Here is a 288,358-nt window from a genome sequence, read left to right as displayed (position 1 = left end):
CGACCGCTAAGGTCGCAGCTTCGAATCTTGCCTCGGGCATGGATGTGTGTGATGTCCTTCTGTTAGTTAGGTTTAAGTAGTTCTAAGTTCTAGGGGACTGATGACCTCAGATGTTAAGTCCCATAGTGCTCAGAGCCATTTGAACCAGAATGGGGCGCTCCGCGGAACTCACGGACTTCGAACGTCGTCAGGTGATTGGGTGTCACCTGAGTCATACGTCTGTACGCGATATTTCCACACTCCTAAACATCCCTATGTCCATTGTTTCCGATGTGATATTGAAGTGGAAACGTGAAGGGACACGTACAGAACTAAAGTGTACAGGCCGACCTCGTTTGTTGACTGACAGAGACCGCCGACAGTTGAAGAGGGTCGTAATGTGTAATTGCCAGACATCTATCCAGACCATCACACAGGAATTCCAAACTGCATCAGGATCCACTGTAAGTACTATGACAGTTAGGCAGGAGGTGAGAAAACTTGGATTTCATGGTCTATCGGCTGCTCATAAGCCACACATCACACCGGTAAATACCAAACGACGCCTCTCTTTGTGTAAAGAGCTAAACATTGGACGACTGAAAAGTGAAAAAACGTTGTTTGGAACGTCGAATCACGGTATACAATGTGGCGATCTGATGGCATGGTGTGGGTATGGCGAATGCCGAGTGAATGTCATCTGCCAGCGCGTGTAGTGCCAACAGTAAAATTCGGAGGCGGTGGTGTTATGGTGTGGTCGTGTTTTTCATGGAGGGGGCTTGCACACCTTGTTATTTTGCGTGGGACTATCACAGCACAGGCCTACATTGATGTTTTAGGCACCTTCTTGCTGCCCACTGGTGAAGATCAATTCGGGGATGGCGATTGCATCTTTCAACATGATCGATCACCTGTTTATAGTGCACGGCCTGTGTCGGAGTGGTTACATTACAACAACATCAATGTAATGGATTGGCCTGCACAGGGTCCTGACCTGAACTCTGTAGAACACCTTTGGGATGTTTTGGAACTCTGACTTCATGTCAGGCCTCACCGACTGACATCGATACCTCTCCTCAATGCAGCACTCCGTGAAGAATGGGCTGCCATTCCCTAAGAAACTTTCCAGTACCTGACTGAACGTATGCCTGCGAGAGTGGAAGCTGTCATCAAGCCTAAAGGTGAACGAACACCATACTGAATTCTAGCATTACCGATGGAGAGGCGCCACGAACTTGTAAGTCATTTTCAGCCATGTGTCCGGATACTTTTGTTCACATAGTGTAACTGATAACAATGCTTCAAACGTGCAGTCTGAAGAAGAAGACATCAAATGTATATTTTGGAATATCTGAAGACTAACATACAGAAATGTGCACAGTGAATGAAATGCTGTCCTTGGGCTCCCGAAGAATGCTAGTTTTTATATGCCCTGACTGCACTTATTTTACATAATAAGAGCAGAAAATGTTGTAGAGGCAGTAAGTAAGAGAATTTTATTAATTTGGAGTGTACCTGTTCCTATACTGGTCGATATTAACTGTTTTCTCTATCTATCTCATATTAGGACACCATTTCTGTTTCTATTCATATTGTCTTGTTTGAGCTTTTTCCAAATTTAGATGTTTTAAGCGTTGAATAGCGCGAATTTAATGAATGAATTTTAAAGTACCATGTTTTCACCTAAATTTCCAATTAACAAACGTACAATTGTCTCAAATGTGGTAATATATGGTGGAGTAATGTGAGACGAAGAAAGCTTCACATTAGGGATGAAGCTAGTTGGGGGCCACCACATTCATTGATTATATGTGACATCCGATGGAGTATGGAAGCGGACAGCCTATGGAAATACACTCCTGGAAATGGAAAAAAGAACACATTGACACCGGTGTGTCAGACCCACCATACTTGCTCCGGACACTGCGAGAGGGCTGTACAAGCAATGATCACACGCACGGCACAGCGGACACACCAGGAACCGCGGTGTTGGCCGTCGAATGGCGCTAGCTGCGCAGCATTTGTGCACCGCCGCCGTCAGTGTCAGCCAGTTTGCCGTGGCATACGGAGCTCCATCGCAGTCTTTAACACTGGTAGCATGCCGCGACAGCGTGGACGTGAACCGTATGTGCAGTTGACGGACTTTGAGCGAGGGCGTATAGTGGGCATGCGGGAGGCCGGGTGGACGTACCGCCGAATTGCTCAACACGTGGGGCGTGAGGTCTCCACAGTACATCGATGTTGTCGCCAGTGGTCGGCGGAAGGTGCACGTGCCCGTCGACCTGGGACCGGACCGCAGCGACGCACGGATGCACGCCAAGACCGTAGGATCCTACGCAGTGCCGTAGGGGACCGCACCGCCACTTCCCAGCAAATTAGGGACACTGTTGCTCCTGGGGTATAGGCGAGGACCATTCGGAACCGTCTCCATGAAGCTGGGCTACGGTCCCACACACCGTTAGGCCGTCTTCCGCTCACGCCCCAACATCGTGCAGCCCGCCTCCAGTGGTGTCGCGACAGGCGTGAATGGAGGGACGAATGGAGACGTGTCGTCTTCAGCGATGAGAGTCGCTTCTGCCTTGGTGCCAATGATGGTCGTATGCGTGTTTGGCGCCGTGCAGGTGAGCGCCACAATCAGGACTGCATACGACCGAGGCACACAGGGCCAACACCCGGCATCATGGTGTGGGGAGCGATCTCCTACACTGGCCGTACACCACTGGTGATCGTCGAGGGGACACTGAATAGTGCACGGTACATCCAAACCGTCATCGAACCCATCGTTCTACCATTCCTAGACCGGCAAGGGAACTTGCTGTTCCAACAGGACAATGCACGTCCGCATGTATCCCGTGCCACCCAACGTGCTCTAGAAGGTGTAAGTCAACTACCCTGGCCAGCAAGATCTCCGGATCTGTCCCCCATTGAGCATGTTTGGGACTGGATGAAGCGTCGTCTCACGCGGTCTGCACGTCCAGCACGAACGCTGGTCCAACTGAGGCGCCAGGTGGAAATGGCATGGCAAGCCGTTCCACAGGACTACATCCAGCATCTCTACGATCGTCTCCATGGGAGAATAGCAGCCTGCATTGCTGCGAAAGGTGGATATACACTGTACTAGTGCCGACATTGTGCATGCTCTGTTGCCTGTGTCTATGTGCCTGTGGTTCTGTCAGTGTGATCATGTGATGTATCTGACCCCAGGAATGTGTCAATAAAGTTTCCCCTTCCTGGGACAATGAATTCACGGTGTTCTTATTTCAATTTCCAGGAGTGTATGTCTCATGGTCCGCGAGACCCTCCCATGTATTCAACGCTAGGCCCGAGGGCCAGTGTCGGAGAGCGTAGTTTCATGTGACTCTTCATACTGACCTCTGATTTTCAGTGGCATTCACGTCTGGCGCTCTATGAGGTCAGTCGAGCAGTTCGACGTGCACTTGTTGCGGAAACCATTAATGAACGAATGGACTCGTGTAAAATGGTGAGTGGTTCTGCTGGAACTGGTTCACTTCTTTGGGACAGCCTACTAAAACCATCATACTGGCAGAGTACCAGGAGGGTATCTCTCATTGCCTGTGTATGCTGAGACAGCCTGGCAGTAAATGACTGTCATATACCCGTCTGTGCCGTACTGTGTTATCATGTTTGGCGTACTTCGACTTTACTCATAATACACTACAACACATCATAAAAGAATACAATTTTAAAAAAATTATATCGCGGGGACTCGAACCTTAATTACTTCGACGGGAGTACAGTCCTCAAACGCTGCAGTCACGCGGTTACTGCATCACTGTAAAATTCTCCTCTTAACTGTATATTCAGACACAAAAGTAAGTGTTATAGTGTATATACAAGGTGGTCAGAAACATTCTGAAAAACTTTAAGGGTTCTAGGGACGTTGTCCTGAGAGTTATTTAGCATTGGAATTAGCCAATCAGGTCGTTGCGTGCGTAAATTTAAGCAAAAAGAAAAAAAATGGTTCAAATGGCTCTGAGCACTATGGGACTTAACTTCTGAGGTCATCAGTCCCCTAGAACTTAGAACTACTTAAACCGAACTAACCGAAGGACAGCACACACATCCATGCCCGAGGCAGGATTCGAACCTGCGACCGTAGCGGTCGCGCGGTTCCAGACTGTAGCGCCTAGAACCACTCAGCCACCACGGCCGGCGTAAATTTAAGCAATTGGACGCGCTAAAATGTGGTAATGCCCAGATATCTGTGGGCCCGTGAGTCATCACTTGTTCAGGTATCGCTACCAGTGAAAATGTGCCTTTTTCGGAAGTGATAAATTTAAAATACGCGATCAAAAACTAAACTTTTTCGGTTTGAGGAAACCGAACGAAGATTGGCAACGCTGGCCCTGGCAAGCTGCTTGAATTTGCGCGCGCCACGATCTGACTCGTTAATTTCAATGCTAAATAACTCGGAAACGGAGCAACATATGAATTTTTTCGTAACAGTTATTTCTCAGCACAATCTTTCGTGCAACACCCTTACAAGACCCCCGCTTACAAGACCCCGCTGTATAAAATAATATGCGATAATTATACACAATCTCATACAACCAATAAGTTGTGTAAGTTAAACTGTTACAATAAGAGGGGAACAAATACATAGCTAAAAGTGTACTGCATGTGACGCTGCCACCATTGCCAGTGTGAGCAGCTTTCTTTTTGGTGGGAGCTGTACACAACGGATGATACCCGTGCTTTCAAGAACACAAACAGTTTTGTTCTATCGACATTACCTTAACCTGGAAGTTACACTATTGGTGTCCATAAAGCTAGCCAGATGTGTTTTGTACTGTTGTAGAACGTTAATACAGACAATTTTTACGACGATATAACATTGCAGCAATTAATTTGTGGATCCATTTTGCCTCACTCAAAAGTGGATGCAAAGCTCGAACTACCGTCGCGTTTGGGTGCCAAGTGGGAGAACAAGATGGAGGCTTTGAGCACTATGGGACTTAACATCTGAGGTCATCAGTCCCCTAGAACTTAGAACTACTTAAACCTAACTAACCTAAGGACATCACACACATCCATGCCCGAGGCAGGATTCGAACCTGCGACCGTAGCGGTCTTGCGGTTCCAGACTGTAGCGCCTAGAACCGCTCGGCCACACCGACCGGCTCCGTGATTTCCCTAAATCGCTTCAGGCAAATGCTGGGATGGTTCCTTCGAAAGGGTGTGGCCGACATTCGTCCCCATCCTTCCCCAATCCGAGGTGGGACCGCGGATCTCCCTCTCCCAAATCAACCAACCAACCAGATCGTGGCGTCCTTTACCCTCAGCTGCCGATCGTAACAGCTCAGCTAACTACGTCACACCGAAACTCAACTTCAATTGTTCGCGTATTTTATGTAAAATCTTCTAAAGGCTTTAATCGCTGGAATGTTGTTGAGATTTCATTAAAACAAGTTCTGACAAGAACGACATGTTTTCATGAATCTTCAGTGAGCCGTTGACTCAAAACGGCTTAGTTTCATAACACGCGAATTTTAACGCGAAAATAACTAAATGCGAAAATTTTTTAACCACCAATGTGACGTTCCTGGTCATTTCATTACAACAAATCGTACCTGTAACGATTCGTTCTCGAGACGTTCAGTGTGCTGGGGCCTAGAAATAGCATGTATTCATAGAGTGTAACGTATAACACAAAAACTAACGAATATGCTTTTCTACAGAACACTGCAAATACACTATGGCGTCTTGCTTTCTGCTTGGGACGCAGGGAGCGTTCTTGTTTCCCACTGGTTCTACTTTACGTGGCACGTTGCCAAAATTTTGCAGATCTTATTTTTCGCGTGACGAAATGGCTCCATAACCAGAAATAGCAGGAAGTTATGTTACAGAACTCGTAGCGCGACACTTCAACGTTAGCTAACTCCTCCCGTTTGTCGATCGCTTTACGCACGTTTATTAATACTACTAGAGCGACACGGCCCGGCATGCACGGGTAGTACCAAGTAACTACAGCTGGACGAGTTGTCTGCCGTAGCGGTAATTTCTACAAGCCACTGCGTATAGTTATGATTGAATTCAGAGAAGAGCCTTAGGTAACCGAATATTAACTCCAGACTCCAGTCTAGATTAAATGCATAATATGACGATCACGTTTAATTCGATAAAGATTCATCTTTTGTAACCCAAGGTTTGAAAAACACTTGTAAACACTAAATTACATTCCTACAGGTTTTGAGAGAAAAACTGTTATAGCGTAGATTAAATGCATAAAATACATATTTATTCTGATAAATATACATCTCTTGTTACCCAAATGATTCACTTTGATTGAAATTTTTCATCATGTGTCTTGCAAGCTCTTCAATTTGTCATTGCAAGTTTGCTGTAATGGAGAGACGTACGATGTCACGGTCTTCTCTTTGGATGTACTAGAGAGGAACGTTATTTGGTAAGCGCGATAGCGTTACGGAGATGTTTAGCAAACTCAAGTGGCAGACTCTGCAAGAGAGGCACTCTGCATTCCGGTGTAGCTTGCTGTCCAGGTTTCTAGAGGGTGCGTTTCTGGATGAGGTATCGAATATATTGCTTACCCCTACTTATACCTCCCGAGGAGATCACGAATGAAAAATTAGAGAGATTCGAGCGCGCGCGGAGGCTTTCCGGCAGTCGTTCTTCCCGCGAACCATACGCGACTGGAACAGGAAACGGGGGTAATGACAGTGGTACGTAAAGTGCCCTCCGCCACACACCGTTGGGTGGCTTGCGGAGTATAAATGTAGATGTAGATGTGGACGGGTCTTCCATGTCACTCCCATATCACTTAAACGATTAAAGCAGCGTATACCGCGAAAGTTCTCAGGAGGAACGACTTAATCGACATACATTGTTATAGGTCAGCCAGTCTGCACGAAAAATTTATAAATCATGTACTCAAACTTTCCACGTGAATCAGTCTATTAATGAAAACCGTGTCAAAATCCCTGCAGTAATTGCTGAGATTCGCTTTCACAAGCAGACGGAAATACGCGGCGTGGACTTAACTCCATACCAATATTATAAGTTTCTCTGTCTCTCTCTCTGTCTCTCACACACACACACACACATACGCACTTCCAGTGCTGAGACATGGGGCAGGGTTACTGGGCCAAGGCGCTGGCCTCTGCGGTCGTGATCCAGTGAAAGCGCCTTCGCACGCTTGCTTTGAAGAGCAGTTTGCTGCCTAATTCGTTTCGTCGCTTCTTAGCCCATTTCCTCCATCGTGAGTACACGCGTTTGGCCAACGTACAAACAGACGGTCTCAGGGAAACTTGCGATACTGATTTTCATAAATATTATTCTCTAAAACGAAGAGAAATGTATTTCGCCGCCAGTTTCACTGAAAAGTTGGAATTTTACATTATGCAGAACAGTCACTAAAAATAATGCACGAAAAGGCCACTGAAACCTTCATGTGCGGCGGATTTTTTTAAAAACGTAAGAGGGCGCATCACGTATCTCACTCTTAGGTCTGCTATTGTTGCTCATGTATGTAAATGATCACCCGTCTAATTTACAGCGAACAGAGTTAGTTCGTTTTGCACATGACGTTAGTATTGTAATCAGTCCAAGCACATACACAGCAACAAAACAAATGGCAAACAAGATTCTTAAAAGTATCATAGTCTGGTTTTCCGCAAATGATGTCACCTTAATTTTTAAAAAGGCACAACATATTTAGTTCTGCACATCTAGGAGTACAACACAAATAATAAGTGTAGTACACGATAAAGAAATAATAAATAGGTCGGAAACTAGAAAATTATTGAATGTCCATTTTCATGAGAAAGCGCTTTTTGGAACTACTAAAGCAAGTTAGTCCAGCCACATTAGCACTTGGAATCATTGAAAATCTTGAGGAGAGACAAATTAGTAAGCTGGTATATAGTGCATATTTACAGTCTATAATGTAACGTGGAATAATATTCCAGGGTAACTCTTCTTTAAGAAACAAAGTCTTCGTTGTTCAAAAATGTGCTGTAGGAACCACATACTGCCAGAAAAAAAATTAGTACGCCTTGAAAGACGACGTTGAATTTGATCCGATGACGCCATACGTCACCTGGGGCATATTAGATGTACTGATAATGGTTTCAGCCTCGTCCGCCAACGGATAGCGTAGTGGCACAGCTACAAGAGCGCCGTCTGTGTCTGTACTTTAATAGGGAATTCTCACAGCCAGAAGGCTCAGTGTGGTGCAAACGCGTGAAACAAGCAGCAACCATGCCCCGGAGATGCACTCGTGCTTCCTACAGCCCGCTGAGCGAGTTTGAAAGGGGTCGAATTGTGGCCTTCCGAGTGGCGTGTTGGTCCTTTCAGGGAACTGGCACACAAGCAGGACGTGCTGCATAATTTGCTGGTATCAGTGGTCTCAGCAGCATTGTCACACCTGTCGACCAGGTTCTGGACGTCATCGCAGCACAGACGCCCGCCAGGGTTGTTGTATTTTAAGGGCAGCAGTGGCAGATCGTACAGCTACCACAGCACAAATAAGAGGTACTGTGAGCCCAGACGTGTCAACACCAACTGTTGCAAATCGCTTATTTGCAGTGGGACTACGGGTACGCACATCTCTAGCATGTTTTGCACTCACGCCACAGTATGGTGGCGCATTTCTGGATGAGGTAACGAATATATTGATTCCACCTACTTATACCTCCAGAGGAGATCACGAATGTAAAATTAGAGAGATTCGAGCGCACACGGAGGCTTTCCGGCAGTCGTTCTTCCCGGGAACCATACGCGACTGGAGCAGGAAAGGGAGGTTATGACGGTGGCACATAAAGTGCCATCCGCCACACACCGTTGAGTGGCTTGCGGAGTATAAATGTAGACGTAGATGTAGATGTAGATATATTGATATGCGCGGCTCGACTGGTGCCGTCAGAGGATCACTTGGGAGATGGAATGGAGCGGTGTTCAACAATGAAAGCAGATTCTGCCTGCAGGCAAGTCATGGGGAGCACTGTCTCGTAGAGTGCATTCATCCGAGACACACAGGCCTTGTGGTCTAGAGTGCGATAAGCTACAACTCTCGTTCACTTTTGGTGTTTCTGGAGACGAAGCTGACCAAAACTCAGGACTTGCACAATGTGTCAGGCTCGGCGTTTTGTCCTTCTTGCAACAGGAAGCTGATGTGTTGTTCCAACAGGATAACGCTCGCCCACACACTACCCGTGAAACTCAACGTGCTCTGCAAGACGTTCAGCAACTTCCCTGGCCAGCACGATCTCCGGACTTGTCTCCAATGGATCACCTGTGGGATGTGATGGCATTCGTGTACCTCGTCAACCAACAACTCTTACAGATCTACGTGAACAGGTCCAGCAAGCGTGGCGTAGCATATCCCAGGACGGTATCTGCCATCTCTACGATCCACTGGATGCGAGAGTCTGCGCCTGCGTTGCCGCCCATCGAGGCTACACCACTAATGGGTGTTTCAGCATGGGTTGATACTTCATATCTCAGAATGATTCGTGCTATAGATCTGTAAATGTAATCATTACATGTACTCCATATGCACTGTTGCAACAATAACTCTTGAGTGAATTGGAAACCTCCAAAGCAAGTATTCTGGTCCAGACTGTATACCAATTAGGTTCCTTTCGGAGTATGCTGATGCATTAGCTCCATACTTAACAACCATATACAACCGTTCGCTCGACTAAAGATCCGTACCCAAAGACTGGAAAGTTGCACAGGTCACACCAATATTCAAGAAAGGTAGTAGGAGTAATCCACTGAATTACAGGCCCATATCGTTAACGTTGATATGCAGCAGGATTTTAGAACATATATTGTGTTCGAACATTATGAATTACCTAAAAAAAAACTGTCTATTGACACACAGTCAACATGGGTTTAGAAAACATCGTTCCTGTGAAACACAACTAGCTCTTTATTCACATGAAGTGTTGAGTGCTATTGACAAGGGATTTCAGATCGATTCCATAATTCTGGATTTCCAGAAGGCTTTTGACACTGTACCACACAAGCGGCTCGTAGTGAAATTGCGTGCTTATGGAATATCGTCTCAGTTATGTGACTGGATTTGTGATTTCCTGTCAGAGAGGTCACAGTTCGTAGTAATTGACGGAGAGTCATCGAGTAAAACAGAAGTGATTTCTGGCGTTCCCCAAGGTAGTGTTATAGGCCCTTTGCTGTTCCTTATCTATATAAACGATTTGGGAGATAATCTGAGCAGCCGTCTTCCGTTGTTTGCAAATGACTCTGTCGTTTATCGACTAATAAAGTCATCAGAAGATCAAAACAAACTGCAAAACGATTTGGAAGAAATATCGGAATGGTGCGAAAAGTGGGAGTTGACCTTAAGTAACGAAAAGTGTGAGGTCATCCACATGAGTGCTAAAAGGAACTCGTTAAACTTCGGTTACACGATAAATAGAAATGATACAGGGTCTGGGCTGGAAATCATTAAAAGAAAGGCGTTTTTCGTTGCAACGGAATCGTCTCACGAAATTCCAATCACCAACTTTCTCCTCCGAATGCGAAAATATTTTGTTGACACCGACCTACATAGGGACGAATGATCACCACGATAATATAAGGGAATTCAGAGCTCGTACGGAAAGATATAGGTGTTCATTCTTTCCGCGCGCTATACGAGATTGGAATAATAGAGAATTGTGGAGGTGGTTCGATGAACCCTCTGCCAGGCACTTAAATGTGATTTTCTGAGTATCCATGTAGATGTAGATGTAGATGAGAAGGATGCACTGACTTTTTTTCCGTCAGTGTATTCGTGCTTCGTGAGCAATGCTCACCCACCATCATCTTGTAAACATCTATTTAAGGAGTTGAGCATTCTGACTACTGCTTCAAAGTATATTTATTTCCTCATGAAGTTTATTCTAAATAAACCAGCGCACTTCAAACAAAACAATGATGTACGTGATTACAGAACCAGAAGGAAAAATGACGTTCGTTACTTCAGACTAAGGCGGTCTTTAGCACAAAAAGAGGTGCAAAATGCTGCAACGAAGTTTTTTGATAATTTATCATGCGATATAAATTGTAAGGCAAAATTTGAAAACAAACTGCAAAAGTTTCTCCTTGACAAATTCTTCTGTACCGTAGAAGAATTTATATTATTGTAATGTGTAAAAGGTGGTAGCGCAGACAGTTATCGTTTTAAGTAAGATGCCATCGCCGTCTGCGAATTTATGAAGCAAGAAGGAACGAAGATGCTCCGCAAAAACGGTCACGTAGTCCACATTTGCAATAGCGCCTTCGATTACTACCACAGATGGGGATGGTGGCTATCGCTGCAACAACCGGTTTTCTATTACGTCGGGCTTTTTGTACGCCAGTTTAACCTGAGTGTCAAAATCACCCAAAATAATCGTTTTCTAAAATAACCGATTTTCAGTTTTTTATTCCCATTATTTGCTGTAATAAACGTAGAAATCGAACGAAGATCGAAAAGTTTTGACTCTTTCAGTTTTCATATACGTATAATCTAAATGTTAAACTAAATAGGCAAATAAAAGAAAACTTAGTTCATCAATCGTTCACTGTTTCTTCCGAAAAGTGGTAAGTCGTCGAATCATCAGTATTCTCCTAATATCTCTAATGTTTTGACACGCTGCTCAAAAATCTCGTTGTAATCAGTTACCGTACCATCATTTGGGCATTGGGAATAATCAGTGCTAAAGAATGAAAACTGAGGTTGAAGAACTGTTTTCGTGTTGATTTGTCTGTTTTCAAGGGCTACTAGCAAATAAAGGCAGATTAGATAGACAAAGGCAGCAGATCAGATTTTTTAAATTTTTATTGTACAATGCGAATGTACTGCTGTAAAGTTTTTAAATTGTTACTGTTACCATAATTTCCTCCTAGTTTTATTATTTCATAAAATGGGAGACAGATCTTTCAGTCTCTCAAAGCAAACGAAGCATTGTACAACACTGCTAAGCCACTTCGTAAAAATATTTTCAGTGCAGTGTTGATGCTATTCTGCAATACAGTGGATATCCGGTGACGGCAACTATCGTATAGACCCGGTGGGGGCAAGTCTTGCAGACGGCATGTACACGCGTTCGTTAAGCCACAACTGACGGCAGCAGGGACGTTAATATCTCAGCAGTGCTGTACCAATTCTTATGCCGTATGTACGTTGCTCGCTTCTGTCGCCATTACTATTAAATTGGCACTGATTTCTTTTCCCATTTTCCATAATAACGCAATAACTCAAATCAGTGCAAGTTTTATGAATAATAAAAAAAGGTTTATTTGAAAACGAAAAATTTTAGAATTGTTAATATGGCTACTTGATATTTCGGTTCTTTACTCGGTTACTAATAAATTAAAAAATACGCCTGTTAGAGCGGAGAACAAATAAATACTGTAAAATACCGGTTATTCAGAACTAAAATAACGGAATCGTTTGTAACCGGTCGGTTTTTCGCATACCTAACAACAGGACTCACGGAATCCTTGGTGAATGTGCCTCGAAGCATGAGATTGCCCCCACCGGCCTGCGCGGTGCACAGATGTGGATGTAGATGTAGATGTAAATGCAGATGTAGATTTTTTGAGAAGCCGGTCGACTGAATGACTGCGTATCCAGACAGGACCATCGATCTAGTGTACTAAGAAACGTGATACATGAACCTGGCGACACGTTTCCACCAATCACCTTCCAGTCTCCTCGATGATTCCGTGCCTATCGAAATCGTAACTGACGACGTCGTTCGGTAAACATGGGAACACAAGGGGTCGCCTGCTGCGGAATGCCATGTTCAACAATGTACGCTGAAGGTTCACTTGTGCCCACACCAGCGTTGTGCTCTGTCGTGAGATCTGCCAAAAACAGCCGCCTATTCTACTTTACAGACCGCACAAATCTCAAAGGGTCTTCTCTCACGAGATGTGGTCGACCAACGCCTCGTCACCAACGCGTGGTTTCACCGTTCGTCAGTGGTTCTCCCAGTTTGCGGCCCGTATGGTCGCTAACCTCATTACCCATTAGTCTCTGCTCCATTTACACTTTCTTACCGTGGCACGCAACGCCACCAGTCCCCTATCAGTCTTATATACCGCCCAGTGGTAATAATGTCAGGGTGTTCGGAAATTCCCGTTACACACTTCTAGGACATGCAGAGTGGAGTGAATACATAATATTCTGAACAGGAATCCACGTCCGGGAACGTACGGTTTCCGCGCTACAGCCGTTTGTAAACATGTTTGCTACACTATGTGATCAAAAATATCCGGACACCTGGCTGAAAATGACTTACAAGTTCGTGGCGCCCTCCAACGGCAATGCTGGAAATGAATATGGCGTTGGCCCACCTTTAGCCTTGATCACAGCTTCCACTCTCGCAGGTATACGTTCAGTCAGGTGCTGGAAGGTCTCTTGGGGAATGGCAGCCCGTTCTTCGAGGAGTGATGCACTGGGGAGAGGTATCGATGTCGGTCGGCGAGGTCTGGAACGAAATCGGCCTTCCAAAACATGCCAAAGGTGTTCTTTATGATTTGGGCTAGGAGTCTGTGTAGGCCAGTCCATTACGGGGATGTTATTGTCGTGTAATTATTCCGTTACAGGCCGTGCATTATCAACAGGTGCTCGATCGTGTTGAAAGATACAATCGCCGTCCCCGAATTGCTCTTCAACAGTGAAAAGCAAGAAGGTGCTTAAAACACACGTAGGCCTGTGCTGTGATAGTGCCACGCGAAACAACAAGGGGTACAAGCCCCTTCCATGAAAAACACGACCACACCATAACATCATCCGCTCCGAATTTTACTGGTGGCACTATACAAGCTGGCAGATGATGTTCACCGGGCATTCGGCAAACCCACACACTGCCATCGGATCACCGCATTGTGTACAGTGATTCACCACTCTAAACAACGTTTTTCCACAGTTGAGTCATCCAATGTTTACGCTCCTTACACCAAGCGAGGCGTCGTATGACACCGGCGTGATGTGTGGTCTATCAGCAGCCGCTTGACCATGAAATCCAAGTTTTCTCACCAGAAGTCTAACTGCCATAGTACTTGTAGTGGATCCTGATGCAGTTTGGAATTCCTGTATGATGGTCTAGATAGATGTCTCCCTATTACGACCCTCTTCAACTTCCGGCGGTCTTTGTCAGTCAACAGATAAATAAATGTAAATGTCGTGTGACTAGGGCCTCCCGTGGGGTAGATCGTTCGCCGGGTCCTAGTCTTTCGATTTGACGCCACTTCGGCGACTTGTGCGTCGATGGGGGTGAAATGATGATGATTAGGACAACACAACAGCCAGTCCCTGAGCGGAGAAAATCTCCGATCCAGCCGGGAATTGAACCCGCGCCCTTTGGGTTGACATTCTGTCGCGCTGACCACTTAGCTACCGGGGGCGGACAGTCAACAGACGAGGTCGGCCTGTACGCTTTTCTGCTGTACGTGTCCCTTCACGTTTCAACTTCACTACCACATCGGAAACAGTGGACCTAGAGATGTTTAGGAGTGTGGAAATCTCGCGTACAGACGTATGACAGAAGTGACACCCAACCACCTGACCACGTTCGAAGTCCGTGAGTTCTGCGGGGCGCCCCATTCTGCTCTCTCGCAATGTCTAATGACTACTAAGGTCGCCGATACGGAGTAGCTGGCAGTAGGTGGCAGCACAATGCGCCTAATATGAAAAACCTATATTTTTGCGGGTGTCCGGATTCTTTTCATCACATAGTGTAGGTAGATATGCAACTGGCTAGTCATTGTGGTGGCGGTTACGTCGGATCGGCTGGGAGTGACAGAGCAGAATTGGTGAGTACACGTTTACAGAATACACCGACATGTTCCTTCCGAATGGTTAAGCGCACGGTAATGAAAGAACTGCTCGTCGCCTTTTTCAAGGTCGTTTCCACAACGTCCGGCTACATCGCGTACCCTTTTCGCCACAATTACTCAACGGCTTCGAGAAAGAGGTACCTTCACAATCAGCAGGGATGACTGTGGTGCTCCAAGGAGACACCCCACACCTGAAATCGAAGAGACCATAGTGCATCACGCTGAAGAGAACCCGTCAATGATTACGCGAGCAATTTCGTTGGCTGTTAATGAGCGGAACTGATGTACTGGTCACGCCTAATCAATTACTTGTAAAAGTGGTCGCGTTACTAACATGTTTTCAAAATTGTTGTAGCACGGGAACGTTAGGTTCGTACATGGGTTTCGATTCAAAATATTATCCATTGTAACGGGAGCTACCGAACGTCCTATATAGGGGAGACCGGAGAACGTTTGCGCACAGGTCACGTTTACGCACAGCCCTTTTCTTGGAAACCATTCTTGCTAGAGCGCTACCCCAACGGAAATTCGGTAGTGCCATGTATTGAGGGTTTTCACAATCTTCACGGCACCAATTGAGAGAACCTCTTAGGGCGATCAATATGTTTCTGTTTTTGTGCAAGGCGCGCAAATTCTGATATTCAAATATCGAAGCTCCTAGGGAGCACACTTTTCGGGATTTTTGAGAACATATAAATTTAAGGAGGTAATTCTACTTTACAAGGTTTGTTTATTTAATTTGAAAGCCTGGAAGAAAAATGGTTGAAATGGCTCTGAGCACTATGGGACTTAACTTCTGAGGTCATCAGTCCCCTAGAACTTAGAACTACTTAAACCTAACTAACCTAAGGACGTCACACACATCCATGCCCGAGGCAGGATTCGAACCTGCGATCGTAGCGGTCGCGCGGTTCCAGACTGTGTAGCGCCTAGAACCGCTCGGCGACTCCGGCCGGCAAGCCTGGAAGTTACTGCTGTAGTTTCGAAACTACTTCAGATATGGCGATGGGTCATGTTTACGCAGTTCTGTTCAGGTACGTTTACGCACTCCTATCTAATAGCCCACGTAAGTAACTTGAAGGCAATAGCAGCTGAAAATGCAATCCCAAAAAATTAAGGCACAAGATAATGAAATGTGTAAATTTCTAAAAAAGCTATTTGAACGTAACTAATCTAAAGCAGGAACAATTAATTCTATGACAGCAAGAACTGAGAAGGGCAAGGAACTATTAAAAGCAAAAACAAGGAAAAATGTGAATAGGCCTACTTCTGACGTCGTCAGTAGTGCTCTGTCCAAGGGCATGATTTCACATGGTAGCTCTCCTGTCTTCTCCCAACCTCTGCAGGTCTGTTTAATTTCCGTTTACGTCGTCTGTCATTTCTTCGTCTTCTTCTCAGTCTCCTTCATAAACTAGTCCTTCCAAAGCGTCTGCTAGCAAGCACTCCCATCTCAAAGAATGTCTCGTCCAGTTCTTCTTCCTTACTCTTATAACCTGCAGCAGTCTGACGAAGAAAATGAAAATCGCCTTTGTATTTACTGCTTGAAACGAAACAACCAATAAAAAAAAAATCAAGACTGGGTCCAGTACCATAGATGTAAAAGGTGGGCTCACGACTATTGTGCCACAGGAAATATTATTGCCGGCCGCGGTGGCCGAGCCATTCTAGGCGCTCCAGTCCGGAACCGCGTTGCTGCTACGGTCGCAGGTTCGAATCCTACATCGGGCATGGATGTTTGTGCTGTCCTTAGGTCAGTTACATTTAAGTAGTTCTGGGTTCTAGGGGACTGATGACCTCGGATGTTGGGTCCCATAGTGCTCAGAGCCATTTGAACCATTTTGAAACATTAGTTTTTGTGTTCGTAAATGGAAACTCGAACAATGATTATCAGTAGACATTTAATTATCATTCACACTTCTACTGAGGCCGTATTGTGCTGCCATGTGTAAGTTCACGAAGATGTTTGTTTTCTGCCAGTAAAATTTATGTGTCTTACGATATTAATTGGTGTAAGACTGTAATTTTGTTTGCCGGACGGAGTGGCTGAGCGGTTCTAGGCGCTACAGTCGGGAACCGCGCGACCGCTGCGGTCGCAGGTTCGAATCCTGCCTCGGGCATGGATGTGTGTCATGTCCTTAGGTTAGTTAGGTTTAAGTAGTTCTAACTTCTAGGGGACTGATGACCTCAGACGTTAAGTCCCGTAGTGCTCAGAGCCATTTGAACCATTTTTGTAATTTTGTTTACTGCCAACGAGACATATTTTGAAAAGTGTAGTTGTGTGTTTTGTTTGTATTGTGTATTGAACCGGGGACCTATAAACGACGGTGAGACTTCGTCCCGCCGTAGCCCTCAGTGGTTCACAGTCCCACAACAAGCCGCAGCAGTCCACTCACCTTACCACCGCTCCACACCGAACCCAGGGCTAGTGCGCGGTTCGGCCCCCACTGGACCCCCTGGGAACGTCTCACATCAGACGAGTGTAACTCCAAATGTTTGCGTGGTAGAGTAATTACGGTGTACGCGTACGTGGAGACAGTGTTCGTGCAGCAATCGCCGACATAGTGTAACTGAGGCGGAATAAGGGGAAACAGCCTGCATTCGCCGAGGCAGATGGAAAACCTCGTTAAAAACCGTCCTCAGGCTGGCCGGCACCCCTGACATCGACACTAATCCGCCGGGCGGATTCGTTCCGGGGGCCGGCACGCCTTCCCACTAGGGAAGCAGCGCGTTAAACCGCCCGGCAAGCCGGACGGGCGTGTTTTGTTTACTTATCACTGTCTTCTATCACATGAGTAAACGTGACCCCATAATTACGTAAATATCCCCTCCTCTAGGTAAGTCTATGCACTCGACGTGAGCCTATATGAAATTATTTCGCAGTCTTAAATGTAATGTTAAGATAGAGGCATATGTATCAAGTTGTACTTGTTATGAGACTAAAAAATTTAAAACACGATCAATCTAACCTAAAAGTTTTAAAATTCTGAAAAGAAATCCGCGTACATGTGCTCCGGTTTCCCCTACTAAAGAGCAATAACTGCGTAACGTTTTTGGCCTCTTTCTCATCTCGCATAGTACACGGTGAGATAAAAAAGACACATCACGAAGGAGTTACGCAAATTGGTCACAAACTGATATTCATCCAGGTTTCGACGGACAATGCAAAACTGTAAACTTTGGCGCTGTGTGACGCTGGGGCGGAATGTCACCGCGCAGCTGACAAGGATAGTAAACAGGGGACATGTCGATACCAGGGCATAAAGTATTTGTGAATTACATTCCGCGTACTCAGTTGGACAGTAACTATGCCTCGCAGACAGGCGTGTGAACAATATATGCAGATGTCAGCATTTGAGAGAGGACGTGTAGTTGGAATTAAAGAAATCGACCAGTTGACAGCACAGCAGCTGAGAAGAGTGCTCCATCTACCATCTTCGAAGGTTGCCATGGGTCTGATGATGGTCATGTCATGTTCTTGAAGCATACGTGGTGTGATCAAGACTGAATTTTTGAAAGAAATTTTTTTTAAAAGAAGTCGGTTGCAGTAATCGGCGAATCGCTTGACATTAGATTTGGAGCGATGCCACCATTCGACGACGTTGGCAGGAATGAGTGAACCTTGGTCGAACACAGCATCAGGAAGGAAGCGGCCGACCTAGAGAGACGGCAGGAGGTGAGTACAGAGCAATCGCCACAGAGGCACTCAGAGCCCTGAATTCATAGCTCATCGATCCGACGTGCAACTGGTGCTTCAGTAACGACAAGGACCATTAATAAGCGACTCACAAAAAGAACACGGCACCCCTTGCGCCGACTGGGATTGACATCTGTACACCAACAAACCCGTTCTCATCGGTGTCCGGTACGTTCGGCCTGTCGTGCCATTGACTGGAGTAGAGCTGTCTTCAGTAATGAGTCCTGATGACCAGTGAAGACGTCTCTGGATACGTCATGGACAGCGGTGGGATACCAGTCTGACTGCTGGCCCCATGGAACCCGACAATCAGGAGTGATGGTCTTGGGGACGGTTTCACTTCATAGCCGGGTCCCTTTGGTTGTCATTCGCGGTACACTTACAGCGCAGCGGTACGTCGACGACATTTTATGCCCCGTTTCGTTGCCCTTCATGACAAGCCGTCCTGAGCTTACAGGTGATCAAGATAATGCCCGCTCGCATACAGCGAGAGTTTCTACTGCACGTCTTCGTGCTTGCCAAATCCTACCTTGGGCAGCAACATTGCTGAATCTCTCCCCAATTGAGAACGTCTGAAGCACTATAGGCAGATTTTGAAGATCTAACGCGCCAATTGGACATAATAAAGCACGATATCTCCCCGAAGGACATCGGTCAACTTTATCGAGTAGTGGCAACTGCTTGCATAAGGACCAGAGGTAGACCAATGCGTTACTCACATGCTCAATTTGTGAAGCTTTTTGCCATGAACAAATCACCTAATTTTTATGAAACTGTAATCATTTGTTTAACTGTGCATGTACATCACGTCTACCGTTTTCGATCCCATTCCAATAATTCCTTGATGGTGCGTCGTTTTTTTTTTCGGTTGAGTGTCTACTTTGTGAGAAAAACGCCGAAAAACATACAGTTTGCATCAGGGTTCAATCACGTGTTGTCAAATATCGTAGGAACAGAAGATAATTAATTTATCATGGATATGGAAGCAATCGCATGGAAGTAATCGCTGAGAGTCCCCCTACCTCGTCTGAGTTTGTTCATCCGCCAAGTGCAAGTCATTCGGTTGGACTCCATTCCGGTGACTTGCGCGTCCGATGACTATGAGATGAAAGATTACGATAACACAACCTGCCAGTGTCAAGAGGAAGAAATCTTCGACCCGGGCGGGAATCGAAGCCGGGGCTTCCCGGTCTTCAGGCAGCGACGCTAATCACTTTCTTTTGGTTTTTCTTCTTTCTATCTGCTTCTTAATCGTTTTTGTTCAGCAGTTCTGGGCGTATCTCAGAATTCATCAATGGAGACTGCACTCAGACTTTTTATTTTTTTATTTAGATTTTTTTTATTACAGACGGAGGTCACCCTCCCCCTCCCCTCTCCCCGGACCGATCATGCTAATCTACCATGCCACTGGATCACAAGCGGACATTAATTTTATACACAGTTGCCATTCGCTTGCCAAATAGGAAACTGGAAGATGTGCGCATGGAACCCATGCGAAAGAAGTTGACTGTCATCGAATCGTACATTTAAAACCTTGGTAACACGCACACAAAGTACCGCTTAGCTAGTGAAGTACCTCTGTAACCCATCGAAATCACTAATTCTTACATGTCTCGCAAACTGTTAAATTGTGGGCTTGACACGTGTAACTAAATTTTCTTATTTTAGAGGATTTTAACACTTCCATCTGGTTCTTAACGGATCCCGTGTGATGGTCTTCGACCTAGAATTTTTCGAAAAGCGTAGTTAACAAACGAAATTAGTAGCCAGCCCCCTCCCCCCCCCCCCCTCCACCCTTCCTGTCTTCGCTCAACTTGCATGCAGAAGCTACAGAAGCTAGCTAGTAGAAATCGGTTTGTTGTTGGGTCCGACCTTTCTTTGCAAGAGCTTCTAAGATGCGAAATGAATTAAGGATTAATTGTGCAGGTATGCGGGATAAAACAATGAAGTTTGGAATTCGCCAAATGATACAATCGCGGCAACTTTTCGTTAAACAGTTACAGCACGTAACACGCAAAAAAACTAAACCTCACACATAGTTCGTTAGGGTGCTCGGTTACCAAGTGTGGTTTTTAATCTCCGCAAACTTGGCACTACTTATTATCAAGGAAGACGACGTACTGCACCGTATCCAGAAAACATGCAATTCACGGCTGTTTCAGTGACGGGTTCACTTCGATCGCATTGTCAACACCTCCAAGCCGTTTCGTAGATGTGGGTTTGAGTAGTTGTTGTTGTGGTCTTCAGTCCAGAGACTGGTTTGATGCAGCTTTCCATGCTGCTCTATACTGTGCAAGGTTCTTCATCTCCCAGTACCTACTGCAACCTACATCCTTCTGAATCTGCTTAGTGTATTCATCTCTTGGTCTCGCTCTACGATTTTTACCCTCCACGCTGCCCTCCAATACTAAATTGTTGATCGCTTGATGCCTTAGATTATGCCCTACCAACCGATCCCTTCTTCTAGTCATGTTGTGCCACAAATTTCTCTTCTCTCCAATTCTATTCAATGTCTCCTCATTAGTTACGTGATCTACTCATCTAATCTTCAGCATTCTTCTGTAGCACCACATTTCGAAAGCTTCTATTCTCTTTTTGTCCAAACTATTTATCGTCCATGCTTCACTTCCATACATGGCTACATTCCATACAAATACTTTCAGAAACGACTTCCTGACACTTAAATCTATACTCGATGTTAACAAATTTCTATTTTTCAGAAATGCTTTCCTTGCCATTGCCAGTCTACATTTTATATCCTCTCTGCTTCGACCATCATCAGTTATTTTGCTCCCCAAATAGCAAAACTCCTTTAGTACTTTAAGTGCCTCATTTCCTAATCTAATTCCTGCAGCATCAGCCGATTTAATTCGACTACATTTCATTATTCTCGTTTTGCTTTTGCTGATGTTCATATTATATCCTCCTTTCAAGACCCTGTCCATTCCGTTCAACTGCTCTTCCAAGTCCTTTGCTGTCTCTGACAGAATTACAATGTCATCGGCGAACCTCAAAGTTTTTATTTCTTCTCCATGGATTTTAATACCTACTCCGAATTTTTCTTTTGTTTCCTTTACTGCTTGCTCAATATACAGATTGAATAACATCGGGGAGAGGCTACAACCCTGTCTTACTCCCTTCCCAACCACAGCTTCCCTTTCATGTCCCTCGACTCTTATAACTGCCATCTGGTTTCTGCACAAATTGTAAATAGCCTTTCGCTCCCTGTATTTTACCCCTGCCACCTTCAGAATTTAAAAGAGAGTATTCCAGTCAACATTGTCAGAAGCTTTCTGTAAGTGTACAAATGCTAGAAACGTAGGTTTGCCTTTCCTTAATCTATTTTCTAAGATAAGTCGTAGGGTCAGTATTGCCTCACGTGTTGAGCACGTCAAATTCGCCGTTCATCATCTGCTTACAAGAGAAGAAGCTCTAAAGGCTGAAACAAAGCAAAAATGACTTTAAAATCTGGAGATGTCAGTTCTAGTACCCATATTCACTATCTGTTTAAAAATATCGGAATGCCTCTATGTAATGCGGAGTTGACGACTAGACGTTACGAGAGGATGGAAGCAGGAACAGCAGAAGGGGTTGGTCAGATGTCAGTGACTTTGAACGTTGAAGACTCGTTGGATGTCACCTGAGTAACAAATCCATCAGCGACATTTCAACCCTTCTATACGTGCTAAGACCGACCGTTGGTGATGTGAATGTGAAGAGTAAACGCGAAGGAACAATCATAGATATATGAAGACCAGGCTGACCTCATGTGATGATGGACACGAGCTGTCAAGCATTGCGGAGGGTGTCTGTAAAAAAATCGCTTGAAACAAGCGACAGGGATCACTCGTGAGTTCCAAAGTGCTACCAGCAGTCCACCAGGGGCTTAAAAAGAATGGAATACATTGGTCGAGCAGCTCCTCATAAATCACACATTCCTGCAGTCAGTACTAAGTGATGCTTGATGTGTGTTAAAAGAGCGACACCACTGGATAGTAAATAACTGAAAACAGATGTATTTGGAGTGATGAATCATGCTGTATCCTGCGACAATCCGATGGAAAGGTTTGGGTTTGCCGAATGCGTGAAGAATGTTAGCTGACGTCAAGTGTGGCGCCAATAGTGAAGCACCGAGGAAGCTGTTCTGCGGTATGGAGTACGTTATTCGTGTTTAGGGGCCCCTTATTGCCCTTAAGAAAACACCAAATGCGGAAGGTTATGAATACACTTTGCAGCGTTGCCTTGTGCGTAGAGCAGAGGAACATTCCGGAAACGAAGACTCTGTCAGCATGACGATGCACCTTGTTATAAAGCAGCACCTATGAGGCGATAGTCTGTGGACAGTAACATTGCTTAAATGGATCTGCTGGCCAGAGTCCTTTTCTGAACTCAGTGGGACAGCTTTGGGATGAGTTACCGCGTAGACTTCTTTCCAGACCCCAGCGTCCTACATCACTACAGTTTATGGTTTCTGCTCTTGTGGAAGAGTGGACTGCCAGTCCTCCACAGACGTTAGAACACCTCATAGAACCTGTCCCCAACAGAGGTGAAATGAAATGTCGTGTGGCGAGGGCCTCCCGTAGGGTAGACCAGTCGCCTGGTGCAAGTCTTTTGAGTTGACTGCACTTCGGCGACTTGTGCGTCGATGGGGACGGAATGATGATGATGAAGACAAAACAACACCCAGTCCCTGTGCGGAGAAAATCTCTGATCCAGCTGGAAATCGAGCCCGTGCCCCTTAGCATGGCATTCCGTTGCGCTGACCAATCAACTATTGAGGCGGACCTTAACTGAAGTCAACCAGTTATAAGGCGAAGGGTGGACACAACCTTTATTAATCCACAATGAAATTTTCACTCTGCAGCGGAGTGTGCGCTGATATGAAACTTCCTGACAGATTAAAACTGTGTGCCGGACCAAGATTCTTCATTCTGGGAACATCCCCTAGGCTGTGGCTAAGCCATGTCTCCGCAATCTCCTTTCTTCCAGGGGTGCTAGTTCTGCAAGGTATGTAGGAGAGCTTCTGCGAAGTTTGGAAGGTAGGAGACGAGGTACTGGTGGAATTAGTACAGTGAGGACGGGGCGTGAGTCGTGCTTGGGTAGCTCAGATGGTAGAGCACTTGCCCGCGAAAGGCAAAGGTCCCGAGTTCGAGTCTCGGTCCGGCACACAGTTTTAATATACCAGGAAACTTCACCCTTTATTAATGTCCACTAGTACCTGTCTGGAGACTCATCAGATAGTGTAGATCAATTAGATTGGAATCCATATGGTCCGCTTGTGCACAGCGATCGTTGAATGTAGGCAACGGAGAAAAGAACAGCAATCGATCGCGAAATTCGTCGTTTTCTTAGAGCAGGAATAGATTTCAACAATTTCATAGTCCTCTTCACTGCTTGTAACAACAGGTGACGTTAGTCCAAAGCGTCACGTAGTAGACAATATTGGCTGATGTAGAACATACAGGAGTCTAACACAAAGGAGTTTAATTGACACTTTGGACTGATGTCACCTGTTGTTATATGCACTGAAGATAACTATGTAATGTGCATGCTGCTCCATTCTGCTATGTTTTAATCATCTAACTGAAACTCCTCAATTGTTCTTCCATGGCGGATAAGGGAAGAACTTGCAACAAAGCAATTTATATTTTGGGAAATATGACACCTTATTACTCCATGTGTTAATATACATCGTTTCGAGCAAATGGTTAACTTTATGATAAATACCACCTCATTAATGACTCTGCTGGTCATAACTGCCTGTTACACAGATTCGTTAACCTTCGTTCATCGACTGTACATAAATGCTGATTTTTCCATAGAGAAAGCCTTTAAGAACATTAGAAAGACACTTTTCCGCATTTTAAAATTGTTTTTGTTTGGTATTAGTTGTTAGAGCTACAGTTCTTCCCTTGTGATAACTCATTTCGCTAAATAACTGTTCAGAGCATTGCACTTGAGTGAGGAAATTATGTGCGTCTGTATGCTTCCTTAAAGACCCTAATTCATTTATACACTCCTGGAAATTGAAATAAGAACACCGTGAATTCATTGTCCCAGGAAGGGGAAACTTTATTGACACATTCCTGGGGTCAGATACATCACATGATCACACTGACAGAACCACAGGCACATAGACACAGGCAACAGAGCATGCACAATGTCGGCACTAGTACAGTGTATATCCACCTTTCGCAGCAATGCAGGCTGCTATTCTCCCATGGAGACGATCGTAGAGATGCTGGATGTAGTCCTGTGGAACGGCTTGCCATGCCATTTCCACCTGGCGCCTCAGTTGGACCAGCGTTCGTGCTGGACGTGCAGACCGCGTGAGACGACGCTTCATCCAGTCCCAAACATGCTCAATGGGGGACAGATCCGGAGATCTTGCTGGCCAGGGTAGTTGACTTACACCTTCTAGAGCACGTTGGGTGGCACGGGATACATGCGGACGTGCATTGTCCTGTTGGAACAGCAAGTTCCCTTGCCGGTCTAGGAATGGTAGAACGATGGGTTCGATGACGGTTTGGATGTACCGTGCACTATTCAGTGTCCCCTCGACGATCACCAGTGGTGTACGGCCAGTGTAGGAGATCGCTCCCCACACCATGATGCCGGGTGTTGGCCCTGTGTGCCACGGTCGTATGCAGTCCTGATTGTGGCGCTCACCTGCACGGCGCCAAACACGCATACGACCATCATTGGCACCAAGGCAGAAGCGACTCTCATCGCTGAAGACGACACGTCTCCATTCGTCCCTCCATTCACGCCTGTCGCGACACCACTGGAGGCGGGCTGCACGATGTTGGGGCGTGAGCGGAAGACGGCCTAACGGTGTGCGGGACCGTAGCCCAGCTTCATGGAGACGGTTGCGAATGGTCCTCGCCGATACCCCAGGAGCAACAGTGTCCCTAATTTGCTGGGAAGTGGCGGTGCGGTCCCCTACGGCACTGCGTAGGATCCTACGGTCTTGGCGTGCATCCGTGCGTCGCTGCGGTCCGGTCCCAGGTCGACGGGCACGTGCACCTTCCGCCGACCACTGGCGACAACATCGATGTACTGTGGAGACCTCACGCCCCACGTGTTGAGCAATTCGGCGGTACGTCCACCCGGCCTCCCGCATGCCCACTATACGCCCTCGCTCAAAGTCCGTCAACTGCACATACGGTTCACGTCCACGCTGTCGCGGCATGCTACCAGTGTTAAAGACTGCGATGGAGCTCCGTATGCCACGGCAAACTGGCTGACACTGACGGCGGCGGTGCACAAATGCTGCGCAGCTAGCGCCATTCGACGGCCAACACCGCGGTTCCTGGTGTGTCCGCTGTGCCGTGCGTGTGATCATTGCTTGTACAGCCCTCTCGCAGTGTCCGGAGCAAGTATGGTGGGTCTGACACACCGGTGTCAATGTGTTCTTTTTTCCATTTCCAGGAGTGTATATATATATATGCGATCGAGGCTGTCGAGTGTTTGCACAGTCCACCTTTAATACAAGTTCTGTAAATTTGCCCTACGAGGTTCCGCGAGAACCATGTAGCTTGTTTTCCAGAAATTCCTCCTTAAGTTCCCTCGGAATATCAATGATGATTGTGTGTGGGCCCCATTGATCTGTCACGATTCTAACAGGGCGGAATGTTTGCTTCCGAGTGGTCTCAATTGTATTTCACATAAAGTGCAATCTGCTGCATTCTTCGATAAATGACTATTAGCTGCCATCAATCAGCCGTTAGAAACTGCTTCACTACTTGTTCATCGTGGTTGGAGGGGTTTAATATTTCAAAGGTCTCCATGTTTTTGCGATGCGGTAACTGATCCATTGCCTTTCCGCCATCTTTAGAGTGAGCCAACAGACTAAAACTACAGTACTTGTAACGGCGTCTTAATACTCAAGTACACGAGTGCTAGAGACATTGGCTGGTTCAAATGGCTCTGAGCACTATGGGACTTAACTACTCAGGTCATCAGTCCCCTAGAACTTAGAACTACTTAAACCTAAATAATCTAAGGACATCACACACATCCATGCCCGAGGCAGGATTCGAACCTGCGACCGTAGCGGTCACGCGGTTCCAAACTGAAGCGCTTAGAACCGCACGGCCACACCGGCCGGCGCTAGAGACATTGATCGGCGGCAAAGAGTAAGCATATGAATAAATGTCCATTCAAATAAAGTTCTTCCTTACTGATATACTCGCTCGTAAGCAATTCCCTTCTAATTCCAACAGGGCAGACTCTCTTTAAAGTTCATTAGACAAAGGTGGTTAATCCTTAAAGTTGTTTATTGTAACTTGAAGTATGTCTTGCTAAGGGAGTCACCATACAGTTTCACAAACGACATTTCTCCTCCCCCTCTTGCAACATTCACTTCTTCAGTTGTCTGCCATCACTTTAATGCCATTCCACATTTATAATTAATTTTTAGTGTTCCTTACTTTTGTACCCCTTCTGCATGGAACCATAAGTCAGTCCAACGTAACGCAATTACAGACGTCTCTCCACTCATCTGGCCTTCAGCTGTCTCCTTCTCACGGTTCCTCTGGTTTTACATTGATATTAATTTCTCTGGACAGTACCTAAATTACAAAACATATACTTGTACTGTCACAGTCAAAAGTATCCGAACGATCTGAACTACGTTCCGCCTGATTTGCACGCAGTCCACATAGCGTAACGTTCTTGCACGTCCTCTAAACTCTTTTCGGTACAATAGTTTGTATACGTAATGGTTAGCACGAGATATACTCAGAGAACACTACTCTGTATGGCAATTAAGCCAGATGTAAATCAATAACACGATATTGCACATATCAGTAAACGTGTTATTAGAGATGAGACACTTCTTAACGCTTGGAAACCCAAATTTGTTACAATAAACGACATTTCAAAAATGTTACTTTCTCATTAGGTTTTGAGACTACTAATACTTGTAGTACTACCGCATAATCAGTCATTTTTCTGTAAACAAGAAATTTTCCAAGAATACCTGCACTTCCAAAATGCTATTGTAAGTCCAAGTATTCTTGCTCCCTAAAAGGTTTATCAAACACATATTGCTCATTGTTTGCCTAGCGAGTCCTTTTATATGAATTGGTTAATGAACTGACCAGTCTGAAAAACTTCGATTAACAGCATCAAGCCCTGTACGGAAACCTCAAGATCAAACCCGTTTTACGAGTAATTTCTCTGTACTCATGGTGGCTCGTGCCTTATGAACAGTTCGACATTCAACTATCGTGTGACATTAAATATCTAAGGCGTTGATTAGCAACTAATTGTGCCATAACTGAACTTTAATTGACATACTGAACTATTTTGTTCTCGATACGCATTCAGACTTTGCAGCTTCAGACAATGATAACCAGACAAAGCTTTAATGAAATCTAGACCTCTCGTTGCTTACAGGCACTGATAAATATCAACGGGGACAGTTGAAAAATGTGTGCCCCGACCGGGACTCGAAGCCGGGACCTCTTGCTTTCATTATAACTTCATTTTTCGAGAGCTGCAAGATCACCAATGATAGCTGTACAGATACAAGCTTCATGTAAACAAAGCTTTCGTGGCTGACGGAGACTCGGCTGGACACCGCACCCATCGTCATTTCTGACTAGACATAAGGAGACGTGAAATCCCAAATTTATAGCCAGTATCAGTTGGCAAGTCTCAGCTTGAAACAGTGTAACGAAAATTTTTGTACTGGTCCTATACAACTACAATGGCTTATCTCGTGCTCACATTAACTAGCGATCTTGCAATTTTAATCACTAAAATATGTTACCTAGGGAAATGTATTACCGAAATTTCTTTACTCTACATTATTTTTTGATGTTTTGACTTTTTTCCATCAGTGTAGTTAGTTTAGTGATACCACTTCACAAGCCCTAAAATTTTGTTTGAAGACTATATCTGCGTTAAGAATATAATGTTGCAGCAGCCTATTTGTACTTTAATAGTAATAGACATTGTTTACTAGGACTTAGTCGGCCTTTAACAAAAAACTGCTTAAGTGGCCCACATGAGGCAGTTCAGCTCTCTACCTCATCATGCGGTATCTTCAGAAAACCAACGTTGCACATCTTTCACATAGCGATACTTACGTGTATTATCTTTCATTAAGTTAAGTACAGCATACATAACATAATTCGCCAGTGATCTGTCTCTAAATTACAAAAAAGATTCTTCTTCTATAAAAAAATGCGTTATTAAATACATCTAAAGTTTTATAGTTGTTCAATATATGCATGATTCAGCTCTTTTTTTACTTTTGATTTACGCCGTTTGTATAATAAAACCTATTTTTGAGTTACATAATAGCTTTGTTACTCTAGACGGCAAGCATAAATCCTTAATATGTACCACAAAAGCATTATCTGTATTTGCGTAACAAATTGCTTTTACCTGAGCTACCACAACAGTTACATGCGACTGTTTTCTTCTGGGTAAAGGGTGCTCTATTTTAACAACAGTTTAAACGCGATGTAAACTGTAGGGCGTACGCACAATAAGCACAGTTTACCACTGCCATTGCAGATAACGCCAGTAGAAATCTCTTCAGTGCGCTTTTCCGTGTCATTGTTATTCCGAGTCTAGTTCCGGAGTGAGACAGATGACTTGCGCTTTCCAAGTCACTGCTCTGCGGTAGCGCAACGTGCATATAACGAGCTCAGTGAAATCATCTCAGTTGAGTAACGAATACCGCAGCGTCAACCAGATTAACAGTCGAAAGCAAGACCGTATCTGCAGGTGCTGGTCACGTACACACCTTCGCTCATATGAGGATAGCCTTTTTAAACTGAACATCGTGCTAATGTTTCATTTAAAGAATAATCTTCTTTCCTTCCACCCCTCCTCCTCCCCCCCCCCCGCCCTCTCACTCTCTTACACACACACACAGACAGACACACACACACACACACACACACACACACACACACACACTTACAGCTAATTTCTGAGCACGAGGTAGCCGCATCATGCAGTCAACGTGTTACGGTAACGGTAAGTCACGCCCTGTTGGCATCGTTATAAGTGAACATGTAAATCAGAGGACAACAATCACACATCGTCAACGCCCTACTAAAATAACGTTTAGAATGAGTTGAGTAATAATCATGAAACTCCATTAATTACTTAAAACGCATAAAGACTATCATTGATAAGATAATGAAAATCTTTCCAAACAGTGGTTTAAATATATTTCGTTTACTGATAGGTTTGAAGAATATGATATTTGACCACAGAAGGAGATCGACGGGAATAGAACCACAAGATATTTCCTGGGTACAGGTGGAAGAGAATGCGTTTTTTCGTGACCTACTTAAGTCAAGCATACAGAGTTCAGCTACATTTTGCACAAAAAAAATGGTGTTTAAGGGGATACAGTTGTCATTTAAAGACTAATATGGAAATGAAGTTGTTGGTGTCCTTCTACACCAACAGATTCTAAGGTACTAAACAGTAAGTCACTTTTCGAATGAATGTATGTCTATGTTTCACCTACAATTGTAAATAAATTTACTTTGATGTACGATAATATTTCGGAATCCAGCAGTCTGTCCTCTAGTGTTCCGACATTTCACTCACTTTCTTAAAAGCAAAGCATGTGTAATACACTATACAAATTGGTTGAATATCACTCGAAAAGTCATTGTTTACCAGTGTAACGACTTAAACAATTATGGGTATAATAGTTATTTATTCAAGTTTACTAAGGGATGCTGCAGACGTTAGTACTTAAACTAAACACATTTCGTTCTTTGAGAAATATTTCTTGTGAATTTAATGTTACACATTTTTTGTTATTGAGATAGAAGGGGATACCGTGATGATGTTACAAACTTTCAAGGATGCTGGAGAAGGGTGTTGTTGTTGTCGTTCTACTCTTCAGTCCTGAGACTGGTTTGATGCAGCTCTCCATGCTACTCTATCCTGTGCAAGCTTCTCCATCTCCCACTACTTACTGCAACCTACATCCTTCTGAATCTGCTTAGTGTATTCATCTCTTGGTCTCCCTCTACGATTTTTACCCTCCACGCTGCCCACCAATGCTAACTTTGTGATCCCCTGATGCCTCAGAACATGCCCTACCAACCGGTCCCTTCTTCTTGTCAAGTTGAGCCACAAACTCCTCTTCTCCCCAATTCTATTCAATACCTCCTCATTAGTTATGTGATCTACCCATCTAATCTTCAGCATTCTTCTGTAGCACCACATTTCGAAAGCTGCTATTCTCTTCTTGTCCAAACTATTTATCGTCCATGTTTCACTTCCATACATGGCTACACTCCATACAAATACTTTCAGAAACGACACCCTGACACTTAAGTCTATACTCGATGTTAACAAATTTCTCTTCTTCAGAAACGCTTTCCTTGCCATTGCCAGTCTACATTTTATATCCTCTCTACTTCGACCATCATCAGTTATTTTGCTCCCCAAATAGCAAAACTCCTTTACTACATTAAGTGTCTCATTTCCTAATCTAATTCCCTTAGCATCACCCGACTTAATTCGACTTCATCCCATTATCCTCGTTTTGCTTTTGTTGATGTTCATCTTATATCCTCCTTTCAAGACACTGTCCATTCCGTGCAACTGCTCTTCTAAGTCCTTTGCTGTCTCTGACAGAATTACAATGTCATCGGCGAACCTCAAAGTTTTTATTTCTTCTCCATGGATTTTAATTTCTACTCCAAATTTTTCTTTTGTTTCCTTTACTGCTTGCTCAATATACAGATTGAATAACATCGGGGAGAGGCTACAACCCTGTCTCACTCCCATCCCAACCACTGCTTCCCTTTCGTGCCCCTCGACTCTTATAACTGCCATCTGGTTTCTGCACAAGTTGTAAATAGCCTTTTGCTCCCTGTATTTTGCCCCTGCCACCTTTAGAATTTGAAAGCGAGTATTGGAGAGGGGTAAATGTATCAATTTGAGGTAAGGGGCTCTGGTCCGGGAACGACCGAGCAGAAAGTTATAAGCAAAAATCGTTCTGATACCTCTGACGGTGGAATACTTGTACCGATACTGTTTTTGCTAAGATTGGTGGGTAGGCAACTTTCAGAGGTGGTTGTATGATCCAAAACAAGAAAAAAGTGTATAATAAATATGGCCTCTAAAAGGTATACCTTAACAGCTATGACCATTTGTTCGTCTTCAGCACTGTGAAACACATCTCTTCTACTGAACAAGTATCCATAGCTCTTAAGATATGCATTTTAGAGCCATGTTCACTATGCGTTTTTTCTTGTGTTGGTTAATACTACATTTTCAGAAAGCTGCCTACTCTACGATCTTAGCAACAACACTACCGCTATTCGTCTTTCACTATCAGAAGTATGAGAACGATTTTCGCTTAAAACTTCCGACTCGGTCGTTACCAGACTGTGGTCCCTTACCTGAAACTGATACATTTATCCTTGTCTATCATCGCTGGAAGTTTGTAACATCACTCTGTATAGATGAGCTCGAGGAAATGATTAATACACATGACGCAGAAGCCGAAGTACATGAAGATCAATTCAGAGTGCATGCTGGAGAGGAAAGCTATTTCTTACTGAAGTCAGTATTTGCACATACAGACATTTAAAGTAATAAAATACAGCTTGTAATGAATTAAATACTCTAAAATAAAATGGGCAGAACGTTGGGGATGAAATCAATGATGATGTAATAACATGAAGTGAAATCAGTGCAGACTCTTCAGATATGCTGAGCGTGCAATGTGATGAATATTTAGAGGCACCTGAAAACAATAGGGACCATGGAAGTTTTAGAAAGTCCTGTGGGTGCGCTCAGGTAGCCTACTGGAAAAAGCGATGTACAAAATTCTTCCAGTCTCACGAAAGAAACTAACGTCATACTCATGTCAAGATACATAAAGTCACCATTTCACCAACTTATTAAATGAGAGCGGCATTTTTCCTCTTAGTGTTTCATTTATTTTAACTTTCCGTTCGTTTCACAATTATTTTCGTATTTTTAAGTCATTGTCCCGTATTTTTAGAGAAAAAGGTGTATGATCTTGGTTTCGAACTGTTTCCGGGAGACTGCCTTTTCTTCCTCCCGTTCCGGTTTTGTATTAGATTTTTGACTCCTGTTGTCTAATTTTTGAAGGTGTGTTCTCTTACGGTATTTTCTTTTTGGGTTAAGTTTAACTCTGAAGAGCACAAGATAATGAACCGGATCGACGTATGCACTTTTTTCGCTGAATGGTATCTGATAGCTACCTGAACGATTTGATATTCGCCCATGCTGTATGGGTGACCTCTAGGTCTTTTGCTTTCAGGCGTGCTTCCTCAGGGGACGACAAAATTTTCAAATTTTCGTGGTGATACAATACAACGGGTCTTGTCCAATTCTTGTTGGTGAATTTATGGGCAGGGAAATCTCTACCGGTTTTTGGTATTTTTTTCCTCCTCACGTTGTGCGTTGATCTCACCAAGTGGAATTATTATACCTCCGTCACGAATTTTAGACAAGATCTCTTCCAGTTTAGTCCAAAATTAGCCAACCTCTTCGGGGTCTTCTTTTCTATCCATGCTTGCGCGGCCATGTGCATTAATCAGCGTTTAATTGTTAACCGCATACTGCACACACATCATGATTCTGTTGCTTACGGATGTAATTTCTTTGGTTGGGTTAACTACGTGGTGTCCTGCGAAGAACAATGTCCCATGGCGAACTTGGTACCTCACGACGAAACCACAAGTAATGACAGTCGCTGCCTGACGCAGCAACGAATGAGAAACGTCAGTATAGGCACGTCCTCAAGACGTTCCTTACGCCACCGCTGCCGGAAGATTACTTACATTAGTGCGCAGCGCCACTCTGCCCCACTCCCTAAGACAACACCATCATTTTACTTCATATCCATTCGGCGAGTTGTATGAGAAGCCCGAACTGTCTATCAAAGTTAACAGCCAATTGTAGCTACATTGAAGCCGGTTGAGGTGGCCGAGCGGTTCTAGGCGCTACAGTCTGGAGCCGCGCTAACGCTACGGTCGCAGGTTCGAATCCTGCCTCGGGCATGGATGTGTGTGATGTCCTTAGGTTAGTTAGGTTTAAGTAGTTCTAAGTTCTAGGGGACTGATGACCTCAGAAGTTAAGTCCCATAGTGCTCAGAGCCATTTGAGCCATTTTTGTACATTGAAAATAATCTATCGTTCAGTACTGTATGAGGCGGTAAGTTATATGTGCAGCAGCAGTAATGAATACGTATGTCAGTCCTGTGGAGATGGATTCTTATGCATTTCAGGTTGTTCAAGTTTAATAAAGTGATCTAAAATTTCGTGTGTGTTGCAGTATCTGTTCGGCCGCCTCCAGAAGTAAATCTAGGACCCACTACAGACTATATTCTCGTATACAATAAAAGACATACCCAAGAATGGGGTGGCATCTCTTCAGACTTGCTCGTCTGCTTTGCTCTTGAAGATACGATATTTACAGTAATAAGTAGACTTTGGTGGTCTCGTCTGTGAAGCATGTCTCCTGAAGAACCTGTTCATGTACATTTTGTTGATGTAGTGCTCAAATGAGGTTGTGCAGTTTGCCTAGTTGAAAAACGGTGTTGAAATCGAAGGTTTCAACGTACGTAGGTCTCTTAGCTGGTACTTTGCCACAAAACTCACACGTTCTGTGTGATGGTATTAACCCAGGTCCCTCAGAATCCGAATGCCTGTTGCCATCCGATGATTGGTGGAGTGGCTATCATCTGAGTGACGTGAAACATATGGAATGCAACTTTTTAAATTTATGCCACTTATCTTAGCACTGAACGTTGCACGATTTTCACCTGTTTCTTTGTTGTTATTAATGGAGCGCTTCATGATGGAACAGCATGTTGTCATAGTGAAAATATATTACAAGTGTGGAAATGTGGTGAATGTTGTGCAGAGACTGATCACATACTGCGTCGTGTGATTGTTCAACGTAACGCACTGTCACAACACTGACTGACATATTAGAGAATACCGTTTCGGTTGTGTACACTAAACAGTCGGGTCATCCTCGTGGTAGAAGTTCTGTGAAAAAATCGCCATCGGGTGTTATAATGTTGCTGTAGGTTCCATTAAATCCCGCTGACCTTCAGAACAACTGGATATTCACAGAACCGGTATGCAACTAAATCTGAAAGAAGATGTGCACCTTTGGTCCTACAAAATACTACTGATGCAAGAACTAAAGCCAGACGATCACGAAAAGCGCCGAGAATTTGACCATTGGGTCCTTGCAAAACAAAGACTGCACAACAATTTCATCAAGAAAATAATGTTCACTGATGATGTGTACTTTCCGTTAAATGGCTTCGTTAACAAGCAAAATTGCAGAATTTGGGGCACAGGCAACCCACGAGTAATTATGTAAAAACTTTTACACCCACAACGAGTAACTGTGTAACGTGGAATTTGGGCTGAGGGCGTAATTGGGCCTTACTTCTTCGAACATGTCGCCGGAAACTCGTTAACAGCGGACAAGGAACGCTACCGCGTATGTTAAAACAACTTTTTCGATTGCGTGAACGCTGTGGAGGTTTGCTTCAAATCAATATTACGTAAACTATCATTCATAGATTGTAATAATGAACTTTTTACGTGAAAAGTTCCCTGGCCGGGCTATCACTCGCAACGGCGGCCTGAACTGGCCACCCAGATCTTGTGGACTGATATTATGTGATTTCTTTCTGTGGTGCCATTTGAAATCTCGTGTGTATGCCAACAAACCACGATTTCTTCCAGAGCTCAAAGTCGAGATTGAACGTGTAATTTCGGAACTGGAGGTGAAAGTAGGGCGAAAACGCAAGAAAAATTTCATCGATAGAACGAGTGTGCCTAAAGAGAAGTAGAGAGTACTTCATAATCACTAATACAGGCAGACTTAACGTCATCAATACATTTTTGTATTATTGAGAATCCAAAGTTGCGTTCTTTATGCGATGCAGTCTTTGCATATAGCAGCATTAGACGTTAATAATGACCTACTTAATATTAAGATAAGTAACACATGGAAATGCGTGTACGATGTAATATGTGGCTGTGTCACCTACCCGGTAAGTAGTGTGACATGTTAAATCAGAGCTGTTTCAACTTCGACGGGGCTCTGAAACAAACGAATGAGCAGTAAACCACCTTTTGCATCGTTTTTAGTGTTCCGTGGCTCAATCGGTAAAATGGAACCCTTACATGTGTCAGTCTGTCTATCTGCCTGTCTGCCCGATTGTTAAAAATCCTATTTCTCAGGGACCGATTGACGTATCAAGTTCAAATTTATGTCACGTACTGATGTCTATGGTCCCTTGGCTTTGTAAAACACTGAAGCTTCTATCTCAGTGCAATCAAAAGATGCGGTCATTTGCGCCACATGTTTAACACTCGCAAACTCACTCATCAAACCGTGCAGGGTAATTCCCATCGGCCTAGAATAATGAAATTTGCCAAGAAGAAAAGTTTCACAATGCAACCAAAGGAAAAAATTCGGAAACTATAATTTGTAATTACATCACACGATAAAAAATTTTGGCATTTATTACCTGACTGTGTTTGTCTGTCCATCCGTCTGTTAACACCCCTTTCTCTCAAGAATGGCTAGACCAAATCAAGTTGAACTGTACGTCACATACTAAGGCGTATAGACCCTTGACTGTGTAATAAATGAAAGCTTCTAAGTCAATGCAGCCAAAAGACAGGTCATTTATATAAAATATTTTAGTTCTCTAAAACTCGTTCATGAAATCCTGTAGCGTACTTCCTGTTGACATAGAGTCATGAAATTTGGTAAGAAGCAAGGTTTCACTGTACAAGTAAAGGAAACAATCCGAAAATTGTTAATTGTATTTATATCACACGAAAAAATATTTCTTTTGTCATTTGTTACCCGATGTCAAATTCGAAATTAGAACAATGAGTAGTTCTGCATTCAGGCTGACCGGGTTGCAAACTAGTGTGCAAATGTGAAGCTTGGAGCGCCATATTTACGTGAAGTAGTCGCCCCTGGATATCTGATGATGGATAAATTCCGAAATGCGTCATACGAGTAAAAACGTCATTCCCCGCCTGATGTTTGCCTTTACCACTGCAACCCAGTCAGCCTGAGTGGAAAACTACTGATTATTGTAATAATGGTCGTCTGCCTCCTGCATGCCTTTGTAACATTCATAGTTTTTAAATAGGAATCCCTGGGATCGATAACTTGCCAGTATTAATGCCGTTAATAGGAAAAAATGATCGTGATTCTCGATTCTCGGAGTGGATGAATTGTCTATATACAGTAGATAATTAAGGGTGTACGGAACTCTCAGTTCGCGAGTTCCATTCACACCCGCCAATTTTATTTTATTTTATTTTTTATCAGACGTGAGCACATCGTTGCTCCCACGCGTTCTATGGATGCCTGCCACAGTATTCGTCGCAGCCCACACGTACAGAACATCTGCGGACAACGCATTTAGCACAGACAGTTTGGCAGCGGTGAAAGCTAACCGCTTCGGGACGCGACTGAGACACTTCTGCTGGCGTAACGGACCCTCTGAAAACTCTCTGCCGCAGCATTCGCACTGGTGAACGTGGCGATAAACCGTCTGATCCGCTGTCCCGCGTCCGATGGACTTTCGCCTGTGTCGTAAGAAGAGAATCATGTTGCACGGTCCAGTCAAAACTTCCTTGTATTGTGGAAATCATCTCAAGTTATCGGCCGCAAAACAATGTCTTATTGATACAACATTTCGGGAAGCTTCCCACTCGATAAACCGACGAATACAAAATGTGTGCAAACGCTGCCTCAATAGGACGCCACGACACCGTTAATAATCTGAGAAGATTTCGCGGGTGAATTTCACAGAGGAAGGCTTCATTCTCATATTCATAAACTGTGAATGGCAGATCTTGGCGTCTGAATAAAAACTTACCCGTTTCAGGCAGACAGCGTGGTATGGAAAGAATACATGATTTTCTAGCAGGAGTGGTCAATACTCAGGAATATGACAGGAACGATCAATCGAGGAAAAAAATCTAGTAAAAATGGGCTCTAAAAGCCGGCCGCTGTGACCGAGCGGTTCTACGCGCTTCAGTCCGGAACCGCGTTTAGCTACCGTCGCAGGTTTGAATCTTGCCTCTGGCATAGATGTGTGTGATGTCCTTAGGTTACTTAGGTTTAAGTAGTTCTACATCTAGGGAACTGATCACATCAGATGTTAAGTCACATATTTCTCAGAACCATTTGAACCATTTTGGGCTCTAAAATGGGTGCCTTAAGAGCAATGAGCACTTGTTCATTTTCAGTACTGTGAAACAAATCTCTTCTACTACAAGCTCTTAGCTGTCCATATTTTCTTGTGAGGCAGTATGGACGAAAACAAGAAACAATCATCTACTAAAAGTGGGCTGTAAAACCTTAATAGCTATGGGCGCTTGTTCAGTAGAAGAGATGTGTTTCACAATAGCGAAGATGAACAAGTGCTCATGCACTTTGGAACCCTTGTTTACTAGAATTTTTTTCGTGTGTCTGTCCATACTATCACCTCTTAAAAAATGGAAAGCAAAGAGCTTGCACAAGAAGAGATTTGTTCAAATGCTTCAAATGGCTCTAAGCACTATGGGACTTAACATCTGAGGTCATCAGTCCCCTAGACTTAGAAACTACTTAAACCTAACTAACCTAAGGACATCACACACATCCATGCCCGAGGCGGGATTCTAATCTACGACCGTAGCAGCAGTGCGGTTCCGGACTGAAGCGCCTAGAACCGCTCGGCCACAACGGCCGGCAAGAGATTTGTTTCACAGTATCGAAGATGAACAAGTGCTCATAGTTCTTAAGATATGCATTTTAGGTCCCATGTTTACTGGAATTTTTTGCTTCGAATGATCGTTCCTGTCGTATCCCTTTCTCCTAGAACACCCTGTATAAGCGGACCTTAGACGAATGGAAAATCATTTCAGCGACAAATGGTAAAATAAACTGACATAAACGAGTCTTGAAAAGGTAACATTGTTATGGTTCTGCGCTCAGAAACGAGCATCTCGGAAATGACGAAGCAGGTCGGCTGTTATCGCGCTAATGTCGTTAGCGTTTATGGAAAGTGATTGAAGACGGTGAAACTATGATTAGGTGACAAGGTGTTGGATTCACATGAAGTGCTGAGTGCTATTGAAAAGGGATTTCAGATCGATTCCGTATTTCTGGATTTCCAGAAGGCTTTTGACTCTGTGCCACACAAGCGGCTCGTAGTGAAATTGCGTGCTTATGGAATATCGTCTCAGTTATGTGACTGGATCTGTGATTTCCTGTCAGAGAGGTCACAGTTCGTTGTAATTGACGGAAAGTCGTCGAGTAAAACATAAGTGATTTCTGGCGTTCCCCAAGGTAGTGTTATAGGCTCTTTGCTGTTCCTTATCTATATAAACGATTTGGGAGACAATTTGAGCAGCTGTCTTCGGTTGTTTGCTGATGACGCTGTCGTTTCTCGACTACTAAAGTCATCAGAAGATCAAAACAAACTGCAAAACGATTTGGAATGAATATGGGAATGTTGCAAAAAGTGGGAGTTGACCTTAAATAACGAAAAGTGTGAGGTCATCCATATGAATGCTAAAAGAATCGCGTTAAACTTCGGTTACACGATAAATCAGTCTAATCTAAAAGCCGTAAATTCAACTAAATACCTAGGTATTACAATTACGAATAATTTAAATTGGAAGGAACACACAGAATATGTTGTGGGGAAGGCTAACCGAAGACTGCGTTTTATTGGCAGGACACTTAGAGAAAATGTAACAGATCTACTACGGAGACTGCCTACACTACGCTTGTCCGTCCACTTTTAGAATACTGTTGGGCCGTGTGGGATCCTTACCAGATAGGACTGACTGAGTACATCGAAAAAGCTAAAAAAAAAAAAGGCAGCACATTTTGTATTATCGCGAAATATGGGAGAGGGTGTCACAGAAACGATACAGGATTTGTGTTGGAAATCGTTAAAAATAAAGGCGTTTTTCGTTGCGACGGAATCTTCTCATGAAATTCCAATCACCAAATTTCTCCTTCAAACGCAAAAATATTTTGTTGACACCGACTTACACAGGGAGAAACGATCACCAAGATAAAATAATGGAAATCAGAGCTCGTACGGAAAGATGTAGGTGTTCATCCTTCCCGCGCGCTATACGAGATTGGAATAATAGAGAATTGTGCAGGTGGTTCGATGAACCCTCTGCCAGGCACTTAAACGTGATTTGCAGAGTATCCATGTAGATGTAGATGTAGATGTAGATGTCCACGCCTCATCACAGAACGTGGACGTCGGACGCTTACCCGTTCTATATCAGGATGGGCGGCGATCTGAAGAGAGACTACAATGAGATTACAGGCACGAGTGTTTCGGAGCACACAGTTCAGCGCACATTGTCAAACATACCATTCCGCAGCAGACGATCCCTAGGTGTTTCCGTGTTATCCCAACGACGTCGTCATTTACGTGTCCTGTGCACACTGGAGATCCAAGATTAGACCATGGATCAGTGGGAACGTGTCTCTTGAGCGGATGAATCACGGTTTTTGTTACATCAGGCCGATGGTAGTGTCCGTATTCGTGAACTACTAGGGACTTCAGAAAGGAAGTTAGAATGTCGTCCCATGCTAAGAACATGGCGCAGTTACAGTGGAGCAACATCGGAAGAGAGTATATTTCCGTGTTTCCTGCAGACCGGACTCTGCTGCGGTACGGATAACAGTTGCATCACCGTGTGAGAGTGAAAAGGCACAGCTACCGGAAAACGAACTCCAAAGCTGATGTACGCAAGACAGTACGGTTCTTCTGCTAAAAACGTCTAAATTGCACACTCATTCACCGTGAAATTCTGGCTGAATATTGACCAAATGCGATGTTGCTCCCAACCGTAGCCAAATAATGTCAACAATTTGACCAGGTGTGCTCGTATGTTGGTGATGCTGATCGGAAAGTCGCGATTTTCCACCATGTTATTTCTATATTTTCTGTAAGATGAAAGAACGTCTGGGGCGAATGAGAATTCCCTGCGGTGAGGATGTTCACACAACGGTTCTTGAATGGTTCCGTGGCAAAGGAGCGGTTTATTATCATCGAGGAACTGAACTATTGGTGGAACGCTGCGGCCGTTGTTTACAGAGACCGGAGTCTATGTTGAAAAATAGTGTCACGTATCTGTGTCTCCTTGAAGTGCAGTGCTGCATTCAGTGCAAGTTCCAAGGCCTGCCACAATGATATGTAATTTATTTTTTGAAGACCCCCTCGTACCAGCATCTGAGTGGTTAATAATATTACTGCAACACTTTTTTCGATGTTTTATGAAGCCAAAAAGACTGTCTGGCAAAGTAAAAATAATCAAAATCTTTACAGCATCAAATAGTTTCTATAATAAACCTATACGTGGTTCTAGAGGAAACGACATTACTCCGAACCACGCAAATCGGCTGTTTAAAATTTTTTCGTTCCCTGTTCAGCAGGAGCGATCCTGGGGCTACGACTGATGTGACATGAAAGCTCCGCTTCCGGAAAAAGAAACGCTCCGTGAGCAGCAATAATTTCTGCACCTCGTAAGCCCGTGAGAAGTTTGCTAATAAATAGGCAGCGGAATTAAGAAACTGGCCGCCGAGGAGGATTCGTACTTAATAATTACACTGGTCGCCTGAGGTTTACGACATTCACACATTGTACCCCCAACGTAAAATCTCCGTCATCTTCTGCAAGTTTCTTGCGCTATTGTTCCATGAACTGCAACACTAGGTATATCCTAGACTTGAATAGATGTCCTAACAATGGACCTGTCCTTACTCTTCTAAAACTTCTCTATAAATAACTTCCTTCTTCTTCCTTATGTTCTTCACCTGTCTAATCAGTTTCTAACGTCCATGCAATAGAATACATTTGAAATATACACACATCAAAAATGTTTGGCGTCACTCCGGTTCCCAGAACTCCTAAACAATGAAGTTGACTGTGGATATTGTACCACAGACTCAGTCCATTTGACTGCTCAGAGATGTCACTGAACCCGTCCAAACATATAAATAACCATGCATGAGCAGCCTTTCTTAGACGGAGGGGGTCCACCAGCCAATCAGTTACAGTCATTCCATCAGGAAGGAGGCGCACGGCTTGTGTTCTCTGTAGTTCAATCATGCCTAGACAATTCGGTTGCATCTGCATTGTTACTTTCCGCCAGGAAGGTTCAAATGGTTCAAATGACTCTAAGCACTATGGGACTTAGCATCTCAGGTCATCAGTCCACTAGACTTAGAACTACTTAAATCTAACTAACCTGAGGACATTACACACATCCATGCGCGACGCAGGATTCGAACCTGTGAGAGTAGCAGCAGCGCGGTTCCGGACTGAAGCGCCTAGAACCGCAGCGGCCGGCTGTCAGGAAGGGCTCTCAACAGGAGAAGTGTCCAGGCGTTTCGGAGTGAACCAAAGCGATGTTGTTCGTACATGGAGGAGATACAGAGAGACAGGAACTGTCGATGACATGCCTCGTCCAGGCCGCCCAAGGGCTACTACTGTAGTGGATGGCCGCTACCTACGGATTATGGCTAGGAGGAACCATGACAGTAACTCCACCATTTTGATTAATGCTTTTCGTGCAGCCACAAGACGTCGTGTTACGACTCAAACTGTGCGCAATAGGCTGCATGATGTACAACTTCACTCGCGACGTCCATGGCGAGGTCCATCTTTGCAACCACGACACCATACAGCGCGGTACACATGGGCCAAACAACATGCCGAATGAACCGCTCAGTATTGGCATCACGTTCTCTTCAGTGATGAGTGCCGCATATGCCTTCAACCAGACAATCGTCGGAGACGTGTTTGGAGGCAACACGGTCGGGCTGAACGCCTTAGACACACTGTCCAGTGAGTTCAGCAAGGTGGAGGTTCCCTGCTGTTTTGGTGTGGCATTTTGTGGGGCCGACGTACGCCGCTGGAGTTCATGGAAGGACCCGTAACGGCTGTACGATACGTGAATGTCATCCGCCGTCCGATAGTGCAACCATATCGGCAGCATATTGGTGAGGCATTCGTCTTCATGGACGACAAATCGCGCCCCCATTGTGTACATCTTGTAAATGATTTCCTTCAGGATAACGACATCGCTCGACTAGAGTGCCCAGCATGTTCTCCAGACATGAATCCTATCGAACATGGCTGGGACAGACTGAAAAGGGCTGATTATGAACGACGTGACCCACCAGCCAGCCTAAGAGATGTACGCCGAATCGCCGTTGGGACAATCTGGACCAACACTGCCTTGATGAACCTATGGATAGTATGCCACGGCGAATACAGGCATGCATCAACGCAAGAGGACGTGCTACTGGGTATTAGAGGTACCGGTGAGTACAGCAATCTGGATCACCACCTCTGAAGGTCTCGCTGTATGGTGGTACAACATGCAATGTGTGGTTTTCATGAGCAATAAAAAGGGCGGAAACGATTTTTGTGTTGATCTCTATTCCAGTTTTCTGTAGGGGTCCAGAACTCCCGGAACCGAGGTGATGCAAACCTTTTTTTGATGTGTGTATATAGACATCATGTTTCACTCATGTACAGTGTCCTTACCTAGATGTACAGTACCTTGTTTTTCATGTTTGGTATTCCAGTACGTCGGACGGTTCAGACAGCCTCTCCAATTATCTGGAAAACTAATTTATTTTTGTTTGTGTACTGTTACGGGAACGCTATCAGCTTAACGGGACATGTGGGCATTGCACCAGTAATGTAGTAAAAACACAAGGGGATGGAAAAATTAGTGTCTATTCTTCGTCGAAGAGTGTACCGGAACGTTATGAGAAAGTGTGTGTTAGCAGCTGCCAAGCCTCATTAACGATTCAGCGTTCTAAAAGGCGGACGCATATGCATTAGGTTTAGGTTAGGCTCCGCATATGAAATACGACGCATCCGCTGAGTCCTTGACGACTTGCCCTTTCTAACACTTTCTTTCGCTTTCCTCCGAGTAAGTCGTATCGTTCGCAGAAATCTTGACGTCTGCTGGTCACACTGCTGCGTCTGCGTGTGCCTTCCGGTTGTAAATTAGTGGAAACCCTTTCGCAACCTTCTGCGATAATACAAAGCAGTAAGCGTGACGAAAAACTTCTGGGATGATGCGCCAGTGTGTGCAACTTTTCGCAAGCGTCGTGGGCGATATGAGCTGGAAGTCTAATCTCTGCTCCCCTCTTTAGCGTCTCTTACAGATCCCGATACCTGTCAGTGCATGGCAGTGCAGGGTACCAATATGTTCCTATTAGCTGTGCGTGAAAATGCGATTTTTCAGGTCATATCTCGAGGCTCTATTGATTACAGAAATAAGGGTTCAACTATTTTGGATATACCTTGGCCTGGTGATCACTTGTACACCTATGGAAGAACAGGCATACTGTAGCTATTCTACAGTGCCGTCTCAAAATTTAAACATTACACACTGTCTCCAAACCAGGAAAATTGAGCAAATCAGTTCGTCTTTTTGCATTAGGTGTGCAGGCGTGGTGTAGGGTGACCTTTAGCGGCATATAAAAGCACCATCTCTCCAAGGGCTGTTCCTGAGAAAACCTCTAAGAACCATGATTCTTAGGTAAGAAAAGTACCAATTGTGGGGATGGCCACTTCTACAATCGCTATTCATGATAGAGTATCGAAATTTTTACCGTATGTTCTTAAGATGATATTCTCAGAAACTTCGAAACTTTTTTCGGTGTCATTTTCCGCTACCGAGATGCAGAGGTTTAGTGTTACCGTACTTATGCAGGAAGCAGCAAAAATCGATTTTTAACTGTTTTGCCCCGTGCGCCGCAATTATTTAAATAACTAACCACATAAAATGGCTAAAATTTTAACAGTGTATTCTTTAGATATTTATCTAGAAACGTCATAACCAAAAATATATATGCGTTATCAAGATACAACCAAAAAGCTGTGATTTTTGGGTACCAAAAGTACCAGTTGTGGGATGCCCACTTTTATAATTTCTGTTCATGGCAGACAGGCGGAAATTTTACGTGTGTTCTAAAGAAGATGTTCTTGGGGAACTTTGAAACTTTTTTCGACATCATTATTCATTACCGAGATCCAGAGGTTCAAAGTTACCGTATTTATGCACATAATAGACGATCTGCATAGAAACTAACAGTTCTTGATCGTTAGGAGAGAAATTTATTTTGTACTTATTTGCTGCGCTTAGCTTTTAAATAGTTTTTCTGGGAAAACCTAGCGTAGTTTTCGCGTCTCGTATTTCAGTGAGTGTTTCTTGATTATCAGAGTAGCTCATCAGAAGATTATCTTGGGAATTTGTCACCGTATAGAGTAGGGTAAACATAGTCATGTGTAGGGACTGTGGTTGTTGTGAGCGGACGCAAGGAGAATTGGCCACTCTTCGGGGGCAGGTGGAGGCTTTGTCTGTTAGGCTCATCGAGCTCGAGGCGCAGGCGTCGGCTCGTAGTGGCGTTGGGGCAACTGTGGTGAGACCTATGCCTACTTCGGTGGCCTTGGAATCACATGGAACCCCTGATGTCGCTGCGTCTTCCGGCAGTGAACATCTTACCGGTCAGCCATCACTCCAGGGTGAATGGCGGACAGTGGAGGGCTCGCGTGTGCCTGGCCGAAAGGCGAAGGTGGGATCTGGCCGCGTGGCAGCTGCCTTACCCCTTTCCAACAGGTACGGGGTGCTTCCTAGTGGTGATGACATCGTTTCCGAGCCACCACAGGATGCCTCGCCTGTTGGGCCAGTGGCCGATTCTCCGGCAAGGTCCCGACAGTCACAGAGTGCGGGCCTATTAGTTATAGGGAGCTCCAACGTTAGGCGGGTTATGGAGCCCCTCAGGAAAATAGCGGGTAGGTCGGGGAAGAATGCCAGTGTGCACTCGGTGTGCTTGCCGGGGGTCTCGTCCGTAATGTGGAGGAGGCCCTTCCGGCAGCTATTGAACGCACTGGGTGTGACCGGCTGCAGATAGTAGCACATGTCGGAACGAATGACGCCTGCCGCTTGGGTTCTGAGGCCATCCTTGGTTCCTTCCGGCGGCTGGCTGATTTGGTGAAGACAACCAGCATCGCACGCGGAGTGCAAGCTGAGCTTAATATCTGCAGCATAGTGCCCAGAGTCGATCGCGGTCCTCTGGTTTGGAGCCGTGTGGAGGGTCTAAACCAGAGGCTCAGACGACTCTGCGACTATAATGGTTGCAAATTCATCGACCTCCGTTATTGGTTGGAGAACTGTAGGGCCCCCCTAGACAGGTCAGGCGTGCACTACACACCGGAAGCAGCTACTAGGGTAGCAGAGTACGTGTGGCGTGCACACGGGGGTTTTTTAAGTTAGAGGGACCCCCCCCCCCCCCCTTGGGCGAAACGATAAAATACCTGACGGCTTACCAGAGAGAACATCAGCATCGTTGATAAAGAACGTCAGTCCTCAGAGACCAAAAACAGGAAAAGTTAACGTAATATTGGTAAACTGCAGGAGTATCCAGGGCAAGGTTCCTGAATTAGTATCGCTTATTGAAGGAAATAGTGCGCATATAGTATTAGGAACGGAAAGTTGGTTAAAACCGGAAGTGAACAGTAACGAAATCCTAGACACAGAATGGAATATATACCGCAAGGATAGGATAAACGCCAATGGTGGAGGAGTATTTATAGCAGTAAAGAATTCAATAATATCCAGTGAAGTTATTAGCGAATGCGAATGTGAAATAATCTGGGTTAAGTTAAGTATCAAAGGTGGGTCAGATATGATAGTCGGATGCTTCTATAGACCACCTGCATCAGCAACCGTAGTAGTTGAGCGCCTCAGAGAGAACCTGCAGAACGTCGTGAAGAAGTTTCGTGATCATACTATTGTAATAGGGGGAGACTTCAATCTACCAGGTATAGAATGGGATAGTCACACAATCAGAACTGGAGCCAGGGACAGAGACTCTTGTGACATTATCCTGACTGCCTTGTCCGAGAATTACTTCGAGCAGATAGTTAGAGAACCAACTCGCGAAGCTAACGTTTTAGACCTCATAGCAACAAATAGACCGGAACTTTTCGACTCCGTGAATGTAGAAGAGGGTATCAGTGATCATAAGTCAGTGGTTGCATCAATGACTACAAGTGTAATAAGAAATGCCAAGAAAGGAAGGAAAATATATTTGCTTAACAAGAGTGATAGGGCACAAATCGCAGAATATCTGAGTGACCACCATCAAACGTTCATTTCTGAGGAAGAGGATGTGGAACAAAAATGGAAAAAATTCAGAAACATCGTCCAGTACGCCTTAGATAAGTTCGTACCGACTAAGGTCCAAAGCGAGGGGAAAGATCCACCGTGGTATAACAATCATGTACGAAAGGTACTACGGAAACAAAGAAAGCTTCATCATAGGTTTAAGAGTAGTCGAATCATAGCTGATAAGGAAAAGCTGAACGAAGCGAAAAAGAGCGTAAAGAGAGCAATGAGAGAAGCATTCAACGAATTCGAACATAAAACATTGGCAAACAATCTAAACAAGAACCCTAAAAAGTTTTGGTCATATGTAAAATCGGTAAGCGGATCTAAATCCCCTATTCAGTCACTCGTTGACCACGATGGTACCGAAACAGAGGACGACCGAAGAAAGGCAGAAATACTGAATTCAGTGTTCCGAAACTGTTTCACTGCGGAAAATCGTAACACGGTCCCTGACTTCAGCCGTCGCACGGACGCCAAAATGGAAAATATTGAAATAAACGATATCGGAATTGAAAAACAACTGCTATCACTTAGTAGCGGAAAAGCATCCGGACCAGACGAGATACCCGTAAGATTCTACAGTGATTATGCTAAAGAACTTGCCCCCTTTCTATCAGCAATTTATCGTAGATCTCTGGAAGAACGTAAAGTACCTAGCGACTGGAAGAAAGCGCAGGTCGTTCCCATTTTCAAGAAGGGTCATAAATCAGATGCGAATAATTATAGGCCTATTTCGCTTACGTCAATCTGTTGTAGAATAATGGAACATGTTTTATGTTCTCGTATTATGACGTTCTTAGATAATACAAATCTCCTTCATCATAACCAACATGGATTCCGCAAACAGAGATCATGTGAAACTCAGCTCGCCCTATTTGTCCAAGAAATTCACAGTGCCGTAGACACTGGCGAGCAGATTGATGCCGTATTCCTGGACTTCAGGAAGGCATTTGATACGGTTCCGCACTTACGTTTAGTGAAAAAAATACGAGCTTACGGAATATCGGACCAGGTTTGTGATTGGATTCAGGATTTCCTAGAAGAAAGAACACAACATGTCATTCTTAACGGTTCAAAATCTGCAGATGTAGAGGTAATTTCGGGAGTACCGCAAGGAAGCGTGATAGGACCTTTATTGTTTACCATATACATAAATGACTTAGTTGACAACATCGGTAGCTCCGTGAGGCTATTTGCAGATGACACGGTTGTCTACAAGAAAGTAGCAACATCAGAAGACTCGTACGTACTCCAGGAAGACCTGCAGAGGATTAATGAATGGTGCGACAGCTGGCAGCTTTCCCTAAACGTAGATAAATGTAATATAATGCGCATACATAGGGGCAGAAATCCATTCCAGTACGATTATGCCATAGGTGGTAAATCATTGGAAGCGGTAACGACCGTAAAATACTTAGGAGTTACTAACCGGAGCGATCTGAAGTGGAATGATCACATAAAACAAATAGTGGGAAAAGCAGGCGTCAGGTTGAGATTCATAGGAAGAATTCTAAGAAAATGTGACTCATCGACGAAAGAAGTAGCTTACAAAACGCTTGTTCGTCCGATTCTTGAGTATTGCTCATCAGTATGGGACCCTTACCAGGTTGGATTAATAGAAGAGATAGACATGATCCAGCGAAAAGCAGCGCGATTCGTCATGGGGACATTTAGTCAGCGCGAGAGCGTTACGGAGCTGCTGAACAAGCTCCAGTGGCGGACACTTCAAGAAAGGCGTTACGCAATACGGAGAGGTTTATTATCGAAATTACGAGAGAGCACATTCCGGGAAGAGATGGGCAACATATTACTACCGCCCACATATATCTCGCGTAATGATCACAACGAAAAGATCCGAGAAATTAGAGCAAATACGGAGACTTACAAGCAGTCGTTCTTCCCACGCACAATTCGTGAATGGAACAGGGAAGGGGGGATCAGATAGTGGTACAATAAGTTCCCTCCGCCACACACCGTAAGGTGGCTGGCGGAGTATAGATGTAGATGTAGATGTAGATGGAGATCTCACGCGTGAATGTAGTTTTAACCGACATAGAGAATACATGAGAAGGATTCCATGGTAATCGCAAGGGTTCTAAGATCACAAATCTATATTTTTATTCAGCATTTTTTCCACCAATAAAATTTTATGACCCACTAGCTCTATATAATGCGCACGTCACGCTTGTAAAAATATTCTCGAAGTGTTGCTGCAGAGGCCAAGAATGGGTTGAAAAGGTTCTCAACATGCCTGTAAATAACTTAAAATGACTGCCAAAAATTATGTAAAACCGGAAAGTTTGTAAATTCAGCAAAATATTTCTACTAACATTTTTACTCTTTTAAGACACAAACCATATGCTGAGCGTTTTCGATGTATTGTGATCGATGAGCGAAGTATCCACAAAAAATTTAAAGCAAACGGTTTTACGTTAACCCTATACTATGCATACTTATTTGTTGTTTCTACGTGTCAAAGTACATAAATGTAAAAGAAGGGCACCAGCGGAAAACGCTCCTGTCGGAGAACAAGAAAGGCGAATATTTTCTTCTTTAAAATACTCTGACGGAAAACCTGGGAACCAGCAGCGAACATATTCGCCCTTTTTTGTGCTGAAAGAGAGTAGCAGAAAGACAATGACGGTGGAAGAGAGTGCTAATTTTTTTGGTAGATGAAACATCTCTTACGTCTCTAAAGGATTATGGGTCTCACGTTTTGCCAGTTTAACGTCTCCTGGCTTCTTCTTGTGGCGCTACCTCAAAAAATGCGTTTATAAGATCAGGCCACAGACAACCATGGAACTAAGGAGTAATATAACAAAGAAGATTAACAACACCAGTGTTAACGCGCTCCGCAAATTGTGTCTCTCACGTACTAAAACGAGCTCGTGCATACGTTACTGAAAAGGGCAATCATTTCGGACATATGATATTAGGAATTTGTGTGAGGTAATAAAATAATATACGTACCATAACCAGATACAAGGTGTCAAAAAAGTACTCCATATTTTGAGAGATGCTAATGTGGATCAAAATAAGGAAAAAAATGTCCGGAACCATGAGCTCTAACATGCATACCTTAAGAGCTATTAGCACTTGTTCATCTTCGCTACACAAGTATTTTATTGAACAAATGCTCACAGCTCTTAAGGTATGCATGCTAGAGCCCACGGTTACTGGACATTTTTTTCCTTATATTGGTCTGTAGTATCATCTCTCAAAATATGAAATGCGTTTTTTAATGCCATGTATGAAGTATCTCCATTCTGTACTTGCAGGGTGGTAAACGACGATATGGTCGTTACTTTCAGGTTGTAGTAACTGTTTACACATCGATCAGTTTCAGGGAAGGACAGCCAGTAGCTATAATAAGCGACGATGACCGATACTCGCTGTTGTGGACTCGAAAGTCAGCCATTCCTGAAGCTGGCAGAAAATTATCATGGAGTGCCGTTCGCATGAAGTTTCCTCTCTGTCACAAAGACCAGGTAATAAATCTACCTCTTATCTAAGTAGTCCCCTTGGCTATCTGTACACAGTTGCCAACGTTTCCGTAGGTCTTGGAGTCAAGCAGGGAAATTTTCAACTCCGATGCTGGTAAGCTCATTTGCCACAACTCGAAGGATGTCTGCGATATCTTGATGAAGCTTTCCTTTCAGTCGCCTTTTCACTCGCAGAAACAAGGAAAAATCACGGGACGAGAGGCCGGGCGAATATGGCGGATGTGGGATGGCAATAACAGAATGTCCGGCCACGTACTCGGTAACAGATAACGCAGTACGGGATCTTGCATTGTCATGCAGTAAGAACCAACTCTGACAATGCCACAAATCAGGGCGGTGAGGTCAAATTGCTTGTCGAAAACGTTTCAAGACTTCGATGTAAAGAGTTTGCTCCACTGTTTCACCTGGAGGAACATATTCTTGCTGAACTAATCCTTTGCTGTCAAAGAATACAGTCAACATTGTCTTCGTTCTCTAAAATTGTCGTTTGACTTTTTTCGAGGCTGGTGATCCAAGACTTCGCCATTCAGCAATTTGACGCTTCGTGTGAGGATCATACTATTAGTACCAACTTTCATTCCCAGAAATAATCTTTGTCAGAAATATGGCCGGCCGCGGTGGCCGAGTGGTTCTAGGCGCTACAGTCTGGAACCGCGCGACCGCTACGGTCGCAGGTTCGAATCCTGCCTCGGGCATGGATGTGTGTGGTGTCCTTAGGTTAGTTAGGTTTAAGTAGTTCTAAGTTCTAGGGGACTGATGACCTAAGCAGTTAAGTCTCATAGTGATTAGAGCCATTTTCAGAAATATGGGATAACGTCTGGCTCTGTCCAGTAGGTCAGCAGAAATTCTTCGTCTGTCATTTTTCTCTTCGTCCGTTAGTTTATGAGGGATGGGTTTTGCATTAAGTTTCTGTTGTCCTAAATCTTCGCGTAAAATCTTATGACACGGTTCAGATTAAGTTCTTCTGATACCGCAGGCACAGTTACAACATGACGGTCTTCTTGCAGTAACTGCCTCACAAGCTCCACGTTTCCATTGGTCTCTACGATCGTCTTTGACTGAATCTCTGCCTTCACGAAACCTTTTGTGTTAGCCGAGCGGTCTAAGGCGCTGGAGTCATGGACTGTGCGGACGGTCCCTGCGGAGGTTCGAGTCCTCCCTCGGGCATGGGTGTGTGTGTTTGTCCTTAGGATAACTTAGGTTAAGTGGTGTGTAAGCTTAGGGACTGATGACCTTAGCAGTTAAGTCCCATAAGATTTCACACGCATTTGAACATTTTGAAACCTTTTGTGACTCTCGGAAACACGATTTCTTGAAAGTGCCTCGCCTGCATATGTTTGCTTAATCATTATCCATGTTTCACTAGGGGAGAACTTAATGTTCACTCTATGCTCACAATCACTGTGTCACCGTAATTAATGTGCCAAGAACCGAAACAGTGAGCTGCTAAACACAGCCCTGCCGCCTAGTGAGTTTGCAGAGAAACAAGGCCAAGGTCATTTCAAGGACTCACAAATACAAGTAGCATAAAAACAACGTTTTAGGGTTGTGAACTCAGAAATAAAAAAAACTGTCCTGGAAATTTTCTGAAAAATGGGGGTATTTGCAACGTAACCAGTCATACTTGTACCACTCGGAGTTCGTAATTGGACGAGTTATTTAAAAGCATCGTGCCAATATCGAGGAGACATGGGTGCTCTACTGAGTTAGTATCTGTAATTCATTTGGTCACGATTAGCTGCCTTATCTTCTCTATGATATTTTTCTGTACTCATCGAGTTGGGTTATGAGAGATATAAATTGTAAAAAAAGCTTTGAAAATTGATTAAGTAGTATGTAAAAAGGATGAAAAAGCTATTGCTTAATACTGTTACTTTGTAACATGTAATTCTTGTATTGTGGACGCCAGTGACAGTTTCCAGAATCCGGGGTAGGGGACTGCATGCTCTGGTGAAGAATGATGGATCGGGGTGAATCAGAAGCCATTCTAAGGTAACAGAATCCCTTTACTAATATATTACAAGGTCAGGCCCTCATCTGGCGGCAGCTGGATGGTAGGCCTCGATCCACTGAGCTGGTAGCAGCGAAGTGTTGCAGTAAGACATTGGCCGCTGCTACGATCAGTGCGGCCAAGGTGTGATGCGGCCCAATATTGTAGACAATCAGCCAACCGTCAACCAGCTTCAGAGCTGATGCAGCACGCTTGCATTGCCCGCAGAGTGCGGTAAGCTAAGTCCTGTCTGGTCATGGTAAGTAATGGGCGCAACCGTCGTAGACACAAACCCTGGACCGTCAGTTGGCTGGCAGCGACGTGAGCTGGTGAGCACCTGAGTGACTTGGTTTCCAGGAGGACCGATGTTCGACCCCTGGCCCATTAGGCGATTACTGGACCCCCTTTGCATGCGGTTCTGCCATCATATATGAGAGAGCAGTAGTGATCTCAAAGCGGGGACCGACATTATGACAGTTGATGACGAGCCGATACTTCGATGAACTTTCAGCCTGGCTGGATGCCAATTGTGTATTCACACCAAAGCACGATTGTTGCGAGGTCGTGGCTGCAGAAGTCAAGCACGCTCCGTCCCCAAATGTCAAGTTTTGCGGCGGGACCGGTCGTCTGGGTTTTTTGTTAACGCTATCGTTCAGTCCACCTACCTCGGAAGGATTATTGCCGATGTCCCTTCACTCTGTGGTAGCAGATACGTGCTAGGCAGTGTAAAGCAGCGTTAATGAAACAACCACCTAATACCTACCACACAGAGGCCGCGTAACTCTAGCTGAAAGTCAGTTCCTGAAAGTTCAAGGTTAAAAAGCGGGCGTTCGGGATCTTCAATCTACTTGCAGAAAAGCGTTTAAAATTAGATTAACTCTGCATTTTATTCGTATTGAAACACATTAAATGGCTATCAATTCCGTATTTAACATAGTAAAATGTTATCATTCAAAGTTTCCTGTCTATATAACAAATATTCACTCGAAAAGCAGCCATAATTTTATTAAGTCCGAACCGACTAATTTTCACGTTCTACCAATCACAGGCCCACAAATATTCGCGAGTTAAACATCCGGTCGTTTCAGTGGTCTTCTTCCTAATAGCTGCTCGCCAAAATATTCCGTACAGAGCACGAAACACGCCAAGCGGAGTTGTTTAATTTAGAAACACCAAACTTTCATTAAAATGTTCGTAACTCCAATCACTTCAGATACGATGTGCTCGAACCGAAATTAGCTCACAATTTCCTCATCTTACAGAGTATTTTTAAGGAGCGATCTGACATCGTGTTATGCGTAGACCGGATAGCAAGCGAATCTTCTCGAGGTATTCTCCTATATGGCCACTCCTCTTTTCGCACGGGAACAGCTTAATTTTCATTGGCTGCTGATCTAAACGACCAATCAGAACGTTCCTTCCAGATCATTCTCGCGGCACATCTTGCCTTATCCATCACTAATTTTATAATGTCAGCAAAATTTCAAATTCTTGTATTTCGTTTAATCAAAATAAACGAATTGCGAAATATTCTTCAAATTGATAAGTAAACTTATTCCGCCTATAACTTCCATTCTGGCTACTTTTATACAAAAGGAAGCACACACTGACATACGTCACCTGAATCGTGGTTGCAGCATAACTTTCCCACGGTACATTTGTACAAGGTTTTACGTAAAATGAAATATTAAATTTTAACGTATGTCCCACATACGCTCTCTCAATCATTCTCACGCACTCACACGGCAAAATATAATTGAACAATAATTTTGACCGATTTTTGTATTACGTAATGCACAGGGACTGTTGTTGTTTGTTGTTGTGGTCTTCAGTCCAGAGACTGGTTTGATGCAGCTCTTCATCCTACTCTATCCTGTGCAAGGTTCGTCATCTCCCAGTACCTACTCCAACCAACATTCTTCTGAATCTGTTTAGTGTATTCATCTGTTGGTCTCCCACTGCGATTTTTACCCTCCACACTGCCCTCCAATACTAAATTGGTGATCCCTTGATGCCTCAGAATATGCCTTACCAACCGATCCCTTCTTCTAGTTAAGCTGTGCCACAAATTTCTCTTCTCTCCAATTCTATTCAGTACCTCCTCATTAGTTATGTGATCTACCCAACTAATCTTCAGCATTCTTCTGTAGCACCACATTTCGAAAGCTTCTATTCTCTTCTGGTTTCAACTATTTATCGTCCATGTTTCACTTCCATACATGGCTACACTCCAAGTGTACAAATGCTAGAAAGTTAGGTTTGCCTTTCGTTAACCTATTTTCTAAGATAAGTCGTAGGGTCAACATTGCCTCACGTGATCCAAAATTTCTACGGAATCCAAACTGATCTTCCCCGAGGTCGGCTTCTGCCAGTTTTTCCATTCGTCTGTAAAGGATTCGTGTTAGTATTTTGCAGCAGTGGCTTATTAAACTGATAGTTCGGTAATTTTCACATCTGTCAACACCTTCTTTCTTTGGGATTGGAGTCACTATATTCTTCTTGAAGCCTGAGGGTATTTCGCCTGTCTCATACATCTTGCTCACCAGATGGTAGAGTTTTGTCAGGACTGGCTCTCCCAAGGCTGTCAGTAGTTCTAATGGAATGTTGTCTACTCCAGGGGCCTTGTTTCTACTTAGACTTTTCAGTGCTCTGTCAAACTCTTCACGCAGTATCATAGCTCCCATTTCATCTTCATCTACATTCTCTTCCATTTCTACACTCCTGGAAATGGAAAAAAGAACACATTGACACCGGTGTGTCAGACCCACCATACTTGCTCCGGACACTGCGAGAGGGCTGTACAAGCAATGATCACACGCACGGCACAGCGGACACACCAGGAACCGCGGTGTTGGCCGTCGAATGGCGCTAGCTGCGCAGCATTTGTGCACCGCCGCCGTCAGTGTCAGCCAGTTTGCCGTGGCATACGGAGCTCCGTCGCAGTCTTCAACACTGGTAGCATGCCGCGACAGCGTGGACGTGAACCGTATGTGCAGTTGACGGACTTTGAGCGAGGGCGTATAGTGGGCATGCGGGAGGCCGGGTGGACGTACCGCCGAATTGCTCAACACGTGGGGCGTGAGGTCTCCACAGTACATCGATGTTGTCGCCAGTGGTCGGCGGAAGGTGCACGTGCCCGTCGACCTGGGACCGGACCGCAGCGACGCACGGATGCACGCCAAGACCGTAGGATCCTACGCAGTGCCGTAGGGGACCGCACCGCCACTACCCAGCAAATTAGGGACACTGTTGCTCCTGGGGTATCGGCGAGGACCATTCGCAACCGTCTCCATGAAGCTGGGCTACGGTCCCGCACACCGTTAGGCCGTCTTCCGCTCACGCCCCAACATCGTGCAGCCCGCCTCCAGTGGTGTCGCGACAGGCGTGAATGGAGGGACGAATGGAGACGTGTCGTCTTGAGCGATGAGAGTCGCTTCTGCCTTGGTGCCAATGATGGTCGTATGCGTGTTTGGCGCCGTGCAGGTGAGCGCCACAATCAGGACTGCATACGACCGAGGCACACAGGGCCAACACCCGGCATCATGGTGTGGGGAGCGATCTCCTACACTGGCCGTACACCACTGGTGATCGTCGAGGGGACACTGAATAGTGCACGGTGCATCCAAACCGTCATCGAACCCATCGTTCTACCATTCCTAGACCGGCAAGGGAACTTGCTGTTCCAACAGGACAATGCACGTCCGCATGTATCCCGTGCCACCCAACGTGCTCTAGAAGGTGTAAGTCAACTACCCTGGCCAGCAAGATCTCCGGATCTGTCCCCCATTGAGCATGTTTGGGACTGGATGAAGCGTCGTCTCACGCGGTCTGCACGTCCAGCACGAACGCTGGTCCAACTGAGGCGCCAGGTGGAAATGGCATGGCAAGCCGTTCCACAGGACTACATCCAGCATCTCTACGATCGTCTCCATGGGAGAATAGCAGCCTGCATTGCTGCGAAAGGTGGATATACACTGTACTAGTGCCGACATTGTGCATGCTCTGTTGCCTGTGTCTATGTGCCTGTGGTTCTGTCAGTGTGATCATGTGATGTATCTGACCCCAGGAATGTGTCAATAAAGTTTCCCCTTCCTGGGACAATGAATTCACGGTGTTCTTATTTCAATTTCCAGGAGCGTATAATATTGTTCTTAAGAACATCGCCCTTGTATAGACCCTCTACAAACTAGTTCCACCTTTCTGCTTTCCCTTCTTTGCTTAGAACTGGGTTTCCATCTGAGGTCTTGATAATCATACAAGTGGTTCTCTTTTCTCCAAAGATCTCTTTAATTTTTCTGTAGGCAGTATCTATCTTACCCCTAGTGAGATAAGCCTCTACATCCTTACATTTGTCCTCTATCCATCCCTGCTTAGCCATTTTTCCCTTCCTGTCGATTTCATTTTTGAGACGTTTGTATTCCTTTTTCCCTGCTTCATTTACTGCATTTAAATATTTTCTCCTTTCATCAATTAAATTCAATATCTCTTCTGTTACTCAAGGATTTCTATAAGCCCTCGTCTTTTTACCTACTTGATCCTCTGCTACCTTCACTATTTCATCTCTCAAAGCTACCCATTCTTCTTCTACTGTATTTTTTTCCCCCATTCTTGTCAATCGTTCCCAAATGCTCTCCCTGAAGCTCTCTACAACCTCTGGTTCTTTCAGTTTATCCACGTCCCATCTCCTCAAATTCCCACCTTGTTTGCAGTTTCTTCAGTTTTAATCTACAGTTCATAACCAATAGATTGTGGTGAGACTGCACATCTGCCCCTGGAAAAGATTCAAATGGCTCTGAGCACTATGGGACTTAACTTCTGAGGTCATCAGTCCCCTAGAACTTAGAACTACTTAAACCTGACTAACCTAAAGACATCACACACACCCATGCCCGAGGCAGGATTCGAACCTGCGACCGTAGCGGTCGCGCGGTTGCAGACTGTGGCGCTTAGAACAGCTCGGTCACCCCGCCCTGGAAAAATCTTACAATTTGAAACCTGTTTCCTGAATCTCTGTCTTACCATTATCTAATCTATCTGAAACCTGTCAGTATCTCCAGAATTCTTCCACGTATACAACCTTCTTTTATGATTCTTGAACCAAGTGTTAGCTATGATTAAGTTATGCACAGGGACTAAAGTTTTAAAACGAAAATTATAATTAATTGATTTTTATTCACTAATAACTTTGGAATGGCTTCAAATGATAATGAAAGTCAATCTTTTGTTCTTCCTAACTTGGTTTTTAAAAAACAAGCGTAGGTTTTGAGTTTTAAGTAATTCTCTTTATCTCCAGAACTACAATAAATAAAAATCTGAAATTTTGACAGCATCATTCCATTAGTAACAAAAGGCTGTGTACCAAATTTGAACAAAATCGGATAATAACGAATATGGATTATTTAGATTCGTAGGGGGTACGAATCTTCGTATCGACTGAATGTTACGTCATGCAGTTCTCACGGCAGGCAGCCTCAGCTGTGCTGTGAGCAAAGCAAGAAAAAATGTAGCCATTCTGCAGCCACTGTACCAGACGGCTCCGTGCCTTACTGCAACGAATGTCGTCTCGTAATAACTTGCTGTGTTACAGTTTCAGTAATCGTGTGGTCATCAACTGGCAAAAATACTGCAATGCCCAGTGAACAATGGGTTAGCGTTATTGCTGTAAGTGGCCCACGTTATGGTGTCAATCCCATGGTCATTCTGCAAATTTTATAAATTTGTTGTGGTTAGGCCTACTGCCGTTGCATAATGGCTAGTGATATTCCTATGCTGAGAGGTGATTTCCAGCATCTGTCGGAAGCATGAAGCAGCACTTTACAGTGGAGTGCTGTTATTGGGAGCAGGAAATACAAAACAGAAATGCCAGCAGTTCACTTATGAGGTTGATTGGCTGAAAGGCATGGATGTTAAAGCAGTTTAGTGGATCAGCCAAGAACTCTTATAATTAGAAAAAAAATTGTTCAAATGGCTCTGAGCACTATGGGACTTAACATCTATGGTCATCAGTCCCCTAGAACTTAGAACTACTTAAACCTAACTAACCTAAGGACAGCACACAACACCCAGCCATCACGAGACAGACAAAATCCCTGACCCCGCCGGGAATCGAACCCGGGAACCCGGGCGTGGGAAGCGAGAACGCTACCGCACGACCACGAGATGCGGGCTCTTATAATTAGAAGTCAGCCAAAAGCCATCACTGGTGAAAGAGTTAAGTAGGGGGCCCTGTCGAGTGCAGGTGTTTTTTTAAGAGCGCTGATTGTACACTATCGGATCAGAAGTATCTGAACACCTATTACTGGACATTAATAAGATGTGTATGCTCCCTTCACCTTCATGATGGCTTGGATTCGGCTGGGGAACTTTGAGTGATGTGTCTGAATATCTGTCGAGCTCATTCTCCCTCAAGAGTGGAAGTCAGGGAAGGTAGTGATGTTGGATGCTCGGGTTAGGAGCGAAGTAATGTTCTAATTTATCCCAAAGGCGTTCTAATGGGTTCAGGTTGGCCCTTTGGCGAAGACAGTCCATTTCAGTAATGTTATTGTCCACAAAAGATCGACTAACAGATGCTGCTTTATCGTAGGGGGCTTTGTCATGGTGATAAAACAATTATCGTCTCCGAAGTGTTCCTCTGCTGTACACGACGCACAATGCTGTAAATTGTGTTCGTATCCTCCCGCATTCAACGTTATCTTAAGCTAGGTAAGAGGACCGCCACCTAACTATGAAAAACACTCGCCCACACCTAACACAAATACTTTAGTACGTAACTGTTCGCACTACACGTGCTGGCACGTAACGTTCTGCAGACATCCGCCAAATCCCAACCACGCCGAGGGATCGATGTTAAGTCCCATAGTGCTCAGAGCCATTTGATTTGTGTTAGGTTAGTGACATCCAAGTCACGGAAGTGGCGTCCAATAGGAAGACTAGCACCAGGCAATTGAGCCACACGATGTCATTTTATTATCTATATACATATATACGCAAATACGTGCCGGCCTCGTTGCCCGTGCGGTTCTGTATACATATATAAAGAGTGATTTATAGTGTATCAATGCAGAGACTTAATCTGTGGCCAGCAATGAGCGATTCAATGCACTCGGTAAGAGACGCAACGAACGTTTCAACTTCTATTAGAATCTCTCGCTCAAATTCTGCCTTGTATGTGTTATAGCTTTCTTTTGAAAGGGCGCAGACTAAATGATGTGCCCTTTTCTGCTCCGTTTCTTCAGGTTAGACAGATGGATTTCCCTGCAAAACCAGCTAGAAGCTACAAGCCTAAGGCCAGGTAAAAGTTGTGACCGTCAGAGCAACAGGTGTAAACTTCCCTAAGGAGACCGTGTGAACGTAGCGCCTGGCAGTTCACAAACTTATGCGGACAGCAGGTGTACCATCTGGCGCCGAATTTTATAGTAGAAGCTTCGCTGCCGCTTTAATTTTGAAACAGAGCCCACGCCGGCGATATATTTCAGTTTGTCTCCTCGGCGGCCCAGCTCCAGGTCCTACACTAACAACCGTTTAACGATTGAGGAAAGTTTCGGAGATTTGTGGTTGCTCTCAGTCGTAAGTTACAGACATTTCAGGAGAACCTCACTCTCCCAACTTCGGGAAAGACCTACAAGCCGCTGTTGTAATGAAACGAATTCCACTGGAGAATTTACGGGATGATACAGATGGCTTCTAACAGCTCCGGAAAGTTGTTCGCCTTTGAGAAGTCAACACCGCACATAAAACGCTTACGGAATATCAGGTGCTACTTTAAATGTATGGTTACCTCACTCTTGAAGCTGTAAGATATACCTTCCGCCAGCAAGGACATATGTTTATGTATAAAAATGTTTCATAGAAATATTACTTCCAGGAAACTTGTCAGCCAGATGTCAGTGTTACGGCTTGCCACATTTGCTGACCGCTCTAGACTCATGCTGTCTTTATTTGTAGACATTCCTTTATCAGGCCACCTGCCCTAAGTGGTCTGACACTATCAGCCATCAGATGGACCCATACGCAAATACGTGCCGGCCTGGTTGGCCGAGCGGTTCTAGGCGCTACAGTCTGGAACCGCGCGACAGCTGCGGTCGCAGGTTCAAATCCTGCCTCGGGCATGGATGTGTGTGATGTCCTTAGGTTAGTTAGCTTTAAGTAGTTTTAAGTCTAGGAGACTGATGATCTCAGAAGTTAAGTCCCATAGTGCTCAGAGCCATTGGAACCATTTCGCAAATACGCTACGAAAAAGGCACAAATACCGTTGTAGTATGTCATCTCTATCAACTGCCGTCATCAAAGTATCGCAGGAAAACATATATAGTTGCGTACATGCTACTAATATGGTACTGCCTAAATCGGGAAGAATGGCGTCACCAAATCTCTTTCCACATTATATACTGCGCTTGGTTTCACGGAAGAGATTTGACATGACGTTTACTGATCGTGTGGCACATCGCAATGTAAGATGTCAAGATGTCGTGGTTGGTTACTTAAGGAGGTAACTATCTTGGTTTTTGAGGACATATAACGTTTACTCACTATCTTGTACAAAAAAGTGCCATTGAAAATGACTCTGTTTTCGAGCAATGGTATAAATAATCAGCAACCTCAGTAAATATACAGTCTTTATATCTTCTTTCAAACAATTATTAATGCCTGCAGAACCAGACCTGAAAAAGATTTGAGCGATCTTTCCAAAATATTGAATGGGTTTCTAGGACGCTACGGGATCCACCATATAAAGGCACATTTGCATGCCGTGCGTGAGTTTCCTCGGAAACGCGAAATAGTAATTAATTAATTAATCTCTGACAAACAAATAAAGCCTATGGCACAGAACTGCAGCGCTATGTCGCTGATAAAACAAAATACAATTAGGACACTCTTATGTTTCATTAAGAAGTGGGAGGTCATGTACAATAACTGGTGCGTGAAGCACGTATATTTTATTAACTGGCACACCGCCATATTTGATGTTATATAAGAACACTGCGAGTTGCAATCTTACTAGGCACTCGATTCTGTAAAGAATTTATATTTATGAAAGTAAGTAGAATTATTTAACTGTAGGCTTATTCGTTGAATATATGTGATTTAACTAACTGTGTAAACTTTTTATGTTTAGTAGACAGTCACCTCTGTACGACGTATTGACATGGCTGGCAAATTATTCTAATATTGAGATTTAGATTTGAGTCCGCACCTACCGCAGCAGTCTCTGGAAACGATTTAAATACGAAGTCCGATTATTTGAGTCTTATTTCACGGTCAACTGCGAATAACATTACATTTACGAAAAAGCCATTGTCAAGCGTCTGATACCGAATAGTTAAACGTCCACGTTCCAGATAAGTAAATATTAATTACATCCAATCACTATAATACATAATGAATAATTAATATTTTATTTTATTTTATTTTATTTATTTTATAACCAGACGAGCAGTGGCACAGCTGTGAGAGGGATAATATCTCACTGGCTTGTTCCATTGCCGCACCACAGTTTTCACAATTAGTTACTTTCCCTCTGTTTTTTAGAACGGTGTTAGATTACTTCATCTCCTGTTATCAGGCGTTCTCCCTTCTAACGAGACACGATTAAATAGCATGGTGAGCCATAATATGCTGAAATCCCCGAACGTCTTTATAAGTACTACCGATGTTTCGTCGGACCGAGTTCCTATATGGTTTCTCATATTTTTAAGGGCGATTTTTCTCCTTCTTCTAATTGACGTTGAGCTGATGGAAAATCATACAATGTTTTGTGAGGGACCCCTCAGTTTAGCAGTTTTTATAACATTCGTGCCGTATTTCATCAATATCCTTATTGCAAGTTAACAGTGTTCTCGAATTGTTTTATGTATTTATTGTGCTTTATATTTTTCGTCCGATATCCTAAATTTTGAAATTTTTAAAAATTTACTGATCTGTTTTAATCACTTCGAGTCTGTTGTATCTTTTTCGCTTGCATGTTCGCAAGGCGACGGATTCTGCTTTTGATGTTTCCCACTTATTGAAACATTTGTTCTTTGTTACAAGTTGTTTTTTGACGTCACTGTTCCATCAGCTGTGTCTTTATAATTCACTTGTCTTTGTTCGTACTTAGTACCTGTCAATACCTACTAATTACTTACCTGTGTTTATTACATAGCAGTGGAAATCCACCCAGACAATGCAGATGCCACCGGCATTCCTTTTGACCTTCGAAGATGAAGTCATTTTATTAGTGGGGTGCTTTTCTTTTTGTGTACTGCGTTACAGTTTCGCATTTTTAAGCATGTTACCAATAGCTTGTGTAGTGCGGGGCCGAGCGGATCTAGGCGCTTCAGTCTGGAACAGCGCGACTGATACGGTCGCAGGTTCGAATCCTGCCTCGGGCAGGGATGTGTGTGATGTTCTTAGATTAGTTAGGTTTAAGTAGTTCTAAGTTCTGGGGGACTGATGACCTCAGCTGTTAAGTCCCATAGTGCTCAGAGCCATTTTGTTGTGCGGCTAATAGCACACCTGGGATCACCTTACAGTCCCTAAGGCATTTATGCCATAAGCTGTTGCACATTATGTAATCTGTTTGGGATGCAGATGCTGCGCTTTGATAGGCGATGAGATGGTATTTTTAAGGTAAAAGGTGTTATGATTGAAATTTCAAAGATGTCAGCAGCCGAAGGATATCTTCGCTCTGGGCACTATAATCTCCATGCTAACTTTCGTGGTATACAGAGTCAGGTTCAGTATGTTTATCCACACGTTCGCTATGATCACCTGCAGTTATCTTATTACCCCCTGCGGGTTCGGGGGTAAGAATAGGCCCGCGGTCTTCCTGCCTGTCGTAAGAGGCGACTAAAAGGAGTCTCAAATGTTTCGGCCTTATGTGATGGTCCCCTCTCGGGTTTGACCTCCATCTTTCTAAATTGTTCCGAAGAGCGAGCCAATTGGGGAAGGGCGCCTTACATGGTGCACTGTATCTGTCGTGCATTGAGACCTTTTGCCGGCTTTCTCGTCGTTGCAATGGTGTCCCGCTCGTTTTCCATCTTTGGGCGAGGATACGTCCCTGGGTGCGATTACCACGCTCCACTGTGCAGTGTTGCTTTTAGCTGTGACGATGACCTTATACATTTTTGCACCTAAGATCCAGCACGGTAGCCAGTCCTTTGTGGTGGGGCCGCCATGTACCCTGTTGGTTGTAGCCCCCTGACAACACAGGGATCGCTCTACTGATGCCTGCGCCGTTTACTCCCCATGTATGCCAAGGAGTAGATGCCCATCTCCCTGGGGCATCAGGACTCCCGGCAATGGCCATCCTGCCAGGTGGCCCTTGCTGTGGCTGGGTGGCGCCCATGGGGAGGGCCCTTGGTCGGAGTAGGTGGCATCAGGGTGGATGACACGCAATGAAGCGTGGCACATCATCTCTTGCTGGTGGTCAGCCACCAGCAGTCTCTAAGCGTTCGAGGGCTCATTTTAAAGGTAACGTTTATGACCCCAAATCTTTCCCATCCCTGGCCACACCATGGGAGGAACGAAAGGCAATGAATGACAGTGACACGTATTCGCCCAGGTATCTCGTCTGTACCAGAGCTGATGGGGAATCCTTTGTATCCGTGAAGCCTCAGTTCTTTGTAGAGCATTTAGAGGACAAGTTTGGGGAGGTGCAGGGCTTGTCCAAAATGCGCTCTGGGTCAGTTTTGATAAAAACGGCATCCTCCGCTCAGTCACGCAGGTTACTTGCTTGTGACAAGTTGGGGGATGTTAACGTTACCATCACACCACATAAGAGTTTAAATATGGTCCAGGGTGTTATTTTCCATAGGGACCTACTTTTGCAGTCTGATGACGAGCTGCGCGCCAACTTAGAGCGTAGGGGTGTTCATTTTGTCCGGCGCGTTCATCGGGGTCCGAGGGACAATCAGGTTGCTACCGGTGCCTTCATCTTGGCCTTCGAGGGTGATACATTACCGGAGAAGGTCAAGGTGATGGTCTACCGTTGTGACGTCAAGCCCTATATCCCTTCCCCGATGCGGTGCTTTAAGTGCTGGAAGTTCGGCCATATGTCTTCCCGCTGCACTTCCAGCCTCACATGTCGAGATTGTGGACGCCCATCTCATCCCGATACTCCATGTGCTCCGCCTCCCATCTGTGTCAACTGTGGAGAGCCTCATTCGCCTTGCTCGCCAGACTGCAGGATCTTACAGAAAGAACGCAAAATCATGGAATATAAGACCCTGGACCGACTGACTTACACTGAGGCTAAGCGGAAATTTGAACGGCTACATCCCATTCGCATGATGGCATCTTATCCCTCAACTGTCACTCCTGCTCCAGCTCCTTTAGCTGCACCACAAACAGTCAGCTCTCAGAGTCAGAGGACCTCACCTGCCCCCTTGACGATGGGGGCCCCTTCTCTCGCTGTTGCTCCCCCACCATCTACCTCAGGAGCAGCACCCACTAAACCACCGGGGACATCAGTCACCACTTCTAAGCCGGAGAAGCGTAAGTCTTCTTCGGCTTCTCTCGCTCGGAAGGGATCCCTTGGGTCACTCCCTTCCCAGGTTCCTCCCAGCAGCACAGCAGACACCAACCAGTGGCTGAAGAAGCCACAGGTCGCTGGTCGTCGAGCTTCGCGATCGTCTTCGGTCCCGGAGACTGACTCCAATAACCCCTCGCAACAACGACAACCAAAGGAACAGCGAGAGAGAACGACATTGAAGACCCGTAAGACCAAGGCACCTGCGGTGGCACCTACTCCACCGCTACCTACAAGCTCTGCGTCTGAGGATGAGGTGGAGATTCTTGCGTCCGCTGAGGACCTCGATCTCGCCTGTCCCTCAGACGCCATGGAAAGCACTAGCACAGGTGCTCAATCGGAGGCAGCAGGTGACCCAGCGGCGTAATCTGCTTTCCCAGTCCCGTCACGCCTTTCTCAGACATGGACAATACCATCCTCCAGTGGAACTGCAGCGGTTTCTTCCACCATCTAGCTGAGCTCCGCCAACTTCTCAGCCTTCACCCTTTCTTCTGCATTGCACTTCAGGAAACTTGGTTTCCAGCAATGCGAACCCCCGCCCTCCGTGGCTATCGGGGTTATTATAAGAACCGGGCAGCTTATGAAAGGGTGTCTGGTGGCGTCTGCATATATGTCCTTAACTCTCTTCACAGCCAGTCTGTCCCTCTACATACAGCTTTAGAGGCTGTCGCTGTTCGGGTGTGGACGCCACAGGCTGTTACTGTCTGTGATGTCGCGCAGCATGTCCTGGCTGCGCTGATAGCCCAATTGCCGCCACCTTTCTTATTACTGGGCGACTTTAATGCCCATTAACCTCTGTAGGGTGGGTCAGTGGCAACAGGGCGAGGCGCCACCGTTGAGCATTTATTAGCGCAGCTAGATGTCTCCATTTTAAATGATGGTGCCTCCACACACTTCAGTATGGCGCATGGCACATACTCCGCCATTGACCTATCGATCTGTAGCCCTAGCCTCTTACCGTCTGTCCAATGGAGTGTGCATGACGACCTGTGTGGTAGTGACCATTTTCTAATCTTTCTGTCACTGCCACGGCGTCACTCTTCTGGGCGCCCCAGCAGATGGGCTATGAATAAGGCTGACTGGGACTTGTTCTCCTCCATTGCCGCTATTGAGCCTCTCTCTAGTGCCGACATTGATGCGGTGGTTCACTCCGTCACCACCAGCATCGTTACTGCCGCAGAATCTGCCATTCCCAGTTCTTCTGGGTCCCCTCGGCGGCGGACTGTGCCTTGGTGGTCGCCTGAGATCGCTGAGGCGATTAAAGATCGCCGGCGGGCGCTACAGCGTCACAAGCGACATCCCTGTATTGAACACCTCATTACCTTCAAACGGCTGCGTGCGCGGGCCCGCCGCCTTATCCGCCAAAGCAAGCAGGAGTGCTGGGAGCGGTATGTGTCCACCATTGGCCTCCATGTCTCTCCATCGCAGGTCTGGGCCAAGATCCGACGCCTCTATGGCTATCGGACCCCTGTCAGCGTCCCTGCGCTCTCACTGAATGGGGCAGTTTATAGAGACCGACGAAATTGCCAACAGCTTGGCAGAGCATTTTGCTCTTAGTTCCGCTTCTTCCAATTACCCACTGGCCTTCCGCTCCATTAAAGAGCGGATGGAACGTCGGAGCCTTTCTTTTCGCACCCACCATTCTGAATCCTACAATGCTCCATTCAGTGAGTGGGAATTTCACAGCGCCCTTGCCGCTTGCCCTGATAGCGCTCCTGGGCCAGATCGCATTCACTGTCAGATGCTGAAACACCTTTCAGTGGACTGCAAGCGACGCCTCCTCGACCTTTACAGCCGTCTCTGGGTCGAGGGTGAGTTTCCGTCCCAATGGCGTGAAATTATTGTCATCCCCGTTTTGAAACCGGGCAAGAGCCCTTTGGAGGTGGACAGCTACCGCCCCATTAGCCTCACCAACGTTCTTTGCAAGCTTCTCGAACGGATGGTGAGCCGGCGCTTGAATTGGGTACTGGAGTCTCGGGGCCTCCTGGCTCTGTCTCAGGTTGGGTTCCGTAAAGGCCGCTCAGCCACCGACAATCTGGTGAGTCTGGAGTCGGCCATCCGTACCGCCTTTGCCCGCCGTCAGCACCTGGTCGCTGTCTTCTTCGACATGCGGAAGGCGTACGATACGACATGGCGTCATCACATCCTTTCTACGCTTCATGGATGGGGTCTTCGGGGCCCTCTGCCGATCTTTATCCGCAATTTTCTGTCGTATCGTACCTTCCGCGTGCAAGTCGCGGCCTCTCATAGTTCCTCCCGAGTCCAGGAGAACGGGGTACCACAGGGGTCCGTCCTCAGTGTCTGCCTGTTTTTAATCGCAATAAACGGGCTCGCTGCAGCGGTGGGAAATTCTGTCTCCGCTTCCCTGTATGCTGACGACTTCTGCCTTTACTACAGCTCTACTGGCATTGCAGCTGTTGAACGTCAGCTACAGGGCGCTATCCGCAAGGCGCAGTTTTGGGCTGTAGCGCATGGTTTTCAGTTTTCGGCTGCCAAGACCCGCGTTATGCATTTCTGCCGGCGCCGAACGGTCCATCCTGAGCCGCGGCTTTATCTTGCCGACGAACTCCTTGCTGTGGTGGAGACCCACAGGTTTTTGGGTGTAGTTTTTGATGCCCAGCTGACTTGGCTGCCTCATATTCGGCAGCTTAAACAGGCGTGTTGGCGGCATCTAAATGTTCTGAGATGCTTGAGCCACACCCGCTGGGGCGCTGACCGATCTACCCTGTTACGGCTCTACCAGGCGTTAATCCAGTCCCGTCTCGATTATGGGAGCCTGGCTTATGGCTCAGCATCCCCATCTGCGTTGCGGGTGCTGGACCCCATCCTCCACAGCGGGATATGACTGGCCACTGGTGCCTTCCGGACCAGCCCTGTGGACAGCATACTTGTGGAGGCTGGTGTCCCTCCACTGCGATTGAGGCGCCAACATTTACTGGCCGCTTATGCTGCCCATGTTTTTAGCTTTCCCGGGCATCCAAACTATCGTCTCCTGTTCCCGCAATCGGTCGTCCATATGCCAGAACGTCGGCCCCAGTCAGGTTGTACGATCGCGGTCCGCGCCAAAGAGCTTCTCTCCAGGCTTAGGGTTTTCGCTGTACCACCTCCTTTTCGGGCCACTTTGCGTACACCCCCATGGTGTGTTCCTCGCCCTTGCCTTCGGCTCGACTTGGCTCAGGGCCCGAAGGACTGAGTCCCTCCAGAGGCCTTCCGCCGCCGCTTTTATTCCCTCCTGGCCACGTATCACGGCTCTGGCGTTGTTTACACTGACGGTTCGATGGTTGCTGGTCGGGTCGGTTATGCGCTAACTCTAGGGGACCATTCCGAACAACGTTCATTGCCGGCTGGCTGCAGCGTTTACACTGCTGAGCTGGTCACCATCTTTCGTACCATAGAGTATATCCGCTCCTGCTCAGGTGAGTCCTTCGTTATCTGTAGCGATTCCCTGAGCGGTTTACGAGCTCTCGACCAGTGTTTCCCTCGTTCTCGTTTGGTGATGGCTATCCAGGAGTCCCTGCACACTCTTGCCCGTTGCGGCCGCTCTGTGGTCTTTGTGTGGACCCCCGATCATGTCGGTATCCCGGGCAATGAACATGTTGACCGCCTGGCGAAAGAGGCCACCAGTAAACCTTCTCTGGAGATTGGCCTCCCGGAGACTGATTTGCGGGCAGTCTTGCGCCGCGAAGTTCTATCGCTTTGGGACACTGAATGGTGCAATCTGCCCACGCCAAACAAACTCCGTCCAATCAAGGCGACGACGACTATGTGGCGGTCGTCCATGCGGGTCTCCCGCCAGGAGTCTGTTGTCCTCTGCCGGCTGCGCATTGGGCACACTCGGCTGACGCACGGCCACTTATTGCGCCGTGAGGACCCACCTCTATGTCGATGCGGCTCCGTTTTATCTGTGGTCCACATTTTATTGGAGTGTCGTCTTTTAGCTGTGCTCAGGCAGACGTTCGCACTGCCTGACACGCTCCCTGCCCTTTTAACAGATGACCCTGCTATGGCTGGCTTAGTTTTGCGTTTTAATCGGGCAGGGGTTTTTTATCATTTAATCTGAGTGTTTGTGTTTCATTTTATTGTTTTGTGTTGATTCTGGCCTTTGGCCTACGATTTTAATCTGCGTTTTTAATGTGTTTCTCGGTGGTTGGCTTTTCCTTTTTTCTTTCTATGGTCGGCCAACCACCGTCACACTCTGTGTGATTTTAGTTCGTCTTGTCTGGTCTTTGTCTCAGTTTCTCTTGCTCTGTGTCATCTGTGATCAATTCTGTTAATCGTTTTTATTCTCTGTGGGTGTTTTTAGTATTTGGAAAAAGGGACCGATGACCGTAGCAGTCTGGTCCCTTTACTCCCACAAACCAACCAGTTATCTTATTTCCAGAAGGCGGAACACTTTTCAGTAGATCTTGAAGGTCAGTCATAACTTCAGGATCACTTGTACATCCTGTCTGAGGGAAGTAAGTAGGTATTACGTCTATACAAGTGTTGTCAATACACTACTCGGGTTTGCCGCCGATCGTATTGTGTAGGTCCCACAATGTTTCATCCATGCAACTGCTCGACATCAACAGGTGGTGGTAGCTGCTGCTGTCACTGTTGCAAGGCGCGACTGATGATAATCGCGTGGCGTCTTCGAAATTTATCATGCGGGGAGCAGGCAATAGGCGTGCCCGGGAAGATGCTCGTAGTTGGAGGAAAGCAACGGTCCCGGTGGCCCCTGCTGGTACCCGCGGCAAGGACATCCGCTCGTGCGCTATGGCCAATGACTGTGTTGTCGGACGCTCCTGTGGTTAAAGGCTGAATTAAATCTCAGTAGTGCGTTGCGTCGCGTTTTGATTCAATGACAGCCAGTGCTGGATTCCAGGCGGCGCTTAGTTGAAAACCTGCATCCCTGTTGATAAGATTGTCCGCCGTACGGATATGCATGGCCTGCTTAACAACACAGTCGCAGAAAGATGACGCTGGGAATAAAATCTGAGTCTTTTCGTAAAACATACGATGTCCCGTGTCCAGGCAATGCTCCGCTACTGCTGATTTATCAGGTTGTCCCAGGCGTATATGACGATGGTGTTCGACGCAACGCTCTTGCACGGTTCGGCCCAATATAAGATTTTCCACATTGGCATAGGATTTTATACACGCCACGTTTCCTAAGGCCAAGATCGTCTTTGACCGTGCACAATCAATTCCTCAATTTTTCTGGTGGCCGAAAATCACACTTGATATCGTGCCTTTTGAGGATTCTTTCTGTTCTTGAAGACATGCCACCGAATTAGGGCAAGAACGCTGTTGCAGTGGGTGCCTCCACGTCTTCATTTATATCCCTGCTTCGAATTTCTTTAGAACGGAATGCATGGCGTATCTGCCGATCGGAATAGCCATTCTCTTGGAATACCGTTCTTAGGTGTTGTAGCTCAACAGGTAGACTGTCGGCATCTGAGACCAAATGTGCTCTATGCACCAAAGAGTGTAAAACACTAACGCGTTGTGGTTTGCAAATACAGTTCCTTATGAGTTGATTTGCGACAGACGCTTTGTTCCAGTGTACCAGCAGCTTTTCTTCTGACTATGACGTCCAGGAGTGGTAAAATACCATCCTTTCCACCTACATTGTGAATTGTATATAACGATGAAGCGAGTTCCGATGCCGGAGAAGTACGGAAATGTCTGTATTCTGCGGGGCCATACCATCGTCTTCCCGCGCACGCGTATTGCCTGCTCCCGACATCATAAATTTAGAAGCCGTCACGCGATTATCATCAGTCGCGCCTTGCAGCAGTGACAGCAGCAGCTACCACCACCTGATGATGTCGGGCAGTTGCATCGATGAAATATTGTGCGAATTACACAACACGATCCTGCGGCAAACCCGAGAAGTGTATTTGCAAGACATCCTTCTGCTAAGCATGACAAGTCACAAGTACTGTCAAATTTGAAGCTAATGGCAATTGCTACACAGGGTAGAAGTTATTTAAACCAGCAAACTCTGGGAAGTTTGATGTGACATCAAAACAAATATTTATCTCAAATAAACTTTTTTTAAGCGGTAGAAGGAGTTTTCTGTAGGTGGAAATTAATTAAAGCGAAAAACTCTGGAAGGTTCCATGAGACACTGAAAACACTTTTTCTAATGTGTTTTTCTGTGACTCACTGTTTTATGAGGACATTAAATCTTACTTACAGGAGTAAAAAGTAACAAAAGCAATTTTTTAAACTTTAGTGCCAAGAAATAATAACATTAAGACAACACATTTACTTCGGTTCAAAAATGCCTCCATTGACTTGTAAACGAAGATTACACCGGTGGGACATGTTCTGTCTAACACGGTCAAACACTGCAGCAGTGTCCTTAATTTCTCCTCTTGCTGCTACTATCTGAGCACCCAGATCCTCTTCTGATTCAACAGCGGTTTTGTAAACAAGGTTACCCGTCACCTCTCCCCCCTCCCCCATAAAATGCCCACTGTAGACCACTGTACAGGACCACCCCTGTCAATACGCTTTTCTGGAAAGTGTCGGTTCAAGAATCGACGCACACGACGACTGAAATGTGCCGGCGCCCAGTCTTGCTGTAGCCCCAGGCTCTGTCTGTAGTGAGTGGCACGCTATCCATCAATTCTGGCAATGCTATGCCAAGGAAATTGCAATCCCAGACATTTACCTAGAACAGCATTTGATGAGCGCAGGTAAATGTGGCAAGTGTTTTAAACTCACTCCAGAGGTGTGAATTTTGGGTGAGGAAGTCACCATCGCTGAAACCTGGTGGTCAAGGGAAGGCAGGATTCGGTTACCATTGTGGACGGGGCTGTGATCAGTTACTATTGGTTGCCTTTTACAGTTACACACTATTTTAAAACCAGTAATTCCAGACTCAACAATAAATCAAAGTACCACATGGTGTTAATGAAGGCATAAAGAACTGTGTAAATAATAGTATTTATCAGTGAGTTACGATTTGGCAAATCACCATTAAATACAGATTGTAAGAGGTCCGGGCAGATGTAATTTCGATGTATTGCTCATGCGCTGCCTGCGATATGCAAGGTCTCTGACCAGAGAGCAGTGTTGACTGCAGTAGGAACTGTGTAGCTGTAGCAGTAAGTTGTTGCTAGTCTGGAGTCAGCTCTGGTCTGGTATGGTGTATCGTGTTGGCTGGCCCGGTCGCGGTGCAGCGATGTCGGAGCCTGAGTATTATTGTATAAGGTAAAAAGCAGCCTCGCGCATATGTAGTAATGTTATCTCAAGTCGCATGTAAGTGTTTTAAAACTCTCGTAATAATAATCTTCCCCATAAAAAGTAACTTTTAACAACCATTCATTTCAATTTAAAGAATTTACTAATTTCTCCCATCCATGATCATCCCGATTATTGCAATAGAAAAATCAGTTGCTTCCTTTCATAAATGACAGATAGGTCGGCCAGCATTGCACAGAGCTGTGCCGGAAAAATTTATTGTAAGAGCAGATATATCCGGCGACTTCACTGAGGTAAGAATTTTTCCTTTTTTTATTCAGAATGATCTTTCAGGGCCATGACGCAGCGCTGCTGTCGTCCAAAATTTACCAGGTTAAATTCACAGTGAATCATTGAAATGTCATAAGTGAGCGACAATTTAATTGAGAGGTTAGTTACATTGTTTTATTACCAGGTTACTGAATTAGTTTTTTATTGGGACGTTATACTGAATGTGAACGACATAATTATAATTTTTACTGTTGAGAGGTTTAGGAATTTTTCTGTTTTGAGGTTACGCTAAATGTGAATGAATTTTGAGCTTAGATTAAATCAGAAAGAATTTTGTGTGGAGGTTAATGTGAAAAGAAATTTTGTGGGGAGGTTACAAATGAGAAAGAATTTTGTGGGCAGGTTACACTGAATGACGATATTTATTTATATTAATGATTTTAAATTATTGTGGGGAGGTTACAAGATACAGCAGATAATGTTTTCAAAGCAAGCCACTGTGATCTGGGCAGAAGGCCTTACACGCCAGGGATGGCAATACATTAAGAATTATTTAAAACTTGCTGCAACTTACAAATTACAGGTATTGAAATATTAAAGGCAAATCACCACAAACACAGCAGAAGGCGTCAAACGCCAGGAATGGCAGTAAATAAGGTTTTAAAGGCTTACTGCGTAAATATGAATACCAAATTATAATTTTAAGACAAGTGACCACAAACACGGCTGAAGGCCTTACACGCCAAGAATGGCAACAATATAAAAAATGTAGAAACCTGCTGTAAAACAGCAAATACAGTAGCAAATATTAATTAAAAAACAAGCAACTGATCACCGAACAGATGAAATAAGGTGATAGTAAACTTTGTAACACAACCCTTAACATCCACTGAACACTACACTGCTAGATTTATTCCAGAAGGCGACCAGCACTATTAACTAGACATATATAACCTTTAATGTAGACCTTACAAGGCATTGTAATTAATAAAACAATAATAAAAGCCGGCAGGGGTGGCCGAGCGGTTCTAGGCGCTACAGTCTGGAACCGCGCGACCGCTACGGCCGCAGGTTCGAATCCTGCCTCGGGCATGGATGTGTGTGATGTCCTTAGGTTAGTTAGGTTTAAGTAGTTCTTAGTTCTAGGGGACTGATGACCTTAGATATTAAGTCCCATAGTGCTCAGAGCCATTTGAACCATTTTTTGAACAATAATAAAACACAAGGACCAGTACATAAGTTCCTTAAAGGGTACTGAGGCAGATTATACCCGCAGAAGGTGTGGACTGAAGGAGCGTTATACTGGACTACTGGCCATCAGACCTCCTTTTAGAAAACGCATGTCTGAACCAAGAGGCCACAGACAGTGCTCCAGGAATCGACCTCTAAGAAGGTCTGGCAACAAACACTTTCGCGAGCGATGAGATAGGCAGCCGAGAGTTGCATTCACTTCACAGCGTGGTTACTCAGACTAGTGGCAGTCTAACGAACGACTTATGATAATTTTGCTGAAGCTACCGGACAACCGATAAACCAAATGCATTGATGGTACAATACGCCAAAGCCGGACCCGGCGGTATTCATACGTCCCCAGAATACTGTGTTTAGAGCACCCGGAACGAGAAAGGAATCACTACCAACAGAACAGAAGAATCACCAAGCGTCCTACAACCAAGAAAGCTGTGAAAACTACACACCTTACCGGACAGCAGCGGCGAGGCGAGGAAACGTACACTGCAGCTACATACACTAACCACCAGGGCAGGTAACTGGGGCGTTAGCGAGCACCAGGCAAGAAAAATTACCGCTGGTTGAACCTAACCAATTGTAACAAGATGAGCGCAGTAAATAGTAATAAGAAGTCGAGGAAAGCTAATCAGATCCGCCTTCCTCAAGCACTCCTCTCGCTGCTCTTCACCTTGGCGACACTACGAGCAGCAACACGAACCCAAGTCATTGGAGAATCGCGAGCTATCACAATGATGGAGGTTTCTCTGCTTGGATTGAAATGCACTCGTCTTAAAGCTTGCTGGATCCGGTTTACGACGAGGTCGTGCACCCTCGTGACCACGGCCCTTGCATCCGGCAGTCCATGTGTGCTGACAGCCGTCCCGGCACTGCGCGGACCTGGCTCCTCCTGAGCCAGCAAACCGAACTGGCACACTCACACGACCCGGAAAAACAACGACGTCGCCCCAAAGATAGGGCAACAGTTACTACATATCGATAACCGCTGCTGCAGCCAGTAGCGGACAGGGAACACTTGCGAAACTGAGTGGCGCCAGTCAATACGATAAGAAGACAAACAACCACAACCTTGCCAACTAAACGATACCGTCTGGCCTCCAACAGAGGGTGGAAACCTACAAACAGCACCAACGTGAGCCGCAGTGGGTCAGGGATTTTCTCTGCCTCGTGATGGCTGGGTGTTGTGTGCTGTCAAAATGGTTCAAATGGCTCTGAGCACTATGGGACTCAACATCTTAGGTCATAAGTCCCCTAGAACTTAGAACTACTCAAACCTAACTAACCTAAGGACATCACACACACCCATGCCCGAGGCAGGATTCGAACCTGCGACCGCAGCAGTCCCGCGGTTCCGGACTGCAGCGCCAGAACCGCTAGACCACCGCGGCCGGCTGTGTGCTGTCCTTAGGTTAGTTAGGTTTAAGTAGTTCTAAGTTCTAGGGGACTGATGACCATAGATGTTAAGTCCCATAGTGCTCAGAGCCATTTGAACCTTTTTTTTTTTTTTTTTTTTTTGAGCCGCAGCACGGCTCAATCGCAATGTACATGGCGGGGAAAATAGAAGTGGCCCTGAGAACAGAGTTCTAGGGTACAAAGAAACACAGCAGAGGAAAGGAAATTTGGCACTAACCTGACTACAGCAGATGTTGAAAGTGACCACCGTTAATTTCTCGGCACTTTTGGGCCCCGGCCTGCAAGATCATGGACCAAAGCTGGACTGCTGTAATTGCTGCAGTCTCAACCGAGATGTTCTGCTGCCGTTCTTGAGGCCTCCCCACACAAAGTAATCGCACGCTGATAGATTAGGTGCCCTGGGTGGCCAGCTAGGACCGCCACAAGACTGACCTCTGCTAACAATTCTGTCATGTGTGAAGATTGTGTAAATGTGCTACAAGGTTTGGTCAGCTCTGTGGGCAGCTGCTCCGTCCTGTCGAAGGTAACTGTAGATCTTTTCCTCCTCTGTCAGCGCTGCCACAAATGCTTTCGAAATGTTGGCAATGTAACGCGCCCAAGTGAGCGTCTGACGAAATAAGATGGGACCAATAACGTAGCGTGCAGACACTGCACACCAAATTCCAACCTTCTGATTATGCAATGGTGTTTCGTGGAAGTTATGCGGATTCTCCACTGCTCAGAACCTGTCATTCTGTTAGTTAAAATAACCACTCAGGTGAAACCAGGCTTCATCACACATAAAGAACAGATCCATGTCCAAGCCATTCTTCTTTATCTCTGTGAATAACCACTCACAAAACTGAAGGCGCTGAGGAGAACCTGCTGGTTTTAATGGTTCAAATGGCTCTGAGCACTATGGGACTTAACTTCTAAGGCCATCAGTCCCCTAGAACTTAGAACTACTTAAACCTAACTAACCTAAGAACATCACACACATCCATGCCCGAGGCAGGATTCGAACCTGCGACTGTAGCGGTAGTGCGGTTCCAGATGGTTTTAATGCATCACCAACAAACACTCGGCAGGGATGCGTGTACTGGTACAGATAGAGTATTCGTCCGCAAGACCTGCGTGATGTGCTGGTCTCTTGCGACAGGTGTCGGGTTGATATGGTAGGACTATGAAACATTTTATAATGAACTGCAGCGTTTCCAGGTGTGGGGGCATGTTTTAGAATGTTTTTGAGTTGCTCAAAACAGATTCTACCAGTCACCATTTTCGTATGAAGCGTTGCATGGCACTCTTTGCTAGCAGTTTCAGCTTCTCAGCAAACAACTGCCACATCGTTTCCACAACTTTGTTGCCATGCAACTTTCCACAACGAACACCTTCTGTTTCACTGTAAGTAGTATCGTTCCCTTTGCACTACTTCACATCCACTGACACAGCCCACAATACGATCTGAACCCGTGTGGATCACTTCGCTGGCGTACATATAGTGTGCGCGTCATGGGGTGTCGTTATATGCATACATTCACATCCAGTCGTATCCACTCGTGCGGGCCATTTTTCTTTGCCCCACCCTGTAGTAAGCACCAACCACAGCAGTGTACTCGCTCCATTAGTAAATAAGTACTATGCTGGGGCAAGACGTACAAACTGAATGTGAATGTGAAACAGGTACCACAAGTAAACAGTGAAGTATGCCCTCTACCGGTGCAACAGTAACTGTTAAAACAACAAATGGGTCATGACGCCTGAAGAGTGAATATGCCCTGTACCAGATTAAATGATGCTGACAGGAAATTATGACATTAGAGAAAAATATTCGTTTTGTGTCCCGTGCAAGGTCCAGAGTTTGTCGGTTTAAATAATTCTCACCCTGCGAATGGGCCCGTCAGAGAACTCAACATGTACGAGGGGGGATCCAAAAGAAACCCGATTGTTGTCATAAAAAATTTATTGATAAACCTTTTTACAAAATTACTTCAGTCACCTTCAAAATACTCTCCATTATATGCGATGCATTTGTCAAGTCTCTTTTCCCACAGTTGGAAGCATGTTTGGAAGTCTTCAAGTTTGATATTGTCCAGTGCCCTTTGCGAAGCTGTTTTTACCGCCTCTACGTCAAAACGCTCCCCTTTTAGCGTATTTTTCATTAGTGGTAATAGGGAAAAGTCGCACGGGGCTACGTCCGGCGAATACGGAGCGTGGGGAACGACAGACCACCTCTGAGATGCCAAATAGTGGGTCACACGTAAGGCCGTGTGTGCTGGAGCGTTGTCGTGATGCAGAAACCAGTCCCCTGATCGCCAAAGTTCCGGGCGTTTCCTCCTCACATCCTCTCACAGACGCCTTAAAACATCCAAGTAAAAGTGCTGGATAAGTCTGGTCAGGGGGAACATTCCCGATGCACAATTCCACCAACATAAAAATCATCGTCTTCACATTTGACCTCACTTGCCTTGCTTTTTGTGGTCTGGGGGAGTTGGGAGTCGTCCACTGGCTCGACGCTTGCTTGGTTTCTGGGTCATACCCGTAACACCAACTCTCATCCCCTGTAATGACTTTGTTCAAGAAGTTTGGATCACGTGCAATCTCTGTTTTAAAGTCCTGACACACATTCATGCGGATGGTTTTTTGCTCCTGTGTGAGAAGGCGCGGAACAAATTTAGCAGCAACACGTCTCATGTGCAAATCCTCACTCAAAATCCGCTGGCACGAGCTCCAACTGATTCCTATCTCTGCTGAAATTTGGTCGATCGTTTGGCGACGATCCTCGTTGATCTTATGGAAGACCTTCTCAACGTTCTCCTCATTTCGCGATGTTGAAGGGCGTCCAGAAAGAGCTTGGTCTTCTGCACACATCTCACCGCGTTTAAAGCTCCCAAACCACTCGAAAACCTGTGTGCGGCTCATAGCGTCCTCCTGGAAAGCTTCCTGAAGCATTTGGTGTGTCTCCGTTGCAGTTTTTTTAAGCAGGAAACAAAATTTCACACACACTCTTTGTTTTGTTAAAGTTGCCATAACGACTTCGCAGAGGTAACCCGCCAACAGTAAGAGAAACACAATACCACACTTGTACGTTCAGCTCTACACTGACGCCGTCTGCACAGCTGTTTCATGAAGGTCTCTACTAACACCATCTAGCGTGAGAACCCTGCACTACGTCTACGAGTGGTAGCGCCCTCGGAGTCCGGTTTCTTTTGGGTCCCTCCTCGTATGTAAAAGTTTCAAGGACCGCAGCCTCCTGGCATAGCTGAGTAGTGACGTCAGCGCTGAGGACGTGTGACACGGTCCAGAACTGTCAGAGGGAAAGGGGGGGGGGGGAGGTCTACGTGTCGACCACTCCCTGTCCACTGCCGCCGTTGTGAGAGGCCAGCCGGAGAAAGCCGCGGAAATTTCCGCGCAGCAACATTTTCAGTAACAGCCTTACGTAACAACTTTTACTCGGCATTTAATTGACGTCTGACGAGGTAGAATGCTGCCTGCTCTGATTAACTGCGATTGCCAACAGATAATTTGTGGGGCCGCTGTACCTGTCGTGAGAAGTGGCTTGCTTCCCGCGTCTCACTCTCCACCCAGCCATGCTACGGAGTGTGCCCAGATGTCTCACGGGGTAAAATATTTGTCGTCACCTTAAGCACCTCAGACTATGTAGAACTGGTGACCCTCCATCACTGACCCAGGTCATGGCAATGAAGCTGTTTGTGTACGTTCCAGTCGCTTGTACATTGAAAGTTGTATGTAAGTTGTGTACTGAAACTGTGTGTGACTGAATTTCTGGCTAATAATCTGAAAACTGTTTGATTCCTAAATTCCGATTACAGATTCTGATCTAGAATTGGCGTAGCTACCCTACTTTTGAACATGAAGTTAGTTGTGCCAGTTACTTTTTAGGAATGTGGCCGGCTGGTGTGGCCGAGCGGTTCTAGGCTCTTCAGTCTGGAACCGCGAGACCGTTACGGTCTCAGGTTCGAATCCTGCCTCAGGCATGGGTGTGTGTGATGTCCTTAGGTTAGTTAGGTTTAAGTAGTTCTAAGTTCTAGGGACTGATGACCTCAGATGTTAAGTCCCATTTGAACCATTTTTTTTAGGAATGTGATTTTAATTAATTTGAAATACATCTGACTGTCTGCAAATTAGATTGTATAAAAAGAATTATTCACAAAAATACTCAGATAGACTATCTTTTCGTAATCTAAATGTTCCCTTTTACAAAAACACATCCGTTGAATTCACATGAAAAGTCACCAGCTGAAAACTTTTCCCAATATTCTTTCAAAACGTTCATTTAGGCCATACACTTCATACCTTGCAGCAGATAATTTGACTCCGCTCTGGCTCCACAGCGAGAATGATGGTTTGAAATAAATCACTGCGTGGCAGTTACTGCTTTTAAATTGCTGTTTTAGCAAATTAGTTTTTGATTCTCGTTTCAATATTATTCATTACTGTTCACAGAAGTGGAAGGTATGACATCACAAACTGTATCAAACACATTTTTCTCTAAATAGTTGGGATATGCTTTGTGAAATATTTATAAATTACACAAGGAAGTACTTTGAAATTATATTCAAAAAGTAATCTGACATTAATATTTACTACCAGCATGGTCTTTGCCTGCATTGTCATACACCATAATGTTTGCTTCTACGACAAATTTCTATACCAAAATATCTTTTCTTGTATTCCGAATGCAATAATATTTAACTAATCTTTGGGAAGAATAATTAGATTAGTGAACACATGACTGATAGTGCTCCCTGATTACAAGCACGCAGATATTACTGGACACAAAAAAATGGTTCAAATGGCTCTGAGCACTATGGGACTTAACTACTGTGGTCATCAGTCCCCTAGAACTTAGAACTACTTAAACCTAACTAACCTAAGGACATCACACACATCCATGCCCGAGGCAGGATTCGAACCTGCGACCGTAGCAGTCGCGCGGTTCCGGACTGCGCGCCTAGAACCGCTAGACCACCGCGGCCGGCTACTGGACACAATGAAATCCTTGCACAGCAAAAATTAGTGAACTTACGCTTGCAGCTAACATACTCGAAATACATTGATAAGCCAAAACATAATTACCACAGCCCACCACGACGTTGGCTGCCGCCTTGTGACGTCACAAGCACGTGACGCGGTAACAAAAGTATCTAAGCGGAGCAGACAAGGACGGGGGATCACCCTAGCGAAGATATGGTCTGCAAATGGGGAAATATATTGAGACAAGCGACTCTGACAAAGGACAGATTATTATTACGCAGAGCCTGTGAACAAGTATCTCGACAACGCCGAAGCTGGTCAAATGTTCACGTGCTACTGTCGTGAGCATCTACGGAAAGAGGTAGGACAGTGAAGCTACCGCTGGGCGCCAAATGGTTGGATGCCGACGACTCTTCACAGAAAGTAGGGTTCGGTGGCTCGTCTGCTCAGTAAAGAAGGATAGATGGTGATCTGTGGCATTTCTGCCGAATGAGCAAAATGATGGTGCACAAGTGTTTCGGAGTATACCGTTCATTCTACATTGTTGAACATGGAACTCCGCAGCAGACCACTCCTGCGAGTTTACACGTTGACCCAAAAACAACGTCAGTTACGTTTGCAGTGGGCACGGGACTATGGGATTCGACCGATCAATGGAAACGTGTCGGCTATTCGAGTGAATCAAAATTTTGCTACACTAGTCCTAGAACTCTTCTTCAACTCTTCTTCAGTAAAGTACCCTACCTTCTCTCCCACACCGCGTCAATCCATAATTTCATACCAGCCTCGTCCATCGAACCCTTGTGATGTACGTGAGCAACACCTGCAGGCATTTCAGAAGGTTTTGCACTTGAAAATGATCAATGAATTTAGTACCGCCAGCATAAAATAAAGGACAAGAGCGCATTTTTTTTATTTTCCACTTGTTGTAAATTTACAACTTTAGCCTCTTTCATGGCAACGGCTCTGTTACTCGACACATCACATGTCAGAGGAGTTTCATCCATATTTGCTATTCGGCTTAGTTCCATACTGGTCTTCTTTCGATGTTGAATATTAAAGCGATGTAAAGATAATTTTTTCTCTTCTCACTCTTGTGGCACGTTCTGAGATATTTCGGGTTTGGTTCGTATGCTAAGTCCATGACGCTTCATAAACCTGTAGCACGAACCTGCTCCACCCTTAAAGTCTGTTAATTTCCAATGCAGAGTTAGCTTACGAGCGTGTATTTGAATCATTTTTGTGTTAATTATAATGCCATTTTGATGATCACCTTGAATCCATTTCAATACGTCATCTTCTAGTTCTGATCGTTTTGCGTTCAGTCCTCTATTTGCACGTTTGGTCTTCTCATTTTTTTCAGTTTTTCTTTACTAGCCCTCCGATCGCGAATGCTTTTCCTGGTGTCGGAGGGCCGAAATGCCGCACAGCTGTTCTGTTTCCAAGTTCTTCTGAGAGTGCTATTAATTTCAATTTATAACCCGCATTATACGAATACCTTTTATGTTTTACGATTAGTAAACTACCGACTAAAAATATTCCACTGTTACCGATAACACAAATCACTTTCAACTCAAGTTCATCGGCACCGTATATTGCAGTGACGCATCATAAGCTAGACCAGTGGTTCTCAACCTGGGGTAATTATTCCCTGAGGGGTAAAATGAAATTTTGGAAAGAGGGAAAATTAAACAATTCGAGTCTGTTTCAGTCACGAAACCAAATTATTATCAAAAGATCATTACTTTTTTCACAGTTTTATAAGACTCTAATACTGATTATATAAGAATCAAGAATTACTTTTTCTCAGTTAGTAGCATTAATCCCGTGGAGATTACAGTTCAAATGATTCAAATGGCTCTGAGCACTATGGGACTTAACTTCTGAGGTCATCAGTCCCCTAGAACTTAGAACTACTTAAACCTAACTAACCTAAGGACATCACACACATCCATGCCCGAGGCAGGATTCGAACCTGCGATCGTAACGGTCCCGCGGTTCCAGACTGTAGCGCCTAGAACCGCTCGGCCACACCAGCCGGAGATTACAGTTCCTCGCATTGTCCACCCACTACATACAGGTGTTGTGCTTTGTCCTGTACGTTGCTGATGATAAAAGTGGGACATATACGTTGTTGTTTGTTGTTGTGGTCTTCAGTCCTGAGACTGGTTTGATGCAGCTCTCCATGCTAGTCTATCCTGTGCGAGCTTCTTCATCTCCCAGTACCTAATGCAACCTACATCCTTCTGAATCTGCTTAGTGTATTCATCTCTTAGTCTCCCTCTACGATTTTTACCCTCCACGCTGCCCTCCAGTACTAAATTGGTGATCTCTTGATGCCTCAGAACATCATCTACCAACCGATCCCTTCTTGTAGTCAAGTTGTGCCACAAGCTCCTCTTCTCCCCATTTCTAATCAATACCTCCTCATTAGTTATGTGATCTACCCATCTAATCTTCAGCATATACGTAACCAATACTGAATATCTTAGGAAAATGTCTTTTTCAAGATGTAGATAGTGCCTGCAGTCGTCTAGAAATTGCTTCATTGGTCGCTTTGAAACAGATAAATAAATTAATTGACAGCACGACACAGCAATAACTACATAAAGCCGTAGAAAGCATTATTATTATTAAACTGGTTAGACACAAAGCATTAAAAGCCTGAAGTCGTCCAATTTGTACCAGTTCAGAAGTAAAGGGTCCAGCAATCATGTGATTCACATACAGTAAGTATAGTGCACACATCTGAACTTGTCTGTTTTTGAATGGGGTTGCAGTGTGCAGGTCAAGCAAGTACCGCATTGTAGAGGAAAATGCAGGGGAAGTATGTTTTGTAGGAAGCGTCTACCTTCACTGTGGATAGTTATCTTCCTTGTGTGAGGAGAAGTTGTCGGTTGCACCTGCGTTACACCACAAATTCCTTCGTCGCTCATTCTAACACGCACCCCACCCCTCACATACCACGTACAAATTAAATACCATTCATCGTTCATTATTTTAAAAATAAAAGTGTTCCAAGACATTTTTTCATTCTACAGTTTGTGCTAAAGTTGGTGATAATGTGGGGGAGAGGGGGGCAACAGATATCAGGGGGGTGGTACTAGCTAATGTCTTATTGTATTCAGGGGTAATGGTCTAAGAAAGTAAGAAAGGTTGCGAACCACTGGGCGAGACCGTGTTCTGCTTTTGTGGATCCCCGCAGCTCATGTTCGTCACTGCTGCTACCACTTGAATGCAGTGCTGCCAGATAGAAAGAGGCCATTTTTAAGACTGGCGAGAATCTTAAATCAAAAACTGCACTTTTTATATTAATTACGAGTATAAGACGCACCTGAATTTTGGAGGCAGTTTTTCGTAGAAGTGTGTCTTATGGACCTAAAATACGGTATCTTTTGATAAAAATGCAATGGTGAACTCTTGTGCCCAACTGAATATTCTCGAAGGGACATGCTAATAACAATGTCAAGTAATATTCCTACTCGTGGCCCGCCACGTAACAATTACTATCGTTATTTCCGTTAAAATGTTTATAAGATTATATAATTCCATTGAATGAAAAATAAAAAACTGTTGCTTTTTTAATTGCTAACTAAAAGGCAAGGTCTCGGAGAAATTAATATCTGTAACACACTGATATTGTACCACCCATTCTTCTTCGATAATTGTAATTTTTCTTTTTGAAACAGCTCTCTAGGTCGCCGACTGCGCTGGGAGATTTCTTCACGTTACATATACCTCGTTGCTCAAGTCCCGCAACCAAGCGTTGCTACGTGCGTGTCACTATGTCCGCGATGGGAAAGGAAGAGCCCTAGTCTCAGTGGTCAGTGTGCTCCTCCGAAGCTGACCAGGGGGGGGGGGGGGGGGGGACAGAACGATCTGTAAGTACGGAGCGGAACCGGAGGAAGCCACGTTTCACTTAGAAATCCAAAAGCGGAGGACGGGTATTGCCTGTTTCTGGGGAAAGCGTTTCTAGAGCGGGGCGCTGTTGCGATCAGAAGGCTTCGGTCCAATAACAGACTTTTAGAAATCTCCGTTGGAATCACAACGGTCTCAAACCATCACTGCCTTCAGTTTTCTAATAGCATCTCCTGAGTTTGTAATGGACATACCTCGGTTCGTGAGAGGAAGTGTTGAAAATATGTCCTTCAGAAGCTAAGACAAGTGAGGAACTTCGTTTGGTACTTGATTATTTGCAGCATGACAATTAATTAATGCGCACATTTACGTCGAAAGGTTTGTGGTACAAGTTTTTTTCAGTTGAAGATACAGACGTACATTTGCGAAATTTATATGAGTAAGATGCAGAAGTGGTCTACGCAACAGCGAGCAGCAATGGTGGAACTGCATTTCGCTAGAAATTACTCAGTTATCGCTGGTCGAAGAAGATTTCGTGCTACGTTTGGTGAGCCTTCATTTCCTTCTCGAATTCAGTTTTGCAGTATTCTGGGTCCCATAGAATCAGTGGTAGTGTAAATGTTGCTAAACATAAGGGTTAAGACAGATCAGCTGTAGCTCCTTTTTGTGATTACTGTTTGTTGTTGTATGTAAACTGGTTCCCCATTCTTAACTTTCGTTTGTGTCTGCGATGTAACTTGAACCCGAACAACACAAGTGGTGTACGTAAGTAAACGGTATCTCATAAAAAGAGTCACCAAACCCTTCTGAAACTGCAGAACTGTATCCCAATTCCACTTTCGCCAATATTAATTAGAGAACGTAAAGCTGTATGTTAAATAAGCTGTGATGTGAAATTCTGTGTTGTACAATGGAGTGAACAGTGCTACAATACGTGACGTCACAGTACTTGTCTGAAAATTCCAACACACAAAACAAAGTTCCAACACACAAAACCAACAGAATAAAAAATTCTACATTAAATTACAAATCGAATTTTTAAAAGAATAAATGTCCAAAATTCTTTTATTAAAATGCCCTGGAATTTCACGTACGCAGACTAAATAAAATACTGAACAGTAAACGACACGTACATGCATATGTGATGCTGCATTGTAAGAATAAGATGGTCTGACAAATTAAACGAGATCTGAACTAAACTTTACTGCACGGAACCTGATAATAATTTTGAAATGCAAAGTTCGACTGTGAATGATCTTACAGTGCCCTGATTGTGACGTTAAACGGGTCCTTTGTCACGTTAAACGGGCCCTAGAAATTTTTCGTGACTGACCTTGCGGTAACGGAAACTCGGTACTTCTCCAACAGCGCAGCAACAAACCATCTAAAGAAAAACCTTGTCATGTGCAGTGCAAGGAAAAACAGCAATGCAATACATGTCATGCTCTACTTCGAATGGCTGTGTTCTGCTCAGTTCAACGTGGCGGTACACAATAACAAAAAAAGTTTTTTTTTAGGAAAAAGGTGGAAGACATTAAACTTATTGAATGATTGAAAAGAGGCTAGCATTCAAAATTGTATTATGAACCTCATTCCTTAACAACTACAACCATTTTCACAAAAATAACTTCTTATAAAAAATTACTTTTCCATGAAACTATACTCATGTTCAGAAAAAACAGAGCACCTGGAACAACTAGAGACAGGATATTCATCTTCACAGGACATGTACAATACTGTTTTCTGCAGAAATGATTAGCATTTGAACCACGTCGGCCCACGGGTTCAAGATGAACATCGATATCTCGGTGCAACTTAACCCACTGGTAAAACGTGCCTGCGGCTCTCGTTGTCGCCATAAACCGAAGGTAATGGACCAGTATGACTTCAGCAAACGTGCAGACGTACGCGCAGTAATATCAGTGAGTTTGAAAGAGGCCGCATTGCTGGCACGAGAAAATGTGTTGCATCCATCCGGGAAGTCGCTGGTCGAGTGGGACGAAGTGTTTCGGCAGTGCACGGGTGTATGCAGAATGGTTCACGGAAGGTCGTAAAACACGAGAGATGGATCAGGTCGCACCATGCAGACCACTCGCCGAGGATATCCACACCTCATCCGAATGGCATTGCAGGACAGAACTGTATTCTCCTCCTGGCGGAACAGTGTAACGCATCGCACACTATCAGGGGCGACAGTCCGTTTATTACGGCATGGGTTACGTGCGCGTCGTCCACTTCTCCGCCTACCTGTGACCAATGTGCAGAAACGTGTTTGACGGCAATGGTGTCTGGAAGCACGTCACTGGGAACGGGAATGGCATCAGATAGTGTTTAAGGACGAATGTAGGTTCTATTTGTCTAAAAATGAAGTCTGCATTTTGGCTCGCCGCAGTGAGCGCATGCGCACAAGATACATAGTGCCACTCAAGGCCTCATGGTGTGGGGTACTATTGGGTACAACCACAAATCACGGATGATGCGTATCCAAGACACTGTGACCAATATGACCTACGTGAATGATATCCTGCGACCCGTAGCCATACTCTTTCTGCACAACACCCCAGACGCCATTTTCCAGCAAGATAATGCACGACCACATACTACGAGGATGAGTCAAATGAAAACCTTAAATTTGTAATAACAAATCGAAATTTAGCGCCGTTATCCTGTAAGTTGGTAAGCGTGCTACAAACAGTGTGCAGAATGGCCTGTAGGTGGCAGCACGGTGCAGATGCACACGTACCGTCGCAGTATCAGTATAAAGATGGCCGCCCCTCTTGCGACTTGCACCAGGGAAGAACAGCGTTCTGTTATTCGGTTTTTGCGTAGTGAAAGTGTGAAACCTATTGAAATTCATCGACGAATGAAGGTTCAGTACGGTGATGGATGTTTGTCACAGCAGCAAGTCTACGAATGGAGTGGGAAATTCTCAAATGGTGTACTTTAGTGGAAGATGCTCCTCGTCCAGGTCAGGCACAACGAGTTGTGACTCCACAGAACATTGCATCAGTTGAAGCCATAGTGAAGGAAAACCGCCGAGTGACATTGAACGACATTGCAGCATGTTTACAGATTAGTCATGGGTCAGCACACCACATTGTGCATGATGTGCTCCAGTTTCACAAAGTGTCGGCAAGATGGGTGCCACGGCAGCTGACTGCTGAAATGAGAGAACGACGTTTTGATGCATGTGAAGAACTTCTTCGGCGCTTTGAACGAGAAGGTAATGGCTTCCTTGCAAGAATCGTTACTGTGGACGAAACCTGGGTTCACTTCCACCAACCGGAAACGAAGACAGCGAGCAAGGAATGGCGCCATTCCTCATCACCAAAACCAAAGAATGTTTCGAACAGAACCATCAGCAGGGAAGGTTATGCTGACTCTCTTTTGGGACGAAAAAGGCGTCATTTAGGAGCATTACATGCCTAGAGGGACCACTGTCACCACTGCATCACACACAGATCTCCTAAAACATCATCTGCGGCCTGCAATCAAATCAAAGCGACGTGGACTGCTATCAGCAGGTGTCCTTTTGCAACATGACAACGCAAGGCCCCACACTGCCCGTATAACAGTTGCAACAATCACAGACCTGCATTTTGATTGTCTTCCTCATTCACCATACTCACTAGACCTTGCCCCAAGTGATTTCCGTATGCTTGGACCACTCAAAGACGCAATGGGAGGACAGAAGTTCCGTTCTGATGAAGAGGTACGGCAAGCGGTGCATGAGTGGTTGCGCGGACTACCAAAAGAATTTTTTTCTAAAGGAATTTATGCACTTTGTGAGCACTGGAGGACTTGAGTGTGGGGGAGATTATATTGAAAAGTGATACAGCTTCGTACCATTTCTGCATACTAAATAATATTTTAAAAAATGTTTAAGATTTTCATTTGACTCACCCTCGTACTACGCGAACACGTGCCTTCTTGGTATCAAAGAATGTCAGCCTTTTGCCCTGGCCCGCATGATCACCAGAACTGTCGCCAATCGAATACGTGTGGAATATGTTGAAACGACGGGTGCATCTCTGTGACCCATTGCCAGCCACGCAAATGACCTTTGGAACCAGGTGAAAGCAGCATGGACGGCTATACCACAGAACGCCATTAGCGGCCATACGCGACATGCCATCACGCATGGTACAAGTTATCGGGGCCCATGGCGGACCCTGTGCCTCCTAGAAAACAGGACACATACTGAACCGAGATGAAAGAAATGCTAATCATTCCTGCAGAAAATACTAATGTACATGTCCTGTGAATATGACTGTCATATCTCTAGTCGTTCATGGTGTTCTGTTTTTTCCTGAACATGAGTGTAGTTAATGAAATGGTGAAGAGTGGCGATTCTGTAACTTTGAGTCCGAGTTATGTAAGCAGATAACTTATTTTAGTCACAGTTCAACAATCAAACAAACTGACCCGAACCAATAAAGGAAAAATCGTGCGAAATATTTGCCTATCTGTTTCATTACAAATTTTGCGCGATCAAGCAATGTAAAGAGAAAATTACCTGTATTTTTTCACACTTCTCAAATCAATCTTTACAATATCATATTTCCAAAAAGCTACATCCCCTGCGTTTGCATCTCTGTGTTCTGCGGTTTACTTACAGACCGCTCAGCTGCGTGACCAACACACCACCCTCTCACATACTTCTCACTGAATACTGCTACTGACAACCAAAGATCACTTTGCTTGTACTCAGAATCTCTGTGGCGTAACCTATCGACTATTGAAGTCTTCTGTCTGAATAGTATCCATTCTACAGATATGAAGTATGCCACATCGAATAAAAGGAGTGCTCAGATCGTTTTCATTGAATACCAAAAATAAGCTTGGAATCTTACACAGTACGCAATGAAGAAACCATTGAAAGGGTGAGAAATATAATCAGAAACAGCCAAAATAAATCCAAGAAGGCTGCCACAAGGAATTGGTGGCAACAGAGAAACAGAATGCGATATCCTGATATAAGATCTGAACTTGTTTACTTCTAAACTTTCGGTATAGCACAAATTGAAACCAGCTTATTTTCACAATCGCTTTGCTCTGTGTAACACTTTGATTGGATTTAATTTAGACAGTCAGAATTTTGGAGTGAGTCATGTAATGACTGATGAAGCAAACTTCCATTTAACCGGTTACGTGAACAAACAGAATGTGAAATTATGGACAGACCAACACTCATGTGCGGTTCATGAAAGCCCTTTACACAGTACAAAAGCTACTGTATGGGGAGCATTAGCAACGTCATGGATAATAGCTACATGTTTAGTTTGGAAATGATAATGGTGTTACTGTAAACGTTAACGGCGATCGTTACTGATAAATGCTCAGAGAATTTGTTATTCCTGAATTACAACATCGGAATCCCAGTTTTGGGGACAAGTCACGCAAGTCTTGAAACAAGAAAATTATTGTAATAGGCGTCTCCCAATCGAGTAATTTCGAGGTCTGGTGAAAATGAACGGCCTCCCCATTACCCACACTTAAATTCTCCGGTTGTTTTGAGGGGTTTATTTAAAATCTAAAGTCTATGTCAATAAACCAAGCAACTTGGAGAATGTGAAAGCAGCCAAAGAAATTAACTTTACTTGGTATCGAATGAAAAACTTGCAAAAGTTGTGGATGAAGAGTGAGTTCGCAGTGAGGAATGCATATGATTCACCGCAGAATACCTAAAATCTGTGTTTTTCAGAAAGTAGGCAATGTTTGTGATTTTTCTGCGTTTTAGTGTCTCATATTACTAACCAATTTAGTATTACAACTGAAAGTTTTACACGGATAAAATTATGTTGCTAAATGACTTTCTTGGTGCACGATCACCCAGTTCTACTTACAGGTTTCCTAATCAATAGCTTCCAGGGGCAACGAATGATTCATTTTTCAGTATTTTTGAAACGGCCCTATTGATTACTAGTTGGACTGTTACACTGAGAGCAACCGCTACTTCAGTATCTTGTTTAATTTCCTACCCTGTAATAGAAAGGGAATTGACAAGGGAACAGTAATGAATAGAAACAATTACGGAAGATCAGGGTATGAGACTACCCCCATAACATCCTCTGATTTTAATGCAGCAGTATTTGCTTGACATGGCAGAGTATGGGCATTTTTTATTACTCTGTATAAGATAATAAAATCTTAACTGAATAATATAATGTTGGTTTTTGGCTTCAGCCGCGAGGGTGAGCCACGGCTGGCGAGTCCCTGGTGGAGGAGAAACGCATCCATCGTGGAAGACTCGATCCCTGCCTACTGGAATGCTATGTGAATACACGGGTAAGCCGTTCTGGCTGTGCCCACACCACAGGAAGTCGCTCTTTGAAAATGGGAAGTCTAGTTACGTGTTCTGTGTAGGTTGTCTGATGAAGCCTTCTACAGGTGTCTGGCGGGCTAGCGTCGCAGAGGAGACACGACACAAACTTCAGTTACGCCCCTTCTCATTGTCTGATAGTGGGTGCTTCTCGGCTGGAGCGGCCAGGAGGTACCTAGTGAGGCGGAGCCGAGGGCATATCCCTTCTCAGTGAACGCTTAAACACAGTCACAGGTTAAGCAGTGGGAGGTGGAACAACCTTGAGATTCCGATGCAAGTTTCACCAGAGACAATTGTCTAAGGGTCTGCCTTCTCCGACAAGTTGGCGCCAGAGCAATTTGCTGCACAAACAAGTGCTTTCTCTCTCTCTCTCTCTCCCTCTCTTTCTCTCTCTCTCCCTTATCTACGTCTGTCTCTGATAGACGTACGGGGAAATTTGCATTCGATGTCATTAACGATGACAAAATCCAAAATCGTCCTCTCTCTCTTCCGTTGGCTAGTATCTAAAATTTGGGGTGGAAGGCATATGAACTTGTAAGCGTACTGTCATATCGCTGGCAGAGTTGTGGAGTATCTTTGCGGGCAGTCGCGTCTGTCGAGTCGAGCACGGGACACGGAACTGTTATGTTGTGTAGTTTGTAGCTCTGCATGTGTGAGAGGCATTGTTAACATGGAAGTTGAAGTGTTGCTACAAGTGTTATTACAGTAAAGTGATAAACTAAGTAAATGATTCAGAGGAAAGTGCGTCAAGAAGTAATTTAAAAATGAGCAGTGCTGCTGATAACGCATTTGTGTATCCTCTCATTGCGTGTCGTACCGTACTGTATCAATCATCCGCGCCGTGTTCGGTCTCCCAGGATGAACTAATATGAATCAGTAATACTATTTACCACAAAAGAGAGCATTTAAGTGCCAGTGTCCTGTTGCGAGCGTGAGAACGTGCGTTCGGTCATCGCGTTCCGCATCATCAACAATCAGCCACGCCGCGACGGTTACGCGCACGCTCGTACAAATGAGAACTGAGAACTGAATAATTAACTCTATAATCAGTGTTATATCATAACTAGTGTCAAGGAGGACTGGTACCAAATATCTGAGTATACGTGACGAGCGTAAGAACTTTCGTGCGATCATTCGGCTTTCGCATCATCAACAATCATCCGCGCCGTGTTCGGTTACGCGTAGGCTCGTCCTAGTGACTTTTGTGGACAGATCATCATCAAGATTGTTATTTGGGATAAACATTTATCAATTAGAATGTAAACAGTGCAACCTGCGATTTCCTTTATTCGTCTCAAAATATAGTTGTTCATACCAGACTCGCTTGCAAATTTCGACAGATAATTTCAGGCACGCCAGCAGCAGTGTGGAGCAGAACAGTACGACCGCCGCGGGATTATCAGGTACGTGGTATGGATAGGGCGCACGGTCAAGAAAAGTAGAAACGACAACCAGTTTAAGGGACCTCCACCCTCATTAGTACTCCCGGGCGTGTTACAAACTTCTGTATCTGTCACGAAACTACATTATTTTTAAAAGATCATTATTGTTTTTATCACCATAATTTTCTAAAGCTCTGATACTGATTACATAAATTTAGTAGTAGTTACTTTTTTCCGTTGCTACCATTAAGGCATAACACGATATGGCGGAAGTTACGCTTGTGAAACGTGAGTATGGACAAAATGTTCCTCACTTAGTCTACCCACTAAACATGTACTTTGTTTTTTACCGCGGATCTATGACTGCAAAAGTGGAACAGACAGGTGACATATGCTAAGCATCTCATATGCTAAATATCTCATGAACATCTCTACTCCGCGTTGTATGAACTTCCTGTGTTGGACCAGAAATTGCTTCATTACTCACTTTAAAAGAGTAAACGAAAACAACAGTTGAATACAACAGAAACTACATAATTGCTACTGTAGTGCTGCACAAATTATTATTATTATTGACAGTGACCAGACACAAAGCATTAGCAGCCTGAAGTCTTCCAATTTCTAGCAGTTCATGTATATGGAGTCCAGCACTCAAGTGATTTCTGACAGTAATTATAGCCCACATATTTTAACTTGGTTCATTTTAAACGAGGGTGCAAGTTTTGCGTGAAACAAGTGTCGCTATGGAGGCGCATGGTGCAACTTTCTGTTCTGAGGAGTTGCAGGTAGCACTCGCGATGCAGTGGAAGTTTCTTCAGCATTTACTGTATCAGAACAAATGAAACAGAAACATTGCAGCAAATATTTAAATATGTGGAAATAAAAGTTTTCCTGTGATGTCAGCGAAACAAGTAAGGGCCGGAAAGTACTTTTAGCATGTTTTATGATGTGTCCTGACGGCGAACGAACCGAATATAAAAGCGCTTGTTAGAAATAATTCCTACCAGTCTTCTCATTGACTCATTAATGTTTCTTTAATAAAATACGTACGAGACATAAATTTCATTTAGCTTCCATCATTTTAAAAATGAAGCTATTCATATTGAATCCTTTTTCATACTTAAGTTTAGATCGGTACTAATGTTGGGCGGGCGGTAGTATTAGCTAATATGTGACTGCACCCGTGAGTAATGGTCTCAGAAAGGTTGGGAATCGCTGCCCTAAGTGGTGCTAAGAAGGGAAGTACAAAAGGATATCCTAGTGTTAGGCGCAGAAGAGGAAACACGTACCAGGCTCCAAGGGAAGGAAACGCAAGACTCTGATGTTAGCAGACTTCCGACTACTGCTGTTGGAGGAAATCAACTGCTGATGGGTAACAGCACAGACCCAGAGGCGACACTGACTTCTTGGTGGTAGGCGCCGATCTGCGAGTTGTATGTTGGTTTCGGTTAGGTATTGTTCATTCTGAGACGACGGTCTCGAAATGCAAGCTTTAGTTCAGACCAGTTTCGGTGATATCATTAAATCCCTCATCCTAAAAAAGATGTTCAAATGTGTGTGAGACCTTAAGGGACCAAACTGCAGAGGTCATCGGTCCCTAGACTTACACACTACTTAAACTAACTTAAACTAACCTATGTTAAGAACAACACACACGCCCATGCCCGAAGGAGGATTCGAACCTCCGGCGGGAGAGGCCGCGCAGTCAGTGACATGGCGCCTCTAACAGCGCGGCCACTCCGCGCGGCTCCCTCATCTTGAGTTTTAGAATGAATTGAAGATTAGTTTCTTATTTCCACATACTTACTATCGAAGAACTGCTGTTGGGTGGCTTTGCATACATGATTAACGTTCACTTAGCTATAACACAATGATCTACGCAGTTGCTTTTGGTTCTATCGGAATGTATGAGTCTTGTGCCCCCATTTATTACAGACGATGCACTTAAGTTACTTTTGTCTCACCCTTTCTCTCTGCGGCCCATGTACATGAGATTTTTGTATGTTATATTAGTGGTCACATAAGGAGATAACCGATAAATTGATTTTCTTTTATGCGTATGCCGCTGCTGCCTAAACTGTTACGACATCTGAAAAGGGATGAAAAACATTAAACGAGTAGAAGTAATATGAATGATGATGATGTTTGGTTTGTGGGGCGCTCAACTGTGCGGTCATTAGCGCCCATACAAAGCCCAAATTTCACAAGTCAGATTTTTGTACAACCCAATTTAGCCACTGTGGCGAATGATGATGATGATGATGATGATGAAATGATGAGGACAACACAAACACCCAGCGCCCGGGCAGAGAAAATCCCCAGCCCGGCCGGGAATCGAACCTGGGACCCCGTGATCCAGAGGCAGCAATACCATAATATGAATGAGTCGTTTCCTTTTTGGAGGAAGTATATTCCTTCTCCTCATCACTTAACTAAGTTTAAGAGTACCGGCACTTGCAATGGTAGCCGGCCGGGGTGGCGGAGCGGTTCTAGGCGCTACAGTGTGGAACCGCGCGACCGCTACGGTCGCAGGTTCGAATCCTGCCTCGGGCATGGATGTGTGTGATGTCCTTAGGTTAGTTAGGTTTAATTATTTCTAAGTTCTGTGGGACTGATGACCTCAGATGTTAAGTCCCATAGTGCTCAGAGCCATTTGAACCATTAAGAGCAGTATTTGTTTAGGCTGATTCCAGCAACACGTTGCAAAAAAGAAATTGCAAATATCTGTCAAAATACCAGAGAAATTGCGCCTGACGACTCTTAGAACAGACACCTTGTATACAGCCCCCCCCCGCCCACCATGTTAAATGTAAGTTATACTTCATGTAAGTATCGGCCAAATTTTAAAATTTAAAAGGCTATTCATTATCTACTGATTAAGAGGTATAATATCACGTTAAATGTTCCCCACAGTGGAAAATTACTTTTTCTTAAAACTGTGTATTTGTCTTCAGACAGAATAACTCACGGCTTGGAAAAATCCGGACTGTATTTATCCAGTATTTGAGAATGAGAGCACTTGGCGACTTCCATTTTCTGAAACTAGAAGGATATTTTAATTTTTACATCAGCTTTTAAAGAGTTAAAGTTTGCCGTATCTGCATATGTCAAAATAACTTTGTTGGTCAAAATGAATTCGTCAGACTTTACTTGTACGTTTTTCCGGCCGATCGACTCGCTACACCAAGGAAAATATCCAGCAGCGATGCAATATGTAATCTACATTGAATGGGAGTGTTTGTGCGGAGTTAACTATCCTAAGGTCACTGATACAAGCAAAACTTCTGTCTGACCGAACTACTCAGCTACCTGGTCAAAAGTGACAGAGAGATACTTCCATACTGAAGGTACGGATAAGGACTTAAGGTTGCTGAGATTAGTTCAGTTAACAACTCAGTTCACTCAGATGGGAGGAGAAGTCTCACTTCCCACCCCTCAACTTCACTATACTCTGGTTTGAATTTCTGTACTCGTATGCAACGGTTGGATAAAAACATGGAAACGCCGCAAGAAATGCATGCTTGAACATAAATGCAGATGCTGGCTAAGCCTGCAGGTTGCGCTGTTGCATCTGACCACAAAGAGCACCTGTGAAATGTCCTCAATACGTTGCAAGTGTTAGTCATGGTGAGAACAGTGTTGTGTGTAGTTGTGAGTGCGTCATATCGGAGCTAAGAGAATTCCAACGTGGGCTCATTTTTGGTGCTGGTCTGGTGGGTGCGCCCGTAAACAAGATAGCCGAAGTGTTCGGTGTTTCAAGAGGCACCGTATCGAAGATTTATAGCACATACAGGAAACGTGGAAAAACATAACCAAGTGGACAAAAATGTGTGTAGAGTGATCGTGACAAGTGTTCACTGAAGAGGACTGTGACGAAAAACAAGGGGACAACAAACGCTAAAGTCACTGCAGAACTGAATGTTGTACTCGCGAGACCTGTCGGCACCAAAACAACACGCAGAGTGCTTTAAAAGGGGGAAATTGAAGGGCCAGATGGAATTCCTAAACCACTCATTACTTTTGGACATGACTATAACGGAAAAAAGAGTGCCCGAGTTGTAAAAGCTGCACTCTAGAACAATGAAGTATGGCGTTTAATCGGACGAGTCTCGTTTCACAATGTTTCCAACTTCTGCCCGAGTTAACGTCCCAAGAGTCAAACATGGCTGCGGTTTGGTGATGATTTTGGCAGCTACACTGTTTGATCAAAAGTATCCGGACACCCCCAAAACATACGTTTTTCATATTAGGTGCATTGTGCTGCCACCTACTGCCAGGTACTCCATATCAGCGATCTCAGTAGTCATTAGACATCGTGAGAGAGCAGAATTGGGCGCTCCGCAGACCTCACGGACTTCAAATGTGGTAAGGTGATTGGGTGTCACTTGTGTAATACGTCTGTACGAAAGATTTCCACAGTCCTAAACATCCTTAGGTCGACTGTTTCCGACTTGAAAGTGAAGTGGAAACTTGAAGGGACACGTAGAGTACAAAAGCGTACAGGCCGACCTCGTCTCTTGACTGACATTGACCGTTGACGATTGAATAGGGTCGTAATGTGTAAAAGGCAGAGATCTATCCAGACTGCAACGTCCCCTTAGAAAAATTAGTGAATTACTGTGCTGATAAACATCTTACATTATTTGATTTTCAAACAGCTGAGCAGAACTGAACGTAATTGGTTCAAATGGCTCTGAGCACTATGGGACTCAACTGCTGAGGTCATAAGTCCCCTAGAACTTAGAACTACTTAAACCTAACTAACCTAAGGACATCACACACATCCATGCCCGAGGCAGGATTCGAACCTGCGACCGTAGCAGTCGCGCGGCTCCGGACTGAACGCCTAGAACCACTAGACCACCGCGGCCGGCAACTGAACGTACTCAGACAATTCGCTCTTTACCTATTCTGATCAACACTAAACTGACAGCCAATGTTTTTAGCGCAACGCAATCTGACTTTCAATAATCTCTACAAGAGAATGGCCCTGACTAACATTAACCTATGCGTTTCACAAATCACTTACCTCACAAAAATCTTCGTTACTCGAACTACTGCAATACAGCGAGCGCCAATACTGCCAGCTACATAAAAGATTCTTACTACTGAAGGCACTAACTACTGACAGGCATACTAAGCAAATGAAAGATTTTGATAGAGAACAAACAATGTATTTACCTTAATAGTGTTCAAAAGTTATAATATATATATATCAGTCCATGATATCCAATATTACAAATTTACTCTTTCTGACAGACACACATCCAGATCGTCCGATCTCAAAATTCCGCCATCTCTCTCCCCACATCCACCACTGCTGGCGGCTCACCTCCAACTGCGCAACGCTACGCGCTGTTAACAGCCAACTGCCCAACGCTACAATAGCCAACAACAATGCAAACCAGCCACAGACTGCACACAGCACAGCCAGTGATTTTCATACAGAGCACTACGTGGTGTTACCAACATAAAAACCTAAACAGCCTACTTACAAGACCATCACACAAAAATTCCAAACGGCATCAGGATCCACTACAAGAACTTTGACAGTAAGGCGGGAGGTAAGAAAACATGAATTTCATGGTCGAGCGACTACTCATAAGCCACACATCAGGTTGGTAAATACCAAACGACATCTCGTTTGGTGTGAGGAGCGTAAACATTGGACGACTGAACAGTGGATAAACGTTGTTTGGAGTGACGAATCGCGGTACGCAATGTGGCGATCCGATGGCAGGGTGTGAGTATGGCGAATGGCTGGTGAACGTCCTCTGCCAGCGTGTGTAGTGCCAACAGTAAAATTCGGAGGCGGTGGCCTTATGGTGAGGACGTGGTTTTCATGGAAGGGGCTTGCGGCCCTTGTTGTTTTGAGTGGTACTATCACAGTACAGGCCTGCAATGATGTTTTAAGCATATTCTTGCTTCCCACTGTCGAAGGGCAATTCGGGGATGGCGATTGCAACTTTCAACACGATCGAGCACCTGTTCATAATGCACCGTCTGTGGCGGAGTGGTTACACGACAATATCATCCGTGTAATGAACTGGCCTGCACAGAGTCCTGATCTAAATCTTATAGAACACCTTTGGGATGTTTTGAAACGCCGACTTCGTGCCAGGCCTCACCGATCGACGTCGATACCTATCTTCTGTGCAGCACACCGTGAAGAACGGGCTGCCATTTACCAAGAAACTTCCCAGCACCTGACTGAACGTATGCCTGCGTGAGTGGAAGCTGTCATCAAGGCTAAGGATGGGCCAACACCGTATTGAATCCCAGCGTTACCGATGGAGGGCGCCACGAACATGGAAGTCATTTTCAGCCAGGTGTCCGCATACTTTTGATGACGTAGTGTATGTTGTGGTATTTCTTGAGGCCCACGATTACTCTGCAACGCCGCGTTACTGTCAAGGATTATGTGACATTTTTGTCAGATCAGGTCCATCCCATGATACAATGGTTGTTCTCCAATGGCGGTGCTGTGTCCCAATAAGACATTGTTGCTGTTCACGTAGCTCACTTCGTCCAGGACTGGTTTTGTGAGCAAGAGAATGAAACATCTCAGCTCCCCTGGCTTTGTAGTCTACCTGAACTTGCCATTATTTTACAGGGAGAATGGTACCAGATTCCTTTGAAAACCATTCAGGGCCTGTATTAATCCATTCCGAGACGACTGGAAGATGTTTTGAATGCCACACCTTATCAGGTAAGGTAATGTGTCGTGTTTTCGGTGTTCTCATGTTTCTGTCCACCCCCTGTAGAAACTACCACATAACTCATATGTGGTACTACTAGAATCTCTAAATTCTGAACTACTGACTGTTAAGTACTGTATTTACACGGTACAACATTGCATTGCCATAACGAGAACTAATTGTGTAACATGTGTCCTGTTTTAGGAGAACAAAATGTATTCAAAGCAAAGTGTTATTGTTAATCTTTTGTTTTGTTTATTCTTTGGCATATATAATTTGTATTCCAGTTCTATACCGGTGGCTAGTTCTGGTCATACTTTGGCACGACGTCGCTGTATTGTGTACTATATACACTCCCGGAAATTGAAATAAGAACACCGTGAATTCATTGTCCCAGGAAGGGGAAACTTTATTGACACATGCCTGGGGTCAGATACATCACATGATCACACTGACAGAACCACAGGCACATAGACACAGGCAACAGAGCATGCACAATGTCGGCACTAGTACAGTGTATATCCACCTTTCGCAGCAATGCAGGCTGCTATTCTCCCATGGAGACGATCGTAGAGATGCTGGATGTAGTCCTGTGGAACGGCTTGCCATGCCATTTCCACCTGGCGCCTCAGTTGGACCAGCGTTCGTGCTGGACGTGCAGACCGCGTGAGACGACGCTTCATCCAGTCCCAAACATGCTCAATGGGGGACAGATCCGGAGATCTTGCTGGCCAGGGTAGTTGACTTACACCTTCTAGAGCACGTTGGGTGGCACGGGATACATGCGGACGTGCATTGTCCTGTTGGAACAGCAAGTTCCCTTGCCGGTCTAGGAATGGTAGAACGATGGGTTCGATGACGGTTTGGATGTACCGTGCACTATTCAGTGTCCCCTCGACGATCACCAGTGGTGTACGGCCAGTGTAGGAGATCGCTCCCCACACCATGATGCCGGGTGTTGGCCCTGTGTGCCTCGGTCGTATGCAGTCCTGATTGTGGCGCTCACCTGCACGGTGCCAAACACGCATACGACCATCATTGGCACCACGGCAGAAGCGACTCTCATCGCTGAAGACGACACGTCTCCATTCGTCCCTCCATTCACGCCTGTCGCGACACCACTGGAGGCGGGCTGCACCATGTTGGGGCGTGAGCGGAAGACGGCCTAACGGTGTGCGGGACCGTAGCCCAGCTTCATGGAGACGGTTGCGAATGGTCCTCGCCGATACCCCAGGAGCAACAGTGTCCCTAATTTGCTGGGAAGTGGCGGTGCGGTCCCCTACGGCACTGCGTAGGATCCTACGGTCTTGGCGTGCATCCGTGCGTCGCTGCGGTCCGGTCCCAGGTCGACGGGCACGTGCACCTTCCGCCGACCACTGGCGACAACATCGATGTACTGTGGAGACCTCACGCCCCACGTGTTGAGCAATTCGGCGGTACGTCCACCCGGCCTCCCGCATGCCCACTATACGTCCTCGCTCAAAGTCCGTCAACTGCACATACGGTTCACGTCCACGCTGTCGCGGCATGCTACCAGTGTTAAAGACTGCGATGGAGCTCCGTATGCCACGGCAAACTGGCTGACACTGACGGCGGCGGTGCACAAATGCTGCGCAGCTAGCGCCATTCGACGGCCAACACCGCGGTTCGTGGTGTGTCCGCTGTGCCGTGCGTGTGATCATTGCTTGTACAGCCCTCTCGCAGTGTCCGGAGCAAGTATGGTGGGTCGGACACACCGGTGTCAATGTGTTCTTTTTTCCATTTCCAGGAGTGTACTTTGTTTGGTCAGTCTGTAAGAATCCAAGCAGTAAGTATGTTTTCCCACTGAAGTTTACACTCTCATATTTGGGTTGCGAAGTAAAGATATACAGCTATTACTTCTGCATGTTGGACATTCGATAAAGATTCGCAGATTCGATATTTTATCTACGGGGGTTGGAACTTAAATAGTGGCAACTATTTATTCACAACCGATACAAAAGAGTTACATGTTTGCACCTTTTACTCTCTTTCATAGTAGTCACCAGCGTTGTGCATATCCCGTTGCCAGCGATGTGGAAGGAGTATACCGTTAGCAAAGCCTGTTCTGTTGATGGTGCGAATGGAGCGGTCTAAAGTCATGGTAATTCTCGTGTACGACTGTGATGGTGTTATCCTAACCCATTAAGTTCCTCCACTGCAGACCGTCAATGCACAGTATCACTGTTCGTTTTTGGAGCATCACCTTCGACCAGCTTTCCGAAAGAAGCGGCGACACATTCTGAGCAACCCACCCATCATTTTGCACGACAATGCGCGGACGCATACAGCGCAAGCTGTGGCTGCTCTGTTCGGTCGATGGTACTGGATAGTACTGTACCATTCACCATACTCCCCGGACTTAAGTCCTTGCAACTTTGATTTGATTCCGAAGATGAAGGAACCACTTTGTGGCATTCGCTTCAGAACTGTTCCAGAGATTCGACAGGCAGTAGGCCGCTCCATTCGCACCATCAACTAACAGGCCCTGCTAACTGTATACTACGCTTTCCACATCGCTGGCAATGTGTTCTACACAACGCTGGTGACTACTTTGAAGGAAAGTAACAGGTGCAAACATGTAACTCTTTTGTATCGGTTGTGAATAAATAGTTGCCATTATTTAAGTTCCAACCCTCGTATTTTCTTACTTTTGTTTAGTGCTCAGTTTTGACTTAGGGATATTAGAAAATAATCTGTTGGTGATTTGGATCATTTTCATGCAGTTTCTTCCCTAGCATTTTAGTATTGCATAAAAAGTCTCTTAATTATTATTATTCACGTATGGGCCCAGTAGGACTATGCGAGGTACAATTCATCAGTGTCACGTTTGATGGCTGGCCTTTCTTTGTGCCCAGATTTGTTTCATCCTTTCTGAATGAAGTCTCTTTCTTTTGTGAGACCACGGTGTTTCAGACCGTTTTCTAATTTCCCTCTGACCAACTTTCCAATCAAATACCTTTTATCTAAATGTTTTCCTGTCTGTAAGGTCTGCCTGAGTTATATCGACTGCTTTAAGATCCTTCTTAATCGCAGCAATCAATATCATTGGCTCAGTTTTGGCCTTACTTCTGTTTCCGTAGAATCCTACTATTTGTTTTGTCAGCCTAGTGGGTGCCATTCTTTTAATGTGCCCGTAAAATTTAAATCTTCGTTTTCTCATGTCACAATGTATGTCTGTGTATTCTTCTATTTCCTTATTACTTCTCAGCCTATAACTTTTTCCATCAGTAACTTTGGGGCCTACTATTTTCCTAATAATATTTCTTTATTTCTTTTGAATTTATTCAATATCCCTCTTCCTATTTAAAATTAAATTTTTTGCTCCATAAAGACATTCAGGTTTGATTACTGAATTTAGTAAGTGATTTTTTATTATAAATATTTTTTGTTAATCTGAATGCAGTTGCCACCTTTTGACAGCGAACTTCATTTGTAGCTTTTTCCAGACCGTTTTCTTTTATGATTTCCCCCATATATTTAAACTGAGATACCCTTTTTATTTTGCTTGTTTGTTGCATGCCATGTATTCCATTATTTCGAATGATATTTATAGTCCTACCTTTTCCGAGACTTCTTTAAGAATTTCAATTTGTTTTTGGGCTGTGGTAACATCCCTAGTTAAAGTGTCAGATCAACTGCACCCCAAAGGCGAGGCAATCTACTGTAATATCACTTGTACCTAACCTGATTGACTGGTCTATATTTTGAATCAACTTCGCTCTTAGATCTAATGATATTTTACCTCTTTGTGTTAGTACTAATAAATTACAGTTGTAGCCTACTGCCTTCTTTATCACACTACCAGAAGATATTTGCACTTTCATTCTGTTATTTTATATCCAGATAAATGAGTAATGTCTTTTAAACTTGCATTAGGAGTAGGTGGAGTAGGAGTAGGTGGTTTAAATAAAAACACGAAAGTGTTTTGTACATTACGTTTAATATGACAAATGCAAAACTATTACAACTACAACGTGAGTAATAAAATAATGAATAAATTCTTAACAATGCATGTAAAAGTTATTTACAATAAAAGGTACTCGTAAAATACTTGATACAGTATGTTTGGTATAGTAATACCACGTGAGACAGGAAAACTGTCCCTTATCAATACTCTACTTCCCGCAGTTCGAGACGAAATACGGAAATCCTCCTTGGCGATTACTGCTAAAACAGAGGGAGAGAATGGGGGGAGCGGAAAGGGTAGACTTTGTTATCTCAATCACCTACGGTGTCTGCGAATGCGGAATCAATAAATAAATAGTGGACAGGGATAGTGAAAAGACGAGGAAGCTTACATTCTTGCTTTCCTGGCTTTATACAGGAAGAGTATGGGTAGTAAAGATGATGAGGTGTGTTAGTTCCGCTAGAAGAGTTACGGTTAATTGATGTTATGGGGCTGGCCGTATTCTTGAATTATAAGTTGTACTCTTGAACTGCAGTACGTGCTCAAATTTGTTTCATTGTATTTCACGAAGAAGCAGAGTGACAGTGAGGGATTAAGGAACCGTGTGGATTCAACTACTGCTAGCAGCGGGCGATCTGGGGTAGATGACCGTAGTGAAACCAAAACAAGCGGACTCGCCTGGCGTAGCGGAACAATACACGACCGCGGGCGGCGCTGTGTGACGTAACGCGCGCCCACTTTCTTCTGTGGGCTTTCCTGGCGCTCCAGGGAGAACGCGACTCTAGAAGGCTGTGGGCTGGTCCGCCCAGCCCCTACGTGGTGGTCAGCGATGTAGCCGCTAGAAAGCGGACACACTTTCCGCTCACGAGCCGCCCATAGCGAACAGGTATCACGCGAATTGATGATGGTTCTTACGTGGAGTGGACTGGTTGTTAGCTACCGTTAGTGGTGACTTTGGCCGCGGGTGCTACGCTTGCCCCGAAGAAGACGACAAGTGCCTTCGCAGAAACATTTAATGCCCCAGAAGAACTGCATAGAGTCTATAGACTGGGATGCTCCCTTAGGGAAACGCAGTCACCGTCTTGTCCTTCTTATTAGATATATATTTCAGCTTCAGGTCACACTAGTCGTATCATTACCTGTTGCAATTCATTACCAACTCACCAGATGATCCGTGACGAAAGAAAGAGAGGCGGAAAACATATCTAACTTTTATCCATTCCGGATGTAGAATCTGCAGCTGTGATGAATAAATCAATCATTTCTGAAAGCCTTTACTCATAACAGTCGCAGTATTCCACATTCATTATGGATAAACGTTTTATTTCGCCACGTAACTAGGCCAGAGGAACAGTGAAAACTTACAGGAAGTGTAAACTGACGGCAATGAGAACAGTTCTCGTAATTAAATTCAATAAGCAATGTATCTTAGATAACGTTCCTCATAATTATGTTAGAGTTGTATTAGAGACCGCAGTGAATCAGTACAAGCAGCCAGAAATGCAAATGTGAAACCACATAGAAAAAATGAAATTAAGTCCCACTACAAACAAAGAGTCTTACTCAACAAATAATTTTGTGGCCTGAACCTAGATGTAAGAGCTTGACAACTTTGAAAATTCTTAGACATAGTTCGGCAATCTATGAATAAAGAACAGCTAAAAATTTCACCCATTCGACACATAAAGCGCTCACAACTGATCTGTTTGAAAAAAATCCACTAGATTTCAGCCAGCTTTTCCTGATCAACAACATACTTTATTTGACAGTGTGGTTAACACAGTATCCATTAATTTCAACAACAGGGAAATAATTTACTGATTAAAGGGCGTGAGAGCAACATCTAAAGGTGACTGAATGCAGTCGTCACTGAAAATCTTCGAAAACAGGCCATTTAATGACGACTTGGCAGTGAATCGAAACGGGGAATTATACAGCCTTTGTGACCTGCACCTGAAGTATATAGAGAAATTATTTCTCTGAAGCTACTCACGCGCAGCTACGTTACTAGGCAATGTTTCCACGGTCACGTGAAAAGCTTTCATCTGCCTTAATTTATAAAGCTATCATCTGAAGGTACTCTAACGCACTGCTTTTGCAGTTTGGTTGTAAAGGAGAGATGTTGTAAATGACAATCTGCGGTTAGTAACACCAACAACCCTACGAAAGCCACTGCATTGAAATGAACTTTTTTGGATAGGGCTTTTCTGTTGTGAGACGAAATGCCATTTCGCAGTACTTGCAGCGTACTGTTTTCCAAGTGGCATATTTTGACAAACAGTGTTTTATTTTCGAGTGAGACGTCAGTCATTGCATTTCACACGGAACAGCTCTCCGGTGATATGAAGAATGTGCCATCCAAATTTACTATGGTCTTATTAAAATTAATTGTTAATTGCGCCTTACATCACTGACCTGAGAACTCAAGGTCGCGCACAAACTACCTTCTGTTGCCTACGCGCTGGATTCGAGAAGTGCGCAACAGTTGAAACGCACTACAACCACGACTTGTTTTGATGTCCCCGAGCGCCGCTGTGAACCGTGAGTTTTGAAGGCGCAGGGAATTGCTACGACTGAACTTTAAGCGACCTGGAGCTGAAATGCTGTGACAACGCTACAGCGGCACTTGGCAGACGTAAATTAACAAGTTTTAATTATACTATAATACGGAGTTTCGGATGTGTGTCCAGTGATAATTTCCGTTGAAATTAACGATTAGCAGATAATACAGTGTGCAGCACGTTAATTAGGTTTAATTTCCCAATTTAGAAGAACGATATAAAAAATATACCAATTTTGCGCAATGTAGCTGGCCACTAGAGTGTTCAGACTGTGTTAACAACCTGACAGTTTGGAATCCACATCGGTTTCTTACAGTGCTGATATTTGACGCTGTCATGGTTGGCCAGTGTATTTGGAGGATTTAAAGCTAAATTACAGAGGAGGGACTAGGTCGGGATGAGAAACAGGGAGGCTCTCTATACAAAGTAGCGCTGCTTTTCGCAGCTGACGTTCGGGGCTGAAGCCAGACGTTCGACAGACAGGATCCCTGGACACCTTACGAACGGAGCTCCAAACTGCGACCGCTGCCAGTCTGTAACATAGATAAAAAGGAAAAAATAAGCATAATTTCTAAATTTTTCTCGTTTGAGTATTGAGCTGTCAAATTATTGAAACGCACGGTGGTAAGATCTAGAAATGTTTTGGCGACATTCTCGGTGCCTATGGTTACACAGGTTGAACCACTGATCTCGATATCCGTATGCATAAAAAATCGGACAAATACGAGTTGGACTCGCACTCGGAGGGTTCTGTACAAACTTAATTACGTATATAGATAATAATAATAATAATTTCACGAGGCTCACTCGGTGGTCTGGTGCAGATCTTTCTACTTGACGCGACTTCGGCGAGTTGTGTGTCCCTACGCTATCCCAGTTATCTAACCAGAGAAAGGGGCCCAACATTTAGATGTGGAATCCGAAACCAAGTGTTGTTTCTGGCGGCTCATCGCATAGCTGAGAGGTGAAGGCTAGGTTAAAATGAACACTGGAACATCCAGCGTCCTTACAGTTTTCAGGTAGATCCATCACCGCTAGACCACCAGGCCCGACACGTATGTAGGTAGTTCATTCATAGGTTCTGGTGAGTGAGTTTGCGAGTATCAAAATAATATGTGACAGTCATGGCCGTATTTATTGACTTGACTTAGAGGCTTAAATTATTTGTACCGCCAAGAGACCGTAAACCTTAGTATTTGACATAAATTACAGCTCGATAGCTCTAACCATTTCTGAGGAAAATGCGACTTCAGAGACGACAATATCTTTTGATTGTATTGATTTATAAATCAATAATTTTATACATCGCCAAAGGACAGTAAACGTTAATACTTGACACACATTTCAAAACGATGCCTGCAGCGGTTCCTGAGAAAAAGGAGTCTTAACAGTTGAACAGACAGACAGACATACGGCCAACAAAAAATGATTCAAATGGCTCTGAGCACTATGGGACTTAAAATCTGAGGTCATCAGTCCCCTAGACTTAGAACTACTTAAACATGATTAACCTAAGGACATCACACACATCCATGCCCGAGGCAGGATTCGAACCTGCAAACACCGAGCGAGGTGGCGCAGTGGTTAGACACTGGACTCGCATTCGGGAGGACGACGGTTCAATCCCGCGTCCGGCCATCCAGATTTAGGTTTTCCGTGATTTCCCTAAATCACTCCAGGCAAATGCCGGGATGGTTCCTCTGAAAGGGCACGGCCGACTTCCTTCCCTAATCCGATGAGACCGATGACCACGCTGTCTGGTCTCCTTCCCCAAAAACCAACCAACCAACCGAACCTGCAACCGTAGCAGCAGCGCGGTTCCGGACTGAAGCGCCTAGAATCGCTCGGCCACAGCGACCGGCTATGCGGACAACAAAGTGATCCTATAAGGATTCCGTTTTTACCGACTGAGGTACAGAATCCTAAAAATGGATGTACGTGCGTGTTCTAGCATTGCTCTGCAACGGGTGGAACAATTTCAACCAAATATTGTACACAGATGACTTAATACTAGAAGACAATTACTACCACATATATTTGTGGTGATGCTCGAAATAAGAGATACATGGGACGTAAACTATAATTTTGGAACGCTAGTAACAACTTTAGCCAAACCAGCATTCAGACTGCTTTGATGCGGCTAACCTCAACTTCCGCCCCTTCGCCAACCTCGTCCTCTCAGAGCAGCAGTTGCTCCGAACATCCTTGAATGTTTGTTGTATATATTCCACCCTCGGCCTCTACCTACCTGTTCGCCCTCGGCGGCTCCGTCTAGTCTTTGAAAGTTATTCCCTGACGTAATAACACATATCCTATCGTAGCGTCCCTTCTTCTAATAAATGTTTTCCTGGTATACCTTTTTCGTCAATTCTGCAGAGAACTTTCTCATCTTCTCAGTTCACTTAGGTTTCAGCAGCCTTCTGTAACACCATATCTCAAACGCTTCAGTCCTCTTCTACAACTACGTCTGGCATTCGTGAGGACTACGGCTCAGATCCTTGTCCGGGCATCCAAATTTAGCTTTCCCGTGATTTCCCTAAATCACTCCAAGCAAATGTCTACAAGCCATCTTACGGTGTGTGGCGAAGGGTGTTTTGCGCTCCACTGTCACTTCCCGGATTCCCTATTCCAGTGTCGAATAGGTCGCGGGAAGAACGATTTTGGAAAGCCTGTGCCTGACCTTCATGGTCTTTTCGTATGCTATACGTATTAAGAAAAAGGAAGCAATACATTGATTCTTCTAGGGATATACGCTCTCGGAATTTTGGCAGTAAACTATACCATGATACCCTGTTGTAGGGCCTGCCACTGGAGTTGGATGAGCATTTCCGCCTCGCTTCCGTGGGGCAAAAATTGTAGATGCTGACAATGGATTGACTTCAAGTGGGTACAGGTTGCCGTAGGTACGCAGAGATAAGTGTGGAGAGCTGCATGACAACAGACTAATGACTACAACAAGGCATATGTGATTGTTACCCATGACTGTCAAGTGACTCTTTTGTATCTCTTAGGTGTGACAACAAACACGTGAAATCAGGTACTGGCGCGTAGAACGACGGGAGCACCAGGTTCAGTGTTGATATCAGACCTTCGTTTTATGATAAACATGGCTTGAGCTCTGACACCAAGTGAACCTAGGACTTCAGTTGTAGACACGGCCGCACGATCTACCGCTGGCGAACCTTACCCCATTCCGCACTCTACGCTCCCCTCCCCTCCGCGCCCCATCCACTCAGCGGTATTCGAACCAGCAACCGCTGAGACGGTTGGACCTCATTACAGCACGTTAGTTAAAAGCAAATCACCAGGGCTAACTACACCATTCGACTGCGACTTACGAATTTATATGTTAAGATTTAACAGGAAATTTCGTGATTTAAGGCAGGACTACTTGGTTCCAGGTGCATTGAGGGTTCTTAAATGCTGGCAGTGAATTCGTGGTAATGAAACTTTCTATAGGCCAGATCAGAAATGTTGCCACTACACAGTTCATTCACTTTAATGTGACCACCACCTATTTTTGACTTCAATGTGCAAAAACCAGTCGCAAACGGGAGGTGACAGCACTAGCAGTGGCGGGTATGTAAAGAGTGTCAGTGGGACGCGGAAAATTGTGCAGCCCTTGTCATAATGTGATAACGGTAACATAATGTGTCACGTTTAAAAGAGAATGATTATTGGCTTTCAGGCGGAGGATGAAAACATTTCCGATACGGCTAATTTGTAAACTGTTCGCTTGCTGCCGCGGATAAAGTAGTCGTTTACTGCGCATGGTGAAATGGCACTATCCAAAAGGAGCGCCGAGTTAACAGTGGTGCACCACGGGCCACAGATGACAGGGGTGAAAGGCGGCTGCGGGGATATGTACCGGTGAACAGACGCGCAACTGTCGAATAACTAACCGCCAAGATGAATCACGGGGCTACCAACAGTGACTCCTCAACGACCGTTTATCGAACAGTGCTACTTATGGGCCTCCGCAGCAAACGCAATATTACGAACGTGCTTCATGCACCCATGCTGACTGTAGTTCATCGGCGACGATGGCTGGAATTTGCATGCCAATACCCCAGCCGAACGTCCACTGAGTGGCGACAGGTAGCCTTTCAGATAAATCACGCTTTATGTTTCATCAGACCGATGGCCGTTTGCTTGTATGGCGTGAAACGTCTGAAGGCAAACGCCGTGCAACGTGGAGTGAGTGTTGCAGACATTCCCGGGGGTGACCGCGTCGTTTTGGAAGACACCATGTATCAACAAAGTATGCAACTATCCTTGGAAACCGTGTCCACCCCTACACGCAGTTTCTTTTCCCTTGGCACCGGTATCTACCATCAGAACAATGCGACGTGCCACGGAGCTCACAGTACCTGTGCGTGGTTCGAGGAGCACCAGCATGAGTTTACCGTACACCACTGGCCACGAAACTTCCCGGATCAATACCCAATCGAGAATCTGTGTGGCTACCTCGATCGGGTTGTTCGCACCATGGATCCGCAGCCGAGAATTATAGCGTAGATTTTCACAGCATTGGAGTCGACGTGGCCCCATATCCCTGAAGATACCTTCAAGAATTCATTGACCTCCTTCCTACACCTCTCGCTCTGCAGAAGGTGATTAGTCAGGCTTTTGACAGGTGGTCACATTAATGTCACTAGACAGTATATAACATGGACATCTGTCACGAAGGCAGGCAGCATAGCGTTGCCAAGGAAATGTTGCTAGGCGTAGGACTGGTTCTCGAAAAGAGACAGTTGTCAATTGTCGCGGCGTCTCCCGGACTGCAGCAAGGAGTTCGTCACAAAAACAGCGCAGAGGCACTTATTCTCCATATAAAACGTACTTTTGACTGCAAGTGGACATTCTCTCTCTTCGTGACTAGTCTCTAGTGATTTGTGCAGTGAGCACATGAATCGGTCCAGAAACAGCTGATGCGAGTGGCGTAGTGACTAAGACTTTACGGAACATTTCTCTCCGGCGACCTTGTATCGAGGTCACCTTGGTCGAACTGTTGCGCAGCTCTGTATCATTCACGAGGAATGCTTTACATTTTCGCCCCCTGTCACCTTCGCCGAGGCCGTTCGTTCTTTACACATTTCGTTTTTTGTAGTTTTCACCGTTTCCACGGAAAACATCCGTGGCTGTAAGTGACCATTCAGAGAAGTAGGTAATCACTATAATGGTCGGATCTCGAAGATAAAAATTGTTTGTAACGAGTGTGTTTCTAGTTTGTTGCTTTTCCGATACCTCCAAAACACCTGTACGATCCACTGTGTCCTTCCTGATCACATGCCTGTCAAAAAATTTCTGTTCTAGCGAAACTTTCGCTTGAACGTCGCCCACCTCGCCGCTTTCCCTCTGTTGCACATTGTCTCGCGTATTAACATGTGCGTTTGCAGTACCATAGCCCTTCATTACTGTCACTTGAGTATCCTATTTCTGTTCCGCCAACAACGATCCCCAACCTCATCAGGAAACTGTACCTTGTGAGTATACAGGATTTCGCATTCAAGAAAGTAACGTACTGCGTAAAAAAAGTCACAAGCAAATTTGTTACTAGAGCAGGCAGTTGATTTTCTGCACACTTTATCCCATTAATTGTAAACCAAGGATGTTATAAAGCACCTACACTATTTTGTTACCGACTTCTTGCCGCCTATACGAGTACTGCTCAGAATTTTTGTGTCATTAACAAAATCATCGGAACTGCATTTAGTAATAGGCTGCGATCCACCGAAGCCCTTTTTTCATCGATTTCCTCTGTAGACCAACAAATTGAGATTAGATATTTGACATATCTGTATCTTACTTCCTACACTTTTACGCCGGCCGCGGTGGTCTCGCGGTTAAGGCGCTCAGCCCGGAACCGCGCGACTGCTACGGTCGCAGGTTCGAATCCTGCCTCGGGCATGGATGTGTGTGATGTCCTTAGGTTAGTTAGGTTTAAGTAGTTCTAAGTTCTAGGGGACTGATGACCACAGATGTTAAGTCCCATAGTGCCTAGAGCCAACACTTTTACGTTGATTTTATTCCTGTAGAGAATCCGACTGGCCATTTCATGGTCCAATAGCCCTACTTACCACAGCCGTCAGTATCTTAGATAGTACGTTGACTTAGCTTATAGAACGGAAAGAACATTCGTCAACACAATTAAGGAATCAGATGAGGTGACATTCACCCTGTAAAAATGAACTTTTAACATTGTATCGCCATTTACGACGGACTTGCAGAACTGTCCTACTGCCGCGAACATATACCCGGCGAACGAATCACGAAGACTAAATACGAGAAGTAAGGGTTTGTACGGAAGCATATAGACAGTGCTTTTTGATTGACTACTTAACAGATGGGAGGAATGTTTATCACAACCAAAATACCTCAGAACCAAGTGACATGACAACAAATGAGTCTGAAGTTTGAAGAAGGGAACAAGCGCCAAAAAACTGATTTTTTTCCACCAAGCTTGTGTTAGCATATAGATGCGCATTGTGGGCTATAGAAAGGGAATGAAAACGATTTATGTGCCGCCTTAATAGGACTTAGAAATATTCGTTGGTTTGAAGAATGGAACGTACTCGTATCCCAATTTCGAGTGCGTCCACCCTTAACACTTTGGTCACTCTAATATCTGGTGTTGGTATCTGCTGCTCACAAGGGAACCTCCCCATCACACCCCCCTCAGATTTAGTTATAAGTTGGCACAGTGGATAGGCCTTGAAAAACTGAACACAGATCTATCGAGAAAACAGGAAGAAGTTGTGTGCAACTACAAAAAAATAAGCAAAATATACAAACTGAGTAGTCCATGCGTAAGACAGGCAATATTAAGGTGAATTTGAGCATAGAAGCGCCGTGGTCCCGTGGTTAGCGTGAGCAGCTGCGGAACGAGAGGTCCTTGGTTGAAGACTTCCCTCGACTGAAAACTTTTAATTTTTTATTTTCAGTTTATGTGACAAACTCTTTTGTTTTATCACTTTTTTGGGAGTGATTATCACATCCACAAGAAAACCGAAATTGGGTAAGGTAGATGAATCTTTTTACCCATTCGCCAAGTGTACAAGTTAGGTGGGTCGACAACTTATTCCTGTCATGTGACGCATATGCCGTCACCAGTGTCGTATAGAATATATCAGACGCGTTTTCCTGTGGAGGAATCGGTTGACCTATCACCTTGCGATCAAATGTTTTCGGTTCCCATAGGAGAGGCACGTCCTTTCGTCTACTAATCGCACGGTTTACCGGTGCGGTCGCAAAACACAGACACTAAACTTATTACAGTGAACAGAGACGTCAACGAACGGACAGATCATAACTTTGCGAAAATAAAGAAATTAAACTTTTTACTGGAGGGAACACTTGAACCAAGGACCTCTCGTTCCACAGCTGCTCACGCTAACCACGGGACCACGGCGCTCCTGGGCTCTGTTAACCTTGATATTGCCTATCTTACGCATGGACTACTCAGTTTGTATATTTTGCTTATTTTTTCATAGTTCCACACAACTTCTTCCTGTTTTCTCGATTGATCTGTGTTCAGTTTTTCAAGGCGTATCCAGTGTGCCAACTTATATCTAAATCTGAGGGGGGTGCGATGGGGAGGTTCCCTTGCCAGTTGCTTGAAACATTGTGTTTTCAGCACACAAGGATATTGTTTTGTGTTTCATGACTGACGTCTGAGTCTAGATATACTTCATTAAAAGTAAATGAACGATAGCTATAGATACAGTAACTGTTCTAGCTGTTTTAAAAGCGTCTTAGTTTGGTGTTTCTAATATGATGCTGTGTCTTTTTGTCGTGGGCCTACATTTAAGTTGTGTGGTGTTGAACATATTGCTAAAACGTCTATATCCGCCTCTGGAAGTGATATTGACTCCACAACAGTAAAAAATAAGAAAGACATATACACACATCAAAAAAAGTTTTGCATCACCTCGTAACAACCTGTACAGAAAATTGGAATATGGATCAACATAAACTTCATTTCCACCCTTTTTGTTGCTCATGAAAACCACACATTTCATGTTGTACCACCATACAGCGAGATCTTCAGAGGTGGTGGTCCAGAATGCTGTACTGACCGATACCTCTAATACCCAGTAGCACGTCATCTTGCATTGATGCATGCCTGTATTCGTCGTGGCATACTATCCACAGGTTCATCAAGGCACTGTTGGTCCAGATCGTCCCACTCCTCAACGGCGATTCGGCGTAGATCACTCAGAGTCACGTTGTCCATAAACAGCTCTTTCCATTCTACCCGAGGCATGTTCGATATGGTGCATGTCTGGAGAACATGCTGGCCATTCTAGTCGAGCGATGTCGTTATCCTGAAGGAAGTCATTCAAAAGATGTGCACGATGAGGGCGCGAATTGACGTCCATGAAGACGAATCCCTCGCCAATATGCTGCTGATACGGTTGCACTATCGGTCGGAGGACGGCATTCACTTATCGTACAGCCGACCACCAGCGGTGTACGTCGGCCCCACATAATGCCACCCGAGAACAGCAGGGAACCTCCACCTTGCTGCACTTGCTGGAGAGTGTGTCTACGGCATTCAGCCTCACCGGGTTACCTCCAAACACTTCTTCGACGATTGTCTGGTTGAAGGCATATGCGACACTCATCGGTGAAGAGAACATGATGCCAATCCTGAGCGGTCCATTCGGCATTTTGTTGGGCCCATCTGTACCGCGCTGCATGGTGTCATGATTGCAAAGATGGACCTCGCCATGGACGTCGGGAGTGAAGTTGCGCATCATGCAGCTTATTGTGCACAGTCTGAGGCGTAACAAGACGACCTGTGGCTGCACGAAAAGCATTATTCAACATGGTGGGTTTGCTGTCAGGGTTCCTGCGAGCCATAATCTGTAGGTAGCGGTCATCACTGAAGTAGCAGCCGCTGGGCGGCCTCAGCGAGACATGTTATCGACAGTTTCTGTCTCTCTGTATCTCCTCCATGTCCGAACAACATCGCTTTGGTTCACTCCGAGACGCTTGAACACTTCCCTTGTTGAGAGCCCTTCCTGGCACAGAGTAACAATGCGGACGCGATCGAACCGCGGTATTGACCGTCTAGGCATGGTTGAATTACAGACAACGCGAGCCGTGTACCTCCTTTCTGGCGGAACGACAGTAACTGATCGGCTGTCGGGCCCCTCCGTCTAATCGGCGCTGTTCATGCACGGTTGTTTACATCTTTGAGCGGGTTTCGAGACACCTGTAAACAGTCAAGGGGACTGTGTCTGTGATACAATATTCTGGGAAGTAGGGTGACGCATGACTTTTTTTGATGTGTGTAGTTACAGTGGCACGCACAGGGAGTGGTGAGAGGGTGGGTGGAGGGGGAGGGAAGGGGCAATGAAGACATTTGTCCCTAGGATTAGTCAGTTTATTACTGGGCCCTTTTTGCCAACTACTGGTTTGGTGTATTCATGTCCCCATCGTCCACTTGGAGAGTCATGGGAGTTGTCCCCACTCCACACCTATAACTTCTCCTCCCGCTCCTCTCGCTGCATCGGCATCTTCGGTCCCCGCCTTCTGAGGAAGTCACAAAGGCGAGCGCATCTTTCACCGCACACGGCAGCCCACGTAAGACAGCATCACAACATTTTACCCTCTACTCCCGTTTCGCCTACGATCACCCCACCCTAACTACCACAAACCTTCCCCTTCTATGCATCCGACTGCCGAGAGGTCCGGAGGCACTGTGGCCAGGCCTCAATTACGACCTGTGTCCTCCGTGCCCTCGGGCTCCGCCGATGGACGGATGTATGGTCCCGACTGTTTCTTCTCTCTCCTTCCTTCTGTTATTTAAATGGTTCTAGGCGCTTCAATCTGGAACCACGCGACCGCTACGGTCGCAGATTCAAATACTGCCTCGGGCATGGATGTGTGTGATGTCCTTAGGTTAGTTAGGTTTAAGAAGTTCTAAGTTCTAGAGGACTGATTACCTCAGATGTTAAGTCCCATAGTGGTCAGAGCCATTTGAACCATTTTTTTATTTAAAAAAAATAAAAAAAGCGTAATGCATATTTTTGTAGTTTGTGGAGCTGAATGATGTAGATTCGCATCCCACTACATGTTAATAATTTTTTTCATCTTAACGTTGTTAACACGTTTTGGAACTCTCTTATCAATATATGTTCCGCAACAGTAGATGTTATTTGAGATTTTCGTCTGATTAGAGCAGGGCTGGCCAGAAATTCTGCACGCGTGCGGTGCTCCTGCCCATGTCCAACTTCCGGGTCACAGCATGCACACCGCAGCCGTCAGCGTTCATGTAGTGCATGTGTTTACCCACAGATGTCGCTTTATCCACTTGCTGGGATACCCTGTACCGGCGCATTCTAGTGCTCTTTCCACAGCTTGCAAGCCAACCATGGGAAGGTATTTCGCGAATTAAACATTTAAAATACTGTCACAGTCTACTCATTGAGACGTCTACTTTTATGTTAACAGTTTAACCCAGTAAGACAAGTAATACAGTTAACAACCGTGGGTTTTTATTAAGGCAGCTTGACTGACGGCACGCAAATACGAGTAATATTTTTGATCTAATATTTAAGAAAGAGAGCACTTAGCGACTTCCAACGAACATTATTCATGATTTCAAATAACATTAAACTAATGCAACGTTTCCTATAACTAATTCTCGGTGCCCTCAGTTACACCCACATAATTTCTGTCTCACTGACCTCTGAACAGAATGATAACCGCAGACCTCTCGATGATCACCTGTTATTTCAATACCATTATTGCTACATCTTTCATCAGCTCCGTCTGCATAATAACCGACAACTTGTTGAATGTTACGTTTTATCGACTTCAGCTTAGCGTAGCCCTTCACACATTAAAAAAAACCTTAAATGTAAGTATACATTGGAACAATCGGTTTAATGACCAACTTTCCTGATATATAATGTAACATGGGGCAGAATGAGGCACTAATGCACAGTTAGTAAACAATAATTTTTAATTATGAAAGGAATAAATCCAAACACATTTATCACTGGTCATAAGAAATGATAATCGAGTTGATGTGTCTCATCCATTTTCTTAAGGACATTTAATTTTGCTTGCCGTTCTTCACTCTTGAGTACACTACACTCGTCTTTGTAAAATGTACTGTAGTGTCTTTCAATTCGGAAGCTACGGTCGCAGGTTCGAATCCTGCCTCGGGCATGGATGTGTGTGATGTCCTTAGGTTAGTCAGGTTTAAGTAGTTCTAAGTTCTAGGGGACTGATGACCTGAGATGTTAAGTCCCATAGTGCTCAGAGGCATTTTTTTTGTCTTTCAATTGAAAACTTACCCTGGCCGCCTATTAATCGGCGGCATAGCAAACACTGTGAGTTTTCACCAACGGCTACAAAAAAGAATTGCAGTTCTCAGTCATTTTTAAACGACTGAGAACATAGATCTCCCGTCCTTTGCTTTTTCACAGTACCTGCCATTTCTCAGTACTTCCCTGTTAAGGTTACGGTTACCAGGGTAAAACGAGACTGGGTGTGTTGCGCTCTTGCTTGTACCACATAAACAGGGAAGTGGAGCCGCCGCCGTTCATTTAGGACACATGTCTAATAACAGATGTCGCTGTCGCTCGCTGTCGCAAACGTGCGCACATGTGCAGCACTTCCGCACGCCTGCACACTGTGCAGCGTTCGGCTGGCCCGGGATTAGAGAATGAAAGATGAAGTAAACATTTGATTGTTTCTTTCTGAATTTGTGGCGATTTCCGAGAGTGTCTTTAGTTGGGAATCTAAGAGGAAAGCTTAAATTTCTGCAAGCGAAATGATGAGAAATAACATACCTATTTTTTCTGGTCACGAATATTTCCTGCAAACCAACCGTAGTCGCGGTTGATATGTCTCTGTCGCTAACGACATGAATGAGCTGTTACCCATATGAGAGATGCCCGTATCGAACGCTGAAGAAAGTCGATAACATTTCTTGGACCTGTCGATATTGCGTATGACGTCAAAATGACGTTTTCAGGAAGTCTTGTGAAATGAGAGTTACTCTTTTCCGAATTACAACTATCATAGGCACGTCACGAAACCACAGAACTTCCAAATGCTGCCAGAGATATGTCGTTGTCTATAATGGAAGAACTTTGGCAGCGGAGCTATATCCTCGGCGGTGCACTTGACGCTGAAACACAACACAGAAATAAACTGAGTCATCCGCCACCAAACTAAATAAGCGACACTGCCAATCCTCTTCCGTGATGAATGTATGGAATGTATTGAATGTATTCGGAAAACTGAAGTATCACATGCCCTTCAGAAAACTCCTAAAGATTACGACACAGGAAGTCGTCGAATGCTTGAGGTTACATAGAAATCTGACGCAGTAAGAAATCCGTGAAGCATTTATTGAAGAATGTCGGCGCTAAAATTCCTCATAAAGTAGCTCCTTTCAATACACAGTTCTAACCGCCAGTCCCTCCCGACACATGGACTCATCGCTGAACCCTGAAATCTACCCTTCCTTCCAAACATAACCTACCGTATCCACCCGATCTCAAATGAATGCTCCAGTTCGTCCTTTACTTTCCCAACTGGCATCCCTCTCATCTAACACCTACATCCCTCCTATCATTTCCTTCTCAGAAAGACAATCCTCATACCTTTCGATGTAACAGCCTCTCCAAGACTTCGCACATCCCAGTTCTTAAAGGAGCCGCCGTCATACGATGCTCATAATCAAGAGAATGTACATCACATATCAACTCGTCATAAATGTGCTCGCTTATTTTATCTTCTTGATTTTTTACTGTTAATGTAAATGTTATAGTCCAGTGACTTGTTGTTGTTGTGGTCTTCAGTCCTGAGACTGGTTTGATGCAGCTGTCCATGCTACTCTATCCTGTGCAAGCTTCTTCATCTCCCAGTACTTACTGCAACCTACATACTTCTGAATCTGCTTAGTGTATTCATCTCTTGGTCTCCCTCTACGATTTTTACCCTACACGCTGCCCTCCAATGCTAAATTTGTGATCCCTTGATGCCTCAGAACATGTCCTACCAACCGGTCCCTTCTTCTGGTCAAGTTGTGCCACAAACTCCTCTTCTCCCCAATTCTATTCAATACCTCCTCATTAGTTATGCGATCTACCCATCTAATCTTCAGCATTCTTCTGTAGCACCACATTTCAAAAGCTTCTATTCTCTTCTTGTCCAGACAATTTATCGTCCAAGTGTCCTCCTTTCAAGACAGTCCATTCCGTTCAACTGCTCTTCCAAGTCCTTTGCTGTCTCTGAAATAATTACAATGTCATCGGCGAACCTGTCCAGTGACTAAAGAGCGACAATTAGACCGCTGCCAGTCATCTTCCAGTAGCGACACTGTACATAACTGTTAAGAATAAAGAATTACATACCAAAGATCTGAAGCTGATAAGCTGATGATCTTGAATCGCTTCGTGTGTATGGAATAAGAAGAATTGCGATCAAAACCATTCCTACATACCATCGAGTGCCAATATGGAACGGTTGCTTACCTCTGTAGGGAGTTTCATTATTATGTGATGAGAATTAATTGCTCGGGTTCTAAAGCTGACATTTCCGTGGACAGTGCTGAATTTGTCGTAGGCCCATACATACCGCTGTCGAATGAAGCCTTGCCGCAGTGGACGAATCAACGATTTGTTGTGCAGGGGAAATAATTTTTTGTGCTATTTTAGGACCAGTGTTTTTGTGTGTATTTGTCGATTGTGATCATTGCCATTAAAATCCGACAGACTGGACTAGATTAATAGTAACGACGAGGATATGTGAAACCTTGGAACAGAGTGTAGGACGCGAAAAAGTGTGAAAGCTTTGAGCTGTTTAACGTTTTAGAGGACGTTCTGAATAAACGTTGCCTAGACCTGTTACAGGATACGCAGCCATCCACGCAAAGGAAGAGGGCTGTTCTATCAACATGGAGCGCATTTTAGCTGATGCGCAGAACGTACTTCCAGTCTTCTGACGTCGGAAGTGCCTACCTGTGGTAGACACGCCACTCGCTAATGGGAGGGAAGTCACTAGACAACAGGAATTACAGATAATGAGATGTCCGCTAACGGTAAACGGTGTACGCGACGCAATCTGCAGGAGACAGCGTTGCGACAGCTTTGCGCCGCCGCGTCCTTGCCGTGGCAGCGGCAGTACCAGCCTGCGGTTTCCGCCTGCCCAGCCGCACCTTGCTGGGTCGCAAGCTCCCCGCCTACGTCACTGCTGTGCAAGAAACAGGTTGCACGGCGTTACAGTCGTAACTAGAGCAGGACTACTGCAGCAGTTGTTAAAGCGCCTCGCAGGCTGTGCTATGCGTTCCTTCAATCTTGAAACTGTCCAGAAAAAACGGGTTTCCGCTGTGAAGTTTACTGGCTCCAGTTCTATTCAAAATACACACGAATAAAAGAAATATATTCATACAGGTATCGACGAAAAATTCAAAACTGTAAACTGTGGCGGCCGACGGATGAATGTATAACGCTGCAGCACAATTTCACCACGCAACTGGCTAGGATAGTAAACAGAGGACACGTCGATACCATACCAGGGCATAAAGTCTTCGCGACTTTCATTCAATCTACTCAGTTGAAAAGTAATTATACCTCGCAGCCTGGCGCGCGAACAACATACGCAGATGTCAGCATTTGAGAGAGGACGTGTAGTTGGGCTCAAAGAAGTCGGTTTAAGTACACTACTGGCCATTAAAATTGCTACACCGAGAAGAAATGCACACGTTAAACGGGTATTCATTGGAGAAATATATTATACTAGAACTGACATGTGGTTACATTTTCACGCAGTTTGAGTGCATAGATCCTGAGAAATCAGTACCCAGAACAACCATCTCTGGCTGTAATAACGGCCTTGATACGCCTGGGCATTGAGTCAAACAGAGCTTGGATGGCGTGACAGGTAGAGCTGCCCATGCAGCTTCAACACGATACCACAGTTCATCAAGAGTGGTGACTGGCGTATTGTGACGAGCCAGTTGCTCGGCCACCATTGACCAGACGATTTCAATGGGTGAGAGATCTGGAGAATGTGCTGGTCAGGGCAGCAGTCGAACATTTTCTGTATCCAGAAAGGCCCGTACAGGAACTGCAACATGCGGTCGTGCATTATCCTGCTGAAATGTAGGGTTTCGCAGGGATCGAATGAAGGGTAGAGCCACGGGTCGTAGCACATCTGAAATATAACGTTCACTGTTCAAAGTGCCGTCAATGCGAACAAGAGGTGACCGAGACGTGTAATCAGTAGCACCCCATACCATCACGCTGGGTGATATGCCAGTATGGCGATGACGAATACACGCTTCCAATGTGCGTTCACCGCGATATCGCCAAACACGGGTGCGACCATCATGATGCTGTAAACACAACCTGGATTCATCTGAAAAAATGACATTTTGCCCTTCGTGCACCCGGGTTCGTCGTTGAGTACACCATCGCAGGCGCTCCTGTCTGTGATGCAGCGTCAAGGATAACCGCAGCCACGGTCTCCGAGCTGATAGTCCAACTGCTGCAAACGTCGTTGAACTGTTCGTGCAGATGGTTGTTGTCTTGCAGACGTCCCCATCTGTTGACTCAGGGATCCAGACTTGGCTGCACGATCCGTTACAGCCATGCGGATAAGATGTCTGTCATCTCGACTGCTAGTGATACGAGGCCGTTGGGATCCAGCACGGCGTTCCGTATTACCCCCCTGAACGCACCGATTCCATATTCTGCTAACAGTCATTGGATCTCGACCAACGCGAGCAGCAATGTCGCGATACGATAAACCGCAATCGTGATAGGCTACAATCCGACCTTTATGAAAGTCGGAAACGTGATGGTACGCATTTCTCCTCCTTACACGAGGCATCACAACAACGTTTCACCAGGCAACGCCGGTCAACTGCTGTTTGTGTATGAGAAATCGGTTGGAAACTTTCCTCATGTCAGCACGTTGTAGGTGTCGCCACTGGCGCCAACCTCGTGTGAATGCTCTGAAAAGCTAATCATTTGCATATCACAACATCTTCTTCTTGTCGGTTAAATTTCGCGTCTGTAGCACGTCATCTACGGGGTGTAGTAATTTTAATAGCCAGTAGTGCAATTAGAGAATCGCTCGACATTTTAATAGGAGCTATGCCATTATCCGACGATGTTGGCAAGAATGGGTGAACCATGGCCGAATATAGTGTCAAGAAGGAAGCGGTCGACCTAGAAACCGACAGAACGTGAGGTCCGAGAGAGGCACTCAGAGCCCCGGATTAATTATTATCATCGGGCCGACGTGTAACTGGTGCTCCAGTGATCACAAGGACCATTAAGAGCTTGCTCACCGAAAGAGGGCTCCTTGCGCCGATTACCATTGAGCTCTGTACACCAATAAGCCAGTTTGCAGTGATGTCAGTCACATTCGGCCTGTAATCTTATCGACTGGAGTAGAACTATCTTCAGTGATGAGTCCCGCTTCGGACTGAGCCCCGATGACCAGCAAAGATGTGTCTGTAGACACTCTGGGCAGCCGTGGGATATCACTCTTTCTGTCGCCCGCTATCCGGCCGGGCAGCTAGGAGTAATGGTCTGGGAGACCATTTCCTTTTGTAGCAGGACTCCTCTGGTTTTCATCCAAGGCACCCTTACAGCACAGCGGCACGATGACGATATTCTACGGTCTGTTTGGCCAGCAAGGTCACCGGATCTCTCCTCAGTTATGAATGTTTCGAGTCCTCCAACTAGCTCGGGATTTCGACTATCGAACGCAGGGCTTCCCAACCTTTTCAGCTGGCGGACCCCTTCTTCAGTCGAAAATCCATGGCGGACGCCTAGTCAGTCAAGAGCACAGTAACTTTAAATTTCAGAGCGAAACCCATGGGAACTGAAAGCTTCTTAATGCAAGTGCCATGTTCCCAATGCTCCCCCCCCCCTCCACCCCCCGAAGTATCAATAGTCTTTGGTTTAGAGATGAATGAAAACAACTTGAAATTAATGATCCAATTTGAATTCCCACTGTATCCAGACACTTACTAGTAGATTTACTCACTTTGTTCAAAACACTATAGTCTGATTAAAATTATATAAAGTCTTTCTTTGGTCGTCCTCCCTCCTCATTCATTTCAACTGGAAATCCTCCCTTGTTGTGAAGGAGATGGAGAAACTGCACCCTTCTTCAGTGATCCTGACTTCAGCCACCGATCCATGTTAGAAGTAATAAACTGGTCAAAAATCGACTTATGAAATAGGTAGTGCACTGACAAAGCAAGTTAACATTTAATGATGCCTGGGGCCGCATACGTGCCAGCGAGTGCTGTGATTGGTCGACAAAGCTCGCTCCGCGCATGCGTAAAAGGTTTCAGTGCATCTAGCGCCGTGAGCCGGGGCACAAACGACCCCCGTATTGTTGCGAAACAGTCGATCAGAGAAGCCGCATTCTCCGGCACTAAACTGTGTATGCGTTCTCACTTTTGAACCCCAAAGGCTGCTTGGGGATACGACGTGAAGTAAAAGTACACGTTTTTCACACGAAAAAAAAAATAGTGATGAATTTGATTTTCACATTTTTATTCAATAATTTTACTCATTTTTTTAGAGGATTTGGTGAATGGTGGCCGCGGACCCCCTAGAAAGAGTCGGCGGACCCCTAAGGGGTCCGCGGACCACAGGTTGGGAATCCCTGATCTAACGCATCAGTTGGACAGAATTTAGCCCGATATCCCTTAGGAGAACATCCAACAACTCTATCAATCAGTGCGAAGCCGAATTTTCGTGGGGACAACAGGTGAATCAACGCGTTATCGACTCGCTGAAATTGTGAGGTTTTTCCTTTTGAATAAATCATTCAATTTTTCTGAAATTGTAATCATTTGTTTACTTCTACATGTACACTAGACCTACCGATTTCCGTTCCATACGGATAATTCCTTCGTCGAGCGCCGTGTTTTTTCTTCTATTTAATTCTCGTCTTAGAATGTATAAATGAATGAGTAACCCATAACACCATATAGTAGGAACTTATTGTATGCCGATTACCTCGTTATAGCCACCCAGAGCACATATTTTGAATTGTGGAGAACACCCACACAAATACCCTTGAACATTTTTTCAGACACACAGAACAACTTAAACCAAATGGTAAGCTAGTCGCAAATTAAAGGTACTATGATCAGGTGTCGAACTGGATCCCTGTCAGACCACAAAGTATCCAGGAGTGACACTTGACAGATTCTTAATTTCAAGAAGCACTGCATGAACTAAACGTCAGAGGTTTCCACCAGGAACAATCTTCTACGGAAACGGAACGGATAACAATTGAAGGGGAGGTTGGCTGTAGCTAACTGGCAACTATACGAAATTGTGCAGTGATTCTCTCTTTTGCGGTACAGCATGTAGGCCCAGTTTGGTATAATTCAGCACATGCCGAACAGGTGGAAGTAGCTCTCAATGGCACCTACACAATCATAACAGGTTTCCTGAAATCCACTCCAGTCGAATGGCTTTACCACCTCGCAGGAATAACACCACTTCCTCTTCGAAGAGAAATAGCTGCCACTGACGTCAATGGTGAGTTTCCTTAGAACATCACCGACCGAGGTGGCGCAGTGGTTAGACACTGGACTCGCATTCGGAAGGACGACGGTTCAATCCCGCGTCCGGCCATCCTGATTTAGGTTTTCCGTGATTTCCCTAAATCGCTCCAGGCAAATGCCGGGATGGTTCCTTTCAAAGGGCGCGGCCGACTTCCTTCCCCGTCCTTCCCTCATCCGATGAGACCGATGACCTCGCTGTCTGGTCTCCTTCCCCAAACTAACCAACCAACCAACCTTAGAACATCGACGGCACATAGAGCCACAGCTGTGAAAGATAGGATGCAACTATGACTCAACTTCCACCTTTCTGAAAAAGCATTTCTGAAGCGTCACCTCCTGGCCTCCTGGCTATGATGAGGAATGTACTACTTGGAAGCCCTTGAATAGACCGAGATCTGGAGTTGGCAGATCAAAGGTTTATTTGGCAAGATGGGGCTACGTTGATCTAGATGATATTCAGTGAGACTGAAGAAGAACGGACTCGTCATCATATGCTTCAGCGCCGACTGTGTCTAGCATCATGCACAGAAGATGAACTTCATCAACGAACAGAAAATGCAATGGAAGTGGCCAAGTTTTGGGCAAAAGTAATACACTGGAAGCTGTGTATAGTATGTATGTTTTTGATATGAGAAATAATAAAACTGAAATCTACATATACAGTAGTTCTTTGTTTAGTTTTGTTTACAAAAGGCGAGCTCCCATCAGTATATTCTCAAAAACACAACTCCAATGGATTTAATTTTCTTACGGTAGTTAGTTGACTAGGATTGTAGGTCTATGGCTCCATTATATACTTGACGCAATATGTACTTTATAAACAAAACAAAAACTTAGAATAATATTTGTTTATTTTTTTCAGTACGAACACTGTTACACGAGTGCGGTGCACTGAAATATCTCACTGTCTCATTGTTGCCAACTCCACCCAAGACAAAAACAATACAAAACACGCACTTCTGTAACTGTCAAGCGTCTGGTAGCTACACACGCCGACGTCGCTTTAAGACTGTCACAACAACTGCCCGAGTGCCGGCCGTCACCTGTGGCTGCTGTATTTATTCCACTGACTTGTGACGTCTTTCCCATGACGACGAACAATACCTACGTCAGAATTACGGCATGTCTTGGGATCAAATTAAGTTTTATGTAATTTTAAGCTATGTTGATGGCCATCTATGCAGATTGTTCGGTGCTTCCAAAAGACATTGTGAATACCTCACAAAATGGCGATTCTGTTCGCATGAAAATCATGTTTATAATATATTTATTAATCCGGGATTTCGACTAAAAATATACAAAACAAAAATCACTAGAAAAATGTCGAAAGAAAAATCAAACAATGTTATCGTAATGTATATCAAACTATTTCGTACGATCAGTGGATGACGAAACTTACAGAGAATTTTGTGCAGGCGAAGTATTACGAAAGCGACGTGATGGGAGTTTGACAATCTATTTCGGAGGTTTTTATCATCTTAATATCAATAAACCTTAAAGCACGTACTCAAAATTGTATTTCAAGAAGAACTAAATAAACCAAAGGTGTAGGACAATCTATGTCTGAAATTGGTCTGGAACAATTAAATGACTTTTTGTACTATCTCAAGTGAAGTGTTTATATGCTCCGCCCTGGTCGAGTTATGGTGGAGGTGAAAAAAGAAACAAACATAAGAAAAAACTTGTTTCAAAAGCGAAGACATTAATTTGAAAATTAGAAAATAACATTTTACGTATCAGATTACTAACATTTTTTCGTAAATTTTGCTGCTAGAATGCAATGAATCTGGAATGTAATTGAAAAAAACCAACATCTACCACTTTTGTAATAAAAAGAAAATAACACGGAACTTGTAAAATTTTTTTCGTTTGTCTTGGATTTCACAATAGCAGATTCTGCGCTGAGTTCCAGGAGTAGTAATTTCCCGTTCAAAGTACTAAAAAGTAGTCGTAGTTATACTGTGCAGAATGTTGTAGATAATGGTGAACTTGATTTTCTAATAATGACTTGCTACTGACGTTGAGGTATGTAATGTCAGCCATCTATTGTTGTACGCAAGGACACGCGATTATTTTCATAGACTGAGGAACAATTGTTGCATGCAGATATCATCGTAATAAGATTCCTTTTGCATTTTTCTAGAAAAATAATTGATTTGAAATAGGGGAATTAGTTTTAAAAATGGGAGACTGATTTGTGAAGTGGAACCAAATCTCAATCGGAAGTCGACGAGACACCGGCTATCGAAACTGAGATTTAACCGGGAAGCCAAACTGCGGAGGTTTCCCGGGATAAGAGTACTAACATTCTGTCGAAATTAGAGTAAACACTTGGCGTAGTAATAGCTATCGTTCAAAAAATGGCTCTGAGCACTATGGGGCTTAACAGCTGAGGTTATCAGTCCCCTAGAACTTAGAACTACTTAAACCTAACTAACCTAAGGACATCACACACACATCCATGCCCGAGGCAGGATTCGAACCTGCGACCGTAGCGGACGCGCGGTTCCAGACTAAAGCGCCTAGGACCGCTCGGCCACTCTGGCCGGCATAGTTATCGTCCATGAACAGTAAGGTACTATAGAAAAGTTGAGAAAATTGATGTAATCGTCGCTGAGCAAATAAATTGGCTGTAGAACAAGCTTCGATTAACCAATAATATATGTCTATTTCGTCCATTGGACAAGATTTCGGGCGATATAGAGGGCCATATTGACAGCAAACGTGAAAGACATTTTTCGGAAGTCAAGTTTGAAGAGAAACATAAAGAAACAGTAAAAACGATCGATGATAAAACAGCCATTTCTGAACGAGTGCAAAACACGCTCATTTCGAAATGGTGTCGCGATCAGAAAGAACAAATCCATAGCGAATTCGGAACGACTTTGCATATTCATTTTTGTGACACCAAGGCACTTCATTGATAATAGTGAGAAGTGAGTGTTTCATTCGGGTTGTAATGTATTTGCAATTCGAAGAAATTGATGTTGTCACATGACTATTTGAGCAGATTATTTTTATAGCTAGGAGAATTCTATGAAAAGTGCTAAACTGTATGTCCCGATTCTTGTCAAAGAGTAATGAAAACCTGATTGCCTTCAACCATGTGCTGATGTTCTTAAAGAGTTTATTAGCTGCAGCATCTGTATGAGGACTAGTGCTACTTTTTATTGTTATACTCGTATCGTCTGCTAAATGGACAAAATGTTCATATTCTGGCAATGCAAATGTCAACATGAAGTCCATGAAACGTCATAGCAACTGAGAATTATAGTTCCCTTGTCAAATGTATGATGTACGAAAACTAATGATAAATTCTGTTGTCATTGGTAATACTTTCGTTAAAGTTCTATCTGTATGACCTTTCATTAAGGTATGCTGAAATACGCGAATGGACAGTTTTTCTGCTTATTTATTCTTTTTGTACTGTCTGGTTTATTCAAGGTATTTCACTAACCTCCTCATGCGAGTACGTAAGTTAATATACAATAAAATACTAATAATAATTTGATAATATATTCGTATGACTATTTCGAACTTCGGTATTATACACTTCGTTTCTAAGAGTGCAGGTTGTTTGAAAAACTTTAAAATACGTATCAGAGATAGAGCTGACTCCAATAATAACTCTGAAGTAGTACTTGATTTAGCTTCACAAGATTGTTGATTAAATTAAGACATAAAACAATATGGAGGTAATGCTGTTGAACATATTGCACGTTCATCAGCTTCTGAACAAGTGCACTTACGAGACAAGAGAGAGGTTAAAATGTGGCGGATAATACCTTTTACATTTTACATTAAAGCCGGAAGAATGAAAACGGTGTTCAACGATTTTCATAATTCGCGCTTGTAACGCTTTGGAAATTATGGAGCTCTGCGATTCTTACAACGCAACTTCCCAGTTTAATATTTACGTGACACTACAAGCATTAATAATCACACGAAGCGATCTCAGTTAAAAGAAGCTCCGAATTTCACAAGACACTGTGCGGTCGGTTCCAATTCAGGGCGTAGGGGAGAAAATTTTAATTGCAGGCAGTGCAGGAGACAGCTCGGTAATTTAGGCCCGTAAAGACAGAGGTAGGCGTGATGTAGGCCTGCGAAAAGCTCCCACGACCAATTCTGGGCTTTCTCCGCAACCTTCCCACTGAGCTTACGCACGCTAGTTTCTGCTTTTATGCCGTCTTCTTTGTCACATGTTTTTTTGCATGCAAGACATATTGTGCCAGAGTTACTTATTCACTCATAATTTCCTGTACTGTGAGGTGATATAACATCAGTCTGCGTGGTTATCAGGTGACTGAAAATAAATATGGGCCCTTAACTTACGTTTTCAGGGTGATTTTAAAACTGTGTTAGTTTTTTATTCAAGAAGAATATAATGATTCGAATCCCAAAGAAAGCAGGTGTTGTCAGCTGTGAAAATTACAGAACCATCGGTTTAATAAGTCACGCTTCCAAAATGCCATCACGAATTCTTTACAGGCGAATGGAAAAACTGGTAGAAGCCGACCTCGGGGAAGGTCAGTTTGGATTCCATAGAAATGTTGGAACACGCGAGGCAGTACTGACCCTCCGACTTACCTTAAAAGATAAGTTAAGGAAAGGCAAACCTACGTTTCTAGCATTTGTAGACTTAGAGAAAGCTTTTGACAATGTTGACTGGAATACTCTCTATCAAATTCTGAAGGTGGTAGGGGTAAAATACAGGGAGCTTAAGGCTATTTACAATTTGTATAGAAACCAAATGGCAGTTGTGAGATTCGAGGGGCACGAAAGGGAAGCAGTGGTTGAGAAGGGAGTGAGACAGGGTTGCAGCCTATCCCCGATGTTATTCAAGCTGTATATTGAGCAAACAGTAAAGAAAAATTTGAAGTAGGAATTAAAATCCCTGCAGAAGAAATAAAAACTTTGAGGTTTGCCGGCGACTCTGTAATTATGTCAGAGACAGCAAAAGATCTGGAAGAACAGCCGAACGGAATGAACAGTGTTTTGAAAGGACGATATATGATGAGCATCAACAAAAGCAAAAGGAGGATAGTGGAATGTAGTCGACCTAATCAGTAATGCTAAGGGTATTAAGATTAGGAAATGCGACACCTGAAATAGTAAATGAGTTTTGCTACTTGGGGAACAAAATAACTGATATGGTCGAAGTAGAGCGGATATAAAATGTAGATTAGTTATGGCAAGGAAAGCCTTTCTGAAGAACAGAAATTTGTTACCTTCGAGTATAGATTTAAGTGTCAAGAAGTCTTTCCTGAAAGTGTTTGTATGGAGTGTAGCCATGCATGGAAGTGAAACATCGACGATAAACAGTTTAGACAAGAAGAGAATAGAAACTTTCGAAATATGGTGCTATAGAAGGACGCTAAAGATAAGAAGGGAAGATCACATAACTAATGAGGTGGTACTAAACAGAACAGGGGAGACGAGAAATTTGTGGCACAACCTGACTAGAAGAAGGGATCGGTTGGTAGGTCACGTTCCGAGGCAACAAGGGACCACCAAAAATAGTTCAACTGGCTCTAAACATTATGGGACTTAACATCTGAGGTCATCAGTCCCCTAGACTTAGAACTACTTAAACCTAACTAACCTAAGAAAATCGCACACGTCCATGCCCGAGGCAGGATTCGAACTTGCGACCGTAGCAGCCGCGTGGTTCCGGACTGAAGCGCCTAGAACCGCTCGGTCACAGCGGCCGGCCAAGGGACCACCAATTTAGTACTGGAGGGAAGCGTGGAGGGAGACCAAGAGATGAATACACTAATCACATTCAGAAGAAGTTGTAGAAGTTATTCGGAGATGAAGAGGCTTGCGCAGGATTAGAGTAGCATGGAGAGATGCATCAAAACCAGTCTCTGGGCTGAAGACCACAACAACAAATACAATAGTTTTCTTCTGTCACGTACACTTTATTCATAATGAAATAAGGTTTCTTTTAATTGTAGTTGTAGGAATTTTATTCGGGCAGCAAGTTGGGTACATGAAGTGCCTTGCTTTTTATGTGAGTTGGTAAGCTTGGCAAAGCAAAAGTATTTCATTTTAGTGTAAAGCTTTGGCCAAATCGAAAGCATTTTGTGGTTTAGAGTTAAAATATCTTGCACGAACCGCTTGTAGACCACAAAAAGTTATTGCTTCCACCTCTACATATCAGACTGCTTGATGAAGCTGTTTGTAAAGGTTCTTCCACAAGATGGATTCTTCTTTAAGTAGCTTTGTATGAAAACTTTCGTTCATTATCCAATAAAATTTTAAACCTGGAATTTTTGTTGATCCCTTAAATTTAGATAAAGGAATTCCGTTTTGAGAATATAACGAACGTTAAAGAAAAAGATGCATTGACTGCCTTCAGGTCTGATGCTGAATACTTTCTAGGGATTAAAAACCGGACAAGTGCTAGTAGGACTCGCACTCTAAGGGTTCCGTACAAACTTAATTATGTACTAGGTGATCGAAAAGTCAGTATAAATTTGAAAACTGAGTAAATCACGGAATAATGTCGATAGAGTGGTACAAATTGACACAAATGCTTGGACTGACATGGGGTTTTATTAGAACCAAAAACATACAAAAGTCCAAAAAATGTCCGACAGATGGCGCTTCGTCTGATCAGAATAGCAATAATTAGCATAACAAAGTTAGACAAAGCAAAGATGATGTTCTTTACAGGAAATGCTCAATATGTCCCCCATCATTCCTCAACAATAGCTGTAGTCGAGGAATAATGTTGTGAACAGCACTGTAAAGCATGTCTGGAGTTATGGTGAGGCATTGGCTTCGCATGGTCTTTCAGTATCCCTAGAGATGTCGGTCGATCACGATACACTTGCGACTTCAGGTAACCCCAAAGCCAATAATCGCACGGACTGAGGTCTGGGGACTTGGGAGGCCAAGCACGATGAACGAGGCGGCTGAGGACACGATCATCACCAAACGACGCCATCTGTCGGAGGGGATGAAGGAGATGGACAGAAACAGGGGAAAAGGGGGGGGGGTGGAATTAGACGTATATCCAATTCCCATACATGACAAAAACGTGTGATTTATATCTTCTTTCTTTTCCATTTAACCAGACTGCGCCACATGGACATGTAAGCACGCGTACGCAAGCACGCACGCGCGCACACACACACACACACACACACACACACACACGCACACACAAGCTCCTCACGATGCTTGCTGTTTCATAAGCTCTTTTCGGTTACCTCACTGGCTCGTCTCGCTTCTTTTTGTTTCTGAATGAGACGGTATCCGCTTCCTGCGGTTGTGGTTCTTCTGCTCCAGGACTCCACTTTTCCGCTTAATGTGTGAGGGACAGTTTTTTCCTTCCGCTGGCGGCGCGTCTGTGTTTACAACGAATCACGAAATTATCTGCCTCAGAGAACTCTCCGGCCACGGGCGTTTTCACTGGTCCAGCACCGTCAGCGGCCACCCACCGTGGTAACCGCAGCCCGCGCAAGCGAGACGGAGAGCGTGAAAAATGTTGCCGTCTTTCCGATCTGTCGCACTGTGGCTTGGCGAATTACAGCGAAAGGATTGTGCGTGGAGCACTAGTTAGCAGGAAACGGCAGTCGCGTCCTGTCTGCCTCATCTGCCTCGTATTACAATGTGGATGGAAAAAAAGGACAAAATTAGGTTTCAACGTCGCGTCGACGACGAGATCATTAGGGTCAGAGGAACATTTTACAGTAGACAAGAATGGGGCAGATAAACTGCCGTGATCGAGTCAAAGGAATGATTCCTTAATTCGCCTCAGGTAATTTAGGGAAGCCTGAATTCTCGATGACGTTACGGAAATTTGTAGCGTATGTGATTTACCATTTGTTTTGATGCGAAAGGAATGAATGGTCCGTGAAGGACTTACTTCTTCGGTTATGGGGGTGAAGATGGTGACCAAAGGACTGTGTGACAAGCAATGTTCGATCAGTAGCGTGGTAGGAGATTTATTTACAGAAAAGGTTCAAATGGTTCAAATGGCTCCGAGCACTATGGGACTTAACTTCTGAGGTTATCAGTCACCTAGAACTTAGAACTACTTCAACCTAACTAACCTAAGGACATCACACACATCCATGCCCGAGGCAGGATTCGAACCTGCGAGCGTAGCGGTCGCGCCGTTCCAGACTGTAGCGCCTAGAACCGCCCGGCCACTCCGGCCGGCTACAGGAAAGCAAAATTATATGAAGTCCAGTACGGAAGAAGCAGGTGAAAGAATGTGCGAGTCTCGAAACTTGTAATTGCAAGTTTCTGCTTCTAGATTTTATTCTACAGCTTGGCAAAACTACATGAGTCGGTTACATTAATGTGACCACCGCCTATGTTCGATACCAACGTGCAGTAATTACTCAGAGAGCGCAAGTGGCAGCACTAGAAGTGGAGGGTATACAAAGCTTGTCGTGGGGAGACGGTGCAGTCGTTGTCACAGTGTGGAATCGGAGAGATTTATCTGACGTCCAAAAGGGCATGATCACTGGCTTTCGGACCAATGGTGGAAGCATTTCCGAAACGGCTAAGGTTGTAAACTGTTCTCGCGCTGCCGCGCTTAAAAGTATACCAAAATGGCGCTATTCGAAATCGGCGCCGAGGTAAGTGTGGTTGTTGTGTACATAGTTCCGCGTAGTCAGCGCGTACACAACTTTCCCACTAGAGCGCATCCCGCTAAGCACAACAGCGCACGCGCAGCGCTCGTCCGTCTCCGCACTACGAGATGGCGCTGTCTTAGAGACGGACCAAATTCTGCTTCTGCCGATCCGCGTATTAATACGTAACGCTGCCAATGAGATTGCTGCTATCGTAGAACCTTTTCTCCTCGCGGATCACATTCGCGCAGTGATACCTGAAAGCTCGAGGTATTATAACGAGTGTACAGACCTCCGATTAGTCAGTCTGCATTAGTCTGCAGTCAAGTTTCAGTCTGCGCCTAATAAGATTATCATATTCCTGTACATAGCCATGAAGATAAATGTATAGACATTTTGTCAAGTATCAGAGATATGTGAGAATAAGATTAACGTACCAAGACCAAAGGAACTTCAGATTGTCAATTGTAAATAGCATCCAGAACCCAATTAAGTTATTTTTATGCTTGTTATTATTTTAATAAATGTGTTTGAAAATTAATCAAATTCTGTTTAAAGTTGGTCACCGTCAATCTGCTACTCTAAGCGTGCAAGTGGCATTTCTATCGACTGACCTAAAGGCAGAAGATAAACACGCCACGATAAGACCACGAGACATATTGCTGATACTCGCCTGCTTCGTTAGAGCGACAAGTCAAATAACCTTATGGTGTGTGTACCGAAGGTCTTACAGTACACACACCACAGTGGTGCACCATGGTCGATAGATGACAGGGGTGAACGACAGCTGTGTTGATGTGTAAGGGCCATATACGTGTAGCTGTAGAGCAGATGAACTGAGCGGCTACCAACAGTGTCTCTTCAACGATCATTCAACAACAGTGCTGTGGTATGGGCCTCTGCAACAGGTACTTGGTTCAGGCATCTATGCTGACTGTTCTTCGTCGGCGCAAATAATGGAATTTTCATACCAGTACCGCAACCGGACGTCCAGTGTGTGGCGAGAAGTGGTCTTTTCAGGTGAACCACGTTTTATGCTTCATCGAAAGTGTCCATACCGGAGGAAGGAGCGTGATGGTCTCGGGAATGTTTTCGTGCGTTTCCCTGGGTGACCTCGTCATTCTTGAAGGCACAGTGGGTTAACAAAGTATTTGTCAATCCTTGGGATGCGCGTCTATCCCTATATGCAGTTTGTTTGTCCTCGGCACAATGGTATCTGCCTACAGGAAAATTGAATGGGTCACACAACTAGTAGGATGAGTTTACCATACTATAACTCCCCTGGTCACCAAACTCACTGGACTTAAATTCAGTCGAGAATCTGGGGGAACACATCAGTCGGGCTGTTTTCGCCATGGATCCCTCTCAACGGAGAAACCTAGCGCAGATGGCCAGAGCACTTGGGTTAGCGTGGCTCGACATCCTTGTTAGTATCTTCCAGAACCTCAGTGATTCTCTTCCTGCACGTCCCGCAGTGGTTCGCGCTGCAGAAGGTGATAATTCAGGCTTTTGAAAGGCGTTTCAAAATGGTTCAAATGGCTCTGAGCACTATGGGACTTAACTTCTGAGGTCATCAGTCCCCTAGAACTTAGAACTACTTAAACCTAACTAACCTAAGGACATCACACACATGCCCGAGACAGGATTCGAACCTGCGACCGTAGCAGCCGTGTGGTTCCGGACTGAAGCGCCTAGAACCGCTCGGCCACTCCGGCTGGCTGAAAAGGCGGTCACGTCAGTGTGACTGGGCAGTGTAAAACTAGCCCAGAAACTATTTCGTGCACCTTAAGATAGACAACACGATTTACGTCATATGGATCTGGTTCAAAATGGTTCACATGGCTCTGAGCACTATGGGACTTAACGTCTGAGGTCATCAGTCCCCTAGACTTAGAACTACTTAAACCTAACTGACCTAAGGACATCACACACATCCTTGCCCGAGGCAGGATTCGAACCTGCGACCGTAGCAGCCGTGTGTTTCCGGACTGAAACGCCTAGAACCACTCGGCCACCGCGGCCGGCTATGGATCTGGGCAGATAATGTTACTTAGGTTGCCTACCTGAAGATGCGTGACGTATTTTCTGGGTCAGTTTTGCCCACCTGTATTGAAGTATGCGGGTATTTATTAAATGATTCTGTTAAAGAAACTGAAAGGCCTTTGGTTGTGAGGAGAAACGGAAATATGCTGAGCGTGGTACTTGACTTCCGGCATCTATAGAGCGTAGACGCAAGACGGCGTTTGCGGAACTTATGTTGAAAATGTACTTTACCGGCAGTTCAAATTGCAACACTTGGAAGGATAGAAGTAACGAAATCTTACTTATTGTGGGAGAAACACATGATTAAATCTCTGTGTGGTTTGGCGGCTCTGGTATAGAGAGTTGCCACCTCTGGCAGCAAGACTTGGTTTAACCCAGCTGGGCATCGAGTCAAACTCATCTCGAGAGTTACGCTGGGCACCATAATTGACGAACGTATACCGGCAGGTGATTCCATGCAGATTCAACTGCAGAGTCCATCAATAGTAGCGCGTGGCTTGTCTCTCGATAACTCGTGCCCAGATGTTTGCAATAGATGATCTGGAGAATGCCAAGGCAATATCTAAACGTCCTCTGCATCGACGTAAGTTAGGACAGCACGTACAACATGTAGTCTTCCATTATCTCCTTGAAAGTTAACGTTACAGAGTCGTCGAAGATACAACACAGCCATCAGAAGTGTAACGTTTGCTGTCTAAATTATCGGCTGAGCGAACCACAAGTTACAGTATTGTGTAGCCGGAGGCTCCCTATACCACACAGTAAGGTGCTGGCTCCGTAGGTAAATGTCGAATGCAGTCTGGTGACACTCGTACTCCTCGGAACCTTCATATATGAATATACACATTCTACTGTAATATGCAGAAGCGGAAGTCGTCTGAAAGGACGAATGCCACTCCCCTGACCATTGTCGTTGGGCACAATACTGTCAGCATGCCTCAGTGGCCGCGTCTGGACTTGCTGCAACAGTGATCGCCGTGTTGACAGCCAGCGGTGCTCCAGATGCCGTCGCATTTCCCATGCGGATAATTGTCACGCTGAAAACAAGTCCATTTCCTGCCAAGATACTAGACAAGGCTGTACGAACCAACAAGGCCGTGCAAACAAAATGCATGTCCTCTCGGGCGCTGGTCGCTGGGATCGCTGAAGTAACGTTCTCCTCAACCCTTGGATTCAATATTAACATGAGAGTCATGGGATCCCGAGCAACACGAGAATCAACATCACGGAGTGATAAACTGCAGTCTCCATAGGCCAAGATCCTGTCGCTGTAGATTTCCGACATAAGTTGGTAGATGTTTTCCCTTCTTAAACGATTCATAACACGATCTTCTCACACGCTTCAGTCCGGAACCGCGCTGCTGCTACGGTCGCAGGTTCGAATCCTGCCTCGGTTACATTAACACACCTCCGAGTGATTGTGTGTGTGATCAGAGGTTAGTTTAACCGATGGTAATTTTTTGGTTCAAATGGCTCTGAGCAATATGCGACTTAACTTCTGAGGTCATCAGTCCCCTAGAACTAAGAACTACTTAAACCTAACTAACCTAAGGGCCTCACACACATCCGTGCCCGAGGCAGGATTCGAACCTGCGACCGTAGCGGTCGCTCGGCTCCAGACTAGAACCGCACGGCCACTCCGGCCGGCGGTAATTTGTTGTTCCCGGCCATACACTGTGCAAGTGTACTAGTATTCTGTGTTATAAATTCCGTTGATGAAATTAAATTTGTCACATAGTACGTGTCGGAGGCGTCACCCATGTACGAGGGTTACCCAGAAGGTAATGCACCGCATTTTTTTTCTTCAACAATTCTTTACTGAAGATAATGAGAATTACACACGAAATAATGGTGTTTTATCTACGCACCCCATTTTTCCACGTAATTTCCATCCCATTCTATGGCCTTCCTCCAGCGCGAAACAAGGTCTTGTATGCCCTGTCGGTACCAATCATTGTCCTAGTGGCGGAGCCAGTACTTCTCTGTGTGAATCACCTCCTCATGTCCTCAAAATATCTTCCACGAATGGCATCCTTTAATGGCCCAAACAAGTGGAAGTCCGATGGGGCTAGGTCAGGGCTGTAGGGTGTATGGGGTTACACTGTCCAACGGTGTTTTTCGATGTATTCAGCAGTCCTCAGAATTGTGCATCCATACTTCTTTTGCTGATTTACAGGTGCAGAGTCAACTGCCGAGCCGTAATGCGTCTGTAGTCGCGAATGACAACATCGGGTCGCTGCACCATGTCAGGTGTGACAGCCGTGGATGGTCTCCCCAACCGCTGCAAACCGTTGAGCCCCGTCGAACCGCCTTCTGATGACCCAGCGACTAACTGTACTTCTGTGGACAGCAGATGCTCCATAGACTTTGCCCAAGTGTTTGTCAATATTCCCCACAATTTATTTTTCTGCAGTGAGAAATTCAATGATGGCACGTTGCTTGTAACGTACATCACCTACTTTTGAAACTGTCCTGCAGCTACGCTATCTGTCGGAAGTGACGGAAACTTCGCACGCTCACTCAGGAGATTTCAAGTAATACATACGTAATGGTTCGCATTCGAAGCGTTGTTTTCTGCTGAGAATGCGATGCATTACTTTCTGGGCAACCCTCGCATATGAATATGTCCTAGTCATTGCATTAGAGGGCGCTGATATTTCACATTGTAATTTACGAGTAATGTTAAGGAGTGATAAGCTCGTAATTTTTATGTGTAGTCGCTTACGCTATAAGTTAATATTCCTCACATCTTAGGCATTCTCGTCTGTAGTCTTATTTGGGCAGATTATTGTTCCCTTCTGGTGTGCGTTGGTAGGGTAGTTTTGGCAGCGGACCACGCATTCCTTTTCCCTGGACGGGTTTTTTATCTGCTGCGTCGGCACTTCCGAAGTCGCACGATGTCTGGGTTGGCCGGCAATCTGGTAACTCTACGAGCCGCATCGTGTTGGCTCAGGTTAAGTGAAGTCCATCGCTTAATACGTGCCATGGCGGAGTGTCACCGATTAATTGTGAACTATTAATTTATCCTATTTGGTGAATTCAGTAAGCTCATGAGTTTTAAAGCGTGTTCTGCAAGCCCGAAGTTCCTCTTCACTATACCTGCTCTTTAACTACTCGTTTAAACCTTGGACTCTTATTGCTACTCCTGGATTATATTAAGTTTTAAGGCCTTTTACTTACGAATATCAACTGTTGAATCTTTCTTTTTATCCACAATCATTAGCTAACTCCTCTCATTGTGAAACATGTCTTCTTGCTCCCTGTTGGCTGTGATAGCCGCCTGCTGCATTTCCCAGCTTAACTTGTATATTAGGCAATCGTATATTAATTTAAGGATCTCTGTTAATGTTTTTGCTGGTGTGAACCAGTTGGGAGTCACATTTAAATTGCATGTCCACCCAGATTATCTTGAAATTGGGCAATTTTATATTTATTTAATGTTTTTGCTGGTGTATACCATCTGGGAGTCACATTTAAATTGTATGCCTTCCAGCTTTGCTTGTATTTTGAGGGATTGTGTATTTTATTCCTTAAGGGATTTTATTGAGGCTTATACATTGTTAAGGGCTTTCCAACAGTCACATTCAGTGACGTGACTTTTTATCCTTTCTGCATTTTGGAACGGCGTTATCCGCTTGTTTAGCGTATTATCCATGCTTGGGAATTGTTAGTACATTTAGAGGCAGTCATTTGTAATTAATTTTACTGGTCAATCCCAATTTATTAAGCCAGCTTGCAGCCACGCCTAGTTGGTGTATTTGGAGACTGTATACAACTGGTTTCAAGCCGCGTTCTTAATAGTATAACTTGTTAAAATTTGCTCTTAATGAACTGAGCTTGTTGAAGCTCCTTAAATTATTGTGAGGGTTGTTATTCTTTTAATAAGGTTTTAAAATTGTAATTAAAATGTTGTTGTTAAGCGGTAAAATGTTTTCCACGAAACAGCAAATGACGAAATATGTGGGTCCACCTTCCATGTGTTTTTCCCTAAAATTATCCCAACCCTTGTTATGAGGTATCAACACCCTTTTGGATAAATCACTTAGTTTCCGTATTACGAAAACGCTTCACTGTTTCCGCTTGCCCCCGAGTGGCCTTATACAGGGTGGTCCATTGATGGTGACCCAGCGAAATATCTCATGAAATAAGCATCAAACGAAAAACTACAAAGAACGAAACTCGTCTAGCTTGAAGGTGGAAACCAGACGACGCTATGGTCGGCCCGCTAGATGGCGCTGCCGTAGGTCAAACGGATATCAACTGCGTTTTTTTAATAGGAACCCCCACTTTTTATTACATATTCGTGTTGTACGTAAAGAAATTTGAATGTTTCAGTTGGACCACTTTTTTCGCTTTGTAATAGATGGCGCTGTAATAGTCACGAACATATAAATACGTGGTATCACATAACATTCAACTTGTGTGGACGGTATTTGCTTCGTGATACATTACCCGTGTTAAAATGGACCGTTTACCAATTGCGGAAAAGGTCGATATCGTGTTGATGAATGGCTATTGTGATGTGTGCTATATATGCTGCTCGGTATCCTGGACGACATCATACAAGTGTCCGGACCGTTCGCCGGATAGTTACGTTATTTAAGGAAACAGGAAGTCTTTAGCCACATGTGAAATGTCAACCACGACCTGCAACAAATGATGATGCCTAAGTAGGTGTTTTAGCTGCTGTCGCGGCTAATCCGCACATAAGTAGCAGACAAATTGCCCGAGACTCGGGAATGTCAAAAACGTCGATGTTGAGAATGCTTCATCAACATCGATTGCATCCGTACCACATTTATATGCACCAAGAATTGCATGGCGACGACTTTAAACGTCGTGTACAGTTCTACCACTGGGCACAAGAGAAATTACAGGACGATGACAGATCTTTTGCACGCGGTCAGCGCATTGTCAATGCATGTGCGAACATTACGGAAGGTGAACTACTCGCTGTTGAAAGGAATGTCGTTACACGTACTGCCAAATGCACTGAGGTTGAAGGACATCATTTTGAGCATTTATTGCATTAATGTGGTATTTACAGGTAATCACGCTGTAACAGCATGCGGTCTTAGAAATGATAAGTTCACAAAGGTACATGTATCACATTGGAAAAACCGAAACAAAATGTTCAAACGTACCTATGTTCTGTATTTTAATTTAAAAAACCTACCTGTTACCAACTGTTCGTCTAAAATTGTGAGCCATATGTTTGTGACTATTACATCCCTATCGGTCACAAAGCGAAAAAAGTGGTCCAACTAAAAGATTCATATTTCTTTACGTACTACACGAATATGTAACAAAAATGGGAGTTCCTATTTAAAGAAACGGAGTTGATATCCGTTTGATCTATGGCAGCGCCATCTAGCTGGCCAACCATAGCGCCATCTGGTTTCCCCCTTGAAGCTAGACAAGTTTCGTTCTTTGTAGTTTTTTCGTTTGACGCTTATTTCGTGAGATATTTGGCCCGGTCACGTTCAATGTACCACCCTGTACACCCTCCATTGCTAGTGCTGCCACCTGCCGTCTGTGAGCGGTTATTACACGTTGACGTCGAACATAGCTGGTGGTCATATTAATGTGACCGGGCCGTGTGCTCCATCTGATGTGCCAATTTTACAAATTCCATGCTACATTCTTGGTCTTGCATTTCTGATGAACAGTATTCTCTTTTACTGTTATTAGTACTCATAGGATCCGCATAGTGTATGTGTATGAGAACAGCGTCACTGACGAATGCGTGTGTTCAACGTTCTTTCGTTAAACCAGATATAGCAATCAACTGCAATGTAAATCTTCCACGTCTTGTTGTATTAACAGAGGCCTAATTCTGTTATAGTTTTCCATCTACAATTGGGCAGTTACAGAACGCAAGGGCACCGAATATGCGCCATCAGTTCATAACGAAGTCATTAAGAGCTTAAATAGCCGACAATGTGGTTCAGCCTTGCTCCTAATTTGCGTGGCCGCGCGCGGCATTCTTTGCGTGAGCCGACGCTCTCACTTTTCAAGGCTCTCTTACTGAACCGGTTTCTACGCACAATTTCTTTTTGCCTTTCTCAGAACTACACGCAGCAAGTATACAAACGAGTACGGTGGTGACCCGCTTGTATATCTTTCCGGAACTTCGGGGCGGGCCAAACCCGGATCCAGTCAAAGTCATGGATTAAAGAAGTGCGGTCTGACACACGTGTTAAGTGTCAGTGTGGTTTCGCAAACTCCTTACACCAAACACCGGACCGCTTTTCCATTATCTGTTCACGAACACACTACCAAGATTCTAGTAAACTACGAAAGCATACAGAATAAGAAACGCGCTCTAGTTGGTCGATCTGGAGGAGGGAACCAAACAACGAGGTCATTCGGCGCATCGGATTAGGGAAAGAGGACGGCTGTGCCCTTTCAAAGGAACCACCCCGACATTTGCTTGAAGCGATTTAGGAAAATCACGGAGAACCTAAATCAGGATGGCGCGACGCGGATTTGATCATCCGTCCAGTGTGTTAACCACTGCGCCACCTCGCTCGGTCACGTTCTAGTAACACACGGATAGCGTAGGTAACACGTGCCAACTGAACTGCCCAAATGTGCAAAGTATAAATTTGAAAAATACGCTGATGAGTTAACACATTACGACTCCTGAACACCGTGAGCTACCGGATGGTTATAATTAAAATGCAGCTACTCACGGAGATCCAATTTGTCCAGTAATTACTGTATGGCTCCGAAACTTGGTAGATATTATGGTGCGTAAATATGGAACCGATTTATGCTGAAAAAAAAAATAGTGCTAATTTTGGCCATCAGTGCAAATCTGGCACTTCGCAACATGTAGTCTCCGGTGCTCATATTGAAGAAATTGCGTAGGCGGCAGTTAATAATAAGATAAATATTATACCTGTCTCACTTCTGTGACTTCCTCTGCCCACGTCCAGTTCCCAATCCATTATATATGGAAACACTTCGATACACCTTTCTTGCATTCGCTGCCTAAGATTCTCACCTGGTAGCCAAAATTGGAACTAATCTTTTTCCAGCGTAAACTGGTTTCTCATTAAAAGACTTTGAGCGTGGTATGGTAGTTCGAGGTAGACGCATGGGACAATTCATTTCTAAAATCGTTAGGGAACACAATATTCTGAGATCGACAGTGTCAAGAGTGTGGCGAGAAGACCAAATTTCAGGTATTACCTCCCAACAGGGACAACGCAGTGGCTGATGGCCTTCACTTAACGACCGACAAAAGTGGCATTTGCATAGAGTTGTCAGTGCTAACACACAGGCATGAAATAACAGCAGAAATCAATGTGGAACGTAAGACGAATGCATCCGTTAGGACAGTGCGGCCAAATTTGGCGTTAATGGGCAATGGCAGCAGAGGACCCACCGGTTGGGCCCTAGACGACTGGAAAACCTTGGGCTGGTCAGATGAGTCCCGATTTTAGTTGGTAAGAGCTGATGGTAAGGTTCGAGTGTGGCGCAAACTTCAGGAAGCCATGGCCACAGATTGTTGACGAGGCACTGTGCAAACTGGCTGTGGGTCTGTAATGGTGTGGGCTGTATTTACACGGAATGGACTGGTCCTCTGGCACAAATGAACCGATTATTGTCTAGAAATTGTTATATTCGGGTAATTGGAGATCATTTGCTGACATTCATGGACTTCATATTCCCAAACAACAGTGGAATTTTTATGGATGACAGTGCGCCATGTCACCGGACCATAACCAGTTCGCGATTCTTTTGAAGAACATTCTGGACAATTACAGCGAATGATTTCGCCACCCAAATCTGCCGACACGAATACCATCGAACATTTATGGGACATAATCGAGGGAATTACAGGAATACAGTAATGAAGTCCCTGACGAATGAAATAAAAAGGAAGTGCAGGGAAGCTAAATGGCTGCATGAAAATGTGAACAAATCGAAAAAGAAATGATTGTCGGAAAGATTGACTCAGTATACAGAAAAGTCAAAACAGTCTTCGCTAAAATCAAAAAACCACGATGGCAACGTTAAGAGTGCAACTGGGATTCCAGTGTTAAATGCAAGTGAGAGAGCGGATAGCTGGAAAGAGTACACGGAAGGGCTCTCTGAGGGGGAAGATTTGTCTGATGCGATGGAAAAAGAAACAAGAGTAGATTTAGTAGTGACAGGGAATCCAGTATTAGAAACAGAATTTAAAAGAGCCTTGAAAGACTTAAAATCAAATAAGGCAGGAGGGATAGAAAAGATTCCATCAGAATCACTAAAATCATTGGAGAAAGTGTCAACAAAATGACTATTCACGTTGGTGTGTGGAATGCATGAGTCTGGCGATATATCATCTGACTTTCGGGAAAATATCATCGGCACAATTCCGAAGACTGCAAGAGCTAGAATTATCGCATGATCAGCTGAACGGCTCATGCACTCAAGTTGCTGTCAAGAATAATAAGCATAAGAGTGGAAAAGAAAATTGAGGGTGTATTGAACGATGATCAGTTCGTCTTTCGAAACTCAGAGGCACCAGAGAGGCAATTCTGACGTTGTAATTGATAACGAAAGCAAGAGTAAAGAAAACTCAAGACACTCTCATTGAATTTGTCAACCTGGCAAAAGCGTTCGACAGTACTAAATGGTGCAAGATGTTCGAAATTCTGAGGAAAATGGGGATAAGCTATAGGGAGAGACAGGTAATATACCCGTACAACATGTACAAAAGCCAAGAGGGAATAATAAGTGTGGAAGACCAAGAACGAAGTGCTGGAATTAAAGAGGGTGTAAGACAGGTACGTAGTCTCCCCCCCCCCCCTCCAACTGTTAGGTCTATACATCGAAGAAGCACTGATGGAAATAAAAGAAAGGTTCGGGAGTGGAATTAACGATGACATTGCTATCCTCGGTGAAAGTGAAGAAGAATTACAGGATCTGTTGAATGAATTGAACAGTCTAATGAGTACAGAATATGGATTAAGAGTAAATCGAACAAAAAGACGAAAGTAATGAGAAGTAGCAGAAACGAGAACAGCGAGGAACTTAGCATTAGGATTTATGGTCACGAAGCAGATGAAGTTAAGGAATTCTACCACCTAGTCAGCAAAATAACCACTGATGGACGGAGCAAGGAGGACATCGAAAGCTGACTAGCACAAGCAGAAGGGCATTCGTAGCCAAGAGAAGTCTACTAGTATCAAACATACTCATTAATATGAGGCGAAAATTTCTGAGTATGTACGTTTGGAGCACAGAATTGTAAGGTAATGAAACATGAACTGCGCGAAAACCGGAACAGAAGCGAGTCGAAGCATTTGAGATATGGTGTAAGACATATGTTGAAAATTAGGTGGACTGATATGGTAAGGAACGAAGTGGTTCTGCGGAAAATCGAAGAGAAATGAGTACGTGAAAAGCACTGACAAGAAGAAAGAGCAGGATGGCAGCACAGTTTTTAATACATCAGAGAGCAACTCTCGTGGTGCTAGAGGGAGCTGTAGAGGGTAAAAACTGTAGAGGAAGACAGGGACTGGAATACATCCAGCAAATAATTGTGGACTCAGGTTGCAAGTGCCACTCGATTATCAGGAGGTATCCCATGACTTTTATCACCTGCCAAGTTTCGCTGCCATAGAATATTACAGCTCACATTTTATCTCTGTGAGTAGCTCCACTGTAATTATAACCATTGCGCAGAACATTGCCTGTTGGAGTTGCCGCTACGTAAAACGGTAAGGAAAATAAGCGCAGCAGAGACAGTTTTTAGCAACGACGCGGACCGGAAATGGAGAAATTCATTGACATAAGCGACTTTGAGAAAGGGGAGATTGTTATGGCCCGGCGCCTTGAATTAAATATCTCAGAAACTGGGACGCTGGTCGATTGTTTGCATGCTGAAGGCATGAGCATTTACGGAAAGTCGTGTCTGATGTCCATGGCTCATCACAGAACATGGAGGGATAGGAGGCAATATGTGCCAGATCCGACGAGAGAGTACAGTGCTGGTGCAGACACTAGTGGTTCGGAGCACAACATTCAGCAAAATTAGTTGAACGTGAGGTATGCAGCAGGTGGCTTCTGTATATTCCCATATTGTCCCAACGGCGTCATCAGTTACGATCACATTGGGCAGGATTTCATCGATATTGTACCTTGAATCAATGCAAACGTGTAACTTGGTAGGATAAGTCACCTTTCTTGGTACACCAAGTCGATGCTCTGTCCGAATACGGCGTCATACAGGTGAGAGGCTGTTTGAAACAGACACCACGTCATGGACAAAGCCCAATGGGGGCAATATTATGCTACAAAGGACATTCATCTGGACTTCCAATGCCCTATGGCAGTAATCGGAGGCATCCTGGTAACTTTGGACTAAGCAGACATTATTGCATACCACCTACATCACTTCATGCTTGATGACCTTCCCAATAGGGATGGCATTTCCAGTTGGATAACTGGCTCAGTCAGAAGGCTAGAACCGTGCTGAAGTGATTCGAGCAGCATGATATTGAACTCACATTTTGGCAACCAAATTCACCTTGTCTGAATCCGACGGAACACATCCGGGACGTTATCGGGCTGCCAGCCGCTGTGACCGAGCGGTTCTAGGCGCTTCAGTCCGGAACTGCGCTGCTGCTACGGTCGCAGGTTTGAATCCTGTCTCGGGCATGGATGTGTGTGATGTCTTTAGGTTAGTTAGGTTTAAGTAGTTCTAAGTCTTAGAGGAGTGACGACCTCAGATGGTAAGTCCCATAGTGCTTAGAGCCATTTGAACCATTTGAGCTATCGGGCTCCAACTCCACGCGTTTAAACCATCGGCCCGTAGTTCACCGGAATGGTGTGACCGGTGCGTAGACATCTGATGCCTCGTACTTCTTGAAACGTACCAAGGACTTATCGAAACGATAAAACGCAGAGTCGCCAACGTATTGCGTTCCAGAGGTGCGCCAACACGCTATTAATAAGGCGGGCATAACGTCTGAGCTTATCTCCGTATATCACAGTAACACTGGGAACGCCAGAAGTTTTAAAGAAGGAGCATGATTATCTACAGCATATAATTATGGGTAAGTTATTCCGACAGCGCTAATTCCCTCCATTACCGCTGTGCAACTTCGTGTTGCGAATCTAGTGAATACTCTATCACTGACAAGGTACTCTTAAATATTCTTCCTTTCTGCCACAATTTCTGGTAACAGTCCTCAAACGCATTGTAAGGTGCTACCTTGTAAGGCAAAATCTCGTCGCATTATTCAACATACAAATGTTGTCCTGATAATCACTTACACTGGTCTGAAAATACAACTGCAGTCTGGAAGAAAGTGTCAACATCGCTTCATTCACCACATAAATACAAAAAAGTATATCCTTTCGAGTTTAAAAAGACGCTCGTAGAGCCACTAATACTCTCCATATTTGACTATGGTGATGCTATTCTCGAAGGACTTCCACAGGAAAGCTCACTCAGGCTAGAACTCGCGATGAATGCTTGTGTGCGACACATTTCTCACTTTCGCTATTTCGACCTTATCATTCCTGCCTACGAACAATAATTATGGCTGCCTGCCCACAAGCATAGAGACTATATTCTATTTTTTTCTTTATCCTTGCGCTTCCTCTTTACCTTCATCTTTTATACTAGTATCTGAACAGCACAGCAGAAGTACTCGGTCTCAACAAAGTAAAATATTCTCTGTACCATCACAAAACACTGGCATGTTCTATAAATCATTTTCTGTATCAGGAACCCGACTTTGGAACGATATTTCTCAAAAAATCAGAGAAATTAAAGTCCTTCCAAACTTCAAAAGGCAATTAAGGGCCCACCTAACACAATAGCCATCTCTCCTCTGTACTGCCGGCCGTGGTGGCCGAGCGGTTCTTGGCCCTTCAGTCTGGAACCGCGCGACCGCTACGGTCGCAGGTTCGAATCCTGCCTCGGGCATGGATGTGTGTGATGTCCTTAGGTTAGTTAGGTTTAAGTAGTTCTAAGTTCTAGGGGACTGATGACCTCAGAAGTTAAGTCCCATAATGCTCAGAACCATTTTTTTTCCTCCTGTGTACTAGTCTGCAGCTCACTCTCGTCAGCCTCGCATACGCCATAAGTTTTCCCTCCCCCGTGGTGGCAGAGTTTTTTGTTTAAATTATGTTCTTTCCTAAAAGCCAATTCCTTTGTCAATTCAATTTTATCCTCTCTCTTTTTTCCTTCCGCTTCTTTAATACTAAAAATTTATTCGAATGTGCTAAAGTAATCCATATTATTCAAATGCCCTTTATGACTATGTCATTATTATTATTAGTGTCATCTATTGTTTGCAATTATTATTGTCAAATATTGTTATCATTATTGTGTCTAGTGTTATTATTTTATTATTATTAGTGCTATATTATTATTACTACTCCTGTGAATGTTTTTGTAACATCAAAAATGGTTCATCAGTCCCCCCCCCCTGCCGGCCGGGGTGGCCGAGCGGTTCTAGGCGCTACAGTCTGGAACCGCGCGACCGCTACGATCGCAGGTTCGAATCCTGCCTCGGGCATGGATGTGTGTGGTGTCCTTAGGTTAGTTAGGGTTAAGTAGTTCTAAGTTCTAGGGGACTGATGACCTCAGAAGTTAAGTCCCACAGTGCTCAGAGCCATTTGAACCATCAGTCCCCTAGTGGGACATCACACACATCCATGCCCGAGGCAGGATTCGAACCTGCGACCGTAGCAGTCGAACGGTTCAAGACTGAAGCGCCTAGAACCGCTCGGCCGCCGCGGCCGGCTTTTATAGCATCATTGGTGTGTGTTATTCCTGGTCAGATGTCAGAGAGGGACTTAAGGCCATAATCTGCTCAGGCTAAATAACCAATAAATAAACATAAGGGGAAATCCTCTGACATACAGACGAAACCAGTAGCTCCTACAAGAGCACTCTCGACGGACTGGCCGCATACCTCAAACAACTATGGTCAAGACCCAGCTCATCAGGTAATTATTGGCGACAAAGCGGTGTCTTCTAGAAATTCAACAAATGCCTTCCCTTACGTGATGACACGAAGATTCTGTCTACGCGGCGGATATCTTTCACGGCGCTGTTAACCCGCTGCTGGAATTAGAAACGTCATCAGATACTTAGCTGTTACGGCAGCCCATCGTTAGAGGCTCCTAAATGATATGTTACACCTTGGATTACACCCTGTGTGAGGACTGTGGAGCACTGTGAACGTTTTTTGTTTTTCTGTGTTGTTCATACTGCCTGAGCACCAAAAGTCAGTCATCCGTTAGCAGCGCAATCGTGTGATATAAGAGACAATAGGTCAACGACAGCAGTGTTGCAAAGTAGGAATGCGTCCTCCGTAACAGACTGCTGTAGACATTCTGTTTCGAAATCGCTCCGGAATCCAAGTTTCGCCAGAGGACATGCTCTCTGGTTATGCAAAGCAGTTCCGCTTTGGTAGGTGGGAAGTCCGGTTTCATGTTTATTTTGCTCTAGGCCTTCTCGAGTGAAAGTGTTTTCTTCACTTCCTGGATCACAATGCCGTATATGATTTGCCACTTGGTGATATATTACGAAGAAAACGCGCTACGCATATTCGTCCACCTAGGAAAATATTTCTTTTTCTTCTTTGTGTGTTAGATCTTTTGTTTTATTGTGTGTGTGTGTGTGAGAGAGAGAGAGAGAGAGAGAGAGAGAGAGCTCGTCATGAGTCTTACGACTGGTTTGATGCGGCCCGCCAAGACTGCCTCTCATGTGCTAACTTCTTGATCCCAGAGTAGCACTTGAACCCAACATTCTCAAATATTTGTTGAATTTATTCCAGTGTCTGTCTTCCGCTACAGTTTTTACCCTCTACGGCTTTCTCTAATACCATAGCAGATATATTCAGAGGTCTTAACACATATCCTAGTGTCCCGCCTCTACTTCTTTTCAATGTTTTACATATGTTTCTCTTATCGCCAGTTCTGCGGAAAACTTCCTCATTTGTGAAATTATCAGTCTACCTGATTTTCAGCAGCCTTCTATAGCACCTCATGTTAAACTCCTGGATTCTCTTCCCATAAAAGATTTCGTTAAAAATGTTGAAACTCGTGTTTAACTGGTACGAAAAGGAGCTCACCAGTCACTGTGGTCCAGTACTGAAATGGCAAGAGGTTTGCTGGAAGTGACGTGACTATTTTTTTTGTTATGTTTTAGTTTCACTATTCTAAGTATTCTCTTGTACTTTAATTATAGAGGGTCAAGGGGTATCAGTGCAGATATTTCTATATGTCGTACCTTAATATGTACACACAGCAGTGTAATGACTGTTTTTTCTCTGTGCTGAACAATATTACCACAAACATGTCACAAACATTACGACCTTACGTTTTCGTTTTATGTTATGGTCATAACTACACCACTAGGTGGACTGTACCTGTCGGTATAGACAAACGTTTGGTGTCCACGCGTCCATACTTCACACCTGACCTGCTACCCTGGGGAAAATAAGCATTAATGGCTTGCTCTTGTCACACATACTTGGAGGTGATAACCTACATAAAACATACGACTTGTAAAGCATACAATTACTAGCCTGCAAATGATGTAAAATCTGATGTAATGTTGTGCAGTATATTGTCCTCAATCACCAATAAAACCTTTAGAATTTACTGATGTCCAGACAACGCCCACAGTCATTATTTTAAACATTTTTGCCAGCTTTTGTGGGACAAATCTGATTTTTGTGATTGACTGTGATGGCTGGTTGTTTAATGTGGTCAGTTCATTTCTGTGGAATATGCCACTGTTATTCCTTTTAGTGATTGCCCGAACAGTCTACCTGATACATTGTTTACCACAATGATACAATGACTGTGTACCTCCCTCCTAGGAGTTGTGATAAAATGTATTTCGCTTCTAAACACCTAATTATCGGCCTATACATATTGCGTGAACTACAGCATTGTCTCCTCCTTCTTTTCTTCTTCTTCTGCCTTTCACATATTCAGCTTATAGACCTAATCTGGTCTTTTCACTAGCAATCCTGTCCCTCTCCTCTCATTTTGTAAGCTGATCTCTGGAATACTTGTTTCTCCCTCTCGTTCCATATGTTCCTTCCATTTTTGTTTATACATTTCTGTCTTGTCATTTATTGTAAAAATATTGAGTTCTTGTCTAATGTATTCATTAGGTATCCTGTCCAACTTAATGCGACGTTTGATTAGCCCTAAAAATTTCATTTCAGCAACCTGAGTATGGCTAGATCTCACTGCCAAACAGGACAACGTGTGCAGCCATCACCTTATAAAATTTAATTTTTATGTATCTTCGTGCATTTTAATGTTCTGTTCACAATGCTACGTATACACTAATATTTCTATAATTTTATATCTACATATATCCATTGAAAGTAATATATCTCCCAAGGTAACTGAAGTGCTTGTTGTAGAACACGAAAAAATCCAAGGTTTTCTTTTGCTATTGATCCCTGAGCCGTTTTTCACTTACACATATTTTTTTGCAGTCCAGAATCATCGAAACTCCTCATTGCCTAAATGCTGAAGAGAAAGCCACAGAAAGACCTCCGATCCAGCGTTATCGTTCTTTGGGTGGTGCAGATCTATTTTGTCACGTCTTGGAAGACCAAGAAAGGTAACTAATGTAGTAATTTAATGCGTAACTTGTTCTTAATACGGGAAGTAGTAATCAGAAGTCTTAAAATTGGTTTTAATTCATGCAGGAGTTTTTTCATTTATATCGCAGTTGAAACTTGAGGATACTCGGTACTCAGTCTCTATTAAGGAAATAAGTTTTCTTGCAGACGCGGCGGAAAGTTTTAAGAAATGGTTCAAATGGCTCTGAGCACTATGGGACTTGACATCTGTGGTCATCAGTCCCTTAGAACTTAGAACTACTTAAACCTAACTAACCTAAGGACACTCGGAAAGTTTTAAGAAATGGTTCAAATGGCTCTGAGCACTATGGGACTTGACATCTGTGGTCATCAGTCCCTTAGAACTTAGAACTACTTAAACCTAACTAACCTAAGGACACTCGGAAAGTTCTAAGAAATGGTTCAAATGGCTCTGAGCACTATGGGACTTGACATCTGTGGTCATCAGTCCCCTACAACTAAGAACTACTTAAACCTAACTAACCTAAGCACACTACACACATCCATGCCCGAGGCAGGATTCGAACCTGCGACCGTAGCGGTCACGCGGTTCCAGACTGAAGCGCCTAGAAACGCACGGCCAACCCGGCCGGCAAAGTTTTAAGAGAGCGTGTGTTTGAAGACAGGAAGTCGCATTGGCGTTTCACTGCTCGAAAAGTGGATCACATATGTAGCAGGCTAACACGAGTGCTGCATACATAAAGTGTGAAATATTCTGGCTCTGACAAATGCTCTCTTCTTACACTTTCTCCACCTCTCCAGAAAATACATTATATCCGTTGCAATACTTCGATGTTTGCTGGGAACACTTTTGTGTCCGTGTGTAGCTTCCAGATGAGAATTTAGCCTTGCCTTGTCACGCTACTAGGCAAACAACAATGATGAAGGTTCTGTCTCGTTCGCGATGGCTGCCAGTAAATGCAGGGATGAACGGAAATAACGAGATGTGTCTATGTTCCAAAAGACGCGACGCTTCTTAGGGGCAGGCTAATTTATTGAGTAGTCCTCCAGCAATAAAGTACTTTTTTTTATCAAGGAATCTTGTTAGTACGTTACAGCGCCTAGTCTGAGAATGAAGAGCTGGAAAACGAGAAAGTAGCATATATTTGTACATCTGAATTTGCGTTTACAAATAGATTCCAATAAATAATTCGCAGGCAAGTACTTGTTGGAGAGGTCACAATATACTATTTTTTGTACTTATGTTTCAGGTTCCGTTCAGGAATATCCCTTTGCTGAGAAAAATGACACTCTGTATAAATCGGCCTGATCTTTTTCTTACAGTTTCCCAACTCATATACTACCAAGGCAGCAGTAGTAAATCACGAAAGGAAGGTTAATGGTTAATGCCACCTCGACGCTGATGTACTGGATTTTGGGAAGGCTGAAGATTCGTTGTACAGTGAGTCTCGGATATTCGTTCTGTTATGTTATTAGCTAGGTAACTTAGGAATATTTCGATTAGTAATTAACTGGTGAAATGTGTACTTTCAACATACGCATTTAATTTAGAGTTAAGCCTGTATATAAAGGTGTAAAACAAGAATTCGTAATAGGCGCTTATAAAGTGGGTCAGTTGTTTATTCTTTGAAATATCAACTTTTTGTTCACTTTTTGGCATCATCTGTTTATTTATTTATTTTTTTATTTTTAATCAGGCCTCTTAGAAACGGTGGACCAGCCAAGAGTAACTTCCTGGCACATCAAAACTGTGCCGGGCCGAGACTCGAACTTGGGACCTTTGTCTTTCACTGGCAAGTGCTCTCCCAACTGAGCTACCCAAGCACGACTCACGCACTGTCCTCACAGCTTTACTTCTGCCAGTACCTCGTCTCCTACCTTCCAAACTTTACAGAAGCTCTCCTGCAGAGTGAAAATCTCATTCTGGAAACATCCCCCAGGCTGTGGCTAAGCCATGTCTCCGCAATATCCTTTCTTTCAGGAGTGCTAGTTCTGCAAGTTTCGCAGAGCTACTGTAAAGTTTGGAAGGTAGAAAACGAGGTACTGGCAGAAGTAAAGCTGTGAGGACGGGGCGTGAGTCGTGCTTGGGTAACTCAGTTGGTAGAGCACTTGCCCGCGAAAGGCAAAGGTCCCGAGTTCGAGTCTCGGCCCGGCACACAGTTTTGATCTGCCAGGAAGTTTCATATCAGCGCACATTCAGCCAAGAGTAGTTATACAGACAGATTTAAATGTTATTCTGAGATGAAATTTCTGTTAAAGTCGTACGGTCTAAACACCAATTACCACTCATTTCAATGCCTCTACATCAATTAAGTGAGCTGAGAGTATGCGTAAGGAGCGATCACAGAAAACCAGTTGGATGGTCAGCAAGTGTAGTCCACCCACAAATGAGATATCTTACAAATCTCTCCTGCAACCAGTATCCGGTAGTCTAGGATCTAGGACTGATAGACCAAATAGAGAGGATCAAATAAAAACAGTATGTTTCGTTACGAGTTCATTTAGTAAGCGTGAATGCATCTCTGAGTTGCTCAATCAAATCCAGTGGCAGACGCTGTAAGAGATTCGTATATTGGTAACGCCGATAGGCTTGTGTATAGGAACGCTGTCTATTGGGAGTCGGGAAGGAACAGCACCAACGCTCACAGCTGTGTCGTATGTCTGTTAGACGTGTTCGACTTTAGGTCAGCGAATTTTGTGTGCGCCTCTTCACTGTGGAGGCTGGAAAAGAGGAACAGCGAGGTGTAGAGTGGTTTTCGACTACGGAAGATGTAAAGGAAGAGGAATTCATTCCTGAATGTTTACTGTGCCTGGCGAACAAAGTATGTCATTTGCACGTATGTTTGCGTGGAATATACTCGTATTAATCCGAGAAGATAGGGCGTTATTGAAAGACAGCTATCGGCCACGATAGTCTCATCGTTCATTACCCCTTATGCCATTGTTGCAGCGGAGGCTGCCATAAGAAATGATCGACACCGGATGGTGGAAGACATTCGGTTCATGTTAGGGATCAGTCACGGTACCGCTCACGCCATCTTTCCAGAGCATCTCACGACCTGGAAAATCTTTGCGTAATGGGTTCGTAACAGCATGACGGAGGAGCCGAAGTTGACAAGTGTAATGTGCTGCGAATACATAGAAAGAAAGATCCCATATCATTTAGCTACAATATAGCAGATCAGCAACTGGAAGCCGTTAATTCCATAAATTATCTGGGAGTACGCATTAGGAGTGATTTAAAATGGAATGATCATATAAAGTTGATCGTCGGTAAAGCAGATGCCAGACTGAGATTCATTGGAAGAATACTAAGGAAATGCAATCCGAAAACAAAGGAAGTAGGTTACAGTACGCTTGTTCGCCCACTGCTTGAATACTGCTCAGCAATGTGGGATCCGTACCAGATAGGGTTGATACAAGAGATAGAGAAGATTCAACGGAGAGCAGCGCGCTTCGTTACAGGATCATTTAGTAATCGCGAAAGTGTTACGGAGATGATAGATAAACTCCAGTGGAAGACTCTGAAGGAGAGACGCTCAGTAGCTCGGTACGGGCTTTTGTTGAAGTTTCGAGAACATACCTTCACCGAGGAGTCAAGCAGTATATTGCTCCCTCCTACGTATATCTCGCGAAGAGACCATCAGGATAAAATCAGAGACATTAGAGCCCACACAGAGGCATACCGACAATCCTTCTTTCCACGAACAGTACGAGACTGGAATAGAAGGGAGAACCGATAGAGGTACTCAAGGTACCCTCCGCCACACACCGTCAGGTGGCTTGCGGATTATGGATGTAGATCTAGATGTAGATGAACAGAATGTCGACATCACTGTAGCACCTGGAACTGCATCACGATAAAGAATGATGTTTCCTGTCCCGAGATAAAACAAGGTGTCTCATTTTGAGACGAGAGAGCAATCGTCAGGCCCGACAATGGACTCACATGGATTCATCCCCTTCGAAAAATCCAAAGCCATGCACACAAGCTCCAGGAAAGTCATGGTGACCTTTTTCGTTGATTGCAAGGGACCGTTGCTCATTGGTTCTCTGGAGCACAATGCTACAATTAACGCAAAGCGGTATGTGGACACTTTGCAGAAACTGAAGCGCGCCGTAAAGTCTAAACGCTCAGGAACGTTGACGGCGGACATCATTCTGTTGCAGGATACTACACGTCCAGATGTCCCCATGGTCGTTTCGACTACGCTGCACACATTTTGCTGGGAAGCCCTTACACATCCTCTCCCAGTGTGATTTCCATATTTTTGGAACCTTGAAGAAAGGCATTCGCGGTCGTCGTTTGCGTTTGGACGAAAAGGTGCACGCCTGGGTACAATCAGGATTCCGTAAGTAACTGAAAACACTTTTCCATGAAGGCATTGACCGTCTTGTCTCACAGGGGGATAAACATTAACAGTTATGCCGATTACTTTCGATTTCATGAACTGTTTACGCCCTTTTTTCTATCTGTATCGTTTTCAAATGTGTGCCACTTATATACAACGAGATGACAAAAGTCATGGGACAGCAATATGAATGTATTACAAAAAGATGTTCAAATGTGTGTGAAATCTTGTGGGACTTAACTGCTAAGGTCATCAGTCCCTAAACTTACACACTACTTAACCTAAATTATCCTAAGGACAAACACACACACCCATGGCCAAGGGAGGACTCGAGCCTCCGTCGGGACCAGCCAGACAGTCCATCACGGCAGCGCCTCAGACCGCTCAGCTAATTCCGCGCGGCGAACGTATTACAGATGGGGGTAGTATAGCGTACACAAGGTATAAAAGGGCAGTGCATTGGTGGAGCTCCCATTTGTACTCAGATGATTCATGTGGAAAGGTTTCCCTCATGACAGGAAATAACATACTTCATACATTGATAGGTAGTTGCAGCTAGAAGCATGGGACATTCCATTTCCGAAATCTTTTGGGAATTCATTGTGTTCCGAGAACATAAAATTTCAGGCATTACTTCTCACCACAGACAACGTAGTGGCCAACGGTCTGGAGCTAAAGCAGCGGTGTTTGCATAGTGTTGTCAGTGCTGACAAACAAGCAATACTGCGTGGAATAACCACAGAAATCAACGTGGGACGGATGATGGAGGTATCTATTGGGAGAGTGTTGCGAAATTCGGCGTTGTCGGGCTTTGGTAGCAGACGATCGACGTGAGTGTCTACTAATAGGACATATTTATGGGTTACAATGCACCACGTTGCCGCTCCGCGGTGGTTAGCGATTGGTTTGAAGAACATTCTGGACAATTCGAGCGAACGATTTGGTCACGCAGATCGTCCGACACAGGAAACAATCGAGACGTTGGTTCACGTATAAAATCCTACAGCTGCAATATTTTCGCAATTATGAACGGCTATAGAGGCAGCATGCCTCAATATTTCTGCAAGAGACTTCCAACGACTTGTTGAGTCCATGCCAGGTCGATATGCTGCACTAAACTGGGCAAAAGGAGGTCCGACACGATGTTAGGAGGTACCCCATCACTTTTGCCCCCTCAGTGTGTTAGTAGCTTGGTCACAATCATACTGATTAAGCTGGACAACAAGGTTAATTACGGTGTCAAGTTTGACAGAAACTTGAAACCTGGGTTAGGGACAGGTCAGGAAGCCGTACCGGAGAGAAAACGACCCGAGGTGAGACCATTACAGTATTACAAGTGGTAGAAGACGAGAGATGGTTACCTTTTAGAAGGCGATGTTGTGCCCCCGGAGGAAGGCCTCTATCTGACCGTGCGATAGGGACTCCCTGCCCGTAGGCGCAGCGGCTGCCGGCCCAGCAGGTGCGGCCACGTAGTAGTAGGTCTGCGGCGCCTGCTGCACCTGCGCCTGGCGGTACTGCTGCTGTCTCGCTGCAGCTGGCGCGGGCGCCGGCGGCGGCGTCGTCACCTCGTAGCGGGAGCGCTGTCGTTGCTGCGCGTACAGCTGCTGCGACTGGAGCAGCTGCTGGAAGTAGTGCTGCTGCTGCGACTGCTGCGGCGCCACGTACGGCTGGATGCTGGCGCGCAGGTTCAGCTCGCCGCCCTGCGTCTGCGGCAGCGTCTGGTACAGCACCGTGTTGTACTGCCCCGTCGACGGGTCGTACACCAGCTCCGACGAGTAGATCGGGTCCGAGCTCGCCGCTGGCGCCGCCGCCGCAGGGGGAACCTGCAGGAACACCCTCTCGTTGTGATTGTTGTTGTTGCTAGAGTTTCACTGCAGGGGTGCTTGATCATCAGTCACCAAACACAAAGAGATAAAATGGCGTACTATGCAGAAAATTCTTTTGGTCTTCTCATACAGGGTGGGCAAAGTAGAAGGTATGATCAAAAAGTTTCCGTCGGAAGGCGTCACTACAGCGTATATGCAACACAGTGCGACTCCGTTGCGGGTATATAAGCACCGACATATAGGCAGGAGTTTAATGTGGCCTTTGCAAGTAAACGCTTTGGTCAAGCTTTGTAAAACGGACCCAAAAAACGTCTAGCGCACCTCAAGGTAGGCAACCCAACTTACATAATCTGTCATGGATTTGTACGACGTAAGCTGCGTTGCCTATCCTAAGGTGCCTGAAATATTTTCTGGTCCAGACGTTGATCCATACACGATTACAACGGCAAATGGTTCCTCTAAGACCCCCCCCCCCCCTCCAGTTAAGCAATACCCTCTTTGCCAAACGCGCACCTTTACTGAGAAATTTAAAAATGTATCTATGTACAGACCTAATCCGGGACGAAGTCTTAGGCGATTGAAGGGCAGCAACGTCTTCGACAAGCACCAATGCCAGATGGCCTACTATCAGGCGCAAGAGTAGCAGTGAAGCCTCGAAAGAGCAGCAGCGTATCCAGAATGAGATTTTCACACTTGTAAGGGGTCCGCAGGCCCTTACTACTAAGTTTGCGCTCACACAGGTCGACAGGGCAACTATCGAGTAGTGTGTGCAGGTCGCGAGAGCTAGAGGGGGTTCACCGGAGTGCCGAGTGCTGCTTGGGTAGATTCCCGCGAAGCGGGAAGAACTGGGCAGAGAGCAGTTAGTAAGAGTGAGTGTGGAGAGTGCGGAGTAAGGGTGTGGTAGGTTCCCGCGAGGCGGGCAGAGCTGTGCAGAAGCCAGCAGTTGAATTAATGTAAATTATCGACAAAGGGAGTGGCCATCGCCGCGGTTTAACCCCTTTGTGTTAGTATTATACGGGAAAGTGAGAAAGTTTAATTATAGAGTGATTTCAGTGATATTAAGTGCCGATATTGAACTTCCGCGTCTACCGCGCCGGCATTACTTGGATTACAGTGATTGGATGTTGCGTGTGACGATTAAGAATAACTAGAGAAACCTGTGCTGAGATTAGCCGTCATTAACAGTGTATTGACGAAGGCAGTGGCTGTCTCCTTATTTTGTGCTTTTGCTAAGAATATAGATCTTGTTTGTGAAACTGTGTTGTGTCCTTCTTACCACCAAACAGTACTTATTACAGTATTTGCGAAGGACAATACGGAATGTAACATCCCCTGAGCAGTCCAATCCGATTGCCAGCCCATTAGGTACACGGTCACATTAATTAATTATCTAATTTTGGGCTGCTATTCAGATCCCGAACGAGCGGATAAATAAAAGGGCATGTTACACACTGCAGCTGAGTGTGTGCTAATATGAAACTTCCTGTCAGATTAAAACTGTGTGCCGAACCGAGACTCAAACTCGGGACCTTTGCCTTTCGCGGGCAAGTGCTCTACCACCTGAGCTACCCAAGCACGACTCACGAGCCGTCCTCACAGCTTCAATTCTGGCAGTACTTCGTCTCCTACCTTCCAAACTTCGTAGCTCTTCTGCCCTACCTTTGGAAGGTAGGAGACGAGGTACTGCAGAACTCAAGCTGTGAGGACGGGTCGTGAGTCGTGCTTGGGTAGCTCAAATGGTACAGCACTTGCCCGCGAAAGGCAAAGGTCCCGAGTTCGAGTCTCGGTCCGGCACACAGTTTCAATCTGCCAGGAAGTTTCAGCAGCAGCGTAGCTTGCCTGCAGACGCTTGGTACTCTCGTCACATGTTCTGCCTGTACAGGTTCACTTTCAAAGTGCTCAACAAAGGTGGGTGGGTGGCATCGAGGGTTTTGCCGAACTAGGGTGTTTTAGAACCACCCTTTGCCGTTTTATTCACGCATTCGCCAATGTCGCGCCCCGTCCTTCCCCATTCACGCACACACACACCGTTGGAGGATGCGAAATAGGAGGGGTGGAAAAGCATAAGCACCCTTTCCTGGTCTGAATCACTTTCAGATTTCCTCGAGTGGTTTCTAACGGTCCCTAGTCATTCCAACCTGTAAAAATTGCGGTCGCGCTGTGGTCCAAAGGGGTCAAATAGCGTTTAATGGGGATGCAGCCCGACAGTATACTTTGAGAAGGGTTGAAACGCCTGAGGGTGTCAGTAGTGCCAAAGATTGTGAAGAAAGTCTGCCTGTTGCTCATCGCACTGTGAACTGTTTTTGACAGCGAAATGTGTGCGAATCAACGCCCTGGAGAAAGGATGGTTTCATTGACGCCCTTTAAACCACTCACTGTGGCCTTTTCGTGAAGATTGTGAGAGGCGACGTGTCTGGAATGTTTTCCTGAGGCACTCATGAGAAACTCGCATCGTTTCAACGCTGGGGGCCGCGGTTCTGACCTCTATCGCAGAGGCAGCAATAGAAGTGGTGAAATCTGAGTAAGAGGGAGTGTACGTCCTTCCGAAAGTGCGACACATCCACGGTGGCATTGGGAAGAACTTTGGTGATACTTGGCTGCAATGTGACGTCATTAACCCATCTTACATGTCACAAGAACTTCTGAGATGTGGCCTTTTTTTCGCATGTGTCGGTAGCTTGCTGTTTGAACGTCGTCGTGACCTAGGGTGGCGTCGCAGGCCGCTACGCTATTGTACCATTGCAGAGGAAGGTAATACTTTTGAGCCAAATTTCAACCTTAAGGGTCGCAGTGGGTGGTAATTCCGGAGTTTCGAAGAAGTTATCCTTTAATTCCGCTGGGCAGTATACTTGAAAGGTGTCCTTTATCATTGTGCTTGTGGGTTATCATGAAAGTGGCACCATTAATATGGTTGCATGTCACAATTTTTATGTTACATATATTTCCACGCGTAATTGCGCTCAACTTTCATGTTATGACAAAGACATAAATTGTGCAATCGTACACAAATAAAAAAAGACAGCTACACGACGTACCAAGTTATTTAAACATTTCATAGCAGCTGTGACGGTAGTGAACTTAGTGTTGTGACGAGCAGACAAATACTCTGAGGTGACATGAGTCACGGGATAGCGATATGTGCATACATAGACGGAGGTAGTACCGTGTACAGAAAGTATAAAACGGCAATGCATCGGCGGAGCTGAAATTTGCACTCAGGATACATGTGAAAAGGTTTCCGACGTGCTTATGGCCGTACACCGGGAATTACAGATGTTGATCACGGAATGGTGATTGGAGCTGAACGCGTGGGACATTGCATTTCGGAAATCTTGGGGAATTCATTATTCCGAGACCCACAATATCAATAGTGAGCCGAGAATACCAAATTTCAGGCATTACCGCTCACCACGGACAACGCTGTGACCGACGGACTTTGCTTAACGACCGAGAGCAGCGGTGTTTGCTTAGAGTTGTGACTTGTCCGTGTCAACAGACAGACAACACAGCGTGAAATAACCGCAGAAATCAATGTGGGACGTACGACGAATGTATCCGTCAGGACAGTGAGGCGAAGAGTAGCGTTAATTGGCTGTGGCAGCAGACAACCGACATGAGAGTCTTTGCTGACAGCACGACATTGCCTCTCCAGGGTTCATGACCATGTCGGTTTTACCTTAGACGACTGGAAGACCGTGGCCCAGTTAGATGAGTCCCGACTTCAGCTGGTGAGAGTTGACGATAGGGTTCGAGCGTGGTGCATACCTCACGAAGCCATGCACCCAAGTTGTCAACGCGGCACTGTTGACACCATAAAGGTGTGGGCTGTGTTTACATGGAATGGGCTGGTCCCCCGGTCCAACTGAACCGATGGTTGACTGGAAATAGTTCGGCTACTAGGGCGCCATTTGCAGCCATCCATGGACTCCATGTTCCCAAACAACTGTGGAATTTTTATTGATGACAATGCCGGCCACTCAGATCGCCTGACATGAATTCCATCGGAAATTTTCGGGACATAATTGAGGGGTCAGTTCGTGCACAAAATCCTGCACCCCAACACCTTCACAATTATGGGCAGCTATAAAGACAGAAACATAGAACAAAAAGTCGAAGCTACACTCTCCGAAGACCAGTTTGGATTACGGAAAGGTAGAGGAACCAGAGAAGCAATATTTGCTCTAAAACTAATAATAGAGAAACGACTAGATAAGAACCTGACAACATACATAGCTTTCGCAGATGCAGAGAAAGCCTTTGATAATGTTAAATGGGTTAAGATGTTTGAGGTACTCAAAAAAGTAGGAATAGACTATAAAGATAGAAAAATGATATGGAACCTGTACAAAAACGAGACAGCAGTTATCCGTGGACGGACAAAACAAGAAGAGGTGCAGATACGGAAAGGTGTCCGACAAGGTTGCGCACTATGCCCTGTTATCTTTAACCTGTACATTGAAGAGGCGCTGAAAAAATTAAGGGAAAATTCACAAACAGGTCTAGTAATTCATGGCTAACGTATAGATATGATAAGGTGTGCCGATGATATAGCTGTCCTAGCTGAAAGTGAAGAATATCTTGTAGTCCTACTGAATATAATGGATAAAGTTATGGGGGAAGAATATAATATGAGAATTAATAAAGCAAAAACAAAAGTAATGGCACGCGACAAAGAAGATCAAGTGAAAGTCCAAGTTCATGTAGGCAATGAACTGCTTGAACAAGTTGATAAATTTACTTATCTGGTCAGTAATATTACCAGAGATGGAAGGAACAAGGCATAAGTGAGAAGTAGAACTGCTCAAGCAAAGGCTGCTTTTAACAAGAAGAAAAACATATTAACATCTAAGAGCATCAGCCTTGAAATCAGTAAAAAGATTTTTGAAATCATATGGGTGTGAAACATGGACTCTCGAGACAGAGGAAGACCAGAAGGTACATTCTTTTGAAAAGTGGTGCTATAGACGCATGCTCAAAATAAAATGTATCGACAAGGTCACAAACGAAGTGGTTCTGGAAAGAGCAGGTGAGAAGAGAAGCTGGAGTTTCATTGTTAAAAGAAGAGCGCAATTTACAGACCATCTATTAAGACATAAAGGACTCCTGAACACAATCATAGAGGGATATGTCGAGGGGAAAAGACCAAGAGGAAGACCACAGCTGAGGTAGATGGATCAAATCGTGAAAGATGTGGGATGTAACACCTATAAAGAAATGAAGAGAAAAGCTGAAAGACGCACAGAATGGAGACAAGCTGCCATTGTAGCTGTTGCAAACCAATCCTTGGATTGACCACTACAGAAGAAGAAGATAAAGGCAGCATGGCTCAATATTACCGCAGGGGACTTCCAACGACTTGTTGATTCCATGCACGTGGAGCTGCTGCACTATACCGGGCAAAAGAAGATCCGTCACGATAATTAGGAGGTTCGCGTGACTTCTATCATGTCATGGTATATTTGTATGGTGTCCTTTCTGTTTGAGATTATCAGTTGTTATATAATAAAACCTGTATCACTAGCACTATTAATATGGGTGCACATCACAGTTTTTAAATTGCATATCTTTCAACGTACCATTGCACTCAACTTTCACGTTATGACCAAGACCGAAATTGTGCAGTCGTACATAAATAAAGAAAAGTGTTAGCTGCAGGACTTATCTACACTACTGGCCATTCAAATTGCTACATCACGAAGATGACGTGCTACAGACGCGAAATTTAATAGACAGGAAGAAGATGCTGTGATATGCAAATGATTAGCTTATCAGAGCATTTACACAAGATTGGCGCCGGTGGCGACACCTACAACGTTCTGACATGAGGAAAGTTTCCAACCGATTTCTCATACACAAACAGCAGTTGACCGGCGTTGCCTGGTGAAACGTTTTTGTGATGCCTTGGGTAAGGAGGAGAAATGCGTACCATCACGTTTCAGACTTTGATAAAGCCTGTCGCGACATTGCTGCTCGCGTTGGTCGAGATACAATGGCTGTTAGCAGAATATGGAATCGGTGGGTTCAGGAGGGTAATACGCAACGCCGCGCTGGGTCCCAGCGGCCTCGCTTCACTAACAGTCGAGATGACAGGCGTCTTACCCGCATGACTGTAACAGATCGTGCAGCCACGTCTCGGTACCTGAGTCAACAGATGGGGACGTTTGCAAGACAACAACCATCTGCACGAACAGTTCGACGACGTTTGCACCAGCATGGACTATCAGCCCGGAGACCATGGCTGCGTTTACCTTTGACGCTGCATCACAGACAGGAGTGCCTGCGATGGTGTAAACGACGAACCTGGGTGCACGAATGGCAAAAGGTCATTTTTTTCGGATGAGTCCAGGTTCTGTTTACAGCATCGTGATGGTCGCATCCGTGTTTGGCGACATCGCGGTGAACGCATATTGGAAGCGTGTATTCGTCATCGCCATACTGGCGTATCACTCGGCGTGATGGTATGAGGTACCATTGGTTACACGTCTCGGTCACCTCTTGTTCGCATTGACGGCACTTTGAATAGTGGACGTTACATTTCAGATGTGTTACGACCCGTGGCACTACCCTTCATTCGATCCCAGCGAAACCCTACATTTCAGCAGGATAATACACGACCGCATGTTGCAGGTCCTGTACGGGCCTTTCTGGATACAGAAAATGTTCGACTGCTGCCCTGGCCGACACATTCTCCAGATCTCTCATCAATTGAAAACGTCTGGTCAATGGTGACCGAGCAACTGGCTCGTCACAATACGTCAGTCACTACTCTTGATGAATTGTGGTATCGTGTTGAAGCTGCATGGGCAGCTCTACCTGTCACGCCATCCAAGCTCTGTTTGACTCAATGCCCAGGCGTATCAAGGCCGTTATTGCGGCCAGAGGTGGTTGTTCTGGGTACTGATTTGTCAGGATCTATGCACTCAAATTACGTGAAAACGTAATCACATGTCAGTTCTTGTATAATATACTTGCCCAATGAATACTCGTTTATCATCTGCATTTCTTCTTGGTGTAGCTATTTTAATGGCCAGTAGTGTAATTATGTAAACATTTCAACGCAGCTGTGGACGCAATTTCAGTATTGTGACTAGCAGAGTGAAATAAATTCCGTGTGTGTCGCAGGTTTCGGGTGCCGCACTCTTCTTCTTCTGAGAAGACAATCCCTCTCACCTTGCGTGCCTGCTGGACCACCTGCTGCGGCCTGGCGGTGGCTAGCTGCGCGTGCTGGAAGGGCTGCACCCGCTGAGCCAGCGCGGCGGGGCTGACGGTGCGCGGCGTGGTCACGACGTTGTTCTCCAGCTGGAACTTGCGCAGCTCGTCGTCGAAGTCGACGTCAGCGGTAGCGGCGGCGGCCACCGTGCTGGAAGGCTGGTACAGCGACGTCGTCCTGCCGTACAGCTGCGCCTGGGAGTGAGCTGCAGTCGAGTAGGGCGACGCGGTGCTGGACTGGAAGACGGGCGGGGGCCGGGTGTACAGCTGCGTGGTGGTCGTCTGCGGACGGGGGGTGGCCGTGGCCAGCAGCTGCGGTCGGTACGTGGTGGCCGGCAGCTGGCTGCGCACCGTCGACGGCGCCACGGCTGGGCGAGGGCGCGGCGTGATGCTGAAGGTAGAAAGGGCAGTTTACAACACCAGGCTATACACTCTCCAGCTGACTGGAGAACAGCTGCTGTATAGAATTTTGAAACTCATCACTTCATAGCTGTAAACAATGTGTCGTATCGAAACGGCAATTCACTCGAGATAAACTTAAAATTACGAGACGCAATTGCTGGTCACTACTTACCTTTTATGTAGGGCTATTCATGACTACCTCGGAGAAGATCAGTTTGGGTTCCGTAGAAATATTGGAACACGTGAGGCAATACTGACCCTACGACTTATCTTAGAAGATGGATTAAGGAAAAGCAAACGTACGTTTCTAGCATTTGTAGGCTTAGAGAAAGCTTTTCACAATGTTGACTGGAATACGCTCTCTCAAATTCTGAATGTGGCAGGGGTAAAATACTGGGAGCGAAAGGCTATTTACAATTTGTACAGAAACCAGGTGGCAGTTATAAGAGTCGAGGGACATGGAAGGGAAGCAGTGGTTAGGGAAGCGAGTGAGACAGGGTTGTAGCCTCTCCCCGATGTTATTCAATCTGTATATTGAGCAAGCAGTGAAGGAAACAAAAGAAAAATTCGGAGTAGGTATTAAAATCCATGGAGAAGAAATAAAAAACTTAGAGATTTGCCGATGACATTGTAATTCTGTGAGAGACAGCAAAAGACTTGGAAGAGCAGTTGAACGGAATGGACAGTGTCCTGAAAGGAGGATATAAGATGAACACCAGCAAAAGCAAAACGAGGATAATGGAATGTAGTCGAATTAAGTCGGGTGATGCTGAGGGAATTAGATTAGGAAATGAGACACTTAAAGTAGTAAAGGAGTTTTGCTATTTGGGGAGCAAAATAAGTGATGATGGTCGAAGTAGAGAGGATATAAAATGTAGACTGGCAATGGCAAGGAAAATGTTTCTAAAGAAGAGAAATTTGTTAACATCGAGTATAGATTTAAGTGTCAGGAAGGCGTTTCCGAAAGTATTTGTATGGAGTGTAGCCATGTATGGAAGTGAAACATGGACGATAACTAGTTTGGACAAGAAGAGAATAGAATCTTTCGAAATGTGGTGCTACAGAAGAATGCTGAAGATTAGATGGGTAAATCATATAACTAATGAGGAGGTATTGAGTAGGATTGGGGAAAAGTTTGTAGCACAACTTGTCTAGAAGAAGGGATCGGTTGGTAGATCATGTTCTGAGGCATCGAGGGATCACCAATTTAGTATTGGAGGGCAGCGTGGAGGGTAAAAATCGTAGAGGGAGACCAAGAGATGAATACACTAAACAGATACAGAAGGATGTAGGTTGCAGTAGGTTCTCGGAGATGAAGAAGCTTGCACAGGATAGAGTTGCATGGAGAGCTGCATCAAACCAGTCTCAGGACTGAAGACCACAACAACATTCATGACTACTATTGGGGTTTCAGAAGAAGATGCTGGAAACTATTAGACATTCAGAAAATACACATATATCAGAGTACAGAGTACTTGTCCAAGATTTTAACCTACATTACACATGCTCAGTGTGGTATCAAGTATCGATGCCACCCCATAGGGGTCACAGTTGGCAACGGAATTGCGTTTCCATCTTATGCCGACAGTGGTCGTGCAGCATGTGGCGGACCCAGTGGTGCACACCCACTGAGCCACGCCTCCAATGGCTCTGGACCACGAGCGTCCTCTGCCACTGCAATACAGGACGGCCTGCGGCAGCCACTCAGCCCACTCTTTTGGAGCCTCATCGCTACGATACTATCGTTCGTGCTTAGTACAGCAAGTCTCATGCTTGTTGCTATTGTGTGAGCTGCACTCTAATTCTTGCTGTATTATTTCTAATAAGTGTTTGTACACTTGGAGAAATACAAGTTAAGTAAATCTTCTTTGTGTTATGTCAACTTGGTCGCTAATCATTTCTGCTCTTGTCCAGCTTTTCTATGGCGACAGTTGCCACACCACTCTGTAACCCACTTCTCTTTATCATTCTATATGAAGTTGTACATAACACTCAATATTGACAAACGTCAATATGTTTGTGCAGTTCATTTAACCTGCTGTCATGAAATACCTGGGAAAGTATGACAGCGGTCCACTTTTTAGATCTATTCACTGAGTTGCTTGTCGCTAACTGCGAAATAATTCAATCTGACGATATATAACGAATGGTTTTTCTTCATGTTCTGACATCGCTTCCCCTACTGAAACAATTGCAGGGCGCTTATTATGAATCGACGATTGGAGAGATGCTCTAGCCACGATGTGTTTCGTTTTTCTTAGTGTCTTATAGTTTTCACACAGTCGTTTTTTGAAACCCAGAACGTATAATGAATAACGCTGCATAAAAGTTCATGCAGTAAGATAACACCTGGAGCTAATATCTTCCTCCCGTCAGAGGAGTGAGTGACAGATTGGAGAAGGTTAAAAGGGAAGGGAAGGTCGCTCGGACGCTCGTCCTCAAAACTGAGCCCCCTCATTCTGAGAATCTCAGTATCTGACCTTCCTCTTTGATTTTACCCAAATTATCCGGCTCTACTCCACAAGGTAAAGGTAAAGTTCCACGTTCTGGCCTTAGACGGGCCATGTCAACCCCTGTCAGTGGCGTCATCGTATGTGGTTGAACGAACATGTGATCAGCACACCGCTCTCACCATCGTTGCTATGTGTCTTGACCTTAAAACCGCTCCTAATCGGTCGAGTAACTCGTCAGTTGGTCTCGAGAGGCTGAGTGCACCCCGAACCAGTCCTTCCGCAAGGAAAAATACGTGGCAGTACTGGGTCAGCCATGCTGACCATTCAGGTGTGAGGTGGACTCTGTTTCTCATCGAAGGAACTATTAGTTCTGAAGGGTAGGATAGCGTACGAGTTTTTATATGTGTCTACTGGCAGTACCAAGCACTGTTTTGAGCACTCAGGCTGCAGCTGGGTGCCAGATCAGATTAAAATCCAGATATCTGTCTTTGATAGACAGTGTTTTTCAATGTGAACCACATGTACTTACCTTCAAAATCTGTTCACAGTTTAACAAAATGACTTTCTCTTTCTACTTGCCTTTCAAATGACCATAAGAACGTTAAGGGAGCGTCTCATAAAGACAGCTATCTGGGTTTAAGGAAGACGATTATACACAATTTGTACCAACATAGAGACGAATGTGAGGAAGAATTATGAGAGCTACAAATCTTAATGAACACAGTTTACTGAACACAAAAGTGCGTGGCTATAAAATAGCGGGACTATTGCTGTAAAACATTTAATTTCAAAAGTATACATATTTAGCGAGTGTCTTCCTCAATACACTTCCATGCTCTATCGCTGAAACGCTCCATGCGAATTTACCATTAATGAAGACAGTACTGGACGTCTTCCTCTGTGAGCTCCTCGATGACGCATGCTGCTTTTCTTTCACTGCTTCAGCGGACCTAAATCTTGTTCCTTTTATTATAGATTTGAAATTGGGCAATACATAAAAGCCACTTGGTGCTAGCTCAGGCGAATAACGTCTGTAGTTTACCACGGAGCTAGAAACCTCTTAACAGACAGTGCGGTATGATCCGATGCATTGTCTTGATGCAGGACTCTTAACGTGTTCTTCCATAATTAGTCGTTTGTTTCTTATTTGCTCACGGAGTTGAGTAAGGACCTCAAAGTAGTAGTGGTGATCAATAGCCCACTGAAGATACACAATTCCATGTGTATCGAAAACAACAATCATCATTGCTTTGAATCTGTATTTGCTCATTTAGCAATCGACCGAATACCCAGATCGAATAGCATTACATACTTGTTTGATATTTTAATCCGTTTGTGACGCTGAAGTACGTCCTAGGCGTGAGTCATCTACAACGTCTTCTCGGCCATCTTGGAAACATTTTAACCACTCAAAAACTCGTATACGTGATAAACAACCTCGGCCATACAGTTCTCTTAGATTGGTTGGGTGATTTGAGTGAGGGGACCAAACAGTGACGTCATCGGTCCCATCGGATTGGGGAAGGATGGGGGAAGGAAGTCGGCCGTGCCCTTTCAAAGGAACCAATCCGGCATTTGCCTGAAGCGACTTTGTAAAATGTAGTTCTTTTAGAAAAGGTGGGTTTCAGTGCCAGTTATCTCAAGTTTCATGTGAAACTTCACGACTATTCGCTTCTCTGTTATTACACTTATGACTTTTCCGGCAAAACAAAATAACAGCTCTTACTCAAACGAAGCCCACGGCCACACTCATTTGTCTGCATACACCAGAAAGGTCGCATTCTACTTGGCTGCATACTTACTCCGTGACAATATTTTATAGACACACCTCATATGCATTCAGAACAAGAAAAAAAAAGAAAGACAAGTAATGAGGAGCATCAGAAAACGGATTACCGACAAATTTAACATAAAAATTGGTGACCACATAGTGGATGATGAGAAAGAATTCTGCTACCTTGGTAACAAAATAACACATGATGGTTGAAGTAAGATGGATATAAGAAGCAGACTACCAACGGCTAAGAGAGTATTCCTCGAAGAGATATAGGTCTTAATTAGGGGAAGAAATTTCGTAGAATGCAAGTCTGGAACACAGCATCGTGTATAAGTGAGTCATGGACTGTGGTAAGCCGAAAAATATGAAAGTAGAAGCGTTTGAGACGTGGTGTTACAGAAGGATGCTTAAAATTAAGTGCACTGTTAAAAAATGAGCAGGTCCTCCACAGAATCGGTAAGCAAAAGAATATATGGAAAGCACTCACGACAAGGAGGGGCATAATCATACACCACATGTTAAGATATCAGGGAGTAGCTCCCATGGTACTGGAGCGAACCATAGTGGGAAAACAACCGCAGAAGAAGACAGGATAATACAACGTTTGTCAAAGTCTGAAAGATAATATGCACGTGGAAGTCACCTGGATATACCGTGTTCTGATCTCCACTCTTGAAGAGTTCCTGTAACTTTAAAGACACCCAATGGACATCAAGAACTCGCGCCATTCTTCACCTTTAGGAAAGGCTATTTTATGTACTGAAATAACTGAAAGTAAGCTGGCAGAAGGATGAAATAGTAATCAAAATATCCCATAGGCATGCAAGTGCTGGAATGTCTTTTTGTTAGCTTCGGTCATGGTGTCCATGCTGCAGCAATATGGAGATAATAATAATGTCGTGTGACGAGGGCCTCCCATCGGGTAGACCGCTCGCCTGGTGCAAGTCTTTCGATTTGACGCCACTTCGGCGACTTGCGCGTCGATGGGGATGAAATGATGATGATTAGGACAACACAACACCCAGTCCCTGAGCGGAGAAAATTTCCGACCCAGTCGGGAATTGAACCCGGGTCCTTAGGATTGACAGTCCGTCGCGCTGACGCCCTTTTTTTTTGTAATCTCATTTTGTTCGTTATAGTTCGTTGCGATTGGTCGTGGCGGACGTCCCCTGACGCCCGTTGAAGTTCGTTAATTCACTCAGTTTTTTTTTATTACAGAGGGCATGTACCCCTCTGACCGAACACGCTGAGGTACCGTGCCGGCGACCACTCAGCTACCGGGGGCGAACACTATGGAGATGAAGCTTACCTGACGGCCTGCTGCGGCTGTGGGCGGTAGGCTAAGGGAGCGGGCGTGGTGTACTGCTGGCTGTCGTACTGGTGGTACAGCGAGCTGGTGCTGGGGATGGAGTAGGCGGAGGCGGGCCTTGCCGTGTACAGCTGCTGCGGCTCGTCGTCCACCTCGTCCTCCACAGACTGGCCCAGCTGGTCCTGGCGGTAGTCGTTCTGGAACACCGTGGTCGTCGTCTGCGGGCGCGGCGGCGTCGCCACCGTTGGACGCAGGGGGCGCAGAGGTCTGATGGGAACCTGCGGACAGCCAAGTGAGTGCAGTGGGATGTACGTAGTAACTCGCGATGGCTATATTATTACTACTGTTTGCTTTTAGGTCCTAGTGGACAACGCGATGTACAACAATATCCATTCCATAGGAAAGGCAAACCTACGTTTCTAGCATTTGTAGACTTAGAAAAAGCTTTGGACAATGTTGACTGGAATGATCTCTTTCAAATTCTAAAGGTGGCAGGGGTAAAATACAGGGAGCGAAAGGCTATTTACAATTTGTACAGAAACCAGATGGCAGTTATAAGAGTCGAGGGGCATGAAAGGGAAGCAATGGTTGGGAAGGGAGTGAGACAGGGTTGTAGCCTCTCCCCGATGTTATTCAATCTGTATATTGAGCAAGCAGTAAAGGAAACAAAAGAAAAGTTGGGAGTAGGTATTAAAATCCATGGAGAAGAAATAAAAACGTTGAGGTTCGCCGATGACATTGTAATTCTGTCAGAGACAGCAAAGGACTTGGAAGAGCAGTTGAGCGGAATGGACAGTGTCTTGAAAGGAGGGTATAAGATGAACATCAACAACAGCAAAACAAGGATAATGGAATGTTGTCGAATTAAGTCGAGTGATGCTGAGGGAATTAGATTAGGAAATGAGACACTTCAAGTGGTAAAGGAGTTTTGCTATTTGGGGAGCAAAATAACTGATGTTGGTCGAAGTAGAGAGGATATAAAATGTAGACTGGCAATGGCAAGGAAAGCGTTTCTAAAGAAGAGAATTTTGTTAACATCGAGTATCGATTTAAGTGTGAGGAAGTCATTTCTGAAAGTATTTGTATGGAGTGTAGCCATGTATGGAAGTGAAACATGGACGATAAATAGTTTAGACAAGAAGAGAATAGAAGCTTTTGAAATGTGGTGCTACAGAAGAATGCTGAAGATTAGATGGGTAGATCACGTAACTAATGAGGAGGTCAAACTGCCTATTGGCTTCTGTCTCGGGTTCTTCGGCCGACGTTCATCTAATGATTTTTCTGACGTTTCGCCAGCACGAGTGGCTGGCATTGTCAAAGCTTCACCCTCCATTGCCGGTGGTGAACTGGAGCCGAGCTCGCGGGCGCAGACTATATGTACCTGGCGCGCCAACGTCCGAGGGCTTCACCGCGGTCATTTCCGGTGCGGTTCTCCTCTTGCTACCTGCGACGGTCGTTCGCTGCAGTACGGGAAGCCAGGATCCGTTGACCTTAAGGCTTTCCTCTTTCTTGTTCAAACTGTTCGCGTGTTTTTGTATTTCTACAGCTTCTCTGAACAAGAGAACCACTATCACACGCGCTTGTTCAGAGAAGCTGTAGAAATACAAAAACACGCGAACAGTTTGAACAAGAAAGAGGAAAGCCTTAAGGTCAACGGATCCTGGCTTCCCGTACTGCAGCGAACGACCGTCGCAGGTAGCAAGAGGAGAACCGCACCGGAAATGACCGCGGTGAAGCCCTCGGACGTTGGCGCGCCAGGTACATATAGTCTGCGCCCGCGAGCTCGGCTCCAGTTCACCACCGGCAATGGAGGGTGAAGCTTTGACAATGCCAGCCACTCGTGCTGGCGAAACGTCAGAAAAATCATTAGATGAACGTCGGCCGAAGAACCCGAGACAGAAGCCAATAGGCAGTTTGTCAACAAGTGGCCACGAAAGCCTCAACAATTTTGTAATGAGGAGGTATTGAACAGAATTGGGGAGAAGAGGAGTTTGTGGCACAACTTGACAAGAAGAAGGGATCGGTTGATAGGACATGTTCTGAGGCATCAAGGGATCACAAATTTAGCATTGGAGGGCAGTGTGGAGGGTAAAAATCGTAGATGGACACCAAGAGATGAATACACTAAGCAGATTCAGAATGATGTAGGTTGCAGTTAGTACTGGGAGATGAAGAAGCTTACACAGGATAGAGTAGCATGGAGAGCTGCAGCAAACCAGTCTCAGGACTGAAGACAACAACAACAACAGGTTTGTTTCAGCTTTTCTTAGCCCCTATATTACTCAGGATACACACTTTTTCTATCGTCATACCAAGCAGGTGCAGTTCAAATGCTCAAATGTGTGTGAAATCTTATGGGACTTAACTGCTAAGGTCATCAGTCCCTAAGCTTACACACTACTTAACCTAAATTATCCCAAGGACAAACACACACACACCCATGCCCGAGGGAGGACTCGAACCTCCGCCGGGACCAGCCGCACAGTCCGTGACTTCAGCTCGGCTAATGCCGCGCGGCGCAGGTGCAGTATTATTGGGCTTTTTTGCCAGAGCAACTGTCCACTCATCCGATTTCTGCCCAAAACGTTTCTGTTTGTTACCCCTTCTTCTTTCAGGTCTGTTTTCACTACAGCCATCCATTTTATTGTCTTAGTTCTCGCCTTACTGCAACTTTCGTAGAAACTGCAACCGGCTGGTTTACCAGGTCAGTTCCATTCTTTTAATATGGCTACAGTGTTTTAGCCTGCATATTTCCATATCTGTACAAACCGTAGTATATTTTTTAATTAATTTATTTTTTCTTTGCCTGTACATACCTTGTCCAGCGTAATTTAGAATCACCTTTTCCTGATTATTTTTCTTTCTCTCTTTTGGATTGCTTCAATATTTCCCTTACTGATTGCAATGACTGTTTCACTCCTACAGAGACACACCGGTTTCACGACTTTGTTGTAGTATCTCAGTATTGTATATATTGTATATTTGAGAAGCATTTCCTTTTGTAAATCTGACAACTATTTCCGTTTTGTGACAACAGATCTCATATCAAATCTTTCCCGGATCAGTCTTCTGAATAGTTTCGCGTAATTTGAACTGAAAAGCTCTCGGTCTGACTAAAGTAGAACTTTTAGTATCAAATTGTTGCTAGACATGTACTTTGGCTTTTCTTTCCGTTGTTTCTTTACGAATTTTTTCTTGATTTTATGCTATTTAAATGGTCCGATATGGAATCGCCAGATCGTTTGCAGAAGCAATTTACTAGAACTTCGCAGTTGGATTGGTTTTTCGATTTTACGTTTAGATTTTAGTTTCTGCCACTCTTGAATTGCTATGTTGAAAAGTTATAAAAGGAGTGCTTCACTTTGTCTCACTCCTGTTTTAACTTCAACATTTTCCGTAGTTTCTGCTCTGAACTTTATATTTTGTACAGTTTAGTGTTTCACTAGTAACTGCACAGGTTTTGTGGTACAGATATTCCTTCAGAACGCATTTCTTTCACCGTTATCTGCATATAGGCACTGTTGCACCACGCAGTGCTAGTAGTTTCGTTTTTATGATCTTCCATACATCTCTCATTCTCCCTCCGTGGGCTAGTTTTCTTTCTTAAGCTCACTTGGTTCCTGGTTTTATGGGATCCTCATCAGCTGGCAGTACTATCCAGCAGTTTATCTTCGAACTGAACAGATTCCTGTCTGCTACTTCCGCTGTTTATGTCTGGGCTTTCTCAAGGTCTTTTTTAATTTGTTGAGCTGATAGTATATTCTTTAACATTCAGATATACACCATAATCTCGTATGGAAGCCTTGTTATCGGTAGCCTTTGAACATACAAATAAACTTTTTTCTAAGGCCTGCTACTAGGATGGACAATTTCGTTTCTGCTTCAGAAGATTCCGGTCTGTATTCGTCCTCCTTTTTTTATGGGCCAAGATTGTCGCTCACAATCCTTCATTCTTCGTTCAAAACGTTTCCCAGAGTGGTTTTTCTATTGAGAAAGTTATGCTCGTGTACACAGCTTCAGATTTGGTCACTGTTTTGTAATGTCTACTTTTTATGTGTGGACATGCACTTTTTTCTTATGTTTCATGTGTTCTCTCAAGAGCTCTCTTTTTTTCTGTAGCCGAGCTCCCTGTGCTTCGTTTTCTAGCCTCGTTCTTTCTGTAATCTCACCGAGATTCTTGAAGAGTCTGACCGTTTCGACTTGTCCGCACTTCATGTTTGATTTAGGACTCATAAATTTAGTTTAGATGAGCTGAGTTGTTTCAAAAGAGGTTTGTAAGTGAGCCTGAGCGCATTCTCTCACGTTACTTTCACTTAACTTGTGAAACGTTGTTCGGCACTGGTGCTGCCTTACCTTGGGGATGTTCTCCTCGCCGCTGTCGTCTTCCTCCTCAGCCTGCTGGGGGTCGCGCCCCTCTGGGTTGTTGGGGTCGCACGGGTTTCCAGACACGTACGTGAACTCACGCTTGTTGCCGTCCGGGTCCACGTAGCCGTACTTGCCGCGCACCACGCAGTCCGTGCCACGCGTCTCCTCTTTGAAGCTGCCGTCGGCCGCCTCGTAGCCAAACGTGAACGATCCGTCATCGTTCACCTGGACAGAACACAACAGGTAACATAGCAGCGTCAGCCTACCTTACCTCCAACTGCTGTATAATGGTGACGGTGACAACAGAGAGGTGGAACAGAAGCTGTCATGCAACGTTATTCAGTGCTGAAGATCAGCATTATGAAGTCTTGCGGAACTAACTGAACGGAACGTAGGAATCCGATCTGTACAAATGAATTTCTTTCGAGAAAAATATGTAGTAATGTTTCTACAGTCTAACAAGTATGTTTGCCTGGTCTAATATTCTCTTTTTACCAGGTTCTAGCTAGAACTATTCGATAAACATACTCGTATATTACGAGTGTGTGTAAGTTCAGTGAAATGCTTGGAGTGCGTACTTATTTTGTTGGTTTCGACGAATTCTCTCCACCAGTTCATTGTTAATTGGGGTGCATAATATTAATTGCTTCACTGCAGACTCAATGTGAAAAAGCCGACGATATTAAATAATTTACACCAGCCCGTAGTTTGCATTGTGTTAATGTTTATGTTGTTTCAGAACATTTGTACCTTGCACAGCCCAAAGAAACTGACTTTACAGATCATGTACTCGAACTAACTGGAAACAACTGCCAATGTACTACCACCCATGAGCTCTTAGCTCTCAATGCTTATACAGTTTCTTAAAAACACAATATCTTTGAAAGTATTGTTCAACAAAGTCACATAACTGACTTACAATTAAAATCGGTTGTTTTACAAGAAATTGTAGTTACAGTTTTGAAGACAATAAATAACTGATTGCAACAAATGTAATTTCTAAAAATGCTTTTCAAATTTAGTATCGAAATACTTCTTTAGAACTGTAACTAACAATACGTGATACAAAACAATTAATATGTCGTTAATTATAACAGGAATTTGGTTGCGACATAATTTTGGAGTACTTTTATTAATGCGAAAATAGATTTTGAGATTCAAATTTTACATAATAATCTTGTTTTGACCAAATGATCGAAATATTGGTTTGTTTATGTCGGAAAGTTCTAGAACTCGTTTTTACAGAATTTATTACAATGAATCTGAGTTCAGCTTTTATACAAACATTTCTTGAGGCTGAACGTAGCTTTCAGTGCATCAGTTAGCCAGAAATATACCCATACTAATTTTCACGTTTTATGAAATAATAGAATTTTGACAATTAATATCCCATTTAGTGACTGAAATGATTTTAACTCTAATATTTCTACGTGATTATTGTCTGATATTTACACAGATTAAGTAATTAGTTTGTAGATTTCGTAAAATTGGGGATTACAATGAGATACTTCGCCACCAATAAAAAAATTCCTATTAACTGTATTTAAATGAGCTGTAGCTGACTAAATGGGTGTGTTACATTTTATGTATTTCGTGTACAGAGTTATTTGTTGCAATACAGAGCACCAAAATTTGTATTTTAACATTTGCTATACTGTGAAATGTGTATCGTATAATACGTAACAGCGTGGTACCGAATACTTCATACAAAGGGTCCACATCGGTGGGTTTAGGAGGGTAATACGGAACGTCGTGCTGGATCCCAATGGCCTCGTATCACTAGCAGTCGAGATGACAGGCATCTTATCCGCATGGCTGTAACAGATCGTGCAGTCACGTCTGGATCCCTGACTCAACAGATGGGGACGTTTGCAAGACAACAACCATCTGCACGAACAGTTCGACGACGTTTGCAGCAGCATGGACTATCAGCTCGGAGACCGTGACTGCGGTTACCCTTGACGTTGCATCACAGACAGGAGCGCCTGTGATGGTGTACTCAACGACGAACCTGGCTGCACGAATGGCAAAACGCCATTTTTTCGAATGAATCCAGGTTCTGTTTACAGCATCATGATGGTCGCATTCGTGTTTGGCGGCGTCGCGGTGAACGCACATTGGAAGCGTGTGTTCGTCATCGCCATACTGGCGTATCACCCGGCGTGATGGTATGGGGTGCGACTGGTTACACGTCTCGGTCACCTCTTTTTCGCATTGACGGCACTTTGAACAGTGGACGTTACATTTCAGATGTGTTACGACCCATGGCTCCAGCCTTCTTCGATCCCTGCGAAACCCTACATTTCAGCAGGATAATGCACGACCGCATGTTGCAGGTCCCGTACGGGCCTTTCTGGATACAGAAAATGTTCGACTGCTGCCCTGGCCAGCACATTCTCCAGATATGTCACCAATTGAAAACGTCTGGTCAATGGTGGCCAAGCAACTGGCTCGGTACAATACGCCAGTCACTACTCTTGATGAACTGTGGTATCGTGTTGAAGCTTCATGGGCAGCTGTACCTGTAAGCGCTATCCAAGCTCTGTTTGACTCAATGCCCAGGCGCATCAAGGCCGTTATTACGGCCAGAGGTGGTTATTCTGGGTACTGATTTCTCAGGGTCTATGTACCCAAATTACGTGAAAATGTAATCACATGTCAGTTCTAGTATAATATACTTGTCCAATGAATACTCGTTTTATCATCTGCATTTCTTCTTGGTGTAGCTATTTTAATGGCCAGTAGTGTCTTTTTACGAAGGGACTCGGCAAGGAAGTGCAACAGTTCTTCTGCTTTAAAATATTGAAGATTTCTCTTGTAGTTATATGAACCCCAATTACAACATGATTTCTGAGGAGGGTTTGATAAAAAAATTAGACTCAGCAGGAGAATACTGGTGATTTTTTTGTAGTATTCAACCCCTTATCACTCTCTGAGAAAATGGCCAGTAGTGTATTTTTACTAAGTGACTCGGCAAGGAAGTGCAACAGTTGTTCTGCTTTAAAATATTGAAGATTTGTCTTGTAGTTATTTGATCACCAATTACAACATGATTTCTGTGCAGGGTTTCAAAAAAATTAGAAACAGCAGGAGAATACTGGTGATTTTTTGAGGTATTCAAACCCTTATCACTCTCCAAGAAAAGCAGTGACTCGTGGCCGGAAAAAAGTTTCTTTTACTTGCATACTTAAATATTTTCATTCCATATATCTGGAAAGTGAGAGTGAAAATTTTTCAATCTTTGTTCTATATCTATGTTGACTGCAAGAAATAGCTGGAACAAAAAGTTAAGAAATCGGTTATTTCAGAAACCGGTTATTTTGATCCATTTTAACAGTCAGATTAAACAGCCGTGGAAAGGAAACGATACAACTGACAACCGGTGGGTTCGGTACCTTGGAGTAGTTGCGGATGGTCTGCACGGGCGGCTGCTTGGGCTCCTTGGTGCGGGGCGCGCCCGTGGCGGCCAGCGCCGCCCTGCTGCCGGCGGAGCCTCTGTAGCGCTGGGCAGCGGCCGAGGGGTCGGTCTGGCGGCCGTACAGCCCGTTGTAGGGGTCGCTGGAGACCAGCACCACGCCCGCCTGCTCCGTCTCCACCTGCGTGGCGGCAGCCGCCGCCGGCTGCTGGTAGTACTGCGGGTCGTCTTCCTCGACGGACACAGGCTGCGGCCGGTAGCGGCTCCTGCGGGCGTCCGCTGCCGAAGCCACACTCAGTAGCGCCGAGACGAGCGCCGCAGTCCACAGCAGCTTCTGCTGACAAACAGACCAGGGCACGTTACTTCTACTGTACACTTACGCCGGTAATTCCATGCACATGCTGACAGCCTTGGGAGAGCCACGCCTAACAAAGCTCTACCATCTGGTGAGCAAGATGTACGAGACAGGCGAAATTCCCTCAGACTTCAAGAAGAATATAATAATTCCAATCCAAAAGAAAGCAGGTGTTGACAGATGTGAAAATTACCGAACTATCGGTTTAATAAGTCACAGCTGCAAGATACTAACGCGAAATCTTTACAGACGAATGGAAAAACTGGTAGAAGCTGACCCCGGGGAAGATCAGTTTGGATTCCGTAGAAATGTTGGAACACGTGAGGCAATACTGCCCCTACGACTTATCTTAGAAGAAAGATTAAGGAAAGGCAAACCTACGTTTCTAGCATTTGTAGACTTAGAGAAAGCTTTTGACAATGTTGACTGGAATACTCTCTTTCAAATTCGGAAGGTGGCAGGGGTGAAATACAGGGAGCGGAAGGCTATTTACAATTTGTACAGAAACCAGATGGCAGTTATAAGAGTCGAGGGACATGAAAGCGAAGCAGCGGTTGGGAAGGAAGTGAGACAGGGTTGTAGGCTCTCCCTGATGTTATTCAATCTGTATATTGAGCAAGCAGTAAAGGAAACAAAAGAAAAGTTCGGAGTAGGTATTAAAATCCATGGAGAAGAAATAAAAACTTTGAGGTTCGCCGATGACATTGTAATTCTGTCAGAGACAGCAAAGGACTTGGAAGAGCAGTTGAACGGAATGGACAGTGTCTTGAAAGGAGGATATAAGATGAACATCAACAAAAGCAAAACGAGGATAATGGAATGTAGTCGAATTAAGTCGGGTGATGCTGAGGGAATTAGATTAGGAAATGAGAGACTTAAAATAGTAAATGAGTTTTGCTATTTTGGGAGCAAAATAACTGATGATGGTCCAAGTAGAGAGGATATAAAATGTAGACCGGAAATGGCAAGGAAATCGTTTCTGAAGAAGAGAAATTTGTTAACGTCGAGTATAGATTTAAGTGTCAGGAAGTCGTTTCTGAAAGTATTTGTATGGAGTGTAGCCATGTATGGAAGTGAAACATGGACGATAAATAGTTTGGACAAGAAGAGAATAGACGCTTTCGAAATGTGGTGCTACAGAAGAATGCTGAAGATTAGATGGGTAGATCACATAACTAATGAGGAGGTATTGAACAGAATTGGGGAGAAGAGGAGTTTGTGGCACAACTTGACTAGAAGAAGGGATCGATTGGTAGGACATGTTTTGAGGCATCAAGGGATCACCAATTTAGCATTGGAGGGCAGCTTGGAGAGTTAAAATCGTAGAGGGAGACCAAGAGATGAATACACCAACCAGATTCAGAAGGATGTAGGCTGTAGTAGGTACTGGGAGATGAAGAAGCTTGCACAGAATAGAGTAGCATGGAGAGCTGCATCAAACCAGTCTCAGGACTGAAGACCATAACAAACAACAATGTAGTGGCAACTGAGAAGACTTGCAACTTGGTGGTCGAGCGTCGCCAGGCGACGACTCTCTGTTATCAATGCCATACTATCATTTCATTTCATTCTCGAATAAATCATCCAAATTTTCTGAAATTGTGATCATCTACTGATTTCCATCCCCTTCGGATAATTCCTTATTGGTGCATCGATTTTTTTGTCTCTGAGTGTAAATTATTAAATTTGTAGGCGATTTTCTGGTATACGGGGTATACAGTGGTACACAGAGCTGCCACCTCTAGCCGTAGCCACTGTAAGCCGACTGGGAATCGAGTCGAACGGAGTCTACATTACAAATATAAGTACGTCGTCCGATGCTATTTCAAATTCACGCCAGAGTTCATCCAAATTAGATGCTGGTTACTGGTGTCGCCTCAATCTCTCCGTAATCCATAACCAAGTGTTTTCAACAGGTGTGAATTCTGCTCAGTGTGCTAATGAAGGCGACAATTGAACAAGCTAGGTAGTTCAGGACAGCATGGACAACATGCGGTGTTATGATATCTTTTAAAAAGATGATATCACGGAGATCATGAAAACTGGATGCAGCCACTAGCCTTACACATCAGATATATAACGAAAGCAAAAGGGTAATGTCCATTTTTCTTTAGACCTCTACCCTTGGATGCCGTACACAGGAGTCTCTTCTGAAAAGACGAAGTGATGTCACTTATGTGTCCAGTGTTATTGTCGGATCGCCTCTCTGTGCTGCCGTGTCAAGAGAAATCGTTCTCGTGCTATCATTGGTATTACTGGTACAGTACCACATGCCGTGTAGATAGCTGACCTGCTGCAAACAATCCTATTTCCTGACTAAAGTTACTTGACAAGGCTGTGTGATGCTGCATGACCAAGAGAACAATATGTGAATCTTTTCATGTACTAGCCACACGGAGACACTCAGATCGTGACTGTTCCCCCTGAACCCATCGATTCCATATTCACAAACCGGTCATGGGATACAAACAATCACTAGCAAAAAAATGACGGAACGATTAACCGCGAACTCAGTAGAGTAAGACCCTGTCGTTGTAGGATACCTATATATAGTGCGTAACGGGTCTACGCGCATATATTTTATATGTGGTACCTTAATACTCGTATGTACACACATCGCTGCGTTGGTTGTTTTTTCTCTGCGTCGAACACTCTTCCCAGAAAAACATCACATGGTTTACGTTCTGATGTTTTGTGCGGTCTTGTATCTGCACCACTAAGTGAGCTACGGCTGTCAGTTTACGTTCACCATTTTGCCCCCACGCGGACGCACTTCCGCACCTGACCTGCTGTCCGAGGAAAAAGAGCATTGCCGGCCGCGGTGGCCGTGCGGTTCTGGGCGCTGCAGTCCGGAACCGCGGGGCTGCTACGGTCGCAGGTTCGAATCCTGCCTCGGGCATGGGTGTGTGTGATGTTCTTAGGTTAGTTAGGTTTAAGTAGTTCTAAGTTCTAGGGGACTTATGACCTAAGATGTTGAGTCCCATAGTGCTCAGAGCCATTTGAACCATTTGAAAAACAGCATTAATAGCTTGCTCTTGCCGCATGTACTTGGAAGTACTAACCGACCTAAAAACGTACTACTTCTAATAGCTATAACTGTTAACTGTAAATGAAGTAAATACCTATCTAACGTTTTTCATGACACTGTACTCAGTCACTAGTAAAAATATCTGCACTTATACCCGTTACACCCTGTATGTAGTTATATATTTTTCCTTCTTGCCTAATGCGCAACACGATCTTCTCATAAACAAATGCGGTTTCTGAAAGAGAAACCCACTGTGTAATTTTTCCTTATATATCGGATGTAGGTGACGTTACATAGATTGTAATTTGCACAGTAATGGTTACCATTTGCACATCCAAGTGTGTAGTACACTCCATGGGAATCTGATGTTTGTTTTATCTTTTCTTCGCAGTATGGCCGTTTTAATGTCCAGCAGTGTATGAATTAAGTGAAAGAGAAGTTATCTATGTTGCTACCACAAAAACAGTGTAAATACTTGTCACATGTAAACCAATGGGAATGCAGCCTATTTCCGGCAGCTGTCCATACGTATCGACTACATGTTCGAGATCGAGGAAAGTGACGCATTGATTAAGAAAATAGGTTTGTAGCGTGAGCTTCTACTATTAATTGTTTCGAGGATCATGTATCCTCAAACGCGACATACATTTACTGTTTGTTTCGTCGTATTTATCTTAAGCTTATTTTTTCATGTGGATGCGTACCCAGGTTCGATGAAGCTGGAGAAGGCTAAGTCGTACTAGAAAAATAGTCAACAGTGAGGAAAGAATAGCATGTTGTTGTTAAGTGATCCCATTTGGTCATTGCTGTGATCTTCACTTCGAAGACTAGTTAGATGCAGCTTTCCACTCTAGTCCATCCTACGCCAAGTCTCTTCATCTCTGTATTACCATTCCAGCCTACATCCATTGGAACCATTCTATCATTTGCCTCCCCCTACAAGTTTTGACTACTACACTCCCCTCCATTACCAAACAGACCATGTTGTTGGGTATGTTGTGTTAACCAAACACTTCCTTTAGTGAGGTTGTGCCATATACTTTTTTTTTCTCCTACTCGGTTCAGTACCTCCTCATTGATCGTTCGATGTACCTGTCTAATCTTCAGCATTCTTTTGTAACACCACGTATTAAAGGCTTCTATTCTCTTCTCGTTTGAAATGTTTACAGTCGACGTTTCACTGCCATACAAGTCTACAACTGAGACAAATATCTTCATGCAAGTCGATGAAAAAAAATTTTCCTTTCAGGAGATGCTTTTCTTACCATTGCTAGTGTGTGTTTTATGTCATCTATATTCTCTTATCAGTAATTTTGCTGCCTAAATAGCTAAACGCATCTACTACTTTTAGCGTCTCATTTCTTAACCTAGTTTCCTCTGCATTGCTTGATTTCATTCAACTACATTCCATTAACCTTATTTTACACTGGTTAATCTTCATCAAACTCTTTCCAAGACGCTATTGGTTCTGTTCAACTGCTTTTTCCAGTTACAGTGACAGTGGAAAACCACAAGTTTTTATTTCTTCTCCCCGAACTTTAATTCCCTTTCCAGTATATCCCCTTAGTTTCGTTTGTTGCTTGGTAAATGTACAGATTGAACAAAATCGGGGATGGGCTACAACCCTGCCTCAGTCCATTCTCAACTACTGCTGCCCTTTCATATCCTACGAATCTTGAATGTGCAGTGTGGTTTATGTAGAAGTTGTGAATAAGCTTTCACTCCCTGTATTTTAACTCTACCAGCTCAGAAATTTTCAAATAAACCTTTCCAGTCTCCAACATCCTACAGATATGAAACTGAAGCAATGAGTGAAAATTTGTACCAAGGTCAGGATTCGAACCCAAGTCTCCTACGCACTAGGCAGTTGCATTAACCAGTACGCCACCCTGGCACAGTGATTTTTCACAACTGCATGGACTGCCCTAGTACGCCTCCCTCCTCAACCCAAATTCCCATTCACGCCTCAGCCTGCATGGTATTCTCCCTAAACTCTAACATCCTTGCAGACGCTCTCCATTTGTACTGGAAGAGCACCTCAGCATCGAACGAAACACAGTTGGAGAAACTCTATAATACTGTTCGAGTTTAGGGAGAATACCATGTTGGTTGAGGCGTGAATGGGTATTTGGGTTGAGCAGGGAGGCGTACTTTGTTACTCCATGTAGTTGTGAAAAATCACTGTGCCAGGTCGGCGTTGATGGTCAGCGCATCTGCTCGAATCCCAGCCATGTTACAAATTTTCATTTGTCGCTTCAATCTGCGTTTATACATCTTAGAAATTTTTCCAGTTGGTCATTCGTGTGTGATGTGGCAGTAATATGGCTGCACGGAAACTGACTGGCTACGTAGTCCAGTTACGTGACGCATGCTGGGCAGCGTGGTAATGCCCACTGCGGCCTCCGATTCAATGCGTCGTTAGGAGAAGGGCGTTGCCTGCGGTGAGTCGCGATGTTACGAGGAAGCAGCGCGTCGGAGTCGCGCCCGTTGCGTGAGCCAGCCAGTAACGATAGCGGGCTGGCTGCGCCGGCTCGCGCCGCGGACCACTTTCGCCTAGGCCGCTTCAGCGTGGCGTCACGGCGCGGTGGTGATGAATGCACGGCCCCGCTCGCCATCACCACAGATGGCGGCCACGAAGGAGCGGCCGGAGGCGTACCGAAGGTCAGGCGCGGCGCTGACCGCCGGAAAGTGGCGGCTCAGCGTCCTGCGGGGCGTGTGGGATTTCCGTCCCATTTACTCTCCCAAAGGAACCGGCTGACTCTTTCCCACAGCGCCCACCGGTACCGGGGTGAGAGCCCTGAGGCGTCCACGGACAGCGAGAGTTCTGACAGGTGGAAGGGTCCGAAGGCAGTGCTTGTAATGAATAGGGAGGACGAGATTAGTGTTTAACGTACCGTCGAAAATAAGGTCATAAGAGACAGAGCACAAATTGGGATTATGGAAGTATGCGGAAGGATATCAGCGGTGCCCTTTCAAAGGAATCATCCCACCATTTGCCTGAAGCAGTTTGAGTTCAAATGGTTCAAATGGCTCTGAGCATTGTGGGACTTAACATCGGAGGTCATCAGTCCCCCACAACTTAGAATTACACTACTGATTAGCTTTTCAGAGCATTCACACAAGGTTGGCACCGGTGGCGACACCTACAACGTGCTGACACCAAGAAAGTTTCCAACCGATTTCTCATACACAAACAGCAGTTGACCGGCGTTCCCTGGTGAAACGTTGTTGTGATGCCTGGTGTAAGGAGGAGAAATGCGTACCATCACGTTTCCGACTTTGATAAAGGTCGCATTGTAGCCTATCGCGATAGTAGTTTATCGTATCGTGACATTGCTGCTCGCGTTGGTCGAGATCCAATGACTGTTAGCAGAATATGGAATCGGTGGGTTCAGGAGGGTAATACGGAACGCCGTGCTGGATCCCAACGGCCTCGTATCACTAGCAGTCGAGGTGACAGCCATCTTATCCGCATGGCTGTAAAGGATCGTGCAGCCACGTCTCGATCCCTGAGTCAACAGATGGCGACGTTTTCAAGACAACAACCATCTGCATGAACAGTTCGACGACGTTTGCAGCAGCATCGACTATCAGTTCGGAGACGATGGCTGCAGTTACCCTCGACGCTGCATCACAGAGAGGAGCGCCTGCGATGGTGTACTCAAAGACGAACCTGGGTGCACGAAAGGCAAAACGTCATTTTTTCGGAGGAATCCAGGTTCTGTTTATAGCATCATGATGGTCGCATCCGTGTTTGGCGACATCGCGGTGAACGCAAATTGGAAGCGTGTATTCGTCATCGCCACACTGGCGTATCACCCGGCGTAATGGTATGGGGTGCCATTGGTTACACGTCTCAGTCACCTCTTGTTCGCATTCACGGCACTTTGAATAGCGGACGTTACATTTCAGATGTGTTACAACCCGTGGCTCTACCCTTCATTCGATACCTGCGAAACCCTACATTTCAACAGGATAATGCAAGCCCGCATGTTGCAGGTCCTGTACGGGCCTTTCTGGATACAGAAAATGTTCGACTTCTGCTCTGGCCAGCACATTCTCCAGATCTCTCACCAATTGAAATCGTCTGGCCAATGGTGGCCGAGCAACTGGCTCGTTACAATACGCCAGTCACTACTCTTGATGAACTGTGGTATCGTGTTGAAGCTGCATGGGCAGCTGTACCTGTACACGCCATCCAAGCTCTGTTTGACTCAATGCCCAGGCGTATCAAGGCCGTTATTACGGCCAGAGGTTGTTGTTCTGGGTACTGATTTCTCAAGATCTATGCACCCAAATTGCGTGAAAATGTAATCACATGTCAGTTCTAGTATAATATATTTGTCCAATGAATACCCGTTTATCATCTGCAATTTTTCTTGGTGTAGCAATTTTTATGGCCAGTAGTGTACTTAAACCTAACTAACCTAAGGACATCACACATATCCATCCCCGAGGCAGGATTCGAACCTGCGACCGTAGCGGTCGCGCGGTTCCAGACTGAAGCGCCTAGAACCGCTCGGCCACACTGGCCGGCGTAGTATTTTGGGGAAATTATGCGAAACCTAAATCAGGATGGCCGGATGCAGGTTTGAACCGTCGTCCCAAACGCGAGTCTATTGTGTTGACTACTGCGCTACCTCACTAGGTGCTTGTTTGCTTGTAATGTTATGTGACCACCAACGTGGGTCGATTCCTATATAGTATCTAATCAGAGGTTTCTGGACACCCATGTTTAATGCAGAATTGATGGCTAATGTCATGAGAGGCAGGCCCGCCACCATAAATATTAGGCAGTGAGAATAGTATTGTCAGTAGGGAGAAGCAGAATGGGTCAGTCATGACAGCTCAATATCTTCAGACATGAGAAGTCAACAAATCCATCTGTGACTTTTCAACCCTTCTACAGCTACTCAAGTCGAATGTTGGAGTTGTGATTCTGATGTGGAAATAAGAAGAAACAACCACAGCTAAATCAATACCAGCCAGACCTTATGTACTGACAGACAGGGACCGTCGAGTGTTGTGGAGGGTCGTTGTAAAAAAAAATCTCATGAAATCAGCGAGAGAAATCAGTCTTCAGTTCCAGCAATCCAGCTAGCACAATGACTCTGTGTAAGGTGTTGGAAAGAATGGTATACATTGCCTGAGCAACCCTTCATAAACCACACATTTCTGTAGTCAACTGAGATGACTGTAAAGAGCGACGATACTGGACAGTGGATAACTGGAAACGAGTTATTTGGAGTGATGTACGCTTGGCAATTCATTGGTAGCGTTCTGAGTTTGGCAAATGTCTGGATAACGTTACATGCTATCATATGTGGTGCCAGGAGCTAAAGTATCGAGGAGATGGTGTCATGGTATGGGGATGTTTTCCATGGTTAAGGTTGCACTTAAGAAAACGTTAAATGCGTAAGTATGTGTACACATTGTACAAGATTGTGCACTGCATGCGATAGAGGAACAACTCGCTGAGACGATGACCGTATTAGCATGACAAGGCAAACTGTCATAACATAACATCTGTGACGGAAAGGTTGTGCACAGTAGCATTCCTGAAATGGACTGTCCTGCCGGGCGTCCCGACCTGAACCTAATGGTACCACATTAGGTTGGGTCAGAATATCGATTCTGATCTAGACACCAGCGTCCAACATCACTACATTGTCTGGTTTCTGCTCTCGAAGAAGACAGGGTTACCATTCCTCTACAGGCATTTAGATAGCGCACTGAAAGTATCTGCAGTATGAAGCCTTCATAAAGGAGAAGGGTGGACTCGCCCATTATTAATATCCACTAACAGGTGTCCAGATACTTTAGATGAGATGGTGTACATCGACACCTATACTACTCTGCAAACTACCTAATCATATATGGCAAAGCGTACGACCCTCACCCCCCACCCCTTTTTCACCCATTTTCCTACTCCAATCCCGAGTCGTGCGCGGGAAGAAATGTCAGTAAAACTGACATCTGCTGTAATGTCTCTAGTTCATGGTCTTCTCACGAGAGAAAGCAATATCCTGGTATACTTTCTGGCACCGTAAACTCTCGAAATTTTAACAGCTAACCACTCTGTGATAGCACAATGCCTTCCTCGTAGCGTTTGCAACTGGAATTGGGTGAGCATCACCGTGCCGCTTTCACCCTTACTGAACTAACCTGTGACGGAGAGCGCTGCACTTCTTTTCATCCCCTTTGTTTTTCCTCTACCCGGTAACGGACTCTAACCAATGAATATCAACTGCTGACCGAACGTGAGTTTTGTAAGCTATCTCCTTTGTAAGTGGGCCACATTTCCTAAGGATTTTTCGAAAGAATCTGCCAGGCATCTGCCTTACCTGTAATTATTTCTATGTGGTTGTTCCACATTAAATCGCTCTGGACGCATACTCTAAGATATTTGATGCGTGTGAGAACTTCATTGGCTGTTCGACAATCATGCAATCATACAGTGACGGCTGGTTCCGTCTGTTTATGAGCAATACGTTACATTTGTTTATGTTGTGGGATGACTGCCTATCCCTACACGAAGCGTCAATCATATGCATATCTTCCTACATTTCACTACAGTTATACAACGTTGCGACTCTCCTGTGCACTAATATTATCATCCGTGAACATTCTCAAGGAGCTTCCGACATTATCCACTAGGTCAATTGTACAGGATGTAACGAGACGGGCAGATATTTTTATTGGAGATAAGGGTGGTGTACTACCGGCCGGTGTGGCCGTGCGGTTCTAGGCGCTTCAGTCTGGCACCGCGTGACCGCTACGATCGCAGGTTCGAATCCTGCCTCGGCCATGGATGTGTGTGATGTCCTTAGGTTAGTAAGGTTTAAGTAGTTCTAAGTTCTAGGGGACTGATGATCACAGATGTTAAGTCTCATAGTGCTCAGAGCCATTTGAACCATTTGAAGGAAGGGTGGTGTACTGAATAACATTACATCAGTGTTTACGTCATTTTCGGACTAATAGTAAATAGCTTATTTTCAAGTTTGGTAGTATCTTCATGTACACGTGGCAAGAATAAGCCAGTAATGCTTATTTTTCTCTGGGCAGCAAGTCAGGTGTTTAGCTGTGAACACGTGGATGCAAAACGGTTAATCCATACTCACAGGTGTAGCCCACCTAGTGCTACAATTATGACCACGTGGAAAAATCAGGTAGTAAAGTTTCTGACGTGATTGTCGGAAGTTTTTTCGATGCACAGAAAAACAATCAACACACTGATGTGTGTACGTACATCCTGTAAGCAATGTGAACAGTAACGGTTCTGTAACACGCTCGAAGTTACGTTTGTTTGTGAAGACTCCGTTAAGAATGTTCTATTTGCTAGAAATTCTTCGTCTAATCACAAACCTGGTGTAATATTCCACACACATTATGTTATTTAGGTGACAGCGTCGAAATACATCGAACACCGTCCATAATTTAAGGGACAGACATCAGCCTTGGGGTAGGCATTTACTGCCCTCTTGGTCTCGTGTGTAGACACAGCGAGCTTGGTTTCGTACTACCCTTGTTCTCGGAATTCGTGCTGATTCCTACAGAAGAAATTTTCGGTCTCCAGGAAGATCATGTGTTCTAAAATTCTACAGTAGTATTTTTTCCATTAGTTAAGTATGCCAGCTACATAAGAAATGAGTTATATTCACTCCAACAGAGGTTTGGCAACAGTTGTGATTCACTGTGTCAAGGTCTGGTCGAGGCTCTGGATTCAGTTCTTGTCAGTGGCAAACTTCACATGACACAACGAATACAGCAGGTCGACTAGATTGCATGGATACAGTTCTTGACGTACGGTGCAATGTTTAAAGCGATCTCAGAGATTTGTTGATGGGGTCCGAACTCAGAGGCTTTGAAGGTCAGCATCTATTGCGTGCAAAAATTTCTTATTTTAACCATTGTCTGGGAGGAAAATGTTAACATACTTCAGCAATTTGTCCTACACAGGATTTTTGTAGCCTGGAACCGAGACGTAAGCTAGGTACGTCGACCTATCACTATTGTCATTCGACCACCTTTAATTTGATTCCGTCCTGAAAAGATAGCGGCACTCCCCTTACGACTGTACGAGGAATGCTTGTGGGCAGATCCATCCCTTAAGTCATAGGGTGACCGATACGCCCAAAGACAATTCCTTCCTTCACTCAGGGAAAACATCGGCAATTTGCTCCATACTGCACAGTTTCTGAACGCTCCGAGCAATGTCTGCATAGCACCTCGTAACAATGATCTAGTAACACTGTACCCTAAATCGGCAGACACGATATATGCTGCTGTCTAGTAATCTAGTCTGGGAAGTGCTTCCTATTTGCATCAAAATTGTTTCCAAGGTCTGTATTCGAGCGTCAGAATCTTTCAATTTTTCTATTGCTCTCGTGATAGATGTTAGGTCTGTGTTTATAACAATTTTGTATTGTAATTTTCAGAACTACAGGCGAGCTGTAGCTGATAACTAATGATGACTGTCGCAGGACTTCCAATTGTTCTTCACAATTCGGCACATATGACTTAAAAAGCTCCCGGAGTTGCGTCTGAAACCATTCTGAAAAAATGCTAAAACGACAAATACTTCCTTTCTTTTCGACAGAGAAGAGAAAGCGCTTCCCGACATGGTTGCAACTCTTAGAGTTTACATCCTTTGCATGGAGTACCGGCTGCAGTTGCTTAGTGACTGCAACATCCGGTGAATAACGACCGTCATTTCTAAACTGATTTCTATTTCGCTTTCCTCTACTGGCGTGACTTTGTGCATAACTTAAGCCTTGATGTACGCTCAAGCGAACAAATAACTTGAACGCATGTCTCAAGCCTTGTGGTAACCACAATCTATTTTACTTTATTACCAAATAAGTCGCTTTTTGATGAACGTTTACAACACTGCGAACCCCCACAAATATTTCAGACACCTCAAAATAGAGTGTCGTCGTTGTCATCGGCTTACCTAGGTTTGCGCTCATCCATGGACTGCTTGATGATTTCTTAAATAATTTAATATATCGCAATTATATTTTTGATATGTCGCAGTACGCAGTCGAGTGGATGTCAAGTGGATATACGTATATGTAGGTATAATTAACACACGTAGACTTTGCAAATAGCGATGTACTGAAGGAAATCATTCTTTTCCTGGCCACTCAAAGAAGAGTGGTTTCCAATAATCTCTATGCAACTGCTGAGAATTTTAATAGATTAAAACCAATAGTGTTGCTCCCAGCCTTCCATTAGTTACTCATATTTGGCAGGACTTAGCTTTTTAGTACGATATTTTGTCGACAGATGACACATAGACATCAGGTTACACGAGAACTGTGATCTTCCAATCGATATTTTCTTAAAAAAATCGCGTATCAGGGAAAACTCTCATGCAGGCCTCGTCAGTTCTGTTGCACAAAAACTATCTACATGTAGAATGTGTTACATAAAAATAAAGTAATATTTTAGACCTTGGAACGATTTAATTACTTATGAGCAAGATAACGTACGTACTTTTAAATAAATTTTACTACATTCAGGAATCCCCATACGCCCTAACAATGAAAGTAAAACAATTATTTTCTCAAAATTATGAAGCAACGCCAAATAGAGAGTTAGAAATTGATTTCCACGGCTTTCACGGCTTTTTAACAGCGTTCGAGTTGCTTTAGAACGTCTGGTATATATAGCTTGTCAGTATTTTCAGCGGATGTATTCGCAGAAACAAACGGGAAAGAAACAAATTTGAATACGAAAGGTGATGACAGAATCTAAAATTCTCAGCTATGAGCCCTGTTATGCTATGGAGGTGAAATACGAGGGGCGTTCAGAAAGTAAGCTCCGATCGGTCGCGAAATGGAAACGACTATGAAAATCCGATAAAGCTTTGCACAGATGTGTTGGGTAGTGTCTCTAGTATAACCCCAGTTAGCATCACGTCGCTCTTCTCATTTCTGAGCTCGCAGTGAGTGCGTAAAGATGTCTAGAAAATAGTGTCTGCCGCCAAGTACGAGGGCCTGGTGAGAAATTTCGCCTGAAGCTATGCAGCTAACATTACATAACTGTCGTGCTGTTTCTTCTTCAAGACAATTCTCAGCCGCATTCTGCAGGGGCAATGAAGATGCTCCTGCATCGTTTTCAAATGGAAATGTTAGATTGCCCACAATACAGTCCGCAATTGTCTCCCCCTGAGTTTCATCTCTGGTCACATGAACCGCTGTCTTTGAAGACAACATTTTGACACAGACAACGAGGTGTAGGCCAGCGTGGAGAATTGGCGGAAAGCACTGGCGGCTGCCTTCTATGATGAGGCTATTGAAAGGTTGGTACAACGCTATGACAAAAGTCTAAGTCAGAACTGCGACTACGTAGAGAAGTAGCTGAAAGGTGTAGCTAATTGTTACAAGTAAAACATTTCTTATGTTCACTGTGGTTTCAATTTGGCAATCAATCGGAGCTTACTTTCTGAACAGGCCTCGTAATTCACGATAATTGTTTCGTGAACGGATGAAGCACCTTACAAAATACAGGATGTTAGGGGCGTAAGTGCAAATATTGTTATTGCTGACTGAAGACAGTATAGTGAATAACAATACATCAGTATTTAATTAATTTGCAGAATGATAATTACAGCTGTCAGGTGTCAGGAGTAGTACGTTGTCAGCTTGGTTAGTACCTCCAAGTACACGTGGCAAGTGCAAACCATTAATGCTCATTTTGCCCTGGGCAGCAGCTCAAGTACTGGAGTGTCGATGGTTGACGCAAAGAAGGTTAGTCTCTACTAACAGGCGTAGTCCAGTTAGTGGTGCAGTCACTACTGTACAGAAAACATCAGGTAGTAAACTACGTGATGTGTTAGACACAGAGGAAAAACAACTGACACACTGAAATGTGTTCATATTAAGGTGCCGATGATCACAGTGCGTGCACATTACCCGTAACTCCCTGAATATGCAGTGTTGAAGTATCGCTGGTTGCTTTAGTGGACCACCTATTAGTTAAGAAGTTGAGGAAATTTCTGTATTAATTCTTCGATCTGAGCATGAATTCAGATATTTTCTGTAATCCATAAATATTATTAAGTAACTATTACACGTATAAATTAATTATTATGTCGAATATAAGCAACTACTGTAATATGCAGTGTTATTCATAAATACCTCCGTAGTTTCAAAAGACGAATGTGTGAAAACTGCAGGACATGGAGACAACTTACACACAGTGGATAGATCATCTATTCAAGTTTCGATTCGTAGTATTCACCGTGGCGCAGTTGCACTATGGGGTAGATGTATCAGAACATGCAGATAAATCATACACACCGTACTGTCGCATTGAATTAGTTCACGCCTGCAGAGAGGCGACCAAATGTACACAAGTGGGCTGCTGTTACGCCCTCTCAGGCAATTCGTGTCAGCGACTTCAATAAATTGCATGCACATATCGACGTTCCGTCGCATCACGAACGTCGCCCGCACTGAACACGCGTAATGGGAATTACAAACTCGGAGAGAAGCTATGTGTCATTTTTCTGTATGTCTTGATGTTTGCACAGACATCTTCCGAAACCCCAGAGGTACTAATGATTAACCCCGTATTCTACACTCCTGGAAATTGAAATAAGAACACCGTGAATTCATTGTCCCAGGAAGGGGAAACTTTATTGACACATTCCTGGGGTCAGATACATCACATGATCACACTGATAGAACCACAGGCACATAGACACAGGCAACAGAGCATGCACAATGTCGGCACTAGTACAGTGTATATCCACCTTTCGCAGCAATGCAGGCTGCTATTCTCCCATGGAGACGATCGTAGAGATGCTGGATGTAGTCCTGTGGAACGGCTTGCCATGCCATTTCCACCTGGCGCCTCAGTTGGACCAGCGTTCGTGCTGGACGTGCAGACCGCGTGAGACGACGCTTCATCCAGTCCCAAACATGCTCAATGGGCGACAGATCCGGAGATCTTGCTGGCCAGGGTAGTTGACTTACACCTTCTAGAGCACGTTGGGTGGCACGGGATACATGCGGACGTGCATTGTCCTGTTGGAACAGCAAGTTCCCTTGCCGGTCTAGGAATGGTAGAACGATGGGTTCGATGACGGTTTGGATGTACCGTGCACTATTCAGTGTCCCCTCGACGATCACCAGTGGTGTACGGCCAGTGTAGGAGATCGCTCCCCACACCATGATGCCGGGTGTTGGCCCTGTGTGCCTCGGTCGTATGCAGTCCTGATTGTGGCGCTCACCTGCACGGCGCCAAACACGCATACGACCATCATTGGCACCAAGGCAGAAGCGACTCTCATCGCTGAAGACGACACGTCTCCATTCGTCCCTCCATTCACGCCTGTCGCGACACCACTGGAGGCGGGCTGCACGATGTTGGGGCGTGAGCGGAAGACGGCCTAACGGTGTGCGGGACCGTAGCCCAGCTTCATGGAGACGGTTGCGAATGGTTCTCGCCGATACCCCAGGAGCAACAGTGTCCCTAATTTGCTGGGAAGTGGCGGTGCGGTCCTCTACGGCACTGCGTAGGATCCTACGGTCTTGGCGTGCATCCGTGCGTCGCTGCGGTCCGGTCCCAGGTCGACGGGCACGTGCACCTTCCGCCGACCACTGGCGACAACATCGATGTACTGTGGAGACCTCACGCCCCACGTGTTGAGCAATTCGGCGGTACGTCCACCCGGCCTCCCGCATGCCCACTATACGCCCTCGCTCAAAGTCCGTCAACTGCACATACGGTTCACGTCCACGCTGTCGCGGCATGCTACCAGTGTTAAAGACTGCGATGGAGCTCCGTATGCCACGGCAAACTGGCTGACACTGACGGCGGCGGTGCACAAATGCTGCGCAGCTAGCGCCATTCGACGGCCAACACCGCGGTTCCTGGTGTGTCCGCTGTGCCGTGCGTGTGATCATTGCTTGTACAGCCCTCTCGCAGTGTCCGGAGCAAGTATGGTGGGTCTGACACACCGGTGTCAATGTGTTCTTTTTTCCATTTCCAGGAGTGTATAAAACAAAACGTTCAGACTGTTGAGCAAATGTTAGAGATTCCTAGAGATAGCAGATGAATCATTACAAAGTGATGCTAAGAGGGGTGTAAAGAAGAAGAAATTACATTGGCTTAGTACAAAATTACATCTGCCATGAAAGCGTGTCGCTGTCAGATCGCATGAGGTCATCTCTTGTACAATAATGCGTCATCTTACAAAGTGAAATGAAACCTTCGTAGGATAAAATTCTCAGTCTTTCGGAATCCTTACTAATTTCCATCGAGCAGGTTCCAGGTGCATCATAATGTTTGAAAACAGAATACATTCTAGACTTTTACTACGAATTGATGTTACCGGCCGAGGTTGTGCGGTGGTAAGACACTGGACGGGCTTTCGGGAGGCCGATGTCTGAAATCCCTTTTCAGACTATCCAGAGTTAAGATTTCGTGGTTCCCCAAAATCGCTTAAAGTAAGTGCCATGGTGGTTCCTTTGAAAACAGCAAGGTCGGTTTCCTTCCCTAACCGTACCTAGTGACACAAACCTAAAAACTTTTAACTTCTTCATAGCACTACAAAGTTCTTATTTTGGAGCAGAACCATGTGACTCTACGAACGTATACAGCTTACAAACATGCACATTGTGTTATTTCTGTCTTTAGAATCAGAAGATTTCAATCTAAGATTCATTTCATAGTTTGACTAAGATTACAGCAGGTGAGGCGTAATGTAAGAGATGAGGTGAGAGGAATACAAGAGATGGTACAGTGAGTACCAGTTTTATCAGAAATTGTCCCAGTTTAGTACGAGAATAATCTGATTGGTTGCCGACTCAGAAACCAGTGGTAAATTTGTTAGTTTCTTATTAATATATTTGATGAAGTATAATTCAGATTTTATGGTCTGTCATGCTGAATACACTCCCAATAGCAAGCTTTAATCCACTTATTTCAAATCTCACTTTTACAACCATTTTCATTAATATTGGAGTAACGATATTCAGACGATGCACTTCGTGCACCTTCGGCTCCCGACAAAAGCGCGATAAGAAGCGAAGTGATTTGGGCTGTCTAGTCTGTCGGGAGCGAGAGGTTGAACGGTAAGCTTCGTGTTACCGGCCCCACGATTGAGATCTCGGATGCGCGCCACACAACATTGTATTCAAGTAACGCGAATCTGTGCGCAAACCAGAAAAGAACAGGGTAACAGTGTATATAATTTTTTTGTGAACATGGTTTCTACAAAACTTAATGAAACAGAATAGTTATTGATTCTAAAATGAACTGTGTAACTTGTGAGTCTATAGTCGAACATATGCAAAACGTCTTATTAGCATTTTATTACTTAATCTGTTTCGTGTGCCAATAAAGTTATTGGCATCCCTAATTTGGAACTTAACAGATTTAGTAGGATCGACAGCTTTAGCCACCTCACCAGTTATTTTACAGCCTCACCTGTAACCTGAGCTCTACATCTGCTCTGGGACAACATCTTCAGGAGATATCAGGTTAGTAAAGTGTAACAGAATATCTGTGTCCTATCCTGAGGCGGTAGAACACGACTAGGTCTCTCGCATGTCCTTCATTTCCAATACCAATGGGGACAGTTACGTAGTTACATGTGACTTGTGGTAACACGGGGGAGGGTAAGCGACGGAAGAATTATGTGGTGTCTGAGTGTTGATTTGCGAATAGACTATCATCGTCATATTCAGTACTTAGCACGGTTAAGATTTGACTCCTGAAGGGAAGGAGTGACTGCTTCCTACATTCACAGGATGTTAGTAGCCACATGTGGGGAAACAGAACGAAATTGCTCATCCGCGTTTCGTTGGGTGTCAGAGTTCAAACACGGCAGGGATTATGCTGAAAAAGGCAAAATCATTGGGCATCCAGCAGCTGCACGCAAACCAAACAATTCCGAGCCTGTCAAAGACGTGATAATGAGGCACAAGAGAATCACATTTGATGAACTAGAAAAGGCAGCAAGTGCATCGCGGGGAACGCTCCACACCATCATCCATGAGGATCTGAAAGTGAAGAAGGTGTGTATACAATGGGTTCCCATTCCCTCACCACTGTGCAAGAAAAGAAGCGTGTGGAGGTATGTCAACAGTTGGTGCAACAGTACAGCGCAGATCCAGCAGAGTTCTTTGAGCGTCTGGTCACCGGCGACGAATAATGGCTCTTCCGCGAGACTCCAGAAAACAAAACCCAGTGTCTGGAGTGGAGGGATACTGGGTTCCCTCGTCCCAAGAGGTCACGGCCGGGGCTATTCGTGCAGAAATAAATGGCGAGTGCGTTCTGGAATCAGGAAGGGATACTGCTGGTGGATTGATTCCCTCCCAACACGACCCTCAACACTGATCGGTGCTGTAGTTCACTACACCAAGTCCGCCGACGCATTGTACAACGCCTCCATGAAAAATGAGGCAGTGGCGTTCTGTTCCAACACGATAATGCGCGGTCACATGCCAGTCGCCACACTATTGCCACCGTGAGTGAACTAGGGTCTGTTATGCTGCCACATCCTCCACATTCTCCGGATCTGGCTTTTAGCGACTATGCCCTATTCGAAGCAATGAAAGAGGTCATGCAGAGTGAGAAGTTCACCCCAAAGATGAATGTCATTCTCTTTCTCACCAGTGGCGCTAGCCAAATACGGAAACCGCCAAAACGACGGCAAAACTATATAGACGTTGGTGTGGAATACCTGTAATATAATCAGCATTCGTTTGTTTAGTAAATGGTTCCTGTGAACACAAAAAAATGTGGTGCCAAACATTTTTGAACGAGCCAAGTAAAATTCACTCCATGTTTCTGTCTCCATTCAGGCAGTAGATGTTGCCTTAATAAAGTGGATGAATCTTTTTGAAGCAGCCTGTATATTTAATGAGGAAAGTTCAACTTCTCGACACTATGTTAAAGAAGCTTTTCTTTTGGCTCTGAGAGCGTATGAAGTTCAAGGTCCACACACCGTGATATGAAAGCGACTAAAACAAGGCCCGAGCTGACGTGGGCGTGTCATAACCCACATTTGCCTCGGAACGACAGGACACAGAAACCCGTTCTCAATGTCAAGAGCAAGTGGCTCACATGCACGAGCGCTCTAGTAAGTGTGTCGGAGGAAGCCGTGGCTGGTGGCCACGAAGGCGGACTACAGCGAAAGTCCTCGCCTCTCCTTTCTAACGCCACTTTGGTCACGTCCGGTCGGGCCTAGTGAGTTAACGATTCACTGTGGCCACTCTTGCATTACAATGAGAGCACAGCTACGTAAATGGTGCCTCGCAAAAAAGTCGTGTGCTGAACACCTTTCCCTCGCAGCACCAGTTGCTCTACAGCGCCTAGGACCGAAAGAAGGAAAGGAATGTTAGAGTTTAACGTCCCGTCGACCGACAAGATCATTAGTGACGGAGCAGAAGCACGAAATAGGAATGACGGCGAACGGGATTGGTCAAGCTCTTTCGAAGGAATCATCGCGACATTTGTCTTAAGTGGTTTAGCGAAACGTAAACAGCACTCACAGGTTAGACTTTAGGCCTGCTACGACTGGCTGACTGCTGCCTATAAGGCAGTATGAGGAGCGGTCTGTGATCGTGAGACGTTTGAGAAGTATGATGCCAAGTCGTTATTGCCAGTAGATGAATCGTGACGAAGCAACTCCTCATTTGGCATCACGATGCTGAGGGGACCCCGTTCCAGGCCTCCCTCACTCAGAAAAAACCTGAGCAGATACCAAGAATCTAACCAGAGTCCTCCCCCATCTGAGACAGCGAAGCTAACCATTCAGATACGGAAGCCGTCTAGTCATTTACGAAGATCTCAGAAAAAAATAGATTAAAACGGTGCCCCTGAGGAGCACTCGAACATAAAAGCTTACCTGTGAAGGAGGGCATGTATAGCGCATTCGGTAAGACACTGCCGGCGAAAGTTAAGTGCCCAGGTTCGTGTTTTGGTCTGGCAAAGAGATTTATCTGCTAGATATTTTCCAAACAACTCCTTCTCTGAATCCCTCTGGAACCTAAATTTCGGTGGCCCGACGGGGATTTGAACTGGAGCCCTCACGGAGAGAGTCCAGCATCTTACCACTGGCCCACCATGGTCGCTTGACGGGCAGAAACTCGGTATTCAGTCCGAGTGTTTTATGTTCGTTTTTCACCTGAACATCGCGAGTGAGAGAGTCGTCAAAACGTTGTGACTACGACACCTCTGCTCGACTGATAACACGAGGAGATTTAATTCGTCATAAATTTTAAATTATCATCTCAAAAAAGTTTAGTTACGCAATTAAATTTTGCTTGCTTATAGACACTTTATTTTTTTTCAGATGGTAATTATACATTTATAGATAGTCTGCCTTTATCCGTACCAGTACTCAGCAAACTCCTGTACAAGTGCGTGATGGAGGGTACCTTGTACACTGTTAGACACGCCCTCATTCCGTTTCCCGTCTCTTTCTCATATGGAGCGAGGGAAAAATGATTTTTCTGTATAAGCCTCAGTCTCGATGAAAACTTCAGATGGAAGAACTATATTTCTGAGCTGCTCAAACAAGTTAGTTCTGCAACTTCTGGTATTCGTATAGTAGCTAGTTTTGGAAACACGAAACTCATGTCTCATGGCATGATTTTGAGAGGTAAATCATCACTTAAAAAGTGATGGTTGCACAAAAACGAGCAATCAGACTAATACGTGCTGTTAAGCCACTATCATCTTACAGACGTCTCTTTCAGGAGTTAAGCATTTTAACCGCACCCACAGAGTTTGAGAAGAATAGAGATGTCTCCATCTACAACACCAGAACAAAATATGACAGTGACTCATCACTAAAGATGTCAGTGCTTCAGAAATGAGTTCAACATGCAGCCTCAAAAATGTTTGATCTTCTTCCCAGTAACATAAATTGTCCGACAGTTAGTAAATAAAATTTTAAATCTAACCTAAAATCATTTCGCCTATATAGCTCTTCCATATGGTTGATGAATCCATTAAAAACCGGTAGCAGACCTAGCTGAAACAAGCCATCTCTACTTGTTTGAGTAGTATTAAGCACCAATATATTTGTTAAAAAGCATTCAAAAGCGAAGATCGCACAAAATATTTTTTATTCATCAAACCGGTCATGAGTCTTTACTATCATCTTCAGTTCTTAAACATCTTATTGTAGGTTTAGGACCTGAAGATGACAGCAATGATAACAAAGATTGTCGAAACCGGTTGTCATGCATAAAACATTTTTTGTGCGCGTCTTTGCTTTTGAGTGGTTTTTAACAACTAAAATGGATCGCCCTTCAATACTCTCACAATGAGAAAATGCAACCAATATATTTATTCTTATTTCATTTAACCCAGCGTGCTATTTAGCTACCCAAATACGGTAACGATGCAGCCATACTAACAAACAAGTGACGCTCATTGTAAACTCACTCGTTCCACTTCATCTCGACAAAAAGGCTTGCAAATTTTCTGTGGAAAATAAGCCAACTAATTATATTACGTCATCCGCAGCGACATTGGTCTATTTAATATATGAAATATGGACTATGCTTTCCTTTATCAGTCTCCAACTCTACGCATTGCTGAGCACATAACCAATATGTATATTACTAAAAGCCACTTGCTTATCCAACGGCTTCCACGAACAACAAAAAACTGATCATCAGTCTTCCATATAATTATTGACTGAATTAAAAAATTTAAAATTCTGTTATAGTCTCCTCATTAGGAGGCATGATCTTAAGTTGAAGATTTAACACAGTAAGTCAAGTACTTAATTTAGAAACTGTGTTCTGTGTTCTGTGCAGCCTAAATGACGGTGCACCAATTACTCAAACTATATTCATCTAGTATTTGAGAATCTACATCTACGCACATACTCCGTAAGCCACTGTATATGCATGGCGGAGAGTACCTTGTACCAGTCTTACTTATTCCCCTTCGCATTCCAAGCGCGAGTAGAGCGAGAGTACATTTGATTGAACCTTACTATTCATAAACACATATAAGCAAAAGACTTAACTGCCAGTATCTAGCAGAAATTAGAAAAATATGTGGCATAACGAAAAAAATTTCTTAGGAGTTATAAACAGCACATGTAATGGAGGACTGACAGGCAAGAAGTAATGTGTGAGACTTTTCCACGGCGCAACAGAGTGGTAGAAGCCTAAACTGCTGTTTACTCTTAATCCACTAAAGTTCAGGAGAATGCAGAGCCAAGAGACCAAGGGATCCGCATTAGGATGGGGGCCCAGTTTAGGTCACATTCCTCCACTATTATTACTGCTTCACAAGACAGTAAACTGTGACTACAGAAGCTACCAGTAATCATATAGTTTTTTCAGATACTGGTATTAATGCCTTACACAGTGCAATGGAGTTTACCACTTGTAGAAATAGTGTATGAACAACATCTTTCTCACACAGTCCAGCTGCTACACACATACTTTAGACCATGCATCTGTGACAGTGAAATTTAGACGTTCCGTCACGCATGTTTATTTCATGCCTTTTCCGAGCTGTAGCTAGTTTCCGCAATAGATCAGAAATATCTTTATTATAAACTAACTGATAGAAGAAAAACAGTAACTATGTAATGGTTACTGCACTGCTGTGGGCGTCACGACATTATTATTATTATTGTTATTATTATTATTAATTGCAGTGATCAGACACATAATATTGGCGGTCTCAAGTCTTCCAATTTCTGCCATTTCAGAAGTAAGCAGTATATAGATCTAGTGGTTTACAAACAGTTGACCTAAGTACAGAGCACACGTTTTAAATAGGTTGATTGCAAATGGATTTGCAGACTGGGGGTGAAGCAATTGTGTCTATGGAGAGGTGTAGTGCAGACGAAGCATGTTTTGTAACAAGTATCTACCCTCAATGTGGATATTTAGCTATGTGGGAGTTGTAGATAGCACTTGTGATGCACTACGAATTGTTACATCATTCTGTACAAAAGCAAGCAGTAGCAATTGTCTCGTGGATTCATTAGTTCCTGATTTAATAAAACATCTACAAAAATTAAATATCATGTCTTTCGTTAATTTAAAAGTGAAATAATTCAAATAAAATTCTTTCTCGTTCTAAAGCTTAGTTGGGTGATAATGCTGATGATGATGCTGGGAGGGGGGGAAGTGGGGTACTAGCTCATATCAGATTGCACTAAGGGGTAATAGTCTCAGAAAGGCTAGCAACCACGGTCTTATGTTACTGTATATGTAGAAGTCATTGCAGCCGGTAATGTAGTCGACACAAGGTCTCATGATTTACCACTCATCATTCATCACCCAGAGTACCACAGTTTATTCTACATCAGTCCATCGACTATTAGTAAAGACGCATTTCACTTGCTCCCAGTTTCATTTCTGATCACTGCTGCTAATAGAATGTAGCATAGGGAGCACTTGTATCTCCAAATATTTTGTCCAATGAATACTGAAGTCTAAATGACCAAACTGTCATCAACCATTTAGAATTCACCAATGGAGGACGGCCTGCTCCAACTTCTCCACGCATTTACGTCCAAGCTGCACGCATTCATGTTACTACTGCACTTTTTCTAACACACTTTTTCTGACCCACACTCAATCCTGTCATCATTTCCGTATTTCCCTAGCTCTATATGTCCTGGCGATCTCCATTTCATATTCATTAAAGTTATACTTTACACCTTCCAATTACTAAACCACTGTGTCTGTTATTATGGCTACTTTCTTTACGAACTGCAGTTACGACAGGGATTCGAACATGCGGAATATTATATTACGTGAATAAAATTAATACTGAATGTGACAATAAGATTGTTGCTTAAAAAACTAAATGACAGTGCAAAAGAATAAACAAGAGAGGACCTCCCTTTCAGAAGAATAAAATAACGATAAAGAAGCTGAAAGGTGTTACAACGCTCACCAGCACACTGTGTCAGTATAGTGAGAACGCCAGAATAGGAGGAGGTAAGATTTTTTCCCACTATTTGTGACAAGCGTGAACGTATTGTTTCCTCGTGTCTGCATCACTTGACCTTTCACCTACAGCTGTTTGTCTTGTCAACTCTTCGGGTGTCGTACACTTTATTTCTTATTAGCATTTATACTTTACGAGCTCCAAACAGTATACTTAAGATACAGTAAAAGCTGTTATCTCATTGTACACTGTCTGTAAGGATGTTGCTGACAACTTTTTATGGTCGATAAGTCGCGCGCAGATGATCACTTTTCTTTAAGCAATATATTCTTTACAGCCCTTCATTTATTATTTATGAGCACGAGTGAGGTACATTCTTCGTGATACTTAGCGCACTATAGCCAGCTCATAGTTAGTTATTTGCTCTGCTCCGAAGCCTAGGGCTGTGAGGGTGGGTTACGAGTCCTGCCCGCATAGCTCAGTCAGTAAAAATATTGCCCACGAAAGCCAAAGTTCACTTTAAATCGCTCCGTATGCCTACTCCTAGCAGCGAATCGCGAACTTTTACTGTTTACAGTGATTACTCTGAAATGGAGTAAGCATGCAAGAACAAGTCTGTACTAGCATTTGTGATCAGTACGCTAATTTTGTTTATTTTTAGAAAGGACATTTTATAGCCAGGATTTTTATTAAATTTAGAGGATGGGCAAGATGAAGCTGCCCTGAAAAATATTTCATGCACCTTAAGGTAGGCAATACAACTTACATCATCCGCTTCCAATGTCGATGATATAACTTGGGTTGGCTGTTTTAAGGTTCGTGAAATATTTCGCAGGGCTGGTTCATTTTGCCCATCTTGTATTTATTTACTACGATTGCGATTTCGTCCTTTTATGTCATTATCAAGTGACAGCTTTAACTAGATAAATTGATCATCCGAGGACCAGTTCTGCTTGGAAATACATTTTTTAAAAAAAGATAGTAGCTCTTCCTACCTCACGATGATGTACACCAATGCTTAATCGTTCCTTTTTAGGGGCACTGTCCCCATGTCAACCATGTTTACGTATTCCATGTTTGTAATAAGGCAAGAGCCTTTGTCACTTACATAAAAGTATGCAATACTTTACTAAAATAGGTAGCATTACGTCAAACCAGGTGTCTAAGGGTGAATTAAATCAACCAGTCACGAACACATTACTTGCTGTAATAGTTACTAACGAGTCCATGTCAACTTACACATAATTTTCGCTGTATTTTCACGAGGTGTAACACTTTACAATTTAAGTTATACACACGTGCTGGGTCTACTACGAACGGTTCAACCTGTAGTGAGACAGATACATTGTCACCAGTTTCTGTGTTATATGTTATTTAAGTTAAATACACTTAAAAATTTTTTTTAAGGCTGTCATGTTTCTATGAAGTAAAGTACTACTTTCATCTATACAGGTGTCTGAAAGTCTTTGCATCAAACATCTAAGGTTACGGATCACATTACGGAGAACATCTTCTGTTTGAGATAAAATGTTCGCTGACACTTCACGGCAGCGCTAGGTGTCCTTTAGTGTTCACCGGCCCCGGGACGAGGAGATTTAGCCCTTAAGAATGAGCCTCTAAGCGGAGGAAGATATTCTAGTTGCTAGTCTGGAACTTTAATTTTGCTAGACTTACTGCCCCGTTTTAAACAGAGTAGTCGACTGGACTATAGGCAACACACAAGGCATACGGGCATTCCAGAGAGCCTATTCTCTGCCGCCTCTCAGGAGCATAAGATAAGGAAGAGCCCCTAGCACCGCCGAGAAGCGTCAATGATATTTTGTCTCTAACAAAAGTTGTTCTCTATGACGTGATCTATCACCCATAGACACTTGATACAAAGAACTCCAAACATCACGTATAAATGATGAAGATTCCAGTATCATTGTGCATATGGAATATTTAAACATGGTTGCAAGAAGACAGAGCCCTCTTAAAAGGAATGATATGCATTTATGCGCGTCGTAGTGATGTAGGAAGAGCTACAGATTTTAAGAAAAATGTTGTTTTTATAGAACACTAGCAGGACGCCTTGCATTTTGTATTTATTCCGATCTTCTATTAGTCCACCCCTTTTCTCCCTCTCCCTCTCCATCTCCTCCTTCACCCCCATCTGCTCATCTCCTCTACTCCCTTTTACTCTGTCCACCGCCTCCCCCCTCCCCCCTCTCTTACCGTTTCCTCCTGCCCCTATCTGTTGATCTTCTGCTCCCCCTCTCACTGTCCTTCTCCTCCTTCCCCCTCCCTGTCTGTTGATCACCTCCCCCCTTCTTTCTCCATGTTGTCATGCTCACTGCAATAGGAGGCAAATGTCTATAAGGTACATTACATATGTAGAATTGTGGACAGTCGGGAATGTGAGTCTCACGGGAAGCGTGTAAGGGATAAGTCTATGCAGAAGCGCTATTCATCTGTGTCCTCGGTGGCTCAGATGGGTAGAGCGTCTTCCGTGTAAGCAGGAGATCCCGGGTTCGAGTCGCGGTCGGGGCACACATTTTCAGCTGTCCACATCGATGTATATCAACAACACCTGTCGGCAGCTGAGGGTTTCAGTTAGTCAACAGCAGTATCATCTGCGAACAGCCTCATGGAGCATCGGAAGTTATCCGACCGAAGTGCCTGTATGCGCACGAGGAGACGCTTCTGGAGAGACTGCGGCCGTTGTAGCTGCTGCGGCAGCGCGTTTGGAAAGCGCCAGGTGCGGTGACGCAACAGGGGACCCGCCTGCGGAGCGGCCACTCCCGACCCCGTGCCAAGGACACGGCGCGCCACACCGCGCTCGCAGCCTCCGCTGGCCCACAGTCGTGGGAGAGCCAACAACAACTGTTCGCGTGCCGCACTGCTAACCACTCGCGCCGTTGCGAGGTCAGCGCGGCCGGGTCGTACAATCAAACACGGATTTTCATTTTGCTTTTACTGGTCCTGTTAGAAATTCAGGAGTTATCAGTGATACAACACTGGGAGCGAAAGGTTATCTACAGGGTGGACAAAATAAACATGGCCCAGAAAATACAAAGGACGATCAATACGTTCCTTTTCGAAGAACAGTCCAGAATCGGTATGCCACTCAGACTACATCGCCGTGAGCATTGAGGCGATCATCCCACCGACATAGCACGTTGAACGTACTCGTTTAGTAAAATACCGGGTCGTGCTGCGCGCAGGAGTCTGTAACTATCTGGTGCACATCCGCGTTCGACACGAATCGTCGAGCGTTGAAAGTCTTTCTTAATGGGCCGATGGCGTGATGATCGCATGGGGAAACATTAGGACTGTGAAGGTACGGGGGGGGGGGGGGGGGCTGTGGCTGGAGTGTCTCCCACTTTATTCGTCCTTAATGAACGAGGCTGGCCTCCTCCATCGACCGGTGTCTTGTGTCGAATCGCGACCGGCACGAAACCTGGCACAACAAGCCACCTGGTGGTTTTCAATCTCCGTTGGATATCTACCAGTGTTTGTACTTAGCAGCCAAGAAAAGAATAAAACACATTACTCCCGTTTGGACGCATTTTGTTGTAACGTTGACACAGTTCACGTTTCTGCACTTACCACAAGCACGCCGGAAAGACACAAATGTCACACTAATCCCTTGCCTACATGTCGGTGCTTATATACTTGCTTCGTAGACGTGGGTTGACTTGCGGTGCAATAACTCTCTCCAACGGAAACATTTTGATCGCCCGATGCACCTTAAGATAGGCAACCAAACTTCCATCTTCTACACCTGGGGCGATGACGTAAGTTGGGTTGACTGTCTTAAGAGGTATGTAATGTTTGTGGGACAGTTTTATTTTGTCCATCCTGTGTTACTGAAACCAGACTGCACTCATGGGTGTCCAAGGACATGAAAGGGGGCTGTAACTGAGAAGGGAGTGAGATAGGTTATAGCCAATCTTCTACGTTATTCAGTCTGTACACTGACAAATCAGCAAAGTAAACCAAACAAATACTTAGGGAGTTAAAGTACAGGGAGGAGAGATACAAATGTTGCATCAGTTTGTGGTAGTAACATGGGCGTGAATAGGCTTGGGCAGTCGGGGCAAAGTGCAGGGGGCCTGGAAACAAAGGGACCCTCCAGGCGCACGGAAGAAAGAAAGGAAGGGGAAAAATGGGAAAAATTAAGAGAGAAAGTAAAAATTGGAAAATACGATTTGCAACGTTGTATGATCAGGAAAGTTTGTAGCACCTTGATGGTAAACAAGTGTGTTCTGGAAGCAGTCCCGTAAATGTGAGCTGCTTGGATTTTAGTCCTGTCAGGCTGCGCCAACAGCTCACATACACATAACTGGAGTATGATGGACGATAAGTTTCCGTCATGTTGTGTAAGCAGTCTCCTTCCGAGACTGACTGCAGTTTCCCAGTGTCCTGTCAACGAACTGCAGTATGCAACCTGTTTCAGTACAGATTACTGCATCATCCGCAAAAGTGTTAGATTACTATAACTTTATTTGCAAATTCATTGACATACAACTGAACATTAAGGGTCCTATCACCCTTGCCTAGTACAGTCTTGAAGTGACTTGTCTATTTGTTTATGACTTCCGATTCAAGTTCAGAAATGCACTGCCTATCGATAAATCCTGAATCCAGTCACAAATCTCGTTTCATACATCATATTTTTGTAATTTCCTTAATTAGATTTTATTAATTTATGATTGTTTATCCTAAAAATTCAAGATGGGATTAATTTGGCAATTTATATAAGATATTTAATTAATAATTTTGTATATATGTAATTAAAAATCCAAGAATTAGTGTGACATTTGACTTACGGTATTTACATAATTACGGTACCGCCTGATAAACATTGGCAGTATAACTGCAATCTACATGAAGATTTCTAACTTATACCTACTTGTATCGATCAGAACTACTGTGGAAATAACACAGAATTTCCTTGTGTTTGAATAAATTAATTTCATTATTCGTCTCTAAATTTCGAGTTTCGCAGCTGCAACTGAAGTAGCTTTAAATAAGAGACTATTGCATCTGATGGCTTGGATGGTTGTAAGAACGAGACCCTAGGTCTTCAAGTATAGCACAGGCTGCAATTTAAGATCGAGATGTACCAATGGGAGAATAGTGTCGTGTGGCGGAAGTTTCTAATTGAAAATATGCTGTTTACATAAATGTATTTTTTTATTTTTTTTTTACCGATCGTCGCTTCTTGGGCCGCATTGGTGAAAAGCACCGTTAGCATTTTGCCTTGAGGAACGAATTACTTAATGCTTAATATGCTTTTGCGAGCCACAGTATTAGACAAAATTTTGCGGTACAAAGATGCGCTCTTTGAGGTTTATGTGTATGATTTTCATTGAACAGTGTAATCTGTGGTGGAGCACGGAAGCAAATCGAAAGCAGTAGATTAGTTTGAAACGTTCCAGAAACGTGAAATCGAAACCTGAAGACTGGCCTGTAATGCACCTGTCTTTATGGATCACATTATTGAAGAATCATTTAAATGTAAGCAATAATATTGTGACACAATTTCTTTTTTCGTAAAGTTACATGCTAGTTTCAGAACCAGCATAATTCCATATCCTCTTTAAATTGATTATTTGTTATCGTGAAACAGCAATATAAACTTTGATACGGATTACCGTTGAGGATACGACAAAAGAGTTTGAATGTAATAAACTGCTATTGCACATACATGATTAGGTAAAGTGACTCGAAGTCTAAGCGGTCTGTAAATAAATAAGTTCAAATGGTTCAAATGGCTCTGAGCACTATGGGACTCAACTGCTGAGGTCATTAGTCCCCTAGAACTTAGAACTAGTTAAACCTAACTAACCTAATGACATCACAAACATCCATGCCCGAGGCAGGATTCGAACCTGCGACCGTAGCGGTCTTGCGGTTCCAGACTGCAGCGCCTTTAACCGCACGGCCACTTCGGCCGGCCAATAAATAAGTAAACGCTGCCGAGGTAACAGGAAACATTTCTCATAGCGTATTACCACACGGCTGTTTGTCGACGTTGAACGCTTTCTTTACTCTGTGACCAATTTCAAATTCTTCAGCCAACTTAACTCTGGTCGAAGCGCAGCTTGGTACAGACACGTTCAAGAGTGCCTTAGAATATTTCATTTCTTGTACGTCACACGAAGCATTTCATTTCAATAAAAAGACAAAGCGCCGAAGATCACACACAAATCAGGGGAAACCTGTCGAGAAATGGAATTTTTGCTAACAGAATTTGGAAACTAATACAGAAATGCAGGTCGAGTTGTGAGTATGCATCCAGCGCCTTTTGCAGAAATGCGTGTCCCTTACAGAGAGAATAAAAAGACAATGCGGTGTCTCGCTAACAACGGAATTGTGAGTCACGCTTGGTGGCTTCGTGGTTGCCCTACTTAGGCCACGGTCGTTGTGGTCGTGAGGTGCGAAATCGAGTGTGCGATCGATCACACCTGAGCACCATTCTTAATTATCTCTTAGCGAAAGTGTTAAAATGCGACACGTGGTTAGAATGATAATTTATCAGTGGATCATGCAGTGTTTATCACAGAAACACATTCTCTGGACAGTTTACGTTATTGGTTCGAGTTTGTGTGACATATAAAGATGAAAATGTATATTTATAATGACGCTCGTGTTTTTCCTGCTGTAACATATTCGAAATGAAACTCAAAACAGACAACTGTCTACATCCACCATAAGTAAATGTAATATAATCCACTGATTCACCTGAAGATGGAAGCGCAAGTTCTCGAAACGTGTCCTGGGAGAAAATAAAAAAGTTATTGACACAAGTAAGTGTCTTAATTTATCTTTTACGAATGTAATTACTATAGAAGGGATGTATCTGCACATGTCAGTGAAACTATAACTATTAGCCCTGTTGAATAGCACAGATTGAACTATCATCAAGGGACAGATCGTTCCCTTTCGTGACGGGTGAGAGGAAGCTGTACGTGTGAACGTGCAATACTGTCGCTAAAACAAGTAGCAACACAGGAAAAAGTTCGAGGAAGCAATTCTGTCACTTGAAGAGGAAGTGACAGCAGTCAGTATCACGTCTTTCGTGACGCACGATTCGCAGATCGAAAAGAAAACGTCACGTTGACAGCAGCTTGTGACTTCCTGCATCCTGTGCGACCTTTCTTCACATTTCTCTTATGAAAGAACTGCATAGAAAGGGAAAGGAGAAATCAGCTAAACTGGTACAGGCGAGTCGCTTAGAGGCTGTCTTATCTCGTAACAAGTTTTCCTTGAATAAATCGAATACTGCATAGATCAAAGTGGGTAGCCAGTCTACACATATTATTAAATGAAAGTCCCCCCACCGCGATTTTCTGTCTGTGTATGAAGGCTAATCTCAGGACCTACTGTAGGGATTTTGGTATGGTTTTCACTTATAGATACGCTGATTCACAAGGAACTTTTGCGCATAAAATTTGTTCCCGCTACGCCAGACCAGTCGTCCGGATGTAGATACCCAGTGCTACCCTGCGAAGCCGGACAAGGTCGATAGCTCACTTATAATTCAAGCACCTTTGGCATTTTTTCCGGAGGAACGGATTTGTTGACGCTTAATATGCTTATGTGAGCAATAGTATTAGACACTACTTTGTGGTACAAAGATAGCTCTTTGAGGTTCCTGTGTATGATTTCCATTGAACATTGTAGTCTGTGGTGAAGTATCGAAGCAAATCGAAAGCATTTAAGATTTGATTATTCTGATTTGTTTATAGTCTTTACTTCCATGTTATGGTTGTTCTTGCTGCAGTCTTCAGTCCGAAGATTGGTTTCATGCAGCTTTCCATGCTAGACTGTGCCGTACAAATATCTTCAACTCTACGTAACTGCACCACTGAATAAATGCAGCAACCTACACACCCATTTGTAGAAAATCACTGCATTCATTCTTGGATCCTCCTGCACGGTTTTAAGTCTCAAAATTCGTATACCAAATTAACTATTACCTGATATTTCAGGATGTCTCCTACCCTTCATTCAGTCTGTGCCAAACGTTCTTTTGTCCCCAGTGGATTCAGCACCTCTTCATTAGTTATATGATCTATCCATCAAACAGTATGCAGGCAGTGAAACACCTCATTCTAAAAGATTCAATTCCTGTATATCGTCCGTGTTGCATTTGTGTATAAGACAACACTACAGACCAATACTTTCGGAGGCATGAAAGCATAAAAATTATATTCTTTAATAATATATTTCTCGCTGTAAGTAAACCTTTTCTTGACATTGCCTGTTAACATTTTGTATATTCTTCTGTCGTCGTCTGTTATATTGCTGACAAAATTAATTAATTATAATTATATTGTCTCATTTCGTCACTTAATTCTACCAGCATCATCTGACTTATTCCAGCTACGATTCCATTATCCACCTATTACTGTTTCTGCTTTTCATTTTATACTCTTTTTTCAAGTCAGCATACATTTACGTCCAACAGCTGTACAAAGTACTTTGCCTTCACTGACAGAACTACTGTGTCATCAGAAAAACTCGAAGTTACAGTTTCTTTTTCCTGAAAGTCAGTTATCTTTCCGAATTCCAACTTGGTTTCCTTTACTGCCTGCTCACTGTGCAGATTGACTTAGGGGATAGGTTGTAACTTTATCACATTCCTTTCTCGTCCACTATCGTCCTTCTAAGTCTTACGACTTTTACAACTGCGGTCTGATATCTGTACAAGTTGTAGATAACATTCGCCCCTGTATTGTATCCGTGATAATTTCAGAAATTCAAAGAGTGCTATTAAAGATAACTTATACATTGGGAGAAAGTAAATCAAATGTATCCGGTATGATAATCTAAAAATTACGTACCAAGGAAAGCAGCTTTGTTACAATGCAACGTAATTAATCTACTAAGTATAACTGCGGCATCAGACGTCATACAAGTTTTTTTAAACAGAGACATGCGAATCGTCCAACGGTCTAGTCATTGTTTTCTGTGGGAACCTGTTGTAAATCCCAATTCGACCATTCTTTGTCGGTTTACAGCAACCTTTAAGTGAATTCAATACTTCATTGGTTGTTGTTACAGAGATCTTGGCTTCTGTTATAGGAATCTGCTCAGGGTTATTCCAAAGGGGAAACGAAATCACCATTTTGCGAAAAGAAGAGTTACTCGAATCACTAAAACACAATTCACGATTCATAATCTGTAAAAATGGCGTGAATTAGATAGCGAGCCTTGCGAAATTAAAACTACGGGTTATACGCACGACAAACTGTGTCTGTTAATTTGCGTTATTAGCGTATAGAACCACTCAAATCCCCTTACGAAAAAGTCTGGGGCAGGCACGTGTCGAATTTGACACGCGTGCTTAGTTCCCGAGTCGGAATGAGCGAAAGCGAAGCAGCAACAATTTCTCCCTTGGTTCCGGTGAAATCGAAAACTGACTTCCCATTACAGGGAGTAGCGCTCGACATTCAGTGCGGCACACACGTCGCTATCACTCAGATTATACAAAGTGTTCTCTGTCTACTCTATGATCGCACTTTTGTTATAACACATGACGATTCACGTTGAAAACTGACAGTAGCCAAGCAATTTGTTTCCTTACTCGTATTTCGCGGATGCTCTGTGAATATCTACGATTGTGCGTCGCCGGCCGCTGTGGTCGAACGGTTCTAGGCGCTTCAATCCGGAACCGCGCTGCTGCTAAGTTGTCGCGTAAGTGTTTTGCGTTACAAATCGAACCATTCGGACTACGTATGAAGTTTACACAGCAATAGAGTTATCACACGTGATAGGTCATGCGTCATGTGTGTGTTGTTCATAAGGATTACATGTAATAATGGACGTAGGTACTTTAAACATATAAGTTTGGTATGCAGTACAAGTAATGGTTACATACAGTCACCAGTCAGCATGAAATTATATCACGTACTCAGTCAGGTTAAAGTCTAAAAGTTTCACTGAGATGCAAAAGTAAAAAGTCTCTTTTGAAAATTTTGCACAATTGAAATTTTAAACTGAATACAAAAGTATCCCTTTTGCAAAGCAACAGTGAGTAGGGAAGACATAGGCGTTGTAAGGTTACTGGATCGAGAGATGCTGGAGAGCGTCAATGGAGTTCTGGTCTCGCGAGCAGGTGGATACGACCCGTGTTGACGAGCGTAGCGTTGCCTGGGCGTCGTGAGTGGGGCTAGCGAGTAGTTTTCCTTGCGCTCGCATTCCGCTGTTCTGCTGCTGCGCCACGCCTCAAGGTGAGACAGCCCAGACCAGATCCTGAGCGCGGCCTCTCCGTGACTGCGCGGTCAGCGCCAGTAAACAACGCCACGTCCGTGACATACGGCCCTGTCTGCCCAGAAGGACCAGGCTCTTAACACTGTGCACAGTGATGACTCCCAACACAAAGGTCTCCCACACCATAGTACTAGCCCGGTCAGTAACACATTGGACACTTGCTTGAGAGGAGCTGGCTCTAACTTCTAGCTCTGCCCTGTTAAATTGGATAATCAGCAACTGCCTGAAGGTGCCAATTACACTGGCCTGCGCACTGCGACGACTCTCAGCCTCAAGGCTGCCACCATTCTACTGGACCAGTCACTTTGACGTTAGACACTTGTTTGAGAGGAGGTGGCTCTAACTCGTAGACTGCTCGTGCTGAATTGTGCAATCAGTGACTTCCCTAGAGGTGCCTCTGCATGACCACAACACAATGTTGACTCCCAGCCCCAAGGCTGCCTGCCACCTTACTACGAGGGTTGACCAGAAAGTAAGGCTCAAATGGCTCTGAGCACTATGGGACTTAATATCTGAGGTCTTCAGTCCCCTAGAACTTAGAACTACTTAAACCTAACTAACCTAAGGACATATCACACACATCCATGCCGGAGGCAGGAGTCGAAACTGTGACCGTAGCGGTCGCGCGGTTCCAGACTGAAGCGCCTAGAACCGCTCGGCCACACCAGCTGGCCCACAAAGTAAGTTCCGATCGCTCGCGAAACGGACACCACAGTGAAAACCCGATGAAGCTTTGAACAGATGTGTTGGGCAGTGTCTCTAGTATGCTCGTCGATCGCATCAAGACGGTCTTTTCAGTTGTGAGCGCACTGTGAGCCAGTAAAGGTGCCTAGAACAACGATGTTTCCCGCCAAGTAGGAGGGCCCACTGAGAGGCTTCGCTTTAATGAATGCAGCCCACCTAACACAAGTGCCACTCTCTTCCTTCGTCATGGCAATTCTCAGCCGCAGTCTGCAGGGGCAGTGAAGACGCTCCTGCAGCGTTTTCGATGGGAAGTGTTCGAACACCCACAACACAGCCCTAATTGGTTCGTCCTGAGTATCGTCTCTTTTCACATGAAACGCTAGATACGAAGACAACACTTGGGCGCAGGCTACGCGCTATAGACCAGCGTAGAGAATTATCGAAAAACACAGGCGGCTACCTTCTATGACGATGGTGTTGGAAATTTGGTATAACGCTCCGACGAATGTCTAAGTCGGAGCGGCGACTATGTAGACAAGTATCTGGAAAGTGTAGCTAACTCTTGCAAATAAAATATTTCTGATTTTCACTGTGGTTTCCATTTAGTGACCGATCGGAACTTACTTTCTGGACAAATCTCGTGCTTGTCCAGTCACTATGACGATAGACACTTTTTTGAGAGGGGCTGGCTATAACTTGTAGCCCAATCATGATGAATTGGATCATCGGTGGCTTATCTAGAGATGCCTTTACATTGGCCTTATTTTACGAAAGTCGTTGCTATCAGTATTGCTGGATCGAGATCCCAATAGACGGCAATATTTCGGCATGGTATGGCAATATTTCTTATGTGGATGTGCTGACGATGGTGTCCACTAACAGTGGTGGAAATTTCGTATTCTCTCTTATCTACCGGGTCTGTCCTATAGATTGTCGGGTGCATTTTCTCTACTATTTCCGCAGATATTCGCAATTTATTTTTCTAATTTTTTGCTGGAGCCAGCCCAAACAAGTACTGCTCGTCACGTCTTCATTACGACGCTTACCGCCGACGGAAAGCGTCGGTTTGTTTTCCTTTACAAATAAAATGAATCTTAAATCGAAGTTTTACGTTCCCATTCGATAGAGCGATCTCAACTTAATCCAGTGAATTATTCCTTTTTCTCCATACGTATTAACAGAAACAATGTAACACCTGTACTTCAGAAGTGTCTCAGAAGTGGTGCTGCATGGCCGCAGCCGTCAGTTCGGGCCAGGGCGCTGCTAGAGTACTGGTTATTCTACGTGATTTACTATCCCTGTTAATACTCATAGATTAAACGGATATCCCAACAGACTAATTTGGGGCAGGTCTGTCGAATGAGCACGTAAAATTTTGTCTGTAACGGGAAACAAAGCGACGCCTTCCATAAACAATGAGTGTCGCGTGAAAGATGAGATGAGCAAAAAATGGAAATGAGCGTATGGGATCCTTGGCCGGGAGGCCCCATGCAGGGAAGTTCGGCCTCCAAGTGCAAGTCTTATTTCAGTCGACGCCACACTGGACGACTTGCGCGCCGGTGATGAGGATGAAATGATGAGGACAACACAACACCCAGTCCACGAGGGAACAAAATTTCCAAGGCGGCCGGGAATCGAACCCGGACCCGCTTGCATGAGAGGTAAGCACGTTACCACCTTATTTTCTATTGTTCGACGCATTTGTTCAGGGCGGGAGTCCCATGACACCTGCTGAAGTTCATAGTTGATCCATCCACTCAGGTTTTTATTAGAGAGGACAGCTAACACCCTGAGCGAACACGCTTTCTTTTCTTTTTTTTCCACTTTGTTCGATGTTGTTCGTTGCGCTTGGTCTGGGCGGACGTCACAAGACATCCGTGCAAGATTCCTTTACTCAGTTTTTTTTTTTTTTTTTTTTTTTTTTTTTTTTTTTTTTTTTTTTTTTTAGAGGGCGAACAGCCCTCTGACCGAACACGCTGAGCTACCGTGCCGGCACCCAGCTAAGCAGCCGAACATGCGATGAGCAATAATAGTTTTAGTAAAAACTTCTCGTGTTTCCAGCAGCGTGAAGTGATTAAAATTACACGAGGTTTCGGCCAAACACTCCTTGGCCATTGTCAAGCGGTATGCCCCTTACTCTAGCTACCGTATATGACGTCACTGGTGCTTGCAGTATCGCCATATATGGGCATACGTAGACTCAGCGTTCGATAAGATCGTCCAACCGTGCGATCGCTGGATTCCAGGCCGTGCTAAGCTGCAGTCCACCATATCTCTTTGGGGTGTTGTTTGGTGATTTTTATTTCAATGGCTTCATTAATTACACAATCTCAGAAGCCGGTATTGCGAGCAACGGATGTTTGGTCATGTTTTATTCGGGGACCGTTTTCTAAAGCATGCTCTGATAAGCAGATTCCTCCTTGTAGCGAAGGGATAAAACCTCTCATGATCCTTGCTGCATTGTTCCACAGTGGGTACATCTGTTCGATAACACGCTAAGTTTCACGTTGCGAAAGCGAAATTGCAAATACCTGCCGAAACATCAAAGATAATACGCCTGAGACTCAGGACAAACACACTGTATACATGTATATAACTAAATAAAAGTCGCCGGGCGCGGTTTCTGATAGTTGGTTGAGGCTAATTTCAGGACCTACAGCAGGGATTTTGTTACGACTTTTACTAATAGACTGATTCAAGAGGAACGTTCATGTATATAATTTGTATCTGCCACACTAGACAAGTCGCCTGGCTGTAGATATTTGGCTGAGGACGGTCACTAATTGTCTATAAATACTTACCTCTCACTTCCAGCCCTGCTTGTTAAGTTTAGAAGCGCTGCAGTGCCAAGTCATAATAGGTGCGGTGATATAATATAATGTCCATTCAGTTGGAAAGATAGCGTGCGTACATAGATGCACTATACTTATGTGTTATCTACAGCAATGCAGAAGTGAGGTAACGAGACAACCATGATGAGTACATTTACGACCAGAGTCATAGAATGCAGAAAGTAATATCTGTACAGGCAAAGACCGCAATCTGAAAAAGACACTGTCGCTGCTACAGTCATAATAAAAGATCTGCTGTATTGAGCAATAACTGTATTCTTAATAGGTTATTAAGACTTTTTGTTTCCGTGTTCTTCACGGCAGCAATTTACCAGCTGTCTTTTTATTACGGTCTTTTTAACATTGCTTTTCACGTCCAGTAACTCTGGTCGTAAATAGATCGCGTTTATGAAATTCTTAGTTCTATCATTGCAGTGGAGAACCTCAATAATATCTTACCATAAACATTTGATTGTTACTTCATACTATTTTAATGAACTCTTTGTCCTTTCGCGAAATCGTCGCAAACGTCTCGTAGCGAGGGGCACATCGATGAGAAATGCACTTCAAAGACTTACATCAAATTTCTCTATGAATAGCCAGTAGCCAATACCAGAGGGATGATTGCCAGTTTGGTTGTAGCCGGGGCATAGTCTTTTATACTCATATTGTTGTTATCAATAATCGGACGAAATGTCCTTAAATGACATACTAAAATATTTTGTTTCAGTATACTGGAAAAGATATGTATCCAGCATTCGTTTAAGAGTTAAAGCATCAGGAGCAGCTCGCTTATTTACAAAGAATGCATCAATAAAGCCAGGTAATATTGCTGGGCTACATTGCCGGTAACATGCAACATATATGGCCCGTGTAAATGTACCTTAGGAGTCTCCAAAACAATACTAATAAGACTGCTGCCCAGTGTAGTGATAACACAATGGACTTATATTCACGGGGATAAAGCAAAGCTTTCTGCAACCAGAAAACTAGTTTCAAATGCTTTCCTAGGCAATGACCTATTGTAGGTGTTATGCCCTTCTCTCCTCCAAACCACTGAAGTGACTTACAATGGTAGAGAGGGACCTATGGTCTAAGAGTAAATCTTGAAACATGGTGCTAATTTACATTCTTAATTTTATCTACAATAATGACAGAAGCTGAAGAAACGAATTAAAATTTGTGCCACAACCAGGACATAAACCGAGGTCGCGTTGTTTACTAGACACGTGTGATAGCCATTACACCACTTCAGCAGCATACCTAACCCACCTACACTTACTACCCTAATCCAGTGCCCTCCCACAAACTTCAGTACATGTCTTCAGCTTATTTTCCCGCTCTTAAATCGTCACTAATGCTAAGGTAGTCTGTGCAACTGTGTTGCCTGTACAGCTGCAGTGGTGCAATGGCTAGCACTCCTGCCTAGTAAGAAATGAGACCTCAGTTCAACGGCACAGATCTTAATTCTTTTCTTCAGCCTTTGTCGTTTTCATATATAAAATTGACACTCTAATGTCTCAAGGAGAATTTAATCGTATCAGATGCTTTTTCAATGTGTACAAGTGATTTCCAAACCAGAGAAAAGCAATACATGACAGAAAAGAGTGCACTGATTTCATCTCCTTAAATCATCCTTCACATCTTTTCGTGGTAAGGATGAAGTTATAATAAGTTTTCGTTTAACAGTTCTGGCTCTGTTCTTGGGCTCACTGAATATTGGGGTACTGAGATCTTTGAAGTTACAGTGCCACGCTATGGCAAGGTTATCTTTGGCTCTGGCTTCCGGTCTCCTATGAAACATCTGGCTAGTAGGGCATCCTGTTCCATTTTCTGGTGACAAATTCAGGTAGGCAACCACTGTTTTTCCTGCATCTTTATGCTTACCACACCTTCCATAGCACAGACACACTAATCAAGTTTCTCAATTCAGGAAGATGTCGCATAAACTGATTGCTATGAAGGCCGAGAGAAGTTTCGGTTTCAAGTAATCCCTCAAGGACCTAAATTCTATCAGGAAAATTATTTATTTCTAAATGGCCACAACAATAAAATGAAATTAACATCACAGGGTAATAAATACGTTTTATTCCCTTCTCTATATTTCTTTGTCCACTTAGCTATATTTACTGTTTTCCTGTTCAGACATTATCGGATGCACAAGGATACGAGAACCGATGCACACTCACAGCATACATGAACATAGGGAAACTGCTCATCCATTCATGTATCAACATATGAAGGGGTTTATGGCAGAATGCTGTACATCGATTATGCTTACGTTGAGAAATTGAACTTTTTGTGTAACACAGTTCAGAAAAATCAGGAAAGCCTCATGGAAGTAGGTATGGAGTTATTCAGCCTATTAAGGGATAGTATTAACACTGGAACATAAATAAAATGTAGTAATTTATCACTGTAAGTATTATAAATTCCACGAATTTCACTTTGAATTAACAACACTTGAGCACAGTTAAGTGTAGTAATATTAATATTACCACCATAATCGTGCATAAATTGCACGAATTGCAGTTTTTTAATTAACGCAAATAAACATCTGAAGCTTTTCTGCAAAACAATAATAGTAATAATGAAAACAAACTTCCCCATGATGGAACAGAAACTGTAATTTTGTTTCATGGAATTGTGGTGAAAGCCAGACCTACTTCACTTTGCCACAACGTGTATCATACAAACCTTTTCACATTAGAACTTAGGGTGCTATCTGTGATGCTATTGTGCGCACCAAGACATACAAATACATCACTTCACCACAGAAAAGAGTTGCGTTTATGCTACGTAACACAGTACCCAATTCATTTTCGTCAAGACATGAGTTACACTATTATGCGATATCTCTTCATACATGAAGATTACACAGTTTCTTCTCGTTGCTTACTTCGTCGTTAGTTACGCCTCTCCTTGACGATGATGGATTGTTCCATCATTTGTATTATTTGATGATCGGTTGGGTGGAATTCATTAAACACAGTGGACTGAGATGCCACTAGTATTATATCCTTTGTTGTAAGTTATTATTGAATTATACAAGCTGTCTTTTTTGTTTTTAGCCCTCCATTTTTCGGCAATCGCAGCTACACAGGTAATATTGAAAATAACCGTCTTTGGCAACGGTGATAAAAATCTTGTTTACATAATATGCGCTTCGCTTTATTCAAAAGCATCTTCAGCGGTCTTATTTTTTGCTTCCTCGTACTCCATTCCTAAAGTAGAAGAACATGAGGAATGGAGCAGGAAGAAAAAAATCTCGACACTGGAAATGCTTTGGAACAAAGCGAAAGGCGTATTGTCTACATAAGACTTTAATTATAGTCGCAAGAGACGGTATTAACCGAATACTTGTACTGAAATGTAGTGACAAAGTCATGCCACAAGATTCGAGTAAAACTTTCATGAATGCTTCCTTCTTGGACGACATTCCCTACCCTCGAATTACTGTTCAGTATTCTTTCGACACGCAGCCATCAAGTTCAGTGCACTACTTGGCTTTGTTTTGAATACTTTCTCCGACCGGGCGTTTACGATCTACCACATGTAAGGCTCCACATTAACTATTACTACGCTAGCGCGTTCAAAATAAGCCACCGTAAAACTCACTGACGATCACAAAGAACGCCGGACTTAATCGCACCTTACAGAGGCTGAAGTTGTTCTCGTATCGATCGACAGGTAGCAATGGTGACAAGATGCGTTTTGAAGCTCTCCCGGCGCGATGCGTACTCCATGAGGTTTCAGGATTGCAACTAGAAGACGTCGACTGTTTACCACGATATTTCGCCAGATAACCATAATCAGGAGAGTCCGCAACTTATGGCAATAAGTCGACGTTACCCGGTTTCAATCCCAAAAGTTTGATGGAACCTACGAAAATCTTAGCAGATGACCTACCAGTCATCCGTCATGAGTATGGAAACTAGGAGAAGAATGAACTGAAGTCTGGATGACTACAAGTTGTCATGCAAGTAGCCTCCCATACTTCTCTCGAGACAATTTGTAGAATAGCGCAGTTATCGATTTCCCACATCATCTGTGTCCACCCATATACAAGGTGTAACAGGCATAAGTGCAAATATTTCCTTTGGTGTACTGAACAACATTACATCAATATTTACGTCATTTGCAGAACAATAATTATATTAATTACAAGTCGTATGTTTCTTGGTTGGTTAGTATCTCCAAGTACACGAGGCAAGAGCAAGCCATTTATGCTTATTTAATCCTGTGCAGGAGGTCAAGTGTTGGGAAGTGTGGATGCGAGAACGCAAAACGGTTGTCTGTACTGACAGGCGTACTTCACTTAGAGGTGCAGTATGACCGGGCAGAAAACATCAGGTCGTAATGTTTGTGATGTATTTGTGGGAAGACTGTTCAACACGAGAAAAAACCAACACAATGATGTGTGTACATACTGAGGCACCACAAATAAAATATCTGCATTTATACCCGTTGTAAGTAGGCTGTTTAGGTTTTTATGTTGGTAACGCCACGTAGCGCTCTATATGAAAACCACCGACTGTGCTGTGTGAAGTCTGTGGCTGGTTTGCATTGTTGGAATATTCGCTATTGTAGTGTTGGGCAGTTGGATGTGAACAGCGCGTAGCGTTGCGCAGTTGGAGGTGAGCCGCCAGCAGTGGTGGATGTGGGGAGAGACATGGCAGAATTTTGAGAGCGGTCGAACTGGACGTGTGTCCATCAGAAACAGTACACTTGTAATAATGGATATCATGAACTGATATATATATATATATATATATATATATATATATATGATGACTTTTTTATCAGTAGTTAGTGCCTTCAGTAGTTAGGATCTTTTATTTAGCTGGCAGTATTGGCGCTTGCAGTATTGCAGTAGTTCGAGTAACGAAGATTTTTGTGAGGTAGGTGATTCTTGAACGGTATAGGTTATTGCTAGCCAGGGCTTTTCTTTTGAAGGGTTTATGAAAGTCAGATTGCGTTGCGCTAAAAATATTGTGTCAGTTTAGTGATGATCAGAATAAGTAAAGAGAGAAATGTCTGAGTACGTTCAGTTCTGCTCAGCTGTTTGAAAATCAAATAACGTAAGAGGTTTACCAGCACAGTAAGTCACTAATTTTTCTAAGGGGAGGTTTCAAAGTTGCACATCGCTTACATCTGGCATCGAGGCTGATGAGAGTTTTAGCAATAATGTCCCCTCTCTAAGGAGATTTCCGTTGAACAGCACAATAATGTAGACTGCAAATGAATCTGAATGGCACGCCTCTCCCTAAAACTAATTTCCTACAGAAAATGGTACTTAACATAATTACTCTCAGCAACTGGAACTGTGGGACGGATGTGGCTAACGAGAAGGCGGCAAGGTTATGAAGGCCATCAGGGATGCGTGATCATCGGATCCGCCTCTGCCCGCCATCTGCCCTGTGATCTGGTTGGTTTGCTTTTTTTTTTTCTGTACCTGGTCGGCCATATGACGCTGCGGCCTTGGACGAGTTCCAGCGAGAGGAGCGGCCAGAGGCATATTCGCTGAACGCTCCGAGACCGCTCTGGAGCCTTGAATCGCCAACGTGACACGCGTAATTCCAGGTGCTGATCAACCTGTCCCGGTCATTTAAACTGCCTTGCTGTAATTTCTCAGTTCTTTGGATTCGTGTAGAATACAGTGCTACCGACGAACCGGCGCGAATCGTGGTATTTTTAACGTAGTTTTCTACACACACACACACACACACACACACACACACACACACAAATTAAAATCTCACATGTATTTTACATATACTGCATTCCATCCTTTGTCTCTTATAGTTGTATTACACTTCAGCTGAGAAAGTTAAACCAACATTAAATAAAAGCTATACTCAGCCAGAAGTAGGACTGAATACCACAGTGCTTTACTGGGCATGGTTCATTCTACTGGATGTTGTACAAAATCTTCTTCGTGTTCAGACCACATCAAATCAGAGTTAAAACTCAAGCACTGGAAGATTAAGCCCATCCTGTTCATCAGGAGATGATTGTCTGCAACGAACGAAGTATTCTTCATCTCTAGTGGCATTCAAGCCTGTAATTTTTGAGAGCATTTCTCGTGGAGGAAATATTAAGCAGTTGAAGTTCGTGGAGTCACAAGCACCTGCTATGTTCACCGTCACCGCCTACCATCATGATATGAAGGCCTTATTTCAACAGTGGTACAAGTCCATTTTTGTTCATATTGAGATACAGAGTCCAAAAGTTAAATGAGCGCTGAAAAATCTGCTGTTGAGATACCAGAAATATTCAAGCATATGGCTTCTTGCTAGAGATGAACCTTTCTTTCATTTTTGTTTGGCTCATTAATTTCAGAGGCATTATAGACAGAAAAGTGGAGGTAATGGACTTGTACCACTATTGAAATAAGCCCTTCATATAAATGGTCTGAAGATGGTCATATTCTGACCGAAACCGGTAATAATTGCAAATAAATATTTTATTGTTGTCAAAACTGTTTTTAATTCATTTTAAGGTTCAAGCTTGGTTGTGCTTCGAATTCTAACTTCTATTGGCGGTGCTGTCACCTGTTCGGCGGTATTCACACCCGTAAGTGCATGAAATCGGCAGTGTGGTGGTATGCCCCCGACCTACAGCGGGCTGCAATTGACGGGCGGAAAGGAAAAGGAGTCCATCCCCAACATCACCTGCCCTCTTAAGAGTTGTTAGACAGAGCACATACAATCTCAGTCAATGATCAACTGGGTTACGAACTGAAACACATCAAAAATATGTTCAGGAACAACGCATGCAAACCACATCAAATTAGAGCTCCATTTTCTGGTAAAATTGGGAGCAGACGCATCAAGCCAACGGAAGAAGACAAATCTACAGCATTACTTCCATTATGCGGGTTGACCTCGAGCAAAACTAGGAGTGTATTACGTAATTTTTTAACAGACCAGCATTCCGACCTCTGCGGAAAATTAAGGTCCCCGGCATGAATCCACTCGGCGGATTAGTGTCGAGGTCCGGGGTGCCGACCAGCCTGTGGATGGTTTTTAAGGCAGTTTTCCATCTACCTCGGTGAATGTGGGCTGGTTCCTCTTATTCCGCCTCAGTTACTCTATGTCGGCTTTTGCTGCACAAACACTGTCTCCACGTACGCGAACACCACACCACGCTAACATTTGAGGTTACACTCGTTTGGTATGAGATGTTCCCGTTGAGGGGGGAGGGGGTGTCCACTGGGGGCCGAACTGCACAATAACTCGGTTTGGTGTGGGGCGGTGGTGGGGTGGGTGGACTGTTGTGGCCTGTGCGGGGTAGTATCTGGAGACGAGCACTTGAGACGGATACAATCAAAAACCATAATTCTAAAAGTGCGGTCCACACGACGCCTTTTTCTGTTCAACTTTGCGCATGCGCATGAATTTCCAACAGCGCAACTATTCACGCGTATTTGTGCATGCGTTAGTTCGTAGAAATGGAGGCCTTGCATAAAGCGCATTGCATCCCGACTTCGGTGGGAATTCTTGTGACTTTTAGCACACGACTAGCAGCTGGGGCCCACGTGTGTTTCGTTGCGTAGTGTGTTAAAGGTTATGCTGTGAAGTAGTTTACATGCAGTAATGTCTGTCGATTCCAAAGGAAGAAGGCTTAAATTTATAAACGATTATAGACAAAGAAAAGTTGTATGGAATACCACTTCTAATGGTTATTTCAATAAAAATTTTAGATGTGATGCCGTGAGCGTCAAGTATTAGATAAAAAGTCTCCGCTCATATTACTGCAAAGAATAAGATAATTTAAGTTTCGAAGTACGAAGACAGGGAAGAATAAGCTAGAAATTTATGAAAAGTGTATAAAAAACTGTAGCTGTGGCGATTAATTGGACAACTGAGGAGCCTGAGATCTGAACGAAATAAATGACGGGTAGCTTCTCCACAAACAATTAGAAATAGATATGAAAGACACTAATGACACAAAAAAATACAAATTTGAAAACATACCCTTGGTTCTGGTGGCTTCTGGCGTCTATGAAATGCCCAAATTTGTAGAGTCGGAGGACGTTTATCCATACAACCTATAATCTTTTAAAATTAAAATTGCCAAACTAACTTTTTATTAACTACAATATAAATGACGCTGCTAATTAACCTTCACACAATGACTAACAACCTCACTTAAGTGGTTCCTCACTTTCAGGATTAATTACTAAAAGGCTTTGTTTTGTAATGCGAAATAAATAGTTTAAACTGGTATGGAAGTCGCCAGTTACTTGGTAACGAAATGTTGTTGCCAGTCTTATCGCTGCAGTTTTGATAGCAGAAAATATAAAACCTCCCTGTGACCTCCTCCACAAAACAAAACATTGTCGTCAGTTTGTATTTCTCGTGCAACTGTTATTTAGATATTTCTTTACTGCAACCGCTTTTGGGTTTTATTTTTCTGTCGCTCTTTCATCACAATAAACGCAGCACACGCTACGAAGCAAAGAAGCGGATCCACAGCAGACTGCTTGCGCAATTAGGCAACGTGTGGAGGACGTCCATGCGTACATGCGTCTGCGAGAGCTCTCGAGAGAAGAGACATCGTGTGGACATACCTTTGAGGAGGTAGCTGACGCTTAAAGTGGTCTTCGTTCCCCTTTCGCTCCTCAATCGGGACGCGGTGCGGCGGGGGGGGGGGGGGGGGGGGCATTCGGTGCATAACAGGTAAACAGGTATCGAAGTTGATATGAAGATGTTTTCATATTCGAGACAAGCCGCATCAAATTATACTAGTTTAGTTTTTCCACTGACCCTCAAAATCACTTCAAAAAATTGACGGGTTTGTTCCTTCAAGGGGCGCGGCGTTATCATTCCTCTATCCTACTACATTTGAGCTAGTGTAGTGACTTGTTTATAATGATCTTAATCTGTACTAGTGCATACAAATTATTTAATCCGTGTCTCAGCATCTACACCACTTAGTCTTAAAAGCGAAACAGCAATTGTGGAATTTGTGATAAATATATGCAGTCAACGGTGTAAGTGCTGTCGATCAAAAAATCTGTCCTTCACTTCGCGGGCCATTTCGAGTCAGTTCAGTCATGATATAACATAACTACACGTAAATATTGTCAGTTGTTTCAATCAGCAGACTGTGAGATATGACACATTCTGGTGTGATTGAAAACGTCACTACATAAGTCTGCAATTCAAATTGTTTTCTTGTTTAAGAGCATTACGATGGAGTGTAGTCTCCTGCTTTTTCCTAGTTACACCAAAAATCGATGGTCAACAGTACGGAAAAGATAAAATGTTGCCCTACAGTTACAAGCGGTTGGTAAATGCGTTGTCCATCACAATCTTTGAAGTACCACTTCCTATAATTTACTAACATACCAGAATACATCTGTGGTTCTACTTATATCCTGCAAAACAGTCGATGAATTTGAGATACTGCAGAGAGATTGGGAGGAGGACAGTGTATACGTGTGTAGTAGTTTACTCGTATCCATCGGCAACAAAACAACATCGCGGCTGATAGTCTTATATACATACACTGCTGTAGTGTGAAGATCAAGAGAGCAGTGCTTCAATATAAAAGATCATAAGGGAAGGATGCAGTCTTCCTCCCCTAATGATTAAGCTGCACACAGAAAAATCAATGAAGGAAATGGAATAAAGTTCCGGGAGCAGGAATGAAATTCAGGGTGAAAGCGTGTCAGTGATAAGATATTCTGATGACACTGCTATATTCACAGCAAGTGAAAAAGAATTTATGACATACTGAATGGAAAGAACATTCTAATGAGCACAGAATGCGCATGGAGAGTAAAGTAAAGAGAGACGAAATTTACGAGCTTTACCAAAAATGATATTAGCGATAAACTTAACATCAGAATTCAGGACTACGTAGTACATGAAGAGAAGAAATTCTGTTACTTTGGAAGCAAAAGATCGCATAAGGGTCGAAGCTAGGTGAGTTTACCTAAGAAGCAGATCAGCACAGAAAAAGAGGACATTCTTAATATGAACAAAGGCCTCAATTTGACGGAGAAAATGTACAGTATTGTAAGGAAGCGAATAACGGACCATGGAAAACCGGGAAAAGAAGAGAATCGAAACGATTGAGATTTGATGCAGCAGAAGCAAGTTGATGGTTAGGTGGACTGATAAGAAATGAGGTGGTTCTCCACAAAATCGGTGAGGAAAGAAATATGTGGAAAACAATGAATAGAAAAAGCGCGAGTTGGCAGAACATGTCTTAGGATATCAGGGAATAACTTTCACGGTACTAGAGTGATCTGTAGAGGGTAAAAACTGTAGAGAAAGAAAGAGACTGGAATATACTCAACGAGTGATTTAGGACGTCTGCTGTGGCCGCACACAAACCAGTCAGAATACTGGGACTTAGCGTAAGTCGAAAAATATAGGCAACATAACACGACTAAAATCAGGTAACATTTTAATCGTAGTCTAAGTTTCATGTTGAATGTTGATATCCATTTATTTATTAGAATCGGTATTGAGTCTTTTTCTTTTGTCGCTTCCTATAGAAGGAAGGACATAGCAAGTTACGTCAAGGCAGCAAATGAAAAGCGGGGCTCGTCACGCGAAGATATGACAAAACCGGCCTCCCGGGCACTGTAATAATTGCGACCACACCGCTCACTTGGGAAGCCGTAATCATAACGTAACCCGGGTGAAAGGCACCGTCTCTCTCTTGTGATAGCTCCCGCACCGTTGCTGTAGAAATGGGACGTAATTTTATAGACGCCCGTACCTTGATCTCTGCGTCGCACCACGAACTGCGCTCTGCTTTAACCTAACCGATGTGATGCCTCTCAAACGCAGTTATGACTCACCTGTTTGAACAAGATCTGTTCCGTGATGCAGAGAAGATAGAGAGGGTCTTTCATTCGAGATTTTAAAAACTTGAGTTACGATACCCAGGCATCTTTGCCTCCAAACAAATGCCAGCTCTGGCAGCCTCGGGATCTTGCTGCAAGGTGATTGAAATCTCTTTCAGTTTTTTGAGGGACGTGCGAAACTCAAATTATTGTCCAGCTTGCCGAATTATTTTTATAATGATTTCTGTAATTTATTTTATCCCTATTCTGAAACGATTTATTTCATAAACCTCATCTTCTCACCTAGTTCTCCAAGTGAAAATCAGACCCATCGCTGATGACATCATATTGACAATAGTGTGACTTTCCTTTCATTTAAAAACGCATGTCTGAAATGAAAACTATAAAAAATCGAGTTTTTGTATGTCCATCCTTGTGACTGGAGGTCTGGGGACTTCGGCAGTTCACTTATGTAAGAAAATGAAACATCTCCAGGCGTCCCTCTGATGTTCAAAAATGGCTCTGAGCACTATGGGACTTAACTGTTGAGGTCATCAGTCCCCTAGAACTTAGAACTACTTAAACCTAACTAACCCAAGGACATCATACACATCCATGCCCGAGGCAGGATTCGAACCTGCGACCGTAGCGGTCGCGCGGTTCCAGACTGTAGCGCCTAAAACCGTTCGGCCACTCCGGCCGGCCTCTATGTTGTCACTTATTGTATGGCTACCAGTTTCGGTGCTTCAGCACGCCATCTTCAGACCTTAGCAGATGTTATAGGTTAACACCATCCGTATACATGATGCATCAGTGGCCAATATCTATAGCTAGTATTCACAGACTACCTGTAACCACAATGTTGTCTCTCCAGCCATCAAGTATCAACTGTAGCGTTGCTGTAGAAATGGAACATTGATAGATGATGGTTGGAGAGACAACATTGTGGTTACAGGTAGTCTGCGAGAACCAGTTATAGATATTGGCCACTGATGCATCATGTATACTGATGGTGTTAATCCATAACATCTGCTAAAGTCTGAAGATGGTGTGCTGGAGCACCGAAACTGGTAGTCATACAATAAGTGACATCATAAGGACGGCTGTAGGTGTTTCGTTTTCTTACGTATAATCACTCGGGACAATGGCTATTCGTTATGTACGAATCGTGGTTTGGATAAATCCACGCTTTCTTGGATATAATTCCTACTTCATCAGAATATATCTGAACCGACAGAAGGAATAGGAGATGGCCCCTTCGTTCGGCTTGTAATTAATTATCATATTCCCGCCCTAGTCTAGTTATAGCTTCAGTGGTGCTAAAAGGGAGTAGTAGAGGGTAAAAACTGTAGAGGAAGACAGAAATTTCCATACATTCAACAAATAATTGATAACGTAGGTTCCAAACAGTACTCTGAAATGAAGAGGTTGGCACGAGAGAGGAACTCGTTACGGGCCGTTTCAAATCAGTCAGAAGACTGATGACTCAAAATAAAACAAAAAGTTTGTCTAGAGTGTTACACTACAGCTAACCACATTTTGCTGTGACTATCTGTTGTTAATGAATTCTTTTCTAGAAATCTAGATTCACAGTTTTCTTCTGTCATTTCCCTGGTCCTAATCAGTGTCTTCTTTTAACTACTTTTGTCTATACGAATAGAGTTGCTACGATTGCCGATAGCATTCATTGCAAGACATTAATGCCAGTTTGTATTCTTGAATCTTGTTCATATTTGTGCTATTTGGATTTAGTGAAGGAATAAGACTTGGCAGGAGCTAATAAAAAATTTTGGCTGTTTCCTTACTTACACTAGTGCCCTTTCGTATGAAATTCACAACGTATTTCGGACTACTGATTATTACCCTCCACGAAAACTCTAAAAATTGTGCCTCTTCTATCGATGCTTATTCTAATTATTTTGACTTTTAGTTTTTCAGAGAAATTTTAAAATATGTTCTCCCGATCCGACTGTGAAACGCTATACGTTGTCCTCCGTCTTCTGGAAGAGACTAAGTCGAGTGGTGTGGCTCCTTCCTGTTTCTCAGTTATCTGTATCGGGTTTCTGTCTTGTTTAGAAATGTTGACTTTGCTACGCCACAGCGCTCCCTGACTCAAGGTTGAGGAGATACTTCATCTGGCTTCCCCGTGAAGGCCTGTCCAGGTTGGTAGTCCCTTCCAGTAGTTTCACTGCCTCTCGTGTCGCAATGACTCTGACGAGAATCATTATGTAAGGGCAGGATTAGATGTGAAATCAACACTAAAGCTGTAAAAAACGAAAGTGAATGAATGAAACATGAACTGTGTGTGTCAGAGACCAGGATCTCAGGGCATGCATTACGTTCTAAACCATTGTGGAGAAGATGAGTAGGCAAACAGAAAACAAGAAGGTGAAACCGGAAAGAGGTTAGTGTGGTGTCACCGCCAGACACCACACTTGCTAGGTGGTAGCCTTTAAATCGGCCGCGGTCCGGTAGTATACGTCGGACCCGCGTGTCGCCACTGTCAGTGATTGCAGACCGAGCGCCGCCACACGGCAGGTCTAGAGAGACCTCCTAGCACTCGCCCCATTTGTACAGCAGACTTTGCTAGCGATGCTATACTGACAAACTACGCTCTCATTTGCCGAGACGATAGTTAGCATAGCCTTCAGCTACGTCATTTGCTACGACCTAGCAAGGCGCCATTACCAGTTGCATGGGGGCTTAATTATAAAAAAAGAATGCAAATAATTTTAATTTTTTGTAGCTGTAAGTCCGATTACGTAGTCTCGTAAACGGTTGGCCCTGACTAGTATTATTACGCTATCTGACTGCATAGAACAACAACAAAGAATGAAATGGAAATTTTCATTAACACAATTAATTAATTAAGTCCCCAGCAACTATAAAACCTACGAAACCAAAGCACAAGTATAACTGTTCTGTGTGTGGAAGTGTGGCTCAAAGTACGCATCTGGCACGGTTCTTCTTCAATAACACAAGAAATTTTAAATAACATTTATACTGAATTAATTAAAGAAAATAGAAATACCATAATTACTCAAGAAAACCAGAATTACACTCTAATCCAAGAACACAAGCCAGATGCTTTGTTGACTGAACCTGTAATGACGCATTATTTAAGACACCGAAATAATGAAAAAAAAAACACGGAATATTTTACCTTCATATATATTGACGAAAAGCACTCTGATCACTACAGTATTTCCATTCGAACCATCTGCTGTCTAGCCCATCAAACAACTGCATAAAACATGGAACAAGCACTCCTTACTACAACATCTCGACAAGCACACTCCACCACGACCTCTCGACAGGAACTGACTACCACGAGTCCTCGACAGGCACTGCCCACTACGACATCTCAATAATCACTGCCTACTACGAGTTCTGAACAAGCACTGCCCACTACGACATCTCAATAATCACTGCCAGTGGAGGCGGCGGAACAATACTCTCTAGCGCGATCTCTGGCGCTGTGGCTCAGTGTAGCCACCTTTCACAGTTTATATTGAGATTGTAATTATGTATCATCAAGAGCGATGTTCTCCAATTATGGATTAAAGTTAAGTATTCCAGAAGCTATGTACTATTTTTGGCTGCTATAATTACTTAACCTTGTTCCAGACCTCACGCCAGTCTGCGTGTAAATTAACGCGTGCATTTCGGCCTCCTCTAGCAACACGGTGTTGGCTCTCCTGCCAACACATCAGTTAGCTTAAACCCGGAAAGGCGGTAGAATAATACGTCGAAGATGCATGCAATTTTCCTATTACTGAATATTCCTACTATTTTATAAATTTGATAAAACAGTAATCAAAAGACTGAGGCACCTGCATAGCATTCGTAAGGAGGAGGTTCCTTATTTCTATCTTCATCAAGTATTTTCCGTAGTTGTCCAACATCACTTCAAACGACATCGAATTAATTTCTGCAATAAACCCGAGCCATCACCAGCGCTACACCCAATCACTCTACACCTGACTGAGACAGTACATTGTCTTTGATGTTGATGATGTTGAACGGAGAGACGTTGAAAGCTGACATATTTACACCCTGTTTCACGACTTCACAAATGGTCACCAACAAATCATCATCCAGCCACTCAGGAACTACAGTCTCTTTTGTAGTGTCAGGAATTTGAGAACTACACTACAATGAACCGTGCAATGCCGTAGATGAACCATTGCTCCACCCTCAGTCTCCTCACTAGAAGGGTAATGTTGTAGAGGAGTGTAGGGGTACACAGATCTCCATACCATTAGTACCAGCGTCAACAGTTAAAGCGCTACTTCTCCTTCCAAAGAAGATAGGAGGATTAGGGATTAACGTCCCGGCGAGATAAGGTCATTAAAGATGAAACAGAAGCTAGGCTTGGGAAACGAAACTGACAGTGCCCTTATTAACCATCCCAGATCTCACCTTAAGTGATTTACGGAAATCACGGACAATCTAAATCTAAAATATAAATCTCGGTGAACAGTTTCAACCGTATTCGTCACATTTCCAGTGTGTTATTACTATTCCACCCTACCCGGTGTCTTCTTCAAGAACATCTGCATCTACATCAATTCTGCGCAAGGAACCTTACGGAGTGTAGTGGAGGGTGCTTCTGACACGACTTCATTTGGCTCCTTGGCGTTCCATTTACGAAAAATAGGTCCGTCGGTATACTCCGTAAGATCTCTAATTTCTTTGCCTTTCTCGTCTTGGGTATTTCACGTACTCTGTAGGAATTCCTACACTAAACCTCTGCTTGATACACGACGCCTCTCCCTGCCATCGTACTTTGTTGAGAATGCCCGTACCAAATGATCCCGTGACGAAACGCGCCGCTCTTCATTGAATCTTCTCTATCTCTGTTATTAACCCAACTTGGTAAGGGTCCTAGAGTGAATGATCAGCACTCAAGAATCGGTCGAATAACAGTTTTGTAAGTCACATCTTTCGTGGATGAATTATATTTCCTGAAGGTTCTACCAATGACTCTCAGCCTGGTATCTATTTTTCCCATTATTTGGTCATTGTCTTGGGATTCTGGGATGCTGGAGGGAATCCGCGATATTGGGCCGCTATGTGTACACTATTCGCTATTGGCGGACATGTGCGGCTTTGCGGGAAAATATTCCTGGATAGACGCTAGAAAACAGCGGGTCGGTGGTTAGTGTTCGTCTTGGACAGAGATCGGAGCGCGCAGTCGGGACACTGAAACTGCGGTCAGAGAATAATCACGGAGAGCTCGTGATAGTGTATTCTTGACCCGCAATTGCGGATTTCTGCACAGTAACCTGTCCCAGGTACACAGATGCCATATTAAGTGTAAGAGGCTCTTGATTAACCAGCAGGTGTCGAGTCACTGTGCTCGCTTGGGGTTAATGAATTTTCAGACCAAATTACTCCTTGCTATTTACGCTACAACGGCTTAGCAGTCTCGTTGGGGACCATTCAAAATCCAGTATATATGTGGCATATGTTCTTTCTGACATTGAATTAATGGACCCCGGTCAGGAAACGACCGAGATGAAAGACATAAGCGGTAGCACTCAGATTTTGGAGACCACAATTTCCGAATCCTGATCATGACGTACTATTCTCGGTGTCGTTTGAAGGTGAGGCTGGCCAATGAATCCTTCAGTGCAGACGCACACCAGTCTCGAACTCTTACAGGACTCGGAGAAATGCCGCGAGTAATGAGGATAATGGACAGGGGCACTACGTCAGTAGTGTGGGGATAGGCTGAGAATTTGGGTCTGACGAGAAGAGTGCTAGGGTAGTCCGTGAAGTTGCGATGATCATTGTGTTCGGATGACTTAGTGGTTAAGTCGACACGGTAGCTCAGCGTGTGCGGTCATGGGGATTAGGTGGCCATTGCAATAAAAAACTGAGTGAATGGGTCCACGACGAACTTGAACGGGTGTCATGGGACGTCCACCGTGAACAAATGCAACGAACAATAAAGAACAAAATGAGATTAAAAATGTAATCAGAGAATCTGCATCGTAAGCAGGAAACCCGGGTCTGAATGCCGGTCCGGCACAAATTTTCAACTTTCCCCATTGACATAAATCAGTGCCTACTATGCGGCTGTCATTGATTTCTTTATGTGAAAATCGAGTAGTTAAACTGACATGTATTGAATTTATAAACTAATCAGCTGTCTTGAATATGTCCAGTTTTTACTATGTTTTATTGAATAAACTATTGTGTTTACTAAAAGATTGTTTCTGTTACATACCTCCCATTCATATTAAAAGCCAATTTGTGTCTATTTTAGGGTCTATAGTTCATATTCATATTAAAAGCCAATTTGTGTCTATTAAAGGGTCTATAGTTAGGCTTTTTGAAATGGCGTTATCCATTATGGCTCGCAATTAGTTTTCTGGGACAGGATAGCTGTTTGTTCGTAGGGGGGTTTGCACAGTTGCCATTCCATTGATGAGCAGTGTTAGCTGAGATTTTACTCTAGGATCGCTTGTCTAATAGCGATATGCATATGGCGGGAGTATTGCGTACACAAGTTATAAAATGGCAGTGCGTTGGCGGAGCTGTCATTTCTACTCAGATGGTTCATGTGAGAAGGTGTCCGACGTGATTACGACCGCACGACAGGAATTAACAGACTTTGAAGGCGTAATGGTAGATAGAGCTAGACGAATGGAACATTCCATTTCGGAAATGATTAGGGAACTCAATATTCCGAGAGTGATAGTGTCAACAGCGTGCCGAGAATTCCAAATTTCAGGCATCACCTCTCACCTCGGACAACGCAGTGGCCGATGGCCTTCACTTAACGACCGGTAACCATGAGCAGCGGCATTTCTGTGGAATTGCCAGTGCTAACAGATAAGCCGCACTACGTGAATTAACCGCAGAAATGTGAGACGTACGACGAATGTATCCGCTAGGACAGTGCGACGGAATTTTGCGTTAACGGGCTATTGTAGCAGACGACCGATGCGAGTGGCCTTGTTAACAGCACGACATCGCCTGCAGCGCTTCTCCTGGGCTCGATTGGACCATAGGCGATTGGAGAGCCATGGCCTGATCAGATCAGTGCCGATTTCAGTTGTTAAGAGCTGATCGTAGGGTTCGATTGTGAAGTATATACCACAGAGCCATGGACCTAAGTTGTCAACATGGCACTGTGCAAGCTGGTGGTGGCTCTATAATTATGTGAGCTGTGTTTGCACGCAATGGACTGGGTTCCTTGGTCCATCTAAACAAATCATTGAGTGGAAATGGTAATGTTTGGGTATGTGGAGCCCATTTGCAGCGATGTACATGCTCCGAAAATGTGGTATCGACATCTACGATGCCACAGTGTAGGTGCAAGTTCGTAGGTTGGCTCTACGACACCGACGACAGCGCCCTCTAGCCGGCGCTGTTCAGCTCTAGGAGCGCCGCTGCAGATTCTCTCCATTTGATCAAGAGCAGACGGCAGGGACGAGTGGCTCTGACCACTATGGGACTTATCTGCTGTGGTCATCAGTCCCATAGAACTTCGAACTGCTTAAACCTAAGGACATCACACACATCCATGCCCTAGGCAGGATTCGAACTTGCGACCGTGGCAGTCGCGCGGTTCCAGACTGTAGCGCCTAGAACCGCTCGGCCACTCCGGTAGGCCCGGCCGGGACACTTGGCTCCAACTACAGAGGGTGTTGGCTTGCTATACAGACTTCGCACTACTTGCGACGAGTCTAAAGCTTGCTCATCACTGCAAAGTTATGTAACCATTTATTAACTTGTTTTTGCCTATAGTAAACATCAATAATTTTACGCGCAGTACCGACGTGTTTTACCTTTTCCTGCTCCTACTCACTTCCTACATTCAGCCTACCCTCCAGTTTACAGGAGCAGACCCACGCGCCGCCTTCCAGGCGGGATACAAAAGAAAGAGCCGTGGAATTTTTATGGATGACAATGCAGTATGTCAGAACATTGCGTACAAGTCGACTGGATGAATCCCATCGAACATTTATGGTTCATAACCGAGGTATCAGTTTGTTAATAAAGTCCTGCACTGGCTACACTTTCCCAATTATGGACGGCTGTAGAGGCAGGATGGCGCAGTATTTCTGCAGGGGAAATCTAAATTGTTTAGTCCATGCCACGTCTATTTGCTGCACTAGGCTGGCCAACTGGACGTCGGACACAATATTAGGGTATCCCATGACTTTTGTCACACCAGTATATTCCTTCGACTTCAGAAATATCGTAAGCAGCACCAGGTAGATACACCGACGCCAGAGGCTGAGAGACGGACGACAGACACCAGGGCTCGACAGCAGTCTCTTGCGTACAAAGAACTGAATGCTCTGGCAACCGAGTGGCCGCTGTCCTTGCAGCTTTTTCTCTCCTGTTCGCTCTCGGTCGACTCCATTCGCCGGTGACGGACACCGGTCAGCGCACAGAGCGGAAGTGAGGCAGAGTGTTTTATCGCGACGCCGGCAGGGCAGCGGCTGTTGCGTCAGAGCCGCCGTCTCGATCGCCCCGTGTCCGGCGCCTGGTACGCGACGCTAGAAAGCCGCATTCGCCGACCGCCTCGCTATCGTCGCCGTTCCATCGGCGAAGCCGCTTTTGGCCTCGAATTGCGCGCGTCCGCTCTCTCGCGCTGTCTCACATGTCCGGCCGCTCTAAAGGAGTGATGCGGGAGTCAGCGCCGCAACGCCGGAGATCTCGCAGAAAGAAAACATACAACCATTTCAGCCGCGAGGGCAACCGGGCGCCTTAAGGCGACGCGTTGCGCCTAAGGGAGCGACTGGTCGTATCTGCGCCAGATCGCGTTTCGCCGCTCCAGAACTTTCTTCTTTGCGTGTATTTACGTTTTTTCTGCGTCGAGCTTCGGGAGATTCAGTGGGCGGAGTCACCACCTGTCGCACTAGGCCCGACAAACAGGTCGAGTGAAAATGTTCCAGTTTAAAGTGTAACACTGTTTCATTGTAGAACATCGAATGATCTTTCAATGAACCTCTGTAGCTCGGCTGTAGTACATACTTATATGTAATGAAGGCTGCCTTCGCACGATGCGCTTGTTAAGCTTTTTCGAGAGATCCAAGTTCAAAATTCTACACGCATGATATATACCACACGAGAGTTTCAGTCTTCGGGGTGCAGCGTTAGCGTAACCGACTACGGCGGTAGACTAGAAGTATTTCCGGCCTTACTGAGCTCCAGCCCCGTCCTTTTCATCTAATATTCCACCGAACACCTGTGCCACTGCAATCAATTATGCTCCTTCGTGTGGGGACAATAATAATAATAATAATAATAATAATAATAACTGTCGTACATCCGTGGCAAAATATAATCGAAGTGTAAGGGGCAATCGAAAATTTTCTGTTCGACGGCCACAAGTCGCCGCTTATACAGGGTAACTCTTATTAACGTTTAAAAACCCCGGAAGCGACGTAGATGAGTCAATTTAATGTAACACACAGTGGGTCGCAAATGTAGGGAAATACCCCAAAAGTGGATCACAGATGTTGAACATGTGACGTCACCTGACGATGTACATGCAGCGACCGGGCTCGACAATCCTACCCTCGCCAGTAGGAGGCAGTGCTGCACATCACTTCACTAGGCTGCTCTGTTTTCAAACACCTCTTGGAGTTGTGATCTATGGAAGCTACAAAATTATTGTCCTCACTGTAACCAACCAAAGGCTGTTCTTATTTTGTGTTTCTTTCTTTTTGTCCTTTCTTTTTTTGTTTACAGACTTTATTTAGTAAAGAAAACATAGGTCATCTATTTGTAGCTACGTAATTCGGAAGCGTAGCCTACACTTATTTACTTCTGACAGTACGGAAGATTTTTTGCACTGTACTTCACAATAAACCAGAAGATACCGCGAGACCGGTAAGTCAATTAATACTCAATGTTAACACATAATAACCTCGGTTGGAATGATCAGGTGTGACAAACAGATAGGCTCCACCGCTGCACGTCATTTCGTGACGTCACATGTTCAACATTTGGCATCCACTTTTGGCGTATTTCTCGACATTTGTGGCTCAGTGTGTCTCATATTAAATCACTTGTCTCAGCATCGTCTACGTAGCTTCGGGAGTTTTAAACGTTAATAAGAAGCACCCTGTATACCGTGGATCACTCTCTCTCTCTCTCTCTCTCTCACACACACACACACACACACACACACACACACAATATATATAATTGATTAGTATATATATATATATATATATATATATATATATATATATATATATGACAAGTTGAAGTCGATGTAATTTTGACGTCTGTGATTCAGCTGTGTTGCTTCTCGCAGTTAATTTGTCTGATACGGTGTTTCTATATTAAAAGACGCCAACTAACACATGTTACAGTATGCTATCATTAATTGTAGGTGTAGTTTAAGTTCACGACTGTTTTCCTAATGTCATCAAATTTGTGATCCAATATGCAAGGAGAATTTCAGAAATTTTATTAATTGTTAATTAATTGATTTTTGTCAATTATTTTTGCTTATGTGAAAATGCAAAGCTAAGGAAATTCTCGCGATTTCGTTAAGTGAGGATCGAAAAAATTTTCTGTGTCAGTTTACCAGACATGATTCAACATTGGATATATTGATTACTTTTAATGTTGCAAAGGAAGAACCTCTAATCAAGAGAAATCTCCTACATTTACATTTGTTTTTACTTGTCGCAATTAGAGAATATTAAGATGTTTGTGACGACTCTTGGCCGTTATCATTTAGAACAATGGCGCTGACCTCTGCACCAACGTTCCCCTATAATTAATTTTGCCAGTTCATGAATATAGGAGCTGGTGCATATATAATTTGACAACACTTTTAAGTAATATTTGATTATATTTAGGCTAAATATTACATGAAACTTACACGTTTTCGTGCCTCGTCACAAAACGGCTTCTTACACTGCGAAAAAAACAAAAGGGAAGAGAAGAGATCTTTTTGCATAAAAACAGAGATTGTAATTAACTTCGCAGATCATATTAATTGATTACAAAGTCTTTGTTGTTTTTCTGAGAAGAGATAATATTTATATCTTTGAAAGTTCACACAATAACATATTTCGTTACGACGTCAGCTTTGGTATATTTGCGAAGTTATTTAATATCATTTTTCTCACGTTATGGGGCGTACCGCCACAATGCCCGTATCGGATTCGCGCATGGATTCCATATACGTTGCAGCAAAGTCCTCAAACGGAAACTTTTTCATCGCCTCTCATATAGCAAGGAATCATTAAGAAAAGCTTATTAAATTAATTTTATTTATCGATACAGTCATGCGTGTATTAAACAGTTATCGTAGTTTGTTTATTCACAAAACGACATACAACGTAATACAGTAAAGTTAATATAGTTCGTTGCACATACATATATAACGTACCAAACTTAATTAGATCTGTTGCTGCAGGGAAATTGATGAATGGCCCATTGTAGACTCGACTTGGACATTATACTTAGTATTCTTCGTTGTCATTTGTAGGCCAATAGTTATCATAAAAGCAAGAAAAACACAGTACAGACCCACATCAACAACATTTCGCGGACGTCGCTTTCTAACAGCCACATTTAATGTCTAATAATGATATCAGAAAGCACAGGTCACTGAACCACGATTTCTGTAAAACGTCTGATACGTGTATTGTACTAATAGCAGCGCTGGTTATATCTCATTACGAAGGGAGTTCAAAAAGTAAGCTACCCATGTGGTGCCAGCGAAGGCCATTGCGCAACAAGACGTGTTTGGAGGCAACCCGGTCAGGCTGAACGCCTTAGTCGCATTGTTCAGAGAGTACAGCAAAGTGGAGGTTCCCTGCTGTTTTGGGGTGGCATTATGTGCGGCCGACGTACGCCGCTGGTGGTCATGGAAGGCGCCGTAACGGCTGTATGATACGTGAATGCCATCCTCCGACACATAGTGCAACCATATCGGCAGCATACTGTCGAGGCATTCACCTTCATGGACGACAATTCGCGCCCCCATGGTGCAAATCTTGTGAATGACTCCCTTCAGGATAACGACATCGTTCGATTAGAGTGACCAGCATGTTCTCTAGACATGAACCCTATCGAACATGCCTGGAATAGATTGAAAAGGGCTGTTTATGGACGACGTGACCCATCAAACGCTCTAAGGGATCTACGCCGAGTGGCCGTTGAGGAGTGAGACAATCTGGATCAACAGTGCCTTGATGAACTTGTGGATAGTATGCCACGACGAATACAGGCGTGCGTCAATGCAAGAGGACGTGCTACTGGGTATTAGAGGTACCGGTGTGTACGGAAATCTGGACCACCACCTCTGAAGGTCTCGCTGTATGGTAGTACAACATACAATGTTTGGTTTTCATGAGCAATAAAAAGGGCGGAAAAGATGTTTATGTTGATATCTGTTCCAGTTTTCTGTACAGGTTCGGGAACCGAGGTGATGCAAAACTTTTTTTGATGTGTCTAGAAATGGTGAAGGAGACAATGGCAATGTGAGAGAAAGAGAGGGACACAGTGGCAGTGGAACTTAGTCGTCAGTGACAGAATAGTGCTAAGAAATGAGTGGAGGAGGCAGTCCCAGAGGGAGATATGGGGTGGAATAAAGAGAATGTGAGAGTGAGTGAGAGATAGTGATAATAAGAGACAGAATATACGGTAATGAGAACGAGGAAGGGAGAGATAGTGACAGTGAGGAGAGAAGGCAGCAGTAGGAAGGAAGGAATGTGATATTAGCAGTAAAAGGGAGAACAAGAGGAAGAAAGTGACAGTGATAGGAGAGTGTGTTGTAGGACAGAGCGACGGGGCTGCGGCTCTGACAGAGAGAGACAAAGAAATAATGGCAATGAGTTCGGCTGAATGAGTGACTGAAAAGGGCAACTGAGAGTAGATGTGCATGACCGACTTACAGCGATAGACTAGTGGGTGCGAGTTAATTAAAGTTAAGGAATCTTGTAGGAGTTTGAGGTGAGTTGTATGTTAAAAAGACGGCGAATACATACGCATGCCAAAAATTCTGGGGAGATTTTTAAAAGTTGTGAGGAAGGTAGAATGATGCAGTTGGTACTCCACTTTTCAGTCAGAGCCTTCAAGTAAACAGGAACATATTTGCATTTTTTGTGCTTCGTTAGGGGCATTTTTCTGCTGGCTGTTTCCTTCGCACAATACTGTACAAGTAGCGTAAGTAATATTTCGTTATTTGATATCCTTCCCGGTGTTTTGGGGACTATTGAGTGACTACTTGTGAAATATTGACTTCCACCGGAAAGGTGGGGAATTTCTCCCAATGAGAATACAAGTTGCGTACATAGAGAAAATGTGCGTTCCGCGAAAGAGCTTGGTACAAACGGGGCTGCGCTCTTAAAGCGTGGACAACTTTCGCGCAGAGTTACGGAGGCAGCGGTGACCTTGTGCGTACGCCACCGCCTTCCTCCACGTCGCCGCAGCCGGTTTTCGCTTTCAGCTCGCACGTACTAGCACAGCGTGCGTCCGAAACGCCGCCACAGTTACCGATATGCAGGTCGTAGGCTGGCTGTCGTATGTGCTCAGCAAATTTATCCAGTAAAGTACGAAGGAAGTTAAGTAATACTCGTACTTTCAACTATGGCTGCTGCAGCGCTGGGATCGACAATCTGCGCATGCGCGCTGCGTGCCTGCAGCAATTGACTGTCGAATGTCATAACGGAAACATTCGTCCTTGTTTACGTGTGTTCATGCGTAATCAAACCGCCTCACATAACCGAAAATACCGCTGAGTGTGTAATGCGTAGAGTGACTTGTTTTCTGTGTGTTCTGTGTGTAAAACACGTGAAAGCAGGCGAAATTCATTGTTAGCTAGATGATGTTTGTGGAGAAAACATTGTAAGTGACGAAATTGTATGAAAAAGAGCCAGAGCCGTTAGGGATGGCTGTACTAACGTTCATGATCGCTTGCGAAGTGGATGACCATCTGCCGTCACTGAAGATGGCGCAAAGAAAACAGACGTTTTGCAATTTCATTCTCATGTAATGGATTTCCTGAAGTGTCAAAGAGAGTTCTTACTACTCAGTGACAATGCCGTCAAGATGACTGGTTAACAATTCATATGGTGAACAGGTTTTTGAAATAGATGTGTTAAAACTATTTAAAAAAACTGAATGAAGCCGGCCGTTGTGGCCGAGAGGTTCTAGGCGCTTCAGTCCGGAACCGCGCTGCTGCTACGGTCGCAGGTTCGAATCCTGTCTCGGGCATGGATGTGTGTGATGTCCGTAGATTAGTTAGGCTTAAGTACTGTAGTGAACTGATGACCTCAGATATTAAGTCCCATAGTGCTTGGAGCCATTTGAATTTTGAAACTGAATGAAATGCCCAATGATCCGCTTTAGCTGTATTTGTTCAGAGATGAATGCCACGTCTGTGTTAAGTCACATATTTCCGATTAAAATATGCTCTTGTCGGTCCATGTAGAGCAACAAAATGCCCCTCATAGATGTTTTACAGGGACATACTGGGCCATGTAGTGAATAAAACCGACACGTTAATATATATTTACCACCAACATCCCTCACTGACGGTGGTCTTTTTATCGTTTGACGATTTTTTTTTTTTTCATGAACTGAGGAGGGCTGAAAACTTTACCTACCCATGCCAATTGTTACTCTGCGGCATTTTGTAACCTGTGAGATAGCATTTATATTTCCACCAGAAGATGCGACTTAAAAGTTGCGGAACCGGTTATGTGGGTTTGTAAGTGACTTGAAAAAATAACAGCTAAGGCGGACCATTGAACATTCCATTCAATTTCATTTTCGTAGTTTCAACACCAGTATTTTAAAACTGCTCACTGTGTCTAGAATGAGATTTTCACTCTGCAGCGTGCGCTGATGTGAAACTTCCTGGCAAATTAAAACTGTGTGCCGGACCGAGACTCGAACTCGGGACCCTTGCCTTTCGCGGGCAAGTGCTAGTAGGGATGGTAGAGCACTTGCCCGCGAAAGGCAAAGGTCACGAGTTCGAGTTTCGGTCCGGCACACAGTTTTAACTTGCCAGGAAGTTTCTTATGTTCACTGTATCAATTGTCAAGCAATCACATATAATTATCTTAGCTGTTTTTGCTCAAGTTTTAAAATTATCTGTGACGACACTGTGGCTTTTCGTCTGGGTACATTGCCACGCTGATACTATCATCGCCTCCGAACTGTTCCTCTACTGTAGGCAGCACACAGTGCTGTAAAATGTGCTCAAATCCACTACATTTTAGCATTTTCTTAATAGAAAACGAACCGCTCCGTACGTCAGTGTAGCGCTACACATGATGCGAGGGAACGTTCTCAAGGGATTCGCCAACCTAAATCCTCCCATCAGATTGCCACAGGGTACACCGTGAATCATCAACCCAATCGCTCGTTTCCAGTCATCCACTGTCCAGCTGCGTCCCTCTGTACACCACCTCAAGTATCGCGTAGCACTGACTACAGAAATGCGTGACTTTGAGGAACTGCTCGACTATTGCCGTCAATTCTTTTTAACTCCACACGCACAGCCATGGTGCTACCTAGATTGCTGTTAGCGCTATGAAAATCGCGAGTGATACCTACCCTCCCACTGATTTCATGCAACTTTCTCAACCGTCCTCTGCAATGCCCGGCGGTCCGTGTCCATCAGTACATGAAATCTGTCTGGTCCTGGTTTAGCTTCATAATCACGTAACGAACAGTCAACTTGGGCAGCTTTAGAAGGCTGGAATTCAGTTGATAGATTTGTTACTCAAGTGTCACCCAGTGACTAGTCCACGTTTGAAGTCACTTAGCTCTATTGACCGATCAATCCTGCTTTTACTGCTTCTCTACTGAAAACTCAGTACTCCCCGCCTTCGTTTATACTGGCGGGTCCGCCTTACATGACATCTCATGGTCAGTTCCGCATTACATGTGGACGTCTGGGTGCTTTTAACTACATTGGTGTCCAAATTAAAGCAACAAACCGCTATACCTCCGTCTTCTGTCTAAGTGATGATATAATCATTCCAACTGTCAACAGATGTCCGTATGACCGAACGATCGTGTTCTGCACGGGAGATGGCATTCCGGTCGACGAACAACCACGCCAGCGATGAGATCAGGGCACCCATCAGACGGGATAGTATTTATTGGGTAGTCCCACATCCACAATCGCTGTATGGTATAGAGAAGACGCCTGTCAGACTCTCTGCAGTGGGAAGCCATACAAAGAATGGAAGCAGGACAGTGACAAACTGACGTGGCCCGATGGTTTAATGTGAATCAAATGGTTAAAATGGCTCTAAGCACTATGGGACTTAACATCTGAGGTCATCAGTCCCCTAGACTTAGAACTATTTAAACCTAACTAATCTAAGGACATCACACACATCCATGACCGTCGGAGGATTCGAACCTGCGTCCGTAGCAGCAGAACGGTTCCGGACTGAAGCGCCTAGAACCACTCGGCCATAATGTGAATCGTTCAGTTGTTTCTCGGATGTGGCTACAGTTTGTAGAGACCGAAGCTGTATCTCAAAGAGTACTGCAGGGCAGACCGCGTGTGACATCGTAGAGAGAGGAGCGTTATTTGGCTGTAAGAGTACGATGGGCCACCAAAGTACTGCATGGCAACTGGCATCTGACCTCGCAGCATTCTCTGGGCGTGTTGTATCGAGGCGAAGGGTGTACAGAAGGCTTCGGCAGAGTAGCCTTTATTGTCGGAGACATGCTCTAAGAGTACCTCTGACGTCTCTTCTCAGAAGGGAGCGTCTCGAATGGAGTCTCTAGAGGAAAGGAGGCATTCTTTTCTTGAATCGCTAGTGAGGAAATTTAGAGAACCAGCATTTGAGGCTGACTGCAGTGCAATTTTACTGCCGCCAACTTACATTTCGCGGAAAGACCACAAAGGTAAGATAAGAGAGGTTAGGGCTCGTACAGAGGCATATAGGCAGTCATTTTTCCCTCGTTCTGTTTGGGAATGGAGCAGGCAGAGAAGATGCTAGTTATAGTACGAGGTACCCTCCGCCATGCACCGCATGGTGGATTGCGGAGTATGTATGTAGATGTAGATGTAGAGTCGTCAATATGCCACCTGGACGGCCGGACATCGGGCCAATGTTCTTTTCACAGATGAGTCCCAATGTGGTCTGGAGAGTGGTACTTGACGGATTCGTATCTGGAGGGAACTTGGAACACGATTTCGGGACCCAAACTTTGCGGAAAGAGACCGGCACGGAGCAGGATCCTTAATGGCGTGGGCAGGGATCATGCTGACCGCTCGAACAGCTCTTCATGAAATTGCACGGGTGAATCGGTGAGATTTAACTGCTATCACGTATCGTGAGGAGATCTTGGGACCTCATGTGTGGTTATTGCGAGGTGCTATGAGCCCAGACTTCGTATTGTTGGACAATAAAGCTCGATCTTACAGAGCCTGCGTGGTTGATGTTTTCTTGGAAGATACTGCGCGCATGGCGTGGTCTGCTCGCTCTTCCGATACGAATCCGATATAGCATGACTGGGATGCACTGCGGAAATGGGTTACGTCACGTCAGCATACACCAACCACTCGCCAAGACTTGTGAGCAGCTCTGCAAGAACAGTGGGGCGTTATTGCCTCAACATGAAATTGATGACATCATTCGCAGCATACCCTGTCGCTATCAGACCTGTGCTGCTGCCAGAGGTGGTCATACCCGATACTGAGCACCTTAACCAGTTGTTGGAATGTGTGTGCAAATAGGTTAAACTGGAAGAAAACGAGGAACATTTTTACCTACCATCATGCACGTTGCAGTTGTTTACGTTCGGTATTCTTTACATTGCTTCTATTTTACTATCACCTGTTTATGCTGTTTTGTCGCAAAATAAACGCAGACATGCAAAATTTTCGTTTGTTGCTTTAATTTTGGACACATATGTAGAAGTGTTTGTAGTCTCACTCCTAATCTGATGTTAATGAGGCGTATTGTCGAACCTGTACCCCTGCCTCTCAGCGACTGGACAGGTAGAGGTGCCCTCCTGCCCACGTTAAGTTCGTTGCTTGGCTCGAGTTTCGCTACGAGCCAGCTGGCGGAACCGGAAGCAAGGTCACCTCTGGGCACGAAGCCAGCACGTTGTGGCTGGCTGTGGACTGAGTCCAGAAGCGAACGTGGCTGTATCGCTCGCCACGATGTTTGCAAACATAAGCAAGGCCGTCCGTTCTGTGAGTGGTACGAGGGGAATTTTAAATCGGCAGAGCGTATCTCTTTGCGCGGATCTTTCAATTCTCACATAATGATTCAAATGAAAAATTTAAGAGCTTTTTTTTTTTCATTTTGGTCATCTCGCAAGCTGTTGCCATCGATTCCTGAACTTCTGAACTTACGATACTCTGTCAGATAACATCTGTTCGCTGGAAGAACAAGTCAAACAAATCTGTGCGCTTAGACAGTGGGCTGTGTGTAGATAGTGTGAAGCGCTACCTACGCTACATCGTATAATTTCTGCTCGTTCGTTACCGTTGCTCGGACGAGCGCACCCAGGATCTGAGCTGTAGGTGGCAACTCTTGTTAGTTTCCTGATGAATACAATAGTTTTGACACTTCGCGACGTACAGCTCTAGGTATAATTGCTACTAGCCCATACCCGTTACATATTCTGCATTTCTCCAAACTGATACTATGTTAAAAAGCCTGACTGTGTTGCGGGTGCAGGAAGCGAGCTTGACTTGCGCAGTTTTATTTCAAGCGGGTGGGGCTGGGGGAGGCACCCCTTGCCTGCACTTGTGCCTCGCTGGATGCATCCTTGATTCCTCGGGAGTCATGGATGAGCGCGGTAGTGCGTGGATTTCGCACAGAATTCCGGCTTACATTTTCTTCAATTCACGATTCATCCACTCTGGGATCGCGTGGATTCCTCTTGGTCCAAGCTGGCATGTTTCACTTTAGTGTAGTGACAATTACTTGCAGTTCATTAGTAAATCTTTTTGATTGATTCCAAAGCAGGGAACGCGATAATAAAAACAGAAGTTCGTCACTATACACAATAACTTTATATTATTTGACGCTCGTAGCTCGTCCAGTCTCTGTTCCACGCAACTGAATTCAACAGCTGAACAAACTGAAGGACATCATGATCGCTCAGGTAGCGTTGTCGATAACATCGAGCGAGTGCACCTGATGGCTACTCGCCAACCAGTGCTGTTATTTCTTCTACTCAAACACAACTTCTACTACGATTCGTTCAGAGCGACCTTAGATGGCACCAGTAACTAGTAGGCTAAGGTTTGCAGGGCTGACTGATTTGCAAAAATCTGCAGGCTTCTTCCGGCGTCCCTGGTTACGTGAACACTGACTTAAAGGTTCGTATCCTAGTTAGTAGTACTTTCAAGTGGATCGCACGGGAAAATCTCTTTTTCTCATATGCTCAAGTATTTACTGCAGCACGAAAATTTTATGTTAGAATATTTTGCTTAGATCAGATAAATGTAATTACTGATATTCTGCGTTACAAGTCCTCCTTTGTCCTAGCCCTTTCATTTAATTTAATCTCATTTATGAACCAAAGCTACTTGGAAGGAGCCACTACGTAACTCACAGAAAGTTGATAAGAAATTTTCAAAATAAAACAAAGATTATGAAATAGAGTTATGATAGTATATATAAAAATAATAGGAATGGGTTACATTAATTGACTCCAAACAATGGCGAGAATCTCCCGTACAGAATGAAAAGATTGTAGTACGAGTGAAGGTTTTGATTTGTTAAATTTGAAAATTTTGCGAATTTCGGTCTAGTTCTTCTGGAAGCCTATTCAAAACAACCTCTGCAGAATAGAGAACATATCTGTAAGCAGTAGCTAAAGAAGAGTTATCCAAGAGCAAATGTGACTGCTCCTTTTTCATTAACAGTGAGTCACGTGACGAAATACGCGTATATGAATGTTGTAACAACGCTCGAACAACGACCCGCAGGAACTGAAGTACTGATCCCGCAGATCCAAGTGACATCCCTTTTCTAGGCTACGAATATTCCCTGTAAACTGAGAATATTCGCAACCTAAAGAAATCTTAGAATTGTGAAACGGATAATCGTTAAATTTCGGTCCTGGCGCTCATTTCGCATCGTTAAACGGCAAGAATAGTCACTGGTTTGCTCGTTAAACACTAAACATCCCTCTGCTGTTTTTTAGACCACGTAATGGAAACTGAGCTGTGGTTCAGCAATATTCGTGCGAACTGTCTCGTGAGAATCCAGCAAGAAAACTAGACACGTGGCGCAACGGCGCACGAAGCACGATTCGTGAAGGCGCTAAATTCCAAGGCGCGCCCCTCAATCACATCGGACACGGGATTTTTCCCGCGGCTGTCCGTGAGAGGCTTCGGGCCGCCCGTAACGAAGGTCCGTGGCAATTGGTAACAGACGTAAGGCTTCACGGGATGCAATTAGGAGCGATCTGCAAGCCGGGGTGATGGCCACTGTTTCCGAGCGAGGTCAGTCGCTAGGATAAATTCTGGCGTCCGATTCCATTCGCCGGCTTTGAGCAGTGACGTCATCCCAAAGGCAAGGAGCTACATAAGAGCCAATCTTTGAAAGCAGTGGATGATTGTAGTAAACAAAGGAATGTTGCGCAGGGTAAAATTATATTCACATTTCACACGACTATTTACTTAGTCTTAAGTTGTATCGAAACGCATCAAAAATGACGGAAATAAATAGCAGCAAAACAAAAGAGAAATATGAATGCGTGAAATAAATTACTGCCGAAATTAACGCAAGAAAGAAACACAAAGAGAACCTATAAATTCCATTACAGTATAGAGCCTGGTGAAGTCTTAATACTATAAAACAGCGTTAATGATAACGTATATGAAGTAGTACCGTGATGTGAGGAAAAACCGCCACAGAAATCTTTAAAAAGCCACTACTCAAATAACGAAAATTCACAAGAAGTAACAAATACTGGAATCGATAACTAGAAATGAACTACATACGTTAATTTTAGTTACCGGTTCGAACATTTGTTACTTTTTCGCAACTGTTCAGAGAGCAGTTACAAGAGCAGAAATCGTATTACATTTCAGTGCACATATCTGCTGCAAAAACGATCTAAATAATAAACCATGCTGTGGTTGAAGTCGGTAACTAGAAGTGACCTCCTATACAGTTTAATTCTAGTTACCGATTCCGATACTTGTTATTTTTTCGAAGAAGTTTAGAGAGAAATTACAAATGCAAAAATTCTATTACATTTCAGTGTAGACACGTATCGGAAAACCATCTAAATATTGAACCATGGAATTGTTGGAATCGGTAACTAGAAAAGAGGAGGAGCAGACTGGTATTTAATGTCCCATCGACAACGAAGTCATTAGGGATGGAGCACAGACTCGGATTATGGAGGGATGGGGAAAGAAAACGGCCGTGCCCTTTCAAAGGAACCATCCCAGCATTTGCTGGAATGATTTAAGAAAATCACGGGAAACCTAAATCAGGATGGCCGGACGTGGGTTTGAACCGTCGTCCTCCAGAACGTAAGTCCAGTGTGCTACCACTACATCTGACATATATAGCAGGTCAGTTCTATTTACCGATTCCAACCATGCAATGTTCTATAATTTTGGACATGTGTGCAGTTACTATATGGACTGGATTTTTTTTTGTAGGATTTCTAGAGTTCTTTTTAATCTCTGAACTACTGCGAAAAAGTAAGAACTATTGTAGGTGTCGATTCCAAACTTTTTTCTTTTTCATAGTAGCGAAGAGAGTAATACTAATTATAGGAATCCTATAACACTGTGGTGCACACACCTATTGCAAAAAGGGTCTAAATAACGAACCGTGGACTGGTTGGAATCTGCCAACTGGAATTAACCCATATAGTGCAGTTCTAGTTAACGATTCTAATATTTGTTACTTTTTTTCAGACGTTCAGAGACTATTAGAAATAGAGAAATCCTATTATATTTCAGGGCACACACCTGCTGAAAACACTACCTAAATAGTGAACCATGGAGTGAATTCTGCAACTAAATCTGACCTATATAGCATAAACCGATTCCAAGATCTGTTACTTTTTTATGAAATTTCCTTACTTGTGTGTTGGCTTTTCTTGTGTTGTTTCTCCAAATTTCATGCTACTGCCGTTTTTATGTTTCTTGTATGTTATTATTAATTTCCTTTTCCTTTTGTTGTCTTACATTTTAGTTCCTCCCGCCCGTATCTCGCGTTAGTCCCTTTAGATTCAATAAATATTATTAAAAATTAATGCAATTTCACATAATTACGACATCGTCATGCGCTATACTGCAATAGATTTCAAGGTTCTCTTTGTTTTTTGTTACTCAGATAAATTAATATTTCTCTCTTTTTTGTTCTTGTTTATTTTCGTTACCTTCAATGCTTTTCGACATAATTCGTGGCTAAGTAATTCATCACATGAACTGGGATTGTAATTTTGTCGTATTCTGCATTCGTTTGTTTATGAATATGATCCGTTGCTTTCAGAGATGAAGTCTATGTAGAGTTTTTGCCTTTGGCATGTCGTCATGGTTCAAAGCCGACGGGCGGAATCGGATACTAGAATTGACCCAACCCTTTAATCCCCAGGTGTATGCTCCCCAATCTCTATTGCTTTCTTTCTGTTTTCTGCTTTAACTCGAATTAATAACTCTGGTTTCCTTAGCTGTGTTTACTGTACGTATGTGAACACTGTGAAATAATTTAAAATTGTTGTTCCTAGATTTTATATTGCCATTTCTCTTTATATAAGTTTTACGTTTGCACCAAGCTGATGGACGTATGGTTTAACAAACTGAAACCAATTAATAAAAAAATTCGTGGGTACTGGTAGAGATTTCTTCTACTTGCATGAGGCATAACACAATCTTCTTGCAAACAAACAACACACAGAGGCGATTTATGAAAGAGAAACCCGCTACGTAATCTTACGTTAAATACAGTGCAGAATGTAAGTGCCATTTCTGCTACCTACTTTGTGCGCCTGCTCTGAAATGCTAACCATTTGCATGTCGAAGCAGACAGTGCACTTCCTGCCAGCTTCACGTTTGTTGCATGCCGTCTCCATGTTGCTGCAGTTTTAATGTCCATCTGTGTACAGTTACCAGAGCTTGACGAGGCAAGAAGCGCTGAGAAATTCTCCTTTCTTTGAACGAAACATTGAGGTTGGCGAAGGGCGTCACTTCTGCTAAGGAGGGGAGCAGGAACTGCTGATCTTTTGCTGTTAACGCCCTGTGACCGTCGTTACAAGGTGAAGGACACTCGACCGCTCGCTTCCGAAATTCTATCCTGTACAGGACGCACGGTACTGACGATCCGACGTTATTTACTAGTGAAAGTCCGGATGGCACGAAGTTAGCGGCTGAATATTCACAGGAGTCAAAGACGGCGGCGCGGAAGGCGCCAATTGAAGCGAGATCTGTAAAATCACGGATTACCTTTCCCGTCTCCTATAAGCGGACAAACCACTTTATGCAGCCCGCGTCATTTCCGCCGTTCATTAGACTGAGTTTCCTTCCGGCGACATCGTTAACAACCGTGAGAAAGCGAAAGTCGTATACCGAAAATGCGCGCCAGATGTTAAATCGACTTTGTGGGAGGGAATGCAGTTTTGTGGCACACGGCATGAAATGCTTTCACTTCAAACAGCTTGAGCGACAGATTAATTTCCTTATAGCACGACTATATGCGCGTAGTGACAAACTTTCACTTTATCAACAATGTTTTTAAAATCGCCAGTTTACGCTGTCAAATTAAGTTCAAGAAATCTGGGACATGTAATGAATGATTAGCAGGAAGTACAATCAGTGGCATTTGTCGTGAAATCTTATTATTACACTCCCTGACACAAAAAAGTGAAGCACCAAGAAGGAAAGGAGGAAACGGGAAACTTCATGGGTCGAGGCTGATGGCGTATGTGTGCTAGTTCGGTGATTACAGAATAGAGTAAAACTTGGCAGTATAAGCCTACTTAACGAAATGACGTTGCATCTTCTCTGGTCTGGACGCATGCACTGATTCGGTTGTGACGGGTGTCAGAAAGATGTTGTACCCTCTCCTGACACAAGCTTGTCCACACAGTTTTTCTAACTGGTCCCTGGTTTCCTGGGAGCAGGCGTAGGGACCCAGTTGACTTCTGAGCTGCTTCTACAAATGTTCTGTCGGGAAGAGACCTGGGAGATCTTACTGGTCACATGAGTACCTCAACAGCACGCAGAAATGTCATAGAAACACGTGTCATGCGAAGACGTGCATTGTCCTGTTGAAAAATGGTTCCTCCAATCACTATCAACCGCGACCTGAAGTCATACGCGGAGGCTGCTGATAGACTCCGACCATTGGTCCGCGGAGACACAGAACGTAGCAGGGCGTCCATTAATCGTTCTTGCGTGGAAGGCGCAGACGAATGATCCGTACCCGAAGAAAGGAACGTTGCACCGGTCTCACCAATACTTAAGAAAGGTAATATGAATTGCCTCCAAGAAAACGATTCATTGACAAACAGTCAGCATGCAATTGTAAAATATTGTTTTTTAAAACAACTCGCTCATTACTGACATGAAGTAATATTTATAGATTTCCGGAAGGTTTTTGTCACCGTTGCTCACAAGTGTCCTCTAACCACACTGTGCGCCTACGAAGTATCCTCTTAGTTGGGCGACTAGATTCGTGATTTCCTGGCAGAAAAATCACATTTCGCAGTTACTGAGGGAAAGTCATCGAGTCAAACAGAAGAAATATGTAACGTTTCCCAAGAAAGTGTTGCAGGCTCCCTGCTGTTCCTGATCAGCATAAATGATTTAGGAGACAATCTGAGCAGTCCTCTTAGATTGTTTGCAGAAGATGACGTCATTTACAACCTAGCAAAATCATCAGAAGATCGAAACCAACTGCAGTTAGACAAGATCTGTAGAGTTAGAAAAGTGGCAATTAATTCGAAATAACGAAAAGAGAGAAGTAATCCACTGAGTACTTAAGGAATTCATTAAATTTCGGTTATGCGATAAATCACATGTATCCGAAGGCTCTGAACTGAACTAAATGCTACGGATTACAGTTACGAATAACTTAAACTAGAATGATCACATAGATTGTGGGGTGGTGAAAGCTAACCAGAGATTGCGAATTATTGACAAATACTAAGAAGATGCAGCAGGTCAACTACTGTCAACACTACGCCTTTCTGTCCTCTTCTTGAGCACTGCTACGCGGTGTGGGACCCGAATCAGATAGCAATGACGGATGACATCGAAAGAGTTCAAAGAATGACAGCTCGTTTTGTGTTATCCGAAAAGAGGGGGCAGAGTGTCACGGATATGATACGCTAGTCGTGGTGGACGTCATTTAAAAAAAGGCGTTTTTCGTTGCGGAAGGACTTTTTCACGAAATTTCAATCACCAAGTTTCTTCTCCGAATGCGAAAATATTTTGCTGGCGCCCACAATTACCATTGTAACAAAAGAGAGAAATCAGAGCTCTCGCAGAAAATTTAAGTGTTTGTTTGTCTCTCGTGCTGTTCTAGAGTGTAACGGTAGGGAAATAGCGTGAAGGTAGCTCGATTGATCCTCCGCTAGGCACGTAACAGAGTAGTCATGACGTAGATGTAGATACGACCGCAACCTTGATAACAAGGTTACCTGCCCTAACGTTCCCGTACAGTCTAACGTAGAACCACTGTCACATCCGAATGTACCAGAAATACTGCTCGATTCGAGCAGCCGGGCAAATGGATCTCCACAACGAGGTCTCTTTCAAATTCTGTCACTTGCTGATAACGCTATCTCACACGTATACGCGGAATCTCAGTGTCCTTCACAGTGGTCACTCATCTGACACAGATCACGCTCCTTATATAACCTGCCAGGCCTGATAACAACAATGAACACGAACAACGTGCTAGTCGTTCTACCTGCCACAGAGAATTGCAACTCTAACCACTATTTACGTAACCTGCGAAGCTGCAACGTGTACGAAGTTATACTGACATCTGAGCATGTCTTCTGGGCGCTTTACTTTTTTTGTCGGGCAGTGTATTTCGTTGTATACCGCGAAACTGACATGAGGTGCTCCTCCACCCCAGCCTCCTCCCCCCCCCCCCCTCCCTCCTCTCCAACCTCGAGAACCTGTGCATGCTTTTGAGATGCCTGGTGATTTGCTCGGAACAACTGTGGTGCACAATGCAAGTAGGCGGTGCGTGGCAGTGAAATCCGACGCGTTTGCTGGAAATGTGTCAGCGACGAGTATCAGCGGAGGTTGGCGGCCCGTGGTTCGCTGTTGCGAGCCCACCGCATTGTTCTCACTGCGCTGGGCACCCGCGCCTTGAGCGGCTCTGTTGAAACCGCACACCGCCGGAAGCGACGCCTTCCGTCCACTGCCTGCAGGCGCTCTGCAGAGCCCGTACACCCACAAGGAGTGCCTTTGACTAGACAAATGCCAAATATGCCTTTCTTCAGTCGAGTCGCAATATCGCGTCGTGTACCGCACAGCATTTTTTACATGCACTACTAATCCCCGCGTCTCGATGACTGCGTTTAAAATTAGCGTGTGTACAGACAAAATGTTCACAAGGTATTCACTGATCAGTTTTGCTCGCCAGATGTTTCACAGTGGACGGGGGCCAACATGAGTAGTCAAGTCCTCGCCTCGAACGTCAGCCTTCTGATTGCTGTACGCGGGCCCCTGTTGGTTCAGACTGTAGAGTCGGTGGCGGCTAACATGTCTACAAGCTGCTGCGTCTTCGCCAGCGTGGGTGTACTAACAGCGTATGAAGTAAGGAACTGTGAAACATATGGCGAGCACCGCTAATCAGTGAATGTCTTGTGAACATTTCGACCTTACCCACACTAGTTATAAATGCAGTTTCTAACTGGAAGGTTATTAATTCGGTAAGTCTGAAAATCTTGCACCTTCTTAGAGTCTTCCACATACACTATGATCAAAAGTAGCCAGACACCTGACTGAACATGACTTACAAGCTCATGGCGCCCTCCATCGGTAATGCTGGAATTTTAGAGGGTGTTGGCCCACCCTTAGCTTTGATGACAGCTTCCACTCTCTCAGGTATACGTTCAATCCGGTGCAGGTAGGTTTCTTGGGGAATGGCAGCCCATTCTTCACGGAGTGCCGCACCGAGGAGAGGTATCGACGTCGGCCGGTGAGGCCTCGAACGAAGTCGGCGTTCCAAAACATCCCAAAGGTATGTTAGTGTCGTGCAACCATTCCTCCACAGGCCGTGTGTTATGAACAGGTGCTCGATCGTGTTGAAAGACGCAATCACCATCCCCGAATTGCTCTTCAACAGTGGGAAGCAATAAGGTGCTTAAAACATCAATGTAGGCCTGTACTGGGATAATGCCACGCAAAACAACAAGGGGTGCTAGGCCCCTCCATGAAAAACACGACCACACCACACCACCACGGCCTCCGAATTTTGCTGTTGGCACTACACACGCTAGCAGATGTCGTTCACCGGGCATTCGCCATACCCACACCCTGCTGTCGGATCGTCACAAGGTGTACCATGACTCGTCACTCCACACATCGTTTTTCCACTGTTCAATCATCCAATGTTTACGCTTCTTACACCGAGCGAGGCGTCGATTGGCTCTTACCGGCGTGATGTGTGGTCTATGAGCAGCCGCTCGACCATGAAATCCGAGTTTTCTCACCTCCCGCCTAACAGTCATAGTACTTGCAGTGAATCCTGATGCAGTTTGGAATTCCTGTGTGATGGCCTGGATAGATGTCTGCCTGTTACACATTACGACCCTCTTCGACTGTCGACGGTCTCTGTCACTCAACAGACGAGGTCGGCCTGTACGCTTTTGTGCTGTACGTGTCCCTTCACGTTTCCACTTCACTACCACATCGGGAACAGTGGACCTACGGATGTTTAGGAGTGTGGAAACCCCGCAGACGTATGACAGATGTATGACACAAGTGACACCCAATCACCTGACCACGTTCGAAGTCCGGGATTTCTGCGGAGCGCCCCATTCTGCTCTCTCACGATGTCTATTGACTAGTGAGGTCGCTGACATGGAGTAGGTGGCAACACAATGCACCTAATATGAAAAACCTAGGTTTTGGGGGGTGTCCGGATACTTTTGACCACGTATTGTAGCTTGTGTGTTCACAATGCTCTAAGACTAATTTCGCTCCAGCCGTAAAAGTAACTTCAGCCCTGTGCCTATGGTGGCTTAAACTAACAGTTGTAAACAATAGATGTGCCTTCGACAAGTCATCCGTGGGCAGGCAGTGGAAGTAGAGAAAGTGCGGCCGTAGTGTCTGAACATTGTTGTATCACAAACCACAATGGAGCAACATCTCTTAATGAAGTGTTTAAGACATTTCCCAGAATATTTAAAGAAGGGAAAAGTGTGTGCAGAGTTTGTCCGCACACCCTGACTCCTGAAAAAAATAACGACGCGTGGACAGCTGCCGCGACTTGTTGAAATGAAAAATGCGGACGTTTTTGTCAGAAAGAAGTCACTACTGAGGAGACTTGGCACTGTCAATACAAACCTACTAAAACGAAAAGTGCAGAAATTCACTTGAGCCGACCGCGGTGGCCGTGCGGTTCTAGGCGCTGCAGTCCAGAACCGCAGGACTGCTACGGTCGAGCCGGCCGAAGTGGCCGTGCGGTTAAAGGCGCTGCAGTCTGGAACCGCGAGACCGCTACGGTCGCAGGTTCGAATCCTGCCTCGGGCATGGATGTTTGTGATGTCCTTAGGTTAGTTAGGTTTAACTAGTTCTAAGTTCTAGGGGACTAATGACCTCAGAAGTTGAGTCCCATAGTGCTCAGAGCCATTTGAACCATTTTTTTGCTACGGTCGCAGGTTCGAATCCTGCCTCGGGTATGGATGTGTGTGATGTCCTTAGGTTAGTTAGGTTTAAGTAGTTCTAAGTTCTAGGGGACTGATGACCTAAGATGTTAAGTCCCATAGTGCTCAGAGCCATTTGAACCATTTTTTTTTAAAAATTCACTTGAAGCGTCAACGCCTTGACGACATAACCGACATTCGAGAAGATGTGAGGCGCGAGTTGAATATCCCAAAGGGGGACTTTTCGGACAGATATGTATGGTTGTATATACTTTCAGTGCGTTGTGGCCAAGTGTGGGTGGCGCTGGGGGAAGAGAATATCTCCACCATGGCACCTCATATGTGGTAGTGTTGACACTGGAACAAGGTTTTTTTTTTCATTTTAATATAAGTAATGCATGCAATAATGTATCATATTCGACACTTGTTTTCCTCCGTATACAATCTACAGTCAAATTCATGTTTTCTGTAAATATATTACGTGTGTGCAATGATGTGTCACAGCGACTTACTTTAGCGCCAAACATCTATCACACACTGTGCAAATAAAGTATTGCCACACAACTCCCTGGAAATAACGCACAACTAGACGATCAGATATCAAAACATGCCAGAACAGGCAGCTAAAAATCGGAATAAATCCTCGAAACGCGACATTGTTTTGGAAATAAAACACCATCCATAAAGTGATTCGTACAAGGGAGGCATTTAGACATGAGAAATAACCCCACGTTTCTATGTGAGGAGGACGCTTTTTGGAGCAATTCTACAATATTGAACGTCTCAACCATAACAAATTTTGCGTGACTATGACGCAATGGAGAAACATTAAATAATTTCTAATCTATGGTTCAAATGGCTCCAAGCACTATGGGACGTAACATCTGAGGTCATCCGTCCCCTAGACTTAGAACTACTGAAACCTAACTAGCCTAAGGACATCACACACATCCATGCCCGAGGCAGGATTCGAACCTACGACTGTAACAGCAGCAAGGCCACAGCAACCGGCTTCTAATGTATAAGCCTTCTATAAGCTATGCTGTGAATTATTGACACAAACTCATAGCTACTACAAAAGAAGAGTCCACATCTTTCTAAATATCCCCCAATTTTTAGAAGAGTTCAATTTAACTATGAGGTTCGCTAGAAATCGCAGCTAGAGTGGGACAGAGCCAGCCCAAACATAATGGTTAGTCGAGGCGACGAGCAAGCAAGGGTGCAGCATTCGCGTGCCGGCATCTCTGCGATCCAGAACGAAACAATTGCAGCCTTCCGAAGAGCTCGCCCACAGATGGCCGGCGGAAAGGTCAGCTGCCGCTTGTGTGCCCTGCTAGGAATCCTTGTGCGTGTCTCTTGGAAACGTAATTTCCAGCGCATAATTGGAACGCCTTCACGCACGGAGAACCAACTCCCTCCGAAGCTACGTATAAGGGGCAGTCGAATAAAAACGAAACCGATGAAAAAGATGTAAGTAAAGTGTTCGTTATTTCAAAACCAATCATCATTACTGTTAAAACGTTAATGCCACTGTGAGACAAGACGGTTAATGCCTTAATGGAAAAATGCATACGGAACGATGAATGTATCCAGGCGCCTGTTCGTCCAAAGCAATGGACAGCCAAGAACGTCTCTATTCAGGGCTCCAAAAATGTGGAAAAAGGATGGCGAAAGATCGGAACTGTATGGGCGATATGTAAGGGCTACACAGCGAAACTTTTGCAGTCTAGCCGGAACGACCTTGGCACGATGTGGGTGGGCATTGTAAAGCAACAGAATGATGCCGTCCGTCAGAATTCCTGGGCGTTAGGACTTGATGCCGCGTTTTAATTTTATGGAGAGTATTCATGTATCGTCGTGTGTTGATTGTGGCGCCGCTTTCCAGAAACTCAATGAGCAGCGATCCCTGCAGTCTAAGAAAAGGAACATCATTACTTTCCCGGAGCTGGCGTGCACGGCTTCGGATTTTTTCAGTGGGTGTGAATACATGAGCTTCCACTCTTAGTTCTCATGTCGCTTTCCGGTTCAAAATGATGACACCATGTTTCATCTCCCGCGACATAACAGGACGAGGAACGATGTTTCTTAACATGATACGGTTCAAGATGGTGCAGTGACGTCGACATTCTGTTCAACTTCTACAGTTTCGTTAGGCTGTGGAAAACCAACTGCGCACAGATTTTCCGGAACTCCAGATTCTCTGCCGTGATGGCGTGAGTGGTGCCATGGCTGATGCCCAACATGAGGTGGATGAAACTTCCTGGCAGATTAAAACTGTGTGCCGGACTGAGACTCGAACTCGGGACCCGAGTTCGAGTCTCGGTCCAGCACACAGTTTTAATCTGCCAGGAAATTTCATATCAGCGCACACTCCGCTACAGAGTGAAAATCTCATTCATGAGGTGGATGTCTTACACCGGCCGCCGTCGATCGTTTTTGACGACAGCATTCACAGCAGCAATGACAGAATGGGTAATGACACGATGTGCCTGTCGTGGCCGACTGCAGTCTTTCAGTGACACCCCGCCGAAATTGTTTATTCCACGCACAGTAAAGATCCTTTCGCAGACGAAAACTGCACCACACTTAGCTGTTGCTAGGCGGGGTGGCCGAGCGTTTCTAGGCGCTACTGTCTGGAACCGCGGGACCGCTACAGTCGCAGGTTCGAATCCTGCCTCGGGCATGGATGTGTGTGATGTCCTTAGGTTAGTTAGGTTTAAGTAGTTGTAAGTTCTAGGGGACTGATGACCTCGGATGTTAAGTCCCATAGTGCTCAGAGCCATTTGAACGATTTGAACTTAGCTCAGGGCTTAACAACTGGCCGGTTTTGAGCGCGAGTACTCGCGTCTGCTCAGGCACGTGCTCGCGAGCAGGTGCAAGGTCGCGGATTAGGGAGGGAGGGGAGGGATGGGAAATGCGCGCGCACGTTTGAATGTGATCTCGCGTTCTTAGCAGATTTAACTAGCCATCTGAATGCTTTGAACATTTTACTACAAGGTAAAAATCTGCTAATTACTCATTTCATAGATCGAATACGAGCTTTTAAAATGAAATTGACTCTTTGGGTGAGTCAGCTGGAAACAGGAAACCTAGCTCATTTTCCTAAATTATCATCCATGCAAGATGTTCACAAAGACTGTGAACGTTATTCACATAGTTTAGTTGATCAGCGCTTTCGAGATCTGACAGCACTAGACAGTGATTTTGATCTGTTCTCTTCTTATTCAGCGAATATTTAAAAGATTCGTCCTGAGCTGCAGCAAGAAATTATTGACCTGCTGTGTGACAGAGAATACAGAGACAACTTTCAGAACAAGAAAAACATTTTGGAATTCTACAGACACTTCCCTCAGGATAGATTTCCTCATTTGCACAAACTGGCGGCTACAATAATATCAATGTTCGGTTCCACGTATGTTTGTGAACAACCGTTCTCTGCAATGAAATGTAACAAGACGCGCTTGAGAAACGAATTGTCTGATAGAAATTTAAACTGCACGCTGCGCCTAAAATGCACAAGAACAATTACTCCGAACATAGACGCAATTGTAAAGGGCAAAAAGTACAAGATAACCGAGAATCCCACACTTCAGTGACACCTTTTACTGTGTAACAGTTCACAAATTAATGCGAATGTAGAGGCATACACTAAGCTAATAAAATTATGTGGCATGTGTACATTCTGCTTTATTTGTTTCATTTGTCTCAGTAATAATTCGTGAGTGATATCCCTGCAGGTGGCCGCGGATTTACATTGACTGGCGGCAGCTGTTGTGTGCCCCACGTGACTTTCCCCAATAGACAAATGGTGCGGCGCTGACCGTTCCTGGTCATCCCTCCTCATTCCAATAGAGGGAACTTCTGGGAGCACTCCTACCTGCGTTAACAGCTTCCGTGCCTTACTTCGGTATATGGTCTATCTCATTTCTATCTGACTGCTCCTTATACGTCCCGAAAGCTCACAGGTATTGCTTTGTGAAGAAAAAATAAGTAAAAAATAAAAAAAGATGTTAAGTAATATGGTCTCAGTCTTCTCTCACGGTTTCATTCGCGTTCGTGTTCCAGGGAAACTTGGAAAATCTCATGAAGTAAAATGTTACGAGGACCTGTTGCAGTTATCACAGTTCGAAGGAACTGCCAGGGAAAAGATTCGAACTTAACGCCGGTTGGAGGTGCATTATTATTCGAGTTTTGTCTTATAGCTAGAGCCAGTAGAGAAGAAATGTCTTGTGAATTGCATGGCAGTTAATAAATGTTACTGTTCATCTGCATGTACGTCACTCTACATTTACATATATACACCGCAAGTAGCGTGCAGGCGTAGGATACATTAAAAAAATGGTTCAAATGGCTCTGAGCACTATGGGACTTAACTTCTGAGGTCATCAGTCCCCTAGACCTTAGAACTACTTAAACCTAACAAACCTAAGGACATCACACACATCCATGCTCGAGGCAGGATTCGAACCTGCTATCGCAGCGGTCGCGCGGTTCCAGACTGTAGCGCCCAGAACCGCTCGGCCACCCCGGCCGGCTAAGATACATCATTTCGATTTTATTTCCAACTGTCCTATTTCACAGGCGCATAACGCCAGGGAAAATTTACTTTCTATATCCCTTTGGATGTGCCCTAATTTCGGTTATATTATTCTCGTGATCCATATTGACTAGATAATCCAGGGAATATCACGAAAAGGTTCACCAGACATAACGCTTCCCCCTTGTTCGCTTTTAGCCATTTCTCGCCATACACACAAACGGCGGTCTGTCCGATGAAGCGTAGAACGTTATTCATCCGAAAAGACCACCTGTCACCACTCAGTGGACTCCAGCTTCGGTAATGGCGAGCAAATTCCAGCCTTCTTCGTCGATGAATAGCAGTCAGCCCGGATGCATGAACTAGGAGCTACTGCGGAGGCCCATACGGAGCAACGTTCGCTGAACGTTCGTTGAAGAAACACTGTGCGTAGCCTCATGGTTCATCTGGGCGGTCAGTTGCTCAACAGTTGCCCGTTTATTCGCCCATAGACTTTTTCACAGCCATCGTCTGGTCGTCTAAGGCCCGTGGTGCACCAACTTGCCTCAGGGTCAGTTTTGGATAACGCCATTTTACCACACACAGATTAATTTATCCACATCGGCACGCGAACAGTTTACAAACTTAGCCGTTTAAGAAATAAGTGCACCCTTGAACCCGAAGGCCAATGTCATTCCCTTTTGGGCGTCTGATAACTCGCTCCGTTTTTGCATTACAACAACGAATGCATTGTTTTCCGCGTTCCCTCAACACCCTTTATATATTCTCCATGGCTAGTGCTGCCACCTGACGTCCGTTAGTGGTTATTGCACGTTGAGGGTTGGGTTGGGTTGTTTGGGGGAAGAGACCAAACAGCGAGGTCATCGGTCTCATCGGATTATGGAAGGATGGGGAAGGAAGTCGGCCGTGCCCTTTCAAAGGAACCATCCCGGCATTTTCCTGGATCGATTTAGGGAAATCACGGAAAACCTAAATCAGGATGGCCGGATGCGGGATTGAAATGTTGTCCTCCCGAATGCGAGTCCAGTGTCTAACCACTGTGCCACCTCGCTCGGTGCACGTTGACATCGAACATAGGCGGTGGTCACATCAATGTGACTGGACCGTGTGGTAGAGTATATACACTACTGGCCATTAAAATTGCTACACCAAGAAGAAATGAAGATGATAAATGGGTATTCATTGGACAAATATATTATACTAGAACTGACGTGATTACATTGGGTGCGCCGGCCGGAGTGGCCAAGCGGTTAAAGGCGCTACAGTCTGGAACCGCGCGACTGCTACGGTCGCAGGTTCGAATCCTGCCTCGGGCATGGATGTGTGTGATGTCCTTAGGTTAGTTAGGTTTAAGTAGTTCTTAGTTCTAGGGGACTAATGACCTTAGAAGTTAAGTCCCATAGTGCTCAGAGCCATTTGAACCATTTTTAGCCATTACATTGGGTGCATAGATCCTGAGAAATCAGTACCCAGAACAACCACCTCTGGCCGTAATAACGGCCTTGATACGCCTGGGCATTGAGTCAAACAGAGCTTGGATGGCGTGTACAGGTACACTTGCACATGCAGCTTCAACACTATAACACATTTCATCACGAGTAGTGACTGGCTTATTGTGACGAGCCACCACTGACCAGACGTTTTCAATTGGTGAGAGATCTGGAGAATGTGCTGACCAGGGCAGCAGTCGCACATTTTCTGTATCCAGAAAGGCCCGCGCAGGACAGGCAGCATGCGGTCGTGCATTATCCTGCTGAAATGTAGGGTTTGGCAGGGATCGATTAAAGGGTAGAGCCACGGGTCGTAACACATCTGAAATATAACGTCCACTGTTCAAAGTGCCGTCAAAGCGAACTAGAGGTGACCGAGACGTGTAACCAATGGCAACCCACACCATCACGCCGGGTGATACACAAGTATGGCGATGACGAATACACGCTTCCAATGTGCGTTCACCGCGATGTTCGCCAAACACAGATGCGACCATCATGATGCTGTAAACAGAACCTGGAGTCATCCGAAAAAATGACGTTTCGCCATTCGTGCACCCAGGTTCGTCGTTGAGTCAACCATCCCTGTCGCTCCTGTCTGTGGTGCAGCGTCGAGGGTAACCGCAGCCTTGGTTTCCGAGCTGATAGTCCATGCTGCTGCTAACGTCGTCAAGCTGTTCGTGCAGATGGTTGTTGTCGTGCAAACGCTCCCATCTGTTGACTCAGGGATCGAGACGTGGCTGCACGATCCGTTACAGCCATGCGGATAAGATGCCTGTCATCTCGGCTGCTTGGGATACGATGTCATTGGGATCCAGCACGACGTTCCGTATTACCCTCCTGAACCCACCGATTCCATATTCTGCTAACAGTCATTGGATCTCGACCGACGCGAGTAGCTACGTCGCGATACGATAAACGGCAATCGCGATAGGCTGCAATACGACCTTAATCAAAGTCTGAAACATGATGGTACGCATTTCTCCTCCTTAGACGAACCATCACAACAACGTTTCACCAGGCAACGCCGGTCAACTGCTGTTTGTGTATGAGAAATCGGCTGGAAACGTTCCTCATGCCAGCACGTTGTAGGTGTCGCCACCGACGCCAACCTTGTGCGAATGCTCTGAAAAGCTAATCATTTGCATATGACAGTATCTTCTTCCTGTCGGTTGAATTTCGCGTCTGTAGCATGTCATCTTCGTGGTGCAGCAATTTTAATGGCCTGTAGTGTAATTTGGGGCTGCCGCGCCTCAGAGTGACTCTTGGTCTCCCAGTGTATCGAAGACCTGGTGCGAGTGCTAGAAGGATGAAATGTGGGCGCGTCGACGGGCGCTGGCTTGTTAGCAGCCGGTCAATACGCGAGGCGGTGTGCCAGGTGAAATGCCCTCGTTTGCGATGCGGGGCAGCGTCTGCGGAGCCTGTGGAACGCCTCGCCTCACTTTCCTTCCCGGAGGCGTCAGTGACCTGCCGCAGCCGCCGCAGCAGCAGCAGCAGCTGTTGTACCGCGGCTGTCTGTGGGACCGGGCACTGGGAAGGGAACGCCCATTGTCCGCGCGGGCCGCTTGCGACGCATGCCGGCCTCAGGTTCCCGCACGCATTTCGCACCGCCGGCCCCAGTCCCACATTACAGCGTCGCGTGCGAACCGTCCAATTTCCGAGGCACCTTCTGACGGCGAAAAGTAAAAGCACGCGAGTCTAGCGAACCGCGTGCTGCTGCAGCTGTAACCGTGCACGGCAAAAACCTCAAACAAAAACCAAGTTACCAGCAAGTGATGCCTGCTTTATATTTGTGCTGCTCGAAACTCTACCTAGATATTGTTGTGTGCCAGTTCGCTGGTCGTTGTACAGGCTGTGACAAGTCTCTTCCACACACTTCACGTTCCTACATTCCGTGTGAGACTACAAGGTGGCGATAAAACTGACCTGTAAAATATCACAAACACTTTAAGATAGGCAACCTAACTTAAAACATCAGCACCTGAGGACTTCGCTGCAACAGTTATGATACCAATAGAGAAAAAGAGAAATACTAAAAAATGTGAAGAGCACCGGACCATCAGTCTAATTTCTCATGCAGCTCAAGTCTTGCTGAGAGTGTTGAACAGGAGGTTATATGGCAAGCTAGATAGAGGGATTGCAGAGGAGCAGTTCAGATTTAGAAGATGAAAAGGAACAAGAGATCCTATTGGCCTGCTAAGAACTATAGGGGAAGATATATGGAAAAGGGTAGAGAAATCTTTGCTGTTTTAATATATTTAGAAAAGGCTTCTGACAGAGTTCAGTGGAACAAGCTGATGGATATCTTGAGGAGGAAAGGAGTAGATTGGAAAGAGAGACGACTGATATAGAATCTATGCTTACACCAGAAAGTGAGGATAAGGATAGGAAATGAAATGTCAGAAGGAAGCAGCATTGAACGAGGTGTTAGACAATGTTGTTGCCTTTCCCCACTGCTGTTTAACGTATACCTTGAAGAGATTATTGCGAAAAGTTTAGATGGGAAAAGAGGAATATGTATTGGTGGAAAGAGAATAGAATGTATAAGATTTGCAGATGACATAATATTAGTGGCAGAAAGTGAGCGGACAGTGAATAACATGCTCAAAGATCTGAATGAAGCTTGTGTGGAATATGGGATGCAAATAAACACAGCAAAAACAAAGAGTATGGTCATCAGTACAAGACGCAGACTGTCCAATATTAAAATAGGACAATCTACCATTAGCCAAGTAAGTCAATTTAAATATCTCGGAAGCACAATAACTGAAGACTTGAGATGTCACCAGGAGGTGTAAACCCGAATTGTCATAGCGAAGGAGGCATTCAACAGAAAGAGGAGACGACTCTTATGTGGCAAATTAGATAAAGGACTAAGGAAAAGGCTTGGCAAATGTTTTGTCTGGAGTGTGGCACTATATGAGGCAGAAACATGGACACTGAGACGAGAGGATGAAGAAAGGTTAGAAGCATTTGAAATGTGGATGTGGAGGAGAATGGAGAGAATAAGCTGGATGGAAAGAGTGAGTAATGAAAGAGTATTGGAAAGGGTTCGTGAGAGGAGATGTCTGCTGCAGGTTGTAAGAGAAAGGAAAAAGAACTGGTTCGGACATTCATTGAGAAGGGAGTGCTTGCTAGTAGATGCTTTGGAAAGATTGGTTTGTGGGAGCAGACTGAGAGGAAGAAGGAGATACAAGGTGATAGACGACATAAAGGGAAGAGGAAATTCTGCAGACCTGAAGAGGATGGGAGAAGACCGGACAGCCTGGAGAACTACCATGTGAAAACCTGCCTTTAGGCAGAACACTGATGATGATGATGGGGTAGATGATGTTAGTTGGGTTGCCTGTGTTAAGGGGCGTGAGGTACGAGGACTACTTGGAAAGTAAGGTCCGATCGGTTGTGAAATGGAAACCACATTGAAAATCACAAACTCTTTACTTGCAACATTGAGCAACAATTTTCAGCTACTTCTCAACCATATTCGCCGCTCCGGTTTAGAAATTTATTGTAGCGTGGTACCAACTTTCCAGTGCCCCTTTCAAAGTGATTTCCACCAATTTCCTACGCTGGTCTCCATCTCGTTTTCTGTGGCAAAATGTTGTCGTCATAGTCAGCGATTATTGTGTGCGAAGAGACAAAAATCAGAGGAAGCTAAGTCCGATCTGTGTGGTGGTGATCAAATACTTCGCATCGCAAACGCTACAGGAGCGTCTTCATTGTACCTGCAGTATGCGGCAGTGAATTATCATGAAGAAGGAAGGACATGGCAGTTATTTTATGTGCGCTTCATCAAATCAAGCGGAACCCCTCACCAGGACTTCACACTTGGCAGAAGACACTATTTTTTAGGCATCTTTACAAGCTCACTGTGCACTCAGAAATGAAAAGTGCGATGTGCCGCATGCTAGAGACACTGCGCAACTCGCCAGCGCAAAACTTCACCTGATTTTCGCTGTGGTTTTAATTTCGCGATCGATCAGAGATTTTTAAGAAAAATAGGTATCATATTTTCAGAATGGACGTTTCACTGTGCGGCGGAGTCTGAACCGTATTAAAATTCCTGGCTTACTATAGCTGTGTGCCGGACCGGGACTCGAAAGCGGGACACTGCTTTTCGCGGGCAATGTTTCAACTGATTGAACTAAGCAAACGCGTTTCGCATCCTTCCCTTACAGCTACGCGTCTCCCAGTACCACTTTCCCACCTTAGTACAAACTTCAGGTAACTTATGTTGCATTCCTTGCTGGATTGGTACTCATCTGGAAGGAAGGATGTTGCAGAGAAATAGCTTAGCCACAGTCTAAGGGACTGTGTCCAGAATGAATCATTCTTGGATAACTCAATTAGCGCATTGCTTCGGTAAAGGCAACGTTCGAAGTCGCCTCACAGCTGTAATCTGACACGAAGCGTCTTGGAGTTTTCGCAAAGGATAGAACATTGCATCATCCTTCGAGAGTGCGGCTTAGACAGTAATATCAAGAAGTCGGCTGTAAACAATGGTAAAGTTCTTCATTCATGTCAGTTGATACTCCACGATAAACCGAGAAATGGCAGTTCTATCTCTAATTTGAGATCCTCACTGACGACAGCTTTGTCAGGATGTGTGCATGTCAACAGTGGTATGTGCCAGAAACAGAGCTCCTAGTAATAGTAACGTGTGTTACGTTCGTGGCAGGCAAATGGCTTTAGGGGAAATTTGTTCAAATCCGAGGATAATGTGGATAACTGCGATCCACACAAAGATCCTGAATGTATTCCTGAATGCAAATCCTCTTCCAAAGTTGTTGCTAATAAGCAAGGCCGCTTCGAGAACCTTTCTCCACACAAGCGACTTTCATTTGGCGCCCCAAACCCTACCTTTTCATTTCCCTCGTACACTTCCACCTGTGGCAGTTTTCGCTGCTTACTGCGATACTCACTGCACACAAATGTTCGTGGCGCCCCTAGAGGTGGCTTGTCTCGCTTGTAGCTTAAACCAGCCCTACTAATCTGGAAAATGTGAATAAGTCCTTAAGGAAATAAACAATGTTAGGTTGTGTCCCTTGCGATGTAGCACACATAATACGATTCTAAGTGTTGCTATTTATGTGTTAAAAACAGTTTTTCCGTACGAAACTGGTATACAGTTTTCTAAAGATGTTTATTCCTCTTTTTCGCATGCTCTGATGTCAGCATGTTTTCCCTTATTGAAATCGAAATAAATTCTGTTTCCACTTGCACACTGTGATGTTTCGAATTTAGGAGGTCTTTTTTTCTTTTGCTGCATTTGCGTTTCATACACTTCACTTTAGTAAAACTTCACACAAGTTGCCTTCGAGACATTACTCTGTGATTTCACCTCTTTTGACTACAGCACTAACTTTTTGTGTGTTGATTTGTTTTTCGTGTGGTTTATAAGTCTGTTCAGAAAGGTTGCATTCGCGAAGTTGCTAAACCTCACAAACGGCACGAGAAATAAATGAACACACAGAAACACAAGGCTGTATACATAACACGTGAAACCACAATAAAATTTCAATGAATAAAAACTGTATCACGTTTTACAGAAGTGAAGTGAACTGAAGTGCCGAGAACGAAAATTCAGCAAAAGAAAAATTGGTTTTCTGAATGCCGAAAAATCACTATAGTTTATAAGTGCAACCACTGTTTTTTGACTTAAACTTCCGCTACCAATGAGGGAAATATTTGTCGAGTTCGAAACATGTAAAAATCGGTAATAAATACAGTAGTTGATTGTATGCAAAAACAACTTAAGAAAAACAGTTTTTAACCTATAACTAACAAAATGAAGACACGTATTATGTAGACTGAATTTACAGAAGCATCGTCAATGATGCTTTGTAAATAGAAGCGAAACGGGTCTCGTGAAAAACTCACTTCAATTGTAGTACACTTGAGACGAAAAAAAACTTTGTAGAAATGTGGCTTATACATTATAATGGACTTGCTACGCGTTAAATGTTACGTAACAATATCAACAACGGGACCTTACCATTGAAGTTCTAGATTCCCTGCACAAGCGCCTTGGGGTTCGCAACCCGCAGCACGGCCTAGAGCCACGCCTACGTTCGCTGCTCGCTGGCCACCCGCCATGTTCCGTCATTTACATCACAATGCTGCCCACGGACAATGGCGGCCTCCTTACTCTCAGCCTGGTCATTTGTGGCCAAGGCCAATTTAAGGCCCAGTATCCTTTTTAATTCGTCTGCGTCTCCAAACATGTACAAAATTACTCCCTATTTTCTGAAGACGACCACCAGATCGTTCAAGCTAAAAATTACAGTACACATTCTTCTGTGATTTCATCAACACCTACACTTCATCGCCTGTCATAAATTAGATCAGTGCCACCTGATTCGGCAGCAATTTACTGGTAAAATGAGGTGAAAAGGATCATGCGGGGTAAAGCAGATCAGAGACACTGTACTAAATCACTGTTATTCTGGTGATAAGAGAGAGATACACAGATACTGAGATGTATTTTGACGCCTATGAGCTGTTTTTTTTTTTTGTTATCTGTCTCGTCAGCAATACGAGAAACGAAAATTGTGGCAACCAAAAGCGATCATTATCGTAGGTTGCCTATACAGACGTGATTTCAACGAAAACAAACTGTTACAGCATGCACAGGTGCCTAGCTACAATTATTTTTCTTTCTAATTGTATAAAAACAATACACTATCTGAAATGTACCTGAATCTCACTTTATCATGATAGGTTTTATTTTCTTTATTGTGCCAAACATGATCTTTTCCTAATTACCGAGGTTAAGTACAGCATGTCCTGAAAATATATAAAGCGGCTTGAAGCAGAGGGAAAAAGGAATCAGAATGAAATTTTTTTGCACGAAGGAGTGAGAAAAGTAAATATCAATGGAACTACTTTATGAAAAGTGAACAACTGTCAACGGCCTTGCCGCAGTGGTAACACCGGTTCCCGTCAGATCACCGAAGTTAAGCGCTGTCGGGCTGGGCTAGCACTTGGATGGATGACCATCCGGTCTACCGAGCTCTGTTGGCAAGCGAGGTGCACTCAGCTCTTGTGAGGCAAACTGAGGAGCTACTTGACTGAGAAGTAGCGCCTGGGATCATGTAAACTGACATACGGCCGGGAGAGCGGTGTGCTGGTCACATGCCCCTCCATTTCCGCATCCAATGACGGCTGTGGGCTGAGTATGACACGACGGCCGGTCGGCACCGTTGGGCCTTCATGGGCTGTTCGGACGGAGTTTAGTTTTAGACTGAAACTAATTATGGCACAGGAGACCGTGTTGTCATCTCTTTCATACTGTCAAGAGAGGCAGATATTAAGCAGGAAATGTTTGGAGACAGGTAAAGCCACTACTGTAATCATATCTTAAGGAAAAAATAGGGTAGGAATTAGACACATTTTGTTTAGCCTGCTGTTGCTGACATTCAAACAGCTTCCTCACAAAACATAACTCGAAGGTAATGATGAACGTGAAAATTTGAGTAGGGGCCAATATTATGTCTTAGACAGCGAAGTAATCAGTGTGGAGCAGGCAGAATTACGGAATTACCATATGTGATACGATAGCATCGCTATTTCATTGACTTTTTGTTCAAGTTCTGAACAGTATCGGTAGTCATTTCACTATATTTTCAATTGTAATTTTAATATCGAAGATATTTTTTATTTAAATTTGTAACATTATTTCTCTAAAAGTCTTACAGTGTGCCTCTTTACACTTTGGGTGGTGTAAAGAGGTTTCAAAACTAAAATATATAGGTGATCCATATCAACCTTAGTGGCAGGGAAAAGCGCATGAGAACTTAAGGATTTTTGTTGTTGTTGTTGTTGTTGTTGGTTAATGTGTCCTGTGAAAATATAATGATGGTGGCATCTATAAGATAATAAATCTAAATTAACATATTTTTTTTTGCAGATTCTCATTAATCATCAATGTATTGATTTTGAAAGAAAACTTCAAGTTTTGATCCATTTTATCCCAGTTTCCGGCAAGGAAACGAGTTTGTTAGAATGCTTTCACCTCTGAGTGGAATGTAATCTCAACCACTCCAAACTGATTCGATCACATCTTCATCTATCCACCTCAACAGCTCGTAAGCCTCCTTACCGTGTGTGGCGAAGGATACTTTGTGTGCCATGGTTACTTTCCCCTTTCCTATTACAGTGACGAATGGTTCACGGGAAGAAGTTTGCTCTTAAGTCTCTGCGTAAGCTCACACTCTTTTCGGGAGATATTAAGTAGGAGGAAGCAATATACTGGTTGACTCTTCCAGGAACGTACGCTCTCTGAACTTTAACAGTAAACCACCCTGTGATGCGGAATGCATCTCTTGCAGCGTCTGCCACTAGAGTTGTCTGAGCACCTGAGTAACACTTTCGTGCTTACTACATGAACCTGTAATAAAACGCGTTACTCTTCTTTGGATCCTCTATCATTCCTACCTCGTACTGATCCCAGACTGACGAGCAATATTCAAATATTGGTCGAACGAACTACCTCCTTTCTGGGTTGCTACACTTCCTGACGACTCTTGCAATGGATCTGTCTGGTATCTGCCTTACCAGTGATTAGATTTTATGTGGTTGTCCACTTTAAATCGTTAGTACGTATATTCGTAGATATTTAACGAATGTGACTGCTTCTATCGATAGTTCTTCGATCATGTAACGACACAATAATGGATCTAGATGTTTGTTTATAAGCAGGATGTTACTTTCGCGTATGTTGAGGCTCAACTGCCAATTCCTGCACCTTGCGTTGATATTCTGCAGGTCTTCCTGGATTTCTCTACGGTTTTCTAGCGTTGCGACTTCTTTATGTATAGCAATATAACCCGTGAAAAACCTCATGGAACTTCCAGCAGTATCCACTAGGTCATTTATACGAGGACGTGCCGAGAAGTAACGCTTCCGAACTTTTTATGTGAAAACTCTTACAGCTTTTTAAATATGACAGACATTATCATTATACATCTTTAATCTTCTCAACGCAGTCACCCTGTCGATAAACACATTTCTTCAACGAGAGACTAGTTTATTGATACCGGCGCTGTAGAATGTTTGACTCTGTTGACGGAGGCATAACCTCACCTCTGCTACAACCGCTTCATCAAAATGCAGTCCTTGAAGGTGTTTTTAAATTTTGGAAACTGACGAAAATGGGATGGGGTGAAGCCGGTATTGTATGTAGGATGATGGGAGACAGGGAACCCAAGGCGTCGGCTTGCTGCTGATTGATTGATACGATCTGACATTGTCATACTGAAAGAGAGGGTCTTCCATGCGTGGACAAACTCTTCGAATTCGAAAGACGCTGTTTCTCTCGCACCGATATTGTTACATTACCCACCGCCACGACACACGCAACAGTTCGGAGCCCTCTAGTGACTTAGAGCTGCAGGTATGTAGACATGGAGAATAAGATGTAGAATGTTAGTAAGGTTTGTTTTATTTAAACAGCTGTCAGTGGTTTCACATAGGAAGTTAGGAGGCATTGCTTTTCAGCAAGTCCTCCTAGATATTATGGAAATAAGTTGTCGTGTAACCCTTTCTTGGGGTACGTCAGACGCTACTTTTATATCTGACGATTCCTCTCCTTTGAAAATGACGTGCTGTGCTCTGTTGACTAGAAAAACGCTGCTAAAAATGATGTTAATATAGAGTGGTATTACAGTAATAGCGGTCTGCTGCTTACTACAGTCATATCGATTAAATACGTCGTCGTAACGTCGATGCACGACGTGAAATGGAATGAGCAGTATAAATTCTGTTTTTGGGAAAGAGAATGCTTAGCTCAGGTTTATTGGGAAAATACTAGGAAATTGTAGATTACCTATTGAGGAGACGGCATACATACCACCTGCATGATCCATTATTCAGTACTGATGAATGTTTGGGATGGACACCTGTTCCAGTCGCAAATGGAGCGAGGGAAAAACGGCTATGTCCTTCCGTATAAACACTTATTTCGCTTATCTTGTCTTTGCGTGAGGTATGTTGGTGGTATTAGGTTGGTTCTACAATCTGTCTCAAATGCCGGTTCCTTAAATTTTCACAATAGTGTTGCCCAAAAAGAACTTCTTCCCTCCATGGATTCCCAATCGAGTTGACATAGCATTTCAGTAATACTCCCATCTTCATCGAACCTCCAGGTAGCAAATCTAACAGCAGGTTTCTCAACTGCAACAATGTCTTTCTTTAATCCGATCTGGTGGGGAACTCAAACACTCGAGCAGTTCTCAAGAATGGGTAGAATGCGTCACAAAAGTTTTCTATACGCAGTCCTCTATGAAGTTGAGCTACACTCTTCTAAAGTTCTCCCCATAAACCAAAGTCGACAACTCGCCTACCCTACAACCGCCACTACGTTTTCATTCCATTTCAAGTCGCTTTGAACGCCATTAATAATATTGTATTCGAACATTATAGGATTGTTTTTAATACCCTTCTCTATTAATTTATATTTTTCTGTATTTATAGCACGCTGCCAATCATCACACCAAACAGAAATTCTTACCAGTTCATCCTGTATCTTCCCAGACACCCAACGTACAATACAGCGCACAGTCGTCAGCCTACAGCCGCAGATTGCTGCTCATCCTGTACGTCAGGTCGTTTATGTACATAGAGAACAATATCGGTCCTAGCACACATCGCTGTGGCTTCCCTGACGATATTCTTGTCTCTGATGAACACTCCCTGTCCTGGACAACGTACTTTCTATTACTTAACAAATAACCGAGCCACTCCGTATGCTCGGACCTTGGTTAACAGCCTACAGTGTGGCACTGTGTCGGACGCTTTGCCCTTCATCCATGGTTCTCAGGATGTAGTGCGAGAAAAGGGCAATCTGAGTTTCGGACAGTCAACTGTAAGTGCTAAATGCCGCAAGCGTTTTCTCGGACTTCCAAGGGCACTCCTGACTCTTCCAGTTCGGCTGGCAGAGTCCGAAAAAGGGCCGCGTTGTATGTGGTGAACGGAACCTGCTTATGGGGGTACAGGTTTCCTCTCAACGCCAGACACAGTGAAACACTCAGTTCAATCGGTATGCGACGCGCAACCAGATTCCAGACCGATGGAAATATTCCATACAGGCATATCCTACGAATCTGTAAAGGCGAGAGAGCCCACAAACAAATACGTTTGACCAGAATTTTCTTCGCTGAATTGCGAATTTCACTTGTAACGGTTCCATCACAACACTTTGTCACTAAAATAGAGCACCGAGCAATGCGTAGATGTCGTCATGTGGCGGTTCTGATCAGATATTGCCTGCGTACTTCAGATGTCTTGCAAAATAATGATTCATAGTATATTTCCAAGATAGTGAAGGCAAGGAAAGCTCTGTAAACACATAACAAAAGATTGCTGTGTGTTATTAGAGCTGAACTTTACGAATTCATTATCACCAAAACCACTCTTAGTGGCCAGTTATTCGATACCTTGAATAAGTGACTTCAGTCAACGAATCGTTCCTAATAGTCAGGGATGGACAACTAGACGGACGGCAGAGCGTGAACTAGCAATTATGAGTGGAATCTACCAAACCATCATCACCTGGCAAACTGTTCCAATTACACGAAAATGCCGCTGCACGCCCAGTGAAACAGTCTAATTATTATGAGCGTTATTATGTGAATTGGCTGTTCTTTCTCACCAGCCCTTAATTTGCCTTGCTGTAGTTGCGTACTTTGACTTACTGTTGTGTCTCTTCTAACATGAGACAACTTGTGTTTCAGGTTAGCTGCACGTTTAATGCTCTCTATTTGCTAACGAAAAGTGCCGTACGCGCCGTTTACAACAGAAGTTCGACACATCAGAGTCAAAGCTGACACCTGAGTTCATAATTCATATACAGTATGGACTGAACTGCCGCTATACAAGGGGATACAAACTGTTACGCACTTGTTAAAGGACGTGCTAGAGAATTCGAAAAACAACAATTCTGGAATAGGAACTTGGTAGAGATTCTGAGCCAATGAAAGCTTTAGGATGTCAGAAACATTAAGGACAATCAGTGCACACGCGCTTTAACTTCGCCAAAGTCAATGCAGTGTCTACTCAAAACTGTCGTACATTACAGCAGGCGACCACCACATTCAATACTGGCATGACACCTTTGTGGAAAATTCTGGCACCCTCTACCAAGTGCAACACTCATCCCACGAACCTCATCAGACACTGCAAGGTTCCTGGTAAGAAGTGTTTCTACATCGGGAACTTGTACCGCGTACATGAGACTTCTGATGTACCTCCCCCCCCCCCCCCGAAAAAAAATGATGCATCAGATCAGGGGGGCTGCGCAGTTCTACCTCCATTCCAATCCAACGCTTGGGATATGTGCCACCGTTTACGTCACGTATTTGCACGGAAAAGTTTTCAGGTGCTTCGTCTAGTTGCACCCAAGCGTACGTATACGGAAATAGTACATATCTTTCCTGTACATCGATTGTCCTTGTTGTACCTCACATTATAAGACTTCACTGAGGATTACTTCTCTAACACAATAACCGTCTGGTCCAAAGTTCCTGAATTTCGGCTCGTGTGCCAGCTACTTCAATTTGTGCACATCATTTTGGATAACTCTGTATTACTGTTGCCTGTTTACATTTCATCAAGAAAAGGCCACCGGTTTCATTCAAATCTAGGAGGTCTTGTACGGTACACTACTGCGCAGTTTGAAATACTTACAAAGTGGTAAGCAAGTATACTGTGAAAACTGTTGTGACCTGTGAGTACGCGTGTAGACGTCTGTTATGTAGCAAGTCATTCCAAGTCTGAAAGTGAGTGCCTTGTAAGCTTCAATCCACAGCGCAGAGTTTTGCTTGCGTCACTGCGTGAAAATCCCGCCACCTTTTATGAACGTCAACGAGGTAATGCTGTTACCACTGAACTCGCTAATTATCTAGTAGCTGTAACATTGACATGTTGAAAGCTAGGAGATGTTCAACTGGGCTGACGGTTTCTTGTAAACGGTACAGAGCTATAAACGTAACGATTGTATTACGATCAATAAAATGCTGCCTTGCTGAGAGGGACTTGGGTGAACGGCACACTGTATTTCCGGGAGGAAAGTTCGACGCCTTACGACAAATCTAAAGACGCTATCTATTTGTACGCCACCTGAACAAAGCTCTACGTAGAACTGACTACGTAACTTGGCGACATCGTAGAAGGCACTATTCACAACTTTCTTCAAGGTGATATCATGGAATGCGTGAAAGACACATTCCTTTCACGTACTCAGTACCTCACATAACCAATATAGAAATAATTGACACAAATACTTCTCCTATCAGTTTCTGTCCACGTGAGAAGCAGTCACCTCAACATAAACAGTATAAATAATTGGAAAAGCGCTCTTTATCCTAATCGTTCATCGACAAGAGGAAAACTGCATCAAACGTAAAACTAATAATAAAAGCAACACAAATCATAACACGTTCGAAATTGAGCAGCCTGGTATTTGAAATACGGCATACCTAATTTTGATTCATACCCAGGTCGGTACAGACACAATTACTCGCTAATTTTTAAAGCAGGTGAAAAATTTACGACAGTGAACCAGAGACAAATACACATTTTCGAGATCAAGACGAAATATTAAGTGATGATAAACCTGTAACTAGGGAACTTACATCGCTTGCGGCAAAAAATTCATATGAATAGAAGAATTTTTTTTGTGAAAGAGTTTTAACTAAAGGGCAGGTCGTTACCTTGCGAGATAGATGACTATTAACGAGCGCTGTTCTAACAGTCGTCTATATAGACGTGCAACAGTAATCAGGCCACTTGTGATGGAGTTCAACAGTTGTCTTAAGAAATTCTGGAATAGACCTCTGTCCTTGCCTGAGTGTGATGTGACACGCATTTAAATTTGTGTATAATCAATTGCTTTTTTGTTTTTCCATCTCCGCCTGAGAATGACAACACCTAATCAGTTAAACTACCGTACACTCAGAACTAAGCCTATACAACTCAATAAAAGTTGACACACAAGACTTTCGTGCCTTTTGATATAACATTTGTTAAGTGTTTCTGTAAATCAGTGGTAAAACACAATTTACGTATTCATAAGTTTTGGGTACGAGATTAACGTGAATAATTTGAAAGATCTGTTGATTGAAATAAAGCTTACAATCAGTATTAGCACAATGTTGCAGTTCATTGCATTTCAACACACTGAAATACTTGTAGATTTTACAAAATCTTTGCTCGATCCTAGAAATATTATCAGTCATTTATTACTTCTTTTGCCTCTGGCCATACTTGTTGATGTAAAAATTTCCGCGTTGAATCATGATTTGGAGTCCACGATCGATTGTAGTTCGCCGTATAAATATAAATCAGTTCAAAGATCAGAGAAAGACAACGTCATACCGGCTCCAACAGGACCATGACTAGTAAAGCTGTTTAGTATTCAAACTAAACTTCCAGTTGATGACAGGTTTAATTAGGAACGTAGAAGAACATACCTCAAGTTACATATTAGAGTCACATCAACGAAGTGGTCGCTAGGAATATAATACTTAGGCGAATAAGCGGCCTCGTGATTAGAGGAACTGCCCTAATATTCCTATGAAATGATTTACAGACAACGTATAAAATCTAGAGTTCTGCGACCATCAGTGGAGTTAAACGCGTTTCCTACCGAATGCAAGTCATGTCCGTGAATATCTGCCGGTAAAAGTTGCGGTTCGGACTACTTCCATTTTGCATTTCTTTACAGTTTACGTACGATTTACGTTCGTAATCTGCATCAAGATACTCGTCGAAGACTCTTCTGTTATATAATATAGGTTTACTGAAGACATTTACTAAAACCATTGATATCCATCGACGTGACAACGGTTTTAACAAAAAAGAATAAAGCCACAAGGCAAGGGGATCCTGGATTTCCGTGCTGCAGCGAACGACCATTGCAGGTAGCCCTCAGAGTTTGGAACGGCAATTATATGTAATCTCCAATCCTCCAAAATCAATAGAGAGTGAATCGTCGACAACACCAGCCACTCGTGTTGGCGAAACGTCAGAAAAATCTATAAATAAACTTTAGCCGAAGATCCCGTGACGAAAGCTAGTAGCCAACACATCAACAAGTGATAACGTAGACATCGGGCTACGCTACAGTTCAATCTGTTACCACATACTTCTTTTCGCAGTGATATTCGTTGTTGGTGCCAACGCACGAACAAGACCTCGAGCTACGATGCGTGGAGTCCACAATATATTCTAGCCCCGGTGAAAATGTTCAGAAATCTTCCGCTGATGACAGATACCCACTGAAACATTTTAATCTCGTTTTGTATCATGACGTAGTCACACGCCAAACACATTTCTAAATCATACTGTAACTGCGAGAGTCTATGGTACTATACTGGTAAAAATCGTTTGAACTGAGCTAAGCTGATTCTCTCCTGGACTAAACGCTGCCTCGTCGCTGACACAACTTCATTCTGGTGGTGGAACACGGTTTTATGTTATTCTGTGAATGTCACTTCCACGATTGTTATTATTTTCTTTATACGACACAGGCTGCAAAAGAATTTGACAACTGCGTGAACACTGGACGAGACGTACCTGAGTTCGCTGCCTCATGGTGAGTCGTAGGAGAGCGCGTCGAGAATCTGGAGCGAGCGGCGTCGAGTCCGCGGCAGTCAGTGCAGTAGTGGCGCGCGCGACTGGCGGTCGCTTTATAAGGCCGCGCACACAGTGAGAGCGGCCCCGGGCCGAGCGTTACGCGCCTCGCTTCGGCCGGCGTACCCGCCGTTGGTGGTGACTCTTCCCTTCGGTGGGTCCGACGCTCAGTCTTGGCATCAAACGTTTGCAAACAACGACGCCATTATTACGACTGCAGAGCTTCCCGTCATCTTGTCCGAAAACACTGGTCCGATTTCAACGAAACTTGGTGCGTATACCACTTGCTGTCAGAAAAGAAACGCTGTGGCGGTGATAACCACCCTTCAACCAAATGGGTGTCAACGTCCTTGGCGCAGTGGTAACACCGGTTCCCGTTACATCACTCAAATTATGCGCTGTCGGGGTTGGCTAGAACTTGGATGGGTGATGGTTCGAGTCTTCCGAGCGCTGTTGGCAAGTGGGGTGCATTCATCGCTTGTCAAGCCAACTAAGGCGCTAATTGACTGAGACGTTGCGACTCCGGTCACGAAAGGTGACAACAGCTGGGAGAACTGTGTGCTAACCACATACCCCTCCATATCCGAATCCTGTGGCGCCTATCGTCGAGGAAGACGCGGCGGTCGGTCGATACCGTTGGGCGTTCCCAGGCGTGTTTGTACGGGAAGTTTATCAGATGAGTGGGGGGTGAAAAAGAATTGTAGCTCGCGACGCGCGTATACCCAGACCTTATTCATCGAGTATTTGAGACTGAGAGCAGTTAACGACTTGCAACAAACTTTACATATAATTTCAAACTTTCACGAAACGTTTATCGCTAACAATCCTCACAAAATGAGGTAAGCAAAGAAGTTAATCGCTTAACACGTTTTTGCTGATCATGCGTAAAACTGCTGCATGAGGCAAGACGTTTCAATTCACTACTCCTGTAATACTATTGCATTCACGACACATTTTGCCGACGGTATTCACGTATGCCACTGAACGTACCTGCAAAATAATATCATTGTACAACGTATAGTTCAGGAGATACGAGGTCATAAACAGTGAGCTGCGTAAAAACTGACACATCGTACATGACGTTTAAATTTATTACTTCCTTGTAAATAATTCTATTCGCAACACATTTCGGAGACAGTATTCAAATGTCTCTGATTGTACCTACAAAATTATATCATTGTACGATACATTGCTCAGAAGACAAGACGTCATAAACTTTGAACTGCGTAAAAACGGAACTGCAGTGTGAAATTCGGTAGAGATACAGGTGAAATATGTGTACAAATGTGTGTGAAATGTGTTAAATACAAGGAAATATATGCGACAGGTGCGTATGCGGGAAAAACTGTGGGTAAAAAGCTCCTTGTAAACCTCTCGATCGAATTCAGCTAATCTTGGTACACATATTACTTACTATCTGGAAAGAAATACTGTGAGAAGGAGAACCTGCAGACTTTCTATTTGGGTGAGAGTGATAATGTGGGGAGAGAACGGGTGAGGAAGAGATGGATAGGCAGAGAGGGGGCAAGAGGAGATGGAGACAGTTGTGGCGGAGGAGGAGATGGACAGATAGAGGGGGAAAGGGAAACGGACAGAGAAAGGGAAGAGTAGATGGACAAGAAGAGGGTTGAGAAGGAGATGAACAGAGAGAGGGGATGGAGGAGATGGACGAAGAAAGAAAAGAGTAGGAGATGGACAGTGGAAGGGAGAGGAGGAGATGGACAGGGAGAGAGCGGAGAAGTAGATGGACGAGAGAGAGAGAGAGGAGGAGGGAGAGGGAGGGAGAGAGAGAGAGAGAGAGAGAGAGAGAGAGAGACAGACAGAGAGAGAGAGAGAGAAGACAAGATAGAGGCGGAGAGGACGAGACAGAAGAAGCAGAAAATGAACTTAGAAGGAGGAGGAGGGGATGGACAGAGGGGAAGGAGCATATGGATAGAGCGACTGGGAGGAGCAGATGGACAGAGAGAGGGGGAGTAACAAATGGACAGACAGAGGGGCAAGATGAGATTAACAGAAGGTGGAGGATGGAAGACGTGGACAGAGAGAGGAGAATGAGATGGAAAGAGTAGGGTGGCGGATGAGATGGACAGAGGGAGGGGGAAGGAGCAGATGGACGAATAGAACTGGAATAAACACATAAGCTGGCAACGACAGGGTACTCAGTCAGTAAGCTGTAACGTAAGCCGTCTTCCACTGCCTGACAAAAAGGTGATGCATCCAGAAAACATCGTCTGATGTCAATGTAACTTCGTATATGTACAGACCATTGGTGGGTACGAAAATGATTGGAGCAGCAATTCTCTGTGGCGGCCTGGACGACCACCAGAGTGCATTAGTGTTGTGCATGTTTAGTGTTGTTACCAGGCCTGGAAGAATATATGAGGGCGGCAAACACAGCAAGATGCGGCATACTCGTATGAGACTGCTTTAGCAGCGCCTGAGATTGTTTGAAAAGCGCTTCATTGTGCGTATCCTTTTGGTCGCAGTGTACAAATTCACATTTGCGCCGTATTCAGATGTGACAGGGATCCGACGTTGGACTGTATGGGGACGTAAGCGCTAGCATACCCGTTGTGAAGGTTGCTGTCGAACACTCTTGACCACCACAAGGGAGGGATCGCACATCAAGCACGTTGTAACTACATTTGCGCCTGCCATCCGAGAACAAGTGATGGACTCCCCGCAACGTTGTGGGTCATGTCATACCTTTGGGGAGGACGACGGTTCAATCCCGCGTCCGGCCATCCTGATTTAGGTTTTCCGTGATTTCCCTAAATCACTCCAGGCAAATGCCGGGATGGTTCCTCTGAAAGGGCACGGCCGACTTCCTTCCCCATCCTTCCCTAATCCGATGAGACCGATGACCACGCTGTCTGGTCTCCTTCCCCAAAAAAACCAAACCAAATACCTTTGGGCTGAGACTAGAAAGTAGCTAGACTGTCCCATGTACAGGCTGCCGTTAACATCACAATACAAACATCTGTGTTTGGACTGATGTCATGACCGAGATGTATGGACTGCTGATGAATAGATTAGCACTATGTTCAGTAATGAATCGCGGTTCTACACTATCTCAGATGTCCTACGGCAGCGGGTATATCGGTGACATGCGGAGAGATCCATTACTTGTAGAGGCACAGCTGTGTTAGTCCCGGCGTCATGACATTCAGCAACATCGACTATGACTTCAGTTCACGGCAGGTAGCGATTGAGGGAACTCTGGCATGTGCTACCTCTTATGCAGCTGTACCGTGCTGCCATTTTTCAACAGGATTAATTTCGTCCACACTCGGTGTGGATGTCTAAGAACTGTCATCGTGGTGCTGGGGTACTCATGGCTATGAAGATCAGCACATCTGTCCCCAGTAGAACTTGAGTGGGACAGCTCTATCCTAGTGTCAGTATAGACGATATCAAGGACCAGTGCAACAGGCGAGGATACAACGGCTCTGTGACACCCTTTCGAACCGAATCAGTGCGTGCATCCAGGTCATAGCGGAACGCCATAGTGATAAGTGGGCTCGTACTGGCCAATTCTTTGTAACTACGACTGAGTTTTAGAATCACTGAAATAACATCGCATACTCTCCTAAATGTGACATTTCATTTCGTTTCCTCCTTCCCTTATGGGTGCTTCATTTTTTTCCATCAGGATGTATATGAAGAGAGAAATACGCCGATCATCCAGAACATTATGACCACGACGTAACAGCCGGTATGTCCACATCTGGCACAGATAGCAGCAGCGGCATGTCGTAAGATGGAAGTAATGAGGTGTTGGTAGATCGCCGGAGGGTGTTAGCACCACATCTGTCCATACAAGTCACCTAATTCCCGAAAATCCGTGGAGTGGGTCGAAGAGCTCTGATGCCACATTCAATCACATTCCAAATATGTTCGTTAAGGTTCAGATCTGGAGAGTTGGGGGGGGGGGGGGGGCAGCACATCAGCTGGAACTCGCCACTATATTTCCCAACCACTCCACACTTCTGGGCTTCTGACATGGCATTTAACTACTGTCGGGAAAAATGATAGTCATGAAGGGTTGATTGGTTGATGCTGTAGAGGTGACGAAACAGCGAGGTCATCGGTCCCATTGGATTAGGGAAGAATGGGGAAGGAAATCGGCCGTGCCCTTCCAAAGGAACCTTCCCAGCATTTGTCTGAAGCGATTTAGGGATATCATGGAAAACCTAATCAGGATGGCCGGATGCGGGTTTGAACGGTCGTCCTCCCGAATGCGATTTCAGTGTGCTAACCACTGCGCCACCTCGCTCGGTGTCATGAAGGTGAGTACGTGGTCTGCAACCAGTGTACGATACTCCTTGGCCATCATGGTGCCTTGCACGAGCTCCACTGGATTCATGGATGTCCACGTGGATGTTCCCCAGAACATACTGGAGCAGTCAATAGCTTGTCTCTGTCCCGCAGTACAGATATCAAGGAGCTGCTTCCCTGGAAGACGACAGATTCGCGCCTTCCCATAGGCATGACGAAGAAAGTATCGGGATTCATCAGACATTGCAACTCACTGCCTCTGCGCCAACGTCCAGTGGCGATGGTCTAGTGCCCATTTCAGTCGTATTTGCCGATGTCGTGGTGTTAACATTGGCACAGCACTCCTCGAACACCCGACGAGTCGTGAAGTTTCCGGAATGCCCCAGGCCATCACAATCTGCCTTCGGTCAAACTCAGATACATCGATCGCCTTCCGCATTCTACATACGGACAGCGCACTCACTGATACTTCGTGCACAGCGCAAGCGTCTGACTAGTACTCATTCCTCGCCAGGTGACGCTGCTATCGCCTGGACGGGTTTATATCGATAGTAGGTCGGTGGTCATAATAGAGGGTGATTCAAAAAGAATACCACAACTTTAAAAATGTGTATTTAATGAAAGAAACATAATATAACCTTCTGCTATACATCATTACAAAGAGTATTTAAAAAGGTTTTTTTTCACTCAAAAACAAGTTCAGAGATGTTCAATATGGCCCCCTCCAGACACACGAGCAATATCAACCCGATACTCCAACTCGTTCCACACTCTCTGTAGCATATCAGGCGTAACAGTTTGGATAGCTGCTGTTATTTCTCGTTTCAAATCATCAATGGTGGCTGGGAGAGGTGGCCGAAACACCATATCCTTAACATACCCCCATAAGAAAAAATCGCAGGGGGTAAGATCAGGGCTTCTTGGAGGCCAGTGATGAAGTGCTCTGTCACGGGCTGCCTGGCGGCCGATCCATCGCCTCGGGTAGTTGACGTTCAGGTTTCATAACTAACCTTTTTCGTAGGACTCTCCATACAGTTGATTGTGGAATTTGCAGCTCTCTGATAGCTCTGCGAGTCGATTTTCCTGGGCTGCGAACAAATGCTTGTTGGATGCGTGCTACATTTTCATCACTCGTTCTCGGCCCTCCAGAACAATTCCCTTTGCACAAACACCCATTCTCTGTAAACTGTTTATACCAACGTTTAATACACCACCTATCAGGAGGTTTAACACCATACTTCGTTCGAAATGCACGCTGAACAACTGTCGTCGATTCACTTCTGCCGTACTCAATAACACAAAAAGCTTTCTGTTGAGCGGTCGCCATCTTAGCAGCAACTGATGCTGACGCCTAGTCAACAGCGCCTCAAGCAAACAAATGTACAACTAAATGAAACTTTATAGCTCCCTTAATTCGCCGACAGATAGTGCTTAGCTCTGCCTTTTGTCGTTGCAGAGTTTTAAATTCCTAAAGTTGTGATATTCTTTTTGAATCACCCTGTATTATGGCTGAGCAGCATGTAAGCACGCGGGACGAAAAATTAATCCCCCCCAGGAGACGTCACGCTAATACCGTGTAACACCAACTCTAGGCTTGATAATATCATCAGTTATGCTGGCAAGAGATTCCACTTTCCTCAGGTACGTCCTCTCCAGCTGAAGACACTAATCGATGACCGCATATCGTAGCGATACCAAATTGCAGCACGTTGACTGCTACGGCAAATTCAACCGTTGCCCCAAGTAGTCCCACGCATCCGCTTTGGGACTAAGATCGGACGATTTAAAAGAGCAGGCGAAGTACATTAGAGTGTCTGAGTCTTCTACATGCCGGGAACAAATGCGTGTAGCCCTGTGAACGCAGCCATTACCGTATTGGAAGATAACATAAAAGCAATGCATATCAGAGGGAACGTTGTTTCAGGTAGATTGTCAACACAGACATTGGACAGTTACGTAGTAAGTACTACATGGCGGGTTGAAACGACCATCATATCGAATGTTTCTCTTTGGCGGGAATCACACACTGCATGTCCGAGCTTTGTGAAATGCGTGCAAGTGTGACGTAATGGAAGTTTGGATCGACCATGCGCGTAAAGCGGGAAATCCGGATTCGAATCCCAGTCCAGCACAAATTTTCGTGTGACACCAATAAAAAGTGCAGCTGATGTGACTTTAGATTCGCAATTTTCGCGTCAAATTTCGTAATATTGAAGGCAACCTGGATGAGTGAGCACAAGAGAGGGTACGAAGAACACGCACAAAAAAGTTACAGTACCACCTTTGACGTTAAGTACACCGTTCGCAAACTGCAGATTAAAAAGCAGCGTTGGATTGTCGGTGCATTCGGCGGTTTGCGTCATTATTTTATGAAGCAAAATCGTTGGACCACACTACACATCCTCAATTTTAGTGTTGTTTGGTCCATTCATGGCGTACAGCTTGAAGTACTGCTGTAAGCACCGGCCTTTTTTTGGGATGTACGCGACTCCAAACGTCCACTTCGAACCGTTCCCCTCGCTGTCTTCGCTCGGAAACTTACTGAGAAGGACCTGAATTCACTGACAATAGAAGTTTCTGTTGGGTTTGAAATCGACTGTCGTTGACGCGTCTCTAGTCCCTGTTGGTTAGCATCTTTTTACGACAACCGCTCTTGCATCTAGCTACATGACTGACTATGACAGTTCGTTCGACGGTCCGCTATGATATACCAACAAATCGGGCAACTTCATTCACAATTGTGGCCACATCGAAAAACTTTAGCTCTTTTGTGTCTGTCACGTCTGCACGTCGACCCATCGTGCTGCATTGATTCGGTATAACCGACTGTCACAAACAAACCGCTTCACTGCCATGACTTACGACAGCGGTGGGGTATCACATAAATACCCTATATCAGCTCTAAAACACATGTAGGGCTTCACCGAGCAAAGTGGCGCAGTGGTTAACGCAATGGACTCGCTTTCGGCAGGACGGCACTTCAAATCTGCGTCCGGTTATCCCAATGTAGGTTTTCCACTCCGCCAAATCAACCAACCAACCAAACTACAATGCTTCATTGCGACCCGTGTTTTCTTGCAAAGTGGGTGATCAATATTTTTTCCGGTGAACTTATCGGTATTCTGTCTGATTCCAAATCTGCGATCACTTTACTTAAAAGGTTCAGGAAAACACACTTAAACTATTTCACAACCTATTTCATGGTGGTCAATATAGAAAAAACCATTCGCGGTTGGTGGTCCAGTAAAGAAGAAGTGAAAAAGATGAGAAAGACTAAATGAGCAAATAAAGCACTGAACGCACATTGGCCAAAACTAGAAAGTGACGTATTGAAATGGATTCATGGCATTGGAATCAATACAAAATTGATTCACATACACGCTCGTAAACTAGCGCTGCAGTGGAACTTAACAAACTTTAAGGGTGGAGTTGGTTGGTGCTACCGGTGTATGAAGCGTAATGGACTTAGCACGCGAACCAAACCCAAAATATCTCAGAAAACGAAACAAGAGTATGAAGAGAAAACGTCATCTTTCCTTCTCTTTGTTATTCAACATCTACAGAAAACCACTGTGGAAATGGACCAAATATTGAATACTGACGAATCTTCTCTGACATTCGATGTATCAAGTAACAAAAATATGCTAAAACTAAACTGTAAAAACAAGTGGACATGAAAAAATGCACTACATGGTCCCCTTTCATGTTGTGCTGATGCTACTAAACTTAACACAATGATCGTTTTCACCAATCCTAAAACCTTCTGAAATTCCGCCAGGTGTTGTTCACGTACATGAAAAGGATTGGATGGACAAGGCTGATATCAAATTATGGATTAACAGAGTATGGGAGAAAAGGGAAGCTGCTTTATTGAAGAGGAGATCTCTTCTTGTGCTAGATCAGTTTAGCAGTCACTTGAAAAATTCTGTGAATGAGGAATTGTGAAATACAGAGCTTGCTGTTATTCCGGGAGCACGTGCTTCACAATTGCAACCTCTTCGTGTCTTGTTCAACAAACCATTTATAGTGTAGATGAGAGAGGAATAAAATAAATGGATGATGGATGAAACCCAATCTGAATTCACGCCGAAGCAAGCTTTAAAGCGACCTATAATCAAACAAATGTGTCAGTGGATAAAACAGTCGTGGTCTAGAATAAGAGAAGACATTGTTGTTAAATTTTTCAAGAAGTGCGCATAGGGAGCACTCTCGATGACAGTGAAGACCTTGTTATATATGAAGTGGACAACGATGACGACGAAGAGGAAGAGGAAGAAGAAGAAGAAGAAGAAGAAAGCTCAGGTGACGATTTCAGGGATTTTAAAGTTCAGTTCGGTTCTATAAACAAAGAATTTTTTTAGTCTGGCTTTGGAATCTAATAATAAAAATGGTTAAAAGATATTTTTTTTAAAATGCTTAAAAATTAAGGTGCGTCTTACTGTCCGTAGCGTCTTATAGTTCGTAAAATACGGCACCAATATACCAGCTAACAAAACAGTTGACGCTCTTGTGAAGAGATTTAGGGCAGAAGCTACACTATGGGATCAAAAGTATCCGAACACCTGGCTGAAAATGACTTACAAGTTCCTGTCGCCCTCCATCGGTAATGCTGGAATTCAATATGGTGGTGGCCCACCTTTAGCATTGGTGACAGCTTCCACTCTCGCAGGCATACGTTCAATTAGGTGCTGGAAGGTTTCTTGGGAAATGGCAGCCAATTCTTCACGTAGTGCTGCACTGAGCAGAGGTATCGATGTCGGTGGGTGAGGCCTGGCACGAAGTCGGCTTTCTAAAACACCCCAAAGGGTGTCAATTGCCGATGACCAAATAATTATTCACAAGACAGAAAACAATCTGCAATTTACAACACGTTACCTAAATCAAATATGTATTATCAAGCATCTAAACATTTCAGTAACAACCTAAAGTAATGGCCTTCAAAGGGACATTTTCAGTACGCTCCAAAATAGTACTAGACAGACAATCAATAGAACAGGTGTCACATTTTCATCTGTTAGGATGCGATATTAGCTATCATTATGAAAACTATATCTGTGATAAATTACATAATTTTGAAAAGATATGTGGAAAAGCAGAACAGTGGATGTCAAGACAAGGGAGAAAACAAAGTTAAGATTTTGCAAAGGAACATCTCCCCTTATTATAACATGTGGAAGCGAACCTTGGTCATTAGCTAAGAAGATAAAAGACTACAGTATGCTGAATGGCTCTGAGCACTATGCGACTTAACATCTGAGCTCATCAGTCCCCTAGAACTTAGAACTACTTAAACCTAACTAACCCAAGGACATCACACACATCCATGCCCGAGGCAGGATTCGAACCTGCGACCGTAGCGGTCGCGCGGTTCCAGACTGAAGCGCCTAGAACCGCTCGGCCACACCGGCCGGCTACAGTAGGCTGAAATGAAATTTATAAGGAAAGATGAGCATTCGGCGTTATTGGCCGGGAGGCCCCTTTCGGGGCAGGTCCGGCCGCCTTGGTGCAGGTCTTGTTACATTCGACGCCACATTGGGCGACCTGCGCGCCGGATGGGGATGAAATGATGATGAAGACAACACAACACCCAGGCCCTGAGCGGAGACAATCTCCGACCCAGCCGGGAATCGAATCCGGGCCCGTAGAACGTCAATCCGTCATGCTGACCACTCAGCTGTCGGGGCGGACTTAAGGAAAGATAAAGGCAGTTCCTTCGGTGATAAAATACGAAACGTTATTACGAGGGAAGAGCTTAATATATACTATATAAATGTAAAGGACGCATAAAATAGAAACGACAGTAAAAAGAGTGGCGGAAGACAGATTAGTTAAAGAAGTAATCAACTATAAACCAGTAGGAAAGAGACATGTAAGACGACTAAGGAACAGGTGGCTGCAGTGAAGATGGAACAGGCTGTCAGTCTTCTCAATGAAGTGAAGAAGAAGAAGATCTCTGGGAAAACATGGCTACAAGTCTTCCTTTTACATAACCAAATTTTTCTTTCTTTTTTAAATAATAATATATTACAAAATTTTACAAAGTTTAATCTGAACATATGCATACTATCTATTCAGATATTCGTACATGGTGTAGAAGGTGTTAACATGCAGGAATGATTTCAATTTGTTTTTAAAATATTCCTGATCTGCTAGCACCTTCAATTATCACTGGAGGTGATCAAATACTTTTATCACTGCGTACTTTGCGTTTTCTGTACAAAAAGTTATAGTGTAGACAGTGGAGGCTATTTTTATTCCTGGTGCTATATTTATGAAAGCTACTATTACTTTCAAAATGTACCTGATGCTTTATGTTCATATGAGCGTGATTACTCGGCTAGGCTGTTGATTGCCTAATTTTATTTAACGGATGACTACATGTAGTTACACTATGTGTATCGAAGCAGTGTAGCGTTAGTTATTTCCAAAACGTTGTACACTTAACTAGCTGGTGGACTACAAAGTACAAGGAAAGAGCTACTTGTGGAGAAACAAGAAGAGCGCCTCGTGCTGCAACATAGTGAATGGCTATTACATTCAACAGTTGACAACACTGTTCAAAACGTATCACTAAATAAAAGTGTCTTCATTTCCTAGTGCAGTGAAAACAAAATTTCTTACGGCAGTAAGTAGAACAAAAGCTGAAAAGGGGACACAGAACACATGTACATCAGCATCTACGAAATCTGTAAGTAGAAATTTAAGCTTCTACATCACAGGAAGGCAGAAAGTTCCAGAACTGTTTATAACTTCAACATATAACGTTCAAAATGTAAAGCAAAATTTACAAAAAGGTACGGCCAAACTTTCAGGAAACATATCTCACACACAAATAAAGAAAAGATGTTATGTGGACATGTGTCCGGAAACGCTTAATTTCCATGTTAGAGCTCATTTTAGTTTCGTCAATATGTTCTTCCACCTACGCTCAATGGAGCACGTTATCATGATTTCATACGGGATACTCTACCTGTGCTGCTAGAACATGTGCCTTTACAAGTACGACGCAACATGTGGTTCATGCACGATGGAGCTCCTGCACATTTCAGTCGAAGTGTTCGTACGCTTCTCAACAACAAAAATGGTTCAAATGGCTCTGAGCACTATGGGACTCAACTGCTGTGGTTATCAGTCCCCTAGAACTTAGAACTACTTAAACCTAACTAACCTAAGGACATCACACACATCCATGCCCGAGGCAGGATTCGAACCTGCGACCGTAGAAGTCCCACGGTTCCGGACTGCGCGCCTAGAACCGCGAGACCACCGCGGCCGGCTTCTCAACAACAGATTCGGTGACCGATGGATTGGTAGAGACGGACCAATTCCATGGCCTCCACGCTCTCCTGACCTCAACCCTCTTGACTTTCATTTATGGGGGCATTTGAAAGCTCTTGTCTACGCAACCCCGGTACTAAATGTAGAGACTCTTGGTGCTCGTATTGTGGACGGCTGTGATACAAAGGCCATTCTCCAAGGCTGCATCAGCGCATCAGGGATTCCATGCGACGGAGGGTGGATGCATGTATACTTGCTAACGGAGGACATTTTGAACATTTCCTGTAACAAAGTGTTTGAAGTCACGCTGGTACGTTCTGTTGCTGTGTGTTTCCATTCCATGATTAATGTGATTTGAAGAGAAGTAATAAAATGAGGTCTAACATGGAAAGTAAGCGTTTCCGGACACATGTCCACATAACGTATTTTATTTCTTTGTGTGTGAGGAATGTTTCCTGAAAGTTTGGCCGTACCTTTTTGTAACACCCTATACATATATACATATATATATATATATATATATATATATATATATATATATATATATATATATATATAAGGGGGCACTGAAGATGTCTCGCAAATTATAAAGGCGAAACGCATATGGCACGAAAAATATGTTTTATTTGATTTTGAGTAGACACAGACAAAGTAATAATTATCAAAATCGTATTACACACGACTTAGAGGCAGAAGGACAGTAAAATTTCAGAAAGTGTTCGTGGCTGAGCCTTATTTATGACCAGGGATGGTGAGTTTTGGTACAGGCAATCGCGACCCCAAAGCGTAGCGGGAACACAGAACTGTAGTTATTTACGTAGCATGCCCATTCCTATCGCCAATAACTTTTGAACGTGACCATTCAAGTGTTATGCTATTGAACCTCGCTCAATAATGTAACCAAAATAAAGTCCGATTGACGAACTATTGTCGGAACGGCCCCGTAGTTGCGGATGACTTTTCAGTAAGATGTATTATACTAATATGTCAGCAAGCCAATTAAAAGTAATTTCGTGTAAGAGTGAC

At 44.3% G+C, this 288,358-nt stretch overlaps 1 protein-coding gene and 1 pseudogene across 2 annotated transcripts; one reads left to right on the top strand and one right to left on the bottom strand.

The window, feature by feature from the left end:
* Positions 1-102,032: 102,032 nt before the first annotated feature.
* Positions 102,033-275,806, bottom strand: LOC126237307 (E1A-binding protein p400-like). 2 transcript variants are annotated; one of them, XM_049947267.1, is made up of 7 exons: positions 275,720-275,806; positions 176,458-176,811; positions 173,051-173,287; positions 168,698-168,975; positions 162,718-163,147; positions 155,083-155,544; positions 102,033-105,110 (listed from the first exon to the last, which is right to left on the bottom strand). In XM_049947267.1, the coding sequence occupies exons 1-6, from the start codon at positions 275,735-275,737 to the stop codon at positions 155,086-155,088; spliced, it is 1,776 nt and encodes a 591-aa protein (XP_049803224.1). In that variant the 5' UTR covers positions 275,738-275,806; the 3' UTR covers positions 102,033-105,110; positions 155,083-155,085. The 2 variants fall into 2 exon arrangements, with proteins under 2 accessions (XP_049803224.1, XP_049803223.1); XM_049947266.1 differs by having other exon boundaries at positions 176,458-176,814; positions 275,720-275,799.
* On the top strand, positions 267,052-267,169 carry LOC126238627 (5S ribosomal RNA; annotated as a pseudogene).
* Positions 275,807-288,358: the final 12,552 nt, after the last annotated feature.

This window comes from Schistocerca nitens, chromosome 2, assembly GCF_023898315.1.
Source record: "Schistocerca nitens isolate TAMUIC-IGC-003100 chromosome 2, iqSchNite1.1, whole genome shotgun sequence".
Taxonomy (NCBI): Eukaryota; Metazoa; Arthropoda; class Insecta; order Orthoptera; family Acrididae; genus Schistocerca; species Schistocerca nitens.
This window is presented reverse-complemented; position numbering and strand designations above follow the sequence as displayed.

What these genes read in the sequence shown, in the direction of transcription:
- LOC126237307 (XM_049947266.1), bottom strand. An exon ending in CCATCCGCAACTACTCCAAG is followed by an intron (nt 173,288 to 176,457) that starts GTACCGAACCCA and finishes TGTTCTGTCCAG; the next exon opens with GTGAACGATGACGGATCGTT. An exon ending in CAGCCGCAGCAGGCCGTCAG is followed by an intron (nt 163,148 to 168,697) that starts GTAAGCTTCATC and finishes TTCTACCTTCAG; the next exon opens with CATCACGCCGCGCCCTCGCC.